General features: G+C 42.0%; 2 protein-coding genes across 4 annotated transcripts; one reads left to right on the top strand and one right to left on the bottom strand.

The window, feature by feature from the left end:
* Window positions 1-49,425: 49,425 nt before the first annotated feature.
* LOC126202953 (ras-related protein Rab-35) lies at window positions 49,426-140,326 on the bottom strand. Of its 2 annotated transcripts, none has more exons than XM_049937070.1 (6): window positions 140,099-140,324; window positions 139,811-139,985; window positions 139,609-139,733; window positions 138,622-138,746; window positions 138,094-138,244; window positions 49,426-50,116 (listed from the first exon to the last, which is right to left on the bottom strand). In XM_049937070.1, exons 1-5 carry the CDS (start codon window positions 140,148-140,150, stop codon window positions 138,119-138,121), a joined length of 603 nt encoding a protein of 200 aa, XP_049793027.1. In that variant the 5' UTR covers window positions 140,151-140,324; the 3' UTR covers window positions 49,426-50,116; window positions 138,094-138,118. The 2 variants fall into 2 exon arrangements, with proteins under 2 accessions (XP_049793027.1, XP_049793028.1); XM_049937071.1 differs by lacking the exon at window positions 49,426-50,116 and adding an exon at window positions 114,000-114,024 and having other exon boundaries at window positions 140,099-140,326.
* Window positions 140,327-140,345: 19 nt separating this feature from the next.
* LOC126202952 (protein ABHD11-like) lies at window positions 140,346-210,486 on the top strand. Of its 2 annotated transcripts, XM_049937067.1 has the most exons (6): window positions 140,347-140,593; window positions 140,673-140,820; window positions 140,898-141,071; window positions 163,957-164,130; window positions 164,211-164,395; window positions 210,245-210,486. In XM_049937067.1, exons 1-6 carry the CDS (start codon window positions 140,454-140,456, stop codon window positions 210,381-210,383), a joined length of 960 nt encoding a protein of 319 aa, XP_049793024.1. In that variant the 5' UTR covers window positions 140,347-140,453; the 3' UTR covers window positions 210,384-210,486. The 2 variants fall into 2 exon arrangements, with proteins under 2 accessions (XP_049793026.1, XP_049793024.1); XM_049937069.1 differs by lacking the exon at window positions 163,957-164,130 and having other exon boundaries at window positions 140,346-140,593.
* Window positions 210,487-247,869: the final 37,383 nt, after the last annotated feature.

Here is a 247,869-nt window from a genome sequence, read left to right as displayed (position 1 = left end):
GCTTTTGAAACCAGATTCCAAATTGTAACACATTTCCAGGGACGGATGTGGAGTCTCTTATGAACTGTATATTAACACTCGAGAATTTGCAGAAAGGAAGGAAATTGGACGTGGACGAGTTAGAAAGAACCAGAGGTTGCAGTGAGTTTCAGAGGGAACTTGAGGCAACTGTTAACTAGAACAGGGGAAAGGAATATGGTAGTAGGTGAATGGGTAGCTTTGAGAGATGAAACAGTAAAGGCAGCAGAGGATCGAAGAGAGAAAAAGGCAAGGCTAGTAGAAATATTCGATATCACTAGGAGATATGAACGAATGAAAGGAGAAAATATAAAAACAAACCAGGTGAAAGGGAATACGAACATATGAAAAGTGAGATTGGTAGGAAGCACATGATGACTAAGCAGGGATGGCTATAGAACAAACGTAATGGTTTTTTTTTTTTTTTTTTTTAGAATGCTTTGCCCATGTGAAACTTGGCTTGCCATTTTCTCGCATTGTATTCTGCAAACTATGGATCAAGGGCAACAGGCAGATTCTATATATCTGGATTTCTGAAAATTATTTGACATGGTACCCCACTGCAGATGATTAACGAAAGTATGAGCATACAGAATATATTCCGAGATATGTGAGTGGTCTGAAGACTTCTTAAGTAATAGAATCCAACATGTTGTCCTCAATGGCGAGTGTTCATCAGACAAGGGTATCATCTGGAGTGCCCCCCAGTAATGTAATAGGAGCGCTATTATTTTCTGTGTACATAAGTTATCTGATGGACAGAGTGGGCAAAATATTGCAGTTGTTTGCTGGCGAGGCTGTGGTGACTGTCTGAGGATACTAGATGACTTAGACAAAATTTCTAACTGGTGTGATGAATGACAGCTAGCTCAGAATGTAGAAAAATATGCTAGTGCGACCTATTCTTGATTACTGCTCAAGTGTTTGGGATCTGTACCAGGTCGAATTAAAAGAAGACATTGAAGCAAATCAGAGATGGACTGCTGTATTTGTTACTGGTAGGTTTGAACAACATTCAAGTGTTATGGAGATGCTTCGGAAACTCAAAAATTAGAATCTCAGGAGGGAAGGCGACATACTTTTTGTGGAACACTATTGAGACAAGTTAGAGAAATGGAATTTGAAGCTATTAGTAGAATGATTCTACTGCCACCAACATGTTGTTGTTGTTGTTGTTGTTGTTGTTGTGGTCTTCAGTCCAGAAACTGGTTTGATGCGGCTCTCCATGCTACCCTATCTGTGCAAGCTTCTTCATCTCCAAGTACCTACTTCAACCTACATCCTTCTCAATGTGCTTAGTGTATTCATCTCTTGGTCTCCCTCTACGATTTTTATTCTCCACACTGCCCTCCAGTACTAAATTGGTGATTCCTTGATGCCTCAGAACATGTCCTACCAACCAATCCCTTCTTCTAGTCAAGTTGTGCCACAAACTCCTCTTCTCCTCAATTCTATTCAGTACCACCTCATTAGTTACGTGATCTATCCATGTAATCTCCAGCATTCTTCTGTAGCACCACATTTCAAAACCTTCTATTCTCTTCTTGTCTAAACTAGTTATCGTTCATATTTCACTTTCATACATGGCTACACTCCATACAAATACTTTCAGAAAAGACTTCCTGGCACTTAAATCTATACCCAATGACGACAAATTTCTCCTCTACAGAAACGCTTTCCTTGCCATTCTCAGTCTACATTTTATATCCTCTCTACTTCGACTATCATCAGTTATTTTGCTCCCCAAATAGCAAAACTCATCTACTACTTAAGAGTGTCTCATTTCCTAATCTAATTCCCTCAGCATCACCTGATTTAATTTGTTTGCATTCCATGACCCACATTTTACTTTTATTGATGTTCATTTTGTATCCTTCTTTGAAGACACTGTCCATTCCGTTCAACTGCTCTTCCAGGCCCTTTGCTGTCTCTGACAGAATTACAATGTCATCGGTAAACCTCAAAGTTTCTTATTTCTTCTCCATGGATTTTAATTCCTACTCCAAATTTTTCTTTTGTTTCCTTTACTGCTTGCTCAATATACAGATTGAATAACATCGGGGATAGGCTACAACCCTGTCTCACTCCCTTCCCAACTACTGCTTCCCTTTCATGCCCCTTTACTCTTATAACTGCCATCTGTTTTCTGTACAAATTGTAAATAGCCTTTTGTTCCCTGTATTTGATCCCTGCCACCTTCAGAATTTGAAAGAGAATATTCCAGTCAACATTGTCAAAAGCTTTCTCTAAGTCTACAAATGCTAGAAACGTAGGTTTGCCTTTCCTTAATCTATATTCTAAGGTATGTTGTAGGGTCAGTATTGCCTCATGTGCTCCAACATTTCTACGGAATCCAAACTGATCTTCCCCAAGGTCGGCTTCTACTAGCTTTTTCATTCATTTGTAAAGAATTCGAGTTAGTATTTTGCAGCCGTGGCTTATTAAACTGATAGTTTGGTAATTTTCACATCTGTCAACACCTGCTTTCTTTGGGACTGGAATTATTATATTCTTCTTGAAGTCTGAGGGTATTTTGCCTTGCTCACCAGACGGTAGGGTTTTGTCAGGGCTGGCTCTCCCAAGGCTATCAGTAGTTCTAATGGAATGTTGTCTACTCACAGGGCCTTGTTTCGACTCAGGTCTTTCAGTGCTCTGTCAGACTCATCGCACAGTATCATCTCTCCCATTTCTCCTTCATCTACGTCCTCTTCCATTTTCATAATATTGCCCTCCAGTACATCGCCCTTGTATAGACCCTCTTCCACCTTTCTGCTTTCCCTTGTTTGCTTAGAACAGGTTTTCCATCTGAGCTCTTGATATTCATACAGGTGGTTCTCTTTTCTCCAAAGGTTTATTTAATTTTCCTGTTGGCAGTATCTATCTTACCCCTAGTGATACATGCCTCTACATCCTTAAACTTTTCCTCTGGCCACCCCTACTTAGCCATTTTGCACTTTCTGTTGATCTCATTTTTGAGAAGTTTGTATTCTTTTTTGTCTGCTTCATTTACTGCATTTTTATATTTTCTCTTTCATTAATTAAATTCAATATCTGTTCAGATACCCAAGGGTTTCTACTAGCCATTGTCTATTTCCTACTTGATCCTCTGGTGCCTTCACTATTTCATCTCTCAAAGCTACCCATTCTTCTTCTATCGTATTTCTTTCCCTCATTCTTGTCAATTGTTCCTTAATGCTTTCTCGGAAACTCTCTACAACCTCTTGTTCTTTCCATTTATCCAGGTCCAATCTCCATAAATTCCTACCTTTTTGCCATTTCTTCAGTTTTAGTCTATTGTTCATAACCAATAAATTGTGGTCAGAGTCTACATCTGCCCCTGGAAATGTCTTACAATTTAAAATCTGGTTCCTAAATCTGTGTCATAACATTATAATTATAATCTATCAGAAACCTTCCAGTGTCTCCAGGTCTCTTCCATGTATACAACGTTCTTTCATTATTCTTAAACCAAGTGTTAGCTATGATTAAGTTGTGCTGTGTGCGAAATTCTACCAGGTGGCTTCCTCTTTCATTTGTTACCCCCAGTCCATATCACCTGCTACATTTTCTTTTCTTCCTTTTCCCACTGTAGAGGGGATGTTGGACGTGGATGGAAACTGTCAGGATGTGCCGTATTAAAACCCATCCGAGTTTTCCAGGTGATTTATTATTTTCAGCTACAGTGCCCCTATTGCTCTCAGTCTGCATCACAGGGTCCCACAATGCTGAGGACACCACTTCACTGTCTGCGAAATGGCTTGGTGCGGAATGGCTGCCTCAGCAACCCATGCAGTGCACTGCTGTGTGTCGGCCTTGTACGGCTGCGGAGCTGTGACGATGTCAGGAGGCGCCGGCATTTGACTCAGTGGTCTTTGCCCCTGCCGCCTCAGTACCGCTCGCGTGAAGCCTCAAGGTTTCCACAGCATGCTTCTTCGTCGGCATGGCTAAGATCACGGCGACAACAAGCGCCCGCGATCTGGCGTCCGAATCTGCAGCCTTTGCCTCAGGATGCCTCCGGCATGTGTTGGAAGCTAACAAGACTGCCCGTGGTAGTGAGGCGTGGCATGGCCCGCCACTGGCTGGCTGCGGACCTGACGTTGGCTTCTGAGGGTCGAACTAGTGACCTGCTGTGGACTGGAATGCTGGTGCCCCATCTACTGCTGTGTGTAGCCAGTGGTGTGACAGCCCCACCATCCAGGAGAGCTGTCACACGATTAGGGAACCGGCGCCTATTTGTACATGGGTGGGTGCCTCTGTTTTGCTAACGCGCCACTCTGAGTCATCCACCCATAACACTTAGGAAGGCCAGTGATCCCCTCCTGCCTGTAACTTACACCCTGCAAACCACTGCATTTACTCTTTTCAGTGGGTCTAAGGCCCTGTGGCCTCCATTCTACTTCGCAACTGCTGGTAGCATAACTTACTGTCAACTGGCCCATGCCTGGCTGTAACTTGTGCACTCAGAAATATTGTATTGAAGCTAACTTTTTCCCATCTTAAACGATTGTGCCGCTACATTTTTCCCCCCTTTGGAAAGGCCTGTTCCCCGGGTCGATCTCTAACTACTCCTAAACTTGTTTGGGTAGGCAGGTATTTCTGATATATTTACTACTACTATTAGGAAATGTAGGTGTGGTCTAGTCCTCTTAAAACACGACACGAAACAAAACGTAAAAATTCCTTACTGGATGACCACTCCACTTAATACTTGATCAACCCCTTATGCTCTCGGTATTCAATCCACTGGGATCTGGACTACCATCGGTTGCCTCTTGGAATTGACTCTCCGCCTGATCAGAATGAAAATAATGCACAACAAAGTTAAGGTTGCAATGGCACTTGGCACAGAGGTACTCAAAATGATCGTTACTTGTCATTGCCTTTCCCTATATTGAGTGACATGCTGCACAAGCTGCTCAGCTGATATATGCCCCTCTCGCTCTGAAGTGAACTGGTTTACGGATCTCAACAGACCTGACTTCAGAGTTTGATTTAACAAGGTCAGATTCTGTGTTGGCAAAAACTCTTAAGTTGCTTTTGGCTAGTACAGCTGTGGCTGTGTAACATTCAATTGCGTGACTACCAAAATTGATGCTGGCAGATGGAAGGTTGGTTCTATCACACTTAGTTCCGTTGATTGAAATACCGCTCCCCTCGAGCTCTATATGTTTCGCTTCGGCAAATACTCCCTGCTCAAAACAACTTGCTACTACTTTTAATTTTTCGTAGGTGGAGAAGATCTAATGCATCCCGACCTGTGGAAGCTCAATTTTGGCTCCACAGTGTCCCTTGGACAGTCTATTTCTTTCCTCCTGGCTAAAAATAACTGCACATGCTTGTATCCAGATCAAAGCTTATCACCCTGGCTGGCCATACCATTACCTTCCCTCTATGGCAACTCCATAATTGCTCCCTTGTCATCTCGGCGTACTGGCTGTTAACTGTTGAGATCAGCAATACATCCTCAGTTTTTACTTCTACAAACTTGCTCAACGCCCCCCTTTTCAGTGACCTGAGGGCAGAGTATCACCATCATCCATCCTCCCTCTTCAAAAAGACTGCTGTCCCTAGCAGGCTCACAATACTCGAAAACACACACAACATATGAAAATACAATGCCTAATTAATCTACACAAACCCAATGACAAATAACAAGGGGTGGGGGGGAAGAAACTACAAATACATCACTACTTCCTGAATCACAAAGCATATTGTACATCATGCTGTACTCTATCTTCCTGGTTTTCTCTGTGTCGAACACCTCTCTTCACTCTCTCCTTCCTCCTCTTCCTCCCCTGTGACATGCCTGGAATCACATCCGGACAACCCTTAAATGACCACATCCGCCCAATGTGTACTATCGTTGTTCTAGTTGGCAGCTGAAGCTTAACATTAACGGGGTATGCGGTTTCAACTGCTTGGTATGACCCTTGATACCTCGTGGCGAACTTCTTCATTTTCCCATGTGGCATATAGGGCCTGGATAGAATTATCCATTGCCCTACAGTAAACTTCCTTTCTGCCTCACTGTGTGTGCCTGGCTTTCCAAAGCCTTCAAATTCACCTTTTGTACCCATTTCCAAACATCCAAAATTGTTCTCGCGAATTGACATACAGAATCACCAGTCCTTCCTTTCTGTAGCTTCACTAAATCAGTGATGACATTTATCGCCTGTACACTACCTCATACGGAGACAAACCAGTATTAGTATGAACTTTTGCATTGTATGCGCATACAATATGCTTCAAATACTTGTCCCACTGATGGTGATGAGAATCCACATAAAAACTCAACATCTTCCCGATTGTTCTGTGTACCCATTCTGACCTTCCTTTCGCCTGTGGATGCAATGTGCTCCTCCTCAACTTCTTTACATTCAACAATTTACACAGTTCCTTCATTAAATCCGACATGAAGTTGGTCCCTTGGTCAGTAATTATTGTCTTCGGTACACCAAACTTCAAAATCCAGTTATTTACTAACGCTTGCGTGACCATTGCTGCCTGTTGATTTGGCATAGCCACCATCTCCACATACCTCGAAAAATGGTCTATTATTGTCAGAAAGAATCTGTTCCCCAATGGTGTTTGACTGAAAGGTCAAAAGACATCAATTCCCCACATAGAAAATGTACATGTCGCTTCCGGCAATCATTGTAGCTGTATCCATTTCCTACTCAAATCTACTCTCTGCGCACATGGTATACAATTCTTGACATACTGTTCCACGTCCACTTCCCTACCTCTCCGCCACTCTCCTGTTCGTCGCTCTACACCCGCCATGACCAGATAACACGTGATCATATGCTTCCTATAAAACCTTATCTCTCAGTTTCGCTGGCACCACTATCCTTGGCCCTAACTTTGTTTCCCTGCACAGAAGACCATCATACATATTAAATTGTGGCTGTGTCCGATACACTTTACAATTGTTGTCAGCGTGCTGTAATTCTTGCCATACTGCTAGGTCACAACCTACGACTTCTACTTTTGCCACCTTTCTACTCAGTGCATCCGCATTACCGTGCTTATTCCCAGGCTTGTGCACCACCTCGTAGTTGAATTCACTAAGCCTCACAGCCCACCTAGCAAGTCCAGTGGACAGATCCTTCGACCCCAACAACCACTTCAACACAACCGAAATCTTCTCCCATATAAATAACATTTAAAATATGTGATTCCGTAGATTATGCTAAGCATATCCCTCTCTGTTGTTGAGTCATTCCTGTCTGCTGCATTCGGCTGTCTAGATGCATAGGCTACAGGATGTTCTTTCCCATCGCATGCTAGAATAAATTCCTTTTCAAAATCTGGAAACACAAGAACCAGACTTGATGTTAACACTTCTTTCAGTTTGTCAAACACTTTCTGACACACTTCTGTCCACTCAAATTTCACACCCTTCCGTAAAAATCACATCAATGGCTGTGCCAAATCTGCAAAACCCTTCAAGAACTTTCGATAGAAATTGCAAATTCCAACGAATTATTGCACTTCCTTAACTGTTTTTGGCTCCCAAAAATCCCTTACAGCCTGTACCATCCTCGGACCTGTTCGCACTCCGTCCTTACTGATGATATGACCTAAATATTTCACTTCTTCCAATGCAAAATGACACTCCTCCAGGCTCAACATTAAACGAGCTGCTCTTAACCTCATAAAGACTTCCCTTAACCGCTGTCTATGCTGCTCCATACTACTTGAAAACACTATAATGTCATCCAAATAGACAAGACACTGCCGTGGTTTGCAACCCCTCAACATACTGTCTAGTGACCTCTGAAACATTGCCGGAGCGTTTTTCAAACCGAATGGCTTTCTGATGTACAGAGTAGAGAAAGCAATTTTTGGACGATCCTCTGGAGCCACCTCGAACTGATGATAACCATTTGTCAAATCCATTGCAGAAAAGTACTGGCACTGTCCTAAGTGATCCAAAGTCTTCGGAATGGGGTATGCATCCGTTACTGTCTTGTTTTTGAGGTATCGGTAGTCACAACAGAACCGGTATTTCTTAGTTCCATCCATAGAATTTTTAGGCAGAACGACAATGCCCGCTCCCCAGCTACTATTACTATGCTCTATAATACCGTCCACAAGCTGCTGATCAATGAAACCCTTGACAATCAGCTGCAAATACCTCGGTTTTCTGTATGGTTTACAGTAAACAGGTGCTTCATTCCCTATTGGTATCCTATGTTGAACTAATGGAGTTGCTGGTAACGGCCCTAGCGGAAAAAACAAATCCTTAAATTCCCACAACAATTCTTCCATATGCTCTTTTTCTTCTCCTTTAGATGCAAAAGTTTGTTATACAATGCAGTCCTTTCGGCAGTTAGTGGTTGATCGCTACACCTACCTCTCGAACCCCAGTCTTTGTCATCTGGAACATCTAAATTCACTACTAAAACTCCTTTTCTCAAATTCACGTCTACAATGCTAAAATTATCCATGTTCACGGGGACTACTCACCCATCGTTTCCCTCTTGTACACGTACAGTACTATGTTTCACAAAACAACTTAATCGATCCAAAAATTCATTATCCTCCAATGGTTCAATAACACATACCATACCCACAAGTAGATTTGACTCTACACTTACCCAAAGCGACTTCCTGGTGCCACTAGACACACACTCATGCGAATTAAGCCTTAATGCTAATGTATGCGGTTCAATTGGTTTGTTCATTATGTTGAACGCCCCTCGTGGCAGCTCTGCATCAACAACAGTTTCCCCAAGCTGAAATAACATTCCACCAAGTTCCACAGTTCGTTGTCCAAGGTCAATTTTGGCAGGATGTTGATGCAAGAAATCTACTTCTAGGATCATAGCCCTCACTTACCTTTGTTACTACCTCCATGCATGCATCAAATCGGACATTCCCTATGCGAAAGTCAATTGTCACTGGCCCCACAGGTGTAACCTCCTTATCCCCCACTCCACGCAACCTATAACGTGGTGGGTCTAACTTTCTTCGTCCCATTAAACTCTTAGTAGCCACTGACACTTGCACCCCTGTGTCCAACAAAATCTTAATATTTTTAGTTCCTATGAATCCTACCACTGAACATTCCACCTCTGCATACATATTTGTAGCATTGAAATTAAACGGGAGCTTCCTAAGATAGGTCTTGGGCCTCCTCTGCCATTCAACGATTCTCCACCTCTACCAACTCCACTTCTCCATCCTCCACGCTGCTGATTTCCACTCCTTCCTCTATTCCTCAATGAATGGGTACATTGCCTCTGCATGTGTCCCGTATGACCACACTTATAACATTTATACCCACTGTAAACACTGCTAGTCTATCATGTACCCCTGTTGCCATGTCTATTTCCTCACATTGGATTGCCAGCTGAATGGCCGAATACAATTCTTTCGGAGTCCCTTCACGCACTTTCCGCGACATATGCGCCAGTAACCCCCTCAAAAATACAACTGCCCTTTGCTCGGCCTCCTGCAACAGAACACCAGTTTCTTCATCACTCTGACCCATCTTGTAAGTATACTCATTAACTTCTCTTATCCTGTCCGCAAATTTCTCTACCATCTCCCCCTGCATCTTTATCATTGTACTCAACTTTTCCCTGAAGTACCGAGCTTTATTCTGTTTCTTATAGCTCTGTAAAAGTCCCTCCTTCAACTGCTTAAACTGTCTCACCTTCCTGAAGGCCTCAGAACCCCTTACATATGTCTTTGCTTCACCTGTTAATCTAATCTTGGCTACATGTAACAACTGTTCATCAGACCAACCATTCATCACAGCTGAAGTTTCCAAGTCCTCCACAAACGAACATACATCCTCAGATGCCTTGCCAGAAAACTGAATAATCAAACTCGCAATGGCTGGATCAATCTCCTGCTGTGGCATCCTAGGCAAAAACGACGGATCCGATGCGGTTTCCCGCTCACTTCTAGATGTTAATTCACTTCTCAATTGCGTATTGTCCGCTGTTAGTTGTGCTGCCTTTCCAACAAAATCTGTACCGCTTCTGGGTCTGACACACCTTGCGTCCCTGACTCTGCCATTGTGTTGCTTTCGTTCCCAGTTAGTCCCGAAACAAAACATTTAAGTACAGGAATAACCTGACTTCCTACAGCTCCGTATCATCATACTCAGTATCATCATAAACCAATACAAAAGTAATCCAATGCCATGGAAAACAACATCTTACTGCCTCAAACACACTAGCACTTATTCTTTAAAAAAAAAAAAAAAAACATCTAAAATGACTTGCCAGAAGCCATATTCAAAGCACAAACAAAAGAAAAGAAAAAGAAAATGTCCAACACTCAAAAAGAAAAATTGGTCAACTCTCACCACATTTTGTAATTGTAATGCAGGTGATGGACTTGAACGTCGTACTGTACAGACAACGCCCACCATTACGACTCCAAATGTAGAGGGGATGTTGGACATGGATGGAAACTGTCGGGATGTGCCATATTAAAACTCGTCATAGTTTCTGAAGTGATTTCTTATTTTCAGCTACAGAGGCCTCGTTCCCCTCAGTCTGCGTCTCCGGGTCCCACAATGCTGAGGACACCACTTTGCTGTCTGGGAAATGGCTTAGTGTGGAATGGCTGCCTCAGCAACCCGTACAGTGCACAGCTGTGTGTTGGCCTCATATGGCCGCGTAGTTGTGACAATGTTGGGAGGCGCCGGCAGTCGACTCAGCGGTCTTTGGCCCTGTCACCTCAGTGCCGCTTTTGGGAAGCAGCAAGGCGCCCACGGCGTGCTTCCTCGCCGGCATGGCTAAGATTGCGGTGACAACAAGCGCCTGTGATCCGGCATCCAAATCTGCGGCCCTCGCCTCAGGATGCCTTCGGAATGTGTTGGAAGCCAACAAGACTGCCTGCAGTAGCGGACTATGGTGGGGCCTGCCGCTGGCTGGCTGCGGACCATGCGTTGACCTCAGAGGGTCAAACCAGCAACCTGCTGTGGACTGGAACACTGGCGCCCCATCTGCTGCTGCGTGTAGCCGGTGGTGTGACATGCCCCACAGTCCAAGAGAGCTGTCACATGTGAATGCTTGTTAGTGAACCAGCACCTATACATACGCGGCTGTGCGTCTCTGTTTTGTTAACGCCCCGCTCCAAGTCATGTACTCGTAATACCTAGGTAGGCCAGTGGGCTCCTCCTGCCTGTAACATGCACCATGCAAACCACTGCATTTACTCTTTTCAGCAGGTCTACCGCCCTGTGGTCTCCATTCTACTTCGCAACCGCTGGTAGCATAACTTACTGTCAACAAGCCCGCACCAGGCTGCAACTTGTGTGCTCAGAAATATTGCACCAAAGCTAACCTATTCTCATCTTAAACAGTGGTGCCACTACACTACTATTGAATTCCAATCCCCCATGACTATTAAATTTTTATTTCCCCTCACTATCTGAATGATTTCTTTTATCTCATCATACATTTCTTCAATCTCTTCGTCATCTGCGGAACTAGTTGGCATATAAACTTTTACCACTATGGTAGGCATGTGCTTTGTGTCTATCACAGCTGCAATAATGTGTTCACTATGCTGTTCTTAGTAGCTTACCCGCACTCCTATTTTTTTTATTCATTAGTAAACCTGCACCTGCATTGCTTCGATTTGATTTTGTATTTATAATCCTGTATTCACCTGACCACAAGTCTTCTTCCTCCTGCCACCGAACTTCACTAATTCCCACTTTAGCTAATTTTAACCTATCATTTCCGTTTTTAAATTTTCTAACATACCGGCCTCATTAAGGGATCTAACATTCCATGCTCTGATCTGTAGAATGCCAGTTTTGTTTCTCCTGATAATGACGTCCTCCTGAGTAGTCCCTGCCCGGAGATCCGAATGGGAGACAAATTTACCTCCGGAATATTTTACCCAAGAGGCCGCCATCATCAATTAACCATACAGTAACGCTGCATGCCCTTGGGGAAAATTACGGCTGTAGTTTTCCCTTGCTTTCAGCTGTCTGCAGTACCAGCACAGCAAGGCCATTTTGGTTAATGTTATAAGGCCAGGTCAGTCAATCATCCAGACTGTTTCCCCTGCAACTACTGAAAATACTGCTGTCCCTCTTCAGGAACCACACGTTTGTCTGGCCTCTCAACAGATACCCCTCCGCTGTGATTGCATCTACGGTACAGCTATCTGTATTGCTGAAGCACACAAGCCTCCCTACCAATGGCAAGGTCCATGGTTTATGGGGAGCCATGCCTCCAACATACATTTCACATAATGACCATTAAGATAAGGTAGGATAAATTAGGGCTCATATTGAGGCTTAGACAGACTATTTTTCCTTCACTCTATTTCAGGTGAACTGAAAAGGAAGTGTCTGTTAGTTGTACAGGGTACCCTCTGCCATGCACCATACAGTTGGCTTGCGAATGTAGTTTTAGAAGCACATTTCAATAGGGGGAAGATAGATACCACCTACAGGAAAATTAGACACACTGGAAAAAAAAGAAGCAGCCGTATGTATATTAAGAGCTTGGATGGAAAACCAGTAGTGTCACTATGCTCGGAAATATATATTATCTCACAAGGTTTTTGCCTGTCATATAATGAGATGGAATTTTCAGTTATGTACTACTTTTATTTAACTGATTTGCCAGTAATACTTAGTGCAGTATTTCGATTAGCATGTCAAAATTATTGTCTTGAATAATGAATCTAAGTGGGAAACAGTTTAGTTGACATTTTGGAGCATTTGAGCTCCCCTTCCACCTGTACACAATTTAGAAAATGAACAAAATTTGAGAAATAAGCAAAGGAAAAATAATTGTTGTTCACATGGGTTGAAGTCACTACTGATGGAATACTACCAACTTGCTATGTCAGAACACTGTGAAAAGGCCTGATGCATTATATATGGCACTCTCTTCTTTGTAATATAGCCATGGATTAGACATGAACTATTCTGGTTTACAAGATCTTTCACTTCTTCACAGAAACTGATGACATGACAGGACAGGGCAAGAATGTAGTTGGAGTTACAAGAGGTTCAAGATTGTCCAGCATATGGTTGGATGGGACAGTTTGATTTAGTTACAAGTGAAAATTGCTTCAACCAATTGCATATTTGTTGACATAGAGAGTAATTTTATTGTTGGCTCTGCCTGTAGATCAGTTACATCTCTAAATGATTTTTTTTGGGGGGGGGGGGGGGGCGGGGGCAAGGCTCAGTAGCAGGAACAGTAACTCGCACACTCACTTCCTGCCAGACTTTGAGGTTGTTGGGCGAGGGAGGAGGGGGGGAGGGCATCATGAGTGTCCTCCCAGGTGATATACCATTGTGGAGGATAATGCTCACTGTGTTTGTGGCCACGTGCTTGTTGAGTTGCCTCAACTGGCAAGTGCCTAAGAGAACATGGTCTTTGCAGGCCGGCTACTGGTTTGCAAACTGACAAGTGCTGCCAACCACCTTCTACCGTAGGCTCTGTGAACACTTCACTGATGCTAATGCGATGTGGAGCATTGTGGCACAGGCAGTGAGGATCTTGATTTAACCACACCCATCACTCCATTTGAAAAAGACAAGAAAAGTGTACTATGAACTAATGAGATTGTTGGTGGCTGTGATGAAAGAGTCTTCAGCAACACACTCGGGGAAACATGCCACTGCTCAGTTGTATAAAATATGCTCCAGCAAATATAGCTCTGTTTGGGTGGACTTCTATATCCCTAACTGCAGATGGAAACACCATAAAAATTTTTGTAGAAGCATCTGCTTCTCTGCAGACCAGCCAATAACAAAAGTCAAGATTGCTTAGCGATTATCCAATATTTACAGAGCTTCACAAGCTGATAAACTACAGCAAAGGGTGTGTGTCATGCAGAGATTTGACAGGGACAGATATCCAAGAGTTGAGAAGATGAAAGTGTTTTTTACATACAAAATGTAATGAAACTATTGGATGCCATGTGAGAAAACAGCTGCAATTTGCATTCACCTTCATTTCATCATTTAAGTCATATCGGAATAGAGGAGAGCTGGTGGATGTATTCGTCTTGGGTAAATCACTATGTGCCAAATCCAATGTGTTGCTCATAATGTCCCATTCTGCATTCTCATTTACTTTCCGTCTCCATTCTCTGATCCTAGGGCTCTGATGCTTCCTTCCACATCATCCAGCCATTGTTTATGTGGTCTTCCTTTTATTCTTCTCCCTGTTGGTGTCGTAGGAAGACTTTCTTTGCAGTTCTTGTGTCCCTCATTCTTAAAATGTGCCCACGCTATTTTTTTACTTTCAATTAGCCTTACAATCTCAGCTCCCTCTATGAGACAATCCAACTCATAATTAGTCCTTGCTCTCCAAGTAGCATCATTATCTGAGATACTACCATAAATTTTCTGCTGTATTCCTTATTCAATTATTCTGAGTTGCTGTTCGTCAGTCCTAGTTAGTGTTGCGTATAACTTCATACACAGTGGTAAGGAGAGGCGGGCTACAAAGTGGCGCAGCAACTGTTGTCATAGAAAAGCTGGACAGGAGCAGAAATGATTAGCAAACAAGTTAACACAATGAACAGAAGATTTACTTAACTTGCATTTCTTCAAGCAAACAAAGCCTCATTACAAATAGTACAGCAAAAAGTAGAGTTCAGCTATCACAATATCAACTAGGATGAGACACTCTGAACAAAATCATGAAGTATGGATTTTTGTGAATTGTAATTTATTAGTCTCATAACATACACTTACAAATCATGTGATTATGGTACAGGAGACACGTCAAAAATTAAAAACTCAAATCTAATATTAATTTTTAAAACTATATTTAGTCTACGTAGCAGTATCTATATTTTCTTATTTTCCAGCATATGTAAATATCTTCCTTGATAATGGACAATTTGTTTTCTTTTCACAGTATAATGCTAATTTGCATTTGGATTCTGCTCAAATTATCAGTTCATCTTCCATGAACTCTTCTAATGAGTAATAACATTTGTGTAAAAGAATTTCATGCAACTTCTTTTTTAGTATCCCTAGTTCCATGTTTAGAATGTTTTTGTCTTTAAGTTTGTTGTAGACTTTCATGCCCATATATTATGGGGTCTGAGCAAATAATTTCAATCTATGGGCAGGAAGCATAAAATTATCTTTATTCCTTGTACTGTATGGATGATCAAATTGGTTTTTAATGAACAATTCCAGTTTGTTGTGTAAAAATATCAATAGCTCATATGTATAGGGAGAGGACAGTCAAAATTTTTAGTTTCTGTAATAATTGACGCTTCCCCCCATGAACAATGGACCTTGCCATTGGTGGGGAGGCTTGCGTGCCTCAGCGATACAGATGGCTGTACCGTAGGTGGAACCACAAGGGAGGGGTATCTGTTGAGAGGCCAGACAAACGTGTGGTTCCTGAAGAGGGGCAGCAGCCTTTTCAGTAGTTGCTGGGGCAACAGTGTGGATGATTGACTGATCTGGCCTTGTAACACTAACCAAAACAGCCTCGCTGTGCTGGTACTGTGAACGGCTGAAAGCAAGGGGAAACTACAGCCTTAATTTTTCCGGAGGGCATGTAGCTTTACTGTATGATTAAATGATGATGCCGTCCTCTTTGGTAAAATATTCCGGAGGTAAAATAGTCCCCCGAGGTAAAATAGTCCCCCATTCGGATCTCCGGGCGGGGACTACTCAAGAGGACGTAGTTACCAGGAGAAAGAAAACTTGTGTTCTACGGATCGGAGTGTGGAATGTCAGATCCCTTAATCAGGCAGGCAGGTTAGAAAATTTAAAAAGGGAAATGCATAGGTTAAAGTTAGATATAGTGGGAATTAGGGAAGTTCGGTGGCAGGAGGAACAAGACTTTTGGTCAGGTGAATACAGGGTTATTAATACAAAATCAAATAGGGGTAATGTAGGAGCAAGTTTAATAATGAATAAAAAAGTAGGAGTGTGGGTAAGCTACTACAAACAGCATAGCAAATGCATTATTATGGCCAAGATAGAGATGAAGCCCATGCCTACTACAGTAGTACAAGTTTATATGCCAACTAGCTCTGCAGATGAAGAGGAAATTGAAGAAATGTATGATGAGATAAAAGAAATTACTCAGGTAGTGAAGGGAGACGAAAATTTAATAGTCATGGGTGACTGGAAATCGAGAGTAGGAAAAGGGAGAGAAGGAAACATAGTAGGTGAATATGGATTGGGGGTAATAACTGAAAGAGGAAGCCGTCTGGTAGAATTTTGCACAGAGCATAACTTAATCATGGCTAACACTTGGTTCAAGAATCATAAAAGAAGGCTGTATACCTGGAAGAGTCCTGGAGATACTAGAAGGTATCAGATAGATTATATAATGGTAAGACAGAGATTTAGGAACCAGGTTTTAAATTGTAAGACATTTCCAGGAGCGGATGTGGACTCTGACCACAATCTATTGGTTATGAACTGCAGATTAAAACTGAAGAAACTGCAAAAAGGTGGGAATTTAAGGATGTGGGACCTGGATAAACTGAAAGAACCAGAGGTTGTACAGAGTTTCAGGGAGAGCGTAAGGGAACAATTGACAGGAATGGGGGAAAGTAGTACAGTAGAAGAAGAATGGGTAGCTCTGAGGGATGAAGTAGTGAAGGCAGCAGAGGATCAAGTAGGTAAAAAGACAAGGGCTAGTAGAACTCCTTGGGTAACAGAAGAAATATTTAACTTAATTGACGAAAGGAGAAAATATAAAAATGCAGTAAATGAAGCAGGCAAAAAGCAATACAGACGTCTCAAAAATGAGATTGATAGGAAGTGCAAAATGGCTAAGCAGGGATGGCTAGAGGACAAATGTAAGGATGTAGAGGCTTATCTCACTAGGAAAATTAAAGAGACCTTTGGAGAAAAGAGAACCACTTGTATGAATATCAGTAGCTCAGATGGAAACCCAGTTCTAAGCAAAGAAGGAAAAGCAGAAAGGTGGAAGGAGTATATAGAGGGTCTATACAAGGGCGATGTACTTGAGGACAATATTATCGAAATGGAAGAGGATGTAGATGAAGATGAAATGGGAGATACGATACTGCGTGAAGAGTTTGACAGAGCACTGGAAGACCTGAGTCGAAACAAGGTCCTGGGAGTAGACAACATTCCATTAGAACTACTGATGGCCTTGGCAGAGCCAGTCCTGACAGAACTCTACCATCTGGTGAGCAAGATGTATGAGACAGGCGAAATACCCTCAGACTTCAAGAAGAATATAATAATTCCAATCCCAAAGAAAGCAGGTGTTGACAGATGTGAAAATTACCGAACTATCAGTTTAATAAGTCACAGCTGTAAAATACTAACGCGAATTCTTTACAGAAGAAGAATGGAAAAAGTAGTAGAAGCCAACCTCGGGGAAGATCAGTTTGGATTCCGTAGAAATATTGGAACACGTGAGGCAATACTAACCTTACGACTTATCTTAGAAGAAAGATTAAGGAAAGGCAAACCTACGTTTCTAGCATTTGTAGACTTAGAGAAAGCTTTTGACAATATTGACTGGAATTCTCTCTTTCAAATTCTGAAGGTGGCAGGGGTAAAATACAGGGAGCGAAAGGCTATTTACAATTTGTACAGAAACCAGATGGCAGTTATAAGAGTCGAGGGGCATGAAAGGGAAGCAGTGGTTGGGAAGGGAGTCAGACAGGGTTGTAGTCTCTCCGCAATGTTGTTCAACTTGTATATTGAGCAAGCAGTAAAGGAAACAAAAGAAAAATTCGGAGTAGGTATTAAAATCAATGGAGAAGAAATAAAAACTTTGAGGTTCGCCGATGACATTGTAATTCTATCAGAGACAGCAAAGGACCTGGTAGAGCAGTTGAACGGAATGGACAGTGCCTTGAAAGGAGGGTATAGGATGAACATCAACAAAAGCAAAACGAGGATAATGGAATGTAGTCGAATTAAGTCGGGTGATGCTGAGGGTATTAGATTAGGAAATGAGACACTTAAAGTAGTAAAGGAGTGTTGCTATTTGGGGAGCAAAATAACTGATGATGGTCGAAATAGAGAGGATATAAAATGCAGACTGGCAATGGCAAGGAAAGCGTTTCTGAAGAAGAGAAATTTGTTAACATCGAGTATAGATTTAAGTGCCAGGAAGTCGTTTCTGAAAATATATGTATGGAGTGTAGCCATGTATGGAAGTGAATCACGGATGATAAATAGTTTGGACAAGAAGAGAATAGAAGCCGTCGAAATGTGGTGCTACAGAAGAATGCTTAAGATTAGATGGGTAGATCACATAACTAATGATGAAGTATTGAATAGAATTGGGGACAAGAGGAGCTTGTGGCACAACTTGACAAAAAGAAGGGACCGGTTAGTAGGACATGTTCTGAGGCATCAAGGGATCACAAATTTAGCATTGGAGGGCAGCGAGGAGGGTAAAAATCGTAGAGGGAGACCAAGAGATGAATACACTAAGCAGATTCAGAAGGATGTGGGTTGCGGTAAGTACTGGGAGATGAAGAGTCTTGCACAGGATAGAATAGCATGGAGAGCTGCATCAAACCAGTCTCAGGACTGAAGACCACAACAACAAACATTGGATCTGCCAGATCCCCCATGACTGCTATCAGTGTCTAACAGAAAGTTGCTATTCTGTTAGCAACCTCACATGCACGTGGGGTGGTATCGATACTTATCACATCCATCACCCCAAACTTCCTCATTCTCATTGTGTAGTGTAGATGAGTGAACGACAATAAAGGGGGAGAGGGGGTGGGCAGGATGCAGATCAATGAGAAGACGGGAGTCAAAACTGAGGCCCCCATCTGTATCATGGAATATGCCTGAGTCTGCCTGGAGTCACCAGCCAAAAAACTCTGCAGAGGGCACACCCACACATCCAGAGGCAGAGCAAACAATGAAGATTGTGGCATCTCAACGACTGCAGAGGAACCTGAGGTGGCACATGAGACAGTTGCAAGGAAACAGAGCCCAACCCTAGATGACAGTGCCTGGGCTGTCGAGACTGCAATGACAGTGAATGATCGTTTACCTCCTTCGGCTCCAAGACCAATGCAGATAGTGTGGGACCTGCAGAGCCACATGCAATGAGGGCTGCTGCATCAAGACAGGCACAGAATCTGAAAGCACAAGTCCTGTGGCAGGATCACACAGTTCAAATGGATTTAGTTAGTTCTGGGTGGTGTCTCAACAATCCACTCAGTCCTTGCAGGAGGAACGTAGTGTGTCCAATATATCATACAATGGTGCCTCGCTCCCAGTGCCTCTGTCTGTCATACAATCTGTAACAGGCCATATTATTAGTGTTATACTTTGCCTGACTGGGGAGAATAGGCACCACCTGCCATGGCAAGTTGAGCAACTGAAGCAAGGTACGGTGGCACTGGCCATGTAACAACTCCACTGGCGATGGTTCATCACATGACTAGGAGCAGTAGGAAGACAAGGAGAGCAACAGAGCTCGATACCATGTGTGGGAGGCATGAAGTTTGGCCATCTATTGCATAAATGTTTGTACAAAGTGTTCAGCTTCACCATTGGGTTGTGGGTGGAATGATCGCTCTTCTTTGGATCCTCTATATCTCCTCTGTCAACTCGATCTGGTACGGATCCCACACTGATGAGCAATACTCAAGTATAGGTCGAACGAGTGTTTTGTAAGCCACCTCCTTTGTTGATGGACTACATTTTTGTAGGACTCTCCCAATGAATCTCAACCTGGCACCCGCCTTACCAACAATTAATTTTATATGATCATTCCACTTCAAATCGTTCCGCACGCATACTCCCAGATATTTTACAGAAGTAACTGCTACCAGTGTTTGTTCCGCTATCATGTAATCATACAATAAAGGATCCTTCTTTCTATGTATTCGCAGTACATTACATTTGTCTATGTTAATGGTCAGTTGCCACTCCCTGCACCAAGTGCCCATCCGCTGCAGATCTTCCTGCATTTTGCTGCAATTTTCTAATGCTGCAACTTCTCCGTATACTACGGCATCATCCGCAAAAAGTCGCATGGAACTTCCGACACTATCTACTAGGTCATTTATATATATATTGTGACAAGCAATGGTCCCATAACACTCCCCTGTGGCAGCCAGAGGTTACTTTAACGTCTGTAGACGTCTCTCCATTGAGAACAACATGCTGTGTTCTGTTTGTTAAAAACTCTTCAATCCAGCCACACAGCTGGTCTGATATTCCGTAGGCTCTTACTTTGTTTATCAGGTGACAGTGCGGAACTGTATCGAACGCCTTCCGGAAGTCAAGGGAAATGGCATCTACCTGGGAGCCTGTATCTCATGATTAAATAAAGTGAGTTGGGTGTCACACGATCGCTGTTTCCGGAATCCATGTTGATTCCTACAGAGTAGATTGTGGGTTTCCAGAAATGACATGATATGCGAGCAAAAAACATGTTCTAAAATTCTACAACAGATCGATGTCAGAGATATAGGGCTACAGTTTTGCGCATCTGCTCGACGACCCTTCTTGAAAACTGGAACTACCTGTGCTCTTTTCCAATCATTTGGAACCTTCCGTTCCTCTAGGGACTTGTGGCACACAGCTATTCGAAGGGGGGAAAGTTCTTTTGCGCAGATTGACGGCAAGGCCTGGATTGTGGAACGAACTGTAGTACAAAGTGTAGGAACCATAAAGGGAAATTTGCTGAAAGCATCAAACGACAATGAGCAAACATGTATTTCAGTAATGACCCGCAAAATCCAAGGTGCTTGAGGTCTGGACATGCAAAGAACTGCTGAGACAGAGCTAACTGATGTTCAGCATGGGCTTGGCAGTGGGAAGTCAACTGTTCAATTTGCGCATCCAGACCATGTCAAGTGCAATGATGTCACTCCGACTGATGCGAATGACAGCCTAGTGACCTTGGAGTAGCAAATTAAGCATATCGCTCTGGAGAGTCTGGGGTACCATAGCACATGACTGGTCATTATTGGTGCGAACCAAAATTACACCTTGGTGATCTTCAAGAATGTGTAAATGAGCAAAGCATTGGCAAACCACTGAGCTACGAAATACCTGGCTGAATGTGGCCAACCAGTTGAGATGTAGTGCAACAGAATCTGCAAATCAGGATCCACTGCTGTGGCCAGGGCAATTTTCTGGTGATTAAGCATAAAGCTATGCAAAGCATCTGTGTGTTATGCCTCAATGTACCAACAAGAAGCAGAAGAATCTGGGCCAACAGGAACGTGAGAAAGGGCATCTACTATGGTATGCTTAGAAGTGGGCTGTACACAATCTCATACTGGTAAATTGGCAAAAGAAGAGCCCACCATTGTAGCTTCTGTGCTGTGTGAGTTTGGACCAACTGAGAAGGGCTTATCAAAGATTCTAGAAGCATATGGTCAGTCAACAAATCAAATTTTCTGCCAAAAAAATACTGGTGAAACTTAGTGATGCCACAGACAATGGTGAGAGCCTCCTTTTCAATTTGCCAATAATTACATTGAGCTTTATTCAACAACTTTGAAGCAGAGGCAGTCAGCCTGACAACAGAACAAGTTTATGTGACAAATCTGCAGTGACGCTGTAAGTGGCAGCATCCACAGGCAAGACCACAGGTTTGGCTGGATAAAAATGAACTTCTGGAAAGCAGACTGTCTTGCAACCAAACAAAAGAACATTTTTCCTGTGCAACTGATGCAAGGGAATTGCATGCATATACATTGTGAGCAGTGTCAGGAATAAATTGGCTGTAATTCATGAGCTTCTGTAACACATATTGCAATTCCCATACATTGCTTGGGGGTGGAAGGTCACATATAGCAATCAAATGTGGTTGCAATGGGTGAACACCCTGGCTGTTAATGACATGTTCTAAGTACTCAAGTTCCAACTGAAAAAAAAAAAAAACACAATTGTCTCTGTTACATCTGAGACCAGCTGCAGAAAACACATGAAACAGAATACGAAGATTGCTAATGTCTTCTTCAGGAATGTGGCTTGAGATGACAATGTCATCTAAATAATTCAAACATAAATGAACTTTTGCACTCATCTGTCAAGAAAGCACTGAAAAATGGTGGGTGTGGAAGCACTGACAACAATCTCAAAAATTTGAAGAGAGACAGATGAGTATAAATGACAAAGCCCTCATATGACTGCTCATCCAGACAGATTTGCTAGTAAGTATTGCACAAATCAATTTTGGAAAAGTGATGACCCACACCCAATCTATCCATCAGTTCTTCCAGGCATGGCAAGGGATAACTGTTGTTTGATACAATCACAGGAGATCTTACTAGTCACCACCCTCAACTATTTATAGTGCACTGAGGGAAACACTATGGGAGGAGAACACTGAAACACTGATGATGATTAGTGACAAGAATACACACATTTATTGACAAATACTCAGCTTTGTACAAATCATCACACACAGCAGATCCTGAAGTTCAACTAATATTCCAGAAGCTAAGGTTGGATAGTAAACAGTTCTTGTCCTACTAGAATCTTCACTGAAGATGGGCTGGTATGGACACACTAGAAGCAGATGCTGTGAAGTGGAGTACAGAAGTAGAAGGCGGTCTTCTTGGTAGTCGAGCTGATGTGGAACTGCCCACTCTGCTGTGGCACCCACACATATCACTTCTCTGGTGGCACCACCGCTATGGCTCCTTAAGGCGACAATTGCTGGGCTATACACCATCTCTGGAGTGGGTTGTCAACCTATCAACACCTGTGGTGCTGCCTGATGGTCCATGCTGTCCTTATGACACCGAACACCTCTCCCCCCAATCTCCTGGCCATGGTTGCATATGGTTGTGGTGCAAACCAATGGCAACGGGGAGGTCTGCATGCAGGCACCGCAGATGGGACAGGAACTGGGACTGAAGCCAGCGACAGGCCCTGTCTGTGCTCTGGCATTCACCCTGAGTGCCCACAGGGAAACACCTGACAAGCCACAGGGAGGGTGCATGGCTCCATCCAGGACTTGGGTCTCAAATGCTGGAGGACCCCTTTGGACAGGAAGACAGCAGGGCACAGAGGTGTCGCCTGCAGTGACATGAGCTGCTGTGATGATGGCATGGGGGATGAGGCCAAGCCCACCTCCATGGGAAGAGCCTTGGACAGAGGTGCCACTTGGTCCATGGTGGATGGCAGCGATCCTGGCTCATGACTGCATGCTGAATCTGTAAAACAAAATGCAACAACAGGATCTCTGAGGATGGAGCTGGTTCTGGTGTCTTTTGAAAAGCAACCCTGTAGTGGGTGAAACCAAGAATTTGTTGTGTCCAAGGACACACAAAGTGGTCCTCTGTTGTTATTGCTTCCTGGGCTGGAAAATACTGAAGAGTACTGCATCCTGGATCTGAAAATGAAAATTTTTATACTGACTGGTACTCCTCATTGATGGGTGCAGTAGGTAAGTCAGGGTGCGAAGCCAGCAGCCAAACAAGAGTTCAGTCGGGGAAGGCACCACATGGTAGGTGGACAGGAATAGTTGCAAGTTTGCTCCTGTGAGTGAGTTCCATGAAATTTACTCATCTGCACCTTGAATGTTTGCACAACTTTCAGCTTCACCATTTGATTGCAGGTGGAATGGCACTGGTCAGATGTTCAATACCATTAGCTGCACAAAATGTTTCAAATTCATATGAGGTAAACTGTGGTCTACTTTCAGACACTAAACTGTGGATGTTTCCATGGGCCACTGGGGTGAGACCAGACAGAAAAGGATTGAGATGGAGCTGCCTGTTGCTCGATGCAAGCTGTACAGTGTGACATCATGTTTTCAATCTAGGCATCGATCCCTGGCCAAGAGCAATGGCATCGAGCAAGCTGCTTTGTTCTGCCGATACCCCAGTGTCTATTATGTAACAACCTTAAAACATCCTGCTGAAGAGTGCCTGGGATGATGACCTGGGCCTGGTCATTCTCAAAGTGCAACAGTAAGACACCATGCTGTACTGACAGTGAGGGAAGTATCAATGTACTTCCTGCTGAACAATGTCTTTCACTCTCCTTGGTCACTCTGTGCACATGTAATTCAGTACAATGCTTAAACCTGCATCCGCAATTGTCTCCTGTGCTATGTGATGAAAATCCATGGGAAAATTAAGAACTCCAGAACATCTATCTGACAATACAATGCTTTGGAGGAGTTGAACTGATCATCCTTGCCCACCACCAAACTTGACAACGCATCGGCATAGGAATGTTGAGCCATAGGATGGTACAAGATTTCAGAATTGTAGTTCGACATCAACAAAGCCCATCTTTGAAATTTCTGCACAGTGTGTTGCGGAACAAGCTTAGTTGAGTGGAAGAGAGAAGCGAATGGCTTATGATCCGTTACCAAGTACAACTTCCTTCCATATGATGAAACTTCGTTACACCATAAATCATTGCTAATGCTTCTTTTTCAATCTGACTGTAATTTGCCAGAGTCTTAGTCAGTAGTTTGGAGGCAAATGCTGTTGGATGATCCATTGATTCAACATGATGTGACAGAACAGCACCTAGGCCAATAGAAGAAGCATCAACCACTAACACCACTGGTTTAGCCATATCAAAGTGTATGAGGCATGCATTACTAAGTAGTGCCCATTTCAGTTGATCAAAAGCCAACTCACATTCCTCAGTCCATGCAAATGGAACATCCTTATACCATAACTTAAACAGAGATGGAATCTGAGAGGTGCGAGGAATGAATTTGAACTAGTAGTTCAGTTTGCCTAACACTGCTTGCAGTTACTTTCAGATATTTGGGAGCTAGCAAATCTTTGATGGCTTGCATTGATACCCTGCAGATTAATGACATGTCACAGACATTCTATTTTCATCTGGAAAAAAGAGCACTTGTCTCTGTGATACTTGAGGCCTGCTGACAACAGAACTTGAAAAGGTCACTTGAAATTGGCTGAATGTTCTTCTGCAGAACATCCAGACAAGACAATGTCATACAGATAATGTGAGCAAGAAGGTATTCTGGCAGCCACTTGTTCTAAAAAACATTGAACAATCACTGGTCCTGAGGTACTATCAAGGGACATGCATTGAGACTCAAGTCATCCGAGATAAGTGTTAATAACCAAAATTACTGGTTACTGTACCCCCACTGAAAGAATTTAGGCACACATTGACCAACACCTCAAACCAATTGCCCATAATCTAGCCTTCCATGTCAAAGACACCAACCACTTCCTTCACAGACTCTTCACCATCCCCACTCCTTTAACTCTTGGATCCCTACTCATAACTGCTGATACCACCTCCCTGTACACCATCATCCCTCCTGCCCATGGTTTTACCACGATTGAACACTAACTTTCCCAATGCCCTTAAGATTCCAAACCCACTACCTTGTTCCTCATACACCTTACTAACTTCATCTTAACCCATAACTACTTCCCATTTGAAGAGAAGGTATACAAACAAATCTGTGGCACAGCCATGGGCACCTGTATGGCACCTCCTATGCCAAACTTTTTTATGGACTACCTAGAGGAGACTTTCCTAGCCTCCCAAAACACCAAGCCCTTAGTCTGGTTCAGGTTCACTGATGATGTCTTCATCATCTGGACCCAGGGCCAAGACACCCAATCTTCATTCCTTCACAATCTCAACACCTTCACTTCCATCCACTTCATGTGGTCCTCCTCAACCCAGCATGCCACTTTCCTATATGTTGGCCTCCTGATGGTTCCATCCAAACCTCTGTCCACATTCAACCCACCAACCACCAACCTGCGTTTTGAAAGCTGTCATCCCTTTCACACCAAAAAGTCCTTCCCCTGTAGCCTGGCTACCCGGGGACAGTGTATGTGCAGTACAAAAACTCCCTTGCTCAGTATGCTAAGTGTCTCACCAAGGCCTTCACAGACAGGTACTATCCCCCAGACCTACTCCACAAACAGATCTACCATGCCATTTCCCCTCATAACCCCAATCCTACCCCCCCTCCCCAAAACCAGCCACAGAGGAGTGCCACCCCCCCCTCCCCCCAGACTGAAACAACTGAACCACATCCTTTGCCAGGGCCTTGAGTACCTAGCATTGTGCCCTGAAATGAGGGACATCCTACCCAAGATACTTCCGACTCCTCCTAAAATGGTATTCCATTGTCCACACAACCTCCATAACATCCCAGTCCATCCCTATGCCACTTTCACTCCCAGCCCCTTGCCACAAGGATCATATCCCTGAGGAAGATCCAGGTGCAATACCTGCCCAATCCACTCACCCAGCACTTTCTATTCCAGTCCTGTCACAGGTTTATCCCATCCTATCACCTGTGAAAGTATCCATGTCATTTACCATCTCTGCTGCAATCATTGCACAGCTTTTTATATTGGTACGACTACCAACCAGCTGTCCACCAGGATGAAAGGTCCCCGCCAAACTTTGGCCAAGAGCAAAGTAGAGTGCCCTCTGGCACAACATGCAGTTGCCCTTAATTTCAGTGGCTGCTTCACTACTGAAGCCCTGTGGATCCTTCCCTCCAACACCGGATTTTCTGAACTGCGCAGATGGGACTTATCAATAGAACAAATTCTCCCCTCCCCCCACTGCCCTGGCCTCAACCTACGGTAACATACTGTCCCCACAGCCTCCACCCAACAGTTTCCACCCTCTATGTCCTATTATCTCTTACCCATTCTCATCTCCCACCCTGTTTATTTGCCGCCCTCTGCCAGTGCATCCATCTGTCTTTTCCCATTCCTCTTCTTTCTTCTTTTTTGTTCCTTTTTTCCCCACCTCACTGCCCAACCTCCTGGGACAGCACTTGTTGGAATGTAGTCTCTCACACGCCACCAGATATTGTTCGCCTCTCTCCTCACTCATACACTACTATACCTTCTCCTACACCTTCCACACCCCCTTCAGATTGCTGCTTGCATCCCACATAATGCTGAACTGTGGCCTGAGATGCTGGAGTTGGTGGTCATATGTGCATGAGGTGTGCTTGCTTGCATGTGTGTGTGTGTGTGTGTGTGTGTGTGTGTGTGTGTGTGTGTGTGTGTTTTCACCGATGAAGGCTGTGGCCAAAAGCTACATGTGAGTATCTTTTAATTGTGCCTGTCTGCAACTTGACATGTCTTCTTTATGGTAAATAGCAATCTGTTTTTTTCCTGCATTGTTGATATTCTGACCTGGAGTTTCCATTGTTCAATTACCCAAAAATTTCTTTGAGTAGTCGTAGTATTAGTTATAGGTGAGCATCTGCCAAGTCTATTTCAGAAAAATGATGACCCCCACTTAGTCTGTCCATCAGTTCCTCTGGATGGGACAAAGGTTACACGTCGATCACTGTTTGAGAATTCACAGTCAACTTAACATCAACACAGTTGAAGGTGTCCTGAAGGTTTGCGAAGGATAACTAATGGGGAAGACCACGACTTGCACTGATTGACTTGATGAACCCACCCGCTTGCCATTGCCATAATTGTTCAGCAACCTGTTCCCTGACGGCAATGGGGAATTGTCGAGCTTGACAAAACTTTGGTTGTGCAGTGTCTCCAAGTGATACATGAGCTAAAAACTTGTTGGCACAACCAAGAACATTGCTAAACAATTCACTAAATTTGGCAGACAGAGCTTGACACTTGTCTGTAGGCATATCTGTTGGAAATTGCAATACTCACTTGTGGATTGACAATTCGAAAATGTCAGTAGAACCTAAGCCAAAAGTATTCTGTGAAGATTTGGCAGAAAGCACTGTGAATACAACAGTCTTCATCATACCTTGAAAACTAGATGGCATACTAAAAGTTCCTAAAACTGGAATTTCCTGTCTGTTATAAGCTGACAACATGTGTAGCTGGAATCAGTATTGGTGAACGTAATCATTCATATGTAAATTTGTTCAGAACTGTATCTGAAGCACCAGTGTTCAGTTGCAGTTTGACATCTTTCTTAGCTACTGCCAAAGTAACAAATACCTCGTCCCAACTACATTCCACATCTATGAGAGAACTGCCTGTTGCTGTGAGCTATTGCAATACATCATAGGTGAAATGGGCAAAGATTTAGTAGTGGACCTGTGTTTGCATCAGCATGACTTGTTTGGCACATGAAAATCACCCAACTGGTGTTTGCTAAGTCCTGAATTTAGGCGACCTTTCACAACACTTACAACAGCCACCACCTTGCACTGTTCCATGGTTGGCTGTGCCATGACAACATTAATTATTTGAACTGGTTTAGTGGCATGTTGCTTGGGAATTTGCCATCCACACAGATTTTTCACATACACTGAGTGAATGTGACATTCTGTGTTGCAAAAATAACAAATAGTGTCGTAACTTAGACACTGAGCATGCTTGTGGTGACTAAACTGCTTTGGGCAAGACTTTGCTACGTTTTTCTGTCTACCAGCATGGAAAGCACTGTTCACCTCTGCACATGACGTCACATGGCCTGGGCGGGCACGGGACTACTTATGTTTTACAGCACTACCAACAGTGTCACTATGCAATTCATTAATATTTGCATCTCACACTTAGCTAAATCATAAGTGAGCTGAGCCTCAATTACTATGACACTGTATCTAAAGAAGTATCAGGTTGTTTCAAAACAGCACCATGAATTCTATTGTCACAAATATTTTGAGTTATAGCATCATGCTGCATGACATCACTGTGCGATTGTCCATAATGACACAAAAATTTGCAGTGTCTTGTTAAACCTTGTAGTTCACTGATCCACTGTTTGTGAGTTTGATCTGCTTCCACTGAAGGTGGCAAAACTTGAACGTTGCAGCAGCCATGGGTGTCCCCCCCCCCCCCCCCCCCCCAAATCAAAGTAAGTGGTTAACTTGCTAACTTAAGTCTCAAACTCTAACTGTTCTGGTTTTTCGTTAGGAAACAATTTCACTATGACCCTGAAACTTATCTATCTGTCACCATTCTCAAGACAATTGATCTGATGTAGCATGCTCATTTGCTATTACACCGTGCCAGCCATAAAGACAGAGTGAAATATCCACAACATCCCTCATATTTCATAAACGGTTTCAGTTATCGAAATGAGATTTTGGCAAATGATAGCACGCAAAAAGAAGAGTATTTTGCCATATCGTGATTTTACTAACCACAGGCTTTTCTTGTGATATAACATAATTTTTAAGGGCCATCAATAGTTGATGAATCAAGAAATGCTACGGGTTTTAGAACAACATAACTAATACATTACACTTTTTTTTTTTTGCACCAAGGATGTACTTCTTCATAAGCTATGACCTTAATTTTCCTTAGTTCCTCAGTTAATAAGCTATTACGTTTATTAACCACTGCATCAGAATTCTCTTGCAACTGTGAGGTGAGACTACATAAACTCCTCTGTGTTTTGGCAAAAGAAGCAAATTTTAACATGGCAACCAGAGAAATGTGTAGGTTTTACTCAAAATTCGCCACTCATGACGCTTCTCTGAATGTTATAAGTGGTTAACAAGCCAGGTGAAAATAAGTCTCTGCATTTTCGGCAGAATGCTTTTTAGATACTAACCAAAGCAGAGGTGACAGTAGATCTTTTTGAATGGTCATCACACAAGTGTAAGCATGAGGGTATAGACTTAATATTTACAAAAAATGTGAGCATAGACTTCAGCCGGCCAGGGTGGCCGAGCGGTTCTAGGTGCTTCAGTCTGGAACCGTGAGACCGCTACGGTTGCAGGTTCGAATCCTGCCTCGGGCATGGATGTGTGTGATGTCCTTAGGTTAGTTAGGTTTAAGTAGTTCTAAGTTCTAGGGGACTGATGACCTCAGATGTTAAGTTCCATAGTTCTCCGAGCCATTTGAACCATATGCTTCAGATTTGAACAGCATTTCCCCTCCAGCACTTAGCATTTCCATACAAAGCCTGCCCGTAATCCCCCACCCCCACTACTGCTCTCCCAACGTGTGCCGTGCCGTCTTCGCGCCTACCAGTCAGTGCGGACTATACATGCTGCTGCAAAATTCAAACTCAACAATTACGGAAATTGTCATGGGAGCGCCGTATTTATGGAGTTGGTTAAGTGTTTTACAGCATTTGAAATGGAACCACCTTCCCATTTCTATCCTTCCCATTGCTATGTGCAGATCTTAGTGTCTACTTTCATTTTCATGCAAATTATGTGCAGATCTTACTTACGCATTTTACCATGTGCAGATTTTAATGTCTACTTTCAGATTTATGCCAATTGTTAATCAAATCATATTATGCATTCACTAGTGTCAGAATTATCGATATTAATTCTACTGGTTACATCACTAACCTTCCATTTCCAAAGATGTTAATGTTTTGTCAAGTATCACTAAACACTTCTGAGCTGAGATACCATGGTCCATACATAAGACTCTCTCCTGTGACATTTTGCCTTCCGACTGCAGAAGGCATCCTCCAAGGACAATCGGCGAACTGCGACAAGAGCGTGAGTGAGCACTGTATATATAAGACATCCAGAGGGCGCCGCTGTCAATCACGTGATGTCGGCTGTGCTATGATCTCTGATATTGCCAACTCTCTCAATTGAAATTAATCAGTTGTCATGCTGTTGCTGCAATGTTGACATCCATATCTTATCCAGCTTAATGCCTTCATTTTTTTTATATAAAATTAATGCAGTGTTTGGCAATCTCAATGGCCTCTCAGTATATTCGCGCATAATAATGCGATGTCTTTGCTATGATGGTCGTCTCACTAAACTTTATTTCATGATCACCTTCCTGAAACACATGTTCTGCTACAGCCGATTTATCAATACGTCCGAGGCGACAGTTTCTTTTATGTTCACCCAGACGGGTGTTGACGCTTCTTTTTGTTGTGCCTATATAGACCTTTCCACAACTGCACGGAATTTTATAGATGCCTGGTGTAGCTAGAGGATCTTAAACATTCTTTTATTTTCGTGGTGGGTCTGAAGACAGTTTCCACATCGTACTTGCTTAAAATTTTTGCAATTCGGTCAGTGACCTTAATGATGAATGGTAAGAACACTTTCCTCTTGGGTTGGTGTCAATCCTCATCCGTCCTGGTTCTCATTCTAGGGCGTAGTGCACAATCTACCTCTCTGTTGGGACACCCATTCTTCTTGAAGGTCGCTCTAAGGTGTTCAATCTCATCATCTAAGTGAACTCACTCACATATTTTGTGCGCCCTGTCTATTAACGTTTTAATCACCCCACTTTTATGTCTTGGGTAGTGGTTGGAATCTTTCTGCAGATAACGATCAGTGTGTGTGTCTTTTGTAAAAACCTTATCACCCAATGGTCCGTCCTCTCGTTTGATTACGGTCACATTTAAGAAGTTCAGGCGACCATCGATTTCCTTTTCCATAGTGAATTGAATTCTTGGATTAATACTATTCAGATGTAACAGGAAGGCATCCAGTTCCTGTTCCCCATGGGTCCATATAACGAAAGTATCGTCTACATAACGATACCATCTGGCTGGTCTTTTTCTAGCGTTTGCAGTGCCCATTGTTCAAAGTTCTCCATGAACAAGTTAGCCACAGCTGGACTAAGAGGACTTCCCATAGCCACCTTGTCAATCTGTTCATAAAAAACATTATTATATTGAAAATAAGTTGTTGTAAGGCAATGTCTGAATAATGCCAAAATGTCACTAGGAACAGTGAAGTTTCAGTATTTGCTAAGGGTGGAAATTTTGCAGTGACGTCTCGAATGGTTCCCACGGAAGATATTGTGGCTAATGTTGAGGCAGGTCTCTGTCAGTTGTCCGCTGATGTTATAAGCATGGAAACAGCTTGAATCTTGTGCACATGTAAGCCACCTAAAAGTAATCTATCACAGGCACAAAGGAAGGCACTGAGGGACAACGCATATGAAATCATCATTGTGCTTTCTGCAGATAAAGGTAACGCTACTGTCGTAATGAAGAGTAAAGATTATCATGAAAAAATCATGGACATTTTGGACCCCAACAATTACAAACAACTTCAGAAGGATCAGACATCGAGGATTTTAAAAATTACCAATCAATTGGTGAAAGCGTCTTCCCCCTCTTCAGTAGACAAGAAGCAACTCTTTCAATCAGAAGCTTACCCGTCCAGACTCTAAGGGTAACACAACGTACATAAACCGTTGGTATCTTTGAGACCTATAGTCAGCGTAATAGGGTCTCCCACCCAGCCTCTCTGCAGCTCATGGTCTTGCGGTAGCGTTCTCGCTACCCGCGCACGGGTCCCGGGTTCGATTCCCGGCTGGGTCAGGGATTTTCTCTGCCTCGAGATGAGTGGGTGTTGTGTTTCTTATATCATCATTTCATCCTCATTCACTGGCAAGTCGCCGTAGTGGCGTTAAAGAACATGTGGAGCAGCAGCCGAACCGCCCTGCGAGGGGTCTCCCGGCTACCAATGCCATACAATTATTTTCTACATCCCCCCCCCCCCCCCATGAACCATGGACCTTGCTGTTGGTGGGGAGGCTTGCGTGCCTCAAAAATACAAATAGCCGTACCGTACGTGTAACCACAACGTAGGGGCATCTGTTGAGAGGCCAGACAAACCTGTGGTTCCTGAAGAGGGGCAGCAGCCTTTTCAGTAGTTGGTGGGGCAACAGTCTGGATGATTGACTGATCTGGCCTTGTAACACTAACCAAATGGCCTTACTGTTCTGGTACTGCGAACGGCTGAAAGCAAGGGGAAACTACAGCCGTAATTTTTCCCGAGGGCATTCAGCTTTACTGTATGATTAAATGATGATGGCGTCCTCTTGGGTAAAATATTCCGGAGGTAAAATAGTCCCACATTCGAATCTCCGGGCAGGGACTACTCAAGAGGACGTCGGTATCAGAAGAAAGAAAACTGGTGTTCTACGGATAGGAGCGTGGAATGTCAGATCCCTTAATCGGGCAGGTAGGTTAGAAAATTTAAAAAGGGAAATGGATAGGTTGAAGTTAGATATAGTGGGAATTAGTGAAGTTCGGTGGCAGGAGGAACAAGACTTATGGTCAGGTGAATACAGGGTTATAAAATGTAGGAGTAGGTTTAATAATGAATAAAAAAAATAGGAATGCAGGTAAGCTACTACCAACAGCATAGTGAATGCATTATTGTGGCCAAGATAGACACGAAGCCTACGCCTACTACAGTAGTACAAGTTTATATGCCAACTAGCTCTGCAGATGATGAAGAAATTGATGAAATGTATGATGAGATAAAAGAAATTACTCAGGTAGTGAAGGGAGACGAAAATTTAAGTCATGGGTGACTGGAAATCGAGAGTAGGAAAAGGGAGAGAAGGAAACATAGTAGGTGAATATGGATTGGGGGTAAGAAATGAAAGAGGAAGATGTCTGGTAGAATTTTGCACAGAGGATAACTTAATCATAGCTAACACTTGGTTGAAGAATCATGAAAGAAGGCTGTATACCAGGAAGACACCTGAGGATACTAGAAGGTATCGGACAGATTATATAATGGTAAGACGGAGATTTAGAAACCAGGTTTTAAATTGGCTTTGAAGGATGAAATAGTGATGGCAGCAGAGGAGCACATGGGTAAAAAGACAAGGGCCAGTAGAAACCCTTGGATAACAGAAGAAATATTGAATTTAATTGATGAAAGGATAAAATATAAAAATGCAATAAATGAAGCAGGCAAAAAGGAATACAAACGTCTCAAAAATGAGATTGACATCAAGTGCAAAATGGATAAGCAGGTATGGCTAGAGGACAAATGTAAGGACGTAGAGGCTTATCTCACTAGGGGCAAGATACATACTGCCCACAGGAAAATTAAAGAGACCTTTAGAGAAAAGAGAGCCACTTGTATTAATATCAAGAGCTCAGATGGAAACCCAGTTATAAGCAAAGAAGAGAAAGCAGAAAGGTGGAAGGAGTATATAGAGGGTCTATACATGGGCGATGTACTTGAGGACAATATTACAGAAATGGAAGAGGATGTAGATGAAGATGAAATGGGAGATACGATACTGCGTGAAGAGTTTGACAGAGCACTGGAAGACCTGAGTTGAAACAAGGCTCCCGGAGTAGACAACATTCCATTAGAACTACTGTCAGCCTTGGCAGAGCCAATCCTGACAAAACTCTACCATCTGGTGAGAAGATGTATGAGACAGGCGAAATACCCTCAGACTTCAAGAAGAATATAATAATTCCAATCCCAAAGAAAGCAGGTGTTGACAGTTGTGAAAATTACCGAACTATCAGCTTAATAAGTCACAGCTGCAAAGTACTAATGCGAATTCTTTACAGACGAATGGAAAAACTGATGGAAGCCAACCTCGGAGAAGATCAGTTTGGATTCCGTAGAAAAGTTGGAACACGTGAGGCAATACTGACCCTATGACTTATCGTAGAAGAAAGGTTACAGAGAAAGCTTTTGACAATGTTAACTGGAATACTCTCTTTCAAATTCTGAAGATGGCAGGGGTAAAATACAGGGAGCGAAAGGCTATTTACAATTTGTACAGAAACCAGATGGCAGTTATAAGAGTCGAGGGACATGAAAGGGAAGCTGTGGTTGGGAAGGGAGTGAGACAGGGTTGTAGCCTATCCCCGATGTTATTCTATCAGTATATTGAGCAAGCAGTAAAGGAAACAAAAGAAAAATTTGGAGTAGGAATTAAAATCCATGGAGAAGAAATAAAAACTTTTAGGTTCACCGATGACATTGTAATTCTATCAGAGACAGCAAAGGACCTGGTAGAGCAGTTGAATGGAATCGACAGTACCTTGAAAGGAGGGTATAGGATGAACATCAACAAAAGCAAAACGAGGATAATGGAATGTAGTCGAATTAAGTCGGGTGATGCTGAGGGAATTAGATTAGGAAATGAGACACTTAAAGTAGTAAAGGAGTTTTGCTATTTGGGGAGCAAAATAACTGATGATGGTCGAAGTAGAGAGGATATAAAATGTAGAATGGCAATGGCAAGGAAAGCGTTTCTGAAGAAGAGAAATTTAACATTGAGTTTAGATTTAAATGTCAGGAAGTCGTTTCTGAAAATATTTGTATGGAGTGTAGCCATGTATGGAAGTGAAATGTGGACGATAAATAGTTTAGACAAGAAGAGAATAGAAGCTTTCGAAATGTGGTGCTACAGAAGAATGCTGAAGATTAGATAGGTAGATCACATAACTGATGAGGAGGTATTGAACAGAATTGGGGAGAAGAGGAGCTTGTGGCACAACTTGACCAGAAGAAGGGACCGGTTGGTAGGACATGTTCTGAGGCATCAAGGGATCACCAATTTGGTACTGGAGGGCAGTGTGGAGGGTAAAAATCGTAGAGGGAGACCAAGAGATGAATACACTAGGCAGGTTCAGAAGGCTGTAGGTTGCAGTAGGTACTGGGAGATGAAGAAGCTTGCACAGGATAAAGTAGCATGGAGAGCTGCATCAGACCAGTCTCAGGACTGAAGACCACCACCACAACAACAACAACCACCCTTGTATTAGCCGGACACCTTGCCTCACTGCTTAAACCTGAGGTTGGTGGAGCTGACAGTCATTTTAAAAATTCATACCACTTCATCGATATTATTAAAGATATTAGTGTGGGCCCTCATGGTCTCCTGGTCAGTTTTAATGTGGTGTCGTCGTTTACCGTGATTCCAGTGAATGAAGCGATCACATGTATAGTGGACGTTGTTCCTACTGATATTTTGGCATTATTCAGACATTGCCTTACAACAACTTATTTTCAATATAATAATGTTTTTTATGAACAGCTTGACAAGGTGGCTATGGGAAGTCCTCTTAGTCCAGCTGTGGCTAACTTGTTCATGGAGAACTTTGAACAACGGGCACTGCAAACGCTAGAAAAAGACCAGCCAGATGGTATCGTTATGTAGACGATACATTTGTTATATGGACCCATGGGGAACAGGAACTGGATGCCTTCCTGTTACATCTGAATAGTATTAATCCAAGAATTCAATTCACTATGGAAAAGGAAATCAATGGTCACCTGAACTTCTTAGATGTGACCGTAATCAAATGAGAGGACGGACCATTGGGTCATAAGGTTTTCAGAAAAGACACACACACTGATCGTTATCTGCAGAAAGATTCCAACCACTACCCAAGTCATAAAGGAGGGGTGATTAAAACGTTAATAGACAGGGCGCACAAAATATGTGAGTGAGTTCACTTAGATGATGAGATTGAACACCTTAGAGCGACCTTCAAGAAGAATGGGTGTCCCAACAGAGAGGTAGATTGTGCACTACGCCCTAGAATGAGAACCAGGACGGATGAGGATTGACACCAACCCAAGAGGAAAGTGTTCTTACCATTCATCATTAAGGTCACTGACCGAATTGCAAAAATTTTAAGCAAGTACGATGTAGAAAATGTCTTCAGACCCAACGCGAAAATAAAAGCATGTTTAAGATCCTCTAGCTACACCAGGCATCTATAAAATTTCGTGCAGTTGTGGAAAGGTCTATATAGGCACAACAAAAAGAAGCGTCAACACCCGTCTGGGTGAACATAAAAGGAACTGCCACCTCAGACATACTGATAAATCGGCTGTAGCGGAACATGTGTTTCAGGAAGGTGATCATGAAATAAAGTTTAGTGAGACGACCATCATAGCAAAGACATCGCATTATTATGCGCAAATATACTGAGAGGCCATTGAGATTGCCAAACACTGCATTAATTTTATATAAAAAAATGAAGGCATTAAGCTGGATAAGATATGGATGTCAACATTGCAGCAACAGCATGACAACTGATTAATTTCAATTGAGAGAGTTGGCAATATCAGAGATCATAGCACAGCCGACATCACGTGATTGACAGCGGCGCCCTCTGGATGTCTTACATATACGGTGCTCACTCACGCTCTTGTCGCAGTTCACCGACTGTCCTTGGAGGATGCCTTCTGCAGTCAGAAGGCGAAACGTCACAGGACAGTCTTATGTATGGACCACAGCTTCTCAGCCCGGAAGTGTTACATGATGACAACACCTGCTGTGAAAGCCTTCATTCTATGGTTTTGTCAATTGTTTGTTCTTTGGAGGAGATGGGTTGGAGTGAAGTTGGAACAGCAGTTGAATGCACATGGCTGGTGTTGATGGAATGATTGGACTTTGAAAATGTCTTGTATTTTTCATGAATAAATGACGATAACTCAAAATTCTGCAGAATATTATTGCAACATACACATATAGGAAGACCAGTTGCAGCAACCTACATTCAAAAGAATTTAGGTTAAGCATTCCTTAACCAGCAACATGTGCTTAATTCTGTAAGTGCCAATATTACTATTCGATGCAATCTTTAACATCGATAGTAATTGGAATGCTTCCTAAGGTAGCGGGAACATTTCAGTATGGTGGAGGAGCTAGGATTGCACAAAGCTGGTCTATAATATGTTCGCATGTGTGCAGTTAATAGTGAGTGTTGCCATGAACAAAATTCGAGCAAGGATTTGCGGATAAAAGAACATGATATGTGAAGGGTGACCAATCATCGCTGGACTGCCACACAAAAGGTGAGTACAATAATTTGCAGTAACTTGCTCTTCAATTCCTTTCGTAGTGTTTGTGAGTGTCTATAGTGTAGGCAGAATAATGTGTGAAATGTGTGTGATGAAGTCTGAGGTTAGGATTTGCTGCTCTGTATACTGTCTCTTGCTATAGCAATCGCCATGTCTAGATCCGAGAGTATAGACGTTACAGCAGAAACATCTACTCCACCACAACAAATCCACATGTCGACACTAAACCAGCAACAACCGTCAGAAAACCTGGCATTTTTGGGATTTGGACCAAGTGAGCAAGCATCTGGTTTACTAGCAAACTTAGCAGAACTGTTAAAACAAAATAAGGACATGCAACATAGTTTACAAAAGGAGATTAAAGACCTGAAAGAGGACATTGATAGCAAATTTGAAGGATTAAATCATACTATTGATAACCTGAAAGAATCTGTTAGAAGAATTAAACAAGATATTACAGACACTAATGAACGTGTAGCAGGCACTCTGTTAGAAATTGATCAGCTAAGCGAATATACTGCCTTAGATTTTCAAATAGTTAATGACAAGCAGGAAAATGTAGAATCCCATGTTAAGAATACCGAGGATACCATTTGCAAAGAACTCGATAGATGCAAAGTAGAGTTTAAGGTCATGAATCAATACACTGAGCAAGAAAGCGCCTTTGTTGTTTTTGTTGTTGTTGTGGTCTTCAGTCCTGAGACTGGTTTGATGCAGCTCTCCATGCTACTCTATCCTGTGCAAGCCTCTTCATCTCCCAGTACCTACTGCAGCCTACATCCTTCTGAATCTGCTTAGTGTATTGATCTCTTGGTCTCCCTCTACGATTTTTACCCTCCACGCTGCCCTCCAATGCTAAATTTGTGATCCCTTGATGCCTCAAAACATGTCCTACCAACCGATCCCTTCTTCTTGTCAAGTTGTGCCACAAACTCCTCTTCTCCCCAATTCTATTCAATACCTCCTCATTAGTTATGTGATCTACCCATCTAATCTTCAGCATTCTTCTGTAGCACCAAATATCAAAAGCTTCTGTTCTCTTCTTGTCCAAACTATTTATCGTCCATGTTTCACTTCCATACATAGCTACACTCCATACAAATTTTTCAGAAACAACTTCCTGACACTTAAATCTATACTCGATGTTAACAAATTTTTCTTCTTCAGAAACGCTTTCCTTGCCATTGCCAGTCTACATTTTATATCCTCTCTACTTCGACCATCATCAGTTATTTTGCTCCCCAAATAGCAACACTCCTTTACTACTTTAAGTGTCTCATTTCCTAATCGAATTCCCTCAGCATCACCCGACTTAATTTGACTACATTCCATTATCCTCGTTTTGCTTTTGTTGATGTTCATCCTATACCCTCCTTTCAAGGTACTGTCCATTCCGTTCAACTGCTCTACCAGGTCCTTTGCTGTCTCTGATAGAATTACAATGTCATCGGCGAACCTCAAAGTTTTTATTTCTTCTCCATGGATTTTAATACCTACTCCGAATTTTTCTTTTGTTTCCTTTACTGCTTGCTCAATATACAGGTTGAACAACATTGCGGAGAGGCATCAACCCTGTCTGACTCCCTTCCCAACCACTGCTTCCCTTTCATGCCCCTCGACTCTTATAACTGCCATCTGGTTTCTGTACAAATTGTAAATAGCCTTTCGCTCCCTGTATTTTACCCCTGCCACCTTCAGAATTTGAAAGAGAGTATTCCAGTTAATGTTGTCAAAAGCTTTCTCTAAGTCTACAAATGCTAGAAACGCAGGTTTGCCTTTTCTTAATCTTTCTTCTAAGATAAGTCGTAAGGTTAGTATTGCCTCACATTTCTACGGAATCCAAACTGATCTTCCCCGAGGTCCGCTTCTACCAGTTTTTCCATTCGTTTGTAAAGAATTCGCGTCAGTATTTTGCAGCTGTGACTCATTAAACTGATAGTTCGGTAATTTTCACATCTGTCAACACCTGCTTTCTTTGGTATTGGAAGTATTATATTCTTCTTGAAGTCTGTGGGTATTTCGCCTGTCTCATACATCTTGCTCACCAGATGGTAGAGTTTTGTCATGACTGGCTCTCCCAAGGCCATCAGTAGTTCTAATGGAATGTTGTCTACTCCCAGGGCCTTGATTCGGCTCAGGTCTTTCAGTGCTCTGTCAAACTCTTCACGCAGTATCTTATCTCCCATTTCATCTTCATCTACATCCTCTTCCATTTCGATAATATTGTCCTCAAGTACATCGCCCTTGTATAAACCCTCTATATACTCCTTCCACCTTTCTGCCTTCCCTTCTTTGCTTAGAACTGGGTTGCCATCTGAGCTCTTGATATTCATACAAGTGGTTCTCTTCTCTCCAAAGGTCTCTTTAATTTTCCTGTAGGCAATATCTATCTTACCCCTAGTGAGACAAGCCTCTACATCCTTACATTTGTCCTCTAGCCATCCCTGCTTAGCCATTTTGCACTTTCTGTCCATCTCATTTTTGAGACGTTTGTATTCCCTTTTGCCTGCTTCATTTACTGCATTTTTATATTTTCTCCTTTCATTAATTAAATTCAATATTTCTTCTGTTACCCAAGGATTTCTATTAGCCCTCGTCTTTTTGCCTACTTGATCGTCTGCTGCCTTCACTACTTCATCCCTCAGAGCTACCCATTCTTCTTCTACTGTATTTCTTTCCCCCATTCCTGTCAATTGTTCCCTTATGCTCTCCCTGAAACTCTCTACAACCTCTGGTTCTTTCAGTTTATCCAGGTCCCATCTCCTTAAATTCCCACCTTTTCGCAGTTTCTTCAGTTTCAATCTGCAGTTCATAACCAATATACTGTGGTCAGAATCCACATCTGCCCCTGGAAATGTCTTACAATTTAAAAACTGGTTCCTAAATCTCTCTCTTACCATTATATAATCTATCTGATACCCATTAGTATCTCCAGGATTCTTCCAGGTATACAACCTTCTTTTATGATTCTTGAACCAAGTGTTAGCTATGATTAAGTTATGCTCTGTGCAAACTTCTACAAGGCTGCTTCCTCTTTCATTTCTTCCCCCCAATCCATATTCACCTACTATGTTTCCTTCTCTCCCTTTTCCTACTGACGAATTCCAGTCACCCATGACTATTAAATTTTCGTCTCCCTTCACTACCTGAATAATTTCTTTTATCTCGTCATACATTTCATCAATTTCTTCATCATCTGCAGAGCTAGTTGGCATATAAACTTGTACTACTGTAGTAGGCATGGGCTTTGTGTCTATCTTGGCCACAATAATGCGTTCACTATGCTGTTTGTAGTAGCTAACCCGCACTCCTATTTTTTTTATTCATTATTAAACCTACTCCTGCATTACCCCTATTTGATTTTGTATTTATAACCCTGTAATCACCTGACCAAAAGTCTTGTTCCTCCTGCCACCGAACTTCACTAATTCCCACTATATCTAACTTTAACCTATCCATTTCCCTTTTTAAATTTTCTAACCTACCTGCCCGATTAAGGGATCTGACATTCCACGCTCCGATCCGTAGAATGCCAGTTTTCTTTCTCCTGATAACGACGTCCTCTTGAGTAGTCCCCGCCCGGAGATCCGAATGGGGGACTATTTTACCTCCGGAATATTTTACCCAAGAGGACGCCATCATCATTTAATCATACAGTCAAGCTGCATGTCCTCGGGAAAAATTACGGCTGTAGTTTCCCCTTGCTTTCAGCCATTTGCAGTACCAGCACAGCAAGGCCGTTTTGGTTAATGTTACAAGGCCAGATCAGTCAATCATCCAGACTGTTGCCCCTGCAAAGCGCCTTTATTGAAGAGAAACTAAAACAGAATGATAATCAAATGCAGCAACATTTTTCAAATGTTAACTATAAAATAAATGTTGTTTCAGACAATATTCAAACTTTTGAATCTGTTTGAAAAATGTAGAATCGGCTATGGTGCACCAAGTTAACAGTAGCTTTGTACCATCCTTAAACTTATTGCTTAAGCATTTTCCCGGGGATTTTAAGATGCACCCAGTTGATCTTATTTGTCAATGTAGGGATAGCTTTCCTGCTGGCATGTCTGACTCAGCTAAGATAAAATTAGCAAAACGGTTTCTTGATGGCGAAGCCTTGTCTTGGACCAATCAGCATATTAAAGATGAAATTACGTTTAAAGAGTCTGAGTAGTTATTCTTAAACAAATTCTGGTCGGTGAACAAACAGGCCAGCATTAAAAGAGCATTTTTAAATGATAGCCATTATAGGCCTGGTAATGTATAAATGAGGAAATTCAGTGAAAGACAGTTGCGTAAGCTTGCTCATCTCGACAAACCACTAGATGATTTAATACTTATAGATGCTTTAAGGAGACGTTTACCCGGAAGATCTCAATGGGGTCTAGTATGCGGTCCCGATGACTCAATTGACAATTTCTTAAGGCATGTTGATAAATTAGGAAAAGCTTTAGATGAGGAAGACAGATACAAAAATTCACATGACACAAACGGTAACCAGAATGGTGGTTCTGCTAATCATAACCAGCAGAACTTTCACAACAGACACAGAAGGAACCACCACAATAATTGGAATGGTAATAGAAACAATAACCACAACTCCCACAACCAGGAAAACCAATAATTCCTTCACTTGAGGCCTATCAAGTAGAGGAAACCAGTACATTTTATGACCAGGCAACTCTGAATACACCTGCAGAGGTATCAGATAATTGTCAGTATGAGTACCCAGTAAATTTAACTGTTGTTGAAAGTAAGTTTTGGAACATGCACCTAAAGGAAATGTATGGTGGAAAGAAAAGTATTGTACCTGAATATGAATTGGAGGAGGGTGTCTTAACAAATTTATTTTCTGATTGTTCTGCCTGTAGTGATGCCAAAGACTGTGATTTCTACGGGATTGCTAATCTTGTGTGTTCTAAACATACAAATTCTGAAACTTATGGTCATGAAGGTAGGAGGGCTTGTCCTGACTATTTTGTTGGAAGTGGGTGACACTCAAGTAAGGGGTGACAACACAAACGATTCTGTTGAAAATGCAGTGATTGAAACAATAGATTTGAGTGAGCTGGACAGAATGGTATACTTAGAAATATTCAATAACAACTGTACCAGTCATTCAATGCAGGTAAGTCAACTAACCCCATTGATGTAAGTGACATTGTAGCAAACCAGGACATAAGTAGTCAACATACTGAAATTGACAGTAGAATTAAGGAACACTTTAGAAACTTTAGGGAGGTTGCAACAGATAATATGAATGATCCTCAACTTGATGTGAATAGTCAGTTAAATGTTCACACCAATCCTCTCTTTAATTATGAATCAAATCAATAAAGCGAAGATGTTCTTAACACAGATATACCCATTCATCCTGTACAAATGTCCAACAATGGTGTGAACCAGTTATGTGACTTAGACTTTAAGGAGGTTGAGAGTGGTTTATTGAGAAAAGATAAGGTTAGAGAACAGTATAATTTTGTGGGTAGCCCATACATAGAGATATCGGTTGGTAACTGGACAGGTTTATGTCTAATTGACACCAGCAGTGCAATTTCAATCATATCTGAGAAATTTAGAGACAGTGTACAGAATAGTCCTGACTACACTGAATTTCCCATCTCCGGAGTTAACATTAAGGTCCAACTGGTAAGTACAGCAAAGTAATTAATAAACAAGCATTAATTACCCTCCATATAGGAAAGACTGTGTTTGAGCAAGGTTTTCTGATTGTCAGTGATCTCAACGAGGTATTACTCCTGGGAATGGATTGGATCCTAAAGAATAATACATATTTTGACTGGGTTAATTCAAAGGTCTGGTACGGAATTGACCGTTGTGAGAGTGAAGTTCAAATTTCTGGTCATGCTTAGCTACATCTAAGAACTGGTGATACTACAACTAACAGAGTGTGTGGCTATGAGATAGAAGTAAAGAAAGGAGTTTTAGATTATGATCTTACAGGTGTTGATGTTACTGTTAAAGACTTTGATCATTTGGTTAGTGATAAGGTCAATGAGGCTGATAGGCTTACTGAATATGAAAAATCTGAACTTGAAAGTGTGTTGAGAGAGTTTGAAGATATTTTCAGTGAAAAGCCAGGTAGTTAAGAATTATTCTTGTAAGCTTCGGCTGAAGCAGCATCAGCCGTTCTTCATAAGACCATACTCAGTAGCTATATGTAAGAAACAAATTGTGCAGAGGAAACCTTAAAAGTTACAAGAGTGGGGAACTATTGAAAGAAGCACAAGCCAGTGCAACAATCCTCTAGTTGTCATATCCAAAAGAGACAGTGGAGTCAGGCTTGTACCTGATTCCAGACATCTAAACAAATATTTGGAAAGGGAGACAGATCACCCAGAGTCAATGGAAGAATTATTAAATAAATTCCATGGTGCCAGGTATTTTACTTGTTTGGATCAGACATCAGGCTTCCATCAGTTCACTCTCGATCCTAGTTCCAGAAAATACACCGCCTTTTTATGCTCTGGAAAAAGTTACCAGTACTGTGTAGTTCCTTTTGGTCTCAACGTGTCAGTTGCAGAATTTATAAGAGCCTTTGATTTAGTGTTAGGTAGTGATATACTATCGAAGCTGGTTATTTATGTTGATGACATCCTCATTACGAGTAATTCATTGAACAAGCATATCAAGACAATTAAGGAGATAGCAATGAAAGTCAGAAAAGGAGGTATGACCCTCAAATTGGCTAAATGTAGATTTGGGGTTAAATCTTTGAACTTCTTGGGTCACATCATCAGTGAGGAAGGAATTCTGTCCAATGCAGATAAAATTAAAGCTATTGCCGATTTTCCCAGACCTAGAAATAAAAAGGAATTAAGATCCTTCTATGGATTATGTAACTTCTACTGTAAATACATAAGATCACAAGTCCTGAATGAACCATGCTTACTTCATTTAGTGGAAAAGAACACATTATGGGAATGGTCTACAGAATGTCAAACAGTTTTTGATGAGATCAAAACACAGCTTTGCAATAATCAGATTCTATTTAGGCCTGATCTTCCCTTACCATTTTGCCTTATGAAAAATAGTTGTGATTATAAACTTGGTGCCTATATTTTTCAGCAGAAGGAGATTGATGGTCAGATGGAACAATGTGCAGTAAGTCTTGCAAGCAGAAGTTTACTTAAGCACGAGAGGAATTACACGGTCACTGAGAAAGAGTTGCTAGCAATTGTGTAGGGTTTCAAGAAATTTAGGAACTATCTCACTGGACAGAAATTAGTCGTATTCTCTGATCACAGAGCTCTCAGCTATTTACAGGAATGTAAGCTGTACCATAACCAGATCACTCGCTGGGCATTATTTCTTCAGCAATTTGATTACACTATTGCCCATATCAAAGGTGAGCAAAATTGTGTTGCTGATGCCTTATCTAGGTTGCCAGTTGGTAATGATCAGGAGAATGTTGAGATTCAGGAGGACAAGAACTTTAGAATTATGTTTATTAAGGGAGTAAAGTGTGAGAGAGAAAGTAGAAAAATTTGTGAACAATTACGGAGACACCAAAACCAAGACGAGGACTTGAAATTAGTGAAAAGCTTACTCAGTAAGAAAGGTGAGGATAAAGTTGGACAGTATCCCCAGGTGCACATGGGCATTTTGCTCAGGAGAGACAGACCAGACTCTGATAACTGGAAGCTATGTTGGCCCAAACAACACACAGAATTACCAATTAAGTTTATACATGAGAGTTTTGGCCACTGTGGTAGTATGAAGTGCACTCAAAAGCTACAAGAATATGTTTATTTCAATAATATAGCCAGGAGAGTAAAGTGTTGGCTAGCTTCTTGTGATAGATGCCAGAGAGTAAAGGTAACAAACCAGTGCCATAATGGTGTTTTAAATAGCATTATACCCAAAGGTAAATCTGTTGGGGTTGACTTCTTTGGACAATTACCTCGTTCCAAAGAAGGATACTGTTACATCTTTGTCATGATTGATTTGTTTAGTAAATTAGTTAAGTAGTATCCACTGAAAAAGGCTACCGATATGAAAATTATACAATGTTTTGAAAATGATTATTTCACCAATGCTGGCAAACCTAAAGCTGTATTGTCTGACAATGGAAGCCAGTTCATCTCACATGTATGGAAACAGTTTATGACAGATCACAACATCAAATATATTTGCATTTCTATTTACTCACCATCTTGCAATCCTACTGAAAGATACATGCGTGAGATTGGTCGGCTTTGTAGGACTTACTGTTCCAAAGATCATTCAAATTGGTACTCATATGTAACACAATTTGAGGATATTCTCAACCATCTGCAACACACAACAACTGGATTTACTCCTTACGAGATACATTACAATAAAAAACCAACTAATTTATTGTATGAACTAGTTAAGTTTCCCAAGTGTTCTGAGTTGTCTCCTGCTGAGAGAGAAGACATTGTGAGGAGAAATATGGAGATGTATCACAGCAAGTAGTTAAAGCATGACAAAAATGTTAAGGTGATTCAGTACAAAGTTGGTGACCTGGTGTTAACAAAAAGTTATGAGAAATCAAAAGCTATAAATAAGGAGATAAAGTTTTTTGATATTTATATAGGTCCTTTTGAAATTAGTGAAATGCCACATCCCAATGCGTACAGACTCGTCTATCCTAGATCCAGGAAAGTGTTTGAATTGAGAAACATAGTGCAGCTTAAACCATATGCATCATAAAGTTACACCTCAGTACCACATCACTCGTATACAGATTGACACATTTGATTATTTTGTTGTTGTTTGTATATATTTGAAAGTGGTGAATTTTGTCTTTTGAAAATCTGTGAGTGATGCATTTGAAAACTTATTTTCAGTACTGAGACAAATTAGACTGAGAATGTAGATTGACGGAGAAAGTGTTTCACATTTATACATCAGCTTATGATATTTGACAAACCTATCAGGAATTTTGACTCTGACGATGATTTTCAACATCTTCATGATTCTATGCTTGCTTGAACACACTGCTTTATAGTGAAGATGAATTGTTGATTGTTACATGTTCCATGCATATTTTGGCATATACTACAATTATTTGATGATATTATGAAGTGATGATCTTACTTATGTCTTGGTTTTGTGAATATTATTGCTACTCGATCCAGGGGGACAGCAGCAGATGGATAAAACTAGTTTCAGGAACTGAAAAGTCAGTAATATATCCGAGACCAGCTAATATAAAGCACCAAATTTGAGAGCAGACACCTCTCTGCAAGAGATCTGGCCTCTGGCAAAAGTGAATTTACGTAAAGAGAAAACTTCTGTAAGTAATTTACAATGTCGTTTATACTTATTAACTTCTGTTACATTAATTCTAATAAATTTTCACTGTTTAACTTGTTTGATAAAATATGTTTCATTGCCTCACACCAATGTATGGAAAACTTTATGGCATTGTGTTATGACAGTTTCCTTATAGAACTGTAGAATGAACTTTTTCATGCCACTTTACTAGTTTCATGTAACTTTTGCATTTTGGTTTCTTTTGTTCAGGTGCTTAACACCATTTAATATAGTTTCATAATTTATGTTGTTAATTGTGTTTCACACAACATGACTCTCATATACTTCATTTATTAATTTGATTGGTGCATCACACCATTTAAAACTTTTGTATGATTTTGTGCTTACACTTTTTGTATTTCTACATTAATAGCTGCTTAACACCATTTTAATGTTGTTTTTTTGATTTATGTTTGACAATGTGCTGCACACAATTCAATCTGCATTTTGAAAGTTTCTTATGTAGGGTTTGAAACTTATTGACTTGTTCGTCTACCACTGGTGCTGGAATTTTGCTTACTTTTCCAGATTTCACATGCACTCCACCTGCTGGTTGTAGAAGAGTTTTCCACTAACTGACAGTAGTAAAAGCTCTTCAGGGGGTATTGAAATGGAACCACCTTCCCATTACTATGAGCAGATCTTAATGTCTACTTTCAGATTTATGCCAATTGTTAATCAAATCTTATTATGCATTTTCTAGTGTGACAGAATTATCAATATTAATTTTAGTGGTTACATCATCATTAATCTTCCATTTCCAAAGATGTTAATGTTTTGTCAATTGTTTGTTCTTTGGAGGAGATGGGTTTTGGAGGGAAGTTGGAATGGCAGCTGAATGCATGTGGCTGATGATGGAACAATTGGACTTTGAAAATGTTTTGTATTTTTCGCGAATAAACGATGATGCCTCATAATTCCGCAGATTATTATTGCAACATATACATATAGGAAGATCAGCTGCAGCAACCTGCATTTAAAGGAATTTAGGTTAAGCATTCCCTAATCAGCCACAAAGAAACATGTGCTTAATTCTGTAAGTGCCGATATTACTATTCGATGCAATCTTTAACATCGATAGTAATTGGAATGCTTCCCAAGGTAGTGAGAACATTTCACAGTGAGCTCACATTACTCTGCAGGAAAGCAAAATGGACATGAATATCAAAATACAATATAATATGCACATTTATATATACATATATATATATATTTCACACTGTGGATTTGTTTGTCTTTACAGCCAGATCAACACACGATTGACACATTACAATAATACAAAAACTGTCAAGATTAAATTTGTTTTAAAACATTTGGACGACCTGATATGCACTTGTATTTGAAACATTATCGGTTACATTATTTCTTACAATACATGTACGTAGAGCAAAGAAATTCTACTTTAAATTATTCCAAAACGATTTATGAAAGTCAAGTTTGTAATAACATTTAGTTACTCCTGTATGCTCAGTTTTAAATGTTTTTCTCAGTTAAGTATGAAAAAATGAAAAAGAACTACTATTCAAAGTTATTTTCATAAATGCAGAAATCTTTAAAATAAAGTCAATGAAACAATGATTTTGCCTTTGTTTCATTAGCACATCTTCACACGTAAAAAGACACGACTGAAGTATAGTATGCTGGGATGTGATGATATACTTTGTGTCAAAAAGTGAACTCTTTTTTAATTCTAATATTACAAGTGGTCTTAGAAAAAAAAAAGTGTTTAAATTCATATCCCAGATGTATAAAACAGACCCGAAAAAATTTGCTCTATATTTCATATCCTAATTTTGTATCTCCAACACATCAATGACTGTTGCTGCAAGATGATCTTATCTCCTCACCAACATAATGCATGGTTGTAAGAGGCTTTCAAGTGCAAAACTACAAAGTTCAGTATACTGGTAACATTTAAGATACATACTGAGGTACAGGGTCTTCTGCAAATAAACAAATAATTAAATTACTACATGGAAGTTGCTATAAATCTGCTAAAAATTGAAGATGCATAAAAGCAAAACAGCTATGTTAAAAAAATACTTCTCAGCAACAGTGTGAAACATCTTTTCATCTCAACTAATCTGTTATCTACATTGCTATTAATTAAAGAGTCTGTAGTACTCATTTTATTTTTTACTGTGTATGTCAAATCTGCTTACAAATATGTTAATTATTGCAACACATTTGTAACAACGTACTTTCAGATGTGAAAATGAAAGTACTACAACTGCAACTGGTAAACAAATACTGGGACAAAAACACCATATCATTGGAATTTGCGTACCCTGGAAAATTATTTAAAAACCTGCAACTGGAATGTACTTAGAAAATGTAATTAAATATGAAATACGATACGGGTTTCAAAAACATTTAACACTCATTTATAAATGCACTCTCTTCAAATAGTATTCATTGACAGCAAGAGGTAAAGAGCAAAGCTGATGATGCTATGAAGTATCTGTTGTTGACAATTATTGGTACCCTGTAACTGCATCCAAATTCCATGAAATAATAGGACAACTTGTTTTAAAATATTTAATTTTGTTTCATGCATCATCAATGAATTACAACATCCACAATACTGTAATGCTTTTGAGAACTTCTGACTTATCTACACAACAAAACAAGGCATATATGCCTTACATCTGTAACAATTCATTCACATTTATAGAATACTAATACAATACAAAATTTATTGCATGAAAAATAAATAAAAATATATTCTTTATTTTTCCTATACATTAGTAAATTATTTGAATACATAGAAATGTATGTAAAAATACCAAAGTGTATAACTAGAAATATAATACAATGATTTCTTGATTTCAAATACATGCAGAAAATTAAGAATGACAACATATTTCATATTTGGCATTATGCAACATCTATAAATGCAGACATGCATACACGAATTTCCTCACTTATATTTAGAAAATACTTTTGTTACAGAACTTCGATAATCAGACACTCGAAGCAAATGTACAACATGCACACCATCCATACATGCACGCAGTTTCACTCTAAAGAGTATTCTCTAAACAATGTGTCTTTTCTGCTTATTTTTCACTCCTGTCACTCAATGCTTATCCTGTCAGACATTCTATAAATATTTGTGGGTGAAAAGGACCTACGACTGTTGACCCAACGTAGCGAATCAAAATGACCAAACACCACACACTTCCATCCTTAGCTGCAGCTGAATTCCTCAAGGACATTTTCGTCGGTTGGAAAAACTTGATTTGATACGATTTTTATGTAATATGTACACCAAACATCAAATTTAAGGAAAAGAAAGCAGTGCTGACAGAGCAATCTGTTCAATGCTGTTCTGCACACTCTGCGGCACTCCTTGAAACATTCTTGAAGTTTTCTGCTCCACACCAGGGAAAAATGTACACCTGAAATGGAAAAAACATTTATTCACTTAAATAGTTTTAAAGATGGCTATTTGAAGAAGAACGGTTTGCAAGTATTTTAGTTTGGAGATTCTTTTTTCACATCCCCCCCGCTCTGGCAAGCAGGCAGGGGGGGAAAAAGCATGGCCAACCAATGTTCTTGGGGTGATGCAAGAAAAGCATTCACAGTCCAAGTTGATCAAGACTTGCTATAATAAAACTTGTTATGCTGAAATAAATGTACTACCCGATCTTGAATCACATGAAATGACTGATTCCCATATTGAAGGCTAAAAACCCAGAAATCCACTACCAAATAACTATAGAGTGGCACACATAAAACCGGTCTGAACCAGAATGCGCATGCGCGTGAGTAGCATTACTAGCTTTTTGGTTTCTTTTCCACCTTTCAACAGCAATATTGTTTGAGTAGTTCATACGGAAAGTAGTCGATATAAACCGTGTACATCATTGTCATGCCTTACTCCATTGAAGAACGTCTATTCATTGTTGAAGAGTATGTGCGGTCTGAAACCATTAAAGTTGTTTGTGACACCTTTCATGAAAAGTTTCCTGAAAGTAATATTCCTGCAAAATCAATGATTCAGGATCTAGTGAGACAGTGGTGTTCGACAGGCAGTGTTGTTAATTCAAAGAGAAATAAGGCACCGACTGTACGTACACCTGAAGTTGTGGAAAGCGTGATGGCACACATTGAAAGTAGTTCCTACAAGTCAACACGACGATTATCACAGCAATGTGGAATATCTCGCAGGTCACGTCAATGCATCTTTCATGGCTTAAAAATGAAACCTTACTCTGTGAGTGTTGTTCAGCAAATAAAAGAAGCGGACAAGGGTAAGAGTACACATTACTGTAATTGGTTGCTGGTAAATGTTGCTGGGGGACATGTTGATCCATTCCTCCTTTTTTTGATGGATGAAGCTTGGTTTCATATGTCGGGTTACGTTAGTTCACAAAACACAAGACGCTGAGCTACAGAGAATCCCCCATGGCATAATGCAAAAGCCGTTACATGATTTAAAAATTGGTGTATGGTGTGCTGAATCGAAATGGAAGAGGATGTAGATGAAGATGAAATAGGAGATATGATACCGAGTGAAGAGTTTGACAGAGCACTGACAGACCTGAGTCGAAACAAGGCCCTGGGAGTAGACGACATTCCATTAGAACTACTGACAGCCTTGAGAGAGCCAGTCCTGGCAAAACTCTACCATCTGGTGAGCAAGATGTATGAGACAGGTGAAATACCCTCAGACTTCAAGAAGAATATACACTCCTGGAAATGGAAAAAAGAACACATTGACACCGGTGTGTCAGACCCACCATACTTGCTCCGCACACTGCGAGAGGGCTGTACAAGCAATGATCACACGCACGGCACAGCGGACACACCAGGAACCGCGGTGTTGGCCGTCGAATGGCGCTAGCTGCGCAGCATTTGTGCACCGCCGCCGTCAGTGTCAGCCAGTTTGCCGTGGCATACGGAGCTCCATCGCAGTCTTTAACACTGGTAGCATGCCGCGACAGCGTGGACGTGAACCGTATGTGCAGTTGACGGACTTTGAGCGAGGGCGTATAGTGGGCATGCGGGAGGCCGGGTGGACGTACCGCCGAATTGCTCAACACGTGGGGCGTGAGGTCTCCACAGTACATCGATGTTGTCGCCAGTGGTCGGCGGAAGTTGCACGTGCCCGTCGACCTGGGACCGGACCGAAGCGACGCACGGATGCACGCCAAGACCGTAGGATCCTACGCAGTGCCGTAGGGGACCGCACCGCCACTTCCCAGCAAATTAGGGACACTGTTGCTCCTGGGGTATCGGCGAGGACCATTCGCAACCGTCTCCATGAAGCTGGGCTACGGTCCCGCACACCGTTAGGCCGTCTTCCGCTCACGCCCCAACATCGTGCAGCCCGCCTCCAGTGGTGTCGCGACAGGCGTGAATGGAGGGACGAATGGAGACGTGTCGTCTTCAGCGATGAGAGTCGCTTCTGCCTTGGTGCCAATGATGGTCGTATGCGTGTTTGGCGCCGTGCAGGTGAGCGCCACAATCAGGACTGCATACGACCGAGGCACACAGGGCCAATACCCGGCATCATGGTGTGGGGAGCGATCTCCTACACTGGCCGTACACCACTGGTGATCGTCGAGGGGACACTGAATAGTGCACGGTACATCCAAACCGTCATCGAACCCATCGTTCTACCATTCCTAGACCGGCAAGGGAACTTGCTGTTCCAACAGGACAATGCACGTCCGCATGTATCCCGTGCCACCCAACGTGCTCTAGAAGGTGTAAGTCAACTACCCTGGCCAGCAAGATCTCCGGATCTGTCCCCCATTGAGCATGTTTGGGACTGGATGAAGCGTCGTCTCACGCGGTCTGCACGTCCAGCACGAACGCTGGTCCAACTGAGGCGCCAGGTGGAAATGGCATGGCAAGCCGTTCCACAGGACTACATCCAGCATCTCTACGATCGTCTCCATGGGAGAATAGCAGCCTGCATTGCTGCGAAAGGTGGATATACACTGTACTAGTGCCGACATTGTGCATGCTCTGTTGCCTGTGTCTATGTGCCTGTGGTTCTGTCAGTGTGATCATGTGATGTATCTGACCCCAGGAATGTGTCAATAAAGTTTCCCCTTCCTGGGACAATGAATTCACGGTGTTCTTATTTCAATTTCCAGGAGTGTAGTAATTCCAATCCCAAAGAAAGCAGGTGTTGACAGATGTGAAAATTAAAGAACTATCAGTTTAATAAGTCACAGCTGCAAAGTACTAACAGGAATTCTTTACAGACGAATGGAAAAGCTGATGGAAGCCAACCTCGGGGAAGATCAGTTTGGATTCCGTAGAAATGTTGGAACACGTGAGGCAATACTGACCCTATGACTTATCTTAGAAGAAAGGTTAAGGAAAGGCAAACCTACGTTTCTAGCATTTGTAGACTTAGAGAAAGCTTTTGACAATATTGACTGGAATACTCTCTTTCAAATTCTGAAGGTGGCAGGGGTAAAATACAGGGAGCGAAAGGCTATTTACAATTTGTACAGAAACCAGATGGCAGTTATAAGAATCAAGGGGCATGAAAGGGAAGCAGTGGTTGTGAAGGGAGTGAGACAGGGTTGTAGCCTCTCCCCGATGTTATTCAATCTGTATATTGAGCAAGCAGTAAAGGAAACAAAAGAAAAATTCGGAGTAGGTATTAAAACCCATGGAGAAGAAATAAAATCTTTGAGGTTCGCCGATGACATTGTAATTCTGTCAGAGACAGCAAAGGACTTGGAAGAGCAGTTGAACGGAATGGACAGTGTCTTCAAAGAAGGATATAAAATGAACATCAATAAAAGTAAAATGTGGATCATGGAATGCAAACAAATTAAATCAGGTGATGCTGAGGGAATTAGATTAGGAAATGACACACTCTTAAGTAGTAGATGAGTTTTGCTATTTGGGGAGCAAAATAATTGATGAAGATCAAAGGAGAGAGGATATAAAATGTAGACTGGCAATGGCAAGGAAAGCATTTCTGAAGAAGAGAAATTTGTTAATATCGAGTACAGATTTAAGTGTCAGGAAGTCTTTTCTGAAAGTATTTGTATGGAGTGTAGTCATGTATGGAAGTGAAACATGGACAATAAACAGTTTGGACAAGAAGAGAATAGGAGCTTTCGAAATGTGGTGCTACAGAATAATTTAACTAATGAGGAGGTATTGAATAGAACTGGGGAGAAGAGAAATTTGTGGCACAACTTGATTAGAAGACGGGATCGGTTCGTAGGACATGTTCTGAGGCATCAAAGGATCAGCAATTTAGTATTGGAGGGCAGCGTGGAGGGTAGAAATTGTAGAGGGAGACCAAGAGATGAATACACTAAGCAGATTCAGAAGGATGTAGGTTGCTCTAGGTACTGGGAGATGAAGCTTGCACAGGATGAGTGGCATGGAGAGCTGCATCAAACCAGTCTCTGGACTGAAGACCCCAACAACAACATACTGCAATTAAGCATATTATATTGTATTTTAGATATTATATGGATGGGAAAATGCTAGGCTGAAAGAGCTATTGGAAAACAAGGAGGGAGAGGAGGAGGAAGCTGAGGATGGGGAGGATCACTAAATGCACAAACCACTATCTGTTGCTGATGGGGGTAAGGAGTCTGATGGTCAAATAGCAGAGAGTGATGTAATATCGATTCAAATGAGGATGCTACCAATGATGGAATCAATGGACATGATAAAATTTGATGACTTCTACCTCTGAAAAAATGGTGTCAGCAAGTGGATGAAGAATCCTCCAGATTTGCAGTAGTTAGAATCAGGTCTTGGAACATCATTAAAGAAGCTCCTGGACCCATGAGAAATGCAAAGACTCCCAATGAAGCCCTCAGCCTTTTGATTACAACAGGGATTGTCCAGATCATTGTCGACTACACCTACAAGAAGGCAGAGCGTGTACTGAAAACTACAAGATCAAGGCAGGTAGTCTGAATGGGAAGACAGACAAATCTGAGGTCATGACTCTCCTCGTGCTTCTCTATCTAATGGGAGGATTCAAAACTGGACAAGTGAACCTGGCAAGCTCCTGGTCCACCAATGGGACCAGTGTTGAGATCTTTCCCCCTGATGATGACCATGACTTGAGTCAGATTCCTCCTGCACTGTCGCCGGTTTGACGATCTCAGTACCTGACAGGCTCAGGGTGCACAGTAATAACACTGTCCAATCCGTGAAGTCTTCGACCACTTTAACTAGAACTGCCAGGAGAGTTATATCCTTGATAGCAACGTTACGACTGATGAGAAACTAGAGAGTTTCTGTGACCAATGCTCTTTCATTCAACACATCCTGACAAAGCCGGGCAAGTACGGTATCAAGATCTTTGCCACGTGCAACGCCGATGTGTTCTACAACTTCTGCATGGAGGTGTACGTCAGAAAGCAACCTGAAGGAGTTTTCCACTAGAGCAACTCCCCATCTGATGCGACTGAATGCCTCATAGCCAGGCTATATGGATCAGGAAGAAACCTAATGAAAGACAACTGGTACACCAACATTCAACCTGGCCACTACATTTTTATGCAAGCACAAGATGACCCTGGTTGAAATGGTTAGGAAAAACAAAAAAGAAATCCCTAAGGCCTTCACTGAGGCCATTGTCCACCCAGTTTGCAGCAGCGTAATTAGAATAAAATGGGTGCCTACCCTTCCTCGACATCCTGATGAAGAAGAAAATGGACGGTACACTAGGACACACTGTCTACCAAACGAAAACACACACACACACACACACACACACACACACTCACACACCTGAACCTCAACACCAACAGCTGCCATCATCCAGCACAATGGAAATCTGTGCTCACTACCCGTTTCTGCAGAGCTCATGGCATATGTGACAAGGACAGTTTATCTACTGAGATTCAACACCTGAAGAAAACCTTTCAGAAGAATGGCTGCACTGAAACACAGATTAGATGCACCCTCAAGATGAGCGAGGAGGAGGAGGATGAGGATGACTTCAGGTCGAAGACAACAACAAGGGCCAGGTGCTGCTTCTATGTGCAGGGCCACCCACAGCAAAGATTGCCAAAATACTGGAGAAGAACAAGATAATAATCATCTTCCGTCCTCCAGCAAAAATTAGGAATATGCTGGGCTCAATGAAGGTCAACTTGGATCTAAGAACATTGGGTGTCTACAGTATTTCCTGTGAACGTGGAAAACAATATATCGGACAAGTGCAGCATTGCAACACACAACCTCTGAACACGTGAGAAGCTTTCGCCTCTGACAAATGGAAAAATCTGCGGTAGTGGATCACAGCCTCAGTGTAAAACACAAGTTTCAGTTGGAACAAACTGAGATGCTGTGTAGAGTGAAAGGTTTCTGGGACTATTATTAAAGAGGTGGTGAAGATACGAATCAGTGAAACCTGATCAACTGGGATAGCAGCTTCCAACATGACTAGAGCGCACCGATCGAGGCAGGTCAGAACCCAGCACTTGCAGTCTCCTCCCCCCCCCCCCCCCTACCACATGTAGTGAACTATGTAGTTATAGTAACTTATTATTTTTGCTTATGCTACCTCACTTTTCTACAGATTGTAAGTAACTCATGATTTGTATTTTATTATGTCCTTTCGTGAAAAGTTTCTTTACAGTGTTACCTGTCAATATTTAGAGTAGTGTTTCAATTAACTGATCATTTGAAAAGCTGAAGCTCTGAGTACAAGTTTCAGTCAATTCCTGAGCATTTATCCGGTTCTTAATACAATTTTCTTTGTGGTTTATGAGTTAGCACTTGTGATACTTCCACTTTATATTCGAGTTATGATTTTTTCGTACGAGACTCTGGAATCTGAAATGAACATTATAGCATTTTTTTCTGTCTAAAATTATTTGTCATCCAATGAAACTTTGATTTTTTTATGGTGTGTAGTAGTTTTGAGAATGTGTATGGAAAGCACCATACCATTTTCACAAAATAACTGCAATTTCTTGTGCTGTATACAATTTACTTGTGTTTTAATATGGTAGATATTTTACTGATGTTTAATGTTATTTTTGTCTATGTACTGAATTTTCATGTGAGCCCACTGAATCGATGTGTTTTACGTATATGTAAAAGAAGAATTTAAGTATGAACAGTGTACAAAACGACAGATTGCTAATTGCCATAAAGACAACACATGAAGTTGCAGACAGGCATAATTAAAAGATACTTAAATACACTTTTGGCCACAGTGTTAGTCAGTAAAAAAAGAGACTCTCTCTCTCTCTCTCTCTCTCTCTCACACACACACTCACTCACACACACACACACACACACACACACACACACACACACACACACACACACGACTGCCATTTCTAGCATCTTGGGCTGGAATGCCTGTCTGCAACTTGACATGTCTTCTTTAAGGTAAGTAGCAACCTGTCTCTACCTACATTGCTAATATCCCTACCTGGAGTTTCCACTGTTTGAATTTAAATATGAAACTGATAATAATAGTTAATGAACAAGGACTTTAAAGACAAGTTTCAATGATGTGGAAATTTTTCATTTCTGCCATAACTTATGCCCAATGTTCATACATAAGTTGCCAAATAACTCAGTTTTCAGGAAAAAAAACATGTAAGAATGAGCTTATGTGTGCAAAATGTCTGTAGCAATCAGAGACTAAAAGACAATATGAGTGATTAAAACAAAAAAATAATAAATAAGTAAATAAAAAAGGGACTATCACATGGTAGAATGGACCTCAAATCTGACGAACACTATTTTCCAAAGTGGTATACTTGGTGATACGAGGTATGGTGAAGAAACTGAAGATATTAGTGAAAAATGTAAAAGACACTGTAAAATGTTGTTGCAAACACATTTCATTTGCATTCTAAACAAAAGGAATAAGTTACTTACTAGTACATTAATCTCAATCTGTGATTAGAAGTATGTTGCTATATTTTCTTTAAAACACTCCAAATAGTTCTACATGAACTAAGATGTTTCCCTTTGATCATAGTGCATTAGCAATCCATATCTATCTCTCTCTCTCTCTCTCTCTCTCTCTCTCTCTCTCTCTCTCTCTCTCTCTCTCTCACACACACACACACACACACACACTTGCCTGTAAAGGGAAGCATGTAAACGTATGGAAATAAAGGTGATCTATTTCTCATTTTTAACTACCTAGTCATTTCATCCCTTGTGGAAATAAGGATAAATTGCTGAATAGTGAATGTTTAAAGAGGAATTAGATGCCAATGTTTGTAGAGGTACAGATAGTTATCAAACTCTATTTAAAATTATATATTGCCATGACAATGTACAAACTATTTTCATTGTACTGTGATGGGCTACGTCTCCAAACATACCTTATTTTTTGATAGTGCGAATTATGGAGCATATTCTTTTTATAAATTCTGCTTTTGTTACAACTAAGCAGATTAAGTAGTATTAAGAGCAAGAATGAGGTTCAATCAACAATCACAAACTCTAAGCTTGTCTTAAAATAAGAAGGAGTAGTCAAAGTTTTAATCATCATCCCGAAAAAATAAAGTTATATAATTAATTTTTTGTTGTTTGCATGTGAATGCCTGCAGCCCTGGTACACAGTAGAATCGCCGCCATAGCATTCAGAAAATAGTACAGAAAAGGAGTTTGTAAGGACACTTCATTTTTGAACAACATTTTGTCAATCTGTAATTTGACAGCAGAACCATTATTAGTACCTGTATACAATAATAAATGCTCATGCCCCAACAAATGAAAAAAAAATTGTCTAACAAAAACAAAGGAATAGGTAGATAAATTTTGGGACCTTCTAGAACAAACTGTGAACAGAGTAAATAAAAAGAATGTAAAAATCTTATTGGGAGATTTCAATGCTGTGTTGGGAAAAGAAAGGAAATATAAAGATATAATTGGAAATTGGAGTCCACATAAATTTACAAACAAAAACGGTCAAAGACTTGTAGAACTCTGCAGAGAACACAACCTTATATCTAAATCAACATACTTTAAGACAGGGCTCAACAACTGGCCGGTTTTGAGCACGAGTACTCGCGTCTGCTCAGGCACGTGCTCGCGAGCAGGTGCATGGTCGCGGAGTAGGGAGGGAGGGGAAATGCGCGCGCACGTTTGGATAGGGCCGCAGCGTGCCTATTGAATTCGCGCCGACTGTGTAATGTTTAAAGTACTACAATCAGCTCTAACAGTCACTTCGCTGGTTAAGAATCATGTCAAGTCGCCGTTGTGTAACCCCAACCATGCTTTCGCAGTTCAACCCCCATTGGGAGGAATTGTATCTGTTTACAGAAAAAGATGGTGTTGCAAAATGTTTAGTATGTCACAAAACGCTGAATTCTTTTAGGAAATTTAATTTGCAGCGACATTATATGTCGTACCACGCGAAAGACTACGGAAATGGAAAATGTGATGGACCAGATCGTGCACAGGAAGTTATTAAACTTAAAAGGAAGCTATCCGAATAAGATCTGGACGACGAAGAAAAATCAACTGAGGCAGCTCTCAGAGTGAGTTACAAAATTGCTCTGCTTTTAGCAAAATCCCTGCTCCCCATCACTGATGGCGATTTAATAAAAGAATGTTTGGTAGTTGCCGCGGAACATTTGTGTCCATCTCAAGTTGAACAGTTTCGGATTGTGCCATTATCTAACATGACCATTATGCGTCGCTTACAGGACATGGCAGACGACGTCCAGAGCCAGCTTGCAAATATCCTTGAAGATTTTATGGCGTATTCTCTATCTCTGGACGAAAGTGTTGATATCACAGGAACAGCGCAGCTCACCATATTTATTAGAGGTGTTAATAGAGATCTTCAGGTGAGGGAGGAGCTCCTCGATGTAGTAGCCATGAAGAACACTACAACCGGAGGTGATATTTTAAGTAGTGTTGAAGAAAGTGTTGAAAATATAGGATTGTCGTGGAATTCTTTAGTTTCAGTGTCTACAGACGGTGCACCAGCGATGGCAGGGGAAAAAAAAAATCAGGTTTCGTCGCGCTGTTGAAGGAGAAAATGCAAAAACTGACGTGCCGAATGAAACAAGGGGCGTTCACTGGCTGATCCACCAGGAAAACTTATGTGCAAAGAGTATCAGTCTAAAAAATGTGATGAGTGTTGTTTTTCGTACAACCAATTATATAAGGAAGCATGGGTTACAACACAGGCAATTTAAAAGCTTTCTTGAGTATGTAGAAAGCCAGTATGGTAGCCAGCCTTATTACAGCGAGGTCCGCTGGCTTAGTCGTGGCGAATTATTAAATCGATTTTTTTGCCTATTAGATGAGATAAATATGTTCATGGAAATAAATAATATGCGTGTTCCTTAATTGAAAGAGCCTTCATGGAAATGTGAGCTCGCGTTCTTAGCAGATTTAATTAGCCATCTGAATGCTTTGAACATTTCACTACAAGGTAAAGATCTGCTAATTACTCATTTCATAGATCGAGTACGAGCTTTTAAAATGAAATTGATACTTTGGGTGAGTCAGGTGGAAACAGGAAATCTAGCTAATTTTCCTACATTATCATCCATGCAAGATGTTCACAAAGACTGTGAACGTTATTCACATACCCTTAAGGAAGAATTTGATCAACACTTTCAAGATCTGACAGCATTAGACAGTGATTTTGATCTGTTCTCCTCTCCATATTCAGCGAATATTGAAGAGATTCATCCTGAGCTGCAACTAGAAATTATTGACCTGCAGTGTGACAGAGAATACAGAGACAAATTTCAGAACAAGAAAAACATTTTGGAATTCTACAGAGGCTTCCCTCAGGATAGATTTCCTCATTTGCACAAACTGGCGGCTACAATAATATCAATGATCGGTTCCACATATGTTTGTGAACAACTGTTCTCTGCAATGAAATTTAACAAGACACGCCTGAGAAACGCATTGTCTAATCGAAATTTAAACTGCACGCTGCACCTACAATGCACAAGAACAATTACTCCGAACATAGACGCAATTGTAAAGGGCAAAAAGTACAAGATAACCGAGAACCCCACACTTCAGTGACACCTTTTATTGTGTAACAGTTCACAAATTAATACGAATGTAGAGGCATACACTAAGCTAATAAAATTATGTGGCACGTGTACATTCTCCTTTATTTGTTTCATTTGTCGCAGTAATAATTCGTGAGTGATATCCCTGCAGGTGGCCGCGGATTTACATCGACTGGCGGCAGCTGCTGTGTGCCCCACGTGACTATCCCCCCTCTCCGCTCTGGTCCGGTAGTGGGGGTAGCGTGCTCGCGCTGCTCCGTGCTCGCGCCTTGCTGCTCACAGCTTGCTCTGCGAGCACGTATGTTGTGAAGCCCTGCTTTAAGAGGAAGCAAAGTAAACTTAAAACGGGGAAAAAACAAGACTGGAGGAAGGGGGAGTGGCAGCTAGACCATGTCTGTATGGACAAAAATTTTCATAAGGAGATCCACAATGTTAAAGTACTGAGAGGAGTAGACACAGGCTCAGACCATTATATAATTAAAATTAAAATCAAATTCACTCTGTTAAAGAAGAGGACCGGAAAAACTAATAAAATAAAATGGAGGTTTGACCCACATAAGCTAATTAAAAATAATAAATACCAACAAATAACACAAACCATCAAATTAACACATGATCTAGAACAACTAGTGACTAATCTTAAAAAAGAAGCAGAGAATTTAGCTCCCTTGAACCCCCGAAGGAAACATGCATGGTGGACATCAGAATGTGAAAAATTCCATGAAGATAGACACCAAGCATGGTTAAAGTTTCAAACACATGAAACTGAAGAAAATGGCATCAACCTAAAAAATGAAAGAAAAAAATTCACACAAAATATTAGAAGAATCAAGAGAGGATTCCATAAAGATATTATAAACTCTATAGAAGGTAATTATCATAAAACCAACTCCAGGAACTACTATAAAATCTTTGGGAAACAACTACAACAATATGAGGCCCCTACACTAATACTAAAAGATGAAGATGGAAGAATGACACACAGTAACAAGGAAAATGCAGAAATTAATGGCAAAAGCATTTAACAAACTTCTGAATTGCGAGGAACCCAAAGAACCCTTACAAATCAACATAAATACCCCAATAAAAACCAAACCTAACAAACTAGACCCTCCAACTTTCCAAGTAGAAAAAATTCTTAAAGAACAAAAAAATTATAAGGCATGTGGAGAAGATCAGGTTTTTGTTGAAATGTGGAAATATGCAAGTGACACAGTCAAGACCTCCTTACACATGGCTCTAGCAAAAATTTGGGTAACAGAACGATTCCCCGAACATTGGACCACAGCTATCATCCACCCACTACACAAAAAGGGAGATAAGAGCAACCCAGACAACTACAGAGGAATCTCTCTTCTAGATTGCACATACAAAATTCCATCCAAGATCCTATATGGAAGAATCAAGGAGCAATTAGAACAGGAGTTAGGGGAATATCAGGGAGGTTTCAGCCCATGGAGAAGCTGTGCAGAGCAGATAATTAGTTTAAAATTGGTTATGGCATACATAGTCTGGCAATAACATTTGTAGATTTTAAGAAGGCATATGACTCTCCACAGACCTTCTGTATTAAAAATTTTAAGAAATCTCGGACTCCATCCAAAACTAAAATAACACAACTCACTCTAACAAACACCAAATCAAAAGTGAAGTTTAGAGGAGAAATTTCGGAACCATTCCTCATAAAAAACAGGCTTAAGACAAGGTCACTGCCTATCACCATTACTGTTCAACGCTGCACTGGAATACATAATGAGAGAATGGTCCAAGAACAACCCAAAGATGATAAGAATTGGAAGTGCAAAAGATGATATTAGCTTAAGCTGCTTGGGGTTTGCTGCTGATCTTGCTCTTCTAGCCAACAATGTTCAAGAAGCCAGGCAACAAGTGAAATCACTACAAGAAATACAGAGAAAGTAGGCCTTAGAATATCATTTGGGGGGGGGGGGGGGGGGGAGCACGGAGATTATGCTAACTGATCCACCACTTGCAAACAAAATTACAATAGGAGAACAGGAAATCAAAATTGTTGATAAATTTAAATATTTAGGCGAAATAATAACATACAATCTAAATGAGAAGCCATCATGGCAGAATAGAATAAAAAACTGAACTACGCAAATTACATTACCAAAACTACATACAACAACAAAAGCCTATTTATAGATGCAAAATTAAAACACTATAAACCAGTTACACAACCAGAAATAACGTATGCAGCTGAAACTATCTTCAAAACAACTAATACAGCAGAAATTGACAGAATACTAAAAATAGAAAGAAGAATAATTAGGACATGTATAAATAAACAGCATAAAATAAATGGAGAATAGCATAAAATGAAACAGTATATAAGAAAATAGAACCAGTCATGAGCACAATCAGGAAGAAATGCATCTCATTCTTTGGACATCTGATGATAACTCCAGAAAACAGAATTAGTGAAAAAATAATACAAAAATTGTGGAATAGCAAGAGCGACATTAAATGGATCACAGAAATTAAGGAAGATATAAAAGAACTCCAAATTACAGTAGATGACCTAAAAAAAGAAGACAGAGAAAACCAGAATACTGCAAGCCCACAAACCAGACTACAAATGAAAATCAATAAAAGGAGTACAGGAAGAATGGTCTCAGATGAAGAAAGAAAGAAAATATCTGAAAGAATGAAGAAATATTGGGCAGACAGAAGAGCAAAACACATTTCATATAAGAATAGACTCTAATAATTATACTACCTAAATATCATATTAAGTTATTGTTGAGCCAAATTGTATCTCCGTGCAACAACTTGTTTACAACTTTGTATTTTTGACTAGAGTGGTCCAATGAAGGCCATATAATAAATAATAATAATAATAATAATAATTACCTGCTTCTCAATGCAAATCAAATCAAACACTATTAATCCATAACCAAATCTTCCTGGATGCAAGAGCTGAATTAAAAGTAATGAATTTTGATCAACAAAATAGTGAATAAATTTTGTCTATATTCATCATCTAGCAGAAGAAACATATTTGGCATTCATATATGTTTGAAATCCCTGTTACTGTGGTTTGTAGAAAATTTTTAAACACTTGCAGAGAAAAGCAGATTGGCACAGCAAATAAAATTCTGGTAACAGAAGGTGGTGGGGACTGCGCACTAACATAAATGGAAATGCGACGTCTCATTTCCAATTTTATTTGTATTTTTTTTTTCTTCCAAGCAACAATTCTGAAGCTAGGCCGCACTATAATAAAAACTTATTGAATAACAGTTCACAGATTAATAAAACAACAATAGCCATAATCATCAAACCAGACCTGTTAACAGGAAAGGAAAAATGAGCTAACAACATACAGTACATGGATTATTATCTCCGTAAATGTGATGCATGCTGTAAAAACAAACATTGTGTCGATTGTAAAGCATTAGTGCTCTCAGAAGTAATAATCTAGGTACAGAAGGAAAGAGAGACCTAAACACACACACACACACACACACACACACACACACCGTCTGACACATTTAAGAGAATGAAGACTTCATTAATACAGGGAGTACTTTCAGCTCAATCTCAATTTACTCTTATGCCTGGCCACTGACACCCAGACGAGGGGAATGTCTGAGTTATTCTAAGAAGTGGAGACAAACGAAAGCATAGAACATCAAGCGAGAGTTTCTACAATCATCATTTTAGAGTTACTCTAGGAGTAATACGGAATCTGTGGCTGCATTGGTGAACCAAAACATTAAGACCACCTGCTTAATAGTGTGCTGGTCCACCTTTGGAACACATCACAGGAGCAGTTCTGCATTGCATGGATTCATTAAGTTCTTGGTAGGTTTCTGGACATATGTGCACCAAATGTCTACACCCTCACACAATTCATATAAATTATGTGCTGTGGGTTTGTGGGTACAGATCTGGAGCTCGATAATGTCCCAGATGTGTTCAGGTTCAGGTAAAGCAAATCTGTTTGCCGATACATCAACACGAGTTCACTAATATGCTCCTCAAACCACTGTACTACAATTGTGGCAATGTGACACAGACACTTGTCCTACTGTAAGACGCCACCACTAAGAGAAATACATTGTGCATAAAGGCATGTAGGTGGTCCACAATAATGTTCATCTGGTCTACATTTGTCATACTGCCTTTGCTTCCTGCCAGAGGTCCCATGGAAGCCCAGGTGACTGTCCCTACAGCATTACACCTGTCTGCATATATGGTTTGCAGGACATTTTGAGCAGCTATTTGTCTGGAAGACAGCATATACGGATGCAACCACTGACTTGTTCTAATGAGAAATGTGACTCATCCAAACAGATGACATGTTTACATTGATCCAAGGTGCACACACTATGATTCCATGCCCAATGCAATCTTGATGATCCCATTGTGTCAACATGGGAACACATACGGGTTGGCTGCTGTGGAACCTTCTAGTCAATAATGTGCACTGAAATGTGTTGTTAAAAGCACTTGTGCCTGCACCAACACTGTACCTTGTCATCAGATCTGCCACAGATAGTGCTTTACATAGTTAGCAAGCCTCTGACCACCACATTTTGTATTTAGGCATGGATGTCAAACATCTTGTCACCTGCTTGTAGCTTCACCATCTTTATGTTCATTTCCAGTCACCGGGCCATAACAATTTGCCCTTTGTCTATGTCATCTGTCAATGGATTTATCAATTTGCACTTGAATCATTGCCAGGATTCCAATTTGTCTTTGTTCCACTTACATACTTACTTCACCATGTAAAATGCCCTCACCACCATCATGGGGCATTCAGTGTAGTGGTGAACAGGGTCAATAATTTCACTCTGCAGTATATTGATTAAGGTCATTTATTTAAGTTTACTCCAGCCACAGACCACTATGTTGTTCATCACTGTGTGTCAACTGCTGCATGGATGAGTAATGAGATGGACCATGCCCTTGCAGAATTATCATTTCACTATCACATACAGATGACAGAAGAGAGCATCACAGCTGATGTCCCACCATGACAACTTGAGGCAATAGGAAGATTAGATTAGATTAGATTAATACTAGTTCCATGGATCATGAATACGATATTTTGTAATGATGTGGAACGAGAAGACAGAAGGTTACAAAATCATGAGACACATTTTGAGGTAGTGGTATTTATAAATTGTGGTCAGCACAGTAAACTAGAGAGGAATCAACAATATATTGGTAATAGCAGGATCAAGATTCTAAGCTGGACAAGTTGAAACAAATGCATTTGTCTGAAATGATTCCCCAGAATCCTCAGGTATATCCAGGTGTTTTTCGGTGACCTTGCTCCAATAGAAAAAACTGGAAGACTTGTGTGCTACAGCAAACAACAGACATTATACTGTTGGCTAACAAACAATAAAGACCTTTTGGGTCAGAAAAATATTTAGTGGGCCTTTCTAAATTTCCGACATAAAACCTGATCACTGGTAAGCTGCTGCAGAGACTTGGTCCATGACATTTACGAAAGTGAATAATAAAGCTGGACACCCCTTGGAATTCTATCTCCCACCAGCTGTGCAATCTGGCAACATTGTACAATGAACAAACGATTTCTTTAGCTTGAGCTTTTACAGCGCTGTATCTGCTCGTGGTCTAGTGGTAAATATAGCAGAATATACACACAAAGTCATGACTGAGTCTACTCATTCCTTTATTTCTTTAATCGCTTTTCGGTTGTCAGTGAAAGGTATCTGCATGAACAAATGATAATTTGCTTCAGTTTCTAACCCATACATAAAAAGAACATTTTCCATTAAAGACCTTGCAGATGATTTAAGTTAAGAACCGTTCACACTCCAGAGCTTCCTTGCTCTACAGCAGCCACTAGCCATTAGCCTTTTGATGTCAGATCCCACCCAACAAGGTAAAAGTGACGTGGCGCACCTTGGGTGCTTTTCTGCTCTCTTACTGATATGCATAAAATAGTTTATTATTGTAAACTGAATATATGGGCAAAATACATCACCTGAACTGAGTGAACACTGTGCAGATACAAACCTTGCATACGTTACTATGAGTGTTATTATCTTATTTTAAGTTCTAGTATTTATCTTGCAATTACAAAATGGATTTTGAATACCTGCATCTTACGAATGTTGCGTAAGCACTGGGGCATTGTATGCCAAGTACTCTAACATTCCTGCGTGACCGTCACAGATTTTGCTGAAACTGTGTCAACATTCACACACATATCTGAAGAATACTGGAAAAGTTTTACTTTCACCTATACAATACTTCTGGAGACAGCCACTCGTTTGAACCCATAGCACAACTAATCAAAAGTACCCCCCCCCCCCCCCCCCAGAATTTTCAGAGACTGAGACATAATATCACCAGCAATAATTTCTAGAAAGAAAAACTATGCCATCTTGTACAGCTTTTTGTAATCTATTAAGTGAGATAATGAACAAGATTTCTTGAGTAATTATTTTGATATGGATAATTTGAAGCCAAAGTTAGCTTTAAAGGAGATACGAGGTGTGGCTAGAAAAAAACCGGACTAGTACTGGTGAAACAATAAAACGAATGCAATAAGGCTGAAAGTCGCGTGGCCTGTCACGTGACTCTCGCTCCGCCTACTGCTCGAGTTTCATCTGCCTCCTGCACTCAGTCTGCCCGTGGCGTCTGTTTTAAGTAGTTGACGTTTTGTCTGTGCGTCGGAAAATGTTGAGTGTACAGAAAGAACAGCGTGTTAACATCAAATTTTGTTTCAAACTAGGAAAATCTGCAAGTGAAACGTTTGTAATGTTACAACAAGTGTACGGCGATGATTGTTTATCGCGAACACAAGTGTTTGAGTGGTTTAAACGATTTAAAGATGGCCGTGAAGACACCAGTGATGACACTCGCACTGGCAGACCATTGTCAGCAAAAACTGATGCAAACATTGAAAAAATCGGTAAACTTGTTCGACAAGATCGCCGTTTAACAATCAGAGCAGTGTCTGAGTTAACAGGAGTTGACAAGGAAAGTGTTAGGCAGATTCTTCATGAAAGTTTCAACATGAACAAAGTGTGTTCAAAAATGGTTCCAAAGTGTCTCACAATTGAACAGGAAAGTGATCCCACCTTCTTACAAAATGTTATTACTTGCGATGAATCGTGGTTTTTTACTTACGATCCCGAAACTAAACGCTAATCGATGCATTGGAAAACTCCTGGTTCTCCACGACAAAAAAAAGCACGAATGTCAAAATCGAAATTCAAGGCAATGATGATTGTTTTTTTTTTTTTTTTTTTTTTTTTTTTGACATCAAAGGGATTGTGCACATTGATTGGGACCAGAGGGACAAACAGCGAATCAGCATTACTACATTAGCGTCCTGGCTACCCTACGTGAGCGAGTACGGAGAAAACTGAACGATTTGTGGAGAAAAAAGTCATGGATCCTTCACCAAAACAATGCCCCAGCTCACAGTGCGTTGTCAGTGAAGACTTTTTGGCAAAACACAACATTCCCATCTTAGATCATCCACCCTACTCACCTGATTTGGCCCCCTGTGACTTTTTTCTTTTCCCTAAAGTCAAGTCAGCTTTGAAAGGAACTAGATTTGAGACTGTTGAAGCAGTAAAAGAAAAAGCAACGGAAGTAATGTATGGACTTACCGAAAATGATCTGCAGCATTGCTATGAACAGTGGAAAATTCGTATGGAGCGGTGTAGAGACCGAGGAGGAGAGTACATTGAAGGAGATAACATGAAATTGTAAATAATTGTAAATAAATGTTTTTTCCAGCATCAGTCCAGTTTTTTTCTAGCCGCACCTCGTAGATAGATAGATAGATAGATAGAGAGAGAGAGAGAGAGAGAGAGAGAGAGAGAGAGAAGCTTGGAAAAAAAATGAAGCTTAGCTTAGCTTGCAGGATAAACCTGAAACTTTGTATAACTTATCAATCCAAGGTTTTAGATACAAACTTTCATACTCCTACTGCTTTCCAATAGTTTACAAAGTGTTGTTCTTGCAAAAACACAAAAAAGTCTATTTTTTAGCATCTTTTACGTAAAAAGAGTCTGCTGTAAATACTTTCGAACAATTTTCTTCAGGAAGACTGTGTTCAAAACCCTCTGAAAAACTACGTTTGGTTTTGCAATGTCAGCACATAAGGCCCTAAAAACCAGTGACAAGATGGAGGTGCATTTAAAATATGAGCATATGCCGTTGGTCCTCAAATTAAACTTGACGTCTTATTATGCTCTACAATTGCTTGGTTTTCTCTGGGGAAGGTAATGTTGAAAGTACTGATGACTAGGATGTGAGATCGAGTCATAACAACTGTGGCGAAAAAAGTGGGTGTCTTGTCACAACTCTTGACATAATTCAGCCTGTTTTTCTGCTGTGATAACTACAGAATCAAACTGGTTTAACTGAACTGTGTATTATCAAATCACTGGACATCATGGCAGTAAAATTGTTGCGTAACAGCCACAAAACACATTGTATAAATTGCTCTCAAGTTTTACATCATTGTCACATCGTGCAAGTTTGAGGAAGTTAATAGCGGTCTGCTTTATATTTTTTTTGGAAAGGATTCATGTTACAGAGAATTATGAGTACATCTTTGTATTGTGCAATGCTACTAACACACTAGTTAATTCCAGTTTGAAATATGGCATATTTTGTGTTTGTATAGTTTGTGGTTTATGAGAACTGATGAAAAATTACATGAATGTGTTGCTGTAGTTGATGGTGGCTTAACCATTACTGGTTACTTGTAAAGTGAGAAAACCTACATTCCCACTGCCATAGAAACTCCACCCAATAGCTGCACAGCAGCAGCCACCGGTGGGTTTTTTACCACAGTTTCGCAAACCTGATAACGATTTCCTTACACAGCCTCCCAAGTTAGGTAATACAACTCTTTAAGCGTCAGAGAATGAAGTTAGGAGATGTGTCTTTTAGGATCTTAAGTGTACGTTTTCCTCAAGCCATTTGAAGTTTTACAGGTTTCATTAACTTCTATAGAATGTCATGAGGAAAACTACACTGCTGGCAAAATATTATGTCACTGAGGATGCTGGAATAACTGCATGATGTGTTGTTCCAGAAAGGGCACTTGTCACCTCTTGGTGGTCAATAAAATGAATTTACTGAACCATGTGGGTGCATAAAGCTTATTAAAGGTTCCTTTACCTCAGGAAAAGTCTCAACAATCCACAGGACATTATTGCAGTTATTCGAGCACCCTCAGTGACATTGTCTGTAGAATGTATATTTTTCCTCATGACATTCTATATCAAATCAACGAAACATCTAAAAAATTCAAGTAGCTTTAAGGAAACATAAGCTTAAAATCCTAAAAGATACCTCTTTTAGTCTTGTCCTCTGACACTAAAAGAATTGTATCATCAGGACAGGGAGCCTGTGTAAAGAAATCCATATCAGGCTTGGTAACCTGTGGGAAGGAAACCTATCACTGACGGCTGCTGCACAGCTATTGGGTGTGACCTCTATGGTGATGGATACTGGTTTTCTCACTTTACAAGAAGCCAGCACTGGTTAAGCCACCATGGACTACGGCAACAGATTTACACAATTTTGTAATAAGTTCACATAAACTGCAAACTATGCAAACATGGAATATACCATACTTCAAACTGGAATTAAACTAGCATGTCAACAGCATTGCACAATAAAAAGACATTCTCAAAGTTCTCTGTAACAACATGCAGAGAGAGAGAGAGAGAGAGAGAGAGAGAGAGAGAGAGAGAGAGAGAGGCACACTGCTGTGAAGTTCACCAAAACTTGCACAATGGTGTAAAACTTGAAAGCAGTTAATACAATATGTGCTGCAGTTAATATGCAAAAGTTTTACTACCATGATGTCCAGATCCTTGGTAACACACAGTTCAATTTTTAGGTTTATAAGCAGTTTGATTCTGCAGTTTAGTTTTGTTTTCGGGAACGAAAACAACTAAGGTCATATGTGGCCATGTCAGAACCTTAGAACACTAATACGAAAAAGGATTTAAAAGCAACTAATCGGTAAGCCCAATCAATGCAAGGAAAGATAGTCAAGAGCAGGGACTTCCTCTTGAAGAAGGGTCCACAGAATATGCCAAAGAGACAATGGATGTCCTGAACTGAAGATTAAGTGTAGTTTGCCATACTGCTAAGGCAGGTAAAAAGTAAATGTGGTCGACAGCCCGTGTGTCATTCACTACAACAGCCGGTAACTCAGACAGCAAACATACATTAGTACATATGTGGTTAAAAAAAGGGCATTCGGTCAGGAAGTGGTGAATCATCAAATGTTTATGACAATGAGAACAAAGTGGTGTGGGACCACCACTCAGCAAATGGCGATGGCTGAAACGACAGTGCCCAATACACAACCCAGCTAAAATAATCCCTTAGCGGAGAGACTCCAAGAAGTCAGTTAAGCCGCTGGGAGATGTTTAATTCTCCAGAGCTTGTTCCCATGAAGAGAAGACCAGCTGTGATACCTGAGTGACACCACCTTATGACAGATGGCAACAGGGAGATCACAGGAAGGAATGGAAGAACTAGGGAGCCGAGGTAGGATGACTACAGCTTTGGCAGTAGCCTCGTTTCCCATAAGAACAACGTGACCGCGAACCCACAAACATCAGAGTGGCTCCTTCAAGAGTGACCAAGTGGAAGCTTTCTTGGGCCCATTGCAGTAAGGGATGGAATGTGTACAGCACCAATGCTCGTAGGGCACTGAGGGAATCAGAGCAGGTGACACAATTGAAAAGCCTGTGTCACCAAAAAGCCTGTGTCGCCAAAAAGCCTGTGTCGCCAAAAAGCCTGTGTCACCAGATGTACTGCATGGCCTGATAAAGGGCAAAGAGCTCTGCTGTAAATATGGAGCAGTGTTCCAGAAACTGATACCAAAAATCGCATGTACCAATGATGAACAAACACCCATCACCAGGGCCAGACTGAGAGACATCATTGTACACAAAGGTAATATGCTAAGTTCCGTGCAAAGGTCGAGAAACTTATCGCGATAGACCATATCTGGCGTAATTTCTTTCAGAAGCGAATGAAGTCCAAGGTGAACACGGCTCGCCTCACAAAGCCAAGGTGATGAAGTGTTCACATCTATCAGGAAAGTGGCAGGTTGCTTGAAGTTACGTTGCTGGAGCAATAACCGAAAGCTAACTGCAGGACGTAACAGAGGAGAGGGACACACCCTACACTGGTGGTCAAAGGAGTCTTCAAAGAAAAAGGTATAGGACAGTTGGCCGGGCATGGCAGACAAATGGCATGCATAACTGCTGAGGAGAACATCACATCAGTATTACAGCAGGAGTTTGGCAGCTTCTGCAAGGGGCTATCAACTGAGCTAGTGTAAAAAGGCGCCAGAAGCCAAACGGATTTACAATGGTGCATTGTATTTAGACAGCGAAAGATGGACACATGTGCAGATGCATAAACAAAACACCCCTAGTCTAGTTTTGAATAGACTTACTTACAGTACCACTTAGGACACGTAGGAACTAGGTGGCCAAGTAAGACACATGGGAGGACCAAGAAAGTTCCCTATGAAGCATGAGCCCCAGTAATGTCATAGTTTCGTCAAACCAAAGAGCAGTAGGCTCAAGATTTAAAGGCACTGGAAGAAACCCATTGCACCATCAGAAATTAATACAAATGGTTTTGTCAGTGGAAAAGCGAAAGCCATTGTTGATGCATCATGAGTAAAGACAACTGAGACATCACTGACGATGTCACTCAAGGAGACAAGTCCATGGAGAACTGCAATAGATCGCAAAATTGTCAACGAAAAGGGAGCCGGAGATGCCCGGAGGAGAGACAGGCAATAATAGGGCTAATGGCTATAGCAAAGAGGATGACACTCAGGACGGAGCCCTGAGGCACCCCATTTCTTGGGTAAAGGTGTCCGACAAGGGAAAACCCACACATACCTTTAAAACCCTGTCTTTTCAAAACTCCTGTAGGAAATAGGCAGGCGGCCTTGGAAGCCCCACAAGTAGCGAGTATGGAGAATATCAGTCTTCCAGCAGGTGGTGTTATGCTTTTTCCAAATAAAAAATGACATCCACAGTTTGGTATTTCTGCAGAATACTATTCACGACATGGATGACAAAGCAACGAGATGGTCAACTGCAGAATGGCACTCTAAATCCACATTGTGCAGTGGTGATAAAATCGCGAGACTCTAGCCACCATACCCACAGGGCATGAATCTTACATTCCATCAACTTGCAAACATGAGTAATGAGAGAAATGAAGCAGTAGCTAGATGGAAGGGTTTGTCTTCATCGGGCTTAGGTATGGATATGACAGTGGATTCATACCAACATCTAGGAAACGTGCTATCTGCCCAGGTGTGACTACGTATGAAGGAGAAAGTGCTTGCCCGCAAGAGACAGGTGCTACAACATCTGAATGTTAACACTGCCTGGGATGACGAAGTGAGTTCATGACCTAGCTCCCTCATAGTAAAGGTGGCATTGTGGCATTCACCATTCTGAGAGGAGAAGGGTATCATCCGAGCCTCTCCCATCAGCCTCCTCCACTTGCTTCCGATGGGGGAAGGCAGGGTGATAGTGGGTGGAGCTCGAAATCTCTTCCAAATAGCGGCCTAAAGTGTTGGAGATAGCAATGGGGTTGGCAATGACATCATCTGCTATGGTCAGGCCGGAAAATGATGACTGGGGCTTGGTCCCAGAGAGCCGAGGAGACAGGCCCACACAACAGAAAAGGGGGAGGAACAGCTATAAGAACTACTAAATGAAATCCAGCTAGCTTTTTACTATACCATAGAATGCAACAACACTGCACACTCAACTGTTTGTAACAAATACAATTAGACATCGTAGGATGATGGTTAAAAACATGGAGAGCACGTCTCCATGAGCAAGTTGCGTCACGGCACACCTTAGTCCACCTGGGTACTGAGACATAGTGCACTAAAGAAGTGTGAAGAATGAAACATTCTGCGGTGGTAAGGATACTGTTTGGAATGTATTCTATCTGGTTATTACAAGTGAGGAGATAATGTTCATCGAAGGTCACCAGGGAGGAGTAAAGCCACCAGTCAGCCTTAGAAAGCTGCCAACTGGGTTTACACGTAGGTGGGGTAGGAGACAGTAAAGAGTCAGCACACGAGAAATGATCACTTGAGTACATGTCATAGAGAATGGACCACTCAAGACGGCAGGTAAGGTGGATAAGTGCACAACAAGAGGTCCAAATGGGAATATACAGGGTGTTACAAAAAGGTACGGCCAAACTTTCAGGAAACACTCCTCACACCCAAATAAAGAAAAATTGTTATGTGGACATGTGTCCGGAAACGCTTAATTTCCATGTTAGAGCTCATTTTAGTTTCGTCAGTATGTACTGTACTTCCTCTATTCACCGCCATGATTTCATACGGGATACTCTACCTGTGCTGTTAGAACATGTGCCTTTACAAGTACGACACAACATGTGGTTCATGCACGATGGAGCTCCTGCACATTTCAGTCGAAGTGTTCGTACGCTTCTCAACGACAGATTCGGTGACCGATGGATTGGTAGAGGCGGACCAATTCCATAGCCTCCACGCTCTCCTGACCTCAACCCTCTTGACTTTCATTTATGGGGGCATTTGAAAGCTCTTGTCTACGCAACCCCGGTACCAAATGTAGATACTCTTCGTGCTCGTATTGTGGACGGCTGTGATACAACACGCCATTCTCCAGGGCTGCATCAGCGCATCAAGGATTCCATGCGACGGAGGGTGGATGCATGTATCCTCGCTAACGGACGACATTTTGAACATTTCCTGTAACAAAGTGTTTGAAGTCACGCTGGTACGTTCTGTTGCTGTATGTTTCCATTCCATGATTAATGTGATTTGAAGAGAAGTAATAAAATGAGCTCTAACATGGAAAGTAAGCATTTCCGGACACATGTCCACATAACATATTTTCTTTCTTTGCGTGTGAGGAATGTTTCCTGAAAGTTTGGCCGTACCTTTTTGTAACACCCTGTATGTACATGGATTCTGAAAGGAACAAGGGTGCTGCAGCGTTTAGGCAGATGTGGTTTAGTTAATTGGGATGTTCATCCAAGAGGGCATTTCTTGGGCAAGTTCTTGAAGAGCCCCAAAGGGGATAGTGTGCATTAAAGTTACCGAGCAACAGAAACGGGTGAGGGAGTTGACCAATAAGCTGGAGGAAGTGTGCCCTGCTGACACCGAACAACGGAGGGATGTAGACATTACATAGAGAAAAGGTGAAGCAAGGAAGGGAAATGCGGACTGTAACACCTTGCAGCTGGGTGTTCGGTGAGATGGTTTGACTATGAAATCATCCCAGATGAGCAGCATGATTCCCACATGAGATGGACAGTGCTGTCCTTAAGGTGAAGGTCAAATCGGACTGGAAAGAAATGCAAGAGGTCAAAGTGGTCAAGAGGATGCACTTTCATTTCCTGGAGGCAGGAAACAAGTGGACATTGCGATGCCAGATGCACCCATAATTCCTCCTTGTTGGATCTAATGCCATGAATGTGTCATTGGAAGAGAGAGATGACAGCAGGGGGAAAAAAGAAAAGAAAAAATGGCTTTCACCTCGGCAGCTGCCGAGTGCCACCCTCCTAAGACTTACTGCTACAGAGCGCAGAGACTGGAGAGAACTGCACAATGATAGACGCATTGGCAGTCTCTCTGGGTTAGCCTGCGGATTCCAGGGCAGAAACAGGATTGACGGTGTGCATCAGCAAAATGGAGGTCGGCCAGATGAGGGTATCATGCGGCAGCACCACTGACGAGGATCTCAACGTCAATGAAGGAGAAGACCATTTGTCTTTGATTTCTTAGAGCCTTTGCAATTGGCTGATTGCTCAGAAGTTTCCTGGCTGGAGGGGCGTAAGAAGTCTTTGTGGGAATATTTCTTCTGTCCTTTTTGGCTGCCAGAGATGAAGACTTGGTGGCTTGTTGCACAGCTGTAGTAGTAGTAGTAGGAGGAGGAGGAGGAGGAGGAAACTGGGTGATCTTATAACTGCAGTGCTGAATTTGAGGTCGCAAGTCTGCATGCCTATGTCCTCCACGGAGCGGGGCATCGCAAGAATGGTACTGCAAGTGCCAGGCGATAAAATGCAGGGCTTTCGACTAGCCAACAACTTGTGAGCGACAGGGTAAGGCACTTTTTCCTTGACCCGGGTCTCCTGGACGGCCCACTCATCGAGACGCAAAAGACATTCCTGGTATGAGGCTGCATGGTCACCATTGCAAGCAGGGAGAGGGAGGTGGAATATCGCCCTCATGAGCATCCCTACTGCAAGCAACACATCTGGCACTGTTTCAACAGGAGATTCGTGTGTGATTGTAAAGCTGACACTGACAGCAGCACATAGGGTTTGAAATGAATGATCAGAACATGATGAATTAATATCCTGCTTTTATCTTTCAGGGAAGCACTACTCTATTAAACATGACAAAAAGAGTGTGTGTAAGCACTAATGTTGCAGTAACCTTTTTTATTACCCGGTGGACTGCACTGACGCCCTGAACAGGGATGTAAGTTTGGATTTCTCCATCAGTCAGACCATTGAGCAGCCTAGTGTAAGTAACACCACTCACAGAATTCACCCTTCAATGGACCTTGACACGAGCAGAATAGCTGTGGAGGAGCGAAGTTGGAAGCAGTTGTTGGGCTTGAGAATCGCAATTGGCCTCCAAAAGCAAAATGCCATTACATATACAAGAGCAGGATTTCTCAGGACCTGCAGCTGTGTCAACAACTTTCTCAATAATAAATGGATCAACCGTGGCAAAGGATTGAGGAACCACGGGGCAGCTGAGAGATTCTTGTACTCTTTAGCCTCATTCCATTTACATTTAGAAGACATAGACTGAGACGATGATTGGTTCATTGCAAGAAAATCCCTCATGTTTTCCAGCATCTCTGATTGTGCACACCTTTTAACTGCACCCCTTCCCCTCCCCCTCTCACAGTGGGACCCACCTACCTTAGGTAATTGTTCACACCTCTGGCCATACCTCCCGAACTCCTGACAGAAGGACCAATAGGCAATTTGGGAAGGTAACAGGTAAGGAAATCACCCCACCCTGGGTCTGGCTTGTACTGGGGGATACACACGAATCCTACCTGTCGACCAGGGGCTGGGAATTATGCATTAGCCAGTCACCTGTTGCGCGTCACATGTGTGGGCCGGCCTTCAGTAGCACACAGGGAGGAAGAAGAAACAGAAAGGAACCTCAAATGCAGAAGCGGAGGCAGGGTAGATGGAGAATGAAGAAAGAAAGAAAACAGTGGAAGAACTGTTTTGATGTTTGGCTACTGAAACTTCAGGACAGATTCACAAAAAATATCCCAGAGGATAGACATGCAGCATGGGAAGGGAAAAGGTGCTGCAAAGGCCAGGGACCATTGTAGCCCAGCACAAGTTAACAAAAGAGTGGTGAGCTCTTGGGGTGGAGGATTCTGTAGTTATCATAGCAGAAAAACTGGCTGAAATGTATCATGATGGGTTGTGGCAACAGACACTTATCATATTATCAGCTACCCCTCCCCAAATTATTCTGACTACCTCATATCTCGTCATCAGGACTTTCAATATTACCTTCCCTAGAGAGTACCAAACAATTGTAGAGCGCAATGAATGAGGTCAGATTTACACTGTGGACCAGCGGCATATGGACGTATTTTAAATGCACCTCTATCTTGTAATTATTTTTAGGTTATTATATGCTCACATTGGGAAACCAAGTCCAGTTTTTCAGGTGGTTTAGAACAGGGTCTTCCTAATAAAACTGTTTAAAAGTTTTTACAAAAGAAACTTTTATTGTAAAAGTAGGCAAAAAGTAGACATTTTTGCAAGAACCTCAATTTGTAAACTATTGGAAAGCAGTAGAAAAATGAAATTTTATATTCTAAAACCTTGTATTAGTAAGTTATGCAAAGTTTCAGGTTTATTCTGTAATGACCTATGGAGATACAGAAAGCTAAATTTCACATTTTTTTCCTAGCGACTATTTTTTCTGCCTACTTTAGCTTAAAATTATCCATACGAAAATTGAAAAAGAAATTTTTTTTCATTATTTCGTTTAACAGGATGCAAGAAGATTGAACAAGGTGGCCTAGCTTGGTCTCTTTCGAGAAAATACTGCAGGATATATCGTGTCTCAAAGCTGCCAAAAGCTCAGGAGGTAGACTTTTGATAGTTGCGCTATGGGATCAAATGAATGACTATATGCTTGAAAGTATTATATTGGAAAAAGTAAAACATTTACCAACATTCATAGGGGACATGTGACTGTTCCATACTGGTCACATAGGAACTTTATTTAAAATTGGTCCACTTGGCACAGAATGGCCCCATTAAAAAGTTTAGTCACAAGTCGAAAACATCTAATATTCACGACAATTGTCTGTGTGTGTGTGTGTGTGTGTGTGTGTGTGTGTGTGTGTGTGTGTGTGTGTGGCGGGGGGAGGGGGGGGGGTGGGACAATTTATCATTTAACTTTTGGCTGACACCTGCACTCAATAGGAAGGTTTTGAAGTCAGGTGTAGGAGTACTGCATGCTACACTTCAAAGGGGAGTTACTATTACTGTATTTTTGTTTGATCATCATCAGTTTGCTCAATGCAATATTGTTATTGGTGACATTATGATACCTTTATATTAACTTCTTACGAAGAAATTAATGGCCGAAAGACATACATTTTACATAGTTTCTCCCATGGATGCACTGTTAACATTATGAGTAGATACTACATCCTTTAATCACTATAAACTTGGAACTTTTTTTCTTTGTTATGAACTCTGTCTTTGATACTATCCCTAAAACAGAGGAACACAGCATTGCTAGCAGAATGCTTACATCCATAGGGAGACTTCCTGAGCCATGAATACTAATAATTGCTCTACAGTGTGGGAATAGCATGAACACCCTTGCACTCCATACACAACACAGGTCCAGTATATGCCAATTAATCACAGGAAAATGCCCTATGCTTGCACCTTTCTGCTAGTGAATTAATTTTTTTTCTTTTTGCAGCCGATTATCAACTTCTTGTGGATGCTACGGACAAGTCCTCAAGTCTATCGCACCATCATCATGCCTACTCCCTGCCCCCACACCAACTATGAATGTCTCAAATTATGGCACTAGGCACAGATTTATGCTCAATTTACCTGGGTTTTGTTGTCAGGTTATCTGAGTAGGTGTTCCACTGTTGCTCTGAAGATGAATACTGAAGGTAGCTACAAATATCTGAGGTTTTCATTCGTCAGGCACCACTATTCAAAAAGCAGTGAAAATAAATGACAGGATAGCCCCTATGAATTAATAAAGAACAATATAGTAATCATTAGCGAAGTTTGGGGAACCATCAGTCATATGATAATTTAAAAAAGCTTCTCTTTTGACATACACAGCACTTAAGTACAATCTCCAGGATACTTAAGATTCTGTACTTAAATTTGTCATGATAGTTTTCAATTACATTATAGAGAGGAGGAAATATGTTTGACTTTAAATATACTTTTCCAGTGAGATTTGATTATACTGCTACAGGCGCACTAGCACATAGCTAATGATGCCATGAAAAAGTAAATATCCTTTCATTGCTGCACTACTGACCAAGGCAGACTTACCAGAAAATAAAAGACGAGAGAAACTGTCATTTAGTCATAAAATAGTTTTCTTGTGTCAAAAAATTAAATTTTTAAACTCACTGCCACTTAACATGCAAAAATTGTTCAGAATATTTCATCAAAATTACAAGTAAATATCTAGTGAACTTAGCAGGATAATTCAGCTACAGTCCTAACTCTCAAGCTGTCAATCACTTTCCAGATGGCACTTTTTAGGTATATATCTTTTTGAGACAATATAAGTGAGTTGCAAAACATCTGTCTTGGCTCTTTGTGTAACAGAACTTGAATGGTATCCTTTCTTTGTTTTGTGATGGCCAATCAATGCCAAATGCATGTGAATCAAAGTGCAGCACACATTTAGTCAAATAATTAATTGCCAGTATATTTCAGAACAGTGGAAGCAGGAATGCAGCAACCTGATCATTTAACTAACTGTAACATATAGAGCTTACATAGTGACTGGCATTTCAGTTGTACAGTGGATGGGGATATTTATTATGCAACTTTTAAAGAATTAATGTAATTACAACAATGAACTCTTCTCATTTTTGAATCATTAGCAGGTCACGAATTGAACACTATTTTTGTTAAGTTAGCTTGTTCTAACCAATCCCAAATAAAAGATACTTAGTTTTCATATCAATCTTGACATGTATTTTCGAATATGGACTTGGACATGTTTATATGGGCGCACAACTGCAAGGTCTTTAGTGCCCGAGCAAAAACAGATTGAGGCAAGTATCAGAAAATACATAAAACAGAAGATAAAACCGCACGTAAAACATGGGTAACAAAAGTTGGAAAACTGTGCGTACGTGCACAGAACTACTGAACAAAGTATTGCGTCAGTATTAAAAAAATTTAACAACAGAGGAAGAAAGTGGTATAAGTAGCTAAGACAATATAGCAGATGGATGTGGCTGGCTGACCACAAAAAAAAAAAAAAAAAAAAAAAAAAAGAAAAGAAGAAGAAAAAGAAAGAGAAAGAAAGAAAGAAAGAGAGAGAGAGAGAGAGGCCAGTGACTCTGCAACACACTAAAATCTCCAGCCCAAGCGTTTAGGCCAGAGTCCAGACACATCACGAAATTTTAGAAGAGTCACACTTGTCTCATGATCAGCTAAAATAGATGGCAGATAGAGGTGTGCATGCCACAAGCATCACAAAATGGGGCATCCTCTTGCTGTGTGCGAAAGGGCAGTGCCCAGTTCTAAGGCGCGCGAGGGTCACTTCATCCCACCTGGGCAATTGGCAGGAGGAACGCCACGGCCGGGTTGTTGATTTCACCAACTGCAGTTTATTGGCCATTGCCGCCAGCTATTCCTCATCCCACAACTGCATGCACTTCCTGTATAGTGCAGAAACAACAACCTGCAAGGGAATAGAACACTGTGCCACAGGCACAGGCCTCCTTTGCAACCCAATCGGCCGGTTCATTTCCCCATATCCCTACATGACCTGGCACCCAGCAGAATAATGCCCATTTGCCCTACTGTTGGAGCATATATCAGCCAGACCAACTCCTCAGCGGGGTACAGATTCTTCAACGATTGTAAGGCACTAAGGGAATCAGAGCAAATGAGAAACCGTTTACCCCAAATATAACGCATCTGCTCCAGTGCCTTCAGGATCACATAGAGCTCCACTGAGAAAACGGTATACTCGTCAGGAAAGCGAATCCTGGTGACATGGTCGGTGAACATGACAGAGCAGCCAAGGGAATTCCCTTGTTGGAGCCATCAGTGTACACTACTGTGAAACTGTGATGCATATCTAAAATGTTAAAAAACAGAGATTGCAATGTAAAATCTGATGTACGATCTTTCTTAAAATTCATCAAGCCTAAAATAAGTCTGGGCCGCCAGAGAAGCCAAGGTGAAAATCTGCTCTCACCGCGATGTAAAATGTGAAGACTGAACCTGACACCTCTAGAAGGCGATGCGTGCAGAAATCCCATACAGTCTCATTGCCTGTAGCCGGTCACGAAAATGCCTTTCCAGCGAAGGCTGAGCGAAGGTATGGTAGGCGGTTGTGTATGATGTGGACAGTGTTTTATGCACCTGGCGCACTATAAGCAGCCGTTACCTGATGTAAAGTGGCAGTTCACCAACCTCTGCACAGAGGCTTGGTATGGGGCTTGTTCCAAATGCACCAATGGCCAACCCGAATCCATTCATGGTGCACCACGTCCAACATCTTTAAATAAGAGGGTGTCACAGACCCATCCACCGAGCACCCATAATTGAGCCAATCTGTTCCCCATGCGCTGTGGCTAAGACATTTTAAAATACTTAAAGCCTCAAGTGATTGTTTTTTCAGGTCCTTAAGATGTAATAACCACATACGCTTGGAGTAAAATATCAGGCCCAGAAACCTCACAGCGTCTTTAAAAGAAGGGCAGTGTCCCTCATCCTCAACTCAGAAAGTTTAAAATGGAATCAGAATGGTTAAAAAGAACACACACAGACTTCTCGGTGGAAAACTTAAAGCCACACTTCTGCCATTCATCCAAATGTCGAAGAGCTAGTCGCAACTGACACGTTGTCGTCGTGAAGCTTGAAGAAGAGCAAAACACAGGGAAGTCATCCACAAACAAAGAACATTGGACAGGACTTTTCACTATGGGCGTAATGCTATTAATAGCTATGGCAAAGACAGTCACATTTAAAACACTATCTTGAGGGACACCATTCTCCTGCTCAAAGTGATCACACAGGACATCACCGATTCTGTACCTAAAATATTGTGGTGAGAGGAAGGACTGAATAAAAATGGGAAGCCAACCACAAAAACCCCATTCATGAAGCTGCTCCATGATAGGATGCCTCCAAACAGTATCGTGGACCTTCTCAGTGTCAAAAAATGTACCTAGAAGGTGATGACGGCATAGGAAAGTCTGTGTATAGCCTCCTTCAGGATGGCCAGGTTATCAAAAGGTGGAGTGATAACCTCCTGAACCGGCACTGAAAGCGATTAAGGAGTTGCCTGGATTCTAAGATCCAGACAAGGAGGCAGCTGACCATCTGCTCCAAGGTCTTCCCCATGCAGCTAGTGATGGCAACACTATGGTAACTACTTGGGCGTGTATGTTCTTTCCCAGGTTTTAAAAGAGGAATTAAAATTGCCTCATGCCACGAGTTGGGAAAGTGACCTGATGCCCAAATGGCATTAAAAAGTGCGAGGAGGATATTTTAGTTTCGCCTTGTGAGGTGCCGCAGCATACTGTAATTGATCATATCATGACCAGGGGATGTGTCTGAAGCCGCAGACAATGCAGAATCCAGCTCCCACATGGAAAATGGGCAGTTGCAATCTTCATCAGAGGTGGACCGGAAGTCCAAACTACAGCTTTCAGTAACCGCTCTATGGCACTGGAAACCTGGATCCTGACTGGCTGTTCCAGTAACTGTGGCAAAATATGCTGCAGTTGTCTGGGTTTTGTCTTGCAGTTTGGTTTGGAGAGTGCCATTCCCCATTACAGCACCTGCCATGGAGCACCTGTCTCCTCTTCCAGAAATTCTCCTGATGGTCTCCCATACAACGGAACTTTTGATGGAATGATTAATGGTGTTCAGGAACCGTTTCCATGACTCTTCTCACTTTCTCGAATAATTTGGTGATACTTTGCCCTCACTGCCCGAAAGCCTGCAAGATTCTCTGCAGTTGGCCGACACTTTAACCTACACAGAGCTGCATGTCTGGTCCCAATTACAGAGCAGCATTCCACCTAGGGACAGGTTGTATCTTCTGTTGTCCCATGGACTGTGGAATGGATGCTGAAGCGGCATGGTGGATCATTGGATCATTTCGGCAATATGATCCACCCATGCCTCAACATTCGCACAATGTTCAAACTGGGCCAAGTGGCTATAAAGTGTCCAGTCAGTTCTGTTGAGCACCCATTGTGCTAGTTTCCTATCCGGTTCCACCCCATCTGGCAGGTGAATCCAGATCAGGAAGCGATACCTTCCGTGCAAGTCCCCTAACACTTCCCACTGAGTAGTGTGAGCAAGAGCTGGAGAGTAATGCAAGAGGTCAATGGGAGATAACGACCCAGTTGCTGTGCAGAAGTGAGTGCTCTGTCCCACATTTAGCAAGTAAGTGCACGATGACATGAGAAGCCTCTTGACTGCTCTACTACTCCTGCGGCAGGTAGTTGCAGGGCCCCAAAGCACATTGTGTGCATTAAAATCACCACAGAGGATGAAGGGGAGGGGAGCTTTGTAATAAGGTCGGTTAGGGCCTCTTCATGAAGTGCATCATGTGGGGGCAAGTAAAGGTAACATTGACAACAGATGACGCACGTGTGCTGATACAGCAATGCTTGTAAAGGTGTCTTAAGTGAGAGAGGAGCAGGGTGGTAGTCAGTACTGACGAAAATACATACGCTGCCTCTAGCTCTCTTTCCACTCAGGTCATCCTTTTTGTAGAGTACATAGCCTTGTAGCTCAGGGGTGTACGATTGTTGGAAATGATTCTCCTGGAGACATGAACACAGTGGTCTACCCTGAGATAAGTGACGGAGTTCCTCCACATGCATCCTCAACCCCTGCAAGTTCCACGGTAGGATGGGAGCCATTTCATCAATGTGGTTTTAATTTACCCCTATATTTGCACTGTGGAGGTGAAGCACTTTGAGAGTGAGGGGGGAGTGGAGGGGCTGCCTGGATCCAAGGTAACTAACTCCATGATGTACTTATCAGTCAGACATGAAAGAATGACGTCTGACGGCACTTGGGATGGCTTTTGACCTAAACGTCATGAACCTTTCCCTGCACCCTATCCCTTCGAGGATAAGGGGGGAAGGGGGTGTTGACAGGCATTCTGCTTATTGTATGCCTTTTGTATGCCTTCTTGACACTCACTATGGAACTGTTGCTGGTCTTTTCTGTGGTGGCTGCTTGGATTGCTTTATCCTTATGACTGTGTCGAGGCATCGACTTTAGGAACAGGTTTCTGCGCCATGGAAGCATAAGAAGTGGTAAAGAGGGCAGGTTTCATCGCTTTATGTTCCTTTCCGGCTACAGCATAGGGGATCTGTTTGGTGACTTTTAGTTCCTGAATTTTTTGTTCCTCAGCAAAAACAGGGCAGTCTTGGCTCCAGACTGGGTGGCTCACAGAGTAGTTAACACACACAGCTGGAGACGGATAGTCAATCCCAGCTTTGTGGTTGCCTTTCCACATTTCTCTCAGGTCACTTCACCTCCACAACTCAGCGTTGTGTGACTGAAAAGCTGGCATTTGTAGCACATCATAGTGTTAGGTACATAAGACTTAACCCTAAGTTGGAGGGAACATACCATGATGTGGTCAGGCAACATTGGAGAATTAAAGGTCACAATGAAGGTACGGTCTTCTCAATTTCTCCATTATCCCTACGAATCCTTTGCTCTCTATGTCCACTATCCCCTGTAACGCCCATTCCTGTTTAAGTCCGGCCATGTCGATATACATAATATCCCAGCATGTGACCACACCTTCGCTCGAGTTAAGGGAGTTTAGCTGTTCAACAGTTACATCAAATTCACCCAATTTTTCAGTCTTTTTAAGTAGCTGCACCTACTTTACCCTCTTAGTCTCGACAGCCGGGAACCATTCTGCAGCCGCTTAATAGATTTCAGGCTTCCAGCAAGCCCTTCCAAAGCCTTTATGGGCGTAGAAGGGGGACACTTTTTCAAACGTCCCTTCCTTCCTCTTAACAACCAAAAACACATTTTAATTTACGATTCCTTGAGCCCTGTTATAATTCAAATGATTCAGATTACCAAGAGGGCTAGGCTCCCTCATTGGGGTTGGGTTGTTTGGGGGAAGAGACCAACTGCGAGGTCATTGGTTTCATTGGATTAGGGAAGGCTGGGGAAGGAAATCGGCTGTGCCCTTTCAAAGGAACCATCCCGGCATTTGCCTGGAGCGATTTAGGGAAATCACGGAAAACCTAAATTAGAATGGCCGGACGCGGGATTGAACCGTAGGCTCCCTCATTCATTTGCAGGATTTGGGAATGAATACTCCCAGGTGGCACACCCTTCCCACTGGGAGGAGGAGATGATGACTTCAAGGGTTACATCTCAGTCCCATGAGCATCTAGGGAAACAAGCGTCCACACAGAGCCCTGCATGCCTGAGTATGCCTTATGCAACTGAGGTGCGACAGGTTCCCAAAAGGTTGACTGTTCCACTTCAACACCCATGCATCTCATCCCCATTCCCTGTGACACACAACATTCTACAGCCGTGCCATACAGTAGTCACTGAAGCATGCCTAGAGTTTACGGAAACAGGATACTGATAGCGCTTACCTGTCCCCATCTCAGGAACCCTGGGGTCGCCAAGCCCATATTCAGTAAACGAATGGTGTGCCCCTGAGGGCTATTTTCAAACAGTGATGCATGATTTAACTGCAAAGTGAGCCATATTTAACCTGTCATATATTATTTAAAAATGTTATTTATTAAATGAGCTGCCTAAAGAATCATTACACATGCAAAAAATGTGTACACACTGTATGACTAGTATTATTTATAGTAATTACTCCTTTCATGAATAACTTCCAAGTACAATTTGAAAGTATGCATTCATCTAAACTACAGAATTAATACATTTCACAACTACACATATCAAACTGTACTTCATTTTCTACTAGTACTCCATTATAAAGGTGTTATGGAAGTTTTATTTGCAGTTTCTCAGAAATTAACACACAACAGGTTGTGTCATTACACTTACCCATTGGAAACGTTGTAAAAACCTGGGTGCTGTCAACACTTCCATCCTACAGTCTGTTTCTGTTCATAAACTCCAAATGCATTTCTACTGCTTGCAGATTCTTTTTTTAAGGGCTTACTGACATGGAGTGTTTTAGCAAGTCATCAGAAGATGGACTCTAAATCAAATTAATATCATTTTCCAAGTCTAATCCAACACAAAATGGAGTACTACTTAAGGCAGTAAGATTCTAGCAATTAAACTTGGATAATTCAGGCACGAATATTCCAAAAAACGGAGCCACTGCCATCCTCCACGGCTGATTGATCAGCACAGCTCACTGCCTTTTGGAGGAGCTGAGTGCAGCCAACTGAGGAGCTACTTGATGGTTGCTTGGATATATGATTAAAGGAACTGTAATACTATGTCATCCGATCCTTTTTGCCTCCAACAGAGATGGCTACATGACTTTAGATCATAGATGGCCTACTGTGCAAAACCCAGAAGAAGAAAGCCTCGAAATCTACCAAAGGTCAACAAAGGCTAGATAAGAGACAAAACAGAAGAAAAGGGAGGCATAGCAAGAGAGGTACCCCATCTAGGGAGCTGATGAAAGCCCCCAAAAGCAGAGTGCAATGAGGGGGTCATGCATAGCCCACCCCCTGCCACTTGCCAGAGGTACCCCACTCAGGAATTGCCTAGGAAGGACTAGCAACACAGACAGGGCAAGAGAATCACATACAGACAAAAGAGAAAGAAGTCAGAAAGACCACATGAGGATGGGAGGAAAAGTAAAAGAGTAGGTACGGTGAGGGCCGGGCTGGACAACCAAGCCCAGACAGCCACAGCCTAGTCTGGGCAGAGACGGCAACAGAGGGCTCTGCTAACTACTCAGCGGGCCAATAACATTAAGTGGCCCTTCTTTGAAGAGTGGTAAAAGCCCACTTCATGAATAAAACATAAAACTAAGCCAACACACGGTCTCTTAACATCAAGAATAGCAAGTCAAGGAGATGAGTCTGCTGCAGAAAGGCTAGGTTGGGACACTGCAGCAAAATATTCACCTCTGTCAAACAGGAACCACAATGACAGTGGGGTTGATCCTCACAGAGGAGATGACCACTGAGTCAACCAAGTATGGCCAATGTGGAACTGGCAAAGGACAATGAGTCCTTGTGAGAGGTGGCAAAGGATAGTGAATCCTCGCAAGAGGCCTGCATGGAGGACTTCTACAGATTTGTAGTCTCCTATCATCCACAGTTTCTTTGGTGAAGTCAGAGTGAGCCATTCCATATATCACATCCCTAAAACTTCATGGCGTAATACTAATTGGAGGTCTGTTTCCGGAATACTGAGCCTAAGAGTTGGTTTACTGGTAGTCAATTTGGCCAAGTTATCAGTGAGTTTATTCCTCAGGATCCCAAAGTGGCCCAGAGTTCAGATGAAGGTCACTGAGCCTCCACCTTGTTTAAGGGCACAGATGGAATTCTGGTTCGCCATGACCAAGGGAAGATGTGCGATTGCGCACTGCTCAAGAAGTTTATGCTTATGCTCTTCACGGGTATGCTGCCGGATATGATCGTCTTCATTGCATGAACTTCCTGCAGATGAGAAATAACTCACCAGTGCAGGAAAGAATATGCTCAAGTGCATGAGAAGTGGCTATTAACTCTGCAAGGATTGTAGTGCAGAACATCCCGCTTGTGTAAAAGCAAAGCCTACATGACCAACAACCACTGAGCCACCAGTATAGACTACTTCTGAATCCTGGGATGTGCCAAGGATGGAGAAAAATTGGTGGTGGAGGGTGCTTGTGATAAGTCAAGATGAAGCTGTTGCCGAGGGATGCACCACAGAGGTATAAGTGACTGGGCCAACGAAAGAACTGGTAAAGGAAACAACTAGAGTTCAGAGAGAGGAACCGGATGTGGAGTGCAATAGTAATCCCTGATCTAGGCTGCAGCTGCAGGATACAGATTTCCGCGTTTGGGAAGAGGAGACAGTAGTTTGGATGCTTAGGGGAACTGTTAACATCTGTAGCATAATTGACAAGCTGCTGTTGGTGCCTGATCCACAATGGAGGGACCCTAGCTTCCACGAGTAAGCTGGCCATAGCTCTAGTTTGAAAGGCTCTTGTTTCAAGTTGAACCCTGGAGTGGTGTATTGGATCCAATATCCACAATTCTGAGGCCAATGCTGAACTGTATGCCAGCCCCAGCTGCTGTTACTCAGGCAGTAAAGTGTATTAAGGTGCAGCCAGCACTTCTGCTAAAGCTGGTGAATATATCAACCAAGCATCAAAGACTAGTCTTAAAAAGCAATAAGTCTCCATCACACTGAGTAGTTGGTTGTCGAGATAAATTATGGTTGTGGGCAAATGGTATGACTATGACAGAAGTACATGATGTGAATCTTGGCAGATGAGGGCCCATGCCTGCACGTGCCTAGCAGTTTACTTTCAGCGATATCCACACTAGAGGAGCACTGGTAGAGGCAAAAGTTGTCAGCATACGAGGAGAGTGATATTGAGGACCCCTCAGCTGCTGCTAGACCATTGATGCTACTGGAAAGAGCATGATAATTAAATGGACACCCTAGCTGCAAACAGGCGTTGATATATTTCATTGGGGACAGGGTGAAAATGTGTGCCCCGACCGGGACTCATTTCATTCTAGCAAAGCAAGGTCGGCAACGGTAACTGTTCTTTCGGGAACAGATACTATCGTCATATATAGTTAAAATATGGCTTTCCGGCCATTGACCTTCTTGTGTGAATGCACATGCTATGCCCAAACTCGTATGGGACTTGATAGATTAATTTGCCACGAGTAATGAGTATGATAGGCAAACATCTATTAGGCGCACTACGAATGTAGTGGTCTGGACATGTTGGGAATGTGGGTCTCACGGGGAGCGTGCAAGGGATAAATAAGTCCCTGCAGACGCACTATCCTCTGTGTCCTCCTCAGTGGCTCAGATGGATGGAGCATCTGCCATGTAAGCAGGAGATCTCGGGTTCGAGTCCCGGTCAGAGCACACATTTTCACCCTGTCTCCAATGAAGTATATCAACGCCTGTTTGCAGCTAGGGTGTCCATTTAATTATCATTTCAATTGTAGCAGGCATAAATCCATGACCCCCACATCATCAGAATGGGATGTGATAGTAAGGAAAGTTTAGAGCTAACAAATTAAATGCTGCAACATAGCAATGGAGCTCTTCTACAACTTTGTTTAAGGTGTGAGCTAAACAAGTCACATACACCATTTTACTGTATAACACTTAGTGAATGGGCAGCTTTCATCATATAAATCACAGCATCCATTACAAAGAGTAGTACATCATCATGCTTAACGTCTTCAGACCACATGGCACCTATGAATCTGTCAAACAATTTACTAATGGTGGAGAAATTTACTTTTTCTACATGTTCAAAGATACAAACTTTTTGCCTGGCCCACCTTCTTCCACAGTTTCCACAATGACATTTGCAATATAGAGTCTGGTTTCATCAACTGATACCCGTATTTTTATTTGCAACCCACAGTCTGATCTGTTGCACTGTTTTTTCATAGCTTCAGCTGACACAGACCATTCTTAATGTCGAATAATCAGGAAGAGATGTGATTTTTTTTAAGAATTCAGGAAACTCTGGACGGTTCAGTTTACTTCACAGAATGTTAGCAAGCAGGAATTCTGTAAAAATTTCTTCACAGAATGGTGAATAAGATTGATGGGATTACCCTAGGAGCATCTGCTGTAGTGTTTTGCCATTTTCAATCCATTGTACTTCACATTTGTGTTTTCTGTTGCCAATAGGATACTGAACATTAAATGACTCCTCTGCAGATGCTACACTGTGCAGTTTACAATACAGTACCTTACCATTAGTTGAAAATACTTTTTCAACTTACTCAGACATGAAATGTAATTGTTCTCTAATACTTTGTTTCACTTTAGTCACTTTTTTCTGAACTATACTGCACATATTTCCGACTTCAACGGGACTCAATAATATAATGAAACACTTGGCTTGTGTCCATGGCCCAGAATGGCTTAAGCAACTACCTGCTCATAGAGTAGCAATAGGCTAAATAAACCCACTGTCGCTTAAGAGTGCAGGCCATATTATGAATTCCGCAAACAGCTGTATTTTGAACCAATTTCATTAAGGCACTACCAGTTTCGTGGGTTGTAGCCACACGATTAGGTATCTAGCTGAACAGCAAGAAATAAACAATGCTAGTGATTGAACCTCTATAGATCAAAGTAATACCAGAGTCATATGCATCTAATTATGAGAACAGATAAAAACACAAGTGTACTTACAAACACTGAAACATGGTGCACAATATAGCGAAAATATGGAAGGCCCATCCTTTACAATTAAAGGTATGATGTCCTTAGGGTCGATAATCAATGAATAAATAGTTGCAGAACATAAAACATCTGCACCCCTACACAATATGAAATAAAAACTGATAGTGATTGAACCCATGTATATTAACGTAATGCTGGAGCCATAACACCTAAATATGAGAATACATAGACACGAAAGAGTATTTACAAACATTAAAAAACAGTAAACAACATGAATGGGTAAACAGAAGGCCCAACTTTGTAAGTATACTTGGGTTTATATCCATTCTCATCATTAGGTACTTATGGCTCTGTTATTACTTTGATGTACAGAGATTCAAACACTATCACTGTTTATTCGTTGTTGTTCACATATGCATCTGACCATTTGGTTATAAGCCACAAAACCAATAGTGTCTCAATAACATTGGTTCAAAATACAGCTGTTTGCAGAGTTCTACCTTTAAAAAAAAAAAAAAATAATTGCTTAATATGAATCTTGTGAATTAAACATAAGCTATGGTGTGTCAATGCATATTCTTATTTACATTACATCATTGGTTTTCTTATTTTATGGCCAGTAACTGCAATGCAATGTCAAATGACAGTTACAGTCAGCTCCTTTGTTAATGATTATGCCTTCACTGCTACTTAACCATTATTTTGACACCTGATGTTATGCGTTTACTGTTGTTAATAATAATCTATCTACGAGAGCAAAAATAAAGTTTGGCTATCGACCTGGGCTGTGTACTGCTTCTGACCGGCTTAACCTATTGTCACCACCATTCAACCATCTGGAAAGTATTGATTTGACTGTAATGAATTGTTGCACAGCTTCTAAAAGCTGACAAATGAATAAATAAAGGTCTAAATATCACCTCTGTAAAGATGCAAGTTGTGTGTTGACTGCTGAGAAACCACAAATAAAGCTCCCATGATACATTTACAATGGAGTACAGGTGGAAAATGAAGTTAAATTTGTCTTGTGTAATTGTGCATGTATTTATTCCGTACTTTAGACAAACACATACTTTCAGATCATAGCTGCTATTTTCCATGAAATAAATAATTACTGTAAATAATACTACTCAACATGGCCACTTTATCTCACCTGTTATAGTACACATGCCAACAAAAGGGTTTGCATCATCCCATTACTTCAAAATTCATGGCTAAAGAAATAAAAACTGCCTCTGAGGAATGCTTGTATAATCATTTGCAATGCATATATATATATATATATATATATATATATATATATATATATATATATATATATATATATATATATATATATATATATATATATAAGCGCTGGCAGGTCGATAGACACACAAACAAACACAAATATACACACAAAATTCAAGCTTTCGCAACAAACTGTTGCCTCATCAGGAAAGAGGGAAGGAGAGGGAAAGACGAAAGGATGTGGGTTTTAAGGGAGAGGGTAAGGAGTCATTCCAATCCCAGGAGCGGAAAGACTTACCTTGGGGGAAAAAAGGAGGAAAAAAGGACAGGTATACACTGGCACACACACACATATCCATCCACACATACAGTGTGTGGATGGATATGTGTGTGTGTGCCAGTGTATACCTGTCCTTTTTTCCTCCTTTTTTCCCCCAAGGTAAGTCTTTCCGCTCCTGGGATTGGAATGACTCCTTACCCTCTCCCTTAAAACCCACATCCTTTCGTCTTTCCCTCTCCTTCCCTCTTTCCTGATGAGGCAACAGTTTGTTGCGAAAGCTTGAATTTTGTGTGTATATTTGTGTTTGTTTGTGTGTCTATTGACCTGCCAGCGCTTTTGTTTGGTAAGTCTCATCATCTTTCTTTTTGGATATATTTTTTCCGCGTGGAATGTTTCCCTCTGTTATATATATATATATATATATATATATATATATATATATATATATATATATATAAAAGCAGAAATGTCTGCTTGTGTGTGTGTGTGTGTGTGTGTGTGTGTGTGCGGATGGATGTGCGCGCGCGCGCGAGCGAGTGTATACCTGTCTTTTTTCCCCCTAAGGTAAGTCTTTCTGCTCCCGGGATTGGAATGACTCCTTACTCACTCCCTTAAAACCCACATCCTTTCATCTTCCCCTCTCCTTCCCTCTTTCCTGACGAAGCAACCGTTTTTTGCGAAAGCTTGAATTTTATGTGTATGTTTGTGTGTCTATCGACCTGCCAGCACTTTCGTTTGGTAAGTCAATATATAATAGAGGGAAACATTCCACGTGGGAAAAATATATCTAAAAACAAAGATGATGTGACACAAGCAGACATATTTAAAGACAAAGAGTTTGGGCAGAGATGTCAGTCGAGGCGGAAGTGAAGAGGCAAAGATGATGTTGAACGACAGGTGAGGTATGAGTGGCGGCAACTTGAAATTAGTGGAGATTGAGGTCTGGTGGGTAACGGGAAGAGAGGATATATTGAAGAGCAAGTTCCCATCTCAGGAGTTCGGATGGGTTGGTGTTGGTGGGAAGTATCCAGATAACCCGGACGGTGTAACACTGTGCCAAGATGTGCTGGCCGTGCACCAATGCATGTTTAGCCACAGGGTGATCCTCATTACCAACAAACACTGTCTGCCTGTGTCCATTCATGCGAATGGACAGTTTGTTGCTGGTCATTCCCACATAGAATGCATCACAGTGTAGGCAGATCAGTTGGTAAATCACGTGGGTGCTTTCACATGTGGCTCTGCCTTTGATCGTGTACACCTTCCGGGTTACAGGACTGGAGTAGGGTGGTGGTGGGAGGGTGCATGGGACAGGTTTTACACCGGGGGCGGTTACAAGGATAGGAGCCAGAGGGTAGGGAAGGTGGTTTGGGGATTTCATAGGGATGAACTAACAGGTTACGAAGGTTAGGTGGACGGCGGAAAGACACTCTTGGTGGAGTGGGGAGGATTTCGTGAAGGATGGATCTCATTTCAGGGCAGGATTTGAGGAAGTCGTATCCCTGCTGGAGAGCCACATTCAGAATCTGATCCAGTCCCGGAAAGTATCCTGTCACAAGTGGGGCACTTTTGTGGTTCTTCTGTGGGGGATTCTGGGTTCGACGGGATGAGGAAGTGGCTCTGGTTATTTGCTTCTGTACCAGGTCGGGAGGGTAGTTGCGAGATGCGAAAGCTGTTGTCAGGTTGTTGGTGTAATGGTTCACGGATTCCGGACTGGAGCAGATTCGTTTGCCACGAAGACCTAGGCTGTAGGGAAGGGACCGTTTGATGTGGAATGGGTGGCAGCTGTCATAATGCAGGTACTGTTGCTTGTTGGTGGGTTTCATGTGGACGAACGTGTGAAGCTGGCCATTGGACAGGTGGAGGTCAACGTCAAGGAAAGTGGCATGGGATTTGGAGTAGGACCAGGTGAATCTGATGGAACCAAAGGAGTTGATGTTGGAGAGGAAATTCTGAAGTTCTTCTTCACTGTGAGTCCAGATCATGAAGATGTCATCAATAAATCTGTACCAAACTTTGGGTTGGCAGGCCTGGGTAACCAAGAAGGCTTCCTCTAAGCGACCCATGAATAGGTTGGCGTACGAGGGGGCCATCCTGGTACCCATGGCTGTTCCCTTTAATTGTTGGTATGTCTGGCCTTCAAAAGTGAAGAAGTTGTGGGTCAGGATGAAGCTGGCTAAGGTGATGAGGAAAGAGGTTTTAGGTAGGGTGGCAGGTGATCGGCGTGAAAGGAAGTGCTCCATCGCAGCGAGGCCCTGGGCATGCGGAATATTTGTGTATAAGGAAGTGGCATCAATGGTTACAAGGATGGTTTCCGGGGTAACAGATTGGGTAAGGATTCCAGGTGTTCAAGAAAGTGGTTGGTGTCTTTGATGAAGGATGGGAGACTGCATGTAATGGGTTGAAGGTGTTGATCTACGTAGGCAGAGATCCGTTCTGTGGGGGCTTGGTAACCAGCTACAATGGGGCGGCCGGGATGATTGGGTTTGTGGATTTTAGGAAGAAGGTAGAAGGTAGGGGTGCGGGGTGTCAGTGGGGTCAGGAGGTTGATGGAGTCAGGTGAAAGGTTTTGCAGGGGGCCTAAGGTTCTGAGGATTCCTTGAAGCTCCGCCTGGACATCGGGAATGGGGTTACCTTGGCAAACTTTGTATGTGGTGTTGTCTGAAAGCTGACGCAGTCCCTCAGCCACATACGCCCGACGATCAAGTACCACGGTCGTGGAACCCCTGTCCGCCGGAAGAATGACGATGGATCGGTCAGCCCTCAGATCACGGATTGCCTGGGCTTCAGCAGTGGTGATGTTGGGAGTAGGATCAAGGTTTTTTAAGAAGGATTGAAATGCAAGGCTGGAAGTCAGAAATTCCTGGAAGGTTTGGAGAGGGTGATTTTGAGGAAGAGGAGGTGGGTCCCGCAGCGACGGAGGACGGAACTGTTCCAGGCAGGGTTCAATTTGGATGGTGTCTTGGGGAGTTGGATCATTAGGAGTAGGATTAGGATCATTTTTCTTCGTGGCAAAGTGATATTTCCAGCAGAGAGTACGAGTGTAGGACAGTAAATCTTTGACGAGGGCTGTTTGGTTGAATCTGGGAGTGGGGCTGAAGGTGAGGTCTTTGGATAGGACAGAGGTTTCGGATTGGGAGAGAGGTTTGGAGGAAAGGTTAACTACTGAATTAGGGTGTTGTGGTTCCAGGTTGTGTTGATTGGAATTTTGAGGTTTTGGATGGAGTGGAGCTGGAAGTGGGAGATGGAGTAGATGGGAGAGACTGGGTTGGTGTGCAATGAGAGGAGGTTGAGGTTTGCTGGAAAGGTTGTGAAGGGTGAGTGAGTTGCCTTTCCGGAGGTGGGAAACCAGGAGATTCGATAGTTTTTTGAGGTGGAGGGTGGCATGCTGTTCTAATTTACGGTTGGCCTGTAGGAGGATGCTCTGAACAGCCGGTGTGGATGTGGGAGAGGAAAGATTAAGGACTTTTATTAAGGATAGGAGTTGACGGGTGTGTTCATTGGCTGAGTTGATGTGTAGGTGAAGGATTAGGTGGGTGAGGGCAATGGATTGTTCAGTTTGGAACTGGTATAGGGACTGATGGAAAGAAGGGTTGCAGCCAGAGATGGGAACTTTAAGTGTGAGGCCTTTGGGGGTAATGCCAAACGTCAGACAAGCCTGAGAAAATAGAATATGGGAGCGTAATCTGGCTAGGGCGAAGGCATGTTTGCGGAGGGAATATAAATAAAACTTAATGGGGTCGTTGTGGGGGTGTTGTGAGAGTGACATGGTTAGAAGGTGGAAAGTGTAACATGAGGCTGAAATGAAAATTACACTTTCCACCTTCTAACCATGTCACTCTCACAACACCCCCACAACGACCCCATTAAGTTTTATTTACATTCCCTCCGCAAACATGCCTTCGTCCTAGCCAGATTACGCTCCCATATTCTATTTTCTCAGGCTTGTCTGACGTTTGGCATTACCCCCAAAGGCCTCACACTTAAAGTTCCCATCTCTGGTTGCAACCCTTCTTTCCATCAGTCCCTATACCAGTTCCAAACTGAACAATCCATTGCCCTCACCCACCTAATCCTTCACCTACACATCAACTCAGCCAACGAACACACCCGTCAACTCCTATCCTTAATAAAAGTCCTTAATCTTTCCTCTCCCACATCCACACCGGCTGTTCAGAGCATCCTCCTACAGGCCAACCGTAAATTAGAACAGCATGCCACCCTCCACCTCAAAAAACTATCGAATCTCCTGGTTTCCCACCTCCGGAAAGACAACTCACTCACCCTTCACAACATTTCCAGCAAACCTCAACCTCCTCTCATTGCACACCAACCCAGTCTCTCCCATCTACTCAATCTCCCACTTCCAGCTCCACTCCCTCCAAAACCTCAAAATTCCAATCAACACAATCTGGAACCACAACACCCTAATTCAGTAGTTAACCTTTCCTCCAAACCTCTCTCCCAATCTGAAACCTCTGTCCTATCCAAAGACCTCACCTTCAGCCCCACTCCCAGATTCAACCAAACAGCCCTCGTCAAAGATTTACTGTCCTACACTCGTACTCTCTGCTGGAAATATCACTTTGCCACGAAGAAAAATGATCCTAATCCTACTCCTAATGATCCAACTCCCCAAGACACCATCCAAATTGAACCCTGCCTGGAACAGTTCCGTCCTCCGTCGCTGCGGGACCCACCTCGTCTTCCTCAAAATCACCCTCTCCAAACCTTCCAGGAATTTCTGACTTCCAGCCTTGCATCTCAGTCCTCCTTAAAAAACCTTGATCCTACTCCCAACATCACCACTGCTGAAGCCCAGGCTATTCGTGATCTGAGGGCTGACCGATCCATCGTCATTCTTCCGGCGGACAGGGGTTCCACGACCGTGGTACTTGATCGTCGGGAGTATGTGGCTGAGGGACTGCGTCAGCTTTCAGACAACACCACATACAAAGTTTGCCAAGGTAATCCCATTCCCGATGTCCAGGCGGAGCTTCAAGGAATCCTCAGAACCTTAGGCCCCCTGCAAAACCTTTCACCTGACTCCATCAACCTCCTGACCCCACTGACACTCCGCACCCCTACCTTCTACCTTCTTCCTAAAATCCACAAACCCAATCATCCCGGCCGCCCCATTGTAGCTGGTTACCAAGCCCCCACAGAACGGATCTCTGCCTACGTAGATCAACACCTTCAACCCATTACATGCAGTCTCCCATCCTTCATCAAAGACACCAACCACTTTCTCGAACACCTGGAATCCTTACCCAATCTGTTACCCCCGGAAACCATCCTTGTAACCATTGATGCCACTTCCTTATACACAAATATTCCGCACGTCCAGGGCCTCGCTGCGATGGAGCACTTCCTTTCACGCCGATCACCTGCCACCCTACCTAAAACCTCTTTCCTCATCACCTTAGCCAGCTTCATCCTGACCCACAACTTCTTCACCTTTGAAGGCCAGACATACCAACAATTAAAGGGAACAGCCATGGGTACCAGGATGGCCCCCTCGTACGCCAACCTATTCATGGGTCGCTTAGAGGAAGCCTTCTTGGTTACCCAGGCCTGCCAACCCAAAGTTTGGTACAGATTTATTGATGACATCTTCATGATCTGGACTCACAGTGAAGAAGAACTTCAGAATTTCCTCTCCAACATCAACTCCTTTGGTTCCATCAGATTCACCTGGTCCTACTCCAAATCCCATGCCACTTTCCTTGACGTTGACCTCCACCTGTCCAATGGCCAGCTTCACACGTTCGTCCACATGAAACCCACCAACAAGCAACAGTACCTGCATTATGACAGCTGCCACCCATTCCACATCAAACGGTCCCTTCCCTACAGCCTAGGTCTTCGTGTCAAACGAATTTGCTCCAGTCCGGAATCCGTGAACCATTACACCCCTGACAACAGCTTTCGCATCTCACAACTACCCTCCCGACCTGGTACAGAAGCAAATAACCAGAGCCACTTCCTCATCCCGTCGAACCCAGAATCCCCCACAGAAGAACCACAAAAGTGCCCCACTTGTGACAGGATACTTTCCGGGACTGGATCAGATTCTGAATGTGGCTCTCCAGCAGGGATACGACTTCCTCAAATCCTGCCCTGAAATGAGATCCATCCTTCACGAAATCCTCCCCACTCCACCAAGAGTGTCTTTCCGCCGTCCACCTAACCTTCGTAACCTGTTAGTTCATCCCTATGAAATCCCCAAACCACCTTCCCTACCCTCTGGCTCCTATCCTTGTAACCGCCCCCAGTGTAAAACCTGTCCCATGCACCCTCCCACCACCACCCTACTCCAGTCCTGTAACCCGGAAGGTGTACACGATCAAAGGCAGAGCCACATGTGAAAGCACCCACGTGATTTACCAACTGATCTGCCTACACTGTGATGCATTCTATGTGGGAATGACCAGCAACAAACTGTCCATTCGCATGAATGGACACAGGCAGACAGTGTTTGTTGGTAATGAGGATCACCCTGTGGCTAAACATGCATTGGTGCACGGCCAGCACATCTTGGCACAGTGTTACACCGTCCGGGTTATCTGGATACTTCCCACCAACACCAACCCATCCGAACTCCGGAGATGGGAACTTGCTCTTCAATATATCCTCTCTTCCCGTTACCCACCAGGCCTCAATCTCCGCTAATTTCAAGTTGCCGCCACTCATACCTCACCTGTCATTCAACATCATCTTTGCCTCTTCACTTCCGCCTCGACTGACATCTCTGCCCAAACTCTTTGTCTTTAAATATGTCTGCTTGTGTCTGTATATGTGTGTGTGTGTGTGTGTGCGCGCGCGCGCGATCGCGAGCGAGCGAGTGTATACCCGTCCTTTTTTCCCCCTAAGGTAAGTCTTTTAAGTCTTTCCGCTCCTGGGATTGGAATGACTCCTTACCCTCTCCCTTAAAACCCACATCCTTTCGTCTTTCCCTCTCCTTCCCTCTTTCCTGATGAGGCAACAGTTTGTTGCGAAAGCTTGAATTTTGTGTGTGTGTTTGTGTGTCTATTGACCTGCCAGCGCTTTCGTTCGGTAAGTCACATTATCTTTGTTTTTAGATATATTTTTCCCACGTGGAATGTTTCTCTCTCTCTCTCATATATATATATATATGTGTGTGTGTGTGTGTGTGTGTGTGTGTGTGTGTGTGCAGGCCTTTACAAATGTCTGCTTGTGTCTGTGTATGTGCGGATGGATATGTGTGTGTGTGTGTGTGTGTGTGTGTGTGTGTGTGTGTGTGTGTGTGTGTGTGTGTGTGTGTGTGTGTGCGTGCGTGCGTGTGTGCGTACGCGAGTGTATACCTGTCCTTTTTTCCCCCAAGGTAAGTCTTTCCGCTCCCGGGATTGGAATGGCTCCTTACCCTCTCCCTTAAAACCCACATCCTTTCATCTTTCCCTCCTCTTTCCCGATGAAGCAACAGTTTGTTGCAAAAGCTTGAATTTCGTGTGTGTGTGTGTGTGTGTGTATCTATCGACCTGCCAGCACTTTCGTTCGGTAAGTCACATCATCTTTGTTTTTAGATATATTTTTCCCACGTGGAATGTTTCCCTCTATTATATATATATAAACTGATTGATATTTGTGTAGTAACAAAATCATCTGTTTCCCCTGGGAGTTTTTTAAACAGCACTCCTGAGCAACATCGAGATTTGGTTGGGTTCATGTCCGGTGAAGCGGCAGGCCATTCCAGTCAGGTGAACCTAGCATCCTGAAGCAATGTGTACATGCAAACAGTACAACAAACATGAGCGTTATCTTCCATCAAGATGATAATTGTCAACAAAATATTGGCAATATGGTTCCTCTTCTTGTTGCAGAACCTCGTTGCTGTACCACTGAGCAGTGAGATGTCCTTGAGCAACCATGAAAGGTACACAGTGACCACCACCACCACCACCACCACCACCACCTTGTTGCACATGTGGAACACTGTTAGAGGCATTCAAGATTACCTTGTTGTCTCCAAATAGATCCAAATTTCGCCCATAAACAACACAATACCAACTCTGGGGCATCCATTCTGCATGATTTCTTGTCCATGTGTAACTAAAACCACAGTATTATGGTGTACAGCATGGTGTGCGCCATAGTCATCGGAAGTGGAGATTCATATCATGAGATCATCTCTTAACAGCTTGAAATGATAGCTGATGTCCTGTAGCCTTTTCAAATGCCAAATTCTGGAGCTCACAGTCCACAGTTCCTTTGACTCGAAAGGTCGTAGGTATTAATCATCCTTTGCACCGACCAAATGTAGAGAGCCTGTGCGGTGCAGATCCTAAACATTACCTGTTGATTGGAAACAATTCAATGATCGCATCACATCATTTCAATCCAGAGCACATGTCGAGTCAACATCCATGGTTAACAGGCTTCCTGTGCGTAATGTGAAAATGTGGAGCCAATCACTGTTTGTGATTTTCTTTGTGGCATGATGGATGTTCACGCTATTGTTCCAAGGCCATCTCTAATGCATCCTTATTGGTTCATTATTTCAAATGAAATGCTGCAATCCATTTGAGAGTGGTGCTCTATCCTTATGTAGCATTCATGGTAACTGGGTTTACATTTACAAACAACATCAGGAGTGACCATCCTGTTGGTACATGAACAGTCATAACAGCAACACACCTGCATGAGATATAAGGGAGATATAGCCCTTCTGTAGATGAGTGTACTATTTTTGGATATTTAATTATTCTTTATGCACCTCGTTTCATAACTAACATTCTTATATATTATATGACAGATTAAACATTGCTCACTTTGCAGTTAAACCATGCACCACTGTTTGAAAGTGCACCTCAAGATGGATATGAAAACAAAATCTCTTGTATTTGGCATTAATCTGAATAAACTAACGTAACAAAAACAGTACTCAATTCATGAGCTGCTAATGATAAAAAATGACAACCATGTTCTTTTTGCTGTAAATACATTAATTCTGCAGATAGTTGCACAACACATATCACCATCTGCCATACAACTGAAACGCCAGTCACTAAGCTAATTTTATATGTTACAATTACTTAAATAATCAGCTTAATGCCTTCCTGCTTCCAGTGTTCTGAAATATACTGACTTAATTATTTGAATTTGTGCGGATATTCTTGAGTGAATATCACACATTTCTTTGCCGACCACCACTGCCTGCTTCATAACTCTGTTCCACATTTGAACCTGTGGTAAGAATACTTTTTATACTATATAATATGTATATGAAGTAGCAAGTAGATCGAGTTTCATGGTTAATATTCATAAATGTAAAATATGTACTGTGTGTTCTTATGTTCCACGTGTTCGAGGACACAAAAAACGATGGCAGACTGGCAGCAGCACAGTACAAAAAACGATGGCAGACTGGCAGAAGCACAGTGATGGCAGCTTCGCAAGCTGGTCACTGTACACGCTGAGCTGATAGCCATGCCATGCCAGAGGACCTCGTTGCTGGGCCAGCAGATTCAACACAGAACACTGTTAATATGTGCGAGCAGCTAAGGTTGTCTTGACAACAGAAACAAACTGCAATGTATCAGAATATGAAAAGTAGTTTAAAATTGATATTTACAACATGAATCTTTACGAGGGTAAAAGCTGTTAGTACTCGTTTGTCCTTTTTGAAAATACAGAGAACAATTCTTCGGAAGAGACGACATTAAATATCAGCTCCTTCAATGTGATAGCACGGTCAATCTGTGAATACATTTCTGTGCAAGTAAAGTCCAGGTGCCTGCACATCGTAGGTGGCGAAAGAGATTGCCAGACTTGGCCTGCAGAATACTGGATAACTGACAATTTTATGTAGTAAGAGTATGGCCACAGAGGACTAGGAATGAAGAAAACACCAGCACAAAAATAAAGTGAAAACGAGATTAACTCACAAACCAACCTTATAATTTGAAAGTAAGAAGAGATAAGATGATGGAGAAGAGATGGAGCATGAAAGACGACGAAAACACAAGAAAAGAAGTGGCCCTGGGGAAAGAGAAAAAATGGAGGGGGGGGGGGGGAGGTTTCTTACAGGTTCTGGCGTTAGTGAGCATATGCGTATATGAGCAAATTGGCTGCTGGCCTAGCAGTGTCAAGAAATTGTTTGCAGAGTAGCTTGTACAAGTTGTAGCTGATCAGTCTGGGGCTATAACAGCCTGCCAGTGCACCTATACAATGTTCAGCCATCGCCAACCTGCTGCATTCAACAGGTTGTCTCACCACAATTAATCTGACATTATTAATTGAAAGAAATCCGGTGAGTTTAGTGAACAATAACTAATAGCATTTTTCATTGGTGATCTCAGTTTGAGTGTTAGGTGGTTAAAAACTTCTAGATGACAAGTTAAAGAGTTAACTGCTTAAGTAATTATACTAAATACACACAATAAACGTAAAGTCAGGATGTAACTAAACAGTTAACCCCTAATATTTACTGTAATTATTCAAAGAAAAGGGAATTTATAATCAGTACTTAATGCCTACAATAAGAAAATGGTCAAAACATGGGGCTCTATGACTGAACAGGCACATGCTATTAAGGAAGCTTAAGATTAAAGATGCTTTGATCACTCGAAGTGATGCTATGGATGGTAAGATTAAACGTGCCAATATAATATAGCGGAGATGCTGGGTCGCAGATAGGAACAACAAAAGTCTGTAACAATATTAGCTTTCGGCGAACAACGCTTTTGTCGAAAACAGACGACCGACAGAGACAGACAGACACACGCACACGAAAGAAAAAATCCTCACATGCAACTCACATACCTACATATGCACACACATGACTGCAGCCTCTGGCAGCTGAAGCCACACTGCAAGCAACGACAGCAGTTCAAATGCGAATGGCAACTGGGTGGGGTAAGGAAGTTACTGTGATGGGGATGCAGAGGGATAGCAGGATGGGGTGGAGGACAGTAAAGTGCTGCTGGGGAGCGCGCAAGAACGAGGTGGAGAGACGGCAGGGCAGCTAGGTGTAGTCAGTACATTAGACGGAAGGTGGGGGTTGGGGGAAGTGGGGGGGGGGGGGGGGGTGGATGGGACAGGTCAAGCATCTAGGTCTATTACAGGGGTATGAGCCATGAGATAAGGGACTGGGAGCAGGGCTTGTGTAAGGATGGACGATTATATTATGTAGGTTCGTTGGATGGTGGAATACCACTGTGGGAGGTGTGGGAAGAATAGTGGGCAGGACATTTCTCATTTCAGGGCACAACAAAAGGTAATTGAAACCCTGGTGGAAAATGTAATTCCGTTGCTCCAGTCCTGGGTGGTACCGAGTTACATGGGGACTGCTCCTCTGTTACTGGACGGTGGGACTTTGGGTGGAGGTGGGAGACTGGAAAGATTAGGCATGGGAGATTTGTTTTTGTACAGGGTTGGGAGGATACTTACAGTCAGTGAAGGCTTCAGTGAGCCCCTCAGTATGTTTAGAGAGGGACTGCTCTTTACTGCAGATGCGACGGCCATGGGTGGCTAGGCTGTATGGAAGGACTTCTTAGTATGGAACAGGTGGCAGCTGTCTAAGTAGAGATATTGCTGGTGGTTAAAAATGATGTAGATAATTAACTCAACCACGTAGTACATCATCATACACCCTCTAATTTTTTTTTGAAAGGTTTGAAGATGCAGTGCCAGGTTCATGGAATGATGAGCAGAAAATACAATGGGCATTAGTAGCCTTGGAGGGAGAAGCTGCAAGCTGGGGTACATTGCATCGTGATGAATTTACTGACATGGGGCAATTATGTAAAAGGCTTAAAGAAAAGTATTGGCCTACAGCTGAGCAACATAAGTTGTCATTAGAACATATGATGCCCAGCCCATCTCGGAGACAATGGGTGGGGGGGGGGGGGTTGAGCAATATTTCAATGGCATTAAAACAAGGCACAATAGTTTGTCAAGAAGTTAAATAAAATGCAATTAATAAAAGTTCTGATTAGTCAACTACCAACATACATCAGGGAGAAAATGGTAGGTAAAGATTACACAAAAACAGATGAACTTTTACGATACTTGGGTGGGCTAAACATTTTAAGTTAAGTGAACGAAGACGAATGGGCTCGAAAAAATAGGAATGGGGTTTTGGGTCACAATTGTGATGTAAATGGAAAGAGGACAGGTGATAGAAAACATACCAAGTATTGTGAAACTAAGAGAATAAAATGTAATAATAATAATAATAATAATAATAATAATCATGGTAATGATCAGGGAAATCGACTGGTTAATAAACGTCCAATTATCAAAGACAATACGTGGAAATCAGAATGACTTAGGATATATTATTGGGACAGTCACGATCAAATCTTGGAAAAAAAGATAGTCCTTTGGAAGGGGCCATGCTGTAGGACCTAGGTATAGAAGTAGGGAGCCCAGGTTGCTTAGTGTACAAACCTTGAACCAAAACCGATTGTTAAGAGAAGAGCTGTTTGAGGCAAGAGAATTTGAATGGCAGATGATAAACTGGTAATATCTGGAGAAATAGACTGTATAACAATCCAGTTGATTTGAGACATGGTAGCAATATTAGTGTTATAAATAGAAGTACTTACAACCAGTTAAGACGAAATGCACATTATCCCGCTTTACCACTGAAAGGAATACGAATAATAAGTATCTGCGAGAACTGAGGGAAACCGATTAAAGAAGAGATGTTATTGACAATTTCTTCGGGAAGCTTGAAGTTCGCCCAGAATTTCTTAGTAATGCCAAACTTAAATGTTCCCCTATAACTAGGCGTAGATTGGATTGGTAGAAATCAAGTCATAATCGATTTTGAAAATAGGAAGATAAAATTTTCCACATTACAACCGATACAGGAAATTAGTTTTAGTAGAAGGGAAATCATAAGAAGATCAGAGACTAAATCAGACGAAGTTTGGGCAAATTCTAATGTCTGTAAGATTTCTTGCACTAAAGAAAATAAAGGGAAAGCAGACTTAAACCTGTCAGAAGGCACACACAGTATTAACAATAAAATAAGGCAAAGTTAGGTACTGAATGAACAAGAGAAGGAAGATATAAAAATCATACAGAGTAAATACCAAGAAGTATTTTGGGATGAGCCCAATATAATTATAGGGTACGAATGTAAATTAGAAATTAAGGCATTACAGCCATTCTTTAAAAAACCATACCCAGTACCTCTAGTATGTAAGGAAGCTGCTACTAGGGAGATCAATAAAATGATAAAAGTATAATCGAGAGATATATTAGTGCATTTAATAATTCTTTGTTGGAGGTAAAGAAACCATGTGGAAACGTGAGATTAGTTCTGGACAGCTGAACATTAAATCAGTATACTGAAATGGAAAGGACCAACCAGTACAGACAGAAGAAATTTTATCAAAATTAGGAGGAGTAAGTATAGGACCTCTATGAAGCTCGCATCAGGATACTGATAGGTTGCACTACATCATGACCTGTAACAGCCTTCATTTTTGAAGGGAGGTCATACCAATTTAAAGTGCTACCTTTTGTGTTGAATGTGTCAGTGAGTTCATGAGGGCACTGGATCAAGTTCTAGGGCGTGAACTAGTTCAGAAAATAATTTGTATGTAGGCGATGTGCTAATAGGAGCAATAACTGGACTGAACACATCAAACTCCTACAACATGTGTTAAAGGATTCTTGATGCGGAAATTACTATAAAATTGAATAAGTCTGTATTTGGGGCAAAGAAAGTGAAATATTTAGGACACATTGTTGATAGTAAAGGGGTAGGACCAGATCCAGAAAAACTGGAAGCTAAAGCGTAACATCCCTACCCTAGAACAAGAAAACAAAGTCATTTCTAGGAATGTGGGATATTATTGTAGATATATATTTACCAGGAATGAATATAGTACATCCCGATATCATTGCTTTACTTAAACAAAATAGCAAATGGAAATAGGGTCAAAAGGAATGTGAAAGGTTTGATCAGATAAAATGGGATTTACTTACATCTGGTTTATTGCACCATCCCCATATGGATGAGGATTTTAAAACATCCATTGATGCACCTTCCTACAGGATAGCCTGTTAGACTTTTCAAGAGGGTTCTCTAATGTAAATGGTGAATATAGAAGCATTGCATTTGCAAGCCGAGTGTTAAATTCCCATGAAATGAATTATACAGTTACTGAGAACGAAGCATTATCTTTCGTGTGGGGGTTTAAAAGATTTAGATATCTATTATCAGGTAGGAAGACCATAATTTATACATACCATCATGCACTCACATTCCTAATGGAAAACAAGTTATTACATCCACGATTAACGTGTTGGATTTTATTTTTGCAGGAATTTGATTTTGAAATAAGATATGTAAATGGAAAGTGAGAATATCATTACAGACGTTCTCTGTAAGATACCCATGGGATTAGAAAGCTTACCTACATCAGAAGTAGGAGGTAAGGAAATACATATTTATTTTTTACAATCACAGAGTACAAAATGGTATGAAAAGAAGTTAGCTGACAGTATTATGTGGGAACAGATTAAAGATAAGTATCTAGCAGGGATAATAGATGTACTGGAAAAGGACAGTATAACTAAAGAAAAGGAAGATCATTGGCTGCTATTCAAGACAATATCGTATTGGCGCAGCCAAGCTGGAGACGAGATGGCGAATTTGTGTCCCTGAGCATACACTAGACATGCTAGTACAGTCATCTTTGTGTAAAGTGCCTACAACATATTAATAAATTCTACTATGGCAGGGTGGTTAGAAGTAACATCAGATGCTGCAAAATATGTCAGAAGGCTAAAGATATAAGAATTCCTTATAAATTTATGCTTTACCTGATAATACCTAAAGGAATGTGCGATCTCATTGCCATTGATTTTTATGGTCTATTAAGAAAGGAAAAGGTGGAATGTCTTATATTTTCGCGTGTTAAGAGTGCTGGTCAAAATTTGTAAAACTGTATCCTTTAAAGTTGGCTATGGCTAAAGGAACAATTCAATGTACTAAGAATGATTACTTTGTCAATTATCAGGTACCAAAGAGGTTATGGTAGTCAGTTCTGTGGAGAATTATTTATATAATTCTTAGATAACACAGGCCAATGACAGAAAAACTTTTTGCTGAAAATATCTTATTCTTATGTTTTTTAGGATGGGAAATTTAAATATGATACTTAAAAAACTATCACCCACCATTTTTTCACATTTTACAGTTAAATTTATTAACTTAAGCAATTTTTAAAAGAATTTAACAGTTTTTATATAGTTAAAATAATTCAAAAAAAGGACGTGCAATCAATGTAGATGAAGTTGTTAGCACTGCTGAAAAATGTATGTTGGCAAAAAAGGGTGATTCTATTTTGTGTTTAACCGATGGTGTTTTGTTTACTGTCAACTTAACCTCACTTTCCCATTTCCTGTACATGTGCTCAGTACAATGTCTAATCATGGTTGTAAAAACTCTGCTGACAGTTTTTGTTATATTTGTGGCGAATTTGTGATTAAAAAACACCAAAGAAACATTACAGACTTTGTGAAAAATGTTTATCTATCATGCTTTGGATCTAAACTTGGCGATCAAGATAAATCTTGGTCATCACATAAGGTATGTTATGTGTGTGTTGAAGATCTGAGAAAATGGTCCAAAAAAGAGAAAAAAAAAAGCCTTTAGATTTGCTGTTCCTATGATATGGAGGAAACCAAGAAATCATTCCAACGATTGTTACTTTTGCAGTGTTGACATTACTGGTCATAATTCGAAAAACAAGAAGATAATAAGCTACCCTAATCTTCCATCCGCACATCCGACCAGTAGGGCATGGTGTAGATTCAGCCCATACTGTTTACTCAGTCCAAGCTTAACGATTTGGTTAGGGATCTGGGCTTAACGAAAGAAAAAAGGTGAATTGCTTGGCTCTAGATTAAAAGGAAATAACTTATTGGCAGTTGGAGCCAGCATATACATGTATAGAAAGAGATAACAGCAATTTTCCAAGATTTTTCGATAAGAAGGTGATTTAGTGTACTTCTCAGACATTCCCAGTCTGATGAATGAGTTTGGCATTTAATACAAAAAGGAAGACTGGAGGCTGTTTATTGATTCATGCAAAACTAGTTTAAAGGCTATTTTATTACACAATGGTAACATGTATGCATCTATACCTGTTGAACATTCTGTATATTTGAAAGAAAGCTATGGAAACCTAGAAATAGTGCTAAATAAAATAGGCTACTCTGCTCATGGTTGGATGGTATGTGGTGATGGAGCCCCTTAGGGAAATAGCAGAAAGGTTGGGGAAGAAGGCCAGTGTTCACTCTGTCTGCTGGCAGGAGGGGTCTCATCCGAGATGTGGAGGAGGCCCTGCCGGCAGCGATAGAGAGCACTGGGTGCACCCAACTGCAAATTGTTGCTCATGTCGGCACCAATGACTCCTGCTGTCTGGATTCTGGGGTCAGCCTCAGTTGATACAGACGGTTGGAGGAGTTGGTGAAGGCGGAAAGCCCCGCTCGCAGGGAGGAATCTGAGGTATTTGTAGTGTCATTCCCAGAACCGATCGTGGTCCTCTGGTTCGGAGCCGAGTGGAAGGCTTAAACCAGAGGCTCAGATGATTCTGCGGAGATCTGGGTTGCAAATTTCTCGACCTCCGTTATCGGGTGGAGAAATGTAGGGTCCCCCAGAATAGGTCAGGAGTGCACTACATGCAGGAAGCGGTCACAAGGGTAGCGGAGCATGTGTGGAGTGCACATGTGTTTTTTTTTAGGTTAGAGAATTCCCTCCCTAGGCCCGACAAGACGCCCCTGAGGCGCGACAAGGTAGCAGTAGGCAAAATGCAACAGGGAATCACAATATCAATGTGGTAATAGTAAACTGCAGGAGTGCCTGTAGAAATGCCCCAGGAACTGCTCTCATTAATAAATGGTCACAATGCCCACATAGTACAAGGGATGGAAAGTTGGCTGAAACCAAAGGTAAACAGTAATTAAATTCTAAATTCAGATTGGAATGTATCACAGAGACAGGCTGGACAGTGAAGGGGGAGGCGTGTTTATAGCGATAAAAAGTGCAATAGTATCCGAGGAAATTGACGGAGATCCGAAATGTGAAATAATTTGGGTGAACGTCATGGTTAAAGCAGGCTCAAACATGGTAATTGGATGTCCCTATAGGCCCCCTGGCTCAGCAGCTGTTGTGATAGAACACCTGAAGGAAAATTTGGAAAATTTTTTGAGTAGATTTCCTGACCATGTTATAGTTTTGGGAGGAGATTTTAATGCACCAGATATAGATTGGGAGACTCAAACGTTTATAAAGAATCCAGTGAAATTTTTTTAACTGCATTATCTGAAAACTACCTTGAGCAGTTAAACAGAGAACTGACTCGTGGGAATAACATATTAGACCTTCTGGTGACAAACAGACCTGAACTATTTGAAACAGTTAACGCAGAATAGGGAATCAATGATCACAAAGTGGTTACAACATCGGTGAGTTCAGCCACAAATAGAAATATTAAAAATGGTAGGAAGATTTTTCTGTTTAGCAAAAGTGACAAAAAGCAGATTTCAGAGTACTTGACGGTTCAACACAAAAGTTTTATCTCAAGTACAGATAGTGTTGAGGATCAATGGACAAAGTTCAAAACCATCGTACAATATGCATTAGATGAGTATGTGCCAAGCAAGATCGTAAGAGATGGAAAAGAGCCACCGTGGTACAACAACCGAGTTAGAAAACTGCTACGGGAGAAAAGGGAACTTCACAGCAAACATAAACATAGCCAAAGCTTTGTAGACAAAAATTACACGAAGCAAAATGTAGTGTGAGGAGGGCTATGTTAGAGGCGTTCAACGAATTTGAAAGTAAAGTTCTATGTACTGACTTGGCAGAAAACCCTAAGAAATTTTGGTCTTATGTTAAAGCGGTAGGTGGATCAAAACAAAATGTCCAGACACACTGTGACCAAAATGGTACTGAAACAGAGGATAACAGACTAAAGGCCGAAATACTAAATGTCTTTTTCCAAAGCTGTTTCACAGAGGAAGACTGCACTGTAGTTCCTTCTCTAGATTGTCGCACAGATGACAAAATGGTAGATATTAAAATAGATGACAGAAGGATAGAAAACCAATTAAAATCACTCAAAAGAGGAAAGGCCGCTGGACCTGATGGGATACCAGTTCGATTTTGCACAGAATACGTGAAGGAACTTGGCCCCCTTCTTGCAGCGGTGCACCATAGGTCTCTAGAAGAGCATATTATTCCAAAAGATTGGAAAAGGGCACAGGTCATCCCCGTTTTGAAGAAGGGACGTCAAACAGATGTGCAGAACTATAGACATATATCTCTCATGTCGATTTGTTGTAGAAAATTATGTTCGAGTATAATGTCTTCTCTGGAGACTAGAAATCTACTCTGTAGGAATCAGCATGGGTTTCGAAAAAGACGATCGTGTGAAACCCAGCCTGCGCTATTTGTCCACAAGACTCAGAGGGCCTTAGACACGGGTTCCCAGGTAGATGCCGTGTTTCTTGTCTTCCACAAGGCATTTGATACAGTTCCCCACCGTCGTTTAATGAACAAAGTAAGAGCATATGGATATCAAACCAATTGTGTGATTGGGTTGAAGAGTTCCTAGATAACAGAATGCAGCATGTCATTCTCAACAGAGAGATGTCTTCCAAAGTAAGAATGATTTCAGGTGTGCCGTAGGGGAGTGTCGTAGAACAGTTGCTATTCACAGTATATATAAATGACTTTGTGGATAACATCAGAAATTCACTGAGGCTTTTTGTGGATGATGCTGTAATATGTCAAGAGGTTGTAACAATGGAAAATTGTACTGAAATGCAGGAGGATCTGCAACGAATTGATGCATGGTGCAGGGAATGGCAATTGAATCTCAATGTAGACAAGTGTAATGTGCTGTGAATACACAGAAAGAAAGATCCTTCATCATTCAGCTACAATATAGCAGGTCAGCAACTGGAAGCAGTTAATTCCATAAATTATCCGGGAGTAGGTATTAGGAGTGATTTAAAATGGAGTGGCCATACAAAATTAATCATCAGTAAAGCAGATGCCAGACTGATTCGTTGGAAGAATCTTAAGGAAATGCAGTCCAAAAACAAAGGAAGTAGGTTACAGTACACCTGTTCACCCACTGGTTGAATACTGCTCACCGGTGTACGATCCGTAGCAGAAAGGGTTGATAGAAGAGATAGAGAAGATCCAACAGAGAGCAGCGCGCTTCGTAACAGGATCATTTGGTAATCGCAAAAGCGTTACCGAGATGATAGATAAACTCTAGTGGAAGACTCTGCAACAGAGACGCTCAGTAGCTCAGTACGGGCTTTTGTTGAAGTTTCGAGAACATACCTTCACCAAGGAGTCAAGCAGTATATTGCTCCCTCCTACGTATATCTCGTGAAGAGACCATGAGGATAAAATCAGAGATATTAGAGCCCACACAGAGGCATTGCAACAGTCTTTTGTTCCACGAACAATACGAGACTGGAATAGAAGGGAGAACTTGATAGAGGTACTCAAGGTACCCTCTGCCACATACCGTTAGGTGGCTTGCAGAGTATGGATGTAGATGGTGCAGAGTATGGACGTAAATGGAAGTAGATTTAGATGTAGATCTAAAAGCAACATGCATTCTCCTTGGTCAGCACGGTGGCTTTACCAAATTTCCAGTTTCTTGTGTGAATGGGACAGTAGGGCTAGGGATCAACACTGGTGCAGAAAGAACTGGCTTGTGAGGGAGTCTTTAAAACGTGGTGAGAAGAACATTGTACGCAAAAAACTTGTAGATCCAAAAAAACACACTCTACCACCTCTACACTTACGGTAGGCCTAATCAAACAGTTTGTAATGGATTTGCCTAAAGATAGATCATGTTTTAAGTATCTCTGCATAAAGTTTCCACATCTTTCAGAAGCTAATCTAAATGAAGGTGTCTTTGTTGGACCTGACAATAGAAAATTGATGTTTGATATTAACTTTGAATCCACAATGACCTTAAATGAGAAAGAAGCATGGGTATCATCCAAGCAAGTCATTACGAAGTTCATAGGACATGAAAAAGACCCAGAATGTGTTTCTATTATAGCTACAATGTTAAAGAAGTTTAAAACTTTAGGATGTTGAATTAGCCTGAAAGTTCACTTTTTGAACAGTCGCCTTTATTACGTGCCGGACAATATGGGAGATGTTAGTAAGGAGCAAGGAGAGAATTTTCACCAGGACATTAAAGTGATGGAAAAACGCTACTAAGATCGCTGGAACACCAACGTGATGGGGGACTACAGTTGGTCACTTCACCAATAAGTTCAGCAAGTTACACAAGAAGGTTTTAAAGAAAAACGAGAAAGGAAATACAAACAAATTCCAGCTGACAAGTGAAACCTCTATTAACACACATCATTGTTTTAAGTAGCTTATGTTGTAACAAAGTGTTTCATTCATTTCCCCGTTTACCGTAGAGCATAGGATTTTTATACTATATAATAAAAATCATATTGCTCGAAAACTATGGGCGATACAAAAAAACTAAGTCAGATTTGGATTCAGCTCATAAAAAGCTAGAGAGATCAACTATCAAAGTAAAAAAAGTTTTTTCAAAAAAAAATTTTTTCTTTGGCCTGCGTAATTATAATGTAAAACATGTGAAAATTTCAGTGTGCCATCCATCCAGTAATCCGACAGAGAGAATTGTGAAAGCAATCTGACGCCTTTGTAGAACATACCGTAACAAATGACACAGGAAATGGTCCGAAATGATTGGCGAATTTGAAACCTTACTGAATGAACTAACCACACCTAAGCTCAGATTTAGCACCTTATGAAATTGTGGGCCTAAATATTATAGGGGAACCGTTATTAGCCAAGTTATTATGGTCACCAGGACACCAAATGCAAATACTCTCAAATAAACAGAACTGTCTTGCAAAATATCTCACACGATGAAGCAGGTCGTGAAAGGTTTTACTTGATTCCCATGGTTTTCAGTGCTCTTTCATTACAGTACTGCGGCTGGCTTTACTATAAGATCTTTGTAACAACCATTAAAAAATGATGTACTGCCACAATAACAGAATAAAAATTTCCAAGTTATTTTAATGAAATTACTACAGTCATATTTACACCAATGATTAATGATAAATAGACATATTTGAGAATAAAAATATATATTAATTAACAAATTTCAGTAAAATAATTATAAGTATGTCAAAAACATCGTAGTTATATTCAAGAATGTCAAATTAACACAGGTGCTAACCTGACCCCCTCTGATTTTCACAAAATTTGGTGTTGCACATGACAAGAGAACGAAAAATATCACATTGCAGAATTTTAGCACAAGTAAGTCAAGAGTAATGACCACTTGAAGTTTTAAAAATGTGCAGAAAATCTGACAAAAAATGATGACAAAAATGGCTGTAACCTCTGCTCTAATAAAGATAGAACAGTGAACCAGGTAATTTTGGAAAGGCATTGAAATTAGCTTTTCAATGATATCCAATTTTGTCATATTCGAAGAATGTACACAATTAAGGTCAGTGAACTTGACCTTTGACCTTTAATATCTCAAAACATGCCACCTTCGAAATACGTGAAAGAATATATTTGCTTTTTAATGTTACAATATACAACATTGTTAAACATCAAGTTGGGGTGACAATGGGATTAGGAGATACAAATTAATATGTACAGCAATGCATTGCACTAATACAAAATAAATTGCATTTAGACTCTAATAGTATGATACAAAGCACTGAAAAACATGTTTATTGTTAAACATGTTTATTGTTAAACATGTTGGTGTTATAACATAGTACAGTAAGTTAGTGTAGACAACAGGCTAATAGCAAGCACTTATAATATGCAAGGTCGCACACTACGACATCTGAGCGTCAATGATGCAAAATGTGATATAGCTATCCCAACTGGACATATGAATGAAAGGCATGGTAAACAGGTTCAGATTTACAGAAACAAATGAGAAATGTATGATCTAGACATACCATACCTCATTACTGGGAATCAACACACAACAACGTTAGTGCATCTTTTGGTGAAAGGAAATATGTTTGCATTGTTGCTGTTCTCACGTCAACCTTTGCAAGAATGTCCTCCTTGTCCACAGTTAAGATGTCAGGTTTCTCAGAGTATACGTGTGAAGGTGAAGGCCACGAGGATACAGGATGGTAACTGAAACGCCATTCGTATATTCACTAACATTCAAAACACATCCAGGCCACCAATTACCTTTGTACAAGCCCGCAAAAAACCCTGCAATATCACCGAGGCACGTGTCTTGTTGGGTCCTAGTTAAGAGATTCATTCCCGATGTCTGGAGAATTGGAGAAAACTTTTGTTTGGATATTGAATGGCCAGCGGGAATAACTGAATGTAACTTTTGAGTACCTACAATTGTGTAAATTTGCGCATACCACTCTTGAAAGACAGATTCTTCATCAACATTTACTGTTAGTCGCATAGTGAAAGTGACACACTGCTGTGTTCTTAGAGCACCATTCAAACAACTGTCTGGGTGTAATTATTTGAGGGTTGTAAATGGACTGCAGAGTGGCACAAGCAGCAAGTCTCTTGATGATACCAGCAATACCATCACATGCTCCTTTGCCATGTGATGTAGCAAAGAAGTGCCACTCTGCAGAAACACTGAAATCAGTCTGATGAAAAGTTGCGTTGGCAAAATTCTTTTGATTCTTATAATGGGCTGCAGCACCATCTGAGAAACAGTACACATACTTAGGTGTCCTATGGAAATGGAATCCCATGAAGCTAAATAAGTTACACTGAAAAAGATCAACACTCACTGTGTCACATTTAAGGCATTCTGATATTATAAAAAAGGAAATGTGATCGACTGCACAGTTTTCTGGATGTCCATAATAAACAACAAATGGACGAACAGCGGTTTGCGCATTGTTCCAATGAAACCCCTGCACCTCATCCTGCAGGACAAATACCCTATACATATTACAATATATTCACTGTCATCAAGTGTCTTTTTCAGATTATGAAGAAATTCGGACTGTTGGACAGCTATGAAGGAAAACAACAAAAACTTTTTTTAATTTGACTGCAGGGTTTTCCAAGACATTTTCCACAGATGAGACACATGTCTTGAGAGTTGTTCTATCAGTACATGTCCACAGTTTATGTGTTATTTCATCAATTCCATTTTCATCAAACAACTCTTGCATTTGGGTCATGATAGAATGTGTAAATGGGCAGTTTTCACATGTGAAGATAATAGCATTTTGGCTGTGCAGTATTACAGATGATCTGAGCAAGACAGTGAGTGTAGTTGCTAAGTTGACAGTCTGCATCATGTGTCACTTCTTTTAATCTGGAACCTTCCAGCACGAGCATCACCATTTTTGTAAATATTGAAAACACACACACTGTGGGTAATGGTTGCACTAGCCAAAACACAGCTCTTGGATCACAACTGGCAGAATTTTGATAATTCTATTTTCAATCCTGGGATTCATCTTTGAATGTCCGACACAGTTCATGCAGGTTTCCCAACACTATTTGTTTTAGTTTAAGAATCCTGGAACCATTTTTCTTAATACAACCAAAACCCTTCTCCCCCAGCTAAAAAAGCGGCTTGTATTGTACCCGTTTTAGAATTCTATGACAACGTTCACAATTTGTTCATTGAAGACACGTTTAGGTCTTGGATTGGGAGTTTCTAAGGTACCACATTCTTTGACTATTTGTTTTGCTTTTCTCATTATGGAAGAACTGTCACACTTTGGATCTTCTTGCTCCTTGTCATCCTGGTACTGAATTTCTCTTTCAATTGCGTTATTTCACACTCAACATTTATTTCATATCTACATATTCTTCCATACTAGGTAAGTATTTACTTGGAAATACCTCACACTTGCTCGAACGTTTTCTGCACATATGCCCTCTCTGTCAGTCTCTTCCTTTTGACCGGGGACTTGCCAAGAGATATTTAACTACAATTTAATGCATCTAAAGCAATTTTTGGGGCTACAGGTGTGTGTGACTTATCTGAGGCACTATGCAGGTTTGTTGTTTCCACTTGTTTCAATGTAGTTGGGTCAGCCACGGGCCTTTGCCTGCAAGTTAATTTTTTTCTACGTCTATCACATATTTTGTAGTTTGTCACTGTGCCACTGATCTTATCAACCATCCACATTTGCACTTTTCGTAGATTTTTGTTCTATCTGTTGTGTCCATCTTTCCTGAATGGATTACAGCAATACATTATCTTCAAAGTCGGTTTATATAATTTCAACATACAACACTTTTTGCAGCAACTATCTGTGTACTTGTGGCAGCCAAACTGCCATCCAATGTTTGGTAGTTTGATATTGGCCTGCCTATATGGTTATCTTACTGTGCACTGTTGTAACACCACCTCTTTAACAATAAACATGTTTTTCAGTGCTTTGTGTCATATCGTTAGGAGTCTGAATACAATTTATTTTGCACTAATCCAACACACTGCTGTAAATATTTATTTATATCTCCTGATCCCATTGTCATACCACCTTGACTTTTTACTACCCTGTAAAGTTTAACATGAAGAAGTATATATATATATATATATATATATATATATATATATATATATATATAAAAGAAATATGATGAGACTTACCAAACAAAAGCGCTGGCAGGTCGATAGACACACAAACAAACACAAATATACACACAAAATTCAAGCTTTCGCAACAAACTGTTGCCTCATCAGGAAAGAGGGGAAGGAGAGGGAAAGACGAAAGGATGTGGGTTTTAAGGGAGAGGATAAGGAGTCATTCCAATCCCGGGAGCGGAAAGACTTACCTTAGGGGGAAAAAAGGACAGGTATACACTCGCGCACACACACACATATCCATCCACACATACAGACACAAGCAGACGTCTTTAAATGTGTCTGCTTGTGTCTGTATGTGTGGATGGATATGTGTGTGTGTGCGCGAGTGTATACCTGTCCTTTTTTCCCCCTAAGGTAAGTCTTTCCGCTCCCGGGATTGGAATGACTCCTTATCCTCTCCCTTAAAACCCACATCCTTTCGTCTTTCCCTCTCCTTCCCCTCTTTCCTGATGAGGCAACAGTTTGTTGCGAAAGCTTGAATTTTGTGTGTATATTTGTGTTTGTTTGTGTGTCTATCGACCTGCCAGCGCTTTTGTTTGGTAAGTCTCATCATCTTTCTTTTTAGATATATTTTCCACGTGGAATGTTTCCCTCTGTTATATATATTGTCAATTTGGAAGGTGACATGTTTTGAGATATTCCAGGTCAAGATCACTTTAATTGTGTACATTTTTCAAATATGACGAATTTGCATACCACTGAAAAGCTTGTTTCAAGATCTTTCCAAAATTACCTATTCTATCTGTATTAGAACAGAAGATACAGGCATATTTATTTGTCAGCAGTGTTTGCCAAATTTTCCGCACATTTTTAGAACTTTGAGTGGCCATTCATCGTTTTCTTTTCTGCACTAAAATTCTGTTATTTGGTATTCAAACATAGAATTGCACAGCCAATCAGTTGCAAATAACTATTTGGTACACATACCTAGGTTACGACACCTATAAAGCTGTCTTCATCAGAATTAAATTTTGAGAAAACATAAAATTATACTGCGAGAAGGCAATGGTCAGAAATTAAAGCAGATATACTCAAGTCAAAAATAAAACAAAACATGTTCCAGCCTTTGGCATATATGCCTAACTAGGAACAACAACAGACTGAGTCTGAGTCGTTGAAACCTAGGTCACTGCACCAGACAACTATTCGTTGCCTGTGTAATTCCTATGTTTGAAAATTATAAATGGTTTCTGAGAAACAGAAATGTTTAAAACTGTAATTTGGCATTTTTCATTCTCGTCATGTGTAATGAACACACCAAATTTGATAAAAATCAAAGATGGTTAAGTTGAAAATTGTACTTTTCTGTGCTAATTCGACATGGAATGAGTCAAGGGCTTTGCAACAACTATTCAAAAGTAATGAGCGCCTTTTTTTTTTTTTTTTTTTTTTTTTTTAAAAAGTGGGAACTACATGCAATCACAGGAGCAAGGGCACACCATGCACAATATACCATCAAAGAAATTATAATTTGCCTAGTATGTCTTGGTATATGACTTGTTTCTAAGTTAAATTCCTGTGATACTAATGCATCTACTGTGTAATGCTTCCGTTTTAGTTGCTTTAAAACGGCCTATGGCGAAAACTGTACAACATTACATCAAATAAAGATAATGACAGCTGAAAGCATTAGGAAATCATTCAAAAAAATACTACGATTGATTGAGTTTTGTGAGCTTCACTAACTATTAATATATTGTTACTTATTAGATCATAGGGGCTATTCTGTCACTTATTTTCACTACTTTCTGAATGGTGGGGCTGGAAGAATGAAAACAGTATTCAGAGCAACAGCAAAATGCCTAGCCAGAAAAGATGACAACAAGAACTAAGTAAAGTAGGTATAAATCTGAGTCTAGTGTCACAATTTATAAGACATCCACAGTGATTACGGGTGGGAGGGTGTCGACATGACGATGGTGTGATGAACTGTAACACATGTTTATCGCTTCCACGACAAGATGTGTGCTGCAAAAGGAATTAAGTTGCTGGCAGAAAGGTGCAGGCATTTAACTGGCATATAATAATCAGTCGGGGGGATGATATTTATTGTTTACTCATAATGTTAACAGAATAAGTAGCGAGTGAGGTGTGGGTGAGTGCATGAGTATCATTTTATAGTTTTCTCCTCACCATATGATAACATTTTCATAATTTCATCCACATTCATTTCTTTTAATGTGCATAGGGGTGCTGGTGCAGCTAAGCTCACTGTTGAGGTAAGTACTGGAGATGCTACACAAATGTGAATCACATCTCATGTCTAGTGAATGGTTTCTCAGTTTTCAGAACACTTACGAGATAAAAATAATTGATAGAGTTTTATGGCGTTTAATATGCAATCAGTGCATCTGAGTATTATCAGTAACTTGTGCTCTAGTCCTTAAGCCTGATTACAGAAATGGGAATAAAATTGTGTATACTTTTGCTATTCCATATTCATAGTGCACAGTATCCTTTTGTGCCATCAGATGCACAATATTATCTACTGATGTTGCTCTTGGCTCGAGTGTATGCCTTTGTTATACCTCAGCTATTAAGTTTTTTTTTTAAGAAGTTAATATAAATGCACAATAACATATCAACAGTAACAACATTCCACACAGGACTGCTCAATGAGTAAGCTGACAAAGTTGAAGTAAAAACACAGTAAGAGTTGCCCTTCTGAATTTTGTATTTTGAATTAGAGCAGGCATTACTCCTACATCCGAATTCTGAATTTTGCCTATTGAATGCAAATGTAGCAAAAATGTTAAATGGTCATAGTTCATCAAATGTCAATTACTGATACTTCCTGAATATGGAACATCTGATCATTATTGATACAGTTATATCGTTTCCCGACATGATATACTGAATAGCACTCACCCCACACCTGACATTCAAACTACAATAACAAACAATGTTATTATTATCATCAATGGGAGAGCAGAAACATGCCCAAGGTGTGATGACAGACGGCTGCCGACATTAATTAGCTAGTGGCAGATGGCCGCTATAGCGTGAGGAAACTTGAGTGAGAACTGTTCTGACCTTGAAGCAATCACAAGCTCTTTTGAAGAAGGTTTTGATATTACTGGTTGATTAGAAACTGAAACCAACTATCTACGAGATACCATCATATTGATACCTTTAGCAGACACCCAAAATATGGTTAAAAATAATAATAAAGGAACAACTGGACTCAAAATTGTGACTACACGTCTGTATCTCATGTTTACCACTAGGCCACGAGCAGATACAGCACTGTGACAGCTTGAGAAGAAGAGAACACTTCTTCCAGACACTTCCAGTTTGTGCAGATGGCCGGACTGAGAATTCTGAGGGGAGACCAGTCCTATTGGCCACTTACATGAATGGCTCGGGCTTGGTCTCTACAGTGCCTAGCTGGTGACCAGGTTTTATGTCAAACAGTTGCATTAATGACCTGAGCTGCAAAACAACAAAAATCATAGTAGAATGTCACCTACACTAGGGGTCATCGTAAGATGACAACGGAAAGCTATTGGGGAAAAACACACTGTGTGATAACCAAGCGATTGATAAAAATTATCTGCGTCCGCTTTATGGGATGTTTAATTATGGTAGGAGAGTGGTGGCCCACATTCTTACAATATTGGATTCCTTCTGGAAACTTCGGAAACTATATCCACTCCACAGAATTGTGGCACATGCAGTGATACACTATATTATCAAAATCTTTGGTGCAGATTCTGTCCATCCACATCTATCACTATGGCAATGATCACAGATCATGAGTTACATTAGCAAGAATGGACTGGAGGAAATAAAAGTGAAGTAAGGCACATATTTTTAGTCCCAGAAAGGAAACCTGTATGAAAGAGTAATTTGAGAAGTTTAAAGGCTCCTATAGGTTGCTTGTAACAAGAAGTGGGAAGTAGCAAATTTCCTACCTATAGAATTTCCTTTTGTTTACTGCTGCTTTTTTGACATCACAGTATTCCAATGCCACTCTTAACTGTTAAAACAAGCTGTACTGAGAAATGGCCTTTGAAAGCACTCATTAATAAAATAACACTTAACAGCAGCTTATAATTTTAGGTGACATTATTTCTAATTAAATGAAAATGTTGGAACATGATACTAAACGAAACTATAGTAGTACTTGGTACGTGGGACAGTATGGGGGAAAGCCCATTCTGTCCCTCATGCAGAAAATGAAAAGATACTGAGGACAGACTAGTACATGAAAGAATGAGCGTAACCAGTAGTAGGATTAGTTCGTCAAAACTCTTTACCAATCACTGACAGAAGACAAACTAGTTGCCAAATTGATGTCCCTTTTAAAAGGGCTGCATTGAATTAGCATTTGCAACATCTAAATGCTTATAGCTCAAAAATATAGCTGAGAGCCACGAAACTCATACACAGTCCTTACTTGGGATTAAGAAGGTGGTCAGGTACATCGTACTGCTCCTACATTAGGTGGTATGTTAGGAGGAGGATACAAGATAGACAATGAAAAGAGACCTAGCTCAAGAGAGAGAAAGTATAATGCAACAGAACCTGCTAAGCCCTGCAATAAACCCCCTGTCAAGCCTCTGTCCAAGCTTACACTATCTTGAATTGACAAGACCATACAGGTCAGGAGCAGAGCTGCCAAAGAAGCAGATCTGATCAGGGAAAAATCTGTGTCACCTGAAATCAAGAGAGTTAAGTCTTGCCCATTACCATTTTCAGATTTTAGCAACGCAACTTATCACCATATCAATTACCAAGCATCAATTTTAACACACTTCTGTGGCCAACAGACCTCACTTGATGGCAGAGTTAATCGCACTGGAACCAAGCAGGAGGTTCATGTATGTTTGGAGAGATTCAGGAGAATTAGCCATCATACATACATCATCTGCGTAAAGAACAGGGTAGTGTATGTAGAAGCATGGATAACGTTTTCATCCATCAAACACAATGAAAGGACCACCTTGAGTGAAGAAAAGAATTAAGTTTACACTAGAGAATGATGATGATGATGTTCACCTCGCCGTGTCCGGCGATGCGACTCCGTCAGTAGTTTAGTCTGTATTGTGGCGGGCTCAGATGTGGCTTGCAAAGCAAAGCTTTGCTTTGAAGTTTCGGTTGCACGAAGAGCAATATAGTTGCTCAGTGGAATTATACGTATAGATGTAATTAGGCTTGGGCTTAGATTTGCGGAGCTTTCATTTATCGTCCAGGTTCTTTAGGAGGATATGCTTGAATTGTTCCACACTCTTGTGTACAGTTGAGCGCCACTCTGATAGGTGCAATGCAAGCTTCTCCCAACATTTGTTCGGAATGCTACAGGTTGTGAGGTGGCGTTTGATGGTGTCTATACCTCAGGTGTTGGCCACCTAGCCGCCACTTTCCACACGAGAGCTCTGAGTAGAACACTGCTTTGGGAAGTCTACTGTCATCCATGCGTATGATATGGCCACTCAATCTCAGTCGATGTTTCATTAAGAGAGTTTCAATGCCAAGCAATTTCACACGACGCAAAATCTCCATGTTTGGAACACGGTCTTCCCATTTTATGCGGAGAATTGATCTCACACAGCGAAGATGAAAGGTGTCTAGCCTCCTACTGTCAGCTTTATAACAGCACCAGGTTTCCGAGGTGTAGAGTAAAGTTGGTAATATTATTGCTTTGTAGACTGCAATTTTAGTTTGCAGTCTGAGATCATGTGATTTCCATACTTGGTGATTCAGTTTGCCGTAAACTGAGGCTGCATTGGCTATACGAGCTGCAATTTCTGTTGTCAGGCTGTTGTCGCTTATAATTTGGCTATCTAGATGTTTAAATTGTGACATTTTCTAAATGTTTATTGTCAAGCTTAATACTGCAGTCGTCTGTATTGGAACTCCTAGGTGGTTGTTGAAGGACTTGCCTCTTGGTGATGCTTATTACTAAATCAAATCTTCTGCAGGAGTCATTTAGGAGGTTCATGTATGTTTGGAGAGATTCAGGAGAATTAGCCATCATACATACATCATCTGCGTAAAGAATTTCTAAGATAGATATTTTATTTATGCGACTTTTTGTTCTGAGGCGAGAGATATTGTTCTCAAGTCAAGACCCATTTGACCACTACAAGCTTTTGTCACTAGTGAATAGACTAATATTGTATTGAGTGGTGCAGTAAATTCTTGCTATCTTCTTCTTCTTCTTCTTCTTCTTCTTTTTACTGTGCTGCCAACCATTCTTTGACTGATAGTGCCAGACGAGACAGTTTGGACAGAAGACTTTGTATGGCTTTTTTCTTCTCCGAGAGGTGATCCAAGCGAATATATTGCGCGCGCGTGTGTGTGTGTGTGTGTGTGTGTGTGTGTGAGAGAGAGAGAGAGAGAGAGAGAGAGAGAGAGAGAGAGAGAGAGAGAGGGGGGGGGGGGGCGCATTAATACAATGATTTATATCTCCTGACTATTTTGTAGCAGAATTTCTGTAGTGTTTCTTTTGTGCTGTTAACTAGGGTCTATCGTTGCTAACATAGGAGGAAAAGAACCTTGTTTGTTAATATGTATTTTTAATTTATTTATGTCCTCATAGTGATTTGGAGGGGCACTAGCCATCAATCGCAGCCAATCAGCCATTGGCCTTTGTGGCTGAAGAACCAGGAGGCAAACAAGTAGCATATTTAGCTTCTCTGTCTGCATTTTCTGTTTAATTCTTAAAATAATTGCATGCTACTGTGAGTTTAAAAAGTTTAATTCTTAACTACATTGCATGCTTTTGTGTAGTATTGTGTTTCTATAATTGTCACGTGTACATTTGTGCTGTCATCATTTCTTTTTGACTGACAGCAATTATCGATCACAGTCAGTCAGCTATCAGCTTCAATATGTGAAGCACCAGAAGATTAGCGAATCACAATATAGCTTTTTATGTTTGTTTCTCTAGCTCAATTCTCAAGTTACAAGTAGCAGGACGGATTCGGTGTGTGCATGCTGTGTGTGGATGCGGCAGGAGCTAACCACAGTTCACAAACGGCTGAAGACACTGATGGTCACAGTCAGCTGTCTGCAGGCTGCTGCCTTGGGGTATGGCAGCAGTAGAGGAACTGGCACATTGCATAGAACACCTCAAACTTAAGTTGTTTCACCCATGAGCTCTACTGTCAATGCACCTTCCAATGTACCTGATGTGGGGTATCTGCACTCACTGCAGGGCATGTGGCACCTCGATACGCAATCGCGTCATTCGAGTTGCAGAGTCAATGTGGAGGCTGCTCGTCTGGCCTCATCCATTCACCCTTGCACCTTCAGCAAGATCCGAGCAAGCACACAGAAAGAGGGGTTTACAAATTAGTGGGAGCTCTAATGTTAGGTGTGTTATGGAGTCATTAGCAAAATAATGTCCAAGGCCAGAAAGAATTCCAATTTTCAGTGTGCCGACTGGAAGCAGGGAAGGGAGGGGGGGGGGGGGGTGAGAGGGGGAGGAGAAGGGGCACCCGGTTCATCCAAGATGTAGAAGTGGCCTTGCCTGCCTGAGGCTATCAAAGGTTCAGGGTGCAGTAATCTGCAGTTGTTCAAGTCTGCACCAACGACACCTGTTGCTTAGGTTCTGAGAACACCTTAAGTTCCTATAGATTGCTGGTGAAGACAGCTGGCATCACTCCTGGTGTGCAAACAGAGCTCACAATGTGCTACATTGTACCCAGAGTCGATAAGGATCCTTTGGTTTGGAGCCAAGTGGAGGGTTGCAACAAGAGGTTTCATCAATTCTGTGATGATCCGGGCTGTAGATTTCTGACCAGTGTTACAGGGTGGGGAATTGATAGGTCAGGGATGCACTATACACAGGAAGTAGCTACTCTAATAGCGGAGTAATTGTGGAGTTCACAATTTTTAAGGCTAGGCGATTGTTCGTGGTCATCTGATGAATGCTCATCAGTTGATAAGCAGAGTGTGAAATTAGATCAGATATAAAGTAGACACACGACAACAGTCAAAATTTTAAGAGTAAATTGATGAAGTGTTTATGACAAAGTTCCTCCAGGAAATTTCTCATGTTCAAATTATTCTTTGGGCCAAGAGTGGCTGAGATCTTAAGCAGAAAGCTGTGAGATATTTAGCAATTCATGGAATGTACATCAGAAAGACAGGCTAGACACCATAGGAGGGGGTGTGTGTTCACTGCAGTTAACAGAAATAGTATCTCTATCTAGGCTGAATTTGAGTGTGACAGTGAGGTTATCTTGATGCATATAAACAGGTTTGGGTGAAATCAGGTGGATGTTTTTACCAGCCATCTGATTCTGCTGTGACTGTTTTAGAGTCATTCAAGGAAAATCTATGGTCAGTATCATGGAAATACGCAGATCATGTAATATAATTTGGAGGCGACTTTAACCTACCTAGTATAGACTGGAATGTCTATGGATTCACCAAAGGTGGTAATGACAGTCTTGTGAAGTACTTCGGAACACATTTTCAGTAAACTGCCTCAAACAACTAGTAAGACAATCCACACACAATGTAAATATTTTAGACATTGTAGCAACAAACAGCTCTACACTTATCGACAGTGTCAGAACAGAAATGGGGATTAGTGATTACGATATGGTCACAGTGATGATGCTTGCTAAAAGTTAATCTATCAAGAAGGCCAGGAGAGTGTTTACACTAGAAAAAGCAGTTAAGCAGTTTTTAGTGTACCAACATACTGACATTTACCTTCAGTATGATGGGTGTAGAGAGATTACGGGCATATTCTAAAATTTGTATACCACAGTCTGGAGACATATGTGCTAAGTATGTGGATTAAGGATGGAAAACAACCTCTATAAAACTTCCTGGCGGATTAAAACTGTGTGCCGGACCGAGACTCTAACTTAGGACCCGAGTTAGAGTCTCAGTCCAGCACACAGTTTTAATCTGCCCGGAAGTTTCATATCCGAGCACACTCCGCTGCAGAGTGAAAATCTCATTCTACAGCCTCTATAGTTTAATAATCAAATACGGGAAATGCTGAGGAAACAGAGATTGCTAACTTCCCAGTTTTTTAATATAAAAAAAAAAAGCACGCAAATGTTGACATGCAAAAATTAGTAGAAATTCATAGATCCGTATGAAGAGAAATACACAAAGTATACAGTAACTTCTGCGATCATAACTTAGCGAAAGATCTTGCCAAGAGCCTGAGAAAATTCTGATCACACAAAAAAAATCATTTAGTAGGTAAAATGTTTCTATCCTGTCACTGGTCGACCAGTGTGGAGTGGCAACAGAAAACAGCAGAAGGAAATGATTGCGCAAGAGAATTGTACAATCATACCATTGTCTGACATACAGACTCTCACACAGAGAGAAATTAGCATTCACGGTGTAGACAGGCATCTAACATAGCTGGAACACCAATTCGGTTTTACAGGGGGTTCCCTGCGGCAACGGCCCCTTACTTAGCCTGCATTTACTGTGAATCTATCGCCAGTGTGAAGTCCCAAGCAAATGGGAAAAGTGCACACAGCACCAGCATGTAAGAAATGTAAGAGAACATACCCCCACATAATATACACCAATACCCACAACATCCGGTTTGCCGCAGCATTCTTGAACATATCCCAAGTTCAAATATAATAAATTTCCTTGAAACAGAAAAGCTTCTGTTCCACAGATCAGCACGGATTTAGAAAGCACTGCTTGTGTGAAACTCAGCTTCCCCTTTTCTCACATATCCTACTAACCATGTATAGTAACAAGCAGATTCCATATTTCTAGACTTCCAGAAAGCATTTGACATGGTGCTCCACTGCAGATTGTTGACGAAGGTCAGATCATATGGATTAGGTTCCCAAATACGTGAGTTACTTAAAGACTTCTTAAGTAATAAAATCCAGTTTGTTATCCTTAACGACAAGGTACAAGGGTATTACTAGGATTGCCCCATGGAAGTGTAACCGGACTGTGTCCCCTCCTCCTCTATGTACATAAATGACCCAGTGGACAGAGTGAACAGTAATTTACAGCTGTTTGCTGATGACACTGTGGTGTATGGGAAAGTGTCATTGTTGGGTGACTGTAGGAATATACAAGATGACTTGGACAAAATTTCTAGTTCGTGGGATCAATAGCAGCTTGCTCTAAATGTAGAAAAATCAAAGTGAATAAGGATGTGTAGGAAAACAGTCCTGTAAAATTCAAATACAGCATTAGCAGAGTGCAGCTTGTCAGTCACTTCGATTAAATATTCGTACGTAATGTTGGAACGTGATATGAAATGGAAAGAGCATGTCAGGTTGGTAGCTTTATTGGAAGAATTGTGGGAAAGTTTAGCTCGCCCATAAAGAACATGGTGTGTAGAACACTAGTGTGATTTATTCCTGAGTACTATTCGAGTGCTTGAGATCCCACCAGGTTGGATTAAAGGAAGACATCAAAACAAATCAGAGGCGGGCTGCTAGATACATTACCAGTAGGTTTGATCAGCATGCAAGCCAAAGTACATTTCACGTAAGGATCACGAAGATAAGGTTTTAGACAGTCATTATTGCTCAATCTATTTGCAAGAGGAACAGAGAGGAAATGACTAGTAGTGCAACAAGGTACCCACAGCCATGCACCATACAGCAGTTTATGGAGTATGTATGTAGATGTAGATGTGTATTATGCCCACAGCTATTTTGAGGGATTATGGCGAGTTTCAATTTTGTAAGAATTGTTTCTCCCTTCTCTGCACTACCAACTACCATTAGAGACTATTCCCAGTCAGGCTTTGAAGCGAGGTGAAATTAAATCCCACATTAGTGGCCAATCAAAGTTAAGCTAACCTTAAACTGAAGGTTTTTCATTGTTTTACCAAGCACGGCTGTATTGCAGGTGGCTTGTTGCCTTCATCTGGCCTCTGAGCTGACTTAGATAGCTAGGTGTAAGGGAATGTGCAGTTTCATGTGGGCTGGAAACCAGAATGCAACTTGCCATTTTTCACATTATCAAATCACTGCAGAATGTGAAAGATGCGGAAGTGGCAAGAAAGGCCACTGGAATTTGTGAAAGCACATCTGACAAAAGAGACAGCGAAAGGGTCTAACAGAAAATAGATGGAATACTTGTGTATCCAGATGGACAGGTAGACAAAATGATCCTAAGGGTCCATCAGTAAACACTTCCGGGCTAAGTGTTTACTGATGAAGACGCCGGCCGTGAAAACCTACATGGAATGATCCTAAGTGCATAATGTTGTTCAGAGCAGCATTGTGTGGTGGCTTGAAAAAGATATTTTCTTTTTTTCTGGAAGGGGGGGGGGCCTTACATTCACAGGCAGCTTGTCTTTCCCATAAATTTTAAGCCTGGAGCTGAGTACTAGAAAAGTTTTCAGCCATCATGAAAAAACTCAAATCTTTGGATTATTGTCTAGTACACCCCAGCACTAGTGTGCAAAGGCCGTGGCAAGTAGGGTAACAGTTCTGCCAGTCTTAGTCAAATATTAATAATAATTTTGAGGCAACCAATCGTGAGGAGTTTTCTTTACTAAGGAACTTTCAGAGACGTGATAGGGACAGTAATGAGATGACTACATGATGAAGGCAGCAGAGGATCATATAGGCAAAAAGGTAAGGCCTGGTAGGAATCATTGGATAACTCAAGAGAGATTGAATTAAACTGAGAAAGGAGAAAAATTAAAAATGCAGCAAATGAAGCAGGCGAAAGGGAATATAAAAGTTTAAAAAATTAGATTGACAGGAAGTACAAAATTGCCAAGCAGGAATGGCTAGAGGGTAAGGATTTAGAAGCATATTTCAGTAACAAAAACAGATATCATCTACAGGAAAATTAAACAGACCTTCGGAGAAGAGAAGCAGCTGCACGAATATCAAGAGCTCAGATGGAAAACTAGAACTAAGCAAAGAAGGGAAAGCTGAAAAGTGGAAGGAATTTATATAGAGTCTGTATAAGTGAGATAAACTTGAAGGCAGTATTAGAGAAATGGAAGAGGACATAGATGATGATGATGATGATGATGGTGATGATGATAATATGGGAGATATGATACCATGAGAAGAATTTGACAGAGCACTGAAAGACCTAAGTTGAAACAAGGTCCTGAGAATAGACAACATTCCGTCAGAGTTACTAATAGTTTTGGGAGAGCCAACCATCACAAAACTCTTCCATTTGGTGTGCAAGACGTACAAGACAGGCGAAATACCCTCAAACTTCAAGAAGAATGTAATAATTACAATTCCAAACAAAGTAGGTGCTGACAGGTATGAATGTTATCAAACTATCTGTTTAATAAGTCATGGTGGGAAAAAACTATCACGAATTCTTTACAGAAGCAGAATGTAAAAGGTGACAGAAGCTGACTTTGGGGAAAATCAGTTTGGATTCTGCAGAAATGTGCGAGCACGAGGCAATATAGATTGTACCCACTTATCACAGAAGGTAGATTACACAAAGACAAAAACATGTTTATAGTGTTTGTAGACTTAGAGAAAGGCTTGACAATATTGACTGGAATAATCTCTTTGAAATTCTGAAAGTAGCAGGTTAAAATACAGGGAGCAAAAGGCTATTTACAACTTGTACAGAAACCAGATGGCGAGTCTAGAGGCATGAAAGGGAAGCAGTAGTTTAGAAGGGAGTGAGACAGGGTTGTAGCCTATAAATGATATTAATCTCATAGACTGAGCAAACAGTAAAGCAAACCAAAGAAAAATTTGAGGAAGGAATTGAAGTTGAGGGAGAAGAAATGAAAACTTTGAGGTTTACTGATGACATTGTAATTCTGTCAGAAACAGAGACTTGGAAGAGCATTTGAACAGAATGGACAGTGTCTTGAAAGGAGGATATAAGATGAACACCAATAAAAGCAAGACAAGGATAACAGAATGCAGTCAAATTAAGTCATATGATGCTGAGGGAATTATACTAGGAAATGAGATACTTGAAAGTAGTAGATAGTTTTTGCTATTTGGGCAGCAAAACAACTGATGATTGCTGAAGTAGAGCAAATGTAAAATGGAGTCTTGAAATGGCAAGAAAAGTTTTTCTGAAGAAGAGAAATTTGTTAAAATCAAAAACAGACTTAAATATTAGGAAGTATTTTCTAAAAGTAGTTGTCTGAAGTGTAGCTATGTATGGAAGTGAAACATGGACAATAAACAGTTTGGACAAAAAGAGAATAGGAGCTTCCAAAACGAGATGCGACAGAAAAATGCTGAAGATAAAATGGGTAGATCACATAACTAATGTGGAGGTAATGAATAAAACTAGGAAGAAAAGAAATTTGTGGCACAACCTGACTAGAAGGGATCGGTTCATAGGATATAATCAGAGACATCAAGGGATCACCAATTTAGTACTGGAGGGAAGCGTGGTGTGTAAAAATCTTGGAGGGAGAAGAAGAGATGTATATGGTAAACAGATTCTGAAGGATGTAGGCTGTAATAGTTATTCAGAGATGAAGATGCTTGGACAGGATAGAGTGGCATGGAGAACTGTATCAAACCAGTCTTTGGACAGAAGACAACAACAACAACAGATTTAATCATGTTTTTACCGCACACACACTGTATACATCACAGCCAAACCAGAAGTTTGGAGTGGTCACACATCACGCACTCAGTGAATGTAATGGTGGTTGCAGTTGTCAAAATTGCTAGCTGGAGCTTGAAAGAGCTAGCCGACCACACACACGAATGTGGGTTTCTTCTGTCAATACCTTTTTAGTTACAACTATGGAATTATTATGTCACTGGATCCATCAGAATACCTTTTAATTTAAAAGTCTAATTGTCAAACAATTGTCACAGCTGCAGCAAGAGCACAATTTTGTGACAATTTATTGCTTGACAAATACAAAACAATCAAAGCAGGAAAAACAAATTCAGAATTACTTTGCAGCAGTTTGTTGAGCTTTGATGTGGTGGAGAAAAATAACAAGGCCTGAGGTGAATTTTCCTCCAGGACAAATTGTAACATGTCATTTCCTAGCCACATCAGTGGGACAGTCCTAGGCTTTGAGTGTGTCAGAGTTAGTTGCCTGTATCCAGAAGACTGACTGCTTTGTTCAGCCTGGAGATGATATGCCAGTTTTTCTGTAATCCCTGATGGGGATGTGACTACTACACTGGCTGAAGGGCAACTGATTTTTCCACGACAGCAGATGTTTTTCAACTCGAGGTGGGCATGGCCATGTTTAAATGGCAGCAATATATTCCATTTTTCCCATGGAAAGTTGAAGCATCATGTTTTTGTATGTCTTCTTACCTATTGGAAGCCGGAGGCAGTTTATGAAATGCCAGCAGTTTACCTTATCCAATGCAGTAGTCAGATTGCAGAATATTTCTGAAAGTTGCTGGACCGCTACAGGATATTTAGTGGCACAATATTAGGGCAACACTGATTTCAAGTTCACAATGTTCCTATTACATATCTTTTCCTGTTGTTTGCACCTTGATCAATTACTCAAGGATCAAAATCAGATTACCACAGCAATATTTCATATTAAATGATGGCCAGTTTTCCACACCATTATGAACATGTTACACCAGAAATTATATCAGTGATTCAAAAAAGAGCAGCACAAATTGTCACAGGTTTGTTTGACTTGTGGGAAAGCAGCACAGAAATGCTGAAAAAACCTGATTTGGCAGCATGTCAATTTTCCTGTGAAATTTCAAGAATCCGTATTAAATGTAGAATCTAGAAATATACTTCAGCCCTCTATGCCTCACTCCCATAAAGACTGCGAAGAAAAGTTTAGACTAATTACAGCAGGCAAAGTTGCAATTAAGCAGTAATTCTTCCTATTCCCATCTATATCCGTACTCTGCAAAATACACAGCAGAGGTTATTTCCCATTGTAATAGTTATTAGAACTACTTCCATTCCATTTACATATGGAGCACAGCAAGAATGTTTAAGCCAGGACATTGCACATATGTGCCTTCAACTCTTTTTGTACAATGCCATGGGGCACTCAGTGTGTTAGTTATGATTTCTGGGCTATTTGCTCACCAGAAGTCACTACTATTTTGCCACTGAATCTTACTTTGTTGCTCTGGAACACTGGAAGCCCCATTTTGCAAGTTCTCAAGTCTCACCCGCACACTTAAACATATAGGTTCTTGCACCAGCAATACTGTAATCAGTTTTATTAGCCTACAAATGTACCCTAGCTTTCAGATGACAATCACAAATGCAATCTGGTAACAATTGTTCTCTGAGCATCAAGCATCAAAATGATGCTGTAGTCAAAACTGGGATTTGTCTGAAAAGACAATGTGCTGACAGTCCTTTCTCCAGCATTGTTGCTGGATGCACCACTGTCAGTGCTCGTCTTTCTGATGCTGCATGAAAAGAAGCCACAACAATGGTGACTGTTCTAACAGACATGGTGCTGCAAACACTCAGAAAAATTATCAGCACGTTTATCCTGCATTTATAATGCTGAACATGCTTTACACATTTTCTGCATTATGTATGTTAAATGTCAATTAAAAAAGGCATCTAAATCAAGTTTTTGGCTTTCCTGTTCCATTCCTCTAAGACAAGCTTTTCTAACGATCAAATAAAACTGATTCACGATTTTATACAGAGCAATTGGAAAATTGCATGCAGTTGGAAAGTTCAGCACCTCAAAGCACACCGTAACTCATCTAATCTTGTTCTTGCAATCCCTGAAGGAGTGAGACACAAGAGTAGTTGTATATTCCTATGGTTCATGAAACTTTGTAAATAGGCTTTCTGGGGTAGTTTGCATTTATCTTCAAGTGTACGTCAGCTCAATTTTCTTCATCTCCTCTCCAACTGAGCAAACAAATTTGCGACCATTCATGCTGTCCTCTGTATACACTCAATATCCCCTGTTAGTCCTATTGATATGGGTTCCACATATATGAGCAATATTCTAGAGTGTGTTGAAATCTCCTTAATAGACTGACTCCATTTTCCTACTCCTTTACCAATGGTGCAAAGTCTGCACCTGCTTTACCTGCTACTGAGCCTTTGTGACAATCTAATTTCATATACCTACAAAGCGTTACCCAATAGAGGTATTTGCAAGAGTTGGCCAATTCCAACTATGACTCGCTAATATTATAGTCATAAGGATATTAAGCTTTATTCATATTGTGACTTGCACAATTTTACATTTCCAAACATTTAAAACAACTTGCCAATCTTTGCACCACTTCAAAATCTTATCAAGATCTAACTTAATATTTGTGCAGCTTTCTTCACACCAAAAGTTACTTCTACGTTGTTGACGACACATCCTTCCTACCAATAAACCCTCAATCGAGACACAAATTTCACTTCATACCAAATAAAACTATACTGAGTGAAATGCTTTTCATATATCGAGAAATGAGAACCACTTGTATGAATATTAAGAGCTCAGATGGAAACCCAGTTCTAAGCAAAGAAGGGAAACCAGAAAGATGGAAAGAGTATATAGAGGGTCTATACAACGGTGATGTACTTGAGGACAATATTATGGAAATGGAAGAGGATGTAGATGAAGATGAAATGGGAGATATGATACTGCATCAAGAGTTCGACAGAGCACTGAAATATCTGAGTCGAAACAAGGCCCCCGGACTAGACAACATTCCATTAGAACTACTGACAGCCTTGGGAGAGCCAGTCCTGACAAAACTCTACCATCTGGTAAGCAAAATGTATGAGACAGGCGAAATACCCTCAGACTTCAAGAAGAATGTCATAATTCCAATCACAAAGAAAGCAGGGGTTGACAGATGTGAAAATTACCGAACTGTCAGATTAATAAGTCACAGCTGCAAAATACTAACGCAGATTCTTTACAGACGATTGGAAAAACTGGTCGAAGCCAACTTCGGGGAAGATCAGTTTGGATTCCGTAGAAATGTTGGAACACGTGAGGCAATACTAACCCTACGACTTATTTTAGAAGCTAGATTAAGAAAAGGCAAACCTACATTTCTAGCATTTGTAGACTTAGAGAAAGCTTTTGACAATGTTGACTGGAATACTCTCTTTCAAATTCTGAAGGTGGCAGGGGTAAAATACAGGGAGCGAAAGGCTATTTACAATTTGTATAGAAACCAGATGGCAGTTATAAGAGTCGAGGGGCATGAAAGGGAGGCAGTGGTTGGGAAAGGAGTCAGACAGGGTTGTAGCCTCTCCGCAATGTTGTTCAACCTGTATATTGAGCAAGCAGTAAAGGAAACAAAAGAAAAATTCGGAGTAGGTATTAAAATCCATGGAGAAGAAATAAAAACTTTAAGGTTCGCCGATGACATTGTGATTCTGTCAGAGACAGCAAATGACTTGGAAGAGCAGTTGAACAAAATGGACAGCGTCTTGAAAGGAGGATACAAGATGAACATTAACAAAAGCAAAACGAGGATAATGGAATGTAGTCGAATTAATTCGGGTGATGTTGAGGGTATTAGATTAGGAAATGAGACACTTAAAGTAGTAAAGGAGTTTTGCTATTTGGGGAGCAAAATAACTGATGATGGTTGAAGGAGAGAGGATATAAAATGTAGACTGGCAATGGCAAGGAAAGCGTTTCTGAAGGAGAAATTAGTTATCATCGAGTATTGATTTAAGTGTCAGGACGTCACTTCTGAAAGTATTTGTATGGAGTGTAGCCATGTATGGAAGTGAAATATGGACGATAAGTAGTTTAGACAAGAAGAGAATAGAAGCTTTCGAAATGTGGTGCTACAGAAGAATGCTGAAGATTAGACGGGTAGATCATATAACTAATGAGGAGGTATTGAATAGGATTGGGGAGAAGAGAAGTTTGTGGCACAACTTGACTAGAAGAAGGGATCGGTTGGTAGGACATGTTCTGAGGCATCAAGGGATCACCAATTTAGTACTGGAGGGCAGCGTGGAGGGTAGAAATCGTAGAGAGAGACCAAGAGATGAAGACACTAAGCAGATTCAGAAGGATGTTGGTTGCAGTAGGTACTGGGAGATGAAGAAGCTTGCACAGGTTAGAGTAGCATGGAGAGCTGCATCAAACCAGTCTCAGGACTGAAGACCACAATAACAACAACAACTACCACTTTTTTTTAAGGAGTTTCTTTATAGTAATGAAATAGTTGGAAGGGCCCTCTCATCATTAACTGTTCTACTAGGAACATATCTACCAAGTAGATGGTCAACCACTCTTCTAAACTTGAGCCAATGTTCCTCTACATGCTCATCTTCAGATCAAATGTTTCGAGTTCCTTGCCGAGATATGACACTCCCACCTCTTTGCACAGTTTGCTGAAAATATAAATATTTCTGCTTGTTTCAGTTGCCCTTTATATCTTGATAATCACTGTTGCTACAACTGCCTCATGGTCGCTGATAGCAGTTTCAGTATGGATGTCCTCAAAGAGGTCAGGTCTATTTGTTGCCATCAGATGCAATATTTTTCCATCATAAGTGAATGTGCAAATGATCTATTCTACTCTACATAATTTGGTTTAGAAGTTGGCCGCAGCCATGTTTACCAGCAAAATTACTGGATTTCAGGTATGCGTATTTCGCAAACAAGTGTTTTCTGTAAATGCCCCAAAATGTTTCTACATTTTGTGCTATCATCATTGGGCACTTTTACTCAGTTCCATAAAGTGTAAACATTTTTAAGTAATAATTATTGTGGCAAAACCAGGCCTAAAGCAGTTTCTGTAAAGGGGGAGGGGGAAGAGAAAAATTAAGGTAACAACAAACTGTTTTACGCTTAATTTTGTTAGAACCATTATTACATATAATTACTGGAAACAGTTTAAAAAAGCTGTGTGGTTGTTTAAAAACAGTCACTAATTTTCTATGAATTTGTTTATTATCTGTCTTGACACGTTTGAGGTTTAACAGATTATCTGAAGTCCTATTATAAACAGACAAAGTAACATGTGATGATACAATGTTTTTACAGAGACATAAATGTCTTATAAATGTCATATTCAATAACAAAACACTTAGTGGTAAATGAATACATACTATTTTTGATACAAGTACACGAGACTCTAATGTAAACGTCAGATTGTCATTACCAAAATATAGAAAAACAGGTAGCACCATTAATTGTACAGTTTGACCCTACCCGTTCAAGTTCCATACAAGTAATGACCAGTGCAACCGCTTATGTTGCGAGTTCTGGTAATGACATTCTTTGACATCTATGTCAAAGAATCAACTATTCATATTTAAAGCGGTTTGTATTCCTTTGTTAAAAAGCGTTTCGTTCCTGAAAACTATTCGTGTAGAACTGACTTATAAGGCATCTGCGAGTCTGTAAAAAAACTGCAACATAACATCTGTTGCTTTAGGTGTTTCTAATATGTCATTAGCCTTAATAAACAAATTAAGAGGAAATTTGTGAACATTCTTAAGTAACCATGCAGCTTTTGTAAAAAAATGGTTCAAATGGCTCTGAGCACTATGGGACTCAACATCTTAGGTCATAAGTCCCCTAGAACTTAGAACTACTTAAACCTAACTAACCTAAGGACATCACACACACCCATGCCCGAGGCAGGATTCGAACCTGCGACCGTAGCAGTCCCGCGGTTCCGGACTGCAGCGCCAGAACCGCACGGCCACCGCAGCTTTTGTAAATTCCTTTTAATAATTATATTCACAATGCTTTCATGCCTCTATAAGGATTTCCAGTCCGATTTAGAATTGTTTATTACTTAAAATTTCTTTAGATTCTACAAAACAGAAGAAACGTCTCCACCGACAAAGGTGGTGAAACATGTTTTGGCAGTAGTTTGCAGACTAAGTGGACCTAAAATCCAGTTGTGTGTTCTACGTATTTCTCAGATACGGTATTTAGTAATGTTTCACAGAACGACATGCCACACCAGCTATTTACGAAACTGTAATTTTTCCAATTAATTGTTGGATGATTAACGTCTCCTCTGTTGACTGAATGATGAGCAGAAATTATGTACCAGTGAGCTTAAACCTTCTCTAAAGTTTTGAGTTACACTCTGAAGTGAATCAGGTTGTCAACAGAAGGATACAATTAGAAGTTTATGCCCAGCCTTGATACTGTCTTACTCAGACAATCTGGAAAGCAGTTTCAATTTCTATCTCAGCAGCTTTGCGTTTCCGATCTACAGTGGGAAATACACCACCCCCATTTACCATTAGCGTATCCTTTTCATATATACTTAGATTTTCCCCAAATCATTTTTACCATCTTTCTGCAACCCGTATTATATGAGCACTGCTTTTTATGGGTGTTTAAAACTCTGGCATTTTGTTGTTAATGCTGTGGCAATTAATCACCAAGATTTTAATACTTTCACCAGTAGGAAGGGCACTGCTTTGGCTCTTATACTGACACTTCTGTGTCCTGGAAGCTATTGTTATCTGGTCTAGATGGAGTCATCTAATCCAAAAGAAGTCTTTTGTGCAACCCACAAGCAGTCAACTACTTGAGTAGCAGTTTCCAATGTGTACTACACATGTGGCCAATTTAGGAACACCCTATGTTCTCAATTCTACGATACAAGTTCAGGAAGTCGTGGCCTAGTTTATCACAGAACTCTCAAAGTCTAGTTCAATCCTTCCACTCAACTCAGAACCGGAACAATGCTGCAAATTGCAAGCTCTGCTGATACTCTGCGAGCAAGGTTGATCTTTTCATCCGTCTCTGCCAGTTGCTGGAAAGATCCAGAGCTTGGAGCCAGATGACATGCATTGTGTGTTCTGACATGGGCCTCAATCTGCAATTGATTGCACACTGTTCCCTCAATGGATGCTAGAACAGCCTCTTCAACATGCTAAATGAAGCTCCCAGGCATACGCACTGAGAGCACCTGATTTTCTTTCCCACCCCTTGCTGCCATTTCCCTAATGGGTATCATCATTCACTGTACACTGAACTGCTGATTACTAATAGACTTATGTACTGTTCATAGGTTGGCAACCTGCCAGTCTCATGTAGCCAATGGGATGACTCACTGACATAAGCAATGAGAAGTGAGAAAAGAGGCACTGTATTTCTAGTGCCAAAATTGAAATCATTGTCTTGTTTTCTTTTTTTTCCACATATTTGCGAGTTTCGAGAGAAATATTTTGTGATTATGGGCGTGAGTGCTATAAAGTGGACCAATTTAAGTGAATCATTTCTGCAGCGAGACAAAAATGTATCAAATGTGATGGTGAAATGACTTAGTCAAAGGTTTGTGTGGATGAAATCATCTGGAAACAAAGCAAAAACCACCTCTTAGAGTAAGTGGATAAACATTTTTTAATTCAATCATGGACGAAAACTGTTGAGCCACCTATCTTCTTGCATGATTTAACTAAAGGATATTGATCCCCTTACTCAGTGCATTCAAGCATATCAGTTGTGTAGCAACACAGAGCACAGAAATATTTCACTACTTGTGATGCTCTCTCTGGTTTGCTGATACTAGCACAGTTTAAACAGCTGCAGCTCAAATAAGGAGCAAAAATTTTCATATAGTAATCACATTTCTCTCTCTCTCTCTCTCTCGAAGAGGGAATCTATGATTTCATTATGATATAGGATTTACAAGATTTAGCTAGATTATCATTTAAAGAGGTAACGTCAAAACATCCTATTATTTTAGGCACTCTAGCAGTAATCAGTTCCTTACAAGATAATGTTCAAAACTGGCTTCTGAAGTGTAATAACAGAGCCATAAGTGTACCTGTTTATAGGTGTACTCGAGGATGCTAACAGCATTTCCTTTTGCTCTGTTTTGGTTTTCGAAGATTTACAGTGTCATTGTTCTGAATTGCCTGCCTCTCTTTTCGTTCCTTCTTCGTCCTCAGAACTTGTCTTGTAATCGCCATAAACATCTGAAACATACCCAATTTATCATAACTGTTTGAAAGGTAGAATAATTCAGTAGTTAGAAACATCAAGTTAACTATTGATGAAAAAGCTGCAATTACTTTGTAAAAGCTTTATTACAATTCCTTAACTGCATTGAGCTATCATGCCAATGTTCAGATGGCTAAGGTTTCCAATTACATTAAAGTACTCATCGGCAGCAATAACGTACTGGAAATGTTAGTCATCCAAAGATGGGTGTGATAGCCTGAAACCATTTATGGCATTACACTAAATCTTTTTAAAAGTATTTGTGGTCGATTGCGTTCTTCAGCAGCAATCCTTGATGGCCACAGAGTTCCCAAGATCCAGCACAAACAAAACAATAAAATGAACTACTCACTTCTTCAACATTGATGTTGTCTTTCGCACTAGTTTCAAAAAGCTGTATTCCCATCTGATCTGCAAATCTCTGAGCATCTTCGGTTAACACAACTTTTCTATCAGGTGCGTCATTTTTATTGCCAACTGCAAATGATACACAACAAATATTGAAAAGTGACTGCCAGTGCCACATGCTCCACATTTAATTACCAGTACATTTATGAAGACAATTTCTGCAAGTCAAACCGCTATCTGTTCACCACAAAGAAATCAGTTTCAACTACACAAATTGTTACTGTGCAAAATATATTTTTATTTTATACTACACGATTACCGCAATGTGAAGTGCTTGAAAGGCTAATGCATGTACTGCATTACTATAGTGCACTGCTGGATACTTAGTACAGTTCAGAAGAAGTATTGCAATAACAATTTACACAAAAAGGCAAACTAATTGTGGAGTATGATTTTTCTTCTATTTTGTGTTAAAGCATTGTTTTCAGTTCAGTAGTATCTCTCCTTGGTGATACATTCAGCTAATATTCAAGCCATCAATCCAGCAGACATTTAATGAGTGAAATACTAATTTCCGTCTAATTACTACCAACACTAACAAATTCTGGATGCAGAAATTGAAGTCTAGTTATGAATTGCCTGGGAAATGTATATCATCATATAAATTATGTCGTGCTCAACTTTAAGAAGCAACAAATAAATGCATATTATGAGTACAGAAAAAAGTCTATTTAACAATAATAGGTTACCACATAAAAATTTCATCTCAAAACCATGATGTAAGCACTAATTCTGACAGTAAATGAAAATCATTATTTTTCTAATATTAAGTGCTTGAAATTTGTCAGAACAGTGCGTACAGTGCAACAAATTTCTACGATAACAACTGCATCTATTGTCAACATATATTGTCAAGTTCCGTGCACCCATACTATAGAAATTTTGAGAATGAATGCAAGGATCTAGTCAGTTTAATGTGTCAACAGCTTACCGAGTATCCTGTTCACCACTTCACAGTTTTGTTCAATTTCATGAAGCCATCTCTTAACATTTGCGAATGAATCTCCATTTGTGACATCATATACTACAATTACGCCGTGAGTACCCCTATAGTAACTGTAAGACGAACAGATAAGAAACGGTGTTTACCTTTATAACGCGAAAAAAAGATTTTACTGAACAGACATACTTACGTAGAAGTTATTGTTCGAAATCGTTCCTGGCCGGCGGTATCCCATATCTGTAGTTTCACCCTTTCTCCTTCAACTTCGACTGTTCGTATTTTAAAATCTACGCCAATTGTTGTGATGTAGCTGCCAGAAAATGTATTATCCGCAAATCTAAGGAGCAGAGAGCTCTTTCCAACTCCTAGTTTGTGTTTAAAAGACAACGTTACTAATGTTTTTTCTTAGACATCCATACATATTCGTAAGATTTTCGGCAACTGTCACAGAAAATCTATTAGTTTGTATTTTACTCACCGCTATCGCCTATAATGAGTAGTTTGAAGAGATGGTCATACTCCCTAGCCATTACGTTTGGTTAAGCGACGAACGCGCTTATATCGTTTACACCTAGTTGCCTGGCTATCGTCGTCTTCTCTACACACACAAGAAAGATAACGTAGAATAAAAAAACAAAAGATGAATAAAATGAATCATCCAAAATATAACTAGACAGTTGCTTTCACAGGAAGGTAGCCTCCTACCCAAAGCACACACTTGCAGATATATATCTTCCGGTTCAGCTGATCAGCAGACGACAATCGGTAGCGTCGATCATTTGTATGCAGTAACTAAAATTTGATGTTACACAGTTCTCGCAACTGCTGGTACAATGGGAATGGGCTCTGTATTTACACGTTACGCCGGCCTACGGTGTTTGTTTATTCAAAACACACTTGGTGTGAACGCGTATCGACATATAGAAAATGCAATCAACTACAATAGCAGGAACAAGACACTATACCGCGAACAGTGAGTTTACATTGCATAGTAATTTAATACTGTAATTAGCTGACAGAGTTAGAATTATCATAGGTTTTATTCGTTACAGATCAACATCTGTTCGCCTCGCATATTCGATTTACAGCAAAGAGGGAAGTAGTTCTGGATCCCCCGTGTTAATAGTGCACGGGTTGATGGGCTCTAGAATGAACTGGAATTCAGTCTCCAAAGCAATAGTCTCCAAAATTAACCGGAATGTAAAATTATGCAACTTTTTTCGCATATTAGATGATTTCAAACCTAGATCAAATAATCCAAGCAAGCCTTATTACAGGTGATTGCCATAGACGCACGGAATCACGGAGATAGTGCACATTCGCCTGACATGACATACGGTCATATGGTAGAGGATCTTCGTCTGTTTGTAGATGAACTTAAACTGGGTCGTGTATGTCCAATTGGACATAGTATGGGTGGAAAGGTGGTGATGCTGTTTGCTCTAACGCACGTGAGTGAAACACATTTTATTGTAATTGTTCATAAGTTACAAATACAAAATGATAACTTTGATCGTTTACGACTGTTCAGTTTGAGTCCTTGAATGCTTTGGAAACCGAAGTACTCTGCTTTTATGTATGTTTTTTTTTTTTTTTTTTTTTTCCCTCATTTGTCGCGTTGCTGAATGATGTAATGGGCCTCCATTACTTTTCTATATTTTATAAGCCGAGCAGGTGCTGTGCTCCAATTACCCTTGGCAATGACATTAGTATTCTTCCATGATAAATTTGTCTTGTACGTCATTTGTGTTTCATTCTCAGTCTTCTGTATTATTTTATGTTTCCTTCCCACTCGTGAATCTTCACATTCTCGATTGTGCCCACACATAATTAGTGTTAACTTTTTGAGTACCATATCAACAATATAAAAAAATATATAATTTTACATTTTTCACAAAAGCAGGCTTTATCAGCATAGTAAGGAACAAATAAAAGAAGAAATTGGCAAAAAATAATAAACATTCAGTTGTATTAAGATGATTTCACTATGGAATATAATTTTAAAAATTTTCTCAAAACTAAGCTATATTATCACAGCAAGCAACAAATACACGAACAAATTGACAGAAAACAAATACTGAACTGTTTTAAGTGGGTTGTTTCTCTTCAGAGCATTTACGACATAGTTTTCAACCAGCCATCAATTTGTGTACTATATTTGATAGCAAATGCACTTGTTTCCTAGACAAAATACCACATTTTGAAACTTCTATGAACACCCAATGCCTGAAACAGATTATAGTCCTAAATAACAAACAAATATAAATGTAAAATTTAATAAATTTTATATTCAAACTACATGCTGCCACACTTGTTTCATTTCAAAACTTCACATAAAAGCAGCAGTAAAGATTCAAATTTATGTACAATAGCTTTGGATAGACTTACTTTGTCTCGTTAATACAGCATAAAAAAGGGGGGGGGTGTGTGGCACAATCTCCTACTGTCATGTAACACGGCATCCATGCTGCCTATTGCTTTGAACACTGTGAGTAACTGCTACAATGCACCACATTCATAGCAATACCTCATTATTCTACTAGACGCCCGTCTGTCTTGCAACATCATTCCAAGCAGTAACCACTGGTACTCAAAGAGCTAAGGAAACCCAGGAAATTGCTGGTCTCCTGTTAAGCTCATTCATTGTATTGCTTCTTTTTCTTTTGTTGTATCATTCATCTACTTCTAGTGTGGTTTGTTCATAACTTTTTAATTGAAGAAGTGTAACTATTTTGCAAAAGTTTTCTTTTACAGCTTGTGAGTCTTAAAAGTAAAAGAGAAGTGTTTTGCAAAAATGGGAGGGCTGCACGTCTTCAATTACAAAGTTATAAATGAACCAAAAAAGGAGTGTAAATAGTGTGGCTCTGTAAGGAGTAAGTAACTGTCATACTATAGATCGAAAAGCCTAGGGTTCAGTTCTCATTTTCCCTGTCAGTTATTGTTCCTTTCATCCCTGCCAGTGATAATGAGAAAAAGCCAAATTGCACTTTGCTTCAGTGTCCATTTTAAACTTTAGGTTCCCTTGTATCTGATGGGCTAAGTCAGTTCATAGATTGGAGGATTTCAAGAGTAGGACCAGGCTGAAGATCGCTTTAACTCGTAAGTAATTTGCTTGTTCTGTTAGATAGCACAGTAGGTGTAGATCACGCATGTTGATGTATGATGAAATTGTCTTAAAGTTTTAGTGAGTATGTGATACATTGTTTTAATTTCATATTTTATCTTAGAAAATAATGTCTGCAGTCAAGCTGTTGGTGAAGCACGGCATTTTTATTTACAACAGCTTATGATGTATTTCTATTCGATAATCACATTTTCACACACGACTGGCCCGTAGAACAAAAATCCATTATCTTAAGTCAGGTATGAGGTATTCTACTTCCATATGATTTCCAGTTTTGTGTGTTTACAGTTGATTTAATATTATCATTTTCCTTCCTTGATGTTTTGACAACTTCTCTGATTGCGTTCAAAGTATGTTGGGTGTAGATTTCATTGTTAACTATTTGGGCTCTCACCTGCCTGTGAATGAGAGATTCTGTGCCTCAGCCTTGCCATTATTTTACAGTGCACTTCAAGCCTCAGTATGTCTCACAGAAATTTAAGACCAACCAAAAGACCATGTCAAACCATAAAAAAGGTTATAAGTAAGCCATAAGACAATACACTAAACCTAAAAATGCATTAGCAAACACTTATCTACGTGAACCTATTCAGTACTTTTCTTACATAACATCCTGAAAACCATGGATTAAGTAAATTGGTTAGAAGCAGTATTTTTTGACTTCCAAAAACATTTGAGTTGGTGCCACACCATTGATGGTTAGTGAAAGTATTTCATGTGTATCAAACAAAATTTGTGACAAGGTTAAGGATTTCTTTGTAGGCAGGATGCAGTATGTTATCGTTGATGAAGAGTCATCGATAGAAGTAAAAGTAACTTCATGCACGTCCCAGGAACTTGTTGTTCATGTTGTATGTCAATGATCTGATAGATAATATTAATAGGAACCTTGGCCTCTCTGCTGATGATGCAGTCATCGTTAGTGAAGCCGTGTTTGAAAAAAACTGCACAAATATTGTCAGTGCTTAGACTATCTTTCATCACACTCTGAACTGGGGAATATTCTTCTCAACTTTACAAAAGTGGTATACCACTAATCACCCAATTAATGAAATATACTGCTCAGTTCTTAAACTACACATACACCCAACTCCTGTTCATATGGACCATAAATATTCTCATATTTTGGTAAGATTTCAAAGTGTTGCAAAGATTTGTAACTTGCGATAAATGTCCAGCAATGTAAATTATGCATTTAACAAACAAAAAGAGTGCTTCCTACGACTGCAATATCAATGATTCACAGAGTGAGAACTGTGGTTCATTGGCAGGAGACTGGGAAAATGCAGTCAGTCTATGAAGGACGCTGTGTACAGATCAATTGTGCAGCACATCTTACAATATTGCTCAATTGTTGGGCCCTGTACCAAATATGATTGAAAAGAGTGTACCAAATGTATGCAAAGAACTGTGGTACAAGTGGTCACAGATTTGTTTGATGCACAAAAGAGCATAATTAGGGTAATTTCAGCAGGTACAGAGAGATTTGAGTCATTATTGCTGCACTCCATTGGAATGGGAAGAAACCTTAACACATGGTACCGTGCTAAGTACCCTCTGCCGTGCACATCACAGTAGTTTGAGACTTTATTTTTATGTAGTTGTAGAGTAAAAACAGCATTGAATTATATTCTGATGTGATTTAAACAAATTGAGCACTAGATCGCACACTTCAGATAAACTAAAGCCTCTGTCCATCTTATTTAAAATGCTAATTGCGATTGCCTCTTTTATTAAAAAGTCTGAGAAATTGAGTGCCTGTGCCACACTGGTGTTATGGATTAAAGCTATTTTATCCAACTGACACTTTTTCCATATCAGTTCAGCTCCAAGTCAAGGGATATACGTCCCTGTCTGCAAGAGTTTGTAAATAGTCTAATAATAATTACCACAATAATAATAATAATAATAATAACGATAATAATAAATAGAACATGAAGTGACACACATGTTAGATATAGAAGAAAAATCTCGGCTGACATATATAGAATACAAAGACACAAATACAGACATTAGACCATTCTTGCATAGACCGCCAAATAACCCACAAGTCGAAACAACAATAAAAACTATCAACACAATCATACACAACAAAATAAATGAAAATACAACTATGGAAGAGTTACAACTACTGGTTTATATAGGAGCACTCACTACACTAAATATACACACTAGGCAGAGATCAGAACCAACTAACACACAGAAGAAACCCACAAAACCAGCATGGCAACACAGGCTACAGATCAGGATAGAAAAACTGAGAAAAGACATCGGACAGCTAACACAATTTATAAGAAATGAAATGTCAGAAAAAAACCGAAAAAGGTTAGGTAAAATCTCACAACAAGAAGCGATAGAGCAATTAGACGAAAAGAAGCAGAAATTACAAGCATTGGCCAAACAACTTAAAAGATACAAAAAAGTGAAAATAGAAGGGAACAAATCCAAACATTCAACACAAACCAAAAGAAATTTTACCAGACAATAGATAACACACACATTAAAATAAACAATCCACCAAACATAACAGACATGGAACACTTCTGGAGCAACATATGGTCAAACCCGGTACAACATAACAGGCATGCACGGTGGATACAAGCAGAAACAGACACATACAAGATGATACCACAAATGCCTGAAGTGATAATTTTGCAAGATGAAGTCACCCAAGCAATTAATTCTACTCACAATTGGAAAGCCCCTGGAAAAGATAAAATAGCAAATTTCTGGCTAAAGAAGTTCACCTCAACACATTCACATCTAACTAAATTATTTAACAGTTACATTGCAGACCCATACACATTCCCTGATACACTTACACATGGAATAACTTATCTGAAACCTAAAGATCAAGCAGACACAGCAAACCCAGCTAAATATCGTCCCATAACATGCCTACCAACAATATACAAAATATTAACTTCAGTCATTACACAGAAATTAATGACACATACAACACAGAACAAAATTATAAATGAAGAACAAAAAGTCTGTTGCAAAGGAGCACGAGGATGTAAAGAGCAACTGATAATAGATGCAGAGGTGACATATCAAGCTAAAAATAAACAAAGGTCGCTACACTACGCATACATTGATTACCAAAAAGCTTTTGATAGTGTACCCCACTCATGGTTACTACAAATATTGGAAATATACAAAATAGATCCTAAATTGATACAGTTCCTAAACATAGTAATGAAAAACTGGAAAACCACACTTAATATTCAAACAAATTCAAATAATATCACATCACAGCCAATACAGATTAAGCGTGGTATATACCAAGGAGACTCATTAAGTCCTTTCTGGTTCTGCCTTGCTCTGAACCCACTATCCAACATGCTAAATAATACAAATTATGGATACAATATTACTGGAACATACCCACACAAAATCACACATTTGCTATTCTTGGATGATCTAAAACTATTGGCAGCGACAAATCAACAACTCAACCAATTACTAAAGATAACAGACGTATTCAGCAATGATATAAATATGGCTTTTGGAACAGACAAATGTAAGAAAAATAGCATAGTCAAGGGAAAACACACTAAACAAGAAGATTACATATTGGATAACCATAGCGACTGCATAGAAGTGATGGAGAAAACAGATGCCTATAAATATCTAGGATACAGACAAAAAATAGGAATAGATAATACAAATATTAAAGAAGAACTAAAAGAAAAATATAGACAAAGACTAACAAAAATATTGAAAACAGAATTGACAGCAAGAAACAAGACAAAAGCTATAAATACTTATGCCATACCAATATTGACCTACTCATTTGGAGTAGTGAAATGGAGTAACACAGACCTAGAAGCACTCAATACACTTACACGATCACAGTGCCACAAATATAGAATAAATCACATACATTCAGCAACAGAAAGATTCACATTAAGCAGAAAGGAAGGGGATTTATCGATATAAAAAACCTACATTATGGATAGGTAGACAGTTTAAGAAAATTCTTTCTAGAACGAGCAGAAACTAGCAAAATACACAAAGCAGTCACTCATATAAATACATCGGCTACACCACTGCAATTTTATAACCGCTTCTATAACCATTTAGATCACATAAGATCAACAGATACGAAGAAAGTAAATTGGAAAAAGAAAACACTACATGGCAAGCACCCATATCATCTAACACAGCCACACATTGATCAAGACGCATCCAACACATGGCTAAGAAAAGGCAATATATACAGTGAGATGGAAGGATTCATGATTGCAATACAGGATCAAACAATAAACACCAGATATTACAGCAAGCATATTATTAAAGATCCCAATACCACAACAGATAAATGCAAACAACAAATAGAAACAGTAGATCACATCACAAGTGGATGTACAATACTAGCAAATACAGAATACCCCAGAAGACATGACAATGTAGCAAAAATAATACATCAACAGCTTGCCTTACAACATAAACTTATAAAACAACACGTTCCCACATACAAGTATGCACCACAAAATGTACTGGAGAATGATGAATACAAATTATACTGGAACAGAACCATTATAACAGATAAAACAACACCACATAACAAACCTGACATCATACTCACCAATAAAAAGAAGAAATTAACACAACTAATCGAAATATCCATACCAAATACAACAAATATACAAAAGAAAACAGGAGAAAAAAATTGAAAAATACATCCAACTGGCTGAGGAAGTCAAGGACATGTGGCATCAGGATAAAGTTGACATTATACCAATTATACTATCAACTACAGGAGTCATACCACACAATATCCACCAGTACATCAATGCAATACAGCTACATCCCAACTTATATATACAACTACAGAAATCCGTAACTATTGATACATGTTCAATCACCCGAAAGTTCCTAAATGCAATATAACATATACCGTACAGTTAAAAGGAAGTCACGCTTGTACAAGGTCTGCGTAACTTTCCATTTTTAACCAGACATAACATCTGAGACAGGAAAGAAATAATAATAATAATAATGCAAGTGTCCTTGGTTGTAGTGTGGATTTGTTTATATATCTTCCCCAGAAAGGGTAAGTAGTTGTTGGCCAACCTCCTATGCCAATCCGTACATGGGCTGTCTATAGGAAACCATAGCCTCTGAAAACCCCAAACCCCTTGTCTGATTCTGGTCCATTGATATCTTCATGATCAGTACCCAGGAGCAAGACATCCTATCCTCATCCGTGTGCAGCTTCAACACCTTTTCCATAATGTTCCCCTTGTCCTTCCTGGACACAGATTTCAACCCATGGATGGCCGCATCCCTATCTCTGCCTACACTGAGCACACTAACCACCAAGAGTACATGCATTATGACAGCTGTTACTCCTTCCATACCCAAAATTTGCTCCTATTTTGCCTGGCCAACTCTGATGTCACATCTGCACTGATGAGAACTCCCTTGTTCAGTATGCTGATGTTCTCACAAAGGCCTTCACAGGCAAGTACCATCCCCAAAAAATAATCCACAGGTTTCCTGTGCCATATCCTCACAAGCAAATAATCACCCTGCCACCCACAAGAACCAGCTGCCCTTCGCCAAGGCTTTTACTGTCTACCATCATGTCTGGAAATCATACATGTTATCTGCAATCCCTTCCACCCCTTCTAAAGTGGATGTCATCGCCCACCAAACTTACCAAATAGGCTGGTCCATCCCTATGCTGCTGCCACTACCAGCTCCTTGATGAGGGGTCATATCTCCAGAGAAGTCCATGTGCAAGACCTGCCTGAATAACCAATCTGTCTCGTCCTACTCTAGTTCTGTCAAAAGCTTAGCCTATCCCATTAGAGACAGGGCCTCCTGAAAAAGCGTATATGTCTTATCTACATTGCCATCAGTACTCTGCAAGCAATCTACTGATGTGTAGCAGCAGGTGCGTCTGATACCACTAAATGATCCCCCCCCCCCCCCCCCCAGTTCCAGGCGCGAAAGGTATGTGGGAAAAATATTGTCGGTAAATATCTGCGTTGGTTCTAATTTCTCGAATTTTCTCATTGTGGTCATTTTGCAAGACATGTGCAAGGAAATAATAGGTTGTCCAATTCTTCCTTGACTGTACTATCTTAGAATTTCAATAGTAAACTGCTCCATGAAGCTCAGTGGAATTTCTCAAGTATCCCTGTAATGTTCTCTCACTCTCTTATCCTGTGATAAGACTTGCCAGACTACATTGGATCTTCTCCCTCCCACCTCTGTCGCGCCCTCCCTCCCCCCTCTGTCGCGCCCTCCCTCCCCCCTCTGTCGCGCCCTCCCTCCCCCCTCTGTCGCGCCCTCCCTCCCCCCTCTGTCGCGCCCTCCCTCCCCCCTCTGTCGCGCCCTCCCTCCCCCCTCTGTCGCGCCCTCCCTCCCCCCTCTGTCGCGCCCTCCCTCCCCCCTCTGTCGCGCCCTCCCTCCCCCCCCTCTGTCGCGCCCTCCCTCCCCCCCCTCTGTCGCGCCCTCCCTCCCCCCCCTCTGTCGCGCCCTCCCTCCCGCCCCCTCTGTCGCGCCCTCCCCCCCCTCTGTCGCGCCCTCCCTCCCCCCCTCTGTCGCGCCCTCCCTCCCCCCTCTGTCGCGCCCTCCCTCCCCCCTCTGTCGCGCCCTCCCTCCCCCCCTCTGTCGCGCCCTCCCTCCCCCCCCCTCTGTCGCGCCCTCCCTCCCCCCCCCTCTGTCGCGCCCTCCCTCCCCCCCCTCTGTCGCGCCCTCCCTCCCCCCCTCTGTCGCGCCCTCCCTCCCCCCCCTCTGTCGCGCCTTCCCTCCCCCCCTCTGTCGCGCCCTCCCTCCCCCCCCTCTGTCGCGCCCTCCCTCCCCCCCCTCTGTCGCGCCCTCCCTCCCCCCCCTCTGTCGCGCCCCCCCTCCCCCCCTCTGTCGCGCCCCCCCTCCCCCCCCTCTGTCGCGCCCCCCCTCCCCCCCCCTCCCCCCCCTTCTGTCGCGCCCCCCCTCCCCCCCCTGTCGCGCCCTCCCCCCCCTTCTGTCGCGCCCTCCCTCCCCCCTCTGTCGCGCCCTCCCTCCCCCCTCTGTCGCGCCCTCCCTCCCCCCTCTGTCGCGCCCTCCCTCCCCCCTCTGTCGCGCCCTCCCCCCCCCCTCTGTCGCGCCCTCCCTCCCCCCTCTGTCGCGCCCTCCCTCCCCCCTCTGTCGCGCCCTCCCTCCCCCCTCTGTCGCGCCCTCCCTCCCCCCTCTGTCGCGCCCTCCCTCCCCCCTCTGTCGCGCCCTCCCTCCCCCCTCTGTCGCGCCCTCCCTCCCCCCTCTGTCGCGCCCTCCCTCCCCCTCACCCCCTCTGCCCCGTCTCCCCCTCTCCCCCCTCTCCCCCTCCCCTCTCTCCCCCTCCCCTCTCTCCCCCTCCCCTCTCCCCCCTCTCCCCCCTCTCCCCCTCTCCCCCCTCTCCCCCCTCCCCCCTCTCCCCCCTCTCCCCCCTCTCCCCCTATCCCCCCCTATCCCCCTCTCCCCCCCTCTCCCCCCTCTCCCCCCTCTCCCCCCTCTCTCCCCCTCTCTCCCTCTCTCTCCCCCTCTCTCCCCCTCTCTCCCCCTCTCTCCCCCTCTCTCCCCCCTCTCTCCCCCACTCTCCCCCTGTCGCCCCTCTCCACCCCTTCTCCCCCCTCTCCACCCCTTCTCCCCCCTCTCCACCCCTTCTCCCCCCTTCTCCCCCCTCTCCACCCTCTCCACCCCTTCTCCCCCCTCTCCACCCCTTCTCCCTCCTTTCCCCCTTCTCCCCACTTTCGCCCCCCTCCCCACTTTCGCCCCCCTCCCCACTTTCGCCCGCCCTCCCCACTTTCGCCCCCTCCCCACTTTCGCCCACCCTCCCCACTTTCGCCCACCCTCCCCACTTTCGCCCCCTCCCCACTTTCGCCCACCCTCCCCACTTTCACCCCCTCCCCACTTTCGCCCCCCCTCTCCCACCACTCCCCCTCTCCCACCTCTCCCCCTCTCCCACCTCTCCCCCTCTCCCACCTCTCCCCCTCTCCCACCTCTCCCACCTCTCCCCCTCTCCCACCTCTCCCCCTCTCCCACCTCTCCCCCTCGCCCCTCTGCCCCCTCTCCCCCCTCTCCCCCTCTCCCCCTCTCCCCCCTCTCCCCCCTCTCCCCACTCTCCCCCCTCTCCCCCACTCTCCCCCTGTCGCCCCTCTCCACCCCTTCTCCCCCCTCTCCCCCTCTCCAACCCTTCTCCCCCCTCCCCCCTCCCCCCCTCTCCCCCCTCTCCAACCCTTCTCCCCCCTCCCCCCTCCCCCCCTCTCCCCCCCTCCCGCTCTCTCCTCCCCCCTGACCCCCTCTCTCCTCCCCCATCTCCCCTATCTCCCCCCTTCTCCCCTTCTCCCCCCTTTTCCCCTTCTCCCCCCCTCTCCCCCTTTCCCCCTTCTCCCCCCTTTCCCCCTTCTCCCCCCTTTCCCCCTTCTCCCCACTTTCGCCCCACTCCCCACTTTCGCCCCCCTCCCCACTTTCGCCCCCCTCCCCACTTTCGCCCCCCTCCCCACTTTCGCCCCCCTCCCCACTTTCGCCCCCCTCCCCACTTTCGCCCCCCTCCCCACTTTCGCCCCCCTCCCCACTTTCGCCCCCCTCCCCACTTTCGCCCCCCTCCCCACTTTCGCCCCCCTCCCCACTTTCGCCCCCCTCCCCACTTTCGCCCCCCTCCCCACTTTCGCCCCCTCCCCACTTTACCGAGCGAGGTGGCGCAGTGGTTAGACACTGGACTCGCATTCGGGAGGACGACGGTTCAATCCCGCGTCCGGCCATCCTGATTTAGGTTTTCCGTGATTTCCCTAAATCGCTCCAGGAAAATGCCGGGATGGTTCCTTTCAAAGGGCACGGCCGACTTCCTTCCCCGTCCTTCCCTAATCTGATGAGACCGATGACCTCGCTGTCTGGTCTCCTTCCCCGAAACAACCAACCAACCAACCTCCCCACTTTCGCCCCCCTCTCCCCCTCTCCCCCTCTCCCCCTCTCCCCCCTCTTCCCCCTCTCCCCCCTCTTCCCCCTCTCCCCCCTCTCCCCCCTCTCCCCCCTCTCCCCCCTCTCCCCCCTCTCCCCCCTCTCCCCCCTCTCCCCCTCTCCCCCCCTTTGCCCCCCTCTCTTCCCCCCTCTTCCCCCCTCTCCCCCCCTCTCCCCCCCTCTCTCCCCCTCTCCCCCCTCTCCCCCCTCTCTCCCCCCCTCTCCCCCCCTCTCCCCCCTCTTCCCCCCTCTTCTCCCCTCTTCTCCCCTCTCTTGTTGTCCCTGTTGTGCCTCCTTGCCTGTCTGTAATGCACTCGATGATATTATGCCAGGCTTGCTCCACTTGATCTTAATATCAGAAGGGTCAGATTTCTCTGGCAGGAGATCACCAATCGTCCACAGATTGGAAAGTGGAGAATTAAGAGGATAGCCCAACATCAACTGGAAAAGTATAAGCCTATGCGCCCCATGAAGAGTGATATTAAAGGCATACACCAACTACCTTACCAACCTAACCTAGCACAATTGACTCTTTGCGTGATATATGATTAAAGCCACCTTTAAATTGCAGTTAATGTGTTCATCGAAAGATGGCTGCAGTTAGTACAGTATGGTTGTAAAATGCTTGATAGCATAGTCAAAACAAAACTTCTTTAAGGATGCTGACAGAAATGCGGCTGAATTCTCAGAAACTAGGGCCATAGGTGGACCAAAACTGGAGAAAATACTGGTGAGAGGGTTAATGGTGGTGCACGCTGTGATTGATGTACTGGGTAAAAGTCATACAAAGTGACTAAAGGTGTCCACAGCCACAAAGATATATCGATAACTGTCTTTTATACGGGGTAAAAGACCCCATAATTAATAAACAGCTTATCTATGGGCGTGTCCTCGCATGAGGAACTCAACGACCCCTGCTGGGTGTTAGAGTTCGGCTTAGCCATCTTAAACAACTCGCATTGCGCCATCAACTTAACGTCCTGTACCAAACCATTACAGGTAAAGTGTTTAATGCTGTGAAGTGTTTTAGCTAAGTCCAAAATGTGCACAACACAGGAAAGCATGCAAATAGTTAAAAATGGCTGAAACAAGTCTCTTCGGAAGACAAATCTTCAGTTTCTGACCACATCAGGTGCAGTAGCAAAGAACACCGTGGGACAGTAGGTATAGTTCCACAGCTTTGCCCCGTTGATCCTCTCCCAGACTTGGGCCAAATCAGTGTCCTGATGGTGCTGTTCCTTCAAATTGCCAAACAGCAAGGGAACATCTGTTAAAACCACAGCAAACATCTCTTCAACCAAGCCACAGTATACTTCTTCATGATATCCCCCACCTTTGTCCTCCTGGAACATCCTACTCAGTCCTACTCAGCACATCTGCCACCTGATTTTGTGTGTTGTGTGTACATTTGACCATGAATTTAAAGGCACAAATTCAGATGGCACAGTGGATGATCCACCCGATCTTTCGTGGTTTAGCTAGCATCAACTCAGCACTTATTGTCTTGAGGCAAAAGACTTATGCTCCAGATAAAAGTGGAACTTTTCAGGTGCAGACTAAAAAACCAGCACTACCAGTTAATGAACAGAGTACTTACATTGTACCTCAGACAAACTGCGTGATGCATATGTGAGAGGTCTCCACTCACCCTGTTCCCCCTGAAGAAGCATTGCAGTTTCTCCTAAATGGAAAGCATCGGTCTGCACAATAAATTCTCGATTAAAGCCAGGAATCCCCAATAATAGTGCACTCATAAGAGCTTTCTTCAAGGCATCGAAGGCCTCCTGCTGGGCCAATGACCAACTGAAACTGTCATTCTTCTTACAGAGCTGACTTAGCAGTGGAACTATTAGGGCGAAGTTAGGAATATACATTCTAAAAAAGTTTACCATCATAATGAAACACCCCTCTTTTTTCTTATCTCTGGGAGGTTTGAAGTTATAAATGACTTGTGTTCGAGACTGATCATTGACCACGCCTGCACTCGAGACAACATGTCCCAAAAATGAAATCTGTCTGTGGACAAGATTCACCTTAGATGGCTTAACTGTGAGTCTGGGCTCCTTAAGCCTACTTAAAATCTAAGACAAGTGATGCAGGTGTTACTCAAGTCGCTTGCTATATATGACATCATCTAAGTAATTGTCAATGCAGTAAAACTTAAGGTCCCTCAGCATTGAGTAAAGTAGTCATGAAGATAATGCTGCCCCAGTAGCGAGGCCAGATGGCACATGATTAAACTTGTATAAGTTGCAATTATTGCGAAATGACACTTCTAGGTTCCTCAGCTAATGACATCTGGTAGTTGCCTGATTGAAATCACTGACATTAAAAAATTTAGCACCCGAAAACCACGAAAAACAATTATGTAAATTAGGCATGGGGTCTTATTCAGTACAACTTTCTGATTAAGAGCCCTGTAATCAACAAATGGCTTATATCCTTCTCCCCCAGGAAAATTGGAGAAGCATAAGACAACACCGATGGTCAAATAACATAATCAACCAACAATTGATCAATAATTTGACGAAGCTTTCATTTTCAGAGGTGGCGATCTATACAGGGTCTAAATCATGGGGATGGAATCAGTTAATCGAATTTGATATTTAATGCGGTTGGTAAACCTTAGCCGGTCAGTAAGGACTTCAGGAAACTGTTGTGAAATATCAGAAACATGCTCTCTCTGAGGATGACTTAAGTGGCTCAAATCAAAGGGCCCCTCTTCTCCACTGACCACATGAGCATCATGCTGCACTTTATGGTGGCAAAATAGAATCTTAACATTTGCAAAAAAACATCAGCAGTCAATATAATTAATAACACAATGGATTCTAAGGAAAGAATCAAACCCTAAACAACTGAAGTAGTAAGTCCTTTAGCAATCAAAAAATAAAATGGTCAGGAAAATTTACCTATTTAAGTTTCACATGACATCAACCCAGGCTAGGCAAGGCATTACTATTAGCAGCTTTTTATTTATTATTGGCACTGGTCATTGGACCAGACCATGAAGACAAGGTAAGAGAAATTAGGGCGCTTATGGAGGCATACAGACATTCGTTTTTCTTTTTCTCTTTGGGGATGTAACAGGAAACGAAGTGACTAGTAGTCATATACCATATGCTGGCTTGTGGAGTATGTATGTAGATGTAGATTAATACCGTGCATATTGGGAATGCATGATAACAACACTACATATTATCAAATTCTGTACTGCAGTAAATACGCCTTCAGCTTTGGCATCTAAAGTATCGTTGTAACAGGTATCCATTCTGAATTCAGAATTTCATTGCTATTCACTTCTAGTTTCAGCTAACTTTCTATTTCTAATATTATCTGGGCATTATTACCTTTAGTAAGGGATACTAATTCTGGGGCCTTGGCATGAACACTTCTGCAGTTCACCAATGTCATAGGCCTATTAATCCATTCTGTTTCCTATCTGCAAGGACAAGCATTCTTTAATAATAATGTGGCTAATTTATCTTCAGTTTTAACAGGCAGTTCATCTCTGATCCTGAGGAGGGTTCTGCTAACCTAAAGAAGATGAAAGAAAAAAAAAATGCATGCCATATGTACTCTGCTACCCTAGTAGCCATTTCCTGCATGTAGTGCATGCCTGGGCTATTAAGGGGAAATCTTATAATCATCCGTGCAATAGTGGAATGGAAAAATTTGCATCTGATGCCATCGCAGAATCCTCTGAACCTCTGGTTTAGACTGTTCCCCCCTGCTCCAAACCAAAAGACCCTTATCAGCTCTGTGTACAACGCTACAAATAGTGAGCTTAGCTTATGTGTCACATGCAGTGGCCCCCCCAGGGGATCCGCAACTCTTTTGTGGATACGTGCGTAGCGAGCACGGGACCCCGAGCAGATGTGGCCTTCCTTCCTTTCCGGGCTGCATACCTTCCCTTTCCGCATCCTTCCCCATCCCCCATCTTCGCCCCCCCCCCCCCCTCACCTCTGGCTCTTTCCTTCCCTTTCTCCCCCTCTGGGGGTACGGTTTGTGCCTACGTCCGGAGACGGACGCTTGTAAATGTACCACATTCTTCGCCTTCCTTGCTTGTCAGTCTTCATCCTTCCTTTGTCCTTCTCTTTTCCTTACCTCTTCTCTCTACCCTTTTCTCCGCTGCAGCGTTTGAGACCTCTTCTTTCCTTTCCCTTTCTCTTTCTTCCTCCCTGTGCGGGTCTGAAGGCCGACCCACGCACTTCCATGCGTAGCCGGTGACGGGGTAACGCGTAATTCCCCGCCCCGGGTAGACAGGTAGGTCACGTACGTACCCCCTGGTAATGGCCAGGCCCAGGGAGGGGTGATTACCCGAGCTGATACCTTCCGAAAGTGCCGATTGGTCCCTCCGTCCTTTTGTCGGGAGGTGTGAACAATCACCTAAGGCAGGAGTGCCCTCAGAGAGGGCCCCCACAAGGGAGGAGCGCGCCATCGGAGACGCCGGTAATCATGGGGGATTCTTCTGCAATGGTTTCCCCACCTTCCACTATGTCTGCTCACAAACGTAAGTTCACTGAGTCTCAACCACAGTCTGTTCTTCCATCGTTGCCACAGTTCCTTGTTGTTTCTCGGTCTGACGAAGGTCACGACTTCTCCACGGTCAACCCTTTCATTATTCAGAAAGGTGTCAACGCAATTGCAGGTCCTGTAAAGTCTTGTTCCAGATTACGGAATGGCACCCTGTTGTTAGAAATAGTCAGTGCCCTCCAGGCACAAAAATTGCTGCGTACCTCACTACTACACACCTTCCCTGTCCGGGTGGAACCGCACCGTACCTTAAATTCCTCGCGTGGAGTCGTTTATACACGCTCCCTCGATGGACTGTCTGACGAAGAAATTCAGCACTACCTGTCTGACCAGGGCGTAACGGCTGTACATAGGGTTATGAAAAGGGTTGACACGAACATCATTCCAACCCGCACTGTCTTCTTGACATTTGACAAAGTTCAACTCCCATCAAAAATCAAAGCCGGCTATGAGATAATTTCCGTTCGCCCTTACGTCCCAAACCCTACCCGTTGCTATTGGTGCCAGCGGTTCAATCACACCAGCCAGTCCTGTACCAATCCGGCCAAATGTGTTACGTGTGGCAGGGATGCCCATGAGGGTGCTTGTCCACCTCCATCCCCTCGCTGCATCAACTGTATGGGTGACCACGCCGCTTCCTCTCGAGATTGTCCCGTTTTTAAGGACGAAAAGCTCATCCAGGAAATTAGAGTAAAGGAAAAGGTGTCGACATTTGCTGCTCGAAAATTATTCGCCAGTCGACAGCCCACCGTGCCTCAGAAAGGAAAATACAGCACTGTCCTTGCGTCTCCTCGGCCAACAAAGGAGGCGGCCACGCAGACTTGCGACCTCACCTTTAGTGCCATGGTCGTCAGATCGGCCAGCGCAAAGATCGCCCGTTCAACCTCACCACTTTCGCCTGCCCACTCTCTGGCTCACCCTTCGTCGAGTTCTGCTAAATCTCGAGCCCAAAAGTCAGACACCAAGACTTCGAAAAAAGAGCATACTCGTGAAGAGTTTTTACGTACGGCAACTTCCCAACCATCGGTTCCTCCTTCCTCTAAACATCATACTTCCAAGAAGGCTACAAAGAAACCCAGTTCCTCTCCTTCTCCGCCAAGGCGTGTCCCATCTACAGCACCACCTGGCGGAAGTCGCCCTCGGCCGTCTTCTGTGTCGCCGAGGCGCACTGCTGGCGGCCGATCAACCGGCCAGTCGCTGGTGGCAGGAGCTGCTCCTGACCAACCGATGGATCAGGATCTTCTGCCTTCGGCTGAATGCCATTCCATGCTGTCGGTCGCAAGCTCAGAGCAGTCGTTGAGTTGACAGCGACCTTGGTCACATTCCTCCATTTTCTGTTCACCCTATGTCCATTATCCACTGGAATATCCGCGGTATTCGAGCCAATCGGGATGAATTGTCGATCCTCTTACAATCCTACTTGCCGGTCATCTTCTGTCTTCAGGAAACAAAGCTGCGTCCCCATGACCGCTTTGTTCTCCCTCATTTTCAGTCCGTCCGATATGATCTCCCCTCTGTTGAAGGCACTCCAGCACATGGAGGACTCATGATTCTTCTCCATGAAACTCTCCATTATCACCCAATCCATTTAAACACTTCCTTCCACGCTGTCGCCGTCCGTCTTTCCCTTTCCGGATACACGTTCTCTCTTTGTACTGTATACATTCCATCGTCCACACCAATGGCACGAGCTGATCTCCTTCATCTTCTTGGTCAGCTTCCACCCCCATATTTGCTGGTTGGGGACTTCAATGCCCACCACCCGCTTTGGGGATCTCCACATCCTTGTCCACGTGGCTCACTATTGCTAGACGTCTTCCACCAAGCAGATCTAGTTTGCCTTAACACTGGGGTCCCTACATTTTTGTCTGCCTCCACGACAAATTTATCTCATTTGGACCTTGCGGTCGGTACTGTTCCGCTAGCTCGGTGCTTCGAATGGTTCGCCCTTGATGATACACACTCGAGTGACCACTTTCCATGTGTCCTTAGACTGCAGCCTCAACAGCCATATATGCGTCCGCGACGCTGGAAGTTTGCCCAAGCCGATTGGACACTTTTTTCGTCTCTAGCGACATTCGATGACCGTCACTTTCCCAGCGTCGACGATGAGGTCACACATATTACCGACGTTATTCTTACAGCTGCGGAACATTCAATACCACGCACCTCCGAATTGCCCCGGCGCCCCCCAGTTCCTTGGTGGAACGAGGCATGCCGTGATGCACTACGTGAGCGGCGACGTGCTCTCCGCGTTTTCCGCCACCATCCTACTTTGGCCAACTGTATCCGCTATAAGCAGCTCCGTGCGCGATGCCGTCGTGTCATCCGCGATAGCAAGAAGGCAAGCTGGAAATTCTTTATTAGCTCATTTAACACCTTCACTCCCTCCTCGGAAGTTTGGAGTCGGCTTCGACGGTTCTCAGGCGCGCCTAGTTTCTCCCCGGTCTCTGGGCTCACTGTCACACATGACACATTAGTGGACCCCGTCGCAATTTCTAACTCGTTGGGTCAGCACTTTGCCGAGATTTCGAGCTCTTCAAATTACCCGCCAGCGTTTCTCCCGAAGGAACGTGCAGTGGAAGTGCGACATCTTGCTTTCTCCTCTCAAAATCGCGAAAGCTACAATACTGTTTTCTCCTTGCGGGAACTCCAACATGCACTCTCTTCTTCTCGCTCCTCCGCCCCAGGACCGGATGGTATCCACGTCCAAATGTTGCTGCATTTATCAACCCATAGTCTGCGTTACCTCCTTCGCCTTTATAATCGAATTTGGACCGACAGTACTTTTCCCAAACGATGGCGGGAAGCTATCGTCGTTCCCGTTCCGAAACCTGGAAAGGACAAACATCACCCCTCTAGCTATCGCCCCATTTCTCTCACGAGTAGAGTCTGTAAGGTTTTGGAGCGTATGGTGAATTACCGTTTAGCTTGGTGGCTGGAATCCCGCAGTCTTTTAACACCTGCCCAATGCGGATTCCGAAAGCATCGTTCTGCAGTTGACCATCTTGTTGCTCTCTCCACTTATATCATGAACAATTTTCTCCGGAAACGCCAAACGGTAGCAATATTTTTTGATCTGGAGAGAGCATACGATACCTGTTGGAGGACAGGCATCCTCCGCACACTGTTCTCTTGGGGCTTTCGAGGCCGGCTGCCCCTTTTTCTTCGCGAATTTATGGCAGAGCGCACATTTAGGGTGCGGGTGAACACTACTCTCTCCCGCACTTTCTCCCAAGAAAACGGGGTACCCCAGGGCTCCGTGCTGAGTGTTGTAATGTTTGCCATTGCTATAAATCCAATTTTGGATTGTCTCCTTCCTGATGTCTCGGGCTCCCTCTTTGTGGATGATTTTGCGATCTACTACAGCTCTCAAAGTACCAGCCTTCTTGAACGACGTCTTCAAGGATGTCTCGATCGCCTCCACTCTTGGAGCATCGAAACAGGCTTCCGTTTCTCTCCCAGTAAGACCGTTTGTGTTAATTTTTGGCGACGTAAGGAGTTTCTTCCGCCCTCCTTACATCTAGGACCTGTCAACCTTCCGTTTTCAGACGTCGCTAAATTCTTGGGTCTTATGTTTGACAGAAAACTGTGCTGGTCCTCCCACGTTTCCTATCTTTCGGCTCGCTGTCTGCGATCGCTTAACACCCTCCGTGTCCTGAATGGTACCTCCTGGGGAGCGGACCGAGTGGCCCTTCTCCGCCTCTATCGCGCCTTAGTGTGCTCGAAATTGGATTATGGAAGCATAGTCTACTCCTCTGCTCGACTGTCTATTCTTCGGCGTCTCGACTCTATCCACCACCGTGGATTACGTTTAGAGTCTGGAGCTTTTTACACTAGCCCTGTGGAAAGCCTTTATGCTGAGACTGCTGAACCTCTGCTGTCCAATCGGCGAGCAGTCCTTCTAAGTCGTTATGCTAGCCATCTGTCTTCCATACCTGCTAATCCAGCCCATGACCTTTTTTACGCCGCCTCCTTTGATGTAGGGTATGCAGGCCGCTCCTCCTCCCTACTACCCCCGGGAGTCCGCTTCCGTCAACTGCTCCATTCTCTTTCCTTCCGCTTTCCTAAATACTTCTTGACAACTTGGGGTACAGCACCGCCTTGGCTCCGTCCCCGGATCTGCCTGCTCCGTGACCTTTGTCGATTTCCCAAGGATGGTACCCCTACACTTGCTTATCGTCGGGCATTTGCTGCTCTATGTGCACAAATGACGGACGCCACATTTATTTACACCGACGGCTCGAAAACATCGTTAGGTGTAGGGAGTGCCTATATTGTTGGCGACACCCCAAATCAATTTCGGCTTCCCGACAAGTGTTCGGTGTATACTGCGGAGCTTTACTCTGTTCTCCAGGCTGTCCACTACATCCGCCGCCATCGGCGGATACAGTATGTTATCTGCTCAGATTCTCTCAGCTCTCTCCTCAGTCTCCAAGCTCTTTACCCTGTGCACCCTCTGGTCCACCGGATTCAGGACTGTCTGCGCTTGCTCCACCTGGGGGGCGTGTCGGTGGCGTTCCTCTGGCTCCCGGGACACGCTGGTATCTGTGGGAATGAGGCGGCCGATATAGCGGCCAAGGCTGCAGTCTCTCTTCCTCGGCCAGCTATTCAGTCGCTTCCCTTCACCGATCTATGGAGCGGTTTATGTCGCAAAGTTGCTCATTTATGGCATGCACATTGGTCAACACTTTCCTATAATAAATTGCGGGAAGTGAAAGCTCTTCCTTGCGCTTGGACCTCTTCCTCCCGAACGCGTCGTCGGGAGGAGGTAATTTTAGCTAGACTCCGGATAGGGCACTGTCTTTTTAGCCATCGACATCTTTTAAGCGGCGATCCTCCCCCACTCTGTCCCCACTGCTCTCAGCTGTGGACGGTAAGACACCTTTTAATTGAATGCCCCTATTTTAATCCGTTACGCTCCCGTCTACAGCTATCGCCTGATCTATCGTCGATTTTAGCAGATGACACGCACTCAGCCGACCACGTTCTCCAGTTTATTAGTGACAGTGAAATGACGTCAGTCATTTGAAGCTTTTTTTGGGGACAACCAACCCCTTTCTGTAGTGGATTTTTAAGCATCCCTTCTGCTTTTAGTTTCTCCAATTTTATGACTTTGTTCCCATTGCTGCTGGTTTTCAATTTCGGTTTTTTACTGTTTCCTAAGTCACGGGCTGGGTGCTAATGACCATAGAAGTTTTGCGCCCTAAAAAAAAAAAAAAAAAAACATGCAGTGGCTAGTTGCCTTCATCAAACTGGGCATCAAGTGAAAGGAACCGAGGATGACCTCTGGACCCAAGTGACGCATAATTTGTGCTGACATGGGGCAGTGTGTTAGATAGCTGTCAGGAGAGCCTCCTTTGTATCTCAGATGAACTGCACTGAACTTTTACTAGTGTTCTGTGAATGATCTCCTCTACACTGGTGTAATGTATACCGTAACTGTTTCACATATCTGAAGATTCTTTTAAGATGTGCACAATGGAACACATGAATAAATGAATGGCTGGTTGAGAGGTAAGTAAAAACTAGGTAAACTGTAAACTGCTACCTATCACTGATGTAAAAGAACATATGAGCTACAAGGACACAAAAGTAATGGTACAGTTTAGAATAGTTCACTTTCAGAAGGAACCAGATGTTTGTCTGGCATATTTGTGAAATGACATCACAAAGTCCCACTGGAATTGAACTTTGAATCAGAAAATAGCTACCAAATTCATCTTTACAATATTTCATCATTATAAAAGACTGTAAGTTCTGTGACAGTACTGATCCTGGACCAACAGTTGCTGTGAATCTTTGCCTTCATCAAATTTGATTTTAGCTGTTTTGAACCCTTATTTGTTAGCACAACTGTACAAAATAAATTTCTTAAAGCCATTGCTTACAAAGCAAATGTTGGCAGCAGTAACAATGATGACTTGGAGACTAGCATGAAAACATTGTCTGGAAGAAGTAGCCTTGTTTTGGAATGTACTCATCAGCAATTAGGTAATGATTCCTTTATCATTGATGATAGGATATATTAGAGTTTAATGTCCCAGTGACAATATTTGAGATGATGTACAGGCTTTGAGTGTGCAACAGTTCCAATGGAATCCAACTATGATCTACTCAAAGAGTTAATAAATCAGAGGAAATATAAACCTGGACGATCAGAGAGGGGTGGAAACATTATTCTGTGTGAGTGCCAGTCCGTCACTTTGCTTGGTTCCTAAACTGTCAAGTTATATTTTTTATAATCTCCACTTAGGTGTGACCACCTTGGTACGTAGCTCATTACGTGATATGTCATCTGATGTGCACTGGCCATGTTGTTGTACATGTGTTCTGAAAGGCTGTCTATGTGTTTCACTTAGTGCTGTCATGGATAAGACAAACAGTTATAGTTGCAAAAAGGAATAATCATCAGCTTTTAGTTTAAGTGGGGGAAGAGGCAGGGGCAATATTGCTGACAAGGTAAATTTGTTGAAATTATATCAGATAACATTGTGGAAATTGTAGAGCCTCATATGGTGTTGGTGTGGGAAATGAATGTCAACTATAAACATCAGCTGGGATTCTACAGTGGAACAAGTCTGTGTCCAAATGAACCAGGGGACAACCAGACTCCTGTGACCACAACTTTTTCAATGAACCATGCTACCTTTGTAGATTCAGTGCCATACCTTGGCATGTAACATGGCAACAGCTTTTCTGTGGCAACTAACCAACCAACCACCTAACCACAGTTGGACTGCAGCTGAATGGAAACATTTAGTATTCTGCATCGAGTTAAGATTTTTGTTACGTAGGGCAGTTGAATAGGGGCATGGTGACTGACAAATGCTGGAGAGAGATGTCTCTGCAGTTGCTGCAGGAAGAACAGAATTGGGTACTGTACTGTTATGATAAGAGGACAATTTTGATACCTTTTACTACCAATCCATACACTAGACACACATGGATGATTCAGTTACGAATCTGTCCTCAATAATAACATTCAGTTGTACATGACAGTTATCTCCTCGAGGGAGGGCGGGGTCTTTTATCAAGGTATTGCATTCACATACACAACTAGAAGGATCACTAAGTAGCTAGAAGAATGTGATCAAAAGTATAAAGTACACTTTTGGCTAACAATTCCCAGTTTTGTAATCCGAGAGATTATAAGAGCTGTGAAGATAGCATGGTTACCAAAGCACATAAAGACCCATCAGCACCCAATTGAGTCACTTTTATCTTGTCTAGCAGCTGTATATTCAGCTTATCGTTATTACTATAGATAATATCACAGAATTATAATAATGTGATTTGGAAGTGTAGTCCAATATATATGTGACTCTGTGGCTAAATAGATTCTTGTAAAAGAATTCATCTGAGAAATACATGCATCTGTATTTCTAATTTCAAACAATTGACTAAGATGTATATACTTCTTTAAGAAATGAATACTTTGCAGAGAGAGAGAGAATGATCATTAAATATTGTCTTATGTAATTCTAATAAATGTTATATTAACCTGCTGACTTTCATCTTCTTGAAGTAACTGTGCAAGAGGATCTACGGTATTATTGTTCAGTTTAGGTTGTTAATAAAATGTGTTATCATAAATCTAAGATATTACGTCTTGTGTAGTTATTTGCCAAACCACTTGCAAGGTGTGTGTGTGTGTGTGTGTGTGTGTGTGTGTGTGTGTGTGTAGACACTATTCAACTTTTTCCAATTTCTTGGAACATGTTTTTAACATGTGTTTGTTTTAGCCAGAACTTGTGGAAAAACTGGTTGTAGTTGATGTTTCTCCAAGGAGAGTCAGTCCAAGTTTCACCACAGTTAAAAAATACTTAGAGGCTATGCAGCAAATAAAGTTCGGAAAAAGCATGTCAATGTCAGCTGCTCGTAAGCTTATAGAACAGAAATTGTCTCCCATTGTAAAAGTATGTATTTTAGTAAGTGACAGAGACCAAATACGTATTTGATCATCTGCATTTTTTTTCAGTTCTTTCACTTTTTATAGGTACCAGCTGTCTGTCAGTTCCTTGCCATGAATGTAACTCAGGCAGAAAATGGTGAGATGAAATGGAAAGTAAATCTGGATACACTTGTAGACACTTTTGATGAAATTGCTTCATTTCCAGCAACAGAAAAAGTTTTTGAAGGTCCAACATACTTCATAGGTGGAGGTGATTCTGATTATATGAGGTTTGTTACATTTCTTGAAGTTCCTTAAAAATTATTATAATGTATCATAGTTTACACAAAGAAGTGAATTTCATGCCCCTAACGTTTGTGAAAATTACAATACTGTGGAAGCATGGCATAAATGTTAATTTCTGTTTGTGTCCACTGTCTTGTAATATTTTAGTAAAAACATCATCTGTAATGTTAAAACTTTATTTATTCACTATAAATGTGATTTTGGTGTATTGTGCCATTTTCAAGTGGTAGCTGCAACATTATAAATTGCATAAAGACCTATTCAACAAGGGAGTCATTCATTCACTCACTCACTCACTTATTCATTCATTCAGTTTCTTCTTCTTCTTCTTCTTCTTCTTCTTCTTCTTCTTAGCACCTTCCCATTGGATTGTGGTCTGTCTTTTGGAGCAGTGCATCCATTTCTTTCTGTCTAACGCTTCCTGTGGATTTAGGCATCTTGGTCTTAGACATGTGTTTATAGTGCATTGCCACCATAATTTGGGTCTTCCACATTGTCTGTGGCCCTCAACGGAGAGGTGATAGACTGACCTGATGACTGAAGCATGTTGTGCCCATGTGATGTGTTCATCCCATAGAAGTCCCCATTCTTAGATCTTCTCATTGATTGGAGCCACTCCAGTGAGTTGTCAATCAATGTATTGTAGAAGTGCCTAGTGATTTCCTCAGCATCAGTATTTCCATGACATGTAGGGAGTGCCCAGTAAATCTTCACACGACCAACACTTTGTACTATATAATGCAACTGGCCTCACAGTCACTTGGTATATCTTTGATTTTAGGTGAATAGGCCTCTTCTTATCATAAAGAATGCCAGTGAGGTCTCTGAATTGCATCCAGCTTGCTTTTATTCTTGCTCACACATCTTCATTCACTCTGTAGACAAGAACCTAGATACTTACCTTGGTAAGAGGACTTCCATTAATTTGTATATTTCCAGGAAATGGAATCATTTTGAGGCACTCAGTTTTGTGGATGTTTGAACAGAGGTCAAATCGTTGCTGAAAATCGCACCATGTTTTGACCTGAGTTTAAAGATCCTCCTTGGTATCTGCCACAGACACATCATCATGCTCTCAAAATATGAGGGTGGTTTGAAAAGTTCTCGGAACGGAATAGAAAAAAAAGTACTTACATCTCTGGAATTTTTTTTATTTTTCAATTTAGTCTCCTTGTAGATTAATGCACTTGGTTCAACGATGTTCCAGTGCTTTGATCCCATCTCAAAAATGAGTTTCCTCCAGGCCTGCAAAATAGTTGTCAACTCCGGTTATCAATTCTTCATTTGCAGTGAATCTTCATCTACCAAGAAAAATTTTCAGTTTTAGGAAGAGATGGAAGTCTGACGGAGCCATATCGGGTGAATAAGGTGGATGTGGCAACAATTCATACCTTAGTTAATGTAATTTTGCCACTTCAATGGCACATGTGTGCGCGCGCATATTGTTTTGATGGAAGATGACTTTCTTCCTTGCTAAACCTGGCCTCTTTTTTTGCATATCTTTTGTTGCAACTTGTCCAGGAGGTTAGCATAGCATTCTCCAGTAATTGTTTGCCCAGTGGGGAGATAATCTACAAACAGAATCCCCTTCACAGCCCAGAACACTGATGCCATGACCTTTTCCACCAAAGGAAATGTCTTTGCTTTCTTTGGTGGTAGCAGAGTCTGTGGGGTATAATTGTGCACCCAAGTTTCATCTTTGGCCTCAAACCGGCAAAAAAAAAATCTTGTTCATTTCTCCTAAAGCGCGCCAAACATTATTTGGATATGTCCATTCTCATGTGTTTTTGATCCATCGTCAAGAGTTGTGGCACCCATCTTGCAGATAATTTTTTCATTTCTAATTCTTCGGTTAAAATGTGATATACTTTTTCAGATGACATTTGGCAAACATGAGCAATTTCACAAACTTTTAATCGGTGATCCTCCATGACCATTTTGTGCACTTTTGCAATGATTTCTGGAGTGGTGACACATCTTGGCCGACTACTGTGCGGATCACCATCCAAGCTCTCCCGACCAAATTTAAATTCATTTATCGACTTGGCAACAGTTAATATGAAGAAGCAGAGTCCCCCAGTGTATTCTGGAAATCGACATGAATGTCCTTTGCTTTCATACCTTTCTTTATGAAGTACTTACTCACTGCTCGAATCTCGATAATTTTTTTCCCCCCATCTTCGCAAATCACTACGCAGGAAAAACAAGAGAACCAAGTCACTGCCACAGCTCTCTTCCAAGAGCACTGCCCCCTGCGGGTTCGGGGATAAGAATAGGCCCGCGGTATTCCTGCCTGTCGTAAGAGGCGACTAAAAGGAGTCTCAACTGTTTCGGCCTTTAATGTGATGGTCCCCTGAGGGGTTTGACCACTCTATTTCCAAATTTTTCCGTTAGTGCATACCATTTGGGGAAGGACACCTTACGTGGTGCATCTTAAATCCATCTTGCCCTAAGATCTGGCACACCTGATATTTTCATGGAGTTGGACTTCGAGCTTCCGGCCACATCCGCTGCAGTGTGTTCCGGATAGCATCCCTTCCCTCCATTGTGCAGTTCCATCTTTGCCCTCATGATGATGTACATGGATATTTCGACACCCGACATCCAGCACGGTAGCCAGTCCGTTGTGGTGGGGTCGTCATGTACCCTCTTGGTGGTAGCCCCCTGACTACACAGGGATCGCACTGCTGATACCTGAGCTGCTACCTCCCCACGTATGCCGAGGAGTAGATGCCTATCCCTTTGGGGCATCGGGACTCCCGGCAAAGGCCATCCTGCCAGGTGGTCTTTGCTGCGGCTGGGTGGCGCCCGTGGGGAAAGCCCCTGGTCGGAGTGGGTGGCATCAGGACGGATGACCCGCAATGAAGCGTGGTACATCATCTCTCGCTGGTGGGCCTCCACCAGCAGTCTCTAAGCGATCGAGGTCTAACCTCAATGGAAAGAAATTTGATCAGAGATCATTTCCCTCCCTGGCCACTCCATGGGGGGACGTTTGTCCAAAGAAGGCAGTGGATATTATTCACCCCGGTACCTCGTGTGTACGCGAGTAAATGGGGAATCATTTATGTCGACCAAGCCCCAGTTATTTGTGGAGCATTTAGAGGACAAGTTCAGGGAGGTGGAGGGCTTGTCCAAAATGCGCTCTGGGTCAGTTCTCATCAAAACAGCATCCTCTGCCCAGTCACGGAGGTTGCTCACTTGCGACAGGTTGGGGGATGTTTCCGTCACCATCACTCCCCATAAGAGTTTAAACATGGTCCAGGGTATTATATTCCACAGGGATCTTCTTCTGCAGTCCGACGATGAACTACGCGCCAATCTAAAACGACGAGGTGTTCACTTCGTCCGGCGCGTCCATCGGGGTCCGAGGGATAATCAGGTAGCCACTGGTGCCTTCATTTTGGCCTTCGAAGGTGATGTTTTACCCGAAAAGGTCAAGGTGATGGTTTACCGCTGTGATGTGAAGCCATATATCCCTCCACCGATGCGGTGTTTTAAATGCTGGAAGTTCGGGCACATGTCATCTCGCTGTACTTCCGGCATCACATGTTGAGATTGTGGACGTCCTTCACATCCCAGTACTCCATGTGCTCCGCCTCCCGTCTGTGTTAACTGTGGAGAACACCATTCCCCTTGCTCGCCGGACTGTAGGATATTCCAGAAGGAATGAAAGATAATGGAATATAAGACCCTGGACCACCTGACCTACGCCGAGGCTAAACGGAAGTACGAGCGGCTGCATCCTGTGGCAATGACGTCGACCTACGCCGCTGCTGCAACAACGGTTCTCCCATCGTCACTTATTGTTGGCTCTAAGATCTGTCAGAATCCATCAGCCCCCTTGGTTGTGGGGGGCACTTCACTCCCTGTTGCTCCTGCTCCATCTTCTTCAGGAGCAACACCCCCCCAACCATCGGGGACATCAGTTCCCCCTTCCCAGCCGGAGAAGAGTAAGACTTCTTCGGCTACTCTCGCCAGGAAGGGGTCCCTTGGGGACCTACCTTCGTAAGTTCCGACCAGTGGAAAAGCAGACACCCGCAAGTGGCTGAAACAACCACCAGTCCCTGGTCGTAGGGTCGTAGGGCCTCACGGTCGTCGTCCGTCCCTGAGACTGACCCAGTGAAGCCCTCCAAGCCTGAACCACCGAAGGCACAGCGAGAGAAACAGAAGAAGAAGAAAGTCCCCAAGGCTAACGACATTGTGGTGGCACCCATCCCACCGCTTCCTACAAGCACTGCGTCTGAGGACGAGGTGGAGATCATGGCGTCCGCTGAGGACCTCGATCTCGCCAGTCCCTCAGACGCCATGGAAAGCACTAGCACAGGTGCGCATTCGGAGGCAGCAGGTGATCCAGCGGCATAATCTGCCTTCCCAGTCCAGTCACGCCTTTCTCAGACATGGACAATACCATCCTCCAGTGGTACTGCAGCGGTTTCTTCCACCATCTAGCTGAGCTCTGCCAACTTATCAGCCTTCACCCTTTCTTCTGCATTGCACTTGAGGAAACTTGGTTTCCAGCAATGCGAACCCCTGCCGTCCGTGGCTATCGGGGTTATTATAAGAACCGGGCAGCTTATGAAAGGGTGTCTGGTGGCGTCTGCATATATGTCCTTAACTCTCTTCACAGCGAGTCTGTCCCTCTACATACAGCTTTAGAGGCTGTCGCTGTTCGGGTGTGGACGCCACAGGCTGTTACTGTCTGCAGTCTTTACCTTCCACTGGATGGTGATGTCGCACAGCATGTCCTGGCTGCGCTGATAGCCCAATTGCCGCCACCTTTCTAGTTACTGGGCGACTTTAACGCCCATAACCCTCTCTAGGGTGGGTCAGTGGCAACAGGTCGAGGCGCCACCGTTGAGCATTTATTGGCACAGCTTGATCTCTCGATTTTAAATAATGGTGCCTCCACACACTTCAGTGTGGCGCATGGCACGTACTCCGCCATTGATCTATCGATCTGTAGCCCTAGCCTCTTACCGTCTGTCCAATGGAGTGTGCATGACGACCTGTGTGGTAGTGACCATTTTCCAATCTTTCTGTCACTGCCACGGCGTCACTCTTCTGGGCGCCCCAGCAGATGGGCTATGAATAAGGCTGACTGGGACTTGTTCTCCTCCATTGCCGCTATTGAGCCTCTCTCTAGTGACGACCTTGATGCGGTGGTTCACTCAGTGACCACCAGCATCGTTACTGCCACAGAATCTGCCATTCCCAGTTCTTCTGGGTCCCCTCGGCGGCAGACTGTGACTTGGTGGTCGCCTGAGATCGCTGAGGCGATTAAAGATCGCCGGCGGGCACTGCAGCGTCACAAGCGACATCCCTGCATTGAACACCTCATCACCTTCAAACGGCTGCGTGCGCGGGCCCACCTCCTTATCCGCCAAAGCAAGCAGGAGTGCTGGGAGTGGTATGTGTCCACCATTGGCCTCCATGTCTCTCCATCGCAGGTCTGGGCCAAGATCCGATGCCTCTATGGCTATCGGACCCCTGTCAGCATCCCTGCGCTCTCACTGAATGGAGCAGTTTGTACAGACTCTGACAAAATTTGCCAACAGCTTGACAGAGCATTTTGCTCTTAGTTCCACTTCTTCCAATTACCCACTGGCCTTCCGCTCCATTAAAGAGCGGATGGAACGTCGGAGCTTTTCTTTTCGCACCCACCATTCTGAATCCTACAATGCTCCATTCAGTGAGTGGGAATTTCACAGCGCCCTTGCCGCTTGCCCTGATACCGCTCCTGGGCCAGATCGCATTCACTGTCAGATGCTGAAACACCTTTCAGTGGACTGCCAGTGACGCCTCCTCGACCTTTACAACCATCTCTGGGTCGAGGGTGAGTTTCCGTCGCAATGGCAGGAAAGCATTGCCATCCCCATTTTGAAACCGGGCAAGAGCCCTTTGGAGGTGGACAGCTACCGCCCGATTAGCCTCACCAACGTTCTTCGCAAGCTTCTCGAATGGATGGTGAGCCGGCGCTTGAATTGGGTACTGGAGTCTCGGGGCCTTCTGGCTCCATCTCAGGGTGGGTTCCGTAAAGGTCGCTCTGCCACCGACAGTCTGGTGAGTCTGGAGTCGGCCATCTGTACTGCCTTTGCCCGCCGTCAGCACCTGGTCGCTGTCTTTTTCGACATGCGGAAGGCGTATGATACGACATGGCGTCATCACATACTTTCTACGCTTCATGGATGGGGTCTTCGGGGCCCTCTGCCGATCTTTATCCAAAATTTTCTGTCGTATCGTATCTTCCTCGTGCAAGTCACGGCCTCTCATAGTTCCTCCCGAGTCCAGGAGAACGGGGTACCACAAGGATCTGTCCTCAGTGTCTGCCTGTTTTTAATCGCAATAAACGGGCTCGCTGCAGCAGTGGGAAATTCTGTCTCCGCTTCCCTGTATGCTGACGACTTCTGCCTTTACTACAGCTCTACTGGCATTGCAGCTGTTGAACGTCAGCTACAGGGCGCTATCCGCAAGGCGCAGTCTTGGGCTGTAGTGCATGGTTTTCAGTTTTCGGCTGCCAAGACCTGCGTTATGCATTTCTGCCGGCGCCGAACGGTCCATCCTGAGCCGCGGCTTTATCTTGCCGACGAACTCCTTGCTGTGGTGGAGACCCACAGGTTTTTGGGTGTAGTTTTTGATGCCCGGCTGACTTGGCTGCCTCATATTCGGCAGCTTAAACAGGCGTGTTGGTGGCATCTAAATGCTCTGAGATGCTTGAGCCACACCCGCTGGGGCGCCGACCGATCTCCCCTGTTACGGCTCTACCAGGCGTTAATCCAGTCCTGTCTGAATTATGGGAGCCTGGCTTATGGCTCAGCATCCCCATCTGCGTTGCAGGTGCTGGACCCAATCCTCCACAGTGGAATACGCCTTGCCACTGGTGCTTTCTGGACCAGCCCAGTGGACAGCATACTTGCGGAGGCAGGTGTCCCTCCATTGCGGTTCAGGCGCCAAAATTTACTGGCCGCTTATGCTGCCCATGTTTTTAGCTTGCCCGGGCATCCAAACTATCGTCTGCTGTTCCTGCGATCGGTCGTCCATCTGCCAGAATGTCGGCCCCGGTCAGGTTGTACGATCGCGGTCCGCGTCAAAGAGCTTCTCTCCGGGCTTAGGGTTTTCACTGTTCCAACTCCTTTTCGGGCCACTTTGCGTACACCCCCATGGTGTGTTCCTCGCCCTTGCCTTCGGCTCGACTTGGCACAGGGCCCGAAGGACTCGGTCCCTCCAGAGGCCTTCCGCCACCACTTTTATTCCATCCTGGCCATGTATCATGGCTCTGGCATTGTTTACACTGATGGCTCGATGGTTGCTGGTCGTGTCGGTTATGCACTAACTCTAGGGGACCATTACGAACAATGATCCTTGCGGGCTGGCTGCAGCGTTTACACTGCTGAGCTGGTCGCCATCTTTCGTACCCTAGAGTATATCCGCTCCTGCTCAGGTGAGTCCTTCGTGATCTGTAGCGATTCCCTGAGCGGTTTACGAGCTCTCGACCTGTGTTTCCCTCGTTCTCGTCTGGTGATGGCTATCCAGGATTCCCTGCATAGTCTTGCCCGTTGCGGCTGCTCTGTGGTCTTTGTGTGGACCCCCGGTCATGTCGGTATCCCGGGCAATGAATATGTTGACCGCCTGGCGAAAGAGGCAATCAGTAAACCATCTCTGGACATTGGCCTCCCAGAGACTGATTTGCGAGCAGTCCTCTGCCAAAAAGTTTTTGCGCTTTGGGACGCTGAATGGCACGATCGGATCACGCCCAATAAACTCCGTGCCATTAAGGAGACGACGACTGTGTGGCGGTCATCCATGCGAGCCAACCGCAGGGACTCAGTCGTCCTTTGTCGGCTCCACATTGGCCACTCCCGGCTGACGCACAGTTACTTACTGCGTCGGGAGGACCCTCCTCTGTGTCGCTGTGGGGCGGCTTTGACAGTGGCCCACATTTTGTTGGCCTGCCCCCTTTTAGCTGTGGTCAGTTAGACATTTGCGCTGCCTGATACGCTCCCTGCCCTTTTAACTGATGACCCTGCTATGGCTGGCTTAGTTTTACGTTTTATTCGGGCAGGGGGTTTTTATCATTTAATATGAGTGTTTATGTTTTATTTCATTGTTTTGTGTTGATTCTGGCCTTTGGCCTATGGTTTTAAACTGAGTTTTTAATGTGTTCTCAGTGGTTGGCTTTTCCTTTTTTATTCTACGGTCGGCCAACCACCGCCACACTCTGTGTGATTTTAATTTGTTCTGTCTGTTCTTTGTCTGAGTTTTTCTTGTCCTGTGTTGTCTGTTGTCTCTATTATCCGTTTTTTTTTACTCTGTGTGGTAGTTTTTAAGTTTTGGAACAAGGGACCGATGACCGTTGCAGTCTGGTCCCTTTAATCCCACAAACCAACCAACCAACCAAGAGCACTGATGTGGCACATGTTTGCAGGCAACAGTCCAATGAATATCACATGAACTATTCATTGCGCTAGCACTGACCTCTCGTAGTGTTTTCGAGAACCACCCTCGTATTAAAAAAATAAATAAATAAAAATTGTTTTTTACAAAAAATTATAGTGTGAAGTGTATCAAGGCACTGTTCCTTTTAAGAAGACATTGTCCTTGTGTCATCCATGTTTAAATATTCTATGTATCTTTTCATGCTTTCCCGACAGATTTGTTGCAAAAACACTTCTCGTGTTTGCCACCGGATCGTATTGTGTAATTTGCACAATATTTAATAGATGCAACTGCTTGACACCATCATGTGGTAGTATCTGCTGCTGTCACTGCTGCAAGGCGTGACTGATGATAATCACGTGGCGGCAGCGAAATTTATCATGCTGGGAGCAGGCAGTATGCGTGTGCGAGAAGACACTTGTAGCTGGAGGAAAGTGGCACTCCTGGTGCCCCGTGCTGGGAGCTGCTGAAGGGCCATCTGCATATGCGCCGTGGGCAATGACAAAGCTGCCGGACACTCCCAAGGTTAAAGGCAGAACTATATCTCAGTAGCGCTCTGCATTATGTGATGAATCGGAACTACAGTTTTAAAATTTCTTTAAAAGTGTCATATCTCAGAGAGGGAGGAAGGAAAAAGATCTACTCCAAAGGAGGACATTTTCCAAAATACTTCACAATAATTACACTCATTTCTATGTGCCTGTTGACTGCTAAAGTCCGAACTGTATGGTGAGTGATACCTTTACTCATCAATTCAGCAGGCAGAAAAAGAAAAATGTCGAGGAAAAATTGGAGTATTCTTTGCCTTTCAGTTTACGGCAGGTGGTTAAAAACCCATGAGCTTCCAGTCATTGTCAGATGGTAGGTAACTGAAGTCTTTTTGATAGCTTCATCCTTATACAGCCATATCACCAGCTGTGATGTCATTAGTGCTCAGTCCATTGGCAGATACATCATCATTCATCTCTTATATCCATCACACCGTGTACTTCAACCTTGTAATGGCCAGATCCTGCACTACTAAGTTCCAGGCAGCACCTTGTATTAAGAGCATTTTCCAATATTTTAATATTTATCCAGTATTTTAATTTCTATCATTTCTTTTATTATGCTTTCTCAAAAATCATTTCTCCTCATAATGACAGAGGTATTTTCAAATACAGTATGGCTATAATTAAACTTTTGCTACTTGAGCTAGTATCGATGGAAAACTGTATGGGTACCCAACATTATAAAAATGATGTTAAGTCTGTGTTCTGTAGGATTTGCAGCGTTAGTGGTCATGACTTGCCACTAGGTGCCGATACTGGTATAATGATGTAGGGTTAAAACACAAGCATCAGCATCATTACAGTTGCAGTCAGTCAACATGGGTCTGCAAAAGGTGAGCAGGGCCTTACTCATAAAGCTGTTTTATCAAATTAACATCAGTACTGCTGCTCTTTGAGAGTATCAGTACATTAGAGGGATACGGAGAAGTCCTCTTTCCACACTATGACTGAAGAACATAATTCAAAAGTTTCAATTGGCTGGTGATTTGGCAATTGCTCCTGTCATGGCTGAGAATGCTGGATGCAGTGTACGATCTTCAAGCAGTGCACAAGCTGTGTCACAACAGCTGAGCATTCTTTCTGGTAGCTGTAGTGCAATCTCTGTTGCATTTTCAGGCTATTGGGGATTCGGTGGTCATGACATTGAGCAACCTGGAATATAAACATGGTATGCAACTAAAAAGTGTTACCTTCCCTTATCCTCACTTGTACAGTTGTGTTTTTTTTTGCAATGTTATTCACTTTTTCTGTTCCAAATGTCCTTACAAATGTTTCCACATAGTTTTGGCAAAGTCAAACAATGAGAACTCCAGGTAGGAATATCAACAATGCAGGAAAGACAGATTGCTGCTTACTGTAAAGAAGACATGTTAAGTTGCAGACAGGCACAGTTAAGGCATATAAAGCTTTTGGCCACAGCCTTTATCAGTAAAAGAGAGACATGCACCATTCGTAGACACAAGGAAGTGCACCTCAAGCACACATGACCACCAACTCTAGCGCCTTGGACCAGAATGCTGGAGTTGACAGTTATTTGTGCATGAGATGGGCTTGCTTGTTTATATGAATGGCGTGTGTCTCTCTTTTTACTGATAGAGGCTGTAACCAAAAACTTTATGTAAGTGTCTTTTAATTTGCCTGTCTGCAACTAATTTACGGTAAGTAGCAATCTGTCTTTTCCACATATAGTTTCATTGTCCTACAGTCACTTGTTTAACCTCCTCCTCCCCCCCCCCTCCCCCCGTGGGTCTGGTGGTAAGAATAGGCCCAAGGTATTTCTGCCTGTTGTAAGAAGTAACTGAAAGGAGTTCCACACATTTGGACCTTTAAGTGATGGTCCCCCATAGGGTTTGACCCCTATTCTTCAAAATTTTCCTGAAGAGCAACCCAACTGGGGAAGGGTGCCTTACATGGTGCATTGTGTCCATTGTGCATTGAGACCTTTAGCCCACTTTCTCGTCGTCACATTGCAGTCCCACCCAATCTACATCTCTTGGGCGAGGACACCTTCCTGGGTGCGTATTCCACCATTCACTATGCAGTGTCGCTTTCTATGTCGACGATGACCATGGACTTCTTTGCACCTCATATCCAGCACGGTAGCCAGACCATTGTGGTGGGGCTGCCATGTAACCTGTTGGTTGTAGTTCCGACCACACAGGGATCACTCTGCTGATGCCTGCACTGTTAACTCCTCGTGTATGCCAAGGTGTAGATGTCCATCCCCCTGGGGCATCAGGACTCCTGGCAGTGGCCATCCTGCCAGGTAGCCTTTGCTGCGACTGGGTGGCGTCCATGGGGAGGCCCCCTGGTCAGAGTGGGTGGCACCAGGGCAGATGACACGCAATGAAGTGTAGTCCATCATCTCTTTCTGGTGGTGAAACACCAGCAATCTCTAAGCATTCACGAGCTCAATTCAATGCACAGAAGTATGACCCCAAATCGTTCCCCTCCATGGCCCCACCGTGGGAGGAATGTCAGGCTAAGGATGGCAACAGATCTTATTCGCCCCAGTACATTGTATGTTCGAGAGCTGCTAGAGGGAAGCCTCAGTTTTTTGTTGAGCATTTAGAGGACAAGTTTGGGGAGGTGGAGGGCTTGTCCAAAATGAGATCTAGGTCAGTCTTGATCAAAACAGCATTCTCGGCCCAGTCACGGGCGTTACTTGCTTGTGACAAGCTGGGGGATGTTTCTGTAACCATCACGCCCCATAAGAGCTTAAGTATGGTCCAGGGTATCATATTTCACAGGGACCTTCTTTTACAGTCTGACGATGAGCTGGCGCAAATTTAGAGTGACAAGGTGTACATTTTGTCCGGCGTGTCCACCAGGGTGCGAGAGATAATCAAATGATAATTAAATCAAGGCCCTATGCTGTTGACAGTTGTTGATACACACAGTTTGAAAATGTGTGCCCAACCGGGGCTCGAACTCGGGATCTCCTGCTTACATAGCAGACGCTCTATCCATCTGAGCCACTGAGGGCACAGAGGATAGTGCGACTGCAGGGATTTATCCCTTGCACGCTCCCCGTGAGACCCACGTTCTTAACTTAATGTCCACACACTACATTCATAGTGCCCCTGCCCACTGCACTCATTACTCATGGCAGACAATCTTACTGAATCTTGTAAGAGTTTGGGCAATGCGTGTGCATCCAGCACAGGAGGAGGAGGTCAATGGCCGGTTAACCTTACTATATGAAGATGGTATCTGTTCTTTCGGACATGTCCAAAAGAACAGATACCATCTTCATAGAGGGATAATCATGTTGCCACTGGTGCTTTCATCTTAGACTTCGAGAGTGATACATTGCCCGAGAAGGTTAAGGTGATGGTCTACTGCTGTGATGTAAAGCCCTATATCACTCCCCCGATGTGGTGCTTTAAGTGCAGGAAGTTCGGCCTACGTCTTCCTGCTGTACTTCCAGCATCACATGTCGAGATTGCAGACGCCCATCACATCCCAATACTCCATGTACCCTGCCTCCCATCTGTGTCAACAGCAGAGAGCACCATTTGCCTTGTCCACCAGACTACAAGATTCTCCATAAAGAAAGGAAAATCATGGAGTACAAGGCCTTGGACTGACTGACCTACACTGAGGCTAAGAGAAAAATTTGAATGCTTGCATCCTGTGCATATGACATCATCCTACGCCGCCACTACAACAATTCTGGCACCATCAGCTTCACCAACCCAGTCACCTCTGAGCCAGAAGACTATTCCTGCCCCCTTGATGGTAGGGTGCATTTCCCTCCCAGTTGCTCCTGAACCACCTACTTCGGGAGCAACACCCCCCCCCCCCCCCCCAACCATCGGGGATGTCCATCCCCACTTCTAAACTGGAGAAGTGTAAGTCTTCTTCGGCTTCTCTCGCTAGGAAGGGCTCTTAAGGATGGGGTGGAGATTTTGGGACCCGCTGAGGACCTAGATCTCGCCAGACCCTCAGACACAATGGCTGTAGGCTGCTCAGGCAATAAGTTGGTGTCAGCAGGTGACCCTGAGGCGTAAACTGCCTTATTGAATGTTCCATGCCTTCCCAGTCTCACAATGATGTCATCATGGAATTGCGGTGATTTTTTTTCCACTGCCTGGCTGAGCTACAGCAAGCTTTACACCAGCTATCTGCATTGCCCTCCAGGAAACATGGTTCCCAGCAATGCAGACCCCTGCCCTCTGCGGCTATAGGGGATGTTAAAGGAACGGTAGTGACTATAATCGACTGTCAGGTGGAGTTTGCGTTTATGTGCTAAACTCAGTCTGTAGTGAACATGTTCCCCTTCAAACCCCTCTTGAAGCTGTGGCTGTCAGAATAAGGACGATACGGGAAATAACTGTCTACAATGTATATCTTCCTCCAAATGGTGCAGTACCACTGAATGTACTGCACTGATTGATCAACTCCCTAAACCTTTCCTACTTCTGGGAGATTTTAATGCCCATAACCGTTAGTGCGGTGGTACTATGCTTACTGGCCGAGGCAGATATGTCGAAACTTTACTGTCGCAATTTGACCTCTGCCTCTTAAATACTGGGGCCACCACACATTTCAGTGTGGCTCATGGTAGTTACTCAGCCATTGATTTATCACTTTGCAGCCCAGGACTTCTCCCATCTATCCACTGGAGAGCACATGACGACCTGTGTGGTAGTGACCACTTCCCCATCTTCCTGTCACTGCCCCAGGCTCAGGCTCATGTACGCCTGCCCAGATGGTCTTTAAACAAGGCAGACTGGGAAACTTTCACCACTGCTGTCAATGTTTAATCTCCCCCACACGGTAACATTATTGTGGTGGTTGAGCAGGTGACTACAACAATTGTTTCCGCGGCAGAAAATGCGATCCCTCGCTCTTTAGGGTGCCCTAGGTGTGAGGTAGTCCCTTGGTGGTCATCGGCAGTTGCTGATGCAATTAAGGAGCATCAGCGAGCTCTACAGTGGCATAAGTGGCTCCCTTCCCTGGAGCATCTCATAGCCTTTAAACGGCTCCGTGCCTGCATTCGCCAACTTATGAAACGATGGAAGCAGGAGTGTTGGGAGAGATAGATCTCGAGCATTGGGTGCCATACGTCATCTTCCCAAGTCTGGGAAAAGATTAAACATCTTCAACAGGTGTTTCCGGTGCAACCATAAATGGCGTGTTTTCTACCAACACAAACATGATTGCCAAGCACTTTGCGTTGGAGAATTACCCCCAGCCTTTCGCACTCTCAAACGGCGGCTGGAAGGGAACGTCCTCTCATTCACTACATACCACAGTGAATCCTATGACACCCCATTTACAGAGTGGAAGGACGTCAGTGCCCTTGCACATTGCCCCAACACAGCTGCTGGGCCGTATCAGATCCACAGCCAGATGATTAAACATCTCTCATCTGATTACAAGAGACATCTCCTCACCATCTTCAACCAGATCTCATGTGATGGCGTCTTTCCATTGCAATGGTGGGAGAGCACCATCATTCCAGTGCTCAAACCTGGTAAAAACCCGTTTGATGTGGATAGCTATCGGCCCATCAGCCTCACCAAAGAAGTATGTAAGCTGCCGGCAGTTGGGTTGGGTCCTGGGGCCTACTGGCTCCACGTCAGGGCGGCTTTGCCATGGGCGCTCTACCACTGATAATCTTGTGTCACTAGAGTCTGCCATCTGAACAGCCTTTTCCAGATGCCAACACCAGATTGCTGTCTTTTTTTTTTATTTATGAAAAGCATGACACCACCTGGCGACATCATATCCTTGCCACATTGAATGAGTGGGGCCTCTGCGGCCCGCTCCTGATTTTTATCCAAAACTTCCTGTCACTCTGTCCTTTTCGTGTTGAAGTTGGTGCCTGCCATAGTTCCATCCATATCCAGGAGAATGGAGTCCCACAGGGCTCTGTATTGAATGTGTGTCTATTTTTAGTGGCCATTAACGGTCTAGCAGCAGCTGTCGGGGCCTCCGTGTCACCTTCTCTGTATGCAGACGACTTCCACATTTCGTACTGCTGTTCCAGTACTGTTGTTGCTGAGCATAGCCTACAGGGAACCATCCCCAAGGCGCAGTCATGGACTCTAGCCCACGGCTTCCAGTTTTCAGCCGCAAAGGCGTGTGTCATGCACTTCTGTTGGTGTTGTACCGTTCATCCGGACCCAGAACTTTACCCTAATGATGATCCACTCACTGTAGTGGAGACATATCGATTCTTAGGACTGCTTTTCAATGCTCGTTTGACTTGGCTTCCTCATCTTCATCAGTTTAAGCAAAAGTGCTGGCAGCACCTCAGTGCCCTCCATTGCCTGAGCAACACCAATTGGGGTGCAGATCGCTCTACACTCTTGCGGCTCTACAGAGCCCTTGTTGAATCCCGAATTGACTATGGGAGTGTTGTTTATGGTTCAGCAGCTCCGTCAGTGTTGCATTTACTCGACCCTGTGCACCACTGCATGATTCGACTAGCGACTGGAGCTTTTAGGATGGGTCCATGAGTCCAGTGATCAGCATACTGGTGGCGGGTGGGGTCCCTCCATTGCAAATCAGATGTGCAAAACTGCTCACCAGTTACACAGCACACATTAATAGTACTCCTGGGCACCTGAATTACAGTCTCCTTTTCATGCCCGCAGCAGTCCATCTCCCGCATCAGCGGCTCAGGTTGGGGCTAACAATTGCGGTTCGTGTGTGGTCCCTTCTCGCCGAACTGGAATCCTTCCCTTTACCACCTCTACTTACAATCTGTTCACGTACACCTACATGGTGTATGCTTCAGCCGCAGCTTCGTCTGGACCTTTCACGTGACCCTAAGGACTCTGTTAACCCTGCGGCTCTCTGCTGTCACTTCCTCTCCATTCTTGATGTTTTCCAGGGCTCTGAAGTGGTTTACACCGACGGCTCGATGGCTGATGGTCACATTGGCTTTGCCTATGTTCACAGCGGCCATATTGAACAGCATCCCTTACCTGATGGCTGCAGCGTATTCACTGCAGAGCTGGTGGCTATTTCTTGTGCACTTTAGTATCTCCGTTCATGCCCTGGGGAGTCTTTTCTTTTTTGTACTGACTCCTTGAGCAGCCTGAAAACTATTGACCAGTGCTACCCCCATCATCCTTTGGTAGCGTCCATCCAGGAGTCCATCTGTGCCCTGGAATGGTCCAAGCGTTCAGTGGTGTTTGTCTGGACCCCTGGTCACGTAGGAATCCCAGGAAATGAACTTGCTGACAGGCTGGCCAAACAGGCTACACGGAAACCACTTCTGGAGATGGTCATCCTCGCAACTGACCTGCGTTTGTTATTACACCACAAGGTTTTTCAGCTTTGGAAGACGGAATGGCAAAATCTCAGTATGCACAACAAACTGCGAGCCTCCCCCAGGGGGCCCACAACACTTTTGTGGATACGTGCTTGGCGAGCATGGGGTCCCGAGCTATTGCAGCCTTCTTTCTCTCCAGGGCTGCATTTCCTTCCCCTACCCCTCCTTTCCCCTCCTTTCCCCTCCTTGCTCCTTTCCCGTCCCCCTCTCCTCTCCCTCTCTTGGTGTCCTTGCTTATGTTGGCCCCCACTATCCTCTTGGTTCTGTTGGTTTTACAATTCGGCTTTGTTGCGTAATCATCTCCTCCTTTTGGCATTCCTTGGTCCCCCTCTGGGGTTTGACCTCCATTACAAAATTTCTCCTCCGTAGTGTGAGCCATTTGGGGAAGAGCACCTTACCTAGTGTCTCCGACGTGCGCCCTCCTAGTACATTCCACCTCTTCTTTCATGTCGTTGTCTGATGCTAGGGTGCATAGCCAGCACGGTAGCCAGCCCGTGTGGTGGGGTCGCTATGTACCCTTTTGGTTGAGCCCCCTGAACACACAGGGATCACACTCCTGATGCCTGAGCTGTGACCTCCTCATGCATGCCTTGGAGTGATTGCTCGTGATCCTGGAGCATCGGAACTCCCGGCAATGGCCGCCGTGCCAGACGGCCCTTGCTGTGGCTAGGTGGTGCCCGTGAGGAGAGCCCCTGATCGGAGTGGGTGGTATCAGGGTGGACGCTATGCACATGAAACGCATACGGGTCCAGAACTCTGGCCGTTCTTCTGCGGCCGTCTCTCTGCGTGTGAACTGATGCTTCAAGTGCTGCTTCTCTTGCCCCTTCGGCCTTCCCTTCCATGGCTACCCCCTGGGAAGAGGGTCAGGCCCGTCGGCTAGGGGTGAAACCTTTCCCCCGTTATCTAGTTGGCACCAGGACTGATGGAGATACTTTCCACCAATACCAAACCTTTATTCTTTGTGGAACACATTGAAGACAAGTTTGGCGAAGTGGACTCCCTGAGCAAGATGCGGTCGGGTTCGTTGCTGATCAAAACTGCTTCAGCTGCCCAATCTGCGGCCCTTCGTGCCTGTACCCATCTTGGCACGATTCCTGTGTCCATTACCCCCCCACCAGTCTCTAAATATGGTACAAGGTGTGATTTTTCACAGGGACCTCATCCTTCAAACTGATGAGGAACTTCGGGACAATCTCGGACGGCGGGGTGTTCACTTTGTTTGGCGTGTCCAGAAGGGTCCTAAAGGCAATCGCATTGATACTGGTGCCTTTATCCTGGCCTTTGAAGGGGATACCCTCCCTGAGAAAGTTAAGATTATGGTTTATCGATGTGATGTGAAGCCGTACATCCCACCTCCTATGAGGTGTTTCAAGTGCTCGCGTTTTGGACACATGTCTTCCCGCTGTTTACAGGCCCCTCTCTGTGGTGACTGTGGACGTCCACTCCATGAGGGGAGTCCCTGTGTTCCCCCTCCTGTTTTTGTAAATTGTCATGGTAGTCATTCTCCACGTTCACCAGATTGCCCAGTATATAAGAAGGAAAAGAAGATACAGGAGTATAAGTCCCTCAATCGTTTAACCTACACAGAGGCCCATAAGAAATATACACGTCTTCACCCTAGTTACGCCTTGGTTACATCTTCACCCCTTCCTCCCCCCCTCCCCTGCGGCTCCCACACCTTCTCCTCTGGGCACTGCTCCCCCTCCCCAGCCGGAGAAGTGTCCCACTCCTTCGGCATCTGCCGGTCAAGGGCGCCTCTCCCGGCATGCCCCTTCCCCGCAACTTCCAGGCCAAAGGTCTGCTGCCGCACGACGGCCGCAAGAGCCGCAGTCTGTCGGGCCCCAGGTCGCCCGGTCTCTTTCTGTTCCTGATCTTGCTGCAGCTGGCTCCTTTATGCCACACAGCCCTCCTCGATCTCAGCCTGAAAAGAAGAAGAAACATAAGTCCCGGGACAAAGAGCCTCTGGTTTCACCGGAGGTTCCTTCCCCAGCTTCACAACCAGATTCTGACCTGTTGTTCATGGACGTCGCCCCCTCCTTGTCGGTGACGGGTGGGGACCCAGCGGTATGACTGGCTTTAGCCTGTTCAGCCCCCATTTAAATCATCGTTCCGTGGTTCTCCAATGGAATTGTAATGGATACTATCGTCACCTTTCGGAATTGAAATCCCTTCTTTCGTCCTACTCTGCGGCTTGTGTGGTTCTCCAGGAATCTCATTTTACTGATGCACACTCACCGACCCTCTGTGGGTTCCCTGTTTACTGTCGAAATCAGGTCAGACCCCTGCGTGCTTCTGGTGGCATTTGTACGTTAATCCGTACAGACATTGCTAACACATGGATTCCTCTTCAAACTACATTGGAAGCGGTTGCTGTTAGGGTCCACTTAGACTCTGCGGTCACAGTTTGCAATCTTTATCTCCCTCCTGACAGGACTCTTACACCTGCTGCCTTAACTGCCCTTCTTTAGCAACTTCCTCCTCCCTTCCTCCTCCTTGGGGATTTTAATGCTCATCATCCCTTGTGTGGCAGTGCCTTTCCGTCTAGACGAGGTCTTCTTATAGACCAGTTTATTGCAGACTACGACTTGTGCCTTCTTAATGATGGCTCCCCTACTCATTTCAGTGCCGGTCATGGTACCTTTTCTGCCATTGATCTTTCTCTTTCTTCTCCCTCTCTCCTCCCTTCATTACACTGGTCGCCACACGACGTCCTTTGTGATAGTGACCATTTCCCATTGATTATCTCGTTCCCTTCCTGCTTCCCGGTGGACAGGTTACCTCGTTGGTCTTTCCAACGTGCCGATTGGCCTCTATACACTGCACAGGTCGTGTTTTCTCCCTCTTTGTCGGGTTGTATTGATGATGTCCTACGTGACGTGTCTGACGCGATTGTTCGCGCTGCTAGCCTTGCTGTCCCGCGCTCATCTGGGCCATTTCGTCGCCGGCAAGTCCCATGGTGGAGTACGGCCATTGCCATCTGTGATCGCCGTTGAGCTTTGCAACACTTTAAGAGGCACCCACCTGTAGCCAGCCTTGCTACCTTTAAACGCCTCCGCACTTAAGCCCGTTATTTAATCAAACAGAGCAAGCGGATATGTTGGGAACGATTCGTTTCTTCCCTTGGTTCTACTGTCCCTCTGTCATGGTTATGGGCTACACTTTGCTCTCTCCAAGGTTGCCATCGGCAGTCCACCCTCTCAGGCCTTCACCTCCCAGATGGCCTTTGTACGGACCCATTAGTTCTTGCAGAACATCTTGCGACCCGTTTTGCAGTGGCATCAGCATCAGCCTCCTATCCAGGCTGAAGCTTCCACCTTATGTGTCACCCCTTGTGAGTCAGAATTTTACAACGAACCTTTTACTTAATGGGAATTTCTTTCTGCTCTATCTTCTTCTCATGGTATGGCCCCTGGCCCAGATTCCATTCATAACCAACTGCTTCAACATCTCAGTGCTCCAGAAAGGCAACATCTTCTTCGGGTGTTTAACCGTATCTGGCTCCAGGGTGACTTCCCTTCTCAGTGGAGGGATAGCATCGTGGTTCCTGTCCCCCTATCTGTTGACAGCTATCAGCCAATTAGTTTGACCAATGTTGTTTGTAAGTTACTTGAATGGATGGTAGCCCGTCGGCTCAATTGGGTCCTCGAATCTCGGGGTCTATTGTCCCCTTACCAGTGTGGCTTTCGATCATTTACTTCGCTTGGAATTCGCAGTGCGGCAGGCTTTTTCCCAGCGCTGCCATTTGGTTGCAGTGTTTTTTGACCTTCGCAAGGCCTATGACATGGCCTGGCGCCATCACATCTTACTTACCCTTCATCAGTGGGGTCTTCGGGGCCCACTCCCGATTTTTATCCACCAGTTCCTGTTCCATCGGTCATTCAGAGTTCGAGTTGGTACTGTTTTTAGTTCTCCACGGACCCAGGAGACAGGCAACCCACAGGGTTCTGTCTTGAGTGTACTTCTTTTCCTCACTGCTATCGATGGACTTGTGGCCTCTATCGGTCCCTAGGTCGCCCCTGCTCTGTATGTGGATGATTTCTGCATTTGGGTTAGTTCCTCCTCGATGGCATCTGCAGAACGGCTCCTCCAGGGAGCTATACGGCGTGCCTCTGCATGGACGCTCTCACACGGGTTTCAATTCTCTCCTTCAACATCGCGGGTGGTCCACTTCTGTCACCGTACTACGATCCACCCTGATCCAGAGCTCTATCTCAATGCACAATTGCCTGTGGTCCCACAGTTTCGTTTCCTGGGTCTTCTTTTCGACAACAAACTCACTTGGCTGCCCCATATCAGACTCCTGAAGGTAGGATGTTTCCGTAAACTCAATGTCCTTCGCTTCCTTGCCCACTCCTCTTGGGGTGCGGACCGTTCCCTCCTTCTCCGTCTTTATCATGCTCTAGTTCTGTCTCGCTTGGACTATGGTTGTCAAGTTTATGGTTCAGCTGCTCCTTCCACACTGCACGTGCTGGATCCAGTCTACCATCGTGGTATCCGTTTGGCCACCAGTCACCGGTGCCTTCCCTACTAGCCCTGTTGATAGTCTCCTGGTTGAAGCTGGGATCCCCCCTCCCCTTTCCGTTCGGCGGTCCCAGCTTCTGGTGTCTTATGCACTCGCTATCTGTTCCTCTCCCACTCATCCTTCCTATTCTATCCTGTTCCCAGACTATGGACGTCGCCCACCCGACTCCAGCCCACAGGCGGGTTAACCGGTTGGGCCCCGCCTTGCATCTCTTTGCCGTTATTTTCAGCTTCCTTCTTTGTCCTGTCTTCCTCGTTCCCTCCCCTCCACCCCCCCTTGGTTAGTTCCTCGGCCTCGAATTCGGATGGATCTCCACCGAGGTCCGAAACATTCCATCCCCCCGGTGGTGTTCCATTCCTTTTTCCACCAAATTTTATGGGAGTTCCAGGATGCTGTTGTTTTTTACACTGATGGCTCTAAATCTGCTGATCATGTGGGGTATGCCTTCACGTCCTCTGTTGGAACGGAAAATCATCTGCTGCCACCAACATGTGGGGTGTTTACTGCGGAATTGATGGCAGTTTCCCAAGCCCTTACCTTTATTAAACAGTCCCAACACAACCGCGTTTTATTATATACAGACTCAATGAGTGGCCTTCTTGCTATTGACCAGTGTTTTTCGCGCCATGCATTGGTCTCTGCCATCCATGACCATCTCGCTCATATTCACCGTGCTGCTTGTTCCATTGACTTCCTTTGTGTCCCTGGCCATGTGGGTATCCTGGGTAATGAGCTCGCTGATCGTTTGGCTGGGGGAGCAGCCACTTACCCCCCGTTTTCTGTAACCCCTACTGCAGCGGATTTACGGCTTCACATCAAATCCCCCTTCGCGCAGTCATGGGCCAATTCTTTGGAGGCTACTTCCCTGTCTAATAAACTTTGTGCAATTAAGGTGACACCAGGACCGTGGCATTCTTCCTTTTGCCTCTCCTGAAAGGACTCGACCACACTGTGTCATCTCCGCATTGGCCATACCAGGCTGACCCATGGTTTTCTTTTGCGTGATGAGCCACCCCCACTTTGTGGTTGTGGAGCCTTCCAGTCAGTAGCCCACATTTTGGTTGAATGCCCCCTTCTTTTGGCTCTGCGTGCTAAGTACAGACTCCCCCACACTTTACCTTTGATGTTGGCTGACGATTCCCGGATGGTCTCTCTGGTTCTTGGTTTCCTCCGGAAAAGTGGTTTTTATTCTCAGTTTTAAGGTTTTTAATCTCTCTCTGGTGTTGGGGCAGGGCGGTGAGTGTTTGGGTGTCTCCCACTGTACGCCGTGTTCGGAGATTCCCGATTCACCTCCCTGACCAAGATCCTCTTTTCTTCCCCGTTTACTCTGTTTTTACCCCTTTTTTTTAAGGATTGGTTAGTCTCCTTTTCCCATACGTACTTCTACATTCTCGCGGTTGCACCTTTTAAGTCACAGGTGGTCTCGCCTATGCTGCTTCAGCATAGCGTTGGGTTCGTTCTCTTGCTGACTTCCCTCATTTTGTTTTTACCATTACTGCCCTTTTATGTTTTTAGCTTTTTCCCTTTTATTGTTCTGACTTTCTTGAGATGTCCCATTAGCGGAATGGACCATATTTGAAACAAGGGGCTGATGACCTTGCTGTTTGGTCCCTTAAACCTCAAACAACCAACCAACCAAACTGCGAGCCGTTAATAGGACCAGGAATGTGTGGAAGTCTTCAATGAGAGCCTCATGCAGGGACTCTGTGGTTCTCTGCTGGCCTTGCATTGACCATGCCCGGGCAACCCACAGCTACCTCCTGTGCCGTGTAGACTCACCTCGGTATCGGTGCAGCACCTGGTTGACAGTGGCCCATATTCTGGTGCACTGTCCAACTTTGACTGCCCAGCGATGAAATCATGGCTTACTGGACTTGCTGCCACTCATTTTATCTGACAACGCCTCATTGGCTGATTTAGTTTTATGTTTTATTCGTGAGAGTGGGTTTTATCATTTGACCTAAGTTTTAGCACATGTCCTCTGTGTCCATTCTAGTGCTTTAGGGTGGAGGTTTTAATGTGTTGCAGAGTGGCTGGCTTCTCCTTTTTATTTTCATGATCGGCCAGCCACTGTCATCTGCTTTCTTGTTTTACTCTCTTCTGTTTCTTGCATCTCTCTGTTTTCTTGCCTTCTTTTGTTCCTTTTAGTGTTTGTTGCCTTTCCTTCGTTCTCGTGTTCTTTCTTTCTGTTTTGTGTTATATGTCTCGTCTGTTTTATTCTCACACTTGTGACATTAGGAACCTTGTAGTTTGGTGGCTTTCCACCTCTTTTAAACCAACCAACCAATCACTTATTTGTCATTGGTGCCCTCTCGAGTAGCAAAAGTTTAATTATAACAACCATGTACAATTTGGTGCCTCTTTTCTGAAGTGTGGTGTGCCACAGCTATTTTTAAAGTTTACATGTAAATTTCCTCATGGGCTATCTGGTGGTGCTCCAGAAAAGTCTAGTTGCTTTTATTTCTACACTGACATCACATTTGTCCTCTGTCCATGTGGATATGAAAACTGAGTAGGTCGATGCAGCACCGGAACTGAATTTATGACATCAGATTTGTGATGAAGTTGGGAGATACGCAGTACCCCTTTGTTTATGTCCTCATATGCCACTAAACCAATGGGTGTCTCAGGCAAAGTGTTTATAAGAAATTCACCTGACTGGACCAGGAGCTGCAGTCCCTGAGTCAGCACAGAACCTCATTTTCCTGATGGTCCTCGAGCATCGTGCAAAAGCCACCTCAGGTGGAAAAAAATTGCCACAAGAACTGATTCACCTCTCAAAACTTCATCTGTGAAACTCCCTAAAATTACCATCAAACTCCAAAGGCCATTTCTGATGACGAGTATAAGTGAGACACCACTGAAAAATGGAGCAAGAAGTTTGGTTTTACACATTCTGTGCCTCAGTGACAGGGAAGGTAGCTGGGTCCAGAAGAGAGAACACTAAATCAGTCTTCAGGTACCCAGCAAAAATATAACACCTTATGATGCATGTGATGAGTGATAGTGTAATAAAAGAATTGACTGAAATTAAAATTGCAGAAAACACCCTCAATAAAGACAGCTGTCTGCAACTTGGTACAGCAAGAGATCCACTTGCTATAAGGCTGAAGCTGTTTCAGTGACATAGACTGAATATTGCCATATTTAGCTGTGAGCAGTGGTGACATCATTGCTGACATTATGTTAGTATAAGAAAGAAGTCGTTTGTTGTGGCATTTTGTATAACAGCTGAAGAGAACCTTTCTTGTATCTCATGAGATTTAAAAGCTTGATTTGACAGGGAAACAGAAAATTTTTATCAATTCATATCACATTGGAGCCATAGATTTGTGCAGACAAAGAAGCATTATTGGATCCTTCTATCAAGAAACAGACTCTCCTCGTGACATACATAAAAACTTGAGAGAAAACCTTGGTTCGCTAATACATAATTTCCCCAACCATACTGTAATTATTGGAGGAGACTTGAACCATCCAACAATCACTTGGGAAGATTGTGGTTTTGTTAATGGTGGGTGTGACAAGACATCTTGTGAATCATTACTAAATGCCTTTTTCGCAATTACGTAGAATGGATAGTTCAAAATCCTACTCACAAGGAAAATGTTATAAATACAACAGCAAGAAATAGACCTGAACTCTTTGAGGGCGTCCACATTGAAACTGGTATTAATGACCATGGAGCAGTAGTAGACTAAGTGATTACCAAAGTACAACTAAAACAAGTAGAAAGATATGCCTTTTCAGTATACTAGGGAAAAAAGTAGTCATATCTCAGCGAGGAACTTGAAACTTCTAGCTCAAGGCAGGAGTGTGTAGAAGAACTACAGCTAAAGTTTAAAAGAATAGTTGGTCATGCACTTTGTAGATATGTACCCAGTAGAACAGTTCATTATGGGAGGGACCCTTCAATATATATGAGTCACTGTAAAGGAACTTCTAAAGAAAGAGAGACTACTGCATAATAGGTGTAAAACAAAGCATAGGGAGGTAGATAGAGATACGCTAAATGAAACGTGCTTAGTTGTCAACAGAGCAATTCATGAAGCTTTTAGTGACTGCTGTGGCAGGATACTGTTGAAAGATGTTCTACAGAACTCAAAGAAATTCTGGGCGTGTTTAAAATTTGTTAGTGGCACAAAAGTTGGTGCCCAGCAGTCGTGGACAAGATAGGAACTCAAACTGATGAAAGCAGAGCAAAAGTAAAAATGCTTAACTCAATTTTCAAATGTTGCTTTACAAATTAAAATCCTGGAGTATTGCCCAATTTAATTTTCATGACATTGAAAAATGAGTGAAATAGATATTAGTGTCAGTGGCATTGAGAAACAGCTGAAATTGTTAAAATTGAACAAAGCTCCAGGGCCCATCAATATCCCTATCGGATTCTATAGTGAATTTGTGCTGAATTAGTACATTTTTTTTTAAAACTAGAATCTACTATAGATTCCTCTAACAAAACCTGTGCCTAGTTGTTGGAAGAAAGCCCATGTCACATTCATCTGCAAGAAAGGTAGCAGCTAGTGTCCAGTATCCTTGACATTCATTTGTTGTAGAATCTTAGAGCATATTCTGAGCTCAAACATAATGAGGTTTCTCAAACAGAATGAACTACTTCATGCCAACTAGCATGATTTCTGAAAGCAATGGTCACATGAAACCCAATTTGCACTTTTCTTATGAAATTAAGTGATTTTATGGCATTGTTGGCCGGGAGGCCCCATGCGGGGCAGTTCAGCCGCCATATTACAAGTTCTTTTTAGTTGACACCACTTCGGCGACTTGCGAGTCAATGATGATGAATGGCACACAACACCCAGTCATCTCGAGGCAGAGAAAATCCCTGACCCCGCCGGGAATCGAATCTGGGACCCCGTGCGCGGGAAGCAAGAACACTACCGCAAGACCACGAGCCGTGGACACTTTTCTTATGTGATGTACTGAAAGCCATGGGTCAAGACAGTCAGGCAGATGCACTGTTTCTTGATCTTTGAAAAACGTGTGATTTGATACTGTAACTACACTTATTATCAAAGGTGTGATTGTATGGGGTATGGAGAGAAGTTTGTGACAGTATTATGGATTTTTTGGAAGGTAGGACAGGGCAAGTTATATAGGACAGACAGTCAGCGACAGATGTAGAAGTAACTTTGGATATGCCCCAGGAAAGTGTTGGGACCATTGCTGTATGTGTTGTATATTGTTGACCTTGCAGACAATATTAATAGTAAGCTCAACCTTTTTGCAGTGACACAGTTATCTATAATGAAGTTTTGTCTGAAAGAGGCTGCACAATTATTCATTCGGATCTTGATAAGATTTCAGAGTGGTGGAAATCACTTTAAATGTTTAGAAATTAAAAAACTGTGAAATTCACAAAGCAGGAAAAAAACCATAGCAACTATGACTATAATATCAGTGAGTCACAACTGGAATTGGTCAGTTCATAAAAATACCTATATCTAAGAATATGTAGGATATGAAATGGAATGAATACATGGGCTCAGTCATAGATAATATAGGTGGCACCATGCAGTTCATTGCTAGAATAGTAGAGAAATGCAGTCACTCTACAGAAGAGACTGCATACAAAAAAAAAGAAAAACTGGTGCAACTCACCTAGAATATTGCTCAAATGTATGGGATCATACCAAATGGACTAATGGTGGTTATCGGATGTATACAAAAAAGGCCAACGCAAATGTTCCCACATTTGATTGACCCATAGGAGTGTGTCATGAAGACACTGCAAGAAATGAACTGGTAGAATCTTGAAAATAGATACAAACTATCCCATGGAAACCTACTTGAAAAGGTTTAGAAGCAACTTTATGTGCTGAATATAGGAATATATTAAAAACCCCTTTGTATAACTCCCACAGGGATCACACAGACAGTATTAGACTAATTACAGCATGTTCAGACACATTTCAGCAGCTGTACTTCCTGCACTCAACACGTCATTGGAACAGGGAAAAGGCCCTAATAACTGGTACAATGGGATGTACCAACTGCAGTGTTCTTCACATTAGTGTGTCAGAGACAAATTTTAAACTTACTATTGTTTTTTGTGATAATGGATGCAGCTTCCCCTGGAAGTATGATCTCGGTGAAAAACTGGTAACAATTGAGTGACCAACTACAAAGGGTGTTCAAAAAGTTTTGCACAGTCTTCTCTAATTTGTTTTTATTTTTTGCAGGAGGAGAATGAAATTTTTTTTTAACATACTTGGAACATTTAGCTACACATTGAACCTACTCAATGTAGTCTCCATCAGCTGTGACGCATCTGGCCCAACGTTCTTTCCATGATGTAAATTCACTTTGGTAAAATTCTGGGGATTGACTTTTACACCATCACTTGACACAGGAAATAAGGTCTTCCCACTGTCAAATGTTTTACCATGCAGGTGGGTCTTCAGACGAACATAGAGGTAAAAATCAGATGGAACCATGTCCAGATTGTAGAGAGAATGAGGAACAATTTTCCAACCCATTGTCGTCCTGATTTTCTCCTGCGTCATAAGGGCTTTTCGAGATTTGGCATTGTCATAGTGTAGTCTGATGAACTGACCCTGAAGCTGTGGTCTGTGGGTCTTGTTGGCACGTCACAGTTTGTCCAATGACAAATGGTAATGGTCCCAGTTAATTGTGGAGCCAGGTTCCAAAAAGTTGATGAAAAAATGACACCACACTGATCCCAGAAGGAGGAGGCCATCACCTTTTGGCCTGCTGTTTGTGAGAGTCTTGGTTTCTTCTTCCGAAGGGAACCCAGATGACGCCACTCCATGGATTGGGTTTTGCTTTCAGGTTCAGACAAAAGCAACTGTGTTTCATCCTGGGTAATGATGCTGTCAAAACACTGTTTCCACTCTTCAGTAAAGGTCTTGATGAGACCCTCGCACACATTCTTCCTCATTGTTTTCATTTCTCTTGTCAATAATCTAAGCTCTCAACATGCACAGATTTTTCTGTACCCTAGTAACTGTACCAGTGATACCACACTACCCAATGACAAACGAGTCATTTTAGCAAGCCATCCTGTCATCCCACATCTGTCATTTTGGACGATTTGATCAATGGTCTCCTTATTCACATCACTCACTGCCATCAATGGTCTACCACATCATGGATTGTCCATTAGAGATAAATCACCTTCTTTAAATCTCTGCAACCACCACTGGATACTGCTGTGATCCACTATGTCCTCCCCATAAACAGGCAGCAACTTCCTGTGAATTGATGTAGCAGAGTCATCGCTGCTCTTGAAGAGGGTCTCCATCACCAACTGTTGTTGCAACCAGACAGCTACTTCATGGTCCATTATGGCTCACCTGTAAATAAAAGAAAATACTTTTATACAACAACTTATAGCTAAATGTTCCAAGTATGTTCACAAAAAATTTCATTCTCCTCCTGAAAAAAATTAAAAAATTAGAGATGAGTGTGCAAAACTTATTGAACACCCTTTGTATCAAGCAGTATGAAATGCAAACATTGTGCCACTCTCGTAATAAATATCCAAGCACTTTGTGCATTTCCTTTAGCAATTATTTCACAATGGCTGTTACCAGTTGTCTCTACTGGAGGGAGTACCGTATTTACTCGAATCTAAGCCGCACTCGAATCTAAGCCGCACCTGAAAAATGAGACTCTAAATAAAGGAAAAAAAAAAATTTCCCGAATCTAAGCCGCACCTGAAATTTGAGACTCGAAATTCAAGGGGAGAGAAAAGTTTTAGGCCGCACCTCCAAATCGAAACAAAGTTGGTCCATTGTAATATGAGACACAATTTAGGTCGAATGAAAGACGATACAGCTACAGTAGTTTGGTTCTAGTCGTAAGCTTAGCAGTTAAGCTTTACCAGGTAGCCATTGCTATGCGTCAGGCGCTCCGTCCGTATTTATACGGGTACCCTTCCTTTTTCACGTGCTTCGTATGGTTTGAATCGATTGCTTATTTTGCTTTGATCTGATAAGTGCCGTTTTCTTTGTTATATGTGTTTACGTCACTCTAAGCTGAAAATGCATTACTGTACTGTGTAATGCATTGTTTGTCGCATTTTGATAGTGCGTGTTTACGGCATGTCGCCGCTCGCGGCATGGCTTGCTTTTGTGCGCGCTACCGCCGCATAAAAAAAAAAGAGGAATCGTCTCATTAGTGAAACAATGGCAAGCGACTGCTATTTGTTGTTACTTACACTGCTGCTTTCTTTGATAATGATCAACAAGAACCAAATGCGTATGATAGAACATGCGTATGATAGAACATGGTCTGAACGATAGTTTTGCGAAAATTTTCCTCCGTTTGAAAATCTTTGCGGCCGCTTCTTTAGTACATCAAATTCTGCACAGAAATTAGTCATCTTACATTTAATATCTAGTCAGTTGCCGTGCTTCATTTCTGACTGTATCACTATTAGGCATAAGAATAATACGAATATAAACATGACACGATACGTATATTCTTCCGCGTTTGCTGTTGTCTCACTCTAGTTTCGTAGTTTATTACGCAGACAGGATTTAAATGAGATAGCAACAAACACGAAAGAATACATGGCAAAATGTTTATATTCGTATTATTCTTATGGTGAAGAGAATACTGCATGTGATTCACATTTCATCATGTTCCTAATAGTTAGTTGTGGCGGCACCTATCAACATTTTTCAGAACTTCCGCTTGCTTTGCACTCGATTCTAAGCCGCAGGCGGTTTTTTGGATTACAAAAACCGGAAAAAAAGTGCGGCTTAGATTCGAGTAAATGCGGTAATACACACAAAGTGATTCATATTATCAGAGCAATTACATCTTCTCAATATGATAACTGATACATTTGTCAACTCTATGATGTGGATCATTCTTTACCATTCAGCTCTCATCATAATCCTCTGAACTCTCGGACACTACTCAATGAAAAGTAGAACACTCACATGATAGCGCCCACTTCCCCATTTGGATGTAGCTATCCATAGAACAGTCCACAATGTGGTGAAGTTGCCATGATGGTTGCTCAGTGAAGTTGAACAGCGAGACAGAATCCAAGGATTGGATGGATCGCATTACAGTTGTGATCCACTACAACACTTCTCGTAATCCCACCAGACATATCAATGAATTAATCAGTATAATACATATATGTCAGAGGAGGTCACTAGGCATGGTGCAGAAGCATTTATATGTCAGTGGCATGTGACAGAGCACCTGCAACAGATCTGAGGACTGGTATGGACCATCATAGTGTCACATGTTGCAGTCAGCTGATGTTTACAGCAGGCTCTCCAGTGTACCTATTGACAATCACCCTGCACTACTGTTTTCTTATGGACTGTGATTTGGACTTCATTGTTACTTATCTTTGACATTTGGTTACCACAAGTGAAGAAGCAGACTTAAATCAACATTGATACAAGAGTCCTGTAGGACCTTTGCATAAGAAATTTTCTTTCCAACGATGGCACAACATATGTTGCTCTGCATTTAGCAGTGTAATTGTTCAATTATAAGTGCTGTTCACTGAATATCAGAGCATTTTTCATCTTTGGAATAAAAGCAAGACAATTGACTTGAAAGAACAAGTAGTAGTACTTGCAAGGTTTATCAGGCTTAATCACTTAAAACAAGAGCTCAGGAACTCATCAGCATGAATTGGACAACATAGGATATAATTCCTGGCTGCTGTATTGAAGCACGGGTGCCTCCACAGAACTCCAACACACATTATCTAAACTACACTGGCATATTAATTTTCTTTACAATCACTGTACTGTAAATCAGGATCTAATTCTATTGTCACCATGCATTGATGGAGATAGTCATTTGGAATTCAGTTCAAAGAACATTGAGGAGGTAGATTTTACTGATCATATGGCAGGCCCAGTTGTTATTGTTGTGATCTTCAGTCCAGAGACGGGTTTGATGCAGCTCTCCATGCAACTCTATCCTGTGCAAGCTCCTTTATCTCTGAGCAAATACTGCAATCTACATCTTTCTGAATCTGTTTAGTGTATTCAGCTTTTGGTCTCTCTCTATGATTTTTACCCGCCATGCTTCCCTCAAATACTAAATTGGTGATCACTTGATGCCTCAGAGTGTGTCCTACAAAATCCATACTTTCTTCTAGTCAAGTTGTGCCACAACTTTTTTTCCTCCTAATTCTATTCAGTACCACCTCATTAGTTACATAATCTACCCATCTAATCTTCAGCATTCTTCTGTAGCACCACATTTTGAAAGCATCTATTCCATTCTTGTCTAAACTATTTATTGTCCATGTTTCATTTCCACACAATCCTACTCTCTATACACATACTTTCAGAAAAGACTTCCCCACACTTAAGTCTGTATTTGATGTTAACAAATTTCTCTTCTTCTAAATGCTTTCCTTGCCATCACCAGTCTACATTTTATATCCTCGCTACTTCGACCGTCATCAGTTATTTTGGTCCCGAGAAAGCAAAACTCATCTGCTACTTTAAGCATCTCGTTCCCTAATCTAATTCCCTCAGCAACACATGATATAATTGGACTACATTCCATTATCCTCATTTTGCTTTTTTTGAGGTTCATCTTATATCCTCCTTTCAAGACACTGTTCATTCCATTCAACTGCTCTTCCAGATCCTTTGCTGTCTCAGACAGAATTAAAATGTCATTGGCAAACCTCACAGTTTTTATTTCTTCTCCATGGATTTTAATTCATACTCCAAATTTTTCTTGTTTCCTTTACTGCTTGCTCAATATACAGATTGAATAACATCGGGAATAAGCTACAACCCTGTCTCACTCCCTTCCCAACCACTGCTTCCTATTCATGCCCTCAACTCTTATAATTGCCATCTAGTTTTTATACAGATTGTAAATAGCCTTTTTCTCCCTGTATTCTATCCCTGCCACCTTCAGAATTTGAAAGAGAGTATTCCAGTCAGCATTGTCAAATGCCTTCTCTAATTCTACAAGTACTAGAAACATATGTTTGCCTGTCCTTAATCTATCTTTTAAGATAAGTCTTAGGGTCAGTATTGCCGTGTATGTTCCAATGTTTCTATGGAGTCCAAATTGATCTTCCCCTAGGCCGGCTTCTACCAGTTTTCCCATTTGTCTGTAAAGAATTTGTGTTAGTATTTTGCAGCCATGACTTAAAACCAATAGTTTTGTAATTTTCACACCTGTCTACACATGCTTTCTTTAAGATTGGAATTATTATATTCTTCTTGAAGTCTGAGGGTATTTCTCCTGTCTCATACATCTTGCTCACCAGATGGTAGTTTTGTCATGGCTGGCTCTCCCAAGCCTATCAGTAATTCTAATGGAGTGTTGTCTACTCCTGGGGCCTTGCTTCAGCTTAGATCTTTCAGTGCTCTGTCAAATTCTTCACGTATGTCCTATTCTATTTCCATAATATTGCCCTCAAGTACATCAGCCTTGTATATACCCTCTATATACTCCTTCCATCTTTCTGATTTTCCTTATTTGGTTAGAACTGGTTTTCCATCTGAGCTCTTGATATTCATACAGTTGGTTCTCTCTTCTTCAAAGGTCTCTTTAATTTTCCTGTAGGCATTATCTATCTTACCCTGTAGTGATATATGCCTCTACATCCTTAAATTTGTCCTCTAGCCATCCCTGCTTAGTCATTTTGCACTTCCTGTCGATCTCATTTTTTAATCATTTGTATTCCTTTTTGCCTGCTTCATCTGCTGAATTTTTATATTTTCTCCTTTCATCGATTAAACTCAATATTTCTTCTGTTACCCAAGGATTTCTACTAGCACTCGTCTTTTTACCTACTTGATTCTCTGCTGACTTCACTATTTCATCTCTCAAAGCTACCCATTCTTCTTCTACTGTATTTTCTTCCTCCGTTCTTGTTCCTCTCTCTGAGACTCTCTACAACCTCCAGTTCTTTCAGTTTAACCAGGTCCCATGTTCTTAAATTCCCACGTTTTTGCAGTTCCTTCAGTTTTAATCCACAGTTCATAACCAGTAAATTGTGGTCAGAGTTCACATCTGCCCCTGAAAATACAATTTAAAACATGTTTCCTATATCTGTCTTACCATTATATAATCTATCTGAAACCTTCCAGTGTCTCCAGGTCTCTTCCACGTATACAATCTTCCTTCATGATTCTTAAACCAAGTGTTAGCTATGATTAAGTTATGCTCTGTGCAAAATTCTACCAGGCGGCTTCCTCTTTCATTCCTTAACCCCATTCCATATTCACCTACTACTTTTCTTTCACTTCCTTTTCCTACTATCAAATTCCAGTCCCCCATAACTATTGAATTTTCATCTCCCTTCACTACCTGAATAATTTCTTTTATCGCATCATACATTTCTTCAATCTCTTCATCATCTGCGGAGCAAGTTGGCATATAAACTTGTGCTACTGTGGTAGGCATGGGCTTTGTGTCTATCTTGGCTACAATAATATGTTCACTATGGTGTTTGAAGTAGCTTACCTGCATTCCTGTTTCTTTATTCATTATTAAACCTACTCCTGCATAACCCCTATTTGATTTTGTGTCTATAACCCTGTATTCACCTGACCATAAGTATTGTTCCTCCTGCCACCGAACTTTAATTATTCTGACTATATCTAATTTTAACCTATCCATTTCCTTTTTTAAATTTTCTAACCTACCTGTCCAATTAAGAGATGTGACATTTCACACTCTGATCCGTAGAATGCCAATTTTCTTTCTCTTGATAACAACATCCGCCTGAGTAGTTCCTGCCCAGAGATCTGAACGGGGCACTATTTTACCTCCGGAATATTTTACTCGAGGGGACGCCACCATCATTTATCCATATAGTAAAACTGCATGCCCTTGGGAAACTCTAGTTTCCCCTTCCTTTCAGCCGAGCAGCCCCAGGAAGTGATCAAATCCAGCACTTTACAGCTCGCATGAAATGTTGTGTAGGGAACTCTCTTGGGTGTTTTAAGCGGTACTGACTGGAAACACTAGAGTGAGAGAATCTTGTACATTTACCATAGGTGATCACCACCTGAAACCATAGTACAAAGACTTCCCTCTTATATTAAAAACACCAACCATTTCCTAAATAGTTTGAAATCTGTGCCCACCCCCCTCCCACCACACGTCTTGCTCGTCGCCATTGATGCCACCTCCCTCTTTACCAACATCCCCCATGTACAACGGTTTGTCTGCTGCTGAACACTTCCTCAGTAAGTGGCCACCTGATTCCAAACCTATGACATCCTTCGTGCTCACTTAAATCAACTTTATACTTACCAACAGCTATTTCACCTTTGAGGGGCAGACATACAAACGTCAGGGGTGTGGCCGTGGGAACCAGGATGGCTCCTTCCTATGCCAGCCTTTTCACATGTCGCTTGGAGTGGGATTTCCTGGGATCCATAAGCTTTCAGCCTCTGGTTTAGTTTATAATATTATCTTCTCCACAGACAGCAAACTACATAGTCAGGATGTCCAAGGTTAATTTCCTAATCATCCTGGGGATGATGCCTCAGCACACTTTCCTCCACATAGAGATCTTATAGCCAATCTTTCATGTATCAGTTTTTTTTTTTTTTGTTTAGAAGACATGATACTACTTGAAAGCATTCATTGTCGTACAAATCTGCATGTGGGGCTTCCACCAACTTATTCCCACATACATCCTCTTGTATCCTGGCCCAGCAAATTTTAATGCCTGCTGGAAGAAAACAACTTAGACAGCCAAAAGGCAGCAACAATACCTGTGAAGCACTACAGTTACCCATATTCTTCATGTGAATGCTTCGGCCAGTAACCCTTGCCATGGTAGAGAGAAGTAGGGTTGGTGATTCATGACTCTAATACTCACTTTTGTTGTGTATATTTGCTGGCATGTGACTCTGGATTGACTCTACTGCATTATCACATTGTCTTGGTCCATCTTTTGAACCTGTTTGGTTATTGTTCACTTATCTTTAATCACTGTCTTTTGTCTTGAGTTATTTTGTTCTTACTACATCTATGACTGTGTCACCTCCTGGTCACAATGTTGATGACAAGGAAGCAGCAGCACATTCTTTAGTATCATGGAAGCCATATTGTTTTGTCTTGTGGAGCAGTAGCAACAGATGGAGTTTTTACAGAAGTTGCTCAGGTACTGATGGACAAATTTACTGTGCAGAAGAGCCAATCATTCCAAACCTTAGGGCACTTGGCAGTAGGCACTCACATATGTCCTAGTAAGGAAGATAGGGACATGTGCATGTCTCCTGAGTCTACATTTCACAGTGCATCAGGTTACAGAAGACTCATGAGAGCAGTTGTTGTTTTTGTCATGGACATCACCAGAAACATATATCCTAGTTGGGAAGTTAGTGCCACTGCTCAACCAAGATGCTCTCTCTCGGTCACCGGCATATGCTCACATATGACTAATTACTATGCCCAGAGGTATCATGTTGTTACCTCAGGGTTAGAGTTCCACAAATGCCACAAACATACCCTTCTTGGGTAACTGATTCGTAAAAACTGAGCTACAAATGCAATTTCATATGCACAGACTCAGACTGCAAAGTTTCTTATCCTGACTTCTTTTTTTCAGCTGACTCCACATCTAGAAGTGCACACAGCAGCACTGAAATTGGATGGCTGGTGAACACCTCATGACAAAGAGTCCATAGGTGTAGTACCAGTTCATACTGTCCAATGGCCACAATATTTGGTTGGTCAGACGTGTTGCCATTGTCAGGTACTCAGTTACGAGCAGTGTGTCCAGATTGATGGGTACACTAAACACACTTTGGGGAAGAGGGGCACCCTAGGTCAGTGTGATGGAATTGGGTATCTGCTATAATCCTGCAGCGAGGAACCATATGTGTGCTGCAGTCCGTAGCCTCTAGTGTGGAAATTGTTCCTGTATCTTAGGATTTCCAACCAAGTCTTTGTTCAAGTGGATCCTAGGACCACAGTTTCACTGATTAATCAGGTAATTGTCTTGGTATTTGGTAGCTTTTAGGGCAGTTCCATCCCACTTCTGGTCATTTCTCAGTTACTAAGGCCAACTAACAGGTTATGTTCTCGGTCACCTTATTCATCAGTGGTCATCCTTCAGCTACCAACATTTTCACCTCAGACATTTCTACAGCATTTGAGTTTTCTGTCTCCTGTGAAGTCGAAGTCATTTCGGGCGCAGTCCCATTTTAGGAAATGGGTGAGTTTTGTTATGCATTTGCACCTACATTTAAATCAGACTATCAAACTTGGGCTGTGCATCAGACTTCAAAGGTGGTCACCACCCACCACCAAAATACAGTGACTTATTCGTCACTCTGTGTGCAGCATTCAAACAAGAACTCTACTGACCCCAGGCTGCTGGGATAGTTGAGTCTGAATTTACCTGGCTGTTGGATATTTGCAGCTGCCTTTAGATTAAGAATCACAAATGTAACCCAGTGCGGGTCCAGGGGTTAGAATAGGCCCTGCCTGTCGTAAGAGGCAAATAAAAGGAGTCTCTCACTTTTCAGCCCTGAAAGTTCAGGTCCCATTTTATGGTTTGACCTGCCACTTTCCAAATTCTACAGAAGTGCAGGCCATATAGAGAAGGATGCCTTACATGGTGCACGAGTTGTCCATAGTGCCCTTAGATTTGATCTCCTGAACCTCTTGTCATGGCTTTGCATCTCCACCTGCAATTCAACTATATGGGTGAGGACACTTTCCAGGGTATGTCATCTTCTTCCGTTGTCTCCTGTCCTCTTTCACCCCCAAGACATTGGATTTCTCTGCACCCAGTATCCAGCACAGTAGCCAGTCTGTTGTGGTTGGGCCGGCAACAGCCATCATGCCAGGTAGCCTCTGCTGTGGCCTGGTGGCACCCATGGGGAGAGCCCCTGATCAGAGTGGGTGGCGTCAGGACGGATGACCCGCAATGAAGCGGACTAAGTCATCTCTTGCTGATGACCGTATGGCACCAGCAGTCTCAAAGAAGGGCAAGATCAAGTACAATGCTGACAGATATGACCCCTAAAATATCCCCCAATGTCCTTAACATTGACAGCTGTCACTTCTCCTTATGGCATTGAGGCAGCATTTGTGCACAGGAATGAAAACAACTCAAAACAGCCCATCACCTATTCATCGAAACCACTGGAACCAGCACAATGAGACTTCTCACAAATCGAGATGTAGGTTTCGATCATGGAATGTCCATGTCTATCTATTTGGATCAAAGTTTTCATTAATAACAAATCATAAACTATTGGTGGGTTAAACATGACAAACAGATGCCTTTATTCAATACTTACATCAGAAGTTGTACTGGCAGAGTATTTCAGAGAGAACTTGCTGAATATCATGAATAAGTTTCCTTATCATGCTATTATGATAGGGGGAAGACTTCAATTTAATCACAGCTGGTTTCAGAGACTGAGATTCATGTAAGATTATTCAGAAGGTTTTGTAAATTAGCTTGAGCAGATACTTAGAGAACAAACTCATACCACAATGTCTTACATCTCCTAGCAACAGACAGTCCTGAACTTATAAAATCAGTTAATGTTCAGGATGGTTCAGTGATCATCAGGCTGTGACAGCATCAATCACTAAAGACGTTATAAGGAATGTTAAGAAATGTAGAAAAATATTTTTGTTTAGCAAGAGTGACAGGATGCAAATTGCAAAGTATTTGTGTAGCCAGCATAAAATATTCAGTTTGGAGGACGCAAACGTGGAGCACAAATGGATAAAATTCAAAAGCAGTGTTTGATACACCTTAAACAAGTATGTATTGAGCACGATTTTAATGTAGTGGGAAGACACCCCGTGGTTAAATAACCATAGTAGAATGTTGCTACATAAGCAAAGAGAGCTTCATCACAGGTGTAAGTGAAGTCAAAGCCTAGGTAACTAGCAAAATAAAAAATAAATAAAAAAAATAAAAAAAAGCTTAAAGAGAGCAGTTTGAAGAAAATGTTCAATGAATGTGAAAGTAAAATATTGCCGTCTGATCTAGCTAAAAACTCTGATAAGTTTATGTGAAGTCATTACGTATATTCATTTCATATGTTCAGTCACTCAGTGATGATACTGGCAACAAAACAAAAGAAAAAAGAAGACCAAAATTCTGAATTCAGTCCTTCAAAACACTTCTAGCATGGAAAAGCATAATACGGTTGCTCCTTTCGGTCACACTGAGTGGTGTAGTGCAGTGGTTAGCACGCCATTCTTGCATTTAGGAGGACAATGGTTCAATCCTGCATCTGGCCAACCTGATTTAGATTTTCTGCGATTTCCCTAAATTGCTTAAGACACATGCCAGGATGGTTCCTTCAAAAGAACGCAGCTGATTTTCTTCTTTATCTTCCTCAATCTGAGATGTGCTCCATCTCTAATGACCTCATTGTCGACGGGATGTTAAACCATATCTCCTCCTCCATTCGATCATATGAACAACAAAATGACAGATATTAAAAGGAATGATCATAAAAAACAATTACAATGGCTTAATAGTGGAAAGGCATCATGATTTGGATTAAATACACGAGAGATTTTGCAGAGATTATCAAAAAATCTTGCTTCTCTTCTAACAGTAGTTTACCACAGGTTGCTGGAACAAGAAAGGGTCCCAAGCAACTGGAAAATTGCAGGTCATTCCAGTTCTCAAGAAGGGTCATAAGACAGATGCAGATAATTATATCACTGATACATCACTTTGTTGTAGAATTAGGGAACATGTACTATGCTCGCATATTGTGGGAACAAAAAACTCCTGTGAAAATCAACATGGATTTCCACAAATGGAGATCCTGTGAAACTCACCTCATTCTGTCTGTTCATGAGATCCAGAGTGTTGTAGATAATGGCACCCAGATTGAAGTTGTTTTGTTGACTTTTTCAGGAAAGCATTTGATATAGTTCCGCACTATCATTTAATGAATAAAATATGAATATATTGATTGTTTGACCATATTTTTAACAGGCTTCAGGACTTCCTTGCAGACAGAAGCCAACACATCACTCTTAATGGAACAATATCTACATATGTAATTTCAGGAGCACCCCGAGGAAATGTGATAAGACTGTTACTGTATATGTAAATGTTCTAGAGCATAACACTGGAATCTCAGTGAGGCTGTTCACAGATGATGCGATCATCTATAGCAAGGTAGCAACACCAGAAGACTGTAGTGAAATGTAGGAAATCTGCAGAGGATCGATAGTTACTGGAGGGTGTTGCAGTTGTCATTGAACATAAATCAGTGTAGCATAAGTGGGCAAATAAATCCACTTCTGTATGATTATGCCATTGGCAGTAAGTACTGGATACATTAATTGCTGTAAAATATGTACGAGTAACCGTCCAGAATGACCTAAAGTAGAATGGTCACATGAAACAAATTTTAGGAAAATTGGATGTCAAGCTGAGATTCATTGTGGAGGAATCTCAAGGAAATGTAATTCATCCATTTAAGATGTGGCTTACAAAACACTTATTTGATCAGTTTTTGAACATCACTCTCAGTCTGATATCCTCACCAGTTTGCATTAATAGAAGAGTTAGATAAGATCCAACAAAGACCATGACAGCCTCATGGAGATTCTCTACAAACTCCAGTGGCAAGTTCGAAAAAGAGAGGTGTTGTGCTCAAATAGAAGTTTGCTATTGAAATCCTCTGCCATGCACCATACTGTGGCTCACAGAAATAGACGTGGGTGCATATGGCATTATTGGACCCCACTCTAACCTCACAGAACAGGCACCTCAGCACCTTTAATGTTATTGTTTCTGAGTGGGAACAGTTATATCATCCATTAGAAGCCAAGAGCATATAACTGACAAAACCATCTGCATGAATTTCTTGCAGCTCAGTTTGTTTCTCCCTCCATCTTTACATCTTGGGCCTGTTGATCTTCCATTTGTTGAAACTACGAAATTCCTGGGGCTCATGCTCAATGGGAAACAACACTCTTTGTCGTCCCATGTGTCTTACCTGGCAGCCCGCTGTACGCGGTCCCTCAATGTTTTGTGTGTCCTCAATGGTACTTTTTGGGGTGCCGATCAAATTACCCTCCTCCGTTTGTACTGGTTCCATGTCCATTCGAAACTAGACTATGGGTGCCTTGTTTCCGCATCTGCACGTCCATCCCTCTTACGCCATATTAACACTATCCTCTATTGTGGCATCCATTTGGCCACTGGCGCCTTTTACCCTAGCCTGGTTGAGAGTCTGTATGCTGAAGTCGCTGAACTATCACTGTCCTACCGCCATGACTTTGTCCTCGGCAGGTTTGTTGGCTGTTTGTCTGCCATGCGTGGCCACTCATCCTATGCCTCCTTCTTCGATGATCCCTTTGATCGCCAGTATACAGTGCATTCCCCTTCTCAGTCACCTCCTGGAGTTTGCTTTCGGCAATTGCTCCAGCGGCTTGACTTCACACTACCTGCAACTTTCCCAGTGGGTGTGAACCCTTCAACACCTTGGCTTCGTGAAGTGGCCTGCGTTAATCTTGGTCTTCATTCGCTTCCTAAGGATACTACTCCAGCCTCACTCTATTGCCTTGAGTTTCACAACCTTTGCGTGGAATTTTGCAATAGTACCTCTGTGTACACTGATGGCTCTCAGACTGTCCGTGGTGTCAGGTGTGCCTTTGTCATAGGCGCCCACCTCTTTCAGTATCGGCTTCCAGCACAATGCTCAGTATTTACAGCTGTGCTCTTTGCATAGTGTCAGGCCATGGAGTACATGTGGCAACACAGACTTCTCAGTTGTGTTCTCTGCTCAGACACTCTCAGCGCCCTTCAAAGTCTATGTGCGCTGTACACCTCCCATCCCTTGAATGCAACGGGTCGAGGAAAACTGTCACTTGCTCACTCTTGGTGGAGCCACTGTGATGTTTATGTGGGTTCCTGGTCATGTCGGTCTGCCAGGAAACGAGGCTGCTGCAGAGGCTGCTGTCCTCGTACCTCAGCCCACTAGTTCCTATATTCCCTCCAGTGATCTCTGTGTTGCCGTCTGTCAGGAGGTTGTGTTCCTTTAGCATTGTCATTGGTCCTCTCTTCAAGGGAGTAAACTCTGGATTATTAAGCCTCTCCCAGCGGGTTGGACGACCTCCTCTTGGCCCTTCCACCAGGAGGAGGTCATTTTAACTAGGTTGTGTATTGGGCACTGCCGTTTTAGCCATCGTCATTTGATAAGTGGTGCTCCCCCACCTCCCTGTACACATTGCACCCTAGTTTTAACTGCCCGATGCTGCATGGGCTGTTGACTGCTTTTCACTTTTTATCTGAAGCAATATTGTGAAGATCACTTAATTTTTAGTTTTGGACCTCCATTTCTGTATAGTGCTGTTTGTAGCCCTTTCTTCGTGTCCCTGCTTTTAGCTGTCTTCTCTTATGTCAATTGGGCTTGACATACAGTAGATTTTTTAACTCCTCTCTTTCTTCATGTTCTATAGTTTTGACTTGGGTGCATATGACCCCACTTGTTTTTGTGCCCTAAAACAAAACAAAAACAAAACTCTTTCAAACAGTGATGATAATATTGGATCAGCTCTCTGTTCCCCGTCGGCTCATGTTTCTTCTTCTATCATGTCATTAGCCAAGTCCTCTGTCTCATAGAGGCCAACAGTGTACTTTTTCCACTCATCCACTCTCTCCTCTGTATTAAACAGTGGAATCCCATTGTGCTCTTAATGTTACTGCCCTTGCTTGTAATTTAACCGAAGCTTGTTTTACTTCTGCTTGCTGAGTGCATTCTTCCGACTATCTTTTCTTTTTAGATTTCTTTACATTTTTCATGCAGTTGTTTCACCTTAGTTTCCCTCCAGTTCCTATTTATTACATTTCTAAATGACTTGTATTTCTGTGTTCCTGAATTTCCCTGCACATTTTTGGACTTCCTCCGTTTGTCGATCCACTGAAGTATTTCTTCTGTTAACCATGGTTTATTCATAGTTATCATCCTTCTACTTAAGTTTCTCATTCCAGCTTCTGCGATTGCGCTTTCTAGAGATGCCCATTCCTGTACAAAAGCTGTCAACTGAGCTATTTATTGTCACAGTATCTGTAGCATCAGAGAACTTCTAATGTATCTCTTCAGTAGTACTTTTGTATCCCACTTCTTTATGTTTTGATTCTTCTGGACTAATTTCTTAGACTTCAGCCTATTCTTCATTATAATTAAATTGGATCATAGTCTATCTCTGTTCCTGGGTATGCTTTACAATCCAATATCTGATTTCGGAATCACTGCACGAACACGATGTAACTGGAATCTTCCTGTATCTCCCATCCTTTTCCAAGCATACCTCCTCTTCTTGTTATTCTTGAAGAGAATATTTGTTATTACTGCTATTTATTGCAGAACTCAATTAGTCTTTCTCCTCTGTTCTTCCTACTATCAAGCCCTTATTCTCCAATAACCCTTTCTCCACTGCCTCCCTACAACCACTTTCCAGTCCTGCATGACTGTTAGATTTCATTTTCCTTTACATACTGAATTATCTATTCAGTAGCCTCATAAACTCTCTCTCTCTCTCTCTTCATCATCTGCATGTTATGTTGGCACGCATACCTGAGCTATTCTTGTTGTTATTGATTTGTTCTCAATTATGATAACAATCCTCTCACTGAACTGTTCACAGCAACTCACTATCTGCCCTGCCTTCATATCCATGATGATGAACTCTTCTCCCATTATACCATGTTTTTGCTGCTGTTGATATTACCCTTACACATCTGACCAGAAATGCTTGTCTTCTTTCGATGTTACTTCACTGGCCCCTGCTGTATCTAGATTCAGCCTCTGCATTTCCCTTTTCAGATTTTCTAGGTTCCCTACCATGTTCAAACTTCTGGCATTTCATGCTCTGACTCATAGAACATTAGGTTTACATTTATTATTCACTCGTTTTCTCGTGGTTGCCTCTCCCTTGGTAGTCCCCTCCTGGAGATCCGAATGGGGGCCTGTCTGGAATCATTTGCCAGTGGAAAGATCATTGACACTTTTTCAGTTAGAAGCCACATTGCTTGGATACACATATGTAATTTTAATGCAGTAGTTTCCATTGCCTTTTGCATCCTCAAGCCATTGATCATTGCTGATTCTTCCATCTTATAGGGACAGTTTCCCACCTCAAGGGCAAGAGAGTGTACTGAACTGCTGTCCACTCATCCACCCTCTCTGGCTGGGCCATTAGCAGCACGAGGGTGACTTCTTATGCCAGAAGTCTTTGCCCACCATTGCTGATGATTTTTATTCAAAATTTAAGCAATGGTGAGTTTTGAACCTGGGACCCTGGATATTTTGATTTGTAGTCAAGAGTATAAATTGCTTGTTGTCAGATCGAATGAGCGTGGGGGCCAAGAAAAACAAACTCTGTCATTTGGCCCTTGCAAGCAATCCGGTGGTTGAGTATAACATTGTTTAACCAGTTGTGTACTGAGTTATCGAGTGTGGCAGTGCACCATCTTGCTGCCAAATAAAGCTCAATCGTTCAGCTTCTTCAAATGCAGGAACAGACGTAGTTGAAGCACATAAAGATAAGAAACACAAGTTACAGTTTCTTCATCGAAAAAGAAAGGCCCATAAACTTTCCATGATGAAATGGAACAAAAAATATTAAAGTCAGGGGAGTCTCAATGCAGCTGTGCCATTTTGTGGGGATCTGCTGACCCCAGGATGCACACATTGTGCGTGTTCACACTGCCACTTAAGTAAAATGTTGATTCATTATTGGAGACGATACAATTCAGAAAGTCTTTGTCATCATGCAACAACATTCATTTGCAAAGTTGGCATATAAACTGCAGTTTGTATGATTCAGAGCTTGTAACAACTGCAAAGATAAGGACCTATTTGTCAGCATCTCCTTAAGTCTCCCACAGACATCACTTAAATTACTAATTCACCTATGTATGATGTCATTTGGAGATTACAGTGGAACTTACTACAGAATGCACATTGTACTGTAACAACAAATTCTGTCCTTGCAAACCATAAAACACTAAAAGCTTTCTGTTCACTGGTTGCAATATTTGCTACTAGCGCATTCTAGCAGAAGACACGGAAACAGTGCATGCACATACACACAGATATACAAACAAAACTGTTGCTCTTTCATTTGATGTATTATTTATAAGTGTAAGTTGAATGTAAGGAATGCTACAAAGTCTTAAGGACCCTGCTACTCATTTTGAAACACCTGGTATATGACTTGTTCTCACTTAAGCCACCCAGGAGGGAACAAGTGATTTTCAGATACACAGTCTGAAAAATGGCAATGCTATTCAGATAATGGGTTCCTTTTCTGGTGATGAACCACCAGTTTTTTGTGCTTTTACTGTGCAGATTACTGCTTGCTGTCTTTTAGCAAAATATTTTATATGACTAGAGAGCAATAATTCCATTGCGGTCATGATAATATAAAATTTGCACCATGGATATTGGGGAAATGGAACTTGCTATTGATGTTGGCTTGATAGTCAGGTTCATATTGCTAGTCTATACACATATTGTAATAATACTTAGAAAGAGTATTTGTTGTGCAAATGGACCAATGTCTATTGACATTAACAAACTGTAAGTAGGGTAAATTAGAATGTCACTGGTGTTCATTGCAGGAGTCTAGTGCAAGCCATTTACGAGATATGATATTGTGCAGCATTTCCACACCAACACATGTTTGTGTCATTGAATCTGTGTAATTGCTTGGTACAATGTTGTTATGTTTGCTTACAGTGTGCTTGTGTGATGCTTGAGTGCAATGTGACTTGCTAATCAGTCAGTGTGCGACAGTCCAAGCAGTAGGTTCGGAGGGCTGATGGGATTTACCAATGCAGAAAAATCTGACATGCTTATGGTGTAGGGAGAGTGTAGGAAGAATGCAGTTCATTCTTGTGTGGTGTATGTGGCAAGTCATCTTGCCAATTATGTATCATCCTCATCAAACAGTTACATGAAAGTGGTAGTGTAACACCTAGACAACATAACAGGACAAAGTGACAACAGAAGAGGGGGAAATTAATATTCTTGCTGCTGTTGCAGTTGATTCGTACATTAGCTCCCACACAATCACATGAGGAAATGGCATGACTTAGGCAAGTGTCATATGTATTCTCCACCGACATAGGTTCCATCCCTATCACACCTCTCTCCATCAAGAGGTGCATGGAAACTATTATAAGAATCACATGAACTCATATACATGGGCATTATAACAGGATTGTTCAAATGCATCTTCTTTAGTGATTATGCCACATTTACCTATCATGGCTATGTGAACTGCCAAAACATGCACTATCGATCTGTTGTCAAGCCCTGTTGGCTTTGTCACATGGAACATCACCGTCCAAAGAGTGTAGATGTGTGGTGTGGGATAGTGAACCATCAGCTCATAAGCCCATGTCTGACTGACTGAACATGGAATGCACCCAAGTATTGCAGCCTCCTAGCATACCATCGTCTACAGATGCTAGAAGATGGTCCTCGATAGAGTAGGAGGAACCTCTGGTACCAACATGATGGCTGTCCAGCCCATAGTGCACGAAGTATTACAGCTTCATGAATTGTTTCCCATTTGGACGAAGAGATGCTGTGTCTTCACTGACCCATTTTCTGGATTTGACACCTGCAGGCTTTTTTCTGTGGAGAAAGTTGAAAGGCGCTGTCGTCAAGGACATACCAACTATATCCAATGATAACATATTCCTGCAGCCTACTCGAAGACCTCCACTGAAACACTAGCATGTGTGCAGCAGTCATTTGATACCAGACAGGAAGCATGTATTGTCACTGCCGGTGGTCATTTTGAACACAACCAGCGATTCTCAGTTGTCATTACTGGTCAGAATCCACATAACTAATGCATGAATTTGCATTGTTCTGCAAGGTATTTTACCTGTATTGGTATATTGGTCTGGAAACTAATTTACCCTACTTTTAGTTTGGTAATGTCAATAAGTATTGCGCTCTCTCTCTCTCTCTCTCTCTCTCTCTCTCTCTTGTACTTGGTATACTTACATACTTAATGCTGTATATTTAGTTGCAATGCATTGGAGTACTTTTTCCTCCTCTAGAAAAGAAGATGAGCAGGAAATTAAGAAAATCTTCCCATCAGCAACTTTCAAGTACATTCCCGGTGCTGGACACTGGGTACATGCAGATAAACCTAATGAGTTTGTGGAAGAAGTCTGCAGATTTTTAACAGGAAAGTAGAATTAACTCTTTCTTTTGAAAGTGAGAGTTGAGTGGCCCATTTATTTTTAAGATTTATTTAATTTTTTGTGTCCTGTGTTCAAATAAAATTTATTGTAATTTATTCTGTATACATTACTTTGTCATATTAAATAAGGTTTCCAATAAATGATGAATGCAAACCAGTTGTCATAAAATTAATTTTCACATGTTTAACATTACTCCCTTCATTGAACATACCTAATGGTGCTATTGTATACTAGCTAAAGTAAATACATTTTATTTTAATGTGGCACTTTAAGTAAGCCTCTTGGTCTTTGGATTCCAAAATTCACTTCAAAACATTTAAGGGGACCTGTCTTGAATATCAGAGTGTATTCCTCTTGAACTATAACACTGAATGGCATTTGGTTAAGCAGTAATATAACATTTGTTTATTTATTTATCAATAATAGCTTAATTACTACAAGAGTTTGTTCATCCAGTGAATCTTGAACAAACATTTAGTTTTTGGTACCATTACCACAGACATTGTGTACCAAATGTCACTCAAAGTATAGTGGCTACTCACCATATAGTGATGATGCTGAGTTGCAGATAGTCACAACCGAAAAGAACTGTCAGACAAAGCTTTCAGCCAAACAGGCATTCACAAGAACTAGACACCATACACACACTAGAAGAAGTGCAACTCACATGCACATGGCACAGTCTCTGGCTGCCAAGGCCAAACTGTGAGCAGCAGCACATAATGGGAGCAGCAAACTGGGTGGGAGGTAAAGAGGAAGCTCGGGCATAGAGGGGGAGGGACACAGAAATAGGGGAGGGAGACTGTAAACTGCTGCTTGTGGGAGAATACAGGGATGAGGTGGGGAGAGGATAGGGCAGCTGGGTGCAGTCGGGAGATAGACAGAGGGTCGGGGGGGGGGGGGGGGGCAGCAGAAAAGGAGAGAAGTGAAAATACTGTGAGTGCATACGTGGAACAGAGAACTGTGTAGTGCTGGAAAGAGAACAGGCAAGAGCATAGGTAGGTAAAGGACAATGACTACTGAACGTTGAGCCCAGGGGGGTTACTGAAATGTAGGATATATTCTAGGCAGTGTTCTGAACTGTGCAATTCAGAAAAGCCGGTGATTTCGGGGAGGATCCAGATGGCATAATTTGTGAAGCAGTCATTGAAATGAAGAAAGTTGTGTTAGGCAACATGCTCAGCAACGGTGGTCCATCTGATTCTTGGCTGCCAGTTTGTCAGTGGCCATTCATATGGACAGACAGCTTGTTTGTTTTCTTGACTATGTAGAATACAGCACAGTGGCTGCAGCTTAGCTTGAGGATCATATGACTGGTTTCACAGATAGCCCTGCCTTTGATGTGATAGGTGATGCATGTGACCGGGCTAAGATGGTAGTGTAGGGATTGTGTAGGGGACAGGTCTTGCACCTAGGTCTACTACAGGGATTAGAGCCATGAGGCAAGGAGTTGGAAGCAGGGGGTTGTGTAGGTTCGGTGGGCAGCAGAATTCCACTGTATGGCAAGTGGAAAAGATAGTGGGTAGGATATTCATCATTTCAGGATGCAACAAGAAATCATTAAAACCTTAGTGGAAAATGTGATTCATTTGCTCCAGTCCTGGTTGATATTGAGTCATGAGGGGAATGCTCCTCTGTGGTTGGATGGTGGGACTTCGGGAGATGGTGGGTGACTGGACAGCTAAGGCATGTGTTCGTACAATGTTGGGAGGTTAATTACAGTCTGTGAAGGCATCAGTGAGACACTTGGGATACTTCAATATGGGCTACTCATGACTGCAGATGTGACGTCTACGGGCAGCTAGGCTGTATGGAAGGAACTTCTTGGTATGGAGTGGGTGGCAGCTTTTGAAGTGGATGTATAGCTGGTGCTTAGTAGGTTTGATGTGGGTGGAATCATTGATGTGGCTATCTTTGTGGTGTTCAAGCCAGAGAAAGGTTGCTTGTTGGTTTGAGGAGGACCAGATGGAGTGAATGAGGGAGAAGGTGTTGAGGCTCTGGCAGAATGTGGTAGAATTTCCTCGTCTTCAATCCTGATCACGAAGATCTCATCAGCGAATCTGAACCAGGTGAGGGGTTTGGGATTCTGGTTGGTTAGAAAGGATTCCTCTAGATGGCCCACAAATGGGTTGGTACAGGATGGCACCATGTGGGTGCTCATAGCCGTGCCCCAGATTTGTTGGTAGGTGATGCCATCAAAGGAGAAGTAATTGTGGGTGACCATGTAGTCAGTCATGGTGACTAGCTAGGATGTTGTAAGTTTGGAACCCGTCAGGCATTGGGAAAGGTAGTGTTCAATAGTGGCACAGCAGTGGATGTTAGGGATGTTAGTGTAAAGGGAGGTGGCATCAGTAGTAATGAACAGGGCACGATATGATAAAGGAACATGAACTGTGGAGAGTTGGTGGAGGAAATGGTTGGTATCTTTTATGTAGGAGGGGAGGTTTTGAGTAATAGGCTGAAAGTTTTGGTCTGTGAGAGCAGAGATTCTGTTAGTGGGGGCACAGTAACCAGCCACAATGTGGCTTCCTGAGTGCTTGGGTTTATAGACTTTAGGAAGCATGTAGAAGGTGGTAGTGCAGGGAGTGGTAGGGGTGAGGGGAGAGATAGAATCTGAAGGGACGTTCTGGGATGGGCAAAAGGATATGAGGAGAGACTGGAGATTGGAGATTGTGTTGGATTTCTAGAATGGGGTCGCTGTGGAGGGTTTGTAGATGGATGAATGAGACAGTTGGCAGAGTCTGTCTGCCAGTTAATCCTTACAGTTCAAAACAACAGTGGTGGAGCCTTTGTCAGCAGGTAGGATTATAAGGTTGGGATCAGGCTTCAGGTAGTGGATTGCAGATCTTTCTGGGGATATAAGGTTAACTTGAATGTTGAGAGATTTGAGAATGATGATGATGATGATCCAAGGTTTGAGGTTAATAAATTCTGAAAAGTTAACAGGGTGGTTTGGGGCAGTGGGAATGGATCATGGTTGGCTGGAGGAGTGAACTGATTTACGCAGGGTTCAAAATTGGTCTTAGGGTCAGTCTGATGGTAGGGTTGCTGGCAAAAAAGTCTTTCCACTGTAGGGACCAGGAGGAGGAGAGATGGTCTTTAACAAGTCCTGAATGATTGAATTTGGGAGTGGGGCAAAAGGTGAAGCCTTTGGAAAGGACTGATACTTATGTGGGGGGTAAGGCTTTTGGAGAAAAGGTTCGTGACTGTATTATGTATCTGTTTAGGTTCTGGATTCTGTATAGTGATGGGAGTGAGTTTTTGAGGATGGGGTGAATGTAGTAGGTCTGCAAGGCAGTGTTTGTCAACCATGAAGGGATGTGGTTGAGGTTTGGAGGTGCTTGTAGAGGTGGTGGATAGTGGTAGTCCAAGGCAGGAGTGTGTGTGTGTGTGTGTGTGTGTGTGTGTGTGTGTGTGTGTGTGTGTGGTCCAACTCTGACAAAGGCCTGTTCGGTCGAAAACTTTGTTTGAAAGTCTTTTTTTTTTTTGTTTGTGCCTATGTGTCTCTCAGTATCTCTGCTGTCTGGTGAGTAGCAACTATCCTTTTCATAATATTGTAATTATTCTGTCCTGGATGTTCTACACTTTCCATTGTTTGATTTTGTCTGATGGCTTTTCTTCCATCCCATAACCTAGTGCTCTTTTCCATTATTACTATTTTCTAACGCATTACTATACTCAGTGTCCATCCTTCTTTCTCTTCTTTCTTGTGTTTCGTTTGTTGCCTTCCTAACTACACAGTATAGTCTACTTAAGAGTCACACTGTATCAACCATCTCAGCCATGCACAATGGACAGCTATAGAACCATTCTGATTGTTAGTGTAGCATCTCATGTCCAACATTACTCCTGACAATAATAATACTAGACCTTCAAATTGAAAACTCTTTCTGCATCACTCTCACATATTTGTCATGTTAATTTCCATACCTTCCTGTGCCACACGAACTTGTATCTCAGCGTACCAACCCCTCCCCACGCACCACTCCTCCTCTTTATTTTAGTTTCCACCTACTTACTTCAGCTAATATAGTCGCATCAGCCATGCCCCTTCTTCACACTTATCCACCCACAGACCTGTAATTCACATTACAATCTCTTTATTCTTTCTTTGATCTCATGGTGTTTTCATGTCAATTTCAGTTGGTTTTCACAATTCGCTATCAGACTACTCCCTCAGATTTCATCTTGTTTCCCCATACTTGTCCAATCCATCAGTTTTGTGATTTTGCACATGTTTTTTGGTGTATTATCACAAAGTTTTTTGGGTGTATTTGTGTGTTATTTACATATTTTTATGCTTTACCATGAATCCTTGCTCCTTACATCTGCATTAGTACAGAAAAATTTCATTATCTGTAGCCAGAACCCAGTCCCACATATTGCTCCTGCATTGTTGTTTGGATCATGGAAACCTGCAAATAGACTTACCATCAAATTATCCAACTCTAGCTGCCACTCTTCTTACCAAAATGACCCCCACCTGTTCAGATTCCACCATTCCTTAACCCTCACCAATACCGTCCTACAGAACCATGTCAATCAGACCCAAACCTCCTTGCAATACCTCCTCTTTATCCATAAATTTCTCCCAGTGTGCAATCCCAAATTGCTAGATCTCATATCACACATTGAAACACTTGCCCTCCAGGAACTAGGGTAGCATGCACAACGCCACCTCAAAAAATTCTGCACCCTGTTCACTTCCTACTCCCTCCACCTCTACAACACTCTCTGAACCTCCCCCTCATCTCCTCATAGCTGACAAACCCTACCTTGCACACCTACTACATTTATCCCATTCTGAAAAACTCACTCCCCCACCATGCAGAGTCCACAGCATAAACAGACCCGTAACACAATCACAAACCAATCCTCCAGAAGCCTTAACCCCACAGAATTATCAGTCCTTTCCAAAGGCCTCAACTTTTGCCCCACTCCCAAATGCAATCATGCAAGGCTTGTTAAAGACATTTTCACCTTCTCTCCTTCTCTTAGTCCCTACAGCAGAAATAATTTTTCGCCACCAACCATGCCAACTAGACTTAATATACGACCAATCCTGAACCCTGCCTGCCTCAGTCCACTCTTCCATCCAACCATGATCCATCCTCAATGCCCCCAAATCACCCCCTGTTAATTTTCCAAAATTTATTTAGCTCGTGCCTTGCATCACCATCATTCCCCAAATCCCTCAGCATATAAGCTAAACTTATGTCCACAGAAAGAACTTCAATCTACTGCCTAAAAACTGATTCCAACCTTATAATGCTATGTGCTGACAAAGAATCCACCACTGTTGATTTGAACTACAAGGATGGTGCCATGAGGATGCCCAAAGCCATATACCAGATTTTTTGTAGGTGATACCTTCGAAGGAGAAATAATTGTGGATGGGAATATAGTTAATCATGGTGACTAGCATGGATTTTGTAGGTTTGGAATCCATTGGGCATTGAGAAAGATAATGTTCAATAGCAGCAAGGCCATGGGCATTAGGAGTGTTAGCCTAAAGGGAAGTGGTTGGTTGGTTAATTTGAGGGAGGGGACCAAACATCAAGGTCATTGTTCCCATCGAATTAGGGAAGAACGGGAAAGGAAGGTGGCCATACTCTTTCAAAGGAACCATCCTGGTAATTGCCTGAAGTGATTTAGGGAAATCAAAGGACACCTAAATCAGGATGGCCCAACGTGGGTTTGAATCACCATCATCCTGAATATGAGTCCAGTGTGCCCCACCTTGCTCGATAAAGGAGGGTGCCTCAATAGTGATGAGCAGGCACCATGTGACAGAAGGCCTCTGCCAGCTGTCAGAGTCAATGTACTGCATGGTTATACTGGTTGAAAAATGGGGGGGGGGGGGGGGGGGCGAGGAGGAGTTCAACACTGACTACTGTAAACGATGTAGCCGACAGTTGCACAGTTGCTTTTCACAGTTCTTTACTTATTCTGTTCACAACCCTACAGTATTACACAATTATAAGGCCTGTTCACTACTGGTTAACTTTTGATAAGTATCATTAATAGTTTGCAGGCAAATGTCAGCATACTGCTACAATAGTTTACTGTTGTACATCTATAAGCAGTAAAAACCCTAACAACACAGTTCTTGCAGAATAATATGGTGTGTGTGACTCTGTTGACCAGACACTGTCATTGTTTTAACACACGGTCTATTTGTAGTAAACTAATTCCACTGTTAATGCATTTTTGTTATTCTAACCGATACAGACTTCCCGCCTGAAAATCAGCCGTGGACTGACTGTTTTGGGACCAAAAATTGGGCCTTTATACATCCTCACAATAATGGGCACTGAAATTCTACGTTGTTCAATATTTGTTACAGAAATTGCAATTAAAACATAACTCATTAAATTAACTTAATATATAGAAAAATTCCTCCTTTTAAACAGTTACTTCTACCAGAAAGGATAGGCCAAATTATTTGTTTAAATAATGAAATTAACAGATATACACTATGTGATCAGAAGTATCTGGACACCCCCAAAAACATAAGTTTTCATATTAGATGCATTGTGCTGCAACCTGCTCCCAGATACTCCATATCAGCGACCTCAGTAGTCATTAGACATCATTAGAGAGCAGAATGGAGTGCTCTGCGGAACTCACAAACTTCGAAGGTGTTGAGGTGATTGGGTGTCACTTGGGTCTTACGTCTGTACATGAGATTTCCACACTCCTAAACAGCCCTAGGTCAACTGTTTCTGATGTCATGGTGAAGTGGAAATGTGAAGGGACACATACAGCACAAAAGCGTACAGGCCGACCTCGTCTGTTGACTGACAGAGACCGCCGACAGTTGATGAGGGTCATAATGTGTAACAGGGAGACATTTATCCAGACCATCACACAGGAATTCCAAACTGCATTAGGATCCACTGCAAGTACTATGACAGTTAGGCAGGAGGTGAGAAAACTTTGATTTCATGGTAGAGCGGCTGCTCATAAGCCACACACAGTACGCTGGTAAATGCCAAATGACACCTCACTTGATGTAAGGAGTTTAAACATTGGACAATTGAGCAGTGGAAAAACGTTGTCAGAGTGATGGATCATGGTACACAATGTGACGGTCCATTGGCAGGGTATGGGCATGGCGAATGCCTGGTGAACGTCATCTGCCAGTGTGTGCAGTGCCAACATTAAAATTCAGAGATGGTGGTGTTATAGTGTGGTTGTGTTTTTCATGGAGGGGGCTTGCACACCTTGTTGTTTTGTGTGCCACTATCACAGCACAGGCCTACATTGATGTTTTAAGCACCTTTTTGGTTCCCACTATTGAAGAGCAATTCAGGGATGGCGATAGCGTCTTTCAACTCAATCGTGCACCTGTTCATTATGCACGGTCTGTGGCAGTGTGGTTACACTACAATAACATCCCTGTAATGGACTGGCCTGTGCAGAATCCTGACCTGAATCCTATAGAACACCTTTGGGATGTTTTGGAACGCCCACTTTGTGCCAGGCCTCACCGACCAACATCAATACCTCTCCTCAGTGCAGTACTCTGTGAAGAATGGGCTGCCATTCCCAAAGAAACCTTCCAGCACCTGGTTGAACGTATGCCTGTGAGAGTGGAAGCTGTCATCAAGGCTAAGGGTGGCCCAACACCGTACTGAATTCCAGCATTACCGAAGGAGTGCGCCACAAACTTCAGTCATTTTCAGCCAGGTGTCCGGATACTTTTGATTACATAGTATAGTTATACAAACAATACTTTTGACAAGCCTGGTAATTATTTTGGAATTAATTAAGGGCTGGCTTTGCTAATATGTTTTCAAATAGAGCCACATAAATACTTAAAGAATCCTAGTAGTTCTTCTTCCAAGTGTTTATAATTAGGACAGAATTTATATTTGTTTATAAGCCAACAATAGAATTTAAGTCACGAAACAATTACTGATTTCACCCCATAACAAAAGATATTAACTAGGAATAGTCAAAATAAATTAGGAAATTGATTACCCACACAAAACTAAGCCCAAAATCAGGCCTGGTGGTACATTCCTTAAGACTGGGACCAACCTTTCTCCTTTATGGAAATGCAGATTATACTCACGTACGTTAATGGTAATTAGGCAAAAACGAAAATAAAATTAATTTCATGAGGCAGATGGCAAAACAAGAGGAAGTAAATATATCCCAGTATGACACAGACTGGACAGCTTGCTTTGTCACATTACCCCCTTATTTTGTTGACCAGATAGATATTGCAAATAGCTAACTGGGCAATTCAGTGACCACAAGTGACCCCAGAAAGTGGATTTAACAATCTACATGCAAAAAATATTACATAAGATTTCTTATCAAAAACTGCAGTACATATGTTTTTCAAATTTCTACTTATATGAACTGACCATATGAAAATCCCCATACAAAATGTTTGTATATAGTGTATTGTACAATGGCACAAAATATTCACAAATTATATTTTTATAACATTGGGCATCTTCATCATAAGTGATGTTCTTTCTGGATAAACAAAGATTGTATTCTAAGATACATATCATTTTATATGAGTTCTGTCTTGCTTCAAAGAATAAATGATCTTCGGTTGCAAAAAGTTAAATTACACTGTGCATTGCAGTTCATTTTCAGTCAGGCAATTTCACTTTTTCAATGTTTAGTATTTTTCACCAGCACTTTCACTTTCTTAATTAGCTTTAACACATTTTCTCACCAAGTTGTCCACACTTTCAACAGGTCTAAGTGGCAGCTAGGAATGAAATCCACTACTATCAGTTCCCTTGGAGGTGATTCTCCTCTGCCACAGTACATGAAAATATTAGACAAAATACCCTTCTTTAGAATACTCACTTTTACTTCTAAGTATAAGGAAAAAATGTTTCACACTAATGGCAAATAATAGTCATTACGTCATAAATAGATACATTACACAGTTCTCATAACATCACAATAATTAGCACTAAAATTGACTACAGTTCAAAAGATGGTGACTAGTAAAAATACCCAAGGCCTTACCGCTATTGTACACTACTTCCCCAATGCCCAACAGGTTACAAACCTACAACGTCCTTGCTAGTCACCATGACTGACTACGTTCTCATGCACAATTACTTCTCCTTTGAAGGCATCACCTACCTATAAATCTGGGATACGGCTATGAGCACCCCCATGGTGCCATCCTAAGCTAACCCATTTGTGGGCCATCTAGAGGAATCCTTACTAACAACCCAGAATCCCAAACCACTCATATTGTTATATTAACTTAAGTATGTTGTTAAATTAACTTAATTATGTCATGTATTGGAAAATTTGACTCGTTCCACATCATTACAAAATATCGTATTCATGATCCATGGAACTAGTATTAATCTAATCTAATCTAATCTAATCTAATCTAATCTAATCACCTGGTTCAGATTCACTGATGTGATCTTTGTGATCAGGATTGAAGATGAGGAAATCCTATCCACATTCCTCCAGAACCTAAACAACTTCTCCCTCATTTACTTCATCTGGTCCTCCTCAAACCAAGAGGCCACCTTTCTCCTGGTTGACCTCCACCACAAAGATGGCCACATTAGTACCTCCACACACACCAAACCCACCGACCACCAGCAACGCATTCATTCCAAAAGCCGCCACCTGTTCCATACCAAGAAGTTTCTTCCATACAGCCTAGCCGCCCATGGCTGTTGCATCCGTAGTGAGAAGCATTCCCTCTCAAAATATCCCAAGGATCTCACTGATGTCTTTACAGACTATTATTAACCTCCCAACATTGTACGAAAACAGATTTCCCATGCCTTATCTGTCCAGTCACCCACCATTTCCCGAAGTCCCACCATCCAGCCACTGAGGAGCATTCCCCTCGCAACTCAGTACTGCCCAGGACTGGAGCAAATGAATCACATTTTCCACTTAGGTTTGAACAAACTCTCATTGTGTCCTGAAATGATGAATGCCCTACCCACTATCCTTTCCAACTGTCACACAGTGGTATTCTGCTGCCCACCGAACCTACACAATATCCTTTTCCATCTCTACACAACCCCTGCTCCTAACTCCTTGCCTCATGGCTCACATCCCTGTAATAGACCTAGCTACAAGACCTGTCCCATACACAATCCCACCACTACCTATTTTAGCCCAGTCAGATGCATCACCTATCACATCAAAGGCAGGGCTATCTGTAAAACCAGTCATGTGATGTACTAGCTAAGCTGCAGCCACTATGCTGTATTCTACATGGGCATGAAAACCAACAAGCTGTCTGTCCGTATGAATGGCCACCGACAAACTGTGGACAAGAATCAGACGGACCACCGTTGCTGAGCATGCTGCCCAACATGACTTTCTTCATTTCAGTGACTGCTTCACAAACTATGCCATCTGGTACCTCCCCAAAACCACTGGCTTTTCTGAAATGCACAGTTCAGAACACTGCCTAGAATATATCCTACATTTCAGTAACCCCCCTGGGCTCAACCTTCAGTAGTCATCCCCTTCACTGTTCCCATTCCAGTACTACACAGCCCTCTGTTCCACCCGAGAGACAGATCGTATTTTCTGTGTGTGTGTGTGTGTGTGTGTGTGTGTGTGTGTGTGTTGAAGGCCTGTTTGGCCGAAAGCTTTGTATGACAGTCTTTTTGTTGTGCCTGTCACTCATCATTTCCACTTCCATCATGGATTTTCAATTGTTTAATGTTGTCAAGTTTTCCAAGATGACGCTGGTAAAACACTGCAGTGACACTTCAGTCTCAGCTAAAAAGCAGCTTTGTAGCTTTGTAAAAATTCTTCCTGTAAAGAATCCAAAAAATGTGTGATAAAAGGTATATATCTCTCTCTCTCTCTCTCTCTCTCTCTCTCTCTCTCTCTCTCTCTCTCTCTCTCTCTCTCTCTCTCCCCCCCCCCCCCCTCTCTCATTCCAACGCGCGCCCGCACACACACACACACACACACACACACACACACACACACCTCATTTTCTTTTTTTAATATCCTCTACTATGGATTCTTGCTCCTTCAATCTGCGCTTATATACAAATGTTTACTATCCCGAGACAGAACCCAGTCCCACATACTGTTGTATTCACCATTGTTGCCTCATCACTGTTGCCTAGCCCATGGAATTCCCCCACTTAACCTGACCATCAGATTAACCATCTCTGGCTGCAACTCCCCCTTGACAATGATCTCTATCTGTTCAAATTCCATCAGTCTGTAGTCCTCACTAACATAGTTCTGCAAAACCATGTAGATCAGGCCCAAACCTTGCTATACTCTCCTCTCCATCCATAAAATTCTCCTGCTCTGTAATCCTAGACTGAAACTCTTACCCTCCAGGAACTAGAGGAGCATCCACAGTACCACCTGAAACTCATCAACCTACTCGCCTTGGACTACCACTACCACCACGTCTATGAGAGCCTCCATTTAAACTCCCGAGCATCCCGGGTAGCCAGAAAACCTTGTTTTTCAGACCTACTACATTTACTACATCATCAGATACTCACTCACATTACCATAAAGAGCCCAAAATCTAAGAGATCCAAAATACAATTGGGAATCTGTCCTCCAAAAGCCTCAGTCCCACATAAGTATCAATCCTTTCAAAGGTCTTACCTTTGGTCCCACTCCCAAATTCAATCATGCTTGGTTTGTTATAAACCTTTTCTCCTTCTCCTGATACCTGTAGTGGAAAAAATTTTTCACCACCAATGCTACCAATTAGACTCAGTCCAGAATCAATAATGAACCCTGTGCGATTCAGCTCACCCCCTCTACCCAGCAGTTACCAATCCCCACTGCCACCAAATCACTCCGTTAACTTTTTAGAATTTCGTAACCTTTGTACTTGCCTCACCATTGTCCCCAAAACCCTGATTGTGGAAACCAACTTTACATCTGCGGAAAGAACTGCAATCCACCAGCTGGAAACGGATCCCAACCTTATAATCCTATCTGCTGTCAAAAGCTCCACCATTGTTGTTTCGAGCCGCAAGGATTACCTGGCAAAAAAACTCTGCAAGCTGTCACTTACAAACTCTGCCACAGGGACCCCACTTCAGAAATCCAGCAGGATCTCAAGTCCATAAACCCAACCACCCAGGATATCCGATTGTGGCTAGTTACTGCGTCCCCCACAGAGAGAATCTCAGCTCTTGTGGATCAGGTCCTTCCACCTATTACTGGTAACTTAAACTCCAATATAAATGACACCAATCATTTTTCTCCACCAACTATCTACAGTTCCTTTACCATCCAGTGCTCCGCTCATCATCGTCAGTGCCACCTCCCTCTACACCAGTGGTTCTCAACCTCTCTGAGGCCATTACCCTCTGAGTGCAAGATAGTATTAGCTATTACCTTGCCTCCCACTTTTCCCACACCACACTCAAAATTAACACCCAACTAAACTTTAGAATGAAAAATAAATTTCTTTCGTGACTTCCATTTTAAAAATGATGAAAGATAATTCAGATTTTGCAGGTGTTTTATTAAACTGTGAACTGAGCCAATGGGACAGTAGGAACCGCTTATTCTGACAACCTCTTTTATAGAATTATGAAACAGTTCTCAGGTTATCACAAGTGCTACTAAACATAGCCACTAGTTACAAAAAATACTTTCTCTGCACTACTCTCCTAGTGACACTTTTTTTCACCCACACCCTGCACTATTATTTAAAATCAACCAAATTAAAATGTGTGCACTATACTTAGGCCTGTTGTCTTGTAAATAACTTGATTGGTGCACTCCTTACTTCTGAACTGGCAGAAATCGAAGGACTTCAGGCTGCGAATGTTTCGTGTCTTGGCCACTGCCATGTCAATTTTACTGTCATTGTTGCATGGTACAAAGTATGTGTGCAATGGTAAACTACGTGAGGAAGATGTTCTTCATGCATTTGTTTTGCAAGCTGAACCTGCATCCCACGTGTTAATACTAGTATCTGCACAAAATTTAATTGTTGGTAACTTATTTAGATTTAGAGTCTTACAAAATAATGAAAAAGATAATGATTTTTCAAAGCAGATTTAGTTTTATGACCAAAACACAATTGAATCCTTTTATTTTTACCCCTAAAAAAATTACATTTTACTCCTCAGAGATGTAATTGGCCCCAAGTTGGGAAACACTTCTCTACAGTAACATCCTCAATACTCATGGCCTTGTCTTTATTGGACACTACCTTTCCCAAGACCTGACTGACTCCAATCCTACAACCTTGTAATCTTATCCTCCCACATATCACCATTAAAGTTCTCATGCTTTGCACAAATTTTGAAAACTTCGAGAGGAGTAAGATTAAAAAAGAACAACTTTTTTTACTTGATTATCTTGTAGTTGTTGCTGCAGCTGGCTCAAAATCTTGTTGTGTGTAGGAATACATTCTTGCTGCTGAAAATTTTGATTTAATGTTACGGGTTCTTGTTGTACTAAATAACTGATGAAGATTTTGCCTGTTGCTATAAATATCTTTTTATTTTATCCCATTATGCTATATGACACTGGCTTCACAATCTTCATTTTTGTCACACCATAAATTACATTATTAGAGACAAGATTAGCAATATACATGCGTTTCCATTTGAGGCATGCCCACCACTACTTACATCCTGCAGTGCTCACATTATTACAAGAAGTTTACAAAACTAAAGATGAATCATCACTAAAATATATCATTACTTTATAAATTAATCCAGAAATAAATTTAATAATTAGCATTAGAATGTACAATTAATAATATGAATTTTAAGAATGCCAGAAATTTCATAATTTCAATTATTCTTAAAAGAAGAGTAATTTTAACTATTAGTACATATCGATTGTAACATATTAATTTCATTTTATACATTTTAGCCTGAAATATAATACATCATATACAAAAGGAACACTCTTTTCGCGACTCTGTACTGCTCCCTTTTAATGAAACAGCTGAGATAATTTAACCTATGCAAGAATCGATAGTATACATGATATCGGTTATCTCTATGAGGAAAAAGTTAATGTTAGAGGAGGATGATTCATTGTAACCTTCTTCCTGGTCACTATGGCAACTACATTCACTTCCAATTACTTCTCCTTTGAAAACACCACATAAAAACAAATCAGTGGTACAGCAATGGGCTCCAAAAGGTTTAGTCTATTCATGGGGCATCTAGGGGTATCGTTCGTAACCACCCAGAATCTCAAACCCCTCACCTGGTTCAGATTCATTGATGACATCTTCATGATCTGAATGTAGGGTGAGGTCACCATGTCCAAATTCCTCCAGGCCCCCAACACCTTCTTTCCCATTCACTTCACATGGTCCTCTTCAACCCAATACGACAATATTCCTCAATGTTGATGTCCACCTCGAGAATGGTTAAACCTGTTCCTCTGTCCATAACTCACCAACCACTAACAATACCTCCACTTTGACAGCTACTACCAATCCCAAGCCAAGAAGTCCCTTCCATACAGCCTAGCCATGTGTGGTCATTGCTTGGTGATGAGCAGACCCTCCCCAGATATGCCAAATGTCTCACCGAGGCCTTGACAGACTGAAACTACCTTCTCAACCTTGTTAAGAAACAGACCTCCTGTGCCTTGTCTCTGCAGTCAGCTCCCAAATACCCACTGTCAAACCACAAAGGAACACTCCTTTCGTGACTCTGTACTGCCCAGAACTGAAACTCCGCCTGGGTTTCAACTACCTCTCATCATTCCTGAAATAATGTCCATCCCTACTCCACCCCTGCTGTCAACACCTTGCCTTATGACTCATATCCCTGCAATAGGCTTAGATGCAAAACTTGCCCCCATACATCCACTACCAGCTGCTCCAATCCTGTCACAGGCTTCCCCTAGCCCATCAAAGGCAAGACTATCTGTGAAAGCAGCCATGTTATCTGCAAACTAAGCTGCACCCACTGTGCTGCCTTCTATGTGAATGACATCCAACAAACTGTGACAGTGAGACAGCTTTGCCACCCAGTTGCAGAGCATGCTGCCCAAGATGTGCTTCACTTCAATAACTGCTTGACAGCCTGTGCGATTTGGATTCTTCTTACCAACACCGGCTTTCCTGAACTGGGCAGGTTGGAATTCTCCTTACAACATATCCTTTGCTCCTGTAAACCCTCTCACCTCATCCTTCATTACTCCCTGCCCTCCATCTACCTGTCACCTTCCTTGTTATCCCTCTGGAAGTACACACAGGTTCTATTTTGCCAGTGCATCTACTAGTCTTTTTGCCTTCTTTCCCTCACCCCTACCCTGTTACACCTCTCCCTCCCTACCTCAAGCCACTGCCTTACCCCCTCTGCCCACCCCAAATTGCTGCTCATGTCAGATGCAGTTTGTCAGGCAACAGAGGCTGGAGCCATTGGCCATGTGCGCGCAAGTTGTGCTTGTGTGACTCTGTGTGTCTTTTCTATTTCTGTAGGAGGACATTTTGTCTGAAAGCTTAAATTTTTTGCAGTCTGTGAGTCACTCAGAGCCAGCTGTGCGTGGTGAGTGGCAGTCTATGCTTTTCGTAATATTGTATTGTGTTCCATCCTAAACTTTCCATTGTTAGAAAGAAAACTGGAGAGTTTACAGCTAAGACCACCCACTGTTTACAATTAATTTCTTTTCATTTGTTAGTTTCTCTTTTTCATATGTTGATATGTCTGGACACTGGATGTTTATCAGTTTTGTGAGCAAAAATTAATAATGTCCAAAGAGAAAATTTGTGTCCAAGATGATGAAAACAATATGTAGAGAAGCCTTATAGTCACCCACAAGAAACCTAGGCAAGTTGAAAATGATAATACAATAATGATAGGAGAGATACAACTGTTACTGCTGAATTTCAAAAATCTCTGCAGAGCTTGGAAGGAACAAATGTTCAGGTATTAATGGCATACCAGTAGAATTGTTCTGAGGAAAGCAAGCTACTTTATTTTCAAAATGTGGTGGATTTCTGCAGTTTCATAAATTTGTTTAAAAGGGTTGTGCTCTTAGGCCTGTAATTATTATGTTTCTGAAGAAAGCATGTGCCCTCCAAGGGGCAACTTTTTACCACTGTTTACCAGATTTGCATTTGATGAGCTGATCAAAAAGTAACAGACTTTTATTTGTAAAACCAATCCATAATTTGATACAATTATTTGATGCTACCTTCAAAGTAGTCCACTTCAGCTTCCACAAACCTCTTCCAAGGCTGCCTTCACTGCTAGAAACATCTCTGTGAAGCCTCTTGTTTGGTGCACAACTGCTCTGTATATTGCGTAATATAGTAGAATAGAAGTTTACTGTCTTGTAACATACGAAAGTTAGCAGAAGAGGCAGCAAGACAAGGAAATACGAAAGAGCTCTGCAATACAACCAAATGGTTGTCAATGAAGAACTTCAGACATGAAGGACTAGTTAAGAACAAGGATGGAGTGATTCTTACAACTCAAGAGGCACAGCTACAATGGGAAGAGCATTTCAAGGAACTGTTAAATTGTGAAGACAACCAAGAGGAATAGGTAAGAGATGTTCCAGAGGAAGTCGAAGAAGGTCAAGATATAAATCTGCAGTGCCCCACAATAGACGAAATTAGGATTGCTCTGAAAACCCTAAAGAATGCAAAGACTCTAGGTGTAGACAACATAGCACCGAAGTTCTTAAAAGCCAATATTGGAAGTACTGTTACAATGCTCCACTCCTTGCTGAAGCATATTTGGCTTGGAGAGAAATCTCCAAAGGAGTGGAAAAATGGTTTGGTGGTAAAGCTCCCAAAAAAGGGAAACTTGTCCAACTGTAACAACTGACGTGGTATTACATTGTTGTCAGTGCCTAGTAAGGTCCTCACCAGAATTATTTTAAACAGAATTACAGTGTCTCTTGAAAAAGCAACTGCGTAAACAACAGGCCAGTTTTAGGGCACAACGCAGTTGTGTTGATCTTGTTAACACTCTTAGGATCATTTTAGAGCAAAGCAAAGAATTTCAAGCAGTCATGTACCTGGCATTCATTGATTTTCAAAAGGCCTTCTATCCCATGAAACATAAAGCGCTCTGGCAGGTGTTGCGGAATTATGGCATACCACAGAAGATCTTAAACATCATAAAAGGTCTATATGATGACTACAAATGTTGCGTACTCCACAAGGGAAATACGACAGAGCCCATAAAAGTAACAACTGGAATCCGACAGGGTTACATTTTATCACCAATACTTTTTCTACATGTTTTAGACTCAGTTATGAGAAGAGTCACAGCAGGCAGGAGACGAGGAATCCAATAGGGGATCCATGAACGTCTGTAGGATTTGGATTTTGCAGACAACATAGTTTTACTAGCTCAAAGGTTGACTAATATGCAAGGTAAATTAAACTTGCTGAAAGAAGCAGCAGAGACTGCTGGCCTCAAGATAAATATAGGCAAAACAAAGGAAATGAGAGTAAATTCAGGGAACATAGAGGTGCCACTGTTAATAGGGGAGCAGCAGGTGGAGACGTCAACTCATTCCTGTATCTGAGTAGTATAGTGATGCAAGATGGTGGAGCTTGAGATGAGATGAAGAACCGCATTAAAAAGGCAATACAGTTGTGTCAATATGGAAAAATAGAAACATCAGGTACAAAACAAAAATTTATTTATTTATTTTCTTTCCATATAACAAAAAGTTTTCGGACATTGTCAGGAAAATTTAGCTTACATTACACATATACAATAAAATATTTACATTCTTTCATAACATCATATGGATCAGACACACGTCTGTACACACTATTTTTCAAAAGGGCACTATAAGTAGATTCCTCTATAGTGTAACACAATTTAGCTTATATTTATAATAGTACAGTACACATAATACAGTGTATAATTACATTCTTTCATACCACTGATAGATCGGAGACATTGTCTATATACACTGTTTTCCAAGATGGAACTACAACTTAAAGTCCTCTATAGAGTAACAACACTTCTCTATTAATAATTGCTTCAGTCTACTCCTTAGCATATTTAGATTTGCTTTCTTGAGTTCACAGGGTAGTGCATTGTAGAAAATTTCTCCCATTCTATGTGGGCTGTGGTCCGTTGCCTTTCTGTTGGTCACAATTATATGAAAATTTTCCCTTCCCCGTTTATCATAGTTGTGTATATTACTGTTTGTCATATTAAATTAAGGATTTTGTTTCATGAACATGACTGTCTGCAGTATATACATGGAGTACACTGTAAGAATTTTATATTTTCTAAAGATGTCTCTACAAGGCTCTCTCTTGTTTACCTTGGCTACCATTCTTACTGCCCTTTTTTTGTAATCTAAAAAGTCTATCTATATGAACTGCTGATGATGCCCCATTTCACATCTCAGTACCATACTGAAGGTGTGGATGAATCAACCCAAAATATATTTGTCTTAAAGTATCATGGTCCAAGAAGGCTGAGACCCGTGCAGTACATAAACATTTCTACTGATTTTCTTGCAAATATTATCTACATGTTCTTTCCATGATAAGTGTTCATAAACAATGATGCCCAAAAATTTATGTGAATTTGCATATGCAAGACCCAATGGGGATGTAAATAAAGTATCAGTTATGGCAGCATTATAACTGAGGATGAACTTCGTTATTACCATTTTGTCTTTACTTACAAGAAGCTTGTTTGCTGTAAGGTATGCGGACAGAGTATTGAAACTGATCTTGGTACTGTTAGCTGCAGACTGTATATCACTGCCACAGCTGATGAAGGATATGTCATCGGCATAGCTTACAACCATGCAATTTTGGGGTTCAAATTATTTACATATACAAGGAACAGAAAAGGCCCTAGTATGCTTCCTTGAGGCATGCCACATTGAAGTGTCCTGAAGGTTGATTTGGTTGTTAGGAGCTGCTCATTATTTTTATAAGTTAGCTTTACACACAGTTTCCTGTCTTTCAAATAGGAGGTAAGTAGTTTCAAGGCTAGTCCTCTCAACCCGTATTCTTCTAGCTTACACAGAAGAATGGTATGATTCACAGTATCAAAGGCTTTACTCATATCTAGGAAAGTGCCTATTACCTTGTCACTTTTGTCCAGCTTATTTAATATTTCATGTATAAAAGATGCTACTGCTGTTGTAGTAGACCTCCCTTTTCTAAATCCATGTTGTAGGTTGTTTAATAGATTGAGTTTGATGAAATATGATTCAACTTGATTTAGTACTACTCTCTCTAACAATTTGCCTAGTTCTGAGGTTAATGATATTGGCCTGTAGTTTTTAGTGTCCGTTTTTAATCCCTTTTAATGCACTAGTATAATTTCAGTAATTTTCAAAAGGTCAGGGAATACACCATTACTGACGGAGGTATTTATCAAGTGAGTCAGGGGTTTCACTAATTCATCCCTGCATTCCTTTGGCAGTTTAGGTGAAATGTCATCCCAGCCACAAGACATTTTTGGTCGGAGTGCTGATATGATTGCTAGGACGTCCCTCTCAGTAATGCCGTGGATATAAAAGGACTGGCTAGATTTTCCAAGTCTAAAATTTTGTGGCTTGACATGAACTTCATTTGTACCAACTGTACTGAACTTTTGTATAAATTTCTCACACACTTCTTTTGGGTCATTTATTTCTTCACCATTTTCTTTTAATGTTATGTTGCTGTGTTCACAGGAATTCTGTTTCCCACTTACCTTATGCATTATTTTCCAGGCAGTTTTACTGATACAGCTAGAGTTCCTTATTTCAGAGGTATATTTCTGTGCTTTTAGGTTAGTCAAGGACACTTTGTATGTTTTTCTGAGCAGTTTATATTTTGCTCGAACAGTCCACGGGTGCCCGTTGGACACTATGAACCAGCAATATACCCATGGACTGTTCGAGCAACAAATACGCCAGGAGAAACTGAAGAATCACGGTTTATATTTTGTTGATAAATATGGTAGTTTAGTATCTGTAAAAAGTATATAGCAATCTTTCATCTTCTCCCTCAGTTAAATAATTTCAGAAGGGAGATTCTCAGCTTTATGGTTTACAGCTTTATTTACTTTTTTAACTAAAGGACACATTTCATTTAAAGTGTTACTGAATAACTTATAGAAATATTCCTATTTTTCATTCACTTCAGTTGCATTGCACACTGGTTCCCATTTTTCATTCTCTAGTGCCATCTTAAGTTTAGAATAATTAAATTTTCTTTTATATATAACTGTGTCGATTTCAGTTACATCTGTTTCCTACATCAATTTCCATAGTAAGGACTCTGTGATCACAAATGTAGTTTTCTAGGGGGCTTACATTTACTTTCTCTTTTCCTACATTTGTGAGAACATTGTCAATACATGTCTTCGTACTTGGTGACTTGTAGGTTCTGAGTTCATTTGCTTAAAGTTATAACACTGTAATACATCCATATAGTGCAAATAATTAACACTATTATTTAATGAGTCTATGCTGATGTCTCCAACAAGCAACAAGTGTTTTCTATACACTGCTGTCCCCTCCAGCAAGTCCTCTAGGCAATTTAGAAACTCTTCTGTGTTACTTCCAGGTGACCTATACAGTGCTGCTATAATAAGGCTGTTGTTTTCATACTTTAGGTTTACTGATGCAACCTCAAATACCATTTCAGTACTCAGATCATCTATCCATTTCACTTTTTCACATTTTACATCATTTCTACTATAAATGTCTACCCTACCACTTTTGTGTGTCTTTCTGCAGTACAAGTTTATAAGTTTGTAATTTTTTAGCCTGTAACCATATGCTTCCTCTTCCTTGCATCCCCATTCACTCACTAGGAAGATGTGTGAAGAGGTGTGGCTTAGTTTCATTTAGGTAAATACTCAGCTGCTCTGTTTTATTAGTTACATATTGGACATTATGATATGAAAGAGTTAATTTATTATGCTTTCCTCTAAAAAAACATCATTGTGACTGAGGATTCTGTTCAATTCATCTGTTTCTTTGATAATTTCCCATATTTTGTCACACAAGAATTTTTTGCCTTCAAAATTTAGGTGCATACCATGTCTGGTATGTAAGCTTCTGTTCAGTTTGCCTATGTCTAATATTTTACATTTGCCAAAACGAGGACACATTTGTTTCATTTTAATGTTTGTTTTTCAAATCAACTTATTTACACACGAATTGTACATGAGATCATACCCATGAAGCAGTGTTGTAATAATGGTGTTTCGTGATTTATTTGCTTCTAGGAAGTTTTCCAGGCTTGCTAGGCAATTTCATTCTTCAATTCTTGTGATGTAATTGGCACCAGCTATACATACTACATATTCATTCTCTTCTTTCTTGTTTCCTTGCAGGTTGTTTCTCCACTGCATAGTTTACGAAATTCATTTTTGCCAAATTTAACAATTTCACATGTATCACTATTGGTTTCTGGTTAGAGCTGAGGCACAGGTAGGGCAAATCTATCTGTTTTGCAAGAGTTTTCACTTTTTTTGCTGTGAAGATAAATCTGTATTTTTAATACAAATGTGAAGGCTGTCCTTCTGTATGCCAGTGAAAGCTGGAAAATGGATGAAAAGATAATATCCCAGCTACAAAGCTTCATAAATAGATGTCTCTGACACATCATGAATATCTGGTGGCCAGAAAAAATATGTAATGAGGAGCTCTGGCAAATAACAAACCAGGTACCTATAGAAGACCAAATACGGGAGAGAAAGTGGGGGTGGTTTGGGCACACAACAAGAAAACCAGATGGAACCATCAAGAAAAAAGCAATGGAATGGAATCCCCAGGGAACAAGGAAGCCAGGAAGAGCTAGGGGCACATGGAAGAGGACAGTGGAAGGGGAAGCAAAAAGAATTGACAAGACCTGGACAGAATTGAGGCAAACGGCGAAAGACAGAGACGGATGATGAGTTCTCCTGGATGCCCTATGCCCCCATGTGAGCCAAAGGAATTAAGTCAAGTCGAGTAAGTCTTTTCATTTATTAGAGTTTCTCCATTTCATTTGTTGACATGTCTGTACATTGGGGTTTTTTCAGTTTTGTGGGCAAAAATTAATAATGTCCAAAGAGAAAATTTGTATCCAAGATGATGAAAACAATATGTGGAGAAGCCTTATAGTCACCCACAAGAAACCTATGCAAGTTGAAAATGATAATACAATAATGATAGGAGAGATGCAACTGTTATCACTGAATTTCAAAAAGCTCTGCAGAGCTTGGAAGGGACAAATGTTCAGATATTAATGACATATCAGTGGAATTGTTCTGAGGAAAGCATGATACATTCTTTTCAAAATGTGGTGGATTTCTGCAGTTTCATAAATTTTGTTGACAGGGTTGTGTTCTTAGGCCTGTAATTATTATGTTTCTGAAGAAAGCATGTGCCCTCCAAGGGGCAACTTTTTACCATGGAGGAAGGTTTGCATTTGCGGAGCTGATCAAAAAGTATCAGACTTTTATTTGTAAAACCAATCCATAACCAGATACAATTATTTGACACTATCTTCAGAGTAGTCCATTTCATCTTCTACACACCTCTCCCGAAGCTGTCGTCACTGCTGGAAACATCACTGCGAAGCCTCTTTTGTTTGGTGCACAACCACTCTGTCTAATTCCACATAATAGAATAGAATAGAAGTTCATTGTCTCGTAAAATACAATTCTAAGCCATTGACTTAAAGTACAGGAGACTCGTCAAAACACAAAAACGTTTACAATGTTCCTTAAATACCAGTAATATAATATACAGTAATGAATAATTACTTAATTAAGCAATTAATAATTTTTATTGAAAAGTAACAAACTTTTAAAGATTAACAGTCCTAAGTACTTGCTCTCTCCTGCTCAAATTTTCAGAATTTTCTTCTACGGAATAGTATAATTTCTGCACTAGTTTCTCATAAGATGATTTTTTTCATTGTTTCTAAATGTACGCTGAGAAATTCTCTTCCTTTCACTTTGTTATAAATTTTCATACCCATATGATGTAGAGTTTGAGCATAAAGTTTTAAACGGTGGGTGGGCAGCATAAAATTATTTTGATTTCTGCTGTTGTAATCATGTTGAAAATGGTTTGCTACAAATAAATCAGGGTTACTATGTACATAGATAATCAGCTCATATGTGTATAGTTAGGGCACACATAATATACTTAGACTTTTTAGGAGTGGGTGACATGATTTTCTTCGCCCTACACTGTGCATGTTTCTAATGATCGTTTTCTGAAGTTTTAGTATTCGACATACATGGTTTGAGATACCCCAAAATACAATTCCATACCTTATTACTGACTCAAAATAGGTGTGATATACTGCTTTTCTTATACCCATACTGGTTGTGTTGTACAATATTCTCACTGCAAATGCTAGGCTATTGAATTTATTTGCAAGGTACTGTATATGTGATTTCCATGACAGATTTTTATCTAGTTGCATTCCTAGGGATTTCACACAGCTAGCTTCCTGCAAATCCTGTTTCCTGTGACTGACCTGAATATCATCTAATTTTGCTTGTTTTGTTTTAAACTGCATTAACTGAGTCTTTTCCATGTTTGATTTTAACCCATTTAAATCAAACCAGGTATCTAATTATTCTAAAGTATTTAATACAGTTTGTGGAATTTGATCAGTACTGTTACTGTAATGATTAAAGATGTGTCATCTGCAAATAAAACTGAGTGACACTCAATATGGGACATAGGACAAAACCTTGCTGTACTCCATGTGAAATAGTTTTCCATTTTGAAGTATAAGTTCCTCTCGCTGATGTTATAACCACTCTTTATCTTCAGTTGGTTAGATAGGATTTAAACTGTTCTATTACTGTGCCCCTAATTCCATACTTTTCCAGTTTACAGAGTAGCAAGGAGTGATTACACTATCAAAGGCCTTTGATAGGTCACAAAAAGTTCCTGTAGCATGCAGTGAGTTGTCTAGAGTTCAGCTAATTTTATCATACTGTCATTTTGCCTTTTTGAAATCCATACCGATTTTTTGAGATTACTTTAAATATTTCTATGAAATTTTGAATTTGTATGGTGACTACCTTTTCAAACATTTTTGATAGTGATGGAAGAAAAGAGACTGGGCGATAGTTTCCCATATGTTCTTGTGTGCCTTTTTTGAGTAGTGGCATAACTACTGCATACTTCAGTGTGTCTGGAAAATAACCTTCTTGAAGGGACTAGTTAACTATTGTAGTTACTAGCTGTGCAATTAATTTAGAGACTGTTTTTAACACTTTTGTTGGTATCCTATCCCATCCTGCTGATGTTTTACATTTTAGTGATAGTATCACATTTTCTATATCTTTTGCAGTAGTTTTGGTAAATGAACTGAAAAATTCACTGTCAGATTGCGCACTGTTGAAGAAATTTACCTTGTCTGGGTAATCTGCTACATTGACATTAGATTTGTTTACGTTTATAAATAATTCATTTAATAATTCAGAAATTTGAGCAGGATTTACAATAGTTTTATCCTCTATCTTGATTGCAGAAATATCATGGCCTCTACCTGTGGCGCCCATTTCAGCTTTGATCACTGACCATAATACCTGTGATTTATTTTCACTATCCAATATAAATCTATTAATTGCCAGTTCTTTGGCTGTCTTTACAACTTTTTAAAAAAAATGTTTTTGTAATCTTTTACATAGGCAATAAAATCAGGACTTTTGTTTTGTTTTAGTTCCTATGTGGCCATCTTTTTCTTGCCCTAGAGATTTTTATTCCATAGCCCACTCCACCTTATTTAATCACTGATAGAATGAGTTCACGTTTTCTTTACTGAACTGGCATTTGGTGTAGGTTTTTTGAGCAAGGTTCTATTGTTTTTGGTAATTCCATAAACAGAGCGCAATGCCTTCCCTGTTCTGAAATCTGGTCCCTTTCAGAGTTGTTTTCAGTTTAGGGAAATGCCAGAAATCACTTGATGTTAGGTTATGACAACAGGGATTTAGACAGGCCACAGCTGTATTGAGTTTGGCCAAAAAAGTCTGAATTAATCAATAATCATGAGCGGGTGCATCATCGCGGTGAAGGTATCGACTAACTGCTGCCTACAGATCTGGCCCTTTGCATCTCACTGCTTCATGAAGGTGGCACAAAACCTCTTGCTACTATTCCTTATTGACATTAACACCCTCTGGGATGTACTTGTGGTGGACCATGCTGTTGGAATAGAAAAAGGCTGTCAGCATGACTTTCACATTCCTGCTGACCTGTCTCAGTGTTTCGGATCTCGGAGCGATGGATGCTTCCATTGCGATGACTGGAACTGTGTTTCTAGGTTTTCCCCTTAAACCCAGGATTTAGCACCAGTGATCACCGTGTTAACAAAGTTTGGATTAATGTTCAGTGTCCATCATGTCCTGTGCAATCACTGAAAGAAGTTGCTCCTGCTTAGTTGTGAGCAATGTTGGCACAAATTTTGCTGTGATCCTTCTGATTGCCAATTTTTTTTATTAAAATGGAATTAATGGATCCAATAATATTTTAACCTTGTCTGCAATTTCTCTGATCATGATTTGTCTATTATGCATCACCAGGGTCCTTATGTGACCAATAACAATCTCATTTGCAGATGTTGAGTGCCTACCTGAATGTACTTCACTCTTCATTGATAAAGCACTTTGAGGCAGTTGTACCACTCGTTTATCTGTGTGGTACCTATTGCATTGCCCCATACACTTGTTGAATCTTGCAGGGTGTTTCAACTTGAAAATAGTCAAGCTTAAGATAAAATTTGAGACAATAACATGGTTCCACTTTGTCTGCCATTTTGGCCACAGCTCAATCAGCTAACGGCTAGCTAGTGACTTGTTGTTTCCACAGTCATGAAAAAGATCCAGCATCCCACTACATATGGCTACAAACTAAGAGTGCATGCATCCTGATACCATTATTAGTTTCAACAATAAAAATGAGGTTGTATACTTTTTGAACAGCTCTCGTACTTCAGTGCCACCAAGGTCTGTGCTGATGGTAGGGTGAGCCAAGCTGAAAGGGTTTGGCATAGAAACAAGAAATGTGTCCCATAACACAGGGTAGATGAAACTCTTTAGCCACAGAGAACTCAGTCACCCAAGGGAGAGTCCCTGATAGAAACTAAGCATAGCAGAAAGTTTAAGATGGAAGCCCAAACATCCGACTGGTTTTCTGTGGACTAGGAATGCACACTAAGGAACAAAATCTCAATCTTTACAACAAAAGAACAGTAAAAACACCTGACAGTGGGAACTGAGCCACATGTGGACAAGAGCGATGTTTGACATTGATGATAAATTAAAAATTGTTTTGTGGAAAGCAAAAGAATCAGGTGTTAATGAACCTGAATCAGAAGATACATTGTACAAGCATAAAATTAACATTATAGGAGCAACAGAAACAAAGAATAAATTAAAAGGGACCAAAGATGTTGTCACTTACACAATGATGCTCTGTGGCATACCACAGAATATTTGAAGTAAGTCAGTGGTAGCCATTTTTAATAGATAAAAATTCCTTAAGCTTAAAGTTACAAATGTGCAGATGCCATGTAACAGTGATAGGAATAGGTGTCAACAGACATGTTTTATGAAAAACTCCAGAAGAACGTAGATGAAACAAATACAAGAGCATGCTGAAAAGTAATGTCTCCAAATTTTCTTATGTGAAAACTCTTACACTTTTAAAATAAAACAATTGTTATTAACATCCTACATAATTATTCTTCACGTCTATGTATTTGCATCCCGCTTCCACAAGAGGGCTCTGAATTGTCACGTGTAACATAGAGGCATGTATCGTAACTATATTTGTGCATGAAAAACAACGTGCTGTACTCAAGTTTCAAATTTGAAGAGTTGCTCAACACATGGAACACACTCTCCTTCAAATTGGTAATGCCAGACCATGTATGTGACATCTGCTACAATCTGATGGCTTGTATTCACTGTCAGCAGTCATCCTCCAACAATCCTGACTTGGCCCCATCTGATTTTCATCTGTTTCCAAAACTTAAAGATCACCTTCAAGACCTTCACTTTGAAGGTGAGGTTGTAGCTCCATCAACGAAGCCAAACATTCTATAGTGACAGTGACAACAAACTAGTCTATCGAGAGAAATCTATTTGTCACCAGGGTGACTCTTGAGAAACAGATACGTAGACTTCAAAAATAAAGATGTAGAATGTTAACAACCTTTGTTATACTTAAAAAGCTTTAAGAGTTTTTACTTAAAAAATTGGGAGACATTACTTTTCAGAGTGCCCTCATTGAAATGAATCCCTTGTACAGTGCAGGATGTCCAGAAATTAAATATCTGTTTTGTAGAAATAGTGATGGACTTGCAATGTTTGCTATGGTATTGGTTTATTAGTGACTACTTTCAACATTTTCACCTTCAATATCACGTCTCACTACCCACTTTCAGCAGTGACACATTTTGAAGCATTATTGGTGTTATGGCACCAGCAGCTTGTGTACTGCAGTTCCTGAGCTCCTGAAATGTAGTAATGCATTGCATGAACAAATGTCCTTTGATAAATCCCCACCTAAAAATTCCATCAGCATGAGGATATGGTAATGTGCTGCCCACGGCATAGGGCATGCACATCCAATGTATCTCCTATGGAACTGTGAATTCAGGAATGTGAGAACATCTAAGGCGTAGTGACATGATGTCCCATCTTGCTGAAAGTAAACAGTATCCCAACACTCTCCTGGATAAATTGTGGCGACAGAAAATTTGTGAGCATGTCTTGGTACACTGCTCCATTTACTTTTTTTTTCCAGCAAAGAAAGGCGGTCTGTAAACCCTGTCACATGTAATGCCCATCCAAACATTAACCTTGGGTGAGTCTCGCATGATTTCAACATGTTCCACTTGTGGTGTGTTAGCCCAGATAACACAGTTATGCTTGTTAACCTTTTCACAAATTTGGAAGGTTGCTTCATTGCTGAATAAGATGTGGTACACAACGCTGGGCTCTTCATGTGCAATGAGGAGGCCAGTGCACATGTCTATACACTCTGCAAAATCATCTTCATGCAGAAGATGGTATGGTTTCTTCCTCAGGGTAAGCCACAACACCTTGTGTACCGCCAAATGCGGAATGTTCAGTTCCACACCAATTTTGGACTCCTTTCAATGAATGTCCCGATGGCCTCCATCTTTCCATTAGAGGCTGATGGACATTCTAGTCCATTATCCATTGCTAGAGACCCAGTGCACCTAAACTTTTATACCAATGTACCCATTGTTTTATCAATGGGACCACCATAATGGGTGGTGAAATCTCATCCAAATATCATCGTATGATGGCCTCTGTTGCCTCCACATCACCATAGCCACCTTCTCTTCTATGATAAACATCATGCACATTCACCTTGTAAACAAAGAAAAACATGTTTCATTGTTAGCATGAGATTATGAATGATATCAGGCAATAAAATACACACAACATATGTTAAATGTACCAGCAAATGATCTACCACATATAGCCTGCTCATAAAGTATATATTTCTACAAAATAGATATTTAATTTCTGGACAACCTGTATATGCACTTACTTCAAAACTAGAGTATAAAACACGCTAATAACCGAAATAGTTTGAAATTGTGCAAAACATTATTTTAGTTGAAATGGTGAAGGGTTCTGATAATTTGCCAGCTTAAACCACTTTAAAATCATTAATATCTTCTTTTAAAGTCTCGTGTAATGGGACATATAAAAACATCTACTCACTATGTGGTGGCAGGAGAAAACTCTTACAAAGGTTACAGAAGTGAGCAAACTATCACAGCCAGTAGGTTTGTCTTCTGGCATAAGGACTGAAGGAGAAGGAAGAGGGAAGAAGGAAAAGACCTGGCAAGGTTTAGGAAATGGGGAGAGTTTGGAAAACTAGCCCAGAACATCGGCAGGCCAGTCTTTCCACTTTAAGCAGCTGACTAAAGTAATTAAATGTCTTTGTGGAAACAGAAAATAGTAATAAATGCAAAAACCAAGAAAAAGAAGAAGAAGAAGAAGAAGAAGAAGAAGAAGAAGAAGTAATCTGAAAATAGAAGTTTTAATACATTTTGTATGCAGCCAACAATATAATAATCTAAGACACTGGAATTGTGCATCATTCTGTGCACAGTCTTAATGCAGTCTGTGAAAAATATGGCACAAAAAATTCATTAGATAAATGAAAGTAATGGAAAACTTGGGAAAAGTCTCATAAGATCCAAAATACAGGGTGATTCAAAAAGAATACCACAACTTTAGGAATTTAAAACTCTGCAACGACAAAAGGCAGAGCTAAGCACTATCTGTCGACGAATTAAGGGAGCTATAAAGTTTCATTTAGTTGTACATTTGTTCGCTTGAGGCGCTGTTGACTAGGCGTCAGTGTCTGTTGATGCTAAGATGGCGACCGCTCAACAGAAAGCTTTTTGTGTTATTGAGTACGGCAGAAGTGAATCGACGACAGTTGTTCAGCGTGCATTTCGAACGAAGTATGGTGTTAAACCTCCTGATAGGTGGTGTATTAAACGTTGGTATAAACAGTTTACAGAGAATGGGTGTTTGTGCAAAGGGAAAAGTTCTGGACGGCCGAGAACGAGTGATGAAAATGTAGCATGCATCCAGCAAGCATTTGTTCGCAGCTCAGGAAAATCGACTCGCAGAGAGCTGCAAATTCCACAATCAACTGTATGGAGAGTCCTACGAAAAAGGTTAGTTATGAAACCTGAACGTCAACTACCCGAGGCGATGGATCGGCCGCCAGGCAGCCCGTGACAGAGCACTTCATCACTGGCCTCCAAGAAGCCCTGATCTTACCCCCTGCGATTTTTTTCTTATGGGGGTATGTTAAGGATATGGTGTTTCGGCCACCTCTCCCAGCCATCATTGATGATTTGAAACGAGAAATAACAGCAGCTATCCAAACTGTTACGCCTGATATGCTACAGAGAGTGTGGAACGAGTTGGAGTATCGGGTTGATATTGCTCGTGTGTCTGGAGGGGGCCGTATTGAACATCTCTGAACTTGTTTTTGAGTGAAAAAAAACCTTTTTAAATACTCTTTGTAATGATGTATAACAGAAGGTTATATCATGTTTCTTTCATTAAATACACATTTTTAAAATTGTGGTATTCTTTTTGAATCGCCCTGTAGTTCAGATCAAAACAATATAAAACAAACTTCCTCCTTACTTAACATTCACTTGACTTAATTGTTTAAGATTAACAGTCATGCAGTTACAGATAGGCATAACAAAAAGACTGTTACAAATAAGTGTGTGTGTGTGTGTGTGTGTGTGTGTGTGTGTGTGTGTGACGATTCGGCATCTCCGCTATATAATGAGTAGCAACTTTCCTTTTCATGACATTGTTACATTCCATCCTGGATTTTTGACTTTTTGATTAACTGTCACAATTGGTATTTAAGATTCAGTAATTTTTAGGGGAAGTAAGTTAACCAGAGTAAAAATAGTTCCGTAAGTACAATGGAGAGAGAGTGTGTAGACTGAAGAATTGTTAGGCTGAAATTGTTATCTAATAAATAATTGCTTCAATTACAATTGCTTTTGGCAAATTATAAAATATAACCTTTGACATTACATTATCTATTAAATTACAGTGAGTAATGCTCTGAATGTTGGCTAAAGATCGAAACGAGGACCTGATATTGGTAATAGGCACATGGTCTTTGCTCTTAATTGTGTATAAATTAAAGAACAGTATACAATTTTTTAGTCACTAATTAGATGTAATTTTGATATAGTTCAAGTTTCTGGTGATACACAATTTAGTGGCTTATAAATGTTTACAAATTAATAATTTATTTTGCATCCAAATAAAGCACTCCTTTGTTACACAGGCTACCAGTTAATGTGTACCAGTTGACAGTCTCTCTCACCATAGGTTATTTATATATTTTCTGTAGTACATAAAAGATATATAATCAGACATATGAGGCTTGGACCTATATAGGCAACATGCGAGCAGAATGGTATAGATATCTGATAATAAATGTACATCAACTGTACTATTTTAAACAATAAATATTTATTCTTTCTTACAGTTACATATACAACTGGGCTGCTTCAGTGCATAATTGTGCAGAGTTATAATTTATGAAAAACAGAATTTTGTTAAAAATGTTTCTTTCCTAGTTGTTTCAATGAAATATTGAGTGGAACTATGAAAGGGTGTTGTTATTCAAGTAGTAGCAAACTCCTATCCAGGAAACTGCCATACTGACTGCATTCAGCATAACTGTTACTGCTATCATATTATATTGTGTGATGATGTCCTCCTCGCCGTGTCCGGCGACAGCGACTCCGTCAGTCTTCTCTGTCCTTGTTGTGGTAGGCTCGGATGTGGCTCGCGAATCTGAATTTCACTTTGAATGTCCTGTTGCATGAAGCACAGTGAAGTTGACCAGCAGAGTTGTAAGTATACGTGTAGACAGACTTGAGCTGAGATTTTCGGAGCTCTCTTTTAGCATCCAGGTTCATTAGACGCTTTTGCTCGAATTGTTCGATGCTCTTATGTACAGTTGATCGCCACTCCGATCGGCGCAATGCTAGCTCCTCCCAACGGTTGCTTGGAATGCCACAGGCTGCAAGGTGGCGTTTAATGGTGTCTTTATATCGCAGGTGTTGACCACCTTTCCTCCTCTTCCCGCACGAGAGCTGCGAGTAGAACACCGCTTTAGGTAGCCTACTGTCATCCATGCGTACTATGTGACCACTCCATCTCAGTTGATGTTTCATTATTAAAGCTTCAATACCAGCCAGTTTCACGTGGCGCAAAATCTCCGTGTTTGGGACAATGTCTTCCCATTTGATGCGCAGAATTGATCTCAGACATTGAAGATGAAATTTATCTAGCTTCTTAATGTCAGCTTTGTAACAGCACCAGGTTTCCGAGGCATAGAGTAAGGTGGATAATACTACTGCTTTGTAGACTGCAATTTTTGTTTGTAGTTTGAGATCATGTGATTTCCATACTCGGTCATTAAGCTTACCGAAGGCTGAGGCTGCGCTGGCTATACGCGCTGCGATTTCCGTTGTCAGGCTGTTGTCACTTCTAATTTGGCTTCCCAGGTATTTGAAATTTGACACATTTTGCAAGGGTTTGTTATTTATCTCAATACTGGAGTCATCTGCATTAAGACCTCTAAGTGGCTGTTTGAGAACTTGCGCCTTAGTGATGCTAATGGCTAAGCCAAATCTTCTGCAGGAGGCATTTAGCAGATTTATGTAAGTCTGAAGAGTTTCGCAAGAATTAGCCATCATGCATACATCATCCGCGTAGAGAATCTCTAAGATGGATAGTTTGGTTACGCGACTTTTTGTTCTGAGGCGAGAGATGTTGAAGACACTTTTGTCTGTCCTTGTGTCGAGACTAATTTGATTACTACAGACTTTGGTCGCGTCTCTCATAACAACTGCGAAGTAAAGTGAGAAGAGTGTGGGAGCCAGAACACAGCCTTGTTTTACACCACATGTCATGGGAAACTGTTCTGAGAGCTTGTCCTCATGGCGGATTTTTGCCATCATGTTTTCATGAAACTGCCGAATCAAACTGACAATTTTGTCAGGGCACCCAGTTTTCTTTAGTATGATCCAGAGAGCTTCCCGTGGGACACGATGAAAAGCTTTTTCCAGCTCTAACACCCATTGTATCACTCCAAAAGATGATGGTTAAAAACATTTGTCTTACCGGAGCACACCTCAGAGATGTGTTACTGAAGGGCATTGTAACCACACAACAACATTACCCAGTATACCAAACTTAAATATCATTTGCCAATGCACGTTAGCTGCATCATAATGCTTTTTAAATCAAACAACACTATATAGAGACTGATGCACAGCTTCACAATTTTTTCGTACAGTAACAAGTCTCTCAAGGCACATCAAAGCTACATTTATTTACGCATATAGTTTTTCAACTAGACGATGCATTGTCATGGAACACAGCGTTGTTAGGGTTCTGTACACAGAATCACCTTGTTGTCTGCCTGCCTGCCTGCCTGCCTGTCCATCAGTAAAGACACCTTTTTTCCCAGGAATGGGTAGCAATATCAAGCTAAAATTAATGTCTAATACTAAGGTCTACTGTCACTTGGCAATGTAAATAATATAAGCTTCTAAGTCAATGCAGTCAAAAGATATGGCCATATATGTCACATATTTTAGTACTCACAAACTCACTCATCAAAACATTTAGATGAACTGTCTATACACATATCTGACCTGTGATCTTGCATTGAAGCATGTAGCTCAAAACCGAGAGATTGCGGGATTGTTTATTGGTCTGACCATGGATTTTTTTGTCTATGTTTTAACCTAGCCTTCAATTTTCAACAATGTGAGGAGTCACCAGGAACAGCACATGGTTCAGATTACACATTAAACTGTAGGACCTCTTTCTCCAGTTGGATAACTCGGGTAGGTTAGGGACACACAAGTCACCATAGTGGTGTCCAGCAGAAAGACTTGACCAGGCCACTGAGCCACACAGAATCATTATTACTATCTGTATGCATAATTAAATTTGTACAGAAACTTCAGTGCGTGAGTCCTACTTGCAATTGTCCAGTTTTTTTGTCTTGTTACAGTGTCATATTTTTCTATATCTTATGTTTTTAATTTATGCAGAAGAGGTGCTTCTTCATGTTTAGTTTTACCTTTCTGTTTACAGGCAAAAGTTTCACAGTAACGTGCTTGCATGCACTCATTAAAATCATATGTAGGTTCTTTTTCCATTGCTGTTGGCAGCATAGCTATGTACATTGACAATTTATAGAATTTCACTTCTGAATCATCTTCAACATCCACCATTCCTATCGGTGCACATTGCACCCCTACAGTGTGCGTTATACCTATCTCATACAATTTTCTCTGTTTCAACTTACTAAGAACTTCATATGCTGCTGTTATATCAGGAAATTTTTGAGATGTATCTTCACTTCCTTTATTTTTATCGTACCATTGCTATCTTATATTATGCACTCTTAATGTTATTTTATTTTGCTTTAGGTGTAATACCTAAACAATCATACTGAGATTTCACATGTTGCAGCCTCAAAGAGAAACCTTATCAGATGAAGATAAGCCCAAACTCCGTTACCCACAACAGATACATTATGAGACTTTCTTCTTATTCTATTGACATTATCAAAGTTACAGTGAAGTACTCTGACATGGGACATTCACAAACACTGTACCTACATCCTTTCTTCATCAAAGCCACATCCACCCACCTGTTCTGCCCTCATAAATGATTGTTTATATACTGTCTATTTTGACTATTTATTTTCGTTCTATTATGATGACAAACCTTACGTCATTCTGAGATAATCCCTGGTGCAATAAATAAATAAGTAAATAATATCATCTCCTGTTCACCGTATGCAACTTCTTCATCCCCAGCTAAATAATTCCTGTTGACCTTGATTCAGTTTGCAATCACTAAATGAACAAACTGAAATATAGAAATAAAGGGAGGAGTGTCAAGACTCCTCCCCCCCCCCCCCACACACACACACACACACCCACGTAAGTTTGTATAATCATAATCTATGCCTAGCTGTTGCTTGACAGAAGTCTTTTGCAGTACAGGAAGCTGGATACAGTCAACAGTGGAGCATGTGCTGGACAGTCTGTACGTCTCCAAAATCACAGTTAATATTGTTTATTTAAGCTCCAGCTTGCAAAATTAAACTTTGATCTACTGACTCCTGATCTCAGCCTATTCAAAGATTTGTGGGTCATCCAGTCCACATCATGTCATGGAGGCAGAGTTTCAGAAACTATTTTTCAACTAGAAGGAAGGGAAGTCTTATCCCTCCAAAGTTGTATCCTAGCATTTTCAGCAGTGGTAGTAAGTACATTTGATGTTCTAAGAAAACTTTTCCTTGACTTCAGTTGCTGCGAATGCAGTTTATGCTCATACAATGGATGGGTTTGTTCTTATTGCACTTTATTTCATTCCTTATTCACTGCAATTTCTCTTCAAATGGAAGGTGGTGCTTTTCCTGCAAGGTGGTAAATACATTCAACAGGAGTAGATTTCAGACAATCTGTTACAATTCTGCAGGTGTCATTGAGAGCTACAGTTACCTGTTTGGCATGTGATGAATTATACCAAACGAGACAAGCATACTCTGCTGCAGATTAGGCTAATGCAACTGCAGAGATTTGGATGGTTTCAAATTGACTACCCCACAGTTATCTGGCCAATTTTCTTAACAGATTGTTCCTGGAAACATTCAACATGCAATTCATGCTATGTCTCTTGAAAGTAAGAGATTTGTCCAGTGTCACTCCTAGGTATTTTGGAGTGTAGCAATGCTGCAACTCAACTCCTGACCATACTATCAACAACTTATGAGTAGCTTCCCTATTTCTCAAATGAAATGCACTGTGAGGGATTTGGTTTAAGCTGATTGGTGCTGTAATATCTTGATGGATCTTTAATTATCCACTAATTCAAAGTCTGAGCACTGGGAGTGTCCTCCACTAATTCAAAGTCTGAGCACTGAGTGGCAAGATCATGGCTATCAGCACACAAGAAACTCCTGGTATTGGGGGCTGTAGGCTGGTCATTTGTTTACATGTTGAATAGGATTGGTGCCAACATGCATCCTTGTGGGAGACCATTTTTCTGTAGTCTACATCAGCTGTGCTGCCCTTGAAAGTCATTGAAGAACCTGTGGTTTTGCAGAATTGCTGTGATGAACCTAGTTAGAGTAAAATCCTTGGTCATATTGTCACAGTAGTAGCTGGTGGCTGACAATATCATAGACCATTGACAAGCCAACAAATACCACCCCTGTCACCTTACAAGCTTCAAATTCATCTTCTATAAACTGTGTAAGATTCAGCAGTTGTCCAGCGCAGCTTTTATCAGGACAAATCCCTAGCTTGTTGAGGTATTAGCAGGGAGTCAGCTACAGATAGAAGGCACTTTAAGATCAATCTCTCCAGCAGTTTGTATAGATAACACAGTAATTAAACTGGTCTAAAATTATTTAGAAGGGGAGGGGGAGGGGAGGGCAAGAGAGGGGAGGAGATACCTAGATGTACCCTCTAAATGTTCCCTCAGCTCACAGGCATTATCTCGTACTCAGATATAAGATTTATTATAAATAAAGGTGCAAAAGATCTGCAACAAATTATAAATCTTGAACCCATTGTTGTTGTTTTCAGTCCAGAGACTGGTTTGATGCACCTCTCCATGCTACTCTATCCTGTGCAAGCCTCTTCATCTCTGAGTAACTACTTACCTTGAACCCATAATGAAGTGAATTAACAATGAGTTTGGTAACAGCAAATATTGTAAGGCAGCACAAAAACAGGAACCACACACACACACTCAGAATTCTGTGCAATTTCTTCAGCAATTGTGCAGCATTGAGACTGCTCCTCCCTTCTTTTTTTTCTGCATGGTGAAGAGACAATGCAGGAAATTAAGGTTTACAAGTGTGTGACTTCCGTTAAGTCAAATAATTTGTATAAATCAATACAGTCACCCTCACTCAATACAGCCTTTGCTTAAATATTTATGAAACAAATCCCCAACCAAACGCATAAGCATAAATACATAGTTTTGTGAATGTACTTGTAAAGTAACCAATGCTACAATAGCAGCAGCCAGTAAATGAGTTATCCAAATCATATTGAAACTATCAGGAAATACCAAACCAGAGAGCAACAATACAGTGAGCAAAAAGTATGTCTATGTCTGTCACCATCCCTGAAACAAAAATGTGAAACAATTGGGAGAATTAAAAAAACAAGTCAAAAGTTTGCTATCATCCCACATCCATGTTGTCTGGCAAGTATGAAAAAGGTTGTCCACAGAAGCAACTGAGTGTGAAGTATGCTGTTGGGAACAAAAGTGGTGGCTACTCTGAATCCTCATTAGTAATATGCTTACAGTCTTGGCACAGAGGAAAGGGGGACAAACATACTCAAACTTCCCCTGGAGAAGCTGAAAATACTATCACAAGGAATGCTATTGTCCTTGTCCCTAACAAATACATTCCAAAAATACTGATATTTGTGTAGTAATACATTCTAACATCCACTGCAAGGATTATCTGAATGGTGAGAGGGAGACATGATTCCCAGTGCAGTTCAGTAGAGAGCACTGTATCTCCAGTCATGAAGGGGAGAGTTCAGCTTATGTTCATTTTTCAGTCTGTCTTTTTGTAAAGTGAAAGTGAAATGAACCATTCCTCATCATTATGATTTATCATGCAAATGATCCATAGAACTTTAAACTGTCAAAATGCCTTAAAGGATCATTTCAACCTTTGACTGTGAGCATTTTATTGATTTATGCCAAGAAGGGTTGTTAGAATAGAAAGTTACATGCTGACACCATAGTAGCATAGTCTGAACATTCATCCAATATAGTGAAATACAAACCATTGAAGAAATGCTCTGCAGTGGTCCTCACAGTCAGTAACATTAGCTGAATACACACTACCTACAAACATTTTGCTTGAAGGTACCCCAAGGAGAACGTAAAAGAGCTGGAAGCAACTGGAAGTGTTGCCAACCCGGTGAATAA

This window comes from Schistocerca nitens, chromosome 9 (assembly GCF_023898315.1).
Source record: "Schistocerca nitens isolate TAMUIC-IGC-003100 chromosome 9, iqSchNite1.1, whole genome shotgun sequence".
NCBI classification, from domain to species: Eukaryota; Metazoa; Arthropoda; class Insecta; order Orthoptera; family Acrididae; genus Schistocerca; species Schistocerca nitens.
This window is presented reverse-complemented; position numbering and strand designations above follow the sequence as displayed.

Excerpts from the sequence above, each read along its gene's own strand:
- LOC126202953 (XM_049937071.1), bottom strand. The coding sequence starts at position 140,150 with ATGGCTAGGGAGTATGACCATCTCTTCAAACTACTCATTATAGGCGAT. Across the intron at positions 138,747-139,608 it reads AGTGGTGAACAGGATACTCG|TTGGCAATAAAAATGACGCA; the intron begins GTAAGCTGTTGA and ends TATCATTTGCAG. Across the intron at positions 138,245-138,621 it reads ACAACATCAATGTTGAAGAA|ATGTTTATGGCGATTACAAG; the intron begins GTGAGTAGTTCA and ends GGTATGTTTCAG.
- LOC126202952 (XM_049937067.1), top strand. The coding sequence starts at position 140,454 with ATGGGAATGGGCTCTGTATTTACACGTTACGCCGGCCTACGGTGTTTG. Across the intron at positions 140,594-140,672 it reads AAGACACTATACCGCGAACA|ATCAACATCTGTTCGCCTCG; the intron begins GTGAGTTTACAT and ends TATTCGTTACAG. Across the intron at positions 164,396-210,244 it reads GGTGATTCTGATTATATGAG|AAAAGAAGATGAGCAGGAAA; the intron begins GTTTGTTACATT and ends TTCCTCCTCTAG.